The sequence below is a fragment of the Lepisma saccharinum genome, chromosome 4 (assembly GCF_977018435.1).
Source record: "Lepisma saccharinum chromosome 4, izLepSacc3.1, whole genome shotgun sequence".
NCBI lineage: Eukaryota > Metazoa > Arthropoda > Insecta > Zygentoma > Lepismatidae > Lepisma > Lepisma saccharinum.
This window is the reverse complement of record NC_139232.1, coordinates 52,238,242-52,526,599: the sequence shown is the minus strand read 5'-3', so window position 1 is coordinate 52,526,599 and position 288,358 is coordinate 52,238,242. Positions and strand designations below refer to the sequence as shown.

The 288,358-nt window shown below is 37.9% G+C and overlaps 3 protein-coding genes across 6 annotated transcripts; all 3 read left to right on the top strand.

Annotated features, from left to right (window-relative positions):
• The first annotated feature begins 18,674 nt into the window (after positions 1-18,674).
• REG (proteasome regulator gamma) lies at positions 18,675-76,336 on the top strand. Of its 2 annotated transcripts, XM_083120496.1 has the most exons (6): positions 18,675-18,952; positions 50,581-50,613; positions 56,506-56,651; positions 57,923-58,094; positions 67,832-68,002; positions 75,665-76,336. In XM_083120496.1, the coding sequence occupies exons 1-6, from the start codon at positions 18,932-18,934 to the stop codon at positions 75,851-75,853; spliced, it is 732 nt and encodes a 243-aa protein (XP_082976622.1). In that variant the 5' UTR covers positions 18,675-18,931; the 3' UTR covers positions 75,854-76,336. The 2 variants fall into 2 exon arrangements, with proteins under 2 accessions (XP_082976622.1, XP_082976623.1); XM_083120497.1 differs by lacking the exon at positions 50,581-50,613.
• A 16,035-nt stretch (positions 76,337-92,371) lies between these two features.
• On the top strand, positions 92,372-103,331 carry LOC145987153 (uncharacterized). The gene is made up of 5 exons (XM_083121654.1): positions 92,372-92,688; positions 93,739-93,893; positions 98,076-98,590; positions 100,582-100,725; positions 103,022-103,331. Exons 1-5 carry the CDS (start codon positions 92,603-92,605, stop codon positions 103,196-103,198), a joined length of 1,077 nt encoding a protein of 358 aa, XP_082977780.1. The 5' UTR covers positions 92,372-92,602; the 3' UTR covers positions 103,199-103,331.
• Positions 103,332-119,965: 16,634 nt separating this feature from the next.
• LOC145986459 (leucine-rich repeat flightless-interacting protein 2) lies at positions 119,966-243,321 on the top strand. 3 transcript variants are annotated; one of them, XM_083120493.1, is made up of 11 exons: positions 119,966-120,187; positions 123,660-123,803; positions 208,002-208,128; positions 211,230-211,372; positions 213,373-213,519; positions 220,355-220,471; positions 221,394-221,541; positions 222,979-223,140; positions 229,774-229,853; positions 232,511-232,615; positions 241,488-243,321. In XM_083120493.1, exons 2-11 carry the CDS (start codon positions 123,711-123,713, stop codon positions 241,596-241,598), a joined length of 1,233 nt encoding a protein of 410 aa, XP_082976619.1. In that variant the 5' UTR covers positions 119,966-120,187; positions 123,660-123,710; the 3' UTR covers positions 241,599-243,321. The 3 variants fall into 3 exon arrangements, with proteins under 3 accessions (XP_082976619.1, XP_082976618.1, XP_082976617.1); XM_083120492.1 differs by lacking the exons at positions 119,966-120,187; positions 123,660-123,803 and adding an exon at positions 152,687-152,848; XM_083120491.1 differs by lacking the exons at positions 119,966-120,187; positions 123,660-123,803 and adding an exon at positions 201,732-202,720.
• The last annotated feature ends 45,037 nt before the right edge of the window (positions 243,322-288,358 follow it).

Sequence of the window (288,358 nt, the reverse complement as noted above, 5' to 3'; positions counted from 1 at the left end):
TCCCTGTCTGGGCGATTACAATTTTTGAATTTTGTCATCGGATCTTGTGCAGAATGGATATAAAATATGTTTACAGTCTAACAGATTATAATTTATCTTAAAATTTTGCAAATAAGCTTTTAAGTTTCTCAAATATCAGCATCTTTAGCTAACAGTACAGCATAACCAGTATTATTATAATAGAAATGTTCTGGTGGTAGAACCTACACCTACTGTAATATCTCTGTGGTATTAACTTACATGCAGCCCATAACTTTTGGGACTGTTTCTCCTCCGTTACATTTCCTCGCCATTTACCCTTAGCGTCGCAATTAGCCTCAGAAGCAAAAAAAGCGAAATCTTATATTTGTTCTTTTTATATCTCTGAAACCACCTATAGCTACTATAGAACTACATTTAATTAATTTTGCAGTCTTCCTGTTCGATCTGTTAAATAATCCAGTCAATAAAAATATACTTACATAGAAAAATCTGTTTTTCAGATACTTTAATCGGGTAATCTGCTTTTGCGTACTTCCTCAGAAATATAGTTCTTGCTACATTTACATAAATCGAAGTCTAGTTAGAGTTGGCCTGTAACTACTTCTGGTACATGTAGTTACTTGAAAAGCAAATATTGGGTGTATAAAACATAGCATTCTTGTGAAACAGTAAAAAATCAACCTCATTTCCTCGTAGCATTAGCTGTAAATGCTTCTTGCAGGTTAACAAAGCTCTGGCGTGTGGACCTACATCACCTACAATCCTTTGTAAGATTCGTGTAGTCCTATAAATTGTCGATATACATACTAAATCCCTAGTTACAGCCTAAGGTTTTAGTTTCAATCAGAGAATTTCAGTGTTCAGATAGTGATTGTAGCCTCGTATAATAAACAAAATAGAAATAACCCAAATGTTGATGCACCCAAAAAACCAGTAATACTTCAAAAATACCTTGAAAAAGGCTATAAGGCTAAATTATTCTTCTAGCATAGAAAAAAAATTTAGCAAGTGGACCTATGGTTCATATAGTCAGTCGTCTGTGAACTTCGTCTTGTCCTGTGAATTGTCAATATATTGATAAATGGTTATATATTTTTAAAAAAACAATGTTGGTAAGCGTCCAGTTATGGACCCATCGGTAAAGGGATTTCAGTCTTTATAGACACACAATAATTTTCGTTACACTAAAAATTTGGCCTCGTATAAAGGTAAATAGTCGAAATGATAAACATTTCGTGTATATCCAGTAAGCCTTAGCTAGAAATACAATAACAGCGTTACAGACATAAAAATTAAGCAAGCTTTGATATTCTAGTGGCACATAATAAATATAAAATATCCTTTAAAATACTCTGACAAATAGTTGTGGGTTATCTGAGATCAAAATTTTCAAGCCCTCTCTCCTGCATAAATAGGCTCTAGAATACACTAAGCCTCAAAATAATATTGGGTACATAAAATAAAAAGCAGATGGAGAGTGATGCTGATCACATCATCTCCAAACAGCAAAAACAAAAGTATATGGATGGAGCCCTACCTGATATATTTAGGAAACTTTACCTAGTATAAGAGTAACAAAATACTCAGCAAACTCTAAAATAAACAAACTTTCCTACGTAGCAGGCGTAACCTGACCTAAATAAATACATATAGAAATACAGAACCAAAAATAGCATAGTGGAAATCAGTAAACCCTAATAATAATAATAATAATAATAATAATAATAATAATAATAATAATAATAATAATAATAATATATTCTGTGGCTTACATTTTAGCTAAAAGTACTTTTTCTTTAGTGTTTTTGAAAAGATTTAAATAAATACTAAACTCTAAGTTAAAAATTTGTAAATGTATATATAATACAAAACAAAATAAATAAAAATTAATTCATACCCTGGAAAAAATCAGTAAAAAAGTTGAAATCGTCTCTTTGTGCATCCAAAATATAATAACAAATCCTTCCTGACTGGATTAAATTGTGTTATTTGAGTAATATTAAGCCTAAACTTGTAAAATAAAAGGGTAAAACTTGACGAAACACACTTCATGTGTACAAAATTTAATTCAAAACACATCTAAATTGTGTTATTTGAGTAAACTAGAGAATAATCCTGTAAACTTGGAAAATATATCTGTGTGTGTATGTGTGTGTGTGTGGATGTGTGTGTGTGTGAGTGCGTGTGTGTCCAAAATGTAATAAAAAAACACGTTCAAATCGTGTTATTTGAGTAAATATTAGGCTAAACTTGTGAAATAAACAAATAAAGGTTGAGAACACACACTTTGTGTGTCGAAAATATAACTAAAAATCTTTCCTGAACAGATTGAATTGTGTTATTTTCGTAATAATAAGCCTAAACTTGTGAAATAAACAGATAGAAGTTGAGAACACACACTTTGTGTGTCGAAAATGTAACTAAAAGTCTTTCCTGAACAGATTGAATTGTATTATGTTGGTAATAATAAGCCTAAACTTGTGAAATAAACAGATAGAAGTTGAGAACACACACTTTGTGTGTCGAAAATGTAACTAAAAGTCTTTCCTGAATAGTATAAATAGTGTTATTTTGGTTAAAAAAAACAACATTAAGTTGTAAAATAATAAATTAAAAGTTGAAAAAATGACTTTGTGAGTCCAAAATTTAATAAAAATGTTGCCTGAATAGTACAAATAGTGTTATTTTGGTAAAAAATTAACATAAAGTTGTATAATAATAAGTTAAAAGTTGAAACATTGTCTTTGTGAGTCCAAAATTTAATAAAAAATGTTGCCTGAATAGTACAAATAGTGTTATTTTGGTAAAAAATTAATATAAAGTTGTAAAATAATAAATTAAAAGTTGAAAAAATGTCTTTGTGAGTCCAAAATTTAATAAAAATGTTGCCTGAATAGTACAAATAGTGTTATTTTGGTAAAAAATTAATATAAAGTTGTAAAATAATAAGTTAAAAGTTGAAAAAATGTCTTTGTGAGTCCAAAATTTAATAAAAAATGTTGCCTGAATAGTACACAGTAACATAAATGTACTACCTAAATCAATAATCAATGGGTCCTAGGTTCAATACCCCGTGATGAAAGCAAATAGTGAAAACTGTAGGCCCAGTCCCTGAGAGCTCTCCCTTCTTCATAGTACAAATAATAAACCCTTACGCTTCGTTCTCCTTGTTCAATTTAAAGTTCTCGCTCCAATCTAATTGGGTATCCAAAAATCCTTTTTTCTTGTGTTCTCGGTAACCTTGGCCTACTTAGACAGAAACATGTTGTAGCCTGCAAACGACGCGCAGTTTCAAAAAATTTGACCCTTGCTGCGCATTCCAGACATCCTTTGTTGTCTGGTTGAATCCCTCCCCTGCCCTACAGTATTGCATACCTTTCCCCTGTTCTTGCGTACTAGTTAACCTTGGAAAAACCGGTTCTGAAAACCTACCGACGCGTTCTCTGATTGGTCAATCAGGTTCGTTCTTTGTTCTGACGTTCTGACGTCATTTGACCTTGAACGCACACTCCCCAAATTCCTTTCTCCTCTATCTGCGCGGAATATTAATTCATTCTCTCTGTCTACCTTCACAACCGAGTCGAGATTCGGAGACAGTATTCTGTCTGGCATCAGACTCAGCTCACACGTTATACGTAGTTCGTCTCCGCTCAATATATTACATGCCATATAACATTATTCCTTAGTGAACTATAATTATTGCAGAGTACTAATTAATAACATTACATATCGCGGGTTCGAGTACCGGAACCGTCCTAAATCGTACCATTAACACCTTTCATAGCGGTTCATAAACCATAAACATTAATATTAACATTTTATACATTACATACTTTGCAGTAATAAATATAAAACCATATGCATAGCGTTTAGTACCTCTAATTACCTTCTATATACATATTTTTCATAAAGTAAATAATTATATATTCATAAAAAGTTATAAACATGCAAATACATAAATGTAAAGTATTCTAAGTACGTGCAAATGAATTCTAAGTACGTGCAAATTAGTTATCAGTACGTGCAAATTAATTAAAACACGTGCACTAATTGCCACTGGCTGGGATACCATCTACTCAGAATACGTACATAATAATAATAATAATGACTAGTAATTACAAAGTTACAATATAGTTACAATTACAATATATATCGTATGTAATCCATTCTCAAATTGTATTCATTACGTAAGTATAAACACACATAATAGTTTCCAATTAGGATAAGAAAAGAAAAATAATTTTAAAAATTATATAATCTTGAGTATAAATATAGTGATTATGTATTAACTATCACATGTTCGTACTTTCAGAATTGACTCTTAATGGGTTTTTTTTATAACTGAAGTATGGCATTGAAAAATCGGACAACTCTTAAACTTTGGTTTTTGGAATTTCGGCGATGAAAATATTTCTATTCTTCCTTATATTAAACTGAAGTTGCCCGACCCTGTGGCCGAATGGTTAGCACATCGTGCTGCGACGCCAAGGGTCCCGGGTTCGAATCCCGGTCGGGCTTGGTTGTTTCTGAATGTCCATTCATCAATTTCATCATTTCATCACTCATCCCCATCTTCGCAAATTAGCCAAGAGGCACAAAACGCGAAGTAAAATAAACTAAATCAAATCAAATCAAAATTAAATTGAAGTTGTCAAAGAAATAAACTATTATCTAAAATGCGTTCAATTACAGTCGCACAAATCGCTCGTACTATCCATTGCATTTAGAATGTCACGCACAAGGTAGGGCAAGGGGCACTTGCTCCCTTGAACCATGAAATTTATTAATGTGAACCTATAAAATCCAACGAAAATAGTATTGACGATATTTCAGATTTTGCAAGAATTTCGATATTGTCCCCTCTCCCTGTCGTGGATTGAGGATAATAAAAAGTGCTTCTTAAACTCTGAATTTATGCTAAATGCCTCTAAATTGTGCTAGGATTTATTATTAATTACTTTTTTCGGATAACTTCAGTTTTAAGATCAATTATGCATATATTTTTCGAGTTTTGAACTTGCGTTACTTATTGTTCACTACACAAAATTGTATTGAATGGCTCAACAAACGAATAGGTTCAGCATTGAACTTGAAACGGTTTGAGAAAATGGTTTGTTTACCCCCAACCATCTATCGATTTACTGCCGCAAAATCTGCTCAGGAACAAAATCGACAGGATATAGAAAATATAGAGAATGGATCGTCGCATGGTTGTAAAAAAAGCGTGTCGCTGTGTATTTGAAACAAGTCCGCTGGTGAAGTATAAATAAGATTTGGACGTAATTTTATTTCTATTTCCTGAAAATGTATTCCTTTGAATTTGATTTCCCTCTCCCAGGGAATCGCGTTTGTTGATTATGCTAGATTTGACCATTATGCCAAAAGCAGGATGCTAGGGGCCAACAAGATCAAGCTGTGCTACGTTTAGTACCATTTTGTTGGGGTTGGCACCACTGATTGTAGGAACCCCTCGATGCTTCCTCGCTGGATCTTTAAAAACAGCAACATTCCCCCCTGCCCCTATCCTACTCCTCACCCTCTGTCTGTAGGATGACCACCGATGTTCCTCAGTGAGCGGCAGCCAAGCCTGTGTGTCCATCGTCTTTCGTCTGCGGCTGGAAGGAACGGCACCAGTGAATTGTACGTACATTGCGCTCATAATTTTATAACGCGCATGAGTAGAGAATTGGAAGCAACTATAAATGAACTGTAGGAAGTTCCTCACATCCTACATGGAGGAATCGTCACTGATATATACCCTTGGGGCATGCCACTAGTGTTGCCCACGGGACGAGACGGGACAGGCTTTTAAAAATTCGAGACGAGACGAGATTGACCAAGTGCCATAAGAGAAACGAATATTTTCGAGACGAGACAGCATTTCCACGAGACTCCACGAGACGAGACAGGCCAAAATCTCGTCTCGTGGGCAACACTACATGCCACTTGCCACATGATTTCAAATATTGAAGGAATTCCCACCAATATGCCCATACTTCTTGAATGGTTGGGTAATATAATTTCTCAACATGGATAGTGAACAGCTATTACATTTCTAGTATTTGTATTTTAAGAATAAAGATCGTTTACATAAGGAATTGGTGACTAGAGTAGTTTTCACGTTCAGAAGACACAATGGGCTCTTACGGACAATGCTTTTCTTATGGGAAATACGAGCGCGCTGTTGTGAAATTTCTCGACTTACAAATTTAGCTTACGTAAAATCGGTACCTGCAGTTTTGCAGGAAATTTTGTAGAGAATACGATGGTGAGCACAAAAAAGTGGTAACTTGTTTACATATTTTTAGATAAATTAAAAACCCAAATTTTCTGTGAAAACAAAATTTTTACATTGTTTTCATTCCTAACGTTGAAACATGCCGTAAAATTGAAGCATTCATTATGAAAAAAATTGACACGGTTTTCTAGTTGTCATAGGTGATGGTGGTGCTCAGAATTTATCAATACTTTAAAGCATATTCGCATTAAAAAATATTCAAATAAAGTATGTGGAGATTTTTTATATTCGTGCAGTAGAAAATGTCGTCGCTGGCCATTTTTTGTTCTGTGATTTCAAGTAAAACTTCCAGCGACAAAGTTGTATAGAAAATAATGAAATTATTTTTTATAACCACTCAAAGGTTCCCAGAAATATTACTTCCATGCATTTGGAGTTTCTTTTTTGTTATAATAGAATTGCAATTACTTTAATTTAATAATTGACAATTATTTCCAATGCTGCTGTTGTGAGCAACATTAGTGCTGTCGCAAATACACGTTGTTTTTGTTTACATTACTGTCGACATTAATACTGAAATGAAGATCACCTTTCAGTTTCCAACGTACACATAAATTCATAGACAATAATGAATTTATATATATATACAGGGTGATTCAAAAGTCGCGCGACATAGGACAACTCCATTATTTGTTCAGATACCGAACAAACGATAGAGGGCATAAGTGTAGGAAATACGTTGTTGGAAATCATGAGCGTAATTGTTGCAACAGCAGATGGACCATTTATTAGTCTTGTTATTAGTTATTGCTGCACAGAAAAATTCAACATTACGGTCATGATTTACGTATTTTCCAACAATTTTGTTCTTGTTTCCTGCACACAATGAAAATAATACAAACGCAACATCACGGTCATGATTTCAAACATATGTCCAACAATTTTGCCCTCTATCGTTTTTTCGGTATCTGCACAAATAACGGAGTTGTCCTATGTCGCGCGACTTTTGAATCAGTATATAACACATTACCAAATCTCAATGTTATGCTATGAAATAATTACAGAGAAAGGCGAATGAATATTAAATGTGCCTGTGTATTAAATTAAATCTAATGGGAAAATGACATGCTAATAAACTGTAATGTTCACAGTATAATATTAATATTAATAATTACATATAATTATCATTATATATATAAAATATGTAACACCTACATTGTGAAGGAAGCTCATCATTTCCCGGCGACATGAGCTAGCGCTGTATTGGCAACACTGTACGGTTTATCCATAAGCGCCGTTGTGTCTTCCGAACGTGAAAACGACAGTAGTATAGAAATGAGATAACGTCGGTCGCTATTTAATATTCGCAATTAATTTGCACGTACTTATAACTAATTTGCAAGTACTTAGAACTAATTCGCATGTACTTAGAATTCATTTGCATGTATTTAGAATACTTTACATTTATGTATTTGCATGTTTATAACTTTTTATGAATATATAATTATTTATTTTATGAAAAATATGTATATGTATATAAAAGGTAATTAGAGGTACTAAACGCTATGCATATGGTTTTATATTCATTACTGCAAAGTATGTAATGTATTAATCGATAATATTAATGTTTATAATATTGAAAATAAGAGTTTATGGTTTATGAACCGCTATGAACGCTGGTAATGGTACGAAAGAAGACGGTCCCGGTACTCGAACCCGCGATATGTAATATTATTAATTAGTACTATGTAATAATGTATGTTATTATGTTATGAAACACGGTGGTTTCACACGCTAGACAGAATACTGTCTCAGAATCTCGACTCGGCGGTGAAGGTAGACGAGAAAGGAATTTGGGGAAGTGCGGTGAAGGTAGACAGAGAGAATGAATTAATATTCCGCCCAGGTATCAAGAATGAAGCCTTTGTTAATGTAGGTCAAGGCGAAAGGGTTGTGGACGAGACGGGATGTTGTTGTGACGGGACAAATACACAACAAGTCATTTTGGGGAAAATAAATTGGTTAGAGATACGAACCGCTTCGATTTCAGGTGGAAAAAGAAAATGTATCACGGGGTGATTGTGTCCCTTGAAAAAGACAAGAGATTGTAAAATGCTAATTTTAAAAGTCTCCCGCTAAGCGGAAAAGTCCGTCTGTGTGTGGAGCGATACGGGCAATAAAATAGTAATCGCCAAACCAGGTAGAGAATTTGGCCGAAAAAAAGGATTTTAAGTTAAAAGGACATGAGTGGAAGGTGATATAATTCAAGGCGGGTGGATGTAAGGAATTTATCTAATGGAAAGAGAGGCTGTGGGTTTTAAATTTGGACGTCTAGAGTTAACGAGGCAGCGTGAATTTAAAGGGATTGTTAGTTTCCAGTATGGAAAATAGGGGGTGGCTGGAAAAGGCTTTGAATTTTCCGCCCGATTTTGGGGTATTTAAACTTGGGAATCCGAATTTGTCCTCAGATTTCTACATTTTTTCTACTGTGTTTGCTGGTGTCTGCTGAGTTTTCTGTTTTTCAAGATGATGATTCATATTGTAAGTATTGCATATTTTATCTAAGTACAAGTGTTATACGAGAATGGAATTTGACTAGTGTTTTATCCGAAATACAAACTAACTTGTCAAGTTCTATCTCGTTTTTTTTTGTTTTAGCGGCAAAGTGTTTAGCGTGGCGAGACGGAATAAAAGCGAATTCTAGTAACAGTCGCGATTAATGTATTTGAGATTTGTGCAAGATCCCTAACAAGGATCGAACCTACGACCGTTTGCACCAACAATTTTAGATTTTTTTTTTACTCTACATACGTATAACTATAAACCTTTTATTTTTTAAAAGAAATAAAACGCACAAGTCTACTACATACAAGTTTATTGTTCTAAAACTAATCTACTACAAAATAAATACAGAGTCAAATTAATTTTACAAAAGGTTACACATAGCGTTTACACAACGCTTTACAGTTTTTTATAAGTCATTTTGTACATATGTTGTAATACATAGCGTTCACACAACGCTTTTCATTTTCTCAATCATTTTGTTATGTACCCGCACATGTAAACCATATTCAAATGACAGTGTTAGTTTTATAGAAAGTTCTTTCTTTGGACTGTCAACCTTGACACGCCAGAAGTTTTTCATTTTTCTCACACCAAGTTCACATTCAGAACATGTAGGTTTGGGATAATTTTCTACTATTGCTTGTGCAATAGAGAAAATAAGACACTGGTCTTCGATGCAGTATTCACTGCAGGCTCACTGTAAATTAATTAAAGGCACTTGAGAATTTTGTCCATACAATTCTGTCATTTCTTTTTAAGTTTGTTCCAAACAATGACAGAAAATAGGTTAGGGGTAACTCACGGCACATATAATGTAAAAACATAATACAATAAATTCCACACATGGAAGAGTTTGGGTTTTGAACCACCGTTTCACTGATGCACCATGAAATACAGTTCTTTTTTATAAATTTTAGTACATTTGCACTAGGAGGCTGAACAAAACTATCAAAGTACATGGCCTCCTTATCACTGTTTATAAACAAACTTGTCCAGTGTATCCCTGGTCCAGATTCATTGTCGGTGTTAATAATCAATGCAGCAGGCAATTGCACACTTTTTGGCAATGTATTATTAGCAAAAACACCTCGAAAAATAAAAGACAGACATTTGTCTGATTGAACAGTTTTTTCAATTTCAATGTTATTCATTGTTCACTATCCGAAAATGCACTATTTTTGGAAGAGCAACTTTGCTCGGATAAGTAATACACACTTGAAGCGTCGTTGTAAAACGAAGCTAATGATGAATATCCACTGTCCGATGTTGAGGTGTTCTGTTTAGGTGCAGTCCTTGTGGCTTCTCCTATAATATGCTGTTGAAGCATGAAGCTACGGAGATAAGATGCGTATAAATGTGCGTCTCTAAGAGCACATTTGATTGTTCTTAATCTGTGATAATTGCGACAGCAATTTTGTGCAGGGAAGGCTAACAGTGACGCTTTAGGGCATCCTAGGTCCTCGAGGTTAACCACAGTGCGGTGAAGTACTGTAATCAGAAACTTGCATTTGTCAGCTCCAAAAGAATAAATAACTGATGCGTTTTCAGTGTACTGGGAAAGTACAGAAAACAATTTCGAATAGCAAAGTTCACCGATAGGCCATTCGAGAGAATGCTTGTTTTGTGTTTGCCATATATTTTCGTTTTTTGCTCCAATATCTAAAGTATCCCATTCGTAAGGTGGTAGAAATATCCATGATTGCATACTATCTGAGTCTGCATCGACTATAGCTAGTTGTTTAGGAATAAAGTTGCCAGAATTGTCTCGGAATCCTTGAAAATCAACGACAGCCCTCATATTGTGATCCGTACTCCTTCCTGGCTGGTACTTAACTGATTATTATTTTGTATTATCTGGGAAAATACCTCTGTGTTTGTCTATTTGGAGCAGAGAGTCGAACTCTCCATAAATAATGCACGTGACCGCCGTAGGCAACGGCGCAGAGAATGACAGTTTAGCACTTACACTCCCATCGCGTAATATGTCCCAAGTAGAGTCAATTTCCATTGTGGGTGAAAGAATAAAGGGATACAAAGCAAATCCATTATCAAAATCTTCTCCGGAGATACTATTTCCTGTATCCTGGTAATGTATTCCCGTTCCAGAGAATTTAGTTGCCATTATGCCGCTGGACGAATTCTACGTTACATTACCTTCCAATGTAAACTTGAACTTGTTTCCTGATAATAAAATAGCACATTACCGTACTTAGCTGAGCGATCCAATAGAATTAAATGAACAATGGGTGGTGGCGGCCACAGAGCTTCATTTAACTTGGAGTTTTTATAATATTGTTTCCGATACAAATAGCATTTCATATCAATTTAAACCGAAAAAGAAGGACCAGATTTTTTATAGTGAAAGTATAGTTCCTAAAGGTTACTACTCCAATGTTCAATTATTATTAAACAATATTCCCCCTTCAAAAAGAAAACTGCTTGCTCAACATGTCCGATTTGGCTATACTTTGTCCACACATAGTATGTATACACAAACAACACTAGAGGAAGATGAAATTATGAAATTGCATATATATCCACAATTAGCTCCAGTGTTTGGTTTTTCGTTGGATACTCCTAAGTCAGAAATATCTATACATTCGGTTATTGGTCCAGGTACGGCAAGATGAAGTTCTATTTATCCTTGTAATTTAGATTATCATATCCCCGTGAAATCAACATATGCACAGATATTGTCAAATATCAAGCAAATATAGGTCCCGTAATACGAACGGTTAGTGTGGTTGATTATGAATATGGAGCAATAAAAAGTTATATATTTTAGCCCAGGCAGTATCTAAAAGTAGAGAAGCGTTACTTTGAAACAATTGAAATTATATTAAAAACAGAGCATGGAACTTTGCTTCCATTTGAGTTTGGAGCGTCAAGCGTTACATTACATTTTAAAAAAGTGGAATAATGATTTCTGAAGGCAGTGATAATGATTACTATATAACTTTGGTTTCAAATGCATACAAAAATATTTTTCCGACTAATACACCTTCTCATTTTTTAACTAAACTTTCTAATGCTGTTAAGCTCGAGTCTGGAGGCTGGTTAGTGGGTCTGTCTGAAATTCATTTCACAAACAGTCTGTTTAATATTCAAACAGGACAAAATGAAATTATGTGGACTTATTATAACCAAGACTCGGGTCAGTCAAGTAAACAGAGCGGTAAAACAATCGTTCCCCCTGGATATTATTCAAGTGTGGACTCTGTTTTACAAGTTTTAAATCAAGATCATATTGGAGAAGGGCTTTTTCGATTCGGTTATAACCCGTCCAGCAAATATTGTTGAGGGAAAATACAATGCACAATTATCTACACTGAACTTCTCTGATATTTTGGCTCTGCAGTTAGGATTCGAACCAAATAGAAATCTTGTTAAACAACAGCATAGTTCGAAACAAACCAACCTAAATATTGGTTATCCCCAGCAGGTTTTAGTATACACTAATGTACTCAGTTACCAGTTTGTAGGAGATACAAAGGCACCTCTTTTAAGAATGTTTACATTTTCTTCTGTCCCTTATGGACGGTCACAATCTATAATATTTAACCCCGTTCATTATATGCCTGTATCGAAATATTTATTTGATACAATAGAAATAGTTTTAAGAGACAACACAGGTCGTAAACTCTCATTTGCCTTCGGAGATCTGAGTGTTAAACTACATTTCAAGCGACAATGAGATACGATAGACGTTAGTTATATCGAGATTATTATCTCAACCAGGCGTGGACAGGTTTACCTTATTTTTCTGGTCCTCCATATCAAAAAGGCCACGGAGCCCTCGGTTCAATATTTAAAAGCTTGTTTCGTTTTGCGGCCCCTTTATTAAAACAGGGTGCTAAAGCAATTGGCCAGCAAGCTTTACATTCGGGAATGGAATTTGTTGGGGATGTTTTACAAAACAGGCCTCTCAAACAATCTTTCAAAGATCGTGTAAATCAGGCGGGACAAGCTCTTCGTGAAAAAGGTGAGAGAAAAATTCTCAGATTCTTTCAGGAAAGGGGAGACAAAAACGAAAGGCTAAAAGTATAAAATTCGAACCTCCATTTATTACCTGCCAGTCACGCAAAAAGAGGCGAAGAGTACACAGAGATATATTCGCTAATTAACTACCATGTCGTTAGTAAACTGTAACTCATCGGAATGCACAAATACAGAATTGGATTTGTTTTCTCTGCCATTAACTCAAACTAGCATTGAAAATTCTTGTTTAGTGGAGTATCGTTCCATTTCATCTTTAACTAGTAAAAGTCCAGTCGAGTTTGCCATTACTGGAGACAGTGGGGAATACATTGATCCAGCACACATTTATCTGTACCTAAAATGTAAAATAACTAAACCAGATGGTACGGCCTTAGCTGCCGATAACCTGGTTGCCCCCGGAAACAATTTTCTACATACAGCATTCAGTCAGGTCTACGTTTCGTTAAATGACAAATTGATTTCGTCCTATGCAGGGTGTTACGCTTACAGGGCATACATTGAAACATTACTCAACTATTCTAATGAGGCTAAAAAATCTCATCTCACTGCTGCTCTCTGGTATCGCGATACGCCTGGAAAGTTAGAAAATCTAACTGAAAATAAAGGAATTGAAAAACGAATGAGTCTTGCTGCGCAAAGTCGGTCATTCGACATGTATGGGCGACTGTATTCTGATTTTATGTGCCAACCTCGCCTTCTCTTGAACAATGTGTCCATGAGAATTAAATTACATAGATCAAACGATGCATTTTCATTGATGGCCGCCGAAAATTCTTCTTATCGTGTAGAAAAACAGGACATTTCTCTTTATGTCAAAAGAGTTACTGTATCTCCAGATATAGGTCTTGCTCATGCAAACGCTCTTGAAACTACTACAGCTAAATACCCAATTACACGCGTGGAAGTAAAATCAATAACTATCCCTCAAAATATTACTTCTTATAATCTAGATAATATATTTTTAGGTACTGTTCCTAAACGAGTAATATTAGGTTTTGTTGAAAATTCAGCTTTCAATGGTCAAATACATAAAAACCCCTTTAATTTCCATCATTTCGGATTGAATAAAATTCAACTCCAAGTTGGAACTAGAACCATTCCAAACCAACCTCTCTGCCCCAGCTTCACAGACAAAAATATTATCCAAGCATATTACAATTTATTCTCTGGAACGGGAATACATTACCAGGATACAGGAAATAGTCTCTCCCGAGAAGATTTTGATAATGGATTTGCTTTGTATCCCTTTATTCTTTCACCCACAATGGAAATTGACTCTACTTGGGACATATTACGCGATGGGAGTGTAAGTGCTAAACTGTCATTCTCTGCGCCGTTGCCTACGGCGGTCACGTGCATTATTTATGGAGAGTTCGACTCTCTGCTCCAAATAGACAAACACAGAGGTATTTTCCCAGATAATACAAAATAATAATCAGTTGAGTACCAGCCAGGAAGGAGTACGGATCACAATATGAGGGCTGTCGTTGATTTTCAAGGATTCCGAGACAATTCTGGCAACTTTATTCCTAAACAACTAGCTATTGTCGATGCAGACTCAGATAGTATGCAATCATGGATATTTCTACCACCTTACGAATGGGATACTTTAGATATTGGAGCAAAAAACGAAAATCTGTGGCAAACACAAAACAAGAATTCTCTCGAATGGCCTATCGGTGAACTTTGCTATTCGAAATTGTTTTCTGTACTTTCCCAGTACACTGAAAACGCATCAGTTATTTATTCTTTTGGAGCTGACAAATGCAAGTTTCTGATTACAGTACTTCACCGCACTGTGGTTAACCTCGAGGACCTAGGATGCCCTAAAGCGTCACTGTTAGCCTTCCCTGCACAAAATTGCTGTCGCAATTATCACAGATTAAGGACAATCAAATGTGCTCTTAGAGACGCACATTTATACGCATCTTATCTCCGTAGCTTCATGCTTCAACAGCATATTATAGGAGAAGCCACAAGGACTGCACCTAAACAGAACACCTCAACATCGGACAGTGGATATTCATCATTAGCTTCGTTTTACAACGACGCTTCAAGTGTGTATTACTTATCCGAGCAAAGTTGCTCTTCCAAAAATAGTGCATTTTCGGATAGTGAACAATGAATAACATTGAAATTGAAAAAACTGTTCAATCAGACAAATGTCTGTCTTTTATTTTTCGAGGTGTTTTTGCTAATAATACATTGCCAAAAAGTGTGCAATTGCCTGCTGCATTGATTATTAACACCGACAATGAATCTGGACCAGGGATACACTGGACAAGTTTGTTTATAAACAGTGATAAGGAGGCCATGTACTTTGATAGTTTTGTTCAGCCTCCTAGTGCAAATGTACTAAAATTTATAAAAAAGAACTGTATTTCATGGTGCATCAGTGAAACGGTGGTTCAAAACCCAAACTCTTCCATGTGTGGAATTTATTGTATTATGTTTTTACATTATATGTGCCGTGAGTTACCCCTAACCTATTTTCTGTCATTGTTTGGAACAAACTTAAAAAGAAATGACAGAATTGTATGGACAAAATTCTCAAGTGCCTTTAATTAATTTACAGTGAGCCTGCAGTGAATACTGCATCGAAGACCAGTGTCTTATTTTCTCTATTGCACAAGCAATAGTAGAAAATTATCCCAAACCTACATGTTCTGAATGTGAACTTGGTGTGAGAAAAATGAAAAACTTCTGGCGTGTCAAGGTTGACAGTCCAAAGAAAGAACTTTCTATAAAACTAACACTGTCATTTGAATATGGTTTACATGTGCGGGTACATAACAAAATGATTGAGAAAATGAAAAGCGTTGTGTGAACGCTATGTATTACAACATATGTACAAAATGACTTATAAAAAACTGTAAAGCGTTGTGTAAACGCTATGTGTAACCTTTTGTAAAATTAATTTGACTCTGTATTTATTTTGTAGTAGATTAGTTTTAGAACAATAAACTTGTATGTAGTAGACTTGTGCGTTTTATTTCTTTGAAAAAATAAAAGGTTTATAGTTATACGTATGTAGAGTAAAAAAAAAAAAGCTAAAATTGTTGGTGCAAACGGTCGTAGGTTCGATCCTTGTTAGGGATCTTGCACAAATCTCAAATACATTAATCGCGACTGTTACTAGAATTCACTTTTATTCCGTCTCGCCACGCTAAACACTTTGCCGCTAAAACAAAAAAAAACGAGATAGAACTTGACAAGTTAGTTTGTATTTCGGATAAAACACTAGTCAAATTCCATTCTCGTATAACACTTGTACTTAGATAAAATATGCAATACTTACAATATGAATCATCATCTTGAAAAACAGAAAACTCAGCAGACACCAGCAAACACAGTAGAAAAAATGTAGAAATCTGAGGACAAATTCGGATTCCCAAGTTTAAATACCCCAAAATCGGGCGGAAAATTCAAAGCCTTTTCCAGCCACCCCCTATTTTCCATACTGGAAACTAACAATCCCTTTAAATTCACGCTGCCTCGTTAACTCTAGACGTCCAAATTTAAAACCCACAGCCTCTCTTTCCATTAGATAAATTCCTTACATCCACCCGCCTTGAATTATATCACCTTCCACTCATGTCCTTTTAACTTAAAATCCTTTTTTTCGGCCAAATTCTCTACCTGGTTTGGCGATTACTATTTTATTGCCCGTATCGCTCCACACACAGACGGACTTTTCCGCTTAGCGGGAGACTTTTAAAATTAGCATTTTACAATCTCTTGTCTTTTTCAAGGGACACAATCACCCCGTGATACATTTTCTTTTTCCACCTGAAATCGAAGCGGTTCGTATCTCTAACCAATTTATTTTCCCCAAAATGACTTGTTGTGTATTTGTCCCGTCACAACAACATCCCGTCTCGTCCACAACCCTTTCGCCTTGACCTACATTAACAAAGGCTTCATTCTTGATACCTGGGCGGAATATTAATTCATTCTCTCTGTCTACCTTCACCGCACTTCCCCAAATTCCTTTCTCGTCTACCTTCACCGCCGAGTCGAGATTCTGAGACAGTATTCTGTCTAGCGTGTGAAACCACCGTGTTTCATAACATAATAACATACATTATTACATAGTACTAATTAATAATATTACATATCGCGGGTTCGAGTACCGGGACCGTCTTCTTTCGTACCATTACCAGCGTTCATAGCGGATCATAAACCATAAACTCTTATTTTCAATACTATAAACATTAATATTATCGATTAATACATTACATACTTTGCAGTAATGAATATAAAACCATATGCATAGCGTTTAATACCTCTAATTACCTTCTATATACATATTTTTCATAAAATAAATAATTATATATTCATAAAAAGTTATAAACATGCAAATACATAAATGTAAAGTATTCTAAGTACATGGTAATTAGTTCTAAGTACATGCAAATTAATTAAAACCCGTGCAAATTAGTTATAAGTACGTGCAAATTAATTGCGAATATTAAACGCCCGAGGGCACAAACATCCACTGGCGGGGATCTCTACTACTACTACTAACGACTTTAGTTTCTGTGGCCTATTTCAGCAATTTTAAATATTAGGCACTTCAAAAGCAGTTATCTCCGATAGACACACTTATGACTCAAATAGGGGGGGAAACCACTTTAAAATTCATGTATTCCCTTCAGAAATTGAGTGAAACTGTTTCTAGACGTAGAAGCCTACATTTTCTGACCAAGGAACAAAAAAGGCATTTTAGGGCAGAGTGCAAAATCCTGGGGGGATTTCCCCCACCAATCTTGGCATCAAAAATCCCCCACCGAACATTTCCGGGGAGGGAGAGTTTTTGTTATAACACACAAACGATAACCAATTCCTTTTAATTTGAAATATACTTTACTAAGATTAATATCGAAAACACACATAAGTGTTAGTGCAGTTGTTAGTATTGAATGCTTTCTCTCTCTCAAGAGATCATTAACAAATCTGCATCAATACGCACAATAAAAGTAAAACAAGAATGCAAGAAAATAATAACTATGAAATCTAATTGATTTATATTAACATAAAGCACAAACTAAACAAAAACTTACACATAATAAAACAACTTAAACTATTTCATAATTTATTAACATCTTTAACCTGTTAGTAAAGGAATTAGTTAGCTGCTTTGCAATATCTGATATGTATAAAATTAACACATTTATAATAATAATAAAATATTTTTAATTGAGTCATTTATTTTTACTTTTAATAATATTACAAATATGTATATAGTATAATTTACACATACGTTTGTGGGGGAGGGGGTTTTGAAGATTAAGAACTTTTTCTCCCCCACCAGTTTTAAATGATTTCGCGCCCTGTTTTAGGGCAAATTCTCCTAAGTTCATCCACGCAATTTTTTTTGTGCTAAATTTTTTCTTTTGTGTTCTTTGACAGTCTGGAAAATAATATTGTTAAGGGATTTCATTTCATGTTGTTTGAACATTCTTTGGAATATAACGATGCAACCACTTTTCGAAATATGTAGTCTCTAGTGTGTGTTTGTAGTCATGGCTTTGGTGGGGGCACGCGCCCATGTGCCCCTGCTAAACCGCCAATGTTCAATAATATTGTCGGAAGCAGGACTGTGTCATAAGCATATTTGCAAGTATTTCAAGAAGCAAATTGAATTGACAAATAAATTGTTGTTTTTCTCAATCGGCCCTTTTTTCCTGGTGTAACATAACTGAGTCTTTATTTTTATACATCAAGTTCGAAGATCCTGGAAAACTATTCGCGTCAATATTATTTATTTGTGCACTGCAAATAGAGCGAAATACGTAAGATCTCAACACATACGAAATATTTTGCTTTAGTATTAATTAAAAACGCTATTTATAATTTAGAACAAACATGTTGTATATACTAGTATATTTTCAATTATTTTATAACGTTGTGAAATTTGAAGTTAGTGCCTAATTTTTACAAATTGTGAATTTATACTGAGTGAAGTAAAAGCAAAATCTTTTAAACATTGTTAAAATCACTAACATTCAGTACAAGTCGTGAAAGTTTCGTACATAAAGACTATATTTTGACTTATTGTGTAGATTGTTCCTGCAGCAGTTGCACGTTGAAGTTTACAAGGACTCGTAGCTGCAAGTTATTCTTTTGTGAACTACTTTATGTACTATGGCTGATGATGCTAAGAAGGTAATTGATATAACTAATTCACCACACTGTCTGTAGATCGTAAAAACTACTTACGTTTCAAACATGAGAATGCAGTTTGTTGGTCTGTCAATGTGGAAGTAGTTTTCTTCCGTCCATGATTGCTGTGCAATGTGTTCAAATTTTGTACGCATGCAGTTTATAACCGAAAGTAGATATAATTGCATCAGTAAGTGACTGAAAATAAAAGATTGTTTGAGACTAATAAAGAGAAATTTTTTTGTGTGCTTAAGTCGATTGTAATGAAGGAACGTAAACAAATGTATTCATTTGCGTATTACGTATCTCTTGTCATTTCGTGTTGTTTTGACGTAACAAAAGAAGTAATTTGCAAAGTAAGAATGAATGATGGAAGAAGGTAACAGTTCGTTATACCAGACACATTCAAATCGGATATTTTGTGTTTCGCATGGTTCGTACTTATCAATTGTGTATTGTGGAACATAGTTCAAGGTGCCATTATGCTTTTTACACGAAAACAAACACAATTTTTCACTTACAGAGTGATTTTAATTCCTTTCTTCGCTTCCGGAACACACAATATGGCGGAAACATCTTGACTGAAGTTGTGGGTATGCAGTGTTTCAACCTTCTTCACCAAAAATACCTACTATTGTGTTCGTCACCGGTGGAAATTATACATTATGCACAGGTAGCCGACGGATAGCCCCACGAACCATTTGCATAAGGTTAGGTTAGGTTGGGTTAGGGGTACCAGTTAGATATAGTGAAAACACATTTAACTTTTATTTTCGAATTATCTACATTTGTACTTACCTTATATGCATAGCGGAACATTTTTCAACTTGGGATCATGTTTTTTCGCTGAAAAAAGCGTAATTTTTCACATTACAAGTATTTATTGGTCGTTGCTAATTCGCTTTCGTTACACACAATATGGGGGTCAAATCTTGACTCACGTTGTCTATCGTCAGCTCATATGCAGTGTATTTAAACTTATGAACCGAAAAATTCCACACAAATTATTCACAACAATTTTTTAAGCAAAAATTGATCCACAAACCATTCACGGAAGGTTAGGTTAGGCAAACAGAAAATTAAATTGGAAAAAAAACAGCTCACACATCATCTTGTAAAACTACTGCGTGGTTGCTACACGAACACTTATTAACCGAAAAATGATGGTTTTTAGGCTAACATTGATCCACAAACCATTCAGAGAAGGTTAGGTTCAGTTAGGTTAGGCAAACATAGAAAATTAAATTGGAAAAAAACCCAGCTCACACGTCATCTGGTAAAACTACCACGTGGTTGCTGCACTGACACGGGGTTACATATTCAAACGCATGGAACATTTGATTCACGTAGTCTACTGTAATGGTGGCACGAGCTATCGTGCAACGGAGATACATTAGTGTCTAAAAATTACATTATTTACCGGCCGAATAAGTTGCACGAATGGAAAAAAAACACTATTCCCAGCTTCCAAAAGTCCACAGGAACTCAATTCCATAAGTACTTTCCCGTCATTTCTCCTGTAAATTTGCAGAAATGTGTTTTCACTATACCTAACTGTTACCAGGTTAGGCAAGCATAGTAAAAAAAATGTGTTTGAAACACTGACAGTGTGCACGTACAGGAAGCATGGCAATTGTGCACCAGTGGCATATTTCTCTTGAAAAATATATGATTTGCCGGTCAAATAGATTCCACGATGAAAGAAAATGCCTCCATGAACGTTTGAAAGCTTGGAGAAACTCGTTTCCGTAAGTAGTTTCTTCTGTAAAAATGAAGAAATGTGTCTCTGATATAACGAACTGTTACCGAATGTTTTGCTTATGAATAAATTGCAGAAACTTTGCTAGCGTAGTGGTGACACTTGCCTTGTAATTAAACAGTTTGAATACCAGTGGAGGCACATTTCACAGTGATTAGGATTCCACTTTAAACTGTAGGTCCAGTCCCGAGTAGTCTTCAGCAAAAAATGTGGACGTAATAATATCATTCACTCGGATGTATTATTGCAAAGCAGTTAGTACTTATAAACTTTCAATCTGATCGTCACGTTTCCAACCATTCATGATTAAGTGTTACTTATTGATCGCAGTATTGTTTTATGCATTCTCTAGATCAGGCATGTCAAACTCAAAATATGAACTGGGCCAAATAGTCAGTAGTGTTAGATAGGGCGGGCCGTAAGGGAAAAAATAAATTATCTTTAATACTTTATTTTAAAGAATGACTAACATAACACTTAATAAAGTATATTGAACATTCAATGAAACTTGATCATTGCTTCTTGCCTGACAGCTGGCATCTTTTTTCTGCCACCAACTTATCAATATCAGGAGACATCTTATTCAAAGCAGCTACTTTCAGAACGCAGCTAAGATGAACGTCTGATAATCTGGATCTCGTTGGTGACTTGTTTCCTTTCGCGAGTGAGAAAAGTTTTTCACACTGGTAAGTGCTACCGAACATGGAAATTATTTCACACCCAAATTTGCGGGTTTCTGGAAAACGTGCAGGCAAGTACTTGTAGAAGTCAGGGATGCCCACTTCGCTGTACTTTTGTTTCAAAGTTGAGTCGCACTGAATTTCAATTACTTCCATCTGCAAATGTGCTGATACTTTTTCTACGTCAGTCGTAAACAGGGCTGAAAAAAGGGAGATCTGGTCTTCGAAAGAACGAACATCGTGGAACCTTTTCCCGAATTCAGTATTCAAAACCTGAATTTTTTCGGCGTACTTTTTGTACAAAACAGGGTCCTTTGAACTTGATCTGTATTTAGAACAAATTGGAAAGTGCGTCAAGTCTTTGTTTCTTAACTGTTTCTCCCAAAGCAATAACTTACGCTCGAATGTTTTGACTTGTTCATGTTGGTGATTATTTGATCTTTTCCTTGCAGTTTCAAATTTAAATCTCACAAGTGTTTCGTTATATCAACAAGAAAGGAAAGATCTTGTAACCACGTTGGTTGCGAAAAAAGGCTGGTGTCTTGTTCCTTCATTTCCAAAAATTCGAATATTTCATCTTTGAAGTTCCAGAATCTTTCAAGAACCTTAGAACACGATAGCCAGCGCACTTCTGTGTAGTGGGGCACTCCAGAATATTCGCTTTCTAAATCTGCTAAGAAAGCAGAAAATTGTCGCTGGTTTAAGCCACGGGATCTTATGAAGTTGATAGCTTTTTTCACAGGCTTCATCACACTTTCCATGTTGATTACTTTTGAACACAAGACCTCTTGGTGAATAATGCAATGCACATGATGGAACATGTGTTTATCGCAGGTTTCACGAAATTCGTTTTGCAGTTTTGTCACAAAACCATTGTTTTTTTCCCGTCATTGAAGGGGCACCATCCGTAGCTACACAGGATAACTTTGACAGAGGTACATCATACTTTCGCAAAAGTTTACGAACAGCAATAAATATATCCTCACCGGTAGTTGTGTCATGCAACGGTACAATGTCCAATAGCTCCTCGAAAATGTTGAACTCCTCATCACAAGCACGAAGAAACACAGCTAAGTGAGCTATACCACCGATGTCTGTACTATCATCACAAGCGATGGAATAAGCAATGAAATTTGACACTTTTGTTTTAATTTGATCACTCAAATCACAGGCCAGTACGGTTACTCTTTCAGCAACCGTGTTGCGGGATACTGAAATGCCTTGAAAAGCTTTTACACTTGCGGGATTAACTATTTCCGTTTAATAAACTCGCCTTCGGCAAAAGGTTTTGACTGTTTAGCTATCAACTCCGACAATGCGTAGCTTACGCGTACTGCAGCTTTGCTTTCTTGAGCTACTTTAGTAGGTTTTCGGGCGAAGGCAGCTTGTTCAACTGCGCAGGCAGACGACTTAGCCTTGGACTCTAAACAACTGTAATCACTACATTCGTCAACCACCCCAATAATGCAACACGACCACCTTTTTTCACCTACCGACGGGTATATCCTGTCCAAGAGGAAAACGTGTGAAATTTCACATCGTCTTATATAATAACACAGAAATTTTAGCAACTACTACATCTGAAGGCTCTATTATTTAAAAACAGGTAATAGCAAAGGGGCCGCACAAAAATATATCGAGGGCCTCATGCGGCCCGCGGGCCGCGTGTTTGACATGCCTGCTCTAGATCGTGGTCCACAGAGGAAAAAGTTGTATTCGTGGCAGATGTTCACATAATCTTCACTCATGCTTGGGTCATTAGTGAATTGGCAAAGGTATTGATGACACTTAATTTGAAGTTGTTTTTTTTGTTTTTTTTTGGTAAAAGTTTGGTATATCGGAGACACATTAAAATAGGATATTTTGTGTTTTGCATGGTTCGTACTTACCAAGTGTGCATTGCGGAATAGCCCCACAAACCATTTCCGATAAGGTTAGGTTTGGTTAGGCAAGTATAGTGAAAAAAGGGGGGGTTTGAAACACTGACAGGGACTTACGTTATCAAACGTACGCAGCATGCAGTTCATGTAGCGAAAGCAATGTCAATTGTGCGTCGGTGAGTTATTTCTCTTGAAAAATACAGGATTTCCCGGTCAAATATATTCCACGAAAAAAAAACCTCTACGTTGTTGGAAAGCTTGCAGAAACTTATTTCCGTAAGTAGTTTATTGTGTAAAAATGAAGAAATGTGTCTCCGATATACCGAACCTTTACCTTTTTTTTTTAAACAAGGCTGATCTTTTGATCTATTTTTACCCAATTTTAAACTACGAATGTGCAGGATATAAGCTTGCAAACTTACCAGGCCTGATTAAAAAACTCTTTAAAACATATTAACACTATCATAAATATCAGGATTATACAGAAAGTAAATTCTAATGGACTAAGAAAAACTAGAATATATTTACGATCCATTTAGATTGTTATTCGATGTACATATCATATACTACATTTTGACATAGGTAGGGCGGCGCACCAGGTTTTGTATCCCTTCACCATAGACTAATGCTGCCTAGGATGCAACCCACGTCGAAATTGCTTCTTTGACATTGTTTTTGTCATGGAACCATGAGCCAACAAAGAAGGATTTCGGATACAGGAACACATGAAAATAACTAAACTGTCGGGGGATGATCGTATTGTTTGTAGTCAAATGTTATGTGGAAGTAGTGTGGGCATTTGGTGTAGAGATTAATGGAATAGTGAGAAACGTGTCATGAATCATCACAGTATCCTGGCTGTGCATGTCATATTGCTTATCCTGTCCCATGATGCAATTTTTTAAAGCATGTTGAAATAGACACCTGCATTGATGGTGAAGCCTTGAGGCAAGAATCCCTTTTCTGTCCTAAAACACACTACATGTGAAATAGTTTTTATGAACTTTATCTTGTTCATGAAGTTGGATCTCCACTACATGGATTGCTGCTTTGATTCCAGAGTTGCATGCTACTACACCCATGGCTCCTCACCTGTGTTTACATTGCTGAAGAAGTCATCACCTCACTCAATATATCTTGTCAGAAGGGCCAAAGCACTGGCCCGCTGTTCCACTTTGTGTTATTCTGCAAGCATCTTCGGGACCAGCATACACACAGTATTTGAAAATGCAGCAAAAGTGACCAACCTGTAATCTTCTATTCAGCGGCATGTTCAATCACCACTGGCAGTTGGCCTCTGCAATTAATCAGTCACATTTCCTCATCCTTCATTGAATAGTTGCACCCATCTTCAATAGGTTGAATCACTTATGGTACATAGTCCGACAATTAAATAATGAGATTGATTTTATATTGTGAAAGGAAACAAAATAATTGAACATTGCCTGTTTATTACTCAAACTACATCCCTCCTGCATCAATACAGCAATTGGCACGGTTGACCAATGATCGATACGACATCTGCAAGTCTTCATGTGGTATGTCTTGAAGATTGGACGTTACATCCTGTTGGATGGTCCTGTGCTCATTAAAAGTTCGTAATTTCAGCAGCAGCTTCACTTTCGGGAACAGAAAATAATCACGGGGATAAATCCGAAGAGTTGAGAGGAAGATTTCAATACATTCACTTGTTTTTGGACCAGGAATACCCAGACAAACACTGCTCCCAGGCACCGTGGTTTATCGTGGAGCAGGAATCAACTGCCTGCGTCAGAAAACTGAGCTCAGAGAGGGTCAGTTCTCCTTCATAATCATTCAGAGCACTACGATAGCAACAGCCAATTACAGTTTCATCCTCTGTAACAAATTAGGGTAAGTAAAAAAGAATGAAACAATCTTATACAATTATTATGACGTAACTATTTACGATAGAAAATCAAACAAGGCGGCAATATGGAGAAGAACTGTGGAAGTTTTATTACCTCTTGGCGCTCTTATGCTGCTTTGCCATTCCTCAGACAGAATTGCTAATGTGGCAAAATGGCGAGTGACCACCAGAAGACGTATTGTGTGTTCGAGTTAACGATCACAATGGCGAAAATACATTTCCGCATGTGTTTTGATAGTAAACCACCATTATGGATGAACCATCAGTACAAACGATTTGAAGATACTATAGTCTGTGGGTAAAGGGAAGAGCATTGGGCAGGTACATGTATCCTATGAGTCAGCGAACAGAATTAGGGAACCTTTCACAAGAGGTCCACGAAAATTCACTCACAGTGCAAGTCATGAGCTGCAACTGCCCCAGAAAGCCATATGTTCTTCCATTGTGGTGGATTACCACCGAAACATATGCAGAAATGACTTTGCACCATTGAGATCGACTCAGACTTTGCTTACTCTAACAAACTGGTCACTCGCCATTTTGCCACACTAGCGATCCTGTCGGAGGAATGGCAAAGCTGCATAAGAGCTCCAAGTGGGAATAAAACTTCTACAGTTTTTCTTTCTGTTGATGCCTGTTTGATTTTCTATCGTAAAAAGTTATGTCATAATAACTATAAAGTTGTTTCATTCATTTTTACTTACCCTGTACATTATGAAAAATGCCTTTGCTGTTGTAAAATAAAAACCACAATATTGTCTTCACCTTTGATTTTTCGAGCTGCATTTTCTTCTATACTGGGATTTGTCAGGTCGTACAAGAACCATAGTGAAAATGCTCTGTTTTGTCCTCCACAACTATAGAATTAAAGAAATTTTTATTCCCACAAGCAGTTTTCAGAATGTCTTTCATGTAACTTGATGGTCACTCGCTGCTCCATAGCTATTATGTGACAACACCCTTCAACCTCCTTCACGACATGGCAGCAAAATTCCCAGCTTGCCCATCGCAAGTTCATGAATTGTTGCCAGGTTGTGGATTATAGACCACACTAGATCATGAACGTGCTACTTCACAGATAGAATACACACATGGGACAATATAAAATCAGTCTTATTACTTGTCGGACTGTGTATGTTCTCCGTGCAGCTCACAAATTGACAATACATTTCAACCAGTTTCATGTTCCTCGCACTCAAGAAATCGATTACAGACCATGTTTCACATGCAATTGTCTTCTCAATTTTCTTAAAAAATATACACACAGAGCTGGTTGAAGGTCTGTAAATGACATCCATGCGGTGCCAAAGAAACAACAAAGTCAGCATACATGTACACCATTGTGACCACTGCACTGCAGCATCAATGTATAAAGAATGTATGTTTTAATTTCTTAAAATAAGTTGTTTTAAAGATAACAAACCTTGATCCAGATGAGAAATTTACAATTGCAGCGTGTCATTTTAATTGAATGTTTACAAGATATTGTATATTCCATAGCCATAACAAAGCGACCTTGTGAATATAGAAAGTACAGTAGTTGATGTAGGTGTTTGCAGGTGTTAGTAGCTTTCTACAGTAGTGAAGACCTGGTGAAAATAGCCCTTTGTGCTATTCTCACAACCTGGTGAAATTAGTCTTGCCTACTGTAAAAAAAAGAATGTACAAGTTGCCCAACAGAGAGAAATTCATTGTCGCATTTTAGAGAGTTGTAATATTAGTGGTTGATACAAGAAATGTGTCAGATGTTGCAGACAGTATTGTAGTAAATTAACTTAATCCATGTGTACTAATTAGATTGTGTTCCTTTTTATATTCTCTTAATTTTTTGTTCCCTGTCTTTATCTGCACTAGAGTGCTGCAATGAGCGTTTTTCGCTGGAGCGGCAAATGGCACACAATTGATAGTTCTTCCACTTCCGAAATACATTCAACGAACTCTCGAACCCTATTAGTAATATGTCTCTGGTAGCGAGTCCTCAAATATGGATCGTGAAGTAAAATACAAAGTGAAATTTAAAAAAATAAGAACATAATCATCATCTCCATGTTAAAGTGCAATTTTATGTATCTGCAATGAAAATGTGAAAATGAAATAGATGATTATGGGCTGAAACTACTTAGGCTGACATTTAAGGTTTCTATGATTATTGTCACATTGAAATGATGTTAGATTGAATGTTATAACTGCATTTTATTATTTCGCAGAATATGATTATCCTTTTCGGCAAGTGAACAATGATGTACACGTACTTCTTGCACTGTGATACGATATTTGTAATTGCTTAGGTAGCTCTGTCAGCATGTGTATCCATTTTACGTTTCGACCTATAGATATTGCATACTTTCATATGTGCAGTATTTGAGTCTTACATAATAATATGTGAAATTATGATTTACAATTGTAATTGCGTAGATTGGTTTCCTTCCATGTATGGGTTTTAGGTTGACAGTGCTGCTCATTAGGCTCTGAAATACGGAACGTTGCCAGTCATTCCACTATGAGTAAGGTACGATAGAGTGTAGCACGCTCGAGTGTGGAAGATTCGAATGAGTTTGAATGAGCGAAAGTGGTCTGATGCAGTACTCTAATCTGCACTATAGTTTTCCAGCGAAAAAGTTAAAGAGTTTGCAGATATGAAAGAATTGGATTTCTGCAGGTTAAGTCTGCAGAGCAAATATTGTGATATTTAGTGCTTTTTGCAAATTGAAACTTAGCTGTTCATGTTCATGAAACATCAAAAAGTCTAGATTCAATAAAAAAAAACTGGACAAGAGATTTCTGCATGAGATTAAAAATATATATATGTACATGGGCAATTCTCTGAAAAAGTAAAACCAGAATATCAAGTAACGAAGTTGCAATATTAATTTTATATTCATGGTATTTAGGTAGAGTAGAATCCAAACCATCATGAAAAACAAAATGAACAGGTAAATGATTAGAAAATATTAAAAAATAAACACCTGTAAAGTTGAAGGTCAATTTACATGCGAAAAACTCTAAACCTTTACCTCAGGTACGGATATATTTTTATAGATTTACACTATGTTGCCATTCATCACTGGACACCCCTCAAAAAGTGTTTGGGATCATCTGTACATGTCATACAACCTGTAAAAGGCGTTGCCGGTTGAGAATACACTCATACCAGCTACAGCAGTCAATATGCACAGACGACGCGAACTGAGTGAGGCGGAAAGAGGGATCATCATTGGAGCCATCATTGGGCATTCTACCCGTGAGATTTCAAACAAATTTTAGATACCCCAGTCGACAGTGAGTAATGTTATCGTGAAGTGGAAGCGAGAGGGGGTCATGACATGCCTACCCAGACCCAGTAAACTGAAAATATTAACAGATTGTGACTTGTCGATGCTTGAAATGTGTTGTGAAGTCAAACCGGAAGGCACATTACAGATGGTGGCACAGGAGTTTCAGTCGGCTTCCAGTAGTGCTGCAAGTGATCGTACTGTCCGCCGGGAGATCGTCACACTTGGTTTTCATGGTCGCGCAGCAGTTCATAAGCTGCATATCACAGCCCGAAATGCGACCCGTCGATTACAGTGGTGCAAGGAACGCCGCCATTGGACTCTCGAACAATGGAAATCTGTCCTATGGAGTGATGAATTGCGCTACCAGATGTGGCGGTCCGATGGATGTGTGTTGGTGTGGTATATGCCCGGTGAACGCTGTTTACAGAACTGTATCGTACCCACAGTGAAATTTGATGGAGGTGGCATCATGGTGTGGTCCTGCTTTTCGTGGTATGGTCTTGGTCCTCTTGTTTTAGTCTTGTTTAGTTCGGGGAAACATGAATGCTGATGCGTACCAAAAGGTTCTGGACAATTCTGCGCTACCGACATTGTGGGAACAATTCGGTATTGGCCCATGACTGTTTCAGCACGACAATGCTCCATGTCATATGGCAGGCATTATCAACACGTGGTTTGAGGACATGGGTGTGCAAAAAATTGATTGGCCAGCCCAAAGTCCAGATATCAACCCCATTGAACACCTTTGGGACAAGTTGGAGGGCCGCTTCAGAGCCAAGCCATGCCACCCAAAAATCAGCACTGAACAGTTTGCCGATTTTCAGGAGGAATGGGTCAAGATTCCCGTCGACACACATCGCAAATTGGTGGAAAGTCTTCCTCGATGGGTTGTGGATGTCATTGCGGCGAAATGTGGCCCTACACGATACTGATGTGGTGCTGCGACCGGATTAACGTACTGGTATGGGGTGTCCAGTGACAAATGGCAACATAGTGTATATATTTAACATATTTGAGTTATTTCTATTTATCAAATAAAGGGTTACTTAGCTGCATATTGAATATGGAAATAAACGAATTAGTCTTTCAGTACACTGCAGAACTGGCATTTTTAAGGTACTCCGTGGCCTTGTCCCGTGCATCACGCAAAATATTAATTTTTTCTTGCGGAGAAAGAATTTTTTCTAGAAAAACATTTCGAAACTGAAATATACTTTCAATACACAGCATGAAATACTGGAGATGCAATTATTACAGTTTCATTCAAGCCACTGAGACACCAGCGCAAATAGTTTTCATGTCCCTTGCATCACACTTCAAAGCATAACATCTTGAAACTTGAACTGTCTTCAGTAATTAACTATGAGAGGTTGGGTACGTTAACTTATTAGTCTTCAAAGGCCACTTCCAGATTTCATTTGATTTGGTTTATTTTATTTCGTTTTTCTGCCACTTTTAGCTAATTGCGAAGATGGAGATCATGGAATTTATGAATGGACACTCACAAACACCCATGCCCAGATGGGATTGGAACCCGGAACCCAGGGTGTCGTAGCGCGATGTGCTAACAACTTCACCACTGGGGCCGGCCAAGTAGTTTATATCACCAGCCTTCACCATTACAGATATCTCATAATCATCAGCAACCTTTCTCGCAACTGCACCAGGATAGTGTTTGTCGTCATATCTTACTATGTCCCATGAATTTCTAATTGATGAGGTGGAGCGTTCTCGGGGGTGTATAAAAATCTACCTTGAACAGCTTTGATGGTATATACAGGGTGTCGCAAAACTGTTTCAACAACGCTTGGGTGCTGGTAGATATCATAAAAACAAGTAACTTTTCCCTATAAAGTTTACCTCGAAAGCGCTTAGTTGCTGCGCTATAAGCACTTAAAATCTATCCTGTATGTATGCATCCCAACACAGCAAACACTTGCTTTGACATAACTACCAGAGGCACGTGGCACGTTGCCACTAGCGTTTCTTGTTAAGAGAGACGACTTGAAAACAACAACTTGGGAGTCTTGCCTGAGCAAAATCCAAAACATTAATGATACTTGCTATGTTGTAAGAAGCATTGACAGTATTTATAAACTGACCAAGACAAATAATTGGCAGACGCACTTGCAATTGCAATTGTTGATATTGCATGATACGCAAAACATTCCGTGGTGATGTTGTTAGCAAAGATCGCTAAGGCGACAGGTGTCTCGGGTTTAAATCCTGGCCTAAACATTGGTGTCATTTGTTATTTCATCCAATCATCCTCATCTTCGCGATTAGCCAAAGGTGGCAGAAAAGCAAATTAAAATAAACCAAATCAATCAATCAATTATGGATATATTTTAGAATGAGTAAGTAATCTTGAATTTCAGTCTGCCCATTATTTTTATTTTCCTGTAGTTTACGGTTATCACAAGCATAAGAAAACAGTTTTTCTTTGTGACGTTTCAGGAGAACACACGCTCCTTTCATCAGACATTTATTTTCATTTTGACTAAAGATACAGTTATAACAATGGTTAGTAATTTTTAAACAAAAAGAATCTGTTATATAATGGATGTTGTCAATGTTACATTGTTGTAATATAGCAACTTAACTGTGAAAAAAAAAAAAAACAGTCTGTTTTATTTTTATTTAAATTATGAATCCAAAATATCATCAGGCAATTCAAATTCATCATTGTTTTCACAAAGTCTCTTGATGTTTTCTGTTACATTAAATTTTAAAGATGGTGGCTTACTCCATTTGTGAAAAAGAAAACTCCATACTGGATCTATGTTACCATTTTCATTATTTAATTTATTCCAGTGTTCTTCTGCAATGAACGAAGCTTCCCAGACATTCAACTCTGTGTTTCCCGTTAATCTTTTTAAAACCCTTCTCTTTTTAATCAAATGCTTCTCTTCGATGATATGAGTTGACAAACCTGTTCTTGGGTTTAGATTTATAATGTCCAAATCGTGTTCGTGCCATCTTATTGCCATTTTCCTTGCTGTTTGTCCCACATAATCTTTTGAACATGAACAACTTATATTATATATTCCTGTGGTTTCCACATCTGGTAGACAGTTTCTCATTTTGAATTCATTAAATGTACATTCCAAACTTCTTGGTGATTTAAAAACAATTTTGAAATTAAAACTTCTAAAAAATTTTGCAATTTTATGTGAGAATCCCTTGTGGAATGGAATGCACACAAATTTATTTTCAACAGATTTTTCATCTTTGTCTGTATTTCTCTTTTCCTTTAGTTTTCTTGCAACTTGTTTTTTGATTTGGTTTATTCTGTTAGTGTGAAAACCATTTTCTTTTGCTATATTAAAGAGCCTTTCTTCTTCATTTTTGATATCCTCATCATTAGAACATAGTCTTTGTGCTCTCAGGAAAAAATTTAAAAATATGTTATCCATTGTTATACGCGAATGTTCTGATTTGGCATGGATATATTTTTCCCCCGCTAATTTTTTCCTATGGACTGATGTTTGAATTGTTGAGTCAGTTGTCTTAATTTGCAGATCAAGGAAAGAAATTACATTGTTATTCATGGGTTCGCAAGTGAATTTTATGCGACGATGTGATTCATTTAATAATTTAAATACGTCCATGATGGTGTTCTCATTTTTAGCGATAATTAGCACATCATCTACATATCTGATGTAGAGTTTGATATCCGCACCTATCGCATTAACAATTGGAGATTCTATGTAATGAAGGAAAATGCTGGAGATGATTCCGGATACTGGGTTTCCCATTGATAGACCATTACTTTGCTCATATATTTTGCCATCAAATAGAAAGTAATTGTAATTTGCACATACAGTAAACCATCGAACCATTTCCCATGATTCTACTGGGTTAACCTTCATCTCAATAAGCCATCTGTGTAATGCATCTGTGGCACCTTCTATTGGGACACTAGGATATAAATTTTCAACATCAAAACTTGCAATACGATACTCATTATTCCAAACAATATTTTTTAGTTTCTGTTTCACTTCAAATGCATTTTTAACACTGAATGGTGTTTGTTGTTTAATTATAGCAAGTCTTTCAACTAAATATTTGGATAGTTTGTATGCAGGATGTGTGAAAGTTGCAATGATGGGTCGTATTGGAGTTCCCGGTTTGTGAGTTTTTGGTAGTCCAAAGGCAATCGGCAGGGTTGAATTCTTGACAATGAGTTTTTTCTTCATTTCTCTTGGTATCGTGATACTGCTTTCAATTACTTTCTTTACCTCATTTATTATTTTAGTTATAGGGTTTCGAGAGGTTTCTGTGAAATTGTTTACTTTGAAACATTCTTCCATTTTTTCTTTATAGTCCTTAATTCGGATAAGGACAGGTTTATTTTCCTTGTCCGATTTTATTAAGAAAATGTCGTTTTCTTTCAACCAGATCTTGAAACTATGAACTTTTTTCCCCAACCTTATATGCCTCTTTCTCCCGTTCCGTGTATTTTGGACCTCTGTTATTTCTTCTGTTGTATTCAAAACTTAACCGTTCGTCAAGAGCATCATGTGTGAGACTTCGTAATTTTCTCTTTTCCTCCTCATCATCTAAGAAATTCAGTGCTTTCTCTATTGAAATCACAAAATCTTCCTTGTGTATATAAGCACTACCAACTGAAAATTTCATTCCGAATTGAAAAATTTCTATATACTCATCAGGTACCTCAATATCCGTAAGATTTATAAATAATCTGTTGTCAATGTTCTTAGTTTTTATTATACCAGTGACATTAACTGCTTCCCTTCTTTCATTGTTGTTGTATATAACTTGTTCTTCTTGAATTAGCTGGTAGAATTTCCTATCAAGTCTCCTTTCTGAAAGCTTGATGTAGTGTTGTACAACTTGTTGTGTAGCTCTGTTTACTTTATCCCATATGAGTGGATGCAAGGAATTTGACAATGTTATGTGGAGATCATATGTCTTTCGAGAAAGGCTATAATTAAACAACAAACACCATTCAGTGTTAAAAATGCATTTGAAGTGAAACAGAAACTAAAAAATATTGTTTGGAATAATGAGTATCGTATTGCAAGTTTTGATGTTGAAAATTTATATCCTAGTGTCCCAATAGAAGGTGCCACAGATGCATTACACAGATGGCTTATTGAGATGAAGGTTAACCCAGTAGAATCATGGGAAATGGTTCGATGGTTTACTGTATGTGCAAATTACAATTACTTTCTATTTGATGGCAAAATATATGAGCAAAGTAATGGTCTATCAATGGGAAACCCAGTATCCGGAATCATCTCCAGCATTTTCCTTCATTACATAGAATCTCCAATTGTTAATGCGATAGGTGCGGATATCAAACTCTACATCAGATATGTAGATGATGTGCTAATTATCGCTAAAAATGAGAACACCATCATGGACGTATTTAAATTATTAAATGAATCACATCGTCGCATAAAATTCACTTGCGAACCCATGAATAACAATGTAATTTCTTTCCTTGATCTGCAAATTAAGACAACTGACTCAACAATTCAAACATCAGTCCATAGGAAAAAATTAGCGGGGGAAAAATATATCCATGCCAAATCAGAACATTCGCGTATAACAATGGATAACATATTTTTAAATTTTTTCCTGAGAGCACAAAGACTATGTTCTAATGATGAGGATATCAAAAATGAAGAAGAAAGGCTCTTTAATATAGCAAAAGAAAATGGTTTTCACACTAACAGAATAAACCAAATCAAAAAACAAGTTGCAAGAAAACTAAAGGAAAAGAGAAATACAGACAAAGATGAAAAATCTGTTGAAAATAAATTTGTGTGCATTCCATTCCACAAGGGATTCTCACATAAAATTGCAAAAATTTTTAGAAGTTTTAATTTCAAAATTGTTTTTAAATCACCAAGAAGTTTGGAAAAAAAAAAAAAAAAATTGACAGCCTTTCTCGAAAGACATATGATCTCCACATAACATTGTCAAATTCCTTGCATCCACTCATATGGGATAAAGTAAACAGAGCTACACAACAAGTTGTACAACACTACATCAAGCTTTCAGAAAGGAGACTTGATAGGAAATTCTACCAGCTAATTCAAGAAGAACAAGTTATATACAACAACAAATGAAAGAAGGGAAGCAGTTAATGTCACTGGTATAATAAAAACTAAGAACATTGACAACAGATTATTTATAAATCTTACGGATATTGAGGTACCTGATGAGTATATAGAAATTTTTCAATTCGGAATGAAATTTTCAGTTGGTAGTGCTTATATACACAAGGAAGATTTTGTGATTTCAATAGAGAAAGCACTGAATTTCTTAGATGATGAGGAGGAAAAGAGAAAATTACGAAGTCTCACACATGATGCTCTTGACGAACGGTTAAGTTTTGAATACAACAGAAGAAATAACAGAGGTCCAAAATACACGGAACGGGAGAAAGAGGCATATAAGGTTGGGGAAAAAAGTTCATAGTTTCAAGATCTGGTTGAAAGAAAACGACATTTTCTTAATAAAATCGGACAAGGAAAATAAACCTGTCCTTATCCGAATTAAGGACTATAAAGAAAAAATGGAAGAATGTTTCAAAGTAAACAATTTCACAGAAACCTCTCGAAACCCTATAACTAAAATAATAAATGAGGTAAAGAAAGTAATTGAAAGCAGTATCACGATACCAAGAGAAATGAAGAAAAAACTCATTGTCAAGAATTCAACCCTGCCGATTGCCTTTGGACTACCAAAAACTCACAAACCGGGAACTCCAATACGACCCATCATTGCAACTTTCACACATCCTGCATACAAACTATCCAAATATTTAGTTGAAAGACTTGCTATAATTAAACAACAAACACCATTCAGTGTTAAAAATGCATTTGAAGTGAAACAGAAACTAAAAAATATTGTTTGGAATAATGAGTATCGTATTGCAAGTTTTGATGTTGAAAAATTTATATCCTAGTGTCCCAATAGAAGGTGCCACAGATGCATTACACAGATAGCTTATTGAGATGAAGGTTAACCCAGTAGAATCATGGGAAATGGTTCGATGGTTTACTGTATGTGCAAATTACAATTACTTTCTATTTGATGGCAAAATATATGAGCAAAGTAATGGTCTATCAATGGGAAACCCAGTATCCGGAATCATCTCCAGCATTTTCCTTCATTACATAGAATCTCCAATTGTTAATGCGATAGGTGCGGATATCAAACTCTACATCAGATATGTAGATGATGTGCTAATTATCGCTAAAAATGAGAACACCATCATGGACGTATTTAAATTATTAAATGAATCACATCGTCGCATAAAATTCACTTGCGAACCCATGAATAACAATGTAATTTCTTTCCTTGATCTGCAAATTAAGACAACTGACTCAACAATTCAAACATCAGTCCATAGGAAAAAATTAGCGGGGGAAAAATATATCCATGCCAAATCAGAACATTCGCGTATAACAATGGATAACATATTTTTAAATTTTTTCCTGAGAGCACAAAGACTATGTTCTAATGATGAGGATATCAAAAATGAAGAAGAAAGGCTCTTTAATATAGCAAAAGAAAATGGTTTTCACACTAACAGAATAAACCAAATCAAAAAACAAGTTGCAAGAAAACTAAAGGAAAAGAGAAATACAGACAAAGATGAAAAATCTGTTGAAAATAAATTTGTGTGCATTCCATTCCACAAGGGATTCTCACATAAAATTGCAAAAATTTTTAGAAGTTTTAATTTCAAAATTGTTTTTAAATCACCAAGAAGTTTGGAATGTACATTTAATGAATTCAAAATGAGAAACTGTCTACCAGATGTGGAAACCACAGGAATATATAATATAAGTTGTTCATGTTCAAAAGATTATGTGGGACAAACAGCAAGGAAAATGGCAATAAGATGGCACGAACACGATTTGGACATTATAAATCTAAACCCAAGAACAGGTTTGTCAACTCATATCATCGAAGAGAAGCATTTGATTAAAAAGAGAAGGGTTTTAAAAAGATTAACGGGAAACACAGAGTTGAATGTCTGGGAAGCTTCGTTCATTGCAGAAGAACACTGGAATAAATTAAATAATGAAAATGGTAACATAGATCCAGTATGGAGTTTTCTTTTTCACAAATGGAGTAAGCCACCATCTTTAAAATTTAATGTAACAGAAAACATCAAGAGACTTTGTGAAAACAATGATGAATTTGAATTGCCTGATGATATTTTGGATTCATAATTTAAATAAAAATAAAACAGACTGTTTTTTTTTTTTTTCACAGTTAAGTTGCTATATTACAACAATGTAACATTGACAACATCCATTATATAACAGATTCTTTTTGTTTAAAAATTACTAACCATTGTTATAACTGTATCTTTAGTCAAAATGAAAATAAATGTCTGATGAAAGGAGCGTGTGTTCTCCTGAAACGTCACAAAGAAAAACTGTTTTCTTATGCTTGTGATAACCGTAAACTACAGGAAAATAATTCTATAATGCAAGCAATGCGTTCATACAAGAAAAACTGCCCATTATTTGTCTTGGTCAGTTTATAAATACTGTCAATGCTTCTTACAACATAGCAAGTATCATTAATGTTTTGGATTTTGCTCAGGCAAGACTCCCAAGTTGTTGTTTCCAAGTCGTCTCTCTTAACGAAGAACGCTAGTGGCAACCCTGCCACATGCCCCTGGTAGTTATGTCAGAGCAAGTGTTTGCTGTGTTGGGTTGCATACGTACAGGATAGATTTTTAGCGCTTATAGCGCAGAAACTTAGCGCTTTCGAGGTAAACTTTATAGGGAAAAGTTACTTGTTTTTATGATACGAGGGCCACTATTTATATTTTGAGCCTTGGCAACACTGATTGAAGTTAGGCGCGATTTGACGTTTGCACGGAATCGTCTGGCATTATTGACCATAACGTACTTCAAATGTTTTGTCAATAGCTTGATTTGTGTTGTTTATGTTGCCCTGGAGATTGCGCGACAACAATAAAATGGAATTAACTCGTGAACATTTTCGTGCAATGATTTTTTAAGATTTTCGACGTGGATTATCAAGACGAGTGCATCGATCAACTTACTTCCACATTTGGCGATGAAGCTCCATCCTCTGCCACTGTGAAACGCTGGTATAGATGAATTTAATCGTGGCCGCCATTCGCTCACCGACGAGATTCGTGAAGGTCGTCCAAAATCAGTTGTTGTTCAAGAAAACATTGATGCTGTGGAAAACCTAATACTGCAAGATCGTCATGTGACATACCGTGAGATTGAGGCAACCATAGGTATTAGTTCCACCAGCATATATAAAATATTACATGATCATTTAGCTGTGAGAAAGGTATGTTCTCATTGGATCCCACACAATTTGACAAAAACTCAAAAAGACACTCGCGTCAATTGGTGCAAATGCTCAATAAATACAATCGTGGTGCTTCAAAAGACTTATATAAGATTGTAACAGGTGACGAATCATGGATATATGCATATGAGCCGGAACGTAAACAGCAGTCGACTGTATGGGTGTTTCAAGATGAACCCAATCCAACCAAAGTTGTTCGCACTCCAATCACATCGAAACAAATGGTCGCCTGTTTTTTCGGGAAAACTGGTCATGTGGCAACTGTGCCTTTAGATTAATGTAGAATGGTCAACTCTGAATGGTACACAACAAGTTGTTTGCCAGAGGTCTTCGGCAAATACGGAAAATAAACAAACGCTGTCGGATCATTCTCCATCAAGACAATGCCAGCTGTCACACATCTCGTCTAACAACCGACTTTATGAACAGTCAAAAAATCGAATTGATGGGTCATCTGCCATACAGTCCTGATTTGGCACCCAATGACTTCTTCTTGTTCCCGAATGTCAAGAATAAATTGCGTGGACAACGATTTTCGTCGGCGGAAGATGCCGTTGATGCGTTCAAAAACCATGTTATGGAGGTGTCTCAAGAAGATTGGAAAAACTGCATTGACAAATGGTTCAAACGAATGCAAAAGTGTATTGACCATAAAGGAGAATACTTCGAAAAACAATAAAGCAGTTTTCAATGCCAAATTCCTGTTTTTTCATTGTTAGGCTCAAAATATAAATAGTGACCCTCGTATCTACCAGCACCCAAGCATTGTTGAAAGAGTTTTGCGACACCCTGTATAAATTTGGTGCCTGCATTTGGCTGAGCATCATCCCAACTTCTCTCTCGTGAAATGCTTCTTCATTTATCAAAATAACTTTAGTTTTGGGCATGAGATTTCTAATTACTTCTGAAAAATCTGAAGTTCTGTTCAATTGGTGCAGATTGACTTTTGCTCATTACATGAGTACAAATAAGTGATTTTGCTTGTCCGCTGATTCCATCTACTACTCCCTTCTCATGTGAAGTTGCAAAATACTTACGCATTAATGTTTTTCTGTTTTGCAACAAAGTTCTTGCATAAACAAGGCCTTTTACTTTTGAATTCTGAAGATGTTCATTCATTTGATCATATAACTTCATCAATATTGGCGATCATCTGTGATTTAGGATCGATTGCTTCATACAGAGTACCAACAAAGAAAGTAACAGTATTTTTACCTTAAAGCATGTATCTTAGCATACAAGATATATCTGTCATTCACCGTGGAATTTTGAACCAGCTGTAAACAATGTAAAGGATATAGGATTGATTGATTGAGTTGGTGCTTTTAGTCCACTTTATGCACAGTAAGGCCAATCGGGACTGGACCTACAGTTTAAAGTGGGATGCGAACCTTGTAACCTCCACCAGGTATCGAACCCGGAGCACCTTGATTACAAGGCGATGACGCTACCACTGCGCCACCGGGAAGGCCCTTAGGATACAGGAGTTTAGTCTTACACTGTTATCTGCAATACCATTATGCAGAATTAAATAACATATAGTTGATTATATTTATGAGGATTTTTCTTAAAGACTTAAAATACAAACTCTTTTGTCCTTGAGATACTTTAAAAATAGTGTTGCCACCTTTTGAGAGAATTTATGGAGACAGACATCACCTGCAGTGGAGTGACAACATAAGGGAGAGAAATATCCCGTGCATCTCACAGGGAAAGAAAATATTAATTTTTTTTTTTTTTAAATATAAAAATGTTGTTCATTGCATATTGTAGTACAAAGTCTTTAGCAATCTGTGTCTAAATATGGTACCCTGAAACTTCTTCAAATCACAGAAATAATCAGTTAAAAGCAACTATGTGCTTCTCACACGTTTTTCTGAGTCCCGTGCATCACACAGCTTTTTTTTTTAACTTTGCATTGTTAGTGCTGATCACATCACCCCCACTCACGGCCAGATCAAGAAAGTGTGGGGTGTTACCCCCACACCCCCTATACGCCTTCATGGTGTGGTGCTAAGCACAGGGGAACACTTTACCTTTTTTTACTTTTATTGTTAATTTGAGAAAGGATTTTATTTCTTGGCATATGATATGCAAACACCCAGTATTAAAAACAATGAATATGAAAGATCAGTGCAATATCAATTAACCAGCATACCAGACTCATTTAACCATGTGCAAATGTCCCGTGCATCACGTAGAGAATCGCCATTCATGCTGTGCATGAAAACTGCAAATATAAGAACCATAAACGTGATCAATTGACTTGTCCTTCATGTTAGTTAATGTTGCGATAAGAAATCACTCTGCAAAAGGTTGCAGTTACTGTGGTTCTTTTCTTTCTTTTCTCAGGTACAGTGTAGCACAGTTGACAACGCAAATAATCCTGCTTGTTCCATTGTTTATGGGGACAAGGTCAGTATGAACTAAGCAACATACTCCCAGGAAGTAGATATTGGTATTGTAATATAGAATTAAAGCTTGCATTTGGGAGTAGAGAATGGGCAATTGGCGTAAAATGCAGAGATGGGGCCCTTGGTTCGAATCCCAGCCTGAGTGCTCCTTCATCAATTTCATGATATCATCACTCATCCTCATCAATGTGAATAGCTAAAAGTTACAGAAAAGTTATCTAAAATAACAAATATCAAATCAATGCAGTGGTGGAGTGTTGTAGATCCACTACCACTTACATCATTCTGACCTTGAAGCAGTGTCTGGAAAGGTGGCTTTAGAGTGGGGGAGTGACTACTGATCTTAATTTAGAAGTGGACATGTGCAGAGCATAAAACAGAAATGTTTTTGTTATTAGAAATAAAGATGTATCCAGACCAGAAATATATTAAAAATTACGTTGATAAAATTCCAGCTTATTGTGGTGATGCAAATGCTGTAGAACTATATACAACATGGCATAAAAATGTAACTGTAACATCAGCCACACTTTGTAAACAGGGTAGGCAATGCCATTGCTTGCATAGCACCACGATAATCATAGGAGTTGAATGAAAGGGGAGGGGAATTCTTTTAGTTTGCATATTTCCCTTTAATACAGATAATGTAAAGATGAAAATAAAGTTTTTAATCTTTTACATTTCATTTGATGACCAAATTAAAAGTATTACATACATACTATATATCTCAAGTATGAAAAAGAGATCGGCATTGGCATGTGTTCTGTAGAACGTATTTACTGAACACTTTTTAAAAATGTTTGTATGAATATTGAATATGTGTATATGACAAATACTGTTATGCACCTAGAGAACTCATAACCATGGAAGCACATAGTGGTTCGGATTCCACTTTAAACTGTAGGTCCAGTCCCGATTAGCCTTACTGTGCATAAAGTGCATTTAAAACACCAAATCGACCAACCAACCAACCAACTCATGACCAAAATTTCAATAATGATAACAAAATTTTTCACACTTTCACTGATGTCAGCAGTAAAAAGAAATGTAATTTCAATTGCTAATGTTGTTTGCCATGGTAAGTTGAAAGTTGGTGAACTCTCAAAATGTAGAATAGTTGAACATAAACAATTATGAATTAAATGTCATTGATAGTAATCATTATTGTTAAGTATATTAGCACATTATTAATACAAGTTTTATTACCAGAGATATCAACATCTCATTTTTATAAATTTTCTAGAAACTTGTTTATTTGCGCTATTCGTAAGAGATGCACAACCTAAAAGAACTGATTGAAATGGACAAAGTAAACCTTTTTCCATTGAATGTTTCTAACTAAAGTGGAATAATTTTGCTTTTCTATGACTAGATATTAGCACAATTAAGCCTTGGGCTTAAATATCAAATTGGAGATAAACATTTGTGCTTAATTTTCATTAGGTTGAATGTAAATGAAAACTGTATCAGCTTTCTAAAGGTTTGTGGTGCATGTAGACTGTTGACCTGCTCCTCATTAAGGTTGCAACAGTAAGGCTTTTTGTTCTTTGTTACTTGTTTAGCAGTGGATGAATGTAGGGTATTTTAGCTTGTCTAAAATATACAGTGTTGTCATGTAAAAAGATAATAATTTTGGTGCATGCATACTATTAAAGCATGTAAACTGCCTCAATTAATAAATTGTGTGATATCATCTGGTTTCATATGTACGAGGCACATGTCAAAGAAAAGGGCCCAATTTTTTTTACTTGGGACTGGCAATACTGATGAAGCTGCGCGTGTTCTGAAGCATGCTTTAGTATTCTGTGCCTGCAACAGAGGTATATTTCTCAGTGTGGAGGTGCGTACGTGTGAGTAGCAGGAAGTTGAAATGGCTGCTGTAATAGAAAATCCCGCCAAATGCGAGGTGAGGTTGGTGATTAGATTTCTCAACGCGAATGGACTGAGTGCAACTGACATTCATCGGCAATTGTGTGACCAACAGTAATGAGTGAAGGAAAGGTAAGACAATGGTGCCGTGCTTTTAGGGATGAACGTTCAAATGTTCATGATGACGAGCGGACGGCAGGCCTAGTGTTCAGACGGATGACCTTGTGCAACGTGTATATGAGAAAGTGTGATCCAATCGCCGTTTGGCCATTACTGATTTAGGCAAGGAGTTTCCTGAAGTGTCTGATAAAACATTGCACCGAATCGTAACAGACAATCTGGTTATCGCAAACTGTGTGCGAGGTGGGTGCCAAAAATGTTGACAAACACTTGCAAAGATGAAAGAATTAAATCAGCACGTTATTTTTTGGCTCGCTGGGAGAAAGATGGGTATGACTTGTTTTCTCACATAGTGGCTGGAGACGAGACCTGGATATCGTGCATCACTGGTGAGTCTAATCAGCAATCCATGGAATGGTGTCACTCCGGTTCACCGAAACCAAGGAAATTCAAACAAACACCAGCACATCGCAAAGTCATGGCAACCGTATTTTGGGACCAAAAAGGTGTAATCCTCGTGGAATTCCTGGAACCAGGACGAACCATCACAGCAGATGTGTATTGCCAAACACTGTCTAATCTGCTACGTGCCATCCAAAACAGGGGAAGAGGAATGTTACGGTCTGGAATTCTGCTTATTCATGACAACTCCCGCCCACACACACCTGACCGTACTGTTGCAACAATTCAAAAAAATTCCGATGGGGACGTTTTAATCACCCACCGTACAGTCCCGATCTTGCCCCAAGTTATTACTTTCTGGCCCCAAGTTATTACTTTCTGTTGCGTCTGTTTCCATGCAAAACATTATTTAATCCCTACTTTTCCCATATACTTCAGAGTAGAAATAAAGTTCCCCATGGTAGTAGGCCAGTTGGTTGAGATTTGGGTTCAATTCCAAGGTGGGTGCTCACGTGGAAATTTTTCCGGCTTTAACAGTGCTCACCTAACCTCTTTTCAGTAGGTTCCTGGAGTATAAAGACACCAAAATTGTGGTGCTGATCACATCACCTCTAGTACCTATAACAGAGTTCGCTTTACTTTTTACCTTTTTTGCATCATTGTTCTTGAACTCAAAATCATGTAACTGAATTTATTAAAACCTTATTTATGACTAAATTTAAAATATAATGATGAGATATATCTTGTGTCTTTAATAGAGTGCTGCATGGGACCACTTTCACTTGCTCAAACTCGTTCGAGTCTCCAATGCTCGAGCATACCTTATTCGTAATGGTAAGATTGAAAACGTCCTCGTATTTCAGAGCCTAATAAGCTGTACTGTCAACCTAAAGCCTATGCATGGAAAGAAGCCACTCTATGCAATTACAATTCTAAATAATAATTCCATAAATAATTATGTAAGACTCAAATACAATATATATGAAAGAATACAATATCTACAGGGTGGCCACAAAGTGGGTGTACCCCTGGGTTTTCGTTATAAAGTATGTTTAATTGGTGTGGATTTGCAATCGTTCAGCCATGATGAAACACATGAAACGTGATTTTAAAGTTCAAGCCGTACCGTCCTTGTCAAGTTAATGAACTCTCTGATGCTGATAGGACGTGGCGCCGGAATATCTCCGCAATTCATCTGCTAGTATATGGCGCAGAATTCAGCTGTGCTACGATCATGATGGTCTCCATACCGATGTCCTGTACAAGTGAACCATCAGGTACGTGATCACATCGCTATAAAAACAACCACTGTAGTATCGGAAACAAAGGGGGGGTATGCCCCCTTTCTGACCTCCCTGTACAAACCGAAAAGTAAAAACGATATACATGCTGACAGACCTGCCTCAGCAATTACAAATATCGTACGAGGTGGTATCAAAGGGATTCGAGACTAGTTGTGTGACATGCCAGCAGATGGCAACACAAGACTGCATGCACGTTCGCAGGGAGCACCAGCCTTCATGAGTCAGTGTGCCAAGAGACATCATCCTGTGTACATCGGGAGCTGTGAACTAGTGCTATTCTGACCAAGTGTGTTACCACGTCTGCAATTTCATCACAGTCATCAAGTTAGAACAAAGAACGAAAAATGAAATTCTGAGTGAAACTAGGCAAATCTGCCACAGAGACGCTTGACATGATTCGGTATGTTTACAGCTCAGGGTCGTACCCACACACTGAAGTTCCATCACCGTCCTCGACATGAAGGATGGATCATCCATGGCACGTTGACGGAGTTCTTGGCAGACTTCGATGCTCCACGACGACAATGCAGCCTGTGGAAACAACATGATCTCACTTCTGCACCCACTTTACTTGCCAGATTTGGCTCCTGCAGACTTCGCCTTCTTCCCGAAGAAGAAGATCCAGCTCAAATGTTACCGTTCTGACTGCATTATGGAGATCCAGCTCGAATCGCACAAGGTGCTTGGAGCACTATCACTGTGCAAGGGGACTAGTTTGAAGGTGATAGTGTGTAAATGTAGATAAATAAAGTGCTCTCTTTTAAACAGAGCTAGTCTCGGAATATTTTGATACCACCTCGTATCACTGTGCAACATGTATGTGCACATCATTGTTTAAAATAACGTTAAATTGTATTAATTTAAGTTTAACACTACTTATCAGGTACGTGGTACATCATTGTTTACTTACCGAAAAGGATAATAGATAATCCTTGGGATAATCATATTCTGCGAAATAATAAAATGCAATTATAACATTCATTCGAACATCATTTTAATGTGACAGTAATCATAGAAACATAAATGTCAACTTAGGTAGTTTCAGTCCATTATCATTGGTTTCATTTTCACATATCTCAATAAGATATACAAAACTGCATTTTAGCATGGAGATGATGACTATGTTCACTTAATTTTCAATATATCTTTGTCTTTTAATTCACGATCCATATTTGAGGACCCACTATCATAGACAAATGAAGTGAATATGCGTACTAATAGGGTTAAAGAGTTTGAATGTATTCCGCTCATTTGAGCATTTTTCGCTCGAGCAGAAGACCTATCAATTCTGCATGCTATCTAGCATTGCCTGTGCGAACTATTCGCAGATCGAGCGAAAAACGCTCATTGCAGCACTCTAGTCTTTAACACACTGTACCAGTGCTCTACTGCTGAGCTACTAAATCTGCCTTAGGTCTTCTCACAATTTCTACAACTTGGATCTTTCTGTAATATATCCTCTCTCTCTCTCTGCCATAAGCAATTCTATACATAGTTACGTTGAAATTGTAATTGGGTAGAGACATCTGCTGAGTAATTAGTCATTAATGCACGAAATGTAGTAACATAATTGCATGTAATATTTTAATTTGGTAGCTTGGTACTTGATTTGATCAACGAGATGTGACAATTTAATTCCCAGATTGGCCACAGTGTGTCACTGGGGTCTTTAGTCAGGCAAACTCGAGCACATTTAGACATGTTCCAACTTGCATTTACATGACTGTAGACCAAATGGGTTGTTTGTTCCCAAGTACCAGAGGAAGCAGTACGTGTCCACTGTATAGTGTTGGTGGTAAAAAAAAATCTGTAAAGATGGTGTCTGTCTTGAATCTTGATAAATGATCAGAAACATTCACATTTCATCTCATCAATGGCAAGATTTTTGATAGGATCATTACCTATGCTGAAACATGGTGAGGATCATTACCTATGCTGAAACATGGTGTTATCAATATGACCAGGAAACATCATGTCAGAGCATGCAGTGTAAAACACAGAATTCACCTTGGCTGAAAAATGTACACATATTGTCCTCCCAATTCCAGAGCATTTTGTGTGTTTCTTCAATCACGAAGAATGATTTCATGAATTCATTGCACGTGGACAAATGGTGAATCAATAGTGTTGTTTGGAAGTACATGATGCATTAAGAGTTTGGGAGTTCCTGGCTATGAAATTCACTTCAAAAATTGACCATCCACTTTTTTCAACTGACTCTTTCCAAAATTAAAAAAAAATGTCCTGAAGTGATGAAGAATAGCTGACATTCTAGATCTCCAACATAATGTGACAATGTTACTACAAGGTATTCTGGAAAAAAAAATTCAAGACTTTCTGGCAGTAACAAAATCTTCTCATCAAGTACATAGGAGAGTATTTCGAAGATGACAGCAGCTGTTAGTGCACAGATTAGCAAAGTTTGCTTTCACAGGGCTATTCTAGGATTTATATTGTCACGCCTCGTACATTAGCAGTGCATGTTTTCTTGCAGCTTTTTATTGTAATCTTGCTTTATGCCATTTATACTGATTCATCACATGCTCTTTACTGGCTTCTAAATATGGCAGCATTAAGTTATTTTTATAAAGGTATTGCAAGATAATGCAACCCTGTTATGTTTGATTCAAAAAGAGTGTAGCACATGCTAGTAGAACAATCTCACAAGTATCATTAGATTGAATGTTTTAAGTGTCGATTCCAGCTAGCCCTGACATAGTGGAGCTTTGGCTATGACAAAATGATCCCTGGCATTCGTGTTTTCTTCACTAATGTCACTTCAATTTGTCTTCCATGTTACACACTTGATTCATGCCATCAAAGCATGTCTTCCTGTCCAGACTACCAAACAAGGTGGAACCTCAGCCAACCATTAAATAATCACCTCCCATAATGATTGCTTTCCCCAAATACATCATCTGCAGGGATGACCAGCATATTACCACATAACACAATACACTACCCTGAAGAGGTTCTTCCCAATGGCAAAGTGGTGACATCGCCTTGTAATCAGGGAGTTCCGGGTTGGCTACCTGGTTGAGGCACTTAGTTGTTCGGATCCCACTTTGAACTGTAGGTCCAGTTCTGCTTAGTCTAACTGTGCATAAAGTGGACTTAAATAAAACTCGAACAACTACTATGAAGATGAAAACGGAACATGTCTTGAGCTTGTTTTAACTCCATTTCATGGTCAGATGTACTCATCAGTACTACACGTTTAGTATTAACCTTAGATTACCTGTGCCGTAAAAAAAAAAAAACCTTGTATAGGTACTTGGTGGTGGCTCACAAATTTTTTTTCTCACTAAAATTCAAGAAACCATATTACTGAATCACTGCTTCCTTTGCTGATTATGTCTCTTCAGTTATTTATTAATTAAAATAGTTACAGAAATTACTAGGTATAATTAATAATAAATAATAACCAATTACTGCATGAGTGTCTCACATATATTTTATCATTCACTAAAACTCACAAAATCCATTTTTTTTTTTTTTTTTTTTTTATAAGTGCCGTTGTTTATTAAATACAATAATTCCAAATATTACCATCATTACCAACCAATTGTACACTGTCACTGTCATGAGTGTCTCGAATGAGATGCATTCCAAGATGATGCCTGATATCCCACCAAGAAAATTTGGTCTCCTTGTTACATTACATTTATGTTATTATGAACAAAAGTAATACAGAAATATTGGGAACATACTAGGGAACAATGTAATTTATTTTCAAACAGGAAAAATTTTAAAAATAGGGGTGGTGAACTTGCAAGCCCCTCCACCCCTCCTCGGTAAGCTAGGGTTAAAGTTGTATCTGAACCACTATGCAATATGTGTCCACTGGGATTGGCCAGTGTCTGCCTCTTGGCTGCTACATCATGTAATTTTTTAGGTAGTTGTACAATATGTTACTACAAACACGTAAACTCAAAATGGTAACTTCAAGTGAATTAGGTTAGCTGTAATTGGTAAAATGCCAACATTTCCAGTTTTTTCTTTAAAAAAGCCAGCTTTTTATCGAAAAAAAAAACGTCCATTCAAAAAAGCCAGCTTTTTTGCAACTCTTGTAAAAAATACATTATGTCCTGTGTCGGAATAATCATGTTAGTATTATCTCTTAGCCAATAAGTTAAAAAACACCACATGACAAATTATCACCTTAATTCCATGATACACCCAGCACTAGAATCAACCAATCAATGTCCTACATATTCTAACCAGTACATCATTCACCCTGTTGATAACCTTGAAGAGGTTGAAGGCTAGAAATTTGAGGTTTTAATTTGGCACGTGCTGTTTTTTAACCTACTGAGGAATAAGGTAAGTCAAGATACTTTATGGATGATGTCGGCATTATACTTCTTGTTCCAAGGCATCTCCAAAATTTTAGATTTGGTTTAAATGTGGGAACTTTGTGGGACAGTTGCAATGCATGAATGTTAGAAAATATTCATCCAACCAATCACACACAGTTACAGTTTGAACTCTATGCGTGAACTCACAAATTGTCCCAGACAATTTTGGGATAACTATGTTCTTTTCTTCACCCAGATGTAAGACAAAAAGGAACACCTGCTTATCCAGCAGCATAATGTAGCTTTTCTGGTTTAAGTGCATTGTCACCTCAACCAGAGTATCCATCTTTGTTGGCTTTATTATCATCTAGCATCATTTGCATACAAGCAGAAACAACATCTGATCAGATAACTTGTTTTCAGTCATCCACACACAACTATCTTAGCCTGACTCACTGGCCAAGCACATCCATTGAAGTTCCTACGTTCGAATCACAGCCTTTCTTCTACAATTTAATTTCATCACTAGGGAACGGATTTTAAAGTGCAAAATTATGGTTGGAAAAGGGAAAAAAAGGTCCTGAAAAAGCTTTCAAAAAGGAACTTATAAAATGCCTTTATTCAAGTCGAAACCAGTTAATTAACATTCTTTATTCAACACTGTAGCAAATAACATAATGAGTTATATACATAGTTAGTTGCAGAAAGTTACATAAAGAAACCAATATTTGGGAAGTAAACGTGGCATTTACTGGGTTTTAACCAAGTTGGTATAATGGATTAAGCTCAACATTTCTATGTTTTCGAATTTAAGTCGCTGACGCTTTGATCTAGCTACATTTTCTTGGGAACTTTTGGGTCTGTGATGATTATATTAAACCATTTTATATCTCTCGTTTGGCACCCAAGAATTTCAAATCAATCAATCAACCAATAAAATAACAAAAATACAAAATGCAATTACCATTTTTGCCACTGAGTCACATCTGTTGTGCGACTCATTTTCCTGAAGCAATCAGCACACGTTGCACACCAACACTACTTTCCAGTCTACAAAACTATAGCACATGACACAGCAATTTATTGATGATGTTCCATGTACAGTGCCATCTGTAGGTCTCTGAAGTTCATTGTGTAGGCCAATGCAAGGTGCCTAATTGTTTGTCCAGTGAGCTTAAATATATTGTGTTGGAGGTGGTGTTAGGCTTGTATAAATTACATCCCTAAAGAAATAGTACATGTATAGAGTCTTCCTTTCTTTTTTATATATACAAATATGTTACTTTCAGGTTAATTTCTTGGGTACCTATAAATTTACCTACGAGGATCGTGCCGAAGGTAATGCAAAAGTGGTCATAACCTCTTTATTAACTGATGTAGATCGTTCAAATTACACATGTAGTTGGAGTGACTCTTCCTCTATACAAACCAGCTACTCAACATAGTCTCCATTTAAAGCGATGCATTTGCACCATCGTTGAACCCAACTCTCGAATCCTCTTTGAAAACAGTCCGGTGTGCACTGTTGTATCCACTTCTTCACAGCCACTTTAACCTCATCTGTGTCATCAAATCGTTGTCCTTCATTGGACCGACCAAACAAATAGAAGTCTGAGGGCACCAGATCTGGGCTGTGCATTGGATGGGGTACCACCGAGCAGCCCAATTTGCCGATCACCTGATTTGTTGCCAAAGAGGAGACTTCCACTCTTCTCTCCTTCAACACAGGTGTCAACTGCTGCTGAGGTATCCACTTTGCAAACACTTTCCAATACCCCAAGCTTTCCACCATCTTCTGTATGGTATTGTGACCACAGTTCAGTTGTTCCGCAAGCTCACGGATTGTGACATGTCTCTCTGTACAAATCAACTCATCCACTCGCTGACGATTCGTGTCAGTGGTTGCAGTTGATGGTCTCCCACTGTGTGGTTTGTTTTCAATGCTGGTTTCCCCTTCTGTAAACTTCTTCATCCACCTGTGCACATTGTTTTTGTCAATGGTGTCATCTCCGTACACATTCTGTGGCCTCCTTTGGATGTCGGACAGCCTGCACCCCTCATTCGTCAAGAACTCGATGACAGCACATTGCTTCTGTTTGGAATCCATTATTCACGTGCACGGAAGACAAAGATTCTGAAACACCTGTATAGAGGAAGAGTGTCACTCCTGTATCCCCCTTACTTCCTCCCACTCTCTCTCTCTTTCTCTCTCCCTCTCTCTAACTACCTGTGCAATTTGAACGATCTACATCAGTTAATAAAGAGGTTATGACCACTTTTGCATTACTTTCGGTACAGCCCTTGTATTAGCGGAATTTCATTAATGAGTTTGCTTGTAAAGAGCTCCTGCATTTATAAGCACTTCCTGACAACTTTGATACCTTTCTCTTTCAGGTAGAGGACTACAAGGACAGTGTGAAAGCACAGGTGAGGATTCCATAATTTGAACTGGCAATGACCTGTCGACGATATTTTTTCTTGCTGTTTCTAATTACTGTTAAGATTTTTCTTTTTAAACTAACTTAATCTTTCATTATTTGGTTATAAAAGTTTTCCAGGTAGCTAAAAGTACTAGTACTTAGAATGCACACACACATACATATGCACGTGGATATACAGATTTAGTTTGTAAACCATGTTAGTAATTAGGACATTGGTTTTTAGATATTTTTCTGTAAATTTGACCAGTTCATAAATACTATATTTTTTGCACATAAAGACATATACTTTTGCTTTTCCTTGTCAAATATGTGATTATTTTTAATGTTTTTACACAAATGCATAAAATCCATATTTTCTTCAAAAGAATCTCACCAAAATTTTATATTTTAAGACATTTTCTACAGATTTACAAAAAATCGAGTTATTAGTTTGAATCATGCTAAGTGAAATTGTTTCATATTTTGGAAGAAACTGTCCACAGTGCTCAGTTGTTCTAATTCATCCTATTTGCTAAATTGACATCTGACATACAACTTTAGCATGGGGCAGTTAGTAGGATCAGCCAGCCTCCATGGCAGAGTGGTTATCACAGCTTACTACGACATCAGGTGTCCCAGGTTCGAATCCCAGCCTGGGTATGGGTGTTCTTTGTGAGTATCCCTTCATCAATTTGATCATATGGTAACTCCTAATCTTCACAATTAGCCAAAAGTGGCAGGAATGTAAAGTAAAATAAACCAAATCAATCATAGACTTAGTAGGATCAGAATTCAAATTTCCTTCTTGTTATGCAGATTTGTTTAGGATGCTTGTTTCAGTTGAGTTACCACTTCCCAAAACAAACAAAAAGAAAAAGAGCTTGAAAAGTGTCACAAAGTAATTTTGGTGATGTATCTACATTATAATGAGAAAATGAAAAAAATGTAAGCATTGATGAAAGTAGAGAATATTGTGTAATGTAGGAGCTTTTAATTTAATGACTGCTTCAAAAATGGCGATCACTTAACAGCCCTTAACAATATTAGTGACAATGTTTTGTAAATCAAAAAATTATCCTGCCTAAGTAGCCACGTCATTCAGTTGATGATCAAAGAAATGTTTTGTATTTATCCATTTGGTGTGGGTCTCATTTCTCAACAAGGTGCTGTAGCACTTGTGCACACTTCATCTGTGCATGTAGGTAATCACATTGATGTAGTGTCGTAGTTTTAGATTTATAAGTACTACTAAAGCAGGTCACATGAAAACCATGGAAGGCTGGGTGTGGAATTTGGACCATTGTTTGGGTGCTCTCTAGGATCTTACCTTATAAAGGTGTTGGTAAATGCTTCTTTTAACTGTGCACAGCTGTTCACAATATACAGGGTGGATCAGAAATAAGTGCAAACTGAAACGGTGAAGAGTACACAATGGTAAAAGCAAAAAGAGTCTCAGTAAACATGGGGTCGCAAACGAACCTTTTTCAAGGTAATTGCAAATGTATGGTTACGATCTGCCACTGACTTGATTGTTTGCACACATCGTACACTTGTCACTTTACACCCCCTTTCGGCAGTGTTCAGTTTAAAACAAAGAAACCTCAGAGTGCTGAAGGAGCCAATCGTACAATGTGTACAAACAATCAAATCAGTGGTGGATCGTAACCAACCATACATTCTCATTTATCTAGTAAACAGTTCGTTTGCGACCCCATGCTTACTGAGATTTTTTGTTTATACTATTGTGTACTTTTCACCCTTTCCGTTTGCGTAATCAATTCTGATACACCTTATATACTTCCCCTCTATGCTGTATATGTAATGTAACAAGAATTATTTCACAAATTCATTGTAAAATTGGGGCAAGATGCCAACACTTAAATGCATTTCTCTTAGATTGGTGTAGTTAGTATGTTAGGGGAGCATTGTTTAAAATCAGCATGAAAACTTTTTCTTTTTTCCCCTTTTTCAAGGTTGTGTATCATGACCAAAAAAATCACACTACCTATTAAACCCACCAATGTATACATATATCTCATCAAGTATATATTTTAGTTTTAGGAGACATTCCTAGCACCAGCTAAAATCAGTACCCTACGGATAGCAACATTCCAGCATAGGCTATATTTCTAAAGTTGTGCTAGTTCTAAAGTATAATGGTACAGATTCAGTACTTCTGTATAGAGTTAAAATTAATTGACTTTTTTCATTCTGATTTTGCTCCTATGTTTATAAAGAGTTTTCTCCTGAATGGGTTAACTTGAGGATGAGTATTCACAATGATCACATTGGTAAGTTTGAATTGGAAATAAAGACATGATATGATACATAATAAATGGTCACAGCTTTTATGTGTAATCCTGCAGCTAACTTGACTGAGGTTTTTCTCTAATTTTCCTCGGTCACTCCAGAAAATGCTGGGATCATACCTACAATGAAGACCATTCATCACCCTCTCCTTTTTGCTTCTTTTTGTCATCATCTCTCCTTAAGTTAATGGGATCAACCAAAATCATTTTTGTACATCATAATTATTATAATACAATTTTACCAACCTTGGAGTAAAAGTTGATAGTAGAATTGTTAGAATAAATTCCATTTTGCTCTGCTTGTTTTTGTTGTATCATGTTTTTCTAGGCACTTGAGTGTGTTTCTTTTCAATGCCTATATGGTCATTTTTTGAATATACTTTTGTATGTTGTTGAAATGTGGGTACTTCAGAGTTGTTAACATTGCATGCTAGCCCTATAATTTTAATTCCTAATCCAATGTGTGAATACCTTCTTATCTTCCACAATCTTTTGACATTATGTAGTGATTAAAAGAGACATCATAATAAAAGTTCCTTAATTTATCTTTGTCAACTAGATATGAAAATTTTGTATACCTTTGTATCTCAAGACATAAGTATCTTTACCTTTCCAATGCAGAACAGTAAGTTTAACTTTTGCTTTACAAGAGTATAGGCTATTAGATACACTTCTTGCTGTAGTGTTTGGAAATAGCTTTATGATGCACTGGAATGAATGCTAGCAAACACCAAAGTAGCAAGCAGCCTTTCTGTTGTAGGAAACAGATTCTGATTGAAGAATTTTACTGTAGAAAATTAGAAAGTTGCAAGCTTTTTAGCCAGCGTTTACAGAGTTCAGTATTTTCAAAACAAGCATCCAATGTGACAAATGACCAAGCATCAGGTATGGATGATTTTCTTCGGTATAATAATATATATTCGCATTTTCTTTATGTATGAGGGTTATCCAGAAAAAACAGAACATTTTGGTGTAAAACAGAAACTACAAATGATGTGTGCAAAAAATATATGGTACAGAAACTACATACCTTACTCTATTTTTCCACAATTACCGTCATTGTGCTTGGTTGCTGCCCATTTATTCAACCACCCTGTTTGTTTTGTATGGCACAACATATTCGCTGAAGCGTTTGACAGTAGGCCTCAGCATTTATTGTTGCTCCCCGTGGGAGAAAATCAATGAATAAGATGGTTTTCCTGTCCCAAAAGACAGTTGCCAGAACTTTTCGCATGCTGAGAGTTTGTTTGGATATATATATATATATTATTATTATTATTATTATTATTATTATTTTATATATATATAATATATTTTTTTTGTGTGGTGATTCGGTAGCACTTTGTTATGGTTGAATTAAGTACAATGATGGTATATATAAACTGGTATCACACTCTGAGTAAGTGCTTGAATGGGTTTGTGGAATAGTAGAGTAAGATATGTAGTTTCTGTACCATTATTATTTTGCACACATCATTTCTTGTTTGTGTTTTATTCCAAAACATTCCTCTTTTTCTGGATGACCCTCGTGTAATTGTTGAACTAAATAGTTACAAAGTACTTACAGACTCTGAACAGGAATCAGACTTCTCTTGAACATGTTGAAACCTCTACATTTTCGTATTTGAAGGTTATGTATCGTGACAAGAAAAAATCACAGTACCTCTCTAAGGAGTAGTCTTCAAAGTTACAACATTGTGCCAGGTAATGTGATATAGTGGAACAGTGAACATACCTGCATTAATTTGGGTAGGAGCAAGTGGAGCCAACCTCTAATGTCTGTTTCCAATCCAACAAGAACCGATTTTTGTCATCATACATAGCCCTGAAAAGGGAAATGTAAGTTTTTGATATGTGTGTGGAAAGTGTAGTTCTTATTCTGACCCAGTAAGTACTTGTTTGTGAATATTAGATTTGTGCTCGTGTTCACCAAGTTTTACTGCATATTGTTGTTCCTTCTACATTTTCATTTTTAATATTCATTCAATTTTTGAATTTGAATGTTAATCAATGAACAATTGCTACAGTATGGTTAAGATTAAATCACGTGGTACTTATGTATGTCCTCATTTCTGGATAAACCTCGAACTTCCTTACTTCAGGATCATGTGAGAATTTTCTTGTCCTCAGTTCCTGACAATTAGAATCCATATTTAAAAGCATCCTCAAATCAATTTCAACTACCAATCAGAATTTAGGAACACACTGGCCAAACGAAGACTGAAATAAGAAGCAGCATAATAGATGTTCAATTTTCTTGTGGGTAGCTTTTTTCTTTAGATACAACTGCATTCATGATTGAGGGGAAACTTTTTTTTTTTAATTGAACTGCCAATATGATAAGCTTAATGGGAACTACAGATTTTGTATTTTCAATATTGTTAGGTTTATGTAATTTATTGGGTTAGGTGCTGCTGAGAAAGAAGTTTCAAAACTGTTCGGAGGAAGGATTCATTAGATGATGCCGTTGCTATTGTAATATATGAGTAATGGAACCATATACCAGTGTGTCTGTAAAATGGTACATCAGTGTGATATAAAATTTGTTAGATACTCACATGCACTGCTACAAACTACATATACTTCTAATAAAAATATATTAAAAACTTAAGTTTTTGCGAGTATCTATGCTGCTTTCACGACGTTTCGGGACGCAACTTCTTCAGGCTGTTCACTTTTGGTTATACACAATTCATAACCACGTCGACCTCTTATTATGTATAGGATTTGGGATTGGTTAAGTGTGTGTGGATAAAAACATTAAAAACCTAACACAGCATAGATACTCGCAAAAATGTAAGTTTTTAATATATTTTTATTATAATTGTGAGTAATTCGCACAACTTTCATCATGAATATATATACTTCATTTTTCAACATTGCCAATATTATTCTTTGTGGGAGAAGACATCATTTTCCCTCTTTTTCAACAATTATAACTTTTGAAACATAAGAAATGATATGTTTGTGCAGTTGCTACTTTTAAGATTGAATTTTTAAAGGCTATGTGAGGTCCTATTTGCTATCCCAAAGTGATGACTATGTAAGTACTGTGTGAAACTTTATTGGGACTCTTTGCCAATTTCCCTCACCATTTTTTCCCTATATGATACTTGAGGCAGCTACACCTGCCAAAACTGACAGGAATCATATTCAAGCAAATGTAACGCACAGGCTTTGTAAAATGGAAATATGCACTCAAAACTGGGCCAAGCTTATGCGAATATCCATAGCAACTTGAAACGTTGGAATGGCCGGCAGCATTTTCATGAGATTGGTTCTAGTTTTGTCGCCTCAAATGGTCATACCACTGAAGATAATTAGATTTGTTGTGTGTACAACCTCCAGAGTACTGGTTAGGCAGACACTATGCACACAAATTTAATTGTGTGTGTGTGTGTGTGTGTTTGTACATTATTGAAAACTGGTATCATGTGTGATGTAACTGTAATAAATATATTTTTTGTCCTTATTATTTTATTTTTTTGTAATTTTTGTGATTTTTTTTTAAACATTTTGTTTTGTCATTACAATAAGTAAGGTAGAATGCAAGTGCATAAAAATTGATAAATAACTTCTTCACTTCTTAGGCAGAAGAATTGGTGCTGAATGGTTTTCCCAAAAAGATCCTAGAGCTTGGGGAGCTGCTTAAAACGGCTCAGTTCAACAGAAAGGACCTATCTGAGGTTCATCAGAACCTCAATGTGCCTATTCCAGATCCAGTTATTGTTAACAGGTTAGCATTATCTCTTGTTGGTCTGATTTTATGTACCTCTGTGGTCAGTGTTGCCATTTGCATATAGGGAGTGTAGAAAAAAACATTATGTTTTGAAGGCTTCACATGAAGAGGAAATAGTATTATATGCTGGCACATTTGCATCCATACGCTTTCCACTTGGAATAAAGATACCATATCCAGCCCCCAAAGAGGACATTTTTTAAGTTTAGCGAGTATAGTGTTTGAGGCAGATTAATTTATAGCGTTCCCGCATGTACCTCTATTGCCTGTCAGAGTGGACAGAGCAACATCTGCAGTGTTTTTACTTTTCTCTCATTGTATCCATTTAACATGTTTGAAGTTGTAATTTTGTCCAGGCTTTTGATGAGGGAAATAGACATATCGTCAATTGATAATGTAAATGTTTATCTCCAAATTGTAGACAAATCAAGATATTTTGTCTGTGGTCCATTTAGGATACAATTGTTGTAATCTCTGCTGCTGTCTGACGTATACATACGACCAATATTGATATATTGAGTGTGTTTTTGTTTCGTCTAAAAAATTTGGAAGCAGCCATGGGAATGCAAACCGCAACAGCCAATGAAACCTTCCGATGATTGTCCTCAACCAACCACAAGTGACATCTGAGTATGAAATAAACCACTTGCATTCCAACATCGGTCACTTGTCACTTGTGATAGCTGTATAGAAGTGATAATGGATTTTGGTTCTTACTTTCGTTGTTAACAGACAAAAAATTGAATAATAGTTGAATCATAATTGTTAATTGATTGAATTCTAAAATTCAGTGTTCTATGAACCAGATAGAACACTGGCACTCTCACAACTATTTCTTTTTAGAGAGGCAATGATACAAATTTTCAGTGCAATGGAGATGCAAGGTCCAATATCATGCCAAACTTTAAAGCTCTCCTGAAAATATGAAAACTTGGAAATAAAACATTTACATTCTTAGTCGACGATATGTGCCAACATTGAACATTATTACTGGTGTAAATCACTGCAAGTTTATAATTGCTTAAATCCATAGTCTGTGGTGCCATGTGTTGGGTCACTGCCACATTAGAATTTAATTACAATATATATTTTTAATATTAGTACAGGCTGTACTTTTAGTAGAGGTGCAAGTAGCTGTGGAAGAAAAACAGATTTTTTTTTAAAGAAGGCCATTATATTTTTCCATGTCTATTTTGGTTGGGTATTTTTTACATTTTTTCCTCCTAGTGTTTCAAATAGGATTAGTAATATTTGTGTTTGCATTCCAGCCATGTGGATCAACCTGTACCCAAAAAATGGAAGTATGACAATGCTGAAGACATTGCAGGAACTAAAGTTATGATACTTCCCTCTGGATCTGTTGCTTGCAATAAACACGTGTGCGAACTGGTTCACACTGTAAAGCCCCACATTCGCCAGTTAGTCGAAGATGCTAACCTTGTAAGTAACTTTATTTATTTAAACTTTTCGAACTTATAGTTTTTGTAAAATGTTCGTACATGTTATCAGTACAAGAAGATTTGAAGGGGTTCTATCTAGCAAAAAATGTAAAACAAGTCAGCATGATAGATTTCTCATGGAAGATGCATTATTCTCGTGCCTGATGCACTGTGACCACTACTCTGTGAAGGTATCACAACTTATCTTGTTGACTTGTCTTGTTTTTGTTAGCAGTCCACTTAAAAAAATAAACTTAGTGTGAAATCTGCAACGTTCGAAAAAAAAAAAAAAAAAAAAAAACGGAATGGCAACGAGCAACCTGGTGCAGGCGAACGGAGCGCCAATGGTCGCCGCTGTTGCATTACCCATTATTGCTACTCACATCTGTCGGGAGAATGAGAACTCTTATACACTCAGGGCTTGCTGGGTGAAAAATATGGGAAACTCGATTGCTAAACATTGCATAACTATTTATTTAAATAAAGGCGCTTTGAACATGCTTTTGCCAAAACTTGCTTACAATTTTTATAATTTACAAAGTCCAAATTACAATAAAAATTCCTTTGCATAAAACTTCACTCGTTTACAATGGCAGAATGAGAAATTTTGCATAAACCAAAATTAATAACAATTCTTAAACAATTTAAAATTTGCCCCTTATTAATTCTAAAGTTTCCCTACTTTGGCGCTACTAACTTTGAATCATGTGCCAATAACATTGATACTAAAATTTACCTATCCTGATTATAGTCATGGCCTTCGTTAAAGAATATATCTCTCTCAGAGCGAGGAGAAACGTTCTGGCACTTTTACTTTCAGTATATACATACTGGTACGAACTTACGTTCGGGTGCCTTCCCACGGTACGCGGTGACAACACCGGGGATCAAACCAGTCGGTATGACAAGAGACTCCTCACAGCACAAAGCCGGGATCGAATCTGGTTCGATTACCTACCGCTCAGTTAAAGACTTAGGGACGAGCCAACTAAGGCTCGGGTACCTTGTTCCTCAGCACAAGGCTGGGGTCGAACCAAGGTTCGGATACCTCTCCTCAGTCTCAACCGGGTTCAGACCAGGCTGTTAGTGCTGGAGGTGGATCTCTCAGCCTGAGCTGAGGAGCCAGCCCTCGATGTGCTCCAGTCAGTGTCCATAAACCAACTGATTCTAGGGCCACATTCAGGCTTCTTTTATAGCATTGGGAGCCCTGATCGCAGCGTAAGCATGTGGCGATTCTAGGAACTACTTAGATTTACTATGGTTGCGCTGACCAGCTGCGCACAGTAATAACTACTACCGAGGTGCCTCTAGTGGCATACATATGAACTCGGTGCTTAAGGTATATTGAATACAGACAAAGTTACCAACTTAGGGTATTAATTAACATACAGATAAGAAGTTCCATTACAAAATCAACTAATGAAAATACAACCTTAATAATTTATAAAGTTACAATCCAGGCTGACAGCCGGGGACGTTACAAATCAAAATGTAAATTTAGATATTTTAATGATCTGTTAACCCATAGTTGTAAATTGGTGCCTCCAGGTTGGTGCAGTGGTAGCGTCGTCGCCTTGCAACCAAGGGGTCCCGGGTTCGGTACCCGGTTGAGGCACGTAGTGGTTTGGATCCCACTTTAACCTTCTGGATCCCAAACGTCTCGATCGAGATACCCAAATGTAAGCCTCACGGTGTCAAGGTCGTAGTTTTTACGTTATAACTTTTTTATTTTTGGCTAGAATTTTGATTTTTTTTATATATTGTTCCTAACACATGTATTTAACAGAAATGTTTTTTTGCATTTTTTTTGTCTTCATGAAAATGGAGAGGGAAAGGCGGGAAAAGGGACTTCTCTTTTGGGTCTCTTTTTCAAGGTCAAGTTTTTGCCGACAAAGGAAGACCGGCTTTGTTGTTCTAAAGCAATGCTTTTCACTCCTGCCTGTGAACTGCTTTCTAAGGATGCTTGTTTATCAGTATCCGATGTCAAAATGAAAGTTTTCCGTGAGGGCGCAAGCAGGGAGTGGGGGGAGGGGAAGACTGGTTGTTGAATCTGCGTTGTGAGAATGGAATTTTGAAGCACGCTGAAGGAAACCTTTGTTTTTTTAGCACAAGTGTCCACAAGTTGCGACAGGGGTTACCCTGCATTGTCTAAAAATAGAATTTCAAGCAGCTGCAAGAATCGGTGCTCATTTTTCACTGCGTTCTAGCTTTTCGTCCGTGAATGTTGTGCGTAGGTGTCGTTTTGTGCCCAAGTGCGAGGACCCTCCATATATATATGCCATATTTGCGTAAATTTTGCATTTTGTGCATTTTGACATTTTTTCGGGGTGGGGGGAAACACCATTTTTTTTAAGAAAAGTATTTTTGAGGGGATTTCCCCCCTTTCCCCCTCCATATGTACGCCGAATGTGCATAAATTATATATCGTCTGAATCTGTGATTCATTCTGTGTACAACGGTATATCTTTCATATCTCTAGGGCATTTAGTTTCTGAGCTATAGTCATTTCAAGGTACCACTGCATTTTGAAGCTTGAATCAGTGACCATTCCTTTTGGGGGTACAACTCAAGTTACATTGGTTATATGATAATAATGCAAATATTTTTGTGTTCCTTACATGTCAGCGATCATTTCCATGTGCATGTCGACACTGTCATGTACTTTTTTATTGGGGGGAGGGTGGGGGAACCAAATTTTTTTCCCCGGAATTTTGGAATTTTGAGAGTTAGCCCCCTCCCCCCGCCACATATACGCCAAATTTGCATAAATTTCATATAGTCTGAATCTCTGGTTCATTCCGCGTACAACTGTATATCACTCATTTCTCTAGGGCAATTAGTCTCCGATCTACACTCATTTAATTGAAACTCTGCATTTTGCTCAAAATCGGCTCGGGACCGAGAGGCTTACTTGTGAAAATGGTCTTGGGACTCAAAAGGTTAAACTGTAGGTCCAGTCCTGATTAGCCTTACTGGGCATAAAGTGGACTTAAAACACCAAATCAATCAACCCATAGGCGTAACTTGGTTGGGGCAAGCGGTCACTTGCCCCCCTCCAAAAAAAACTTTTATTATTTTAAAAAAATTACGAGTTAGGGGACCTGAGGAGTAAAGTAATAAAGAGTAATATTTGTAATTTTGCAAACATCACAGTTATTTAGCAAATAATCCTGGATGCTGTTTTTATGGGATGGAAAACTTTGTGTCTTCCCCAAGAGTTAAGCCCCAGGTTTGATTCTACCCCTCAAAAATTAGGCCCCAAGTCTGATTCTACCCCCGCAAAATTAGGCCCAAATTTAATTCTGCCCCCTCAAAAATAGGCACAGTTTAATTCTGCCCCCTCAAATTTAGGCCCAAGTTTGATTCAAAGTTAGGTCCAGTTTAATTCTGCTCCCTCAAAATTAGGCCCAGTTTAATTATACCCCATCAAAGTTAGGTCCCAACTTACGCCCATGTGTTAAAACCCTTAGCCGCCGAAGCTGATTTTCCAGGTATTCGCACTAATGCCAAGCGTGTTTTCAGCGGGAAATTTGAAGTTCTGCATGCTCTAAATGAAATTTTATCTTTCCTGAACTAAGAACATTCGAGGTACAAATGATACCTCATTTTGTTCAGTATACTATGGGCTATAATCCTGATGGGGGAAAATCCGTAATCAGTTAGAAGAAGAAGAAAAAGGAAAGTAACTATTTTTTACACTGTGAAGTCTTCATCTCTCCCTTCCAAATCCGTACCTATAGGACAGAAGGTTTAACCTGGCACAATTCGCCCCAAACCGTAGATTTCCTTCTGCTAGCAGACTTTCCTGGGCATCATGTGAGTGTTTTCACCCATTGGCAAAAGCCTTGGAGACAACACATGCTTTGTCCTCCGCCTACCAGGGGTCGCTGCTTCCTTCACGTGTCCTTTGTTGCCACGGTGTCAAGGCCGTGAATGTTCTGGTGGTGAAGACATCTGTCCTTGCACCCCCAAATGACCGCTTGCAGCCCAGTCTGTTGTTTGCTACGTTTGCTCGTTTGCTCCGAAGTCAGTGGCAACAACGTCCTGCGGACGACAGAGAAGGTTTTGGCGAGAACCGTGCCAGGTTAAACCTTTTTCCCTATAATAACTCATTGTCAATTTCACTCTGTGACAAACCAGGTCTTCTTGCCATCTTATACATCCTTTACTCTTGTTGGAGGAGAAAAAGCCTTAATGCCACAGCTCGCCACTGGTCACAATCTATCGAACACATACACGGAATGAAAGTTCAAACTTGAATAATTTCAATTCATCGAACTCGCTTTGTTTGTCTGTCATACCCTCCGCAGCAACTTACCTAAGTAAACATGTGATGCAAGGGGCTAAACAAGGCAAATCATTCAACAATACTTCCTTTGTAATCCTACGGCACAGTTTTGTGAAACAGGAAAGAGCAGGTGGCTGTTTTCCAACCCTTTGTTGGCAGCTGGAGGCTTTTGACTTTCTTTCCCTGCCCCTTCCCCCTCCCACCACTTCCACCCATGTTTTTGGCACCAGGAATGTTGTACTTCTATTGTCGAAAGTGTGGTTTAAAACACTAAGATTGAGAAAGAAGCGATGTTTTCGAAAGAAATTAAAATGAATCGCAAGAAAATAACAGGATAATGCCAATATTTGGTGCCATAATATATCAGTACCTGTCACGTGAGATTGATTGATTTAAATTTTTTGGGTGTGTCTCCACTATTGGTCATTATGCACCCTTCAGTATCTACGGGGAAAATTCCATTATCTAAAACCCTTACCTTAAAATTAAAAAGGGGGTATGGAAAATAACTTTCCCAAAACAACTTTCAAGATATCAATCTCTCACAAAGAGGCGTAGGCCATGTGACTTAAAATTTGAAACAGTAGTTTCAAAACACCATGAAGGTATAATTTCAGATGTTTGCCAGAAAATGCGCCAAAATAAAAATGTGAATTTTGGGGAAAATAAAAATGTGAATTTTTGGGAAAATAATACCGAATAGTAAAAAATAAAAAATACACCAATTTTTTAAAAAAATAATAAAAAATCAAGGTCCCTACCAATTAGGCATAAATAAAACAAGAACATCAGTTGTAATTTATTGCATTAGTAACAGTGAGTCCTAACCTAATTTTTGGCATAATCACCACCATTGTTCTGGCATTTGTCGTAGCATGGCACTACCATGGCATATGTGCCTGACAGCAAAGACTGGAACTATCTCTACCGCAGTGTAGCTGTCAAATCCTTCGTCATCCCAGAAACCTCTTCAGTTAAACAAAGAGATGAAAGTTGGTACATGCAAGGCCAGGGCTGTACAGGGAGTGGTTCAAGATCTCTCACCTGATGTGATGCAAAGGGCCCACATGTACTCAGCTGTATGGGGTTGTGTACATTCGATTGGCCTTCTGTGAATTGTCTGCACCATCGTCTGACCATACTATCACTCACAACGTCCGGTCTGCACACCTCTCGTGATTGCTGGTGGCTCTGTGCCAAATTCTGAGCATGCAAAAATCTGATTACTACTTGTAGGCTACATCGCAGTCAGTGGGAGACTATATGAGAGCTGCAATCTGTAACCTAGAACTGTCCTAAAACGGCTGCATTGCAACTGTACCAGATTACAGCTACATGCCACTTCTTCCTGCCTGCATGTGTGTGTCAACTCTCCGACTACTAGTGCTGCATATAGACATCATTGGAACTTTTTCATGACACCCCTCATATATGAACTTTCAGAAGCTGTAATTAACAGTGTTCCTGTTTTAATGTGTGGTTAGCTAAATTAGGTACCTATACAATGCAATTCTATAAATTCCTTGCATTATATTTCTAATACATACATACATACCCTTTTCATCAGCAATAATGGTATAACTGCATGTTGTCAGTTTCATAGTACTTCACTTGGATATACTGTACTGAAGCAGAAATCCCATTGATAATGCAATGAAATATGACACTTTCTTTTGTGTAATTCAATTGTTTCACTTATATGCAAGAGTTAAGTTCTTTGCTTTACAGAGAAGAGAGAAATCGCTTTATGCATTGAAAAATGAGTCCACACTCATGGTTCTTGCAAGCAGAGGGTTTCAAACCTCAGTAGAAATATCAACATATAATACCGAGAATGTATAAGAAAACTGATAAATTACATATTGTATTTCTTAATCAATCACTCTTCGCTGTTATCTCATTTAGTCGTAACTTTAAAAATAATCAAGTATATTATTTTAAACTTACTGCGTATGATAAAATTCCGTAATACCAGGTGTATAAGCTTAAATCTGCTGTTTTGTAGTCAGAAAAACACATGGTTTGTTCATAGAAAGCAACAAGAAATTTATTTAAAGTACTTGCCCTCATGAGCTACACATTTTGCCCACCTCTCAGGCAATTTGTGGATACCACGCCAAAAAAAGTCCTTCTCTTTTGAAGCAAACCACTCATCAAGCCATTTTCGGACTTCTGCATACAAATCGAAGTGCTGCTCAGCGAGGGCGTGGCCCATCGACGAAAACAGATGGTAGTCGGAAGGGGCCAGGTCTGGTGAATAGGCAGGATGGCATAGCACCTCCCAGTTGCGTGTATCCAAGTAGTTTTGGACCAGTCTTGACGTGTGCGATGGGGCGTTGTCGTGGAGGAAAATCAGCTTGTCATGTCTTTGTTGATAATCCCGCAGTGACAGTTTCACCAGGTTTCAGCAGCATAATAGATGTTCAATTTTCTTGTGGGCAGCTTTTTTCTTTAGATACAACTACATTCATGATTGAGGGGAACTTTTTTTTTAATATTTTAATTGAACAACAATATGGTAAGCTTAATCTGATCTACAGATTTTGTATTTTCAATATTGTTATACGACGCACGCTTTTAGAAGGAACATGAGTTCGGCCAATACCCTGCCAGTGCTACTGCGCTGTTGCCAAACTAACTGCTAGCGCAAGGGAAGGACAGAAAATTCGCGATTATTTTGATAATGCATGCACAGTATGTATGAGTACAGTGAAATAATATAATGAATATTTCTCCACAGGATTATAATATCACATCACTGTAGCATATACGAGAAACCCAAACCTGAAAGAAGCTTTAAGGTATTTTTTATTCATCACCGCTCTCGTCGTCTTCCTCGGTCTCCGTGTCACTGATTTCACTCATTTCCGAGTCACTCTCCTGGAGGTTAATGATTAGATTTTGCACCCTTGGTGCCTGTACTACTGGTGCTAGGTTTCGAGAGTGACATTATTTAAAATAAAAAGAACACGTGGAACACACACTATCGCACGAAAGGGCTGTATTTAATCTTTTCACAAACTGTTCTTTGTGGCGCACGAGTGAACGATAAGCGAATAATTTTACACCGGCCTTGCTACGAAAACGGTGAACTCAAACTGACCCAGACTTTCAATGTTCGAGAACGCCCAGAACAATGAAGGGTCATTGTTTATATCGAGGCGAATTTAACACCCACAGTTTTCCCTAGACACAACAACTCAGCTGCGTCAACACGGTGGCAACGAAAAAAACAGGCGGAAGGAAATGAAATGTGTTGTTTCCCTTGTTTTTTCAAGGAACAATAACTCCGGCTGTAGGCGATGGAAATTCATGGGACTTGGACCGTCAGGTTCAAAATGTCTTTCCCCATCTTATGATGAACCTTAAAGTGGCGAGTTTTATGAAAACTTCTTGCGCGCAAGGAAAATACAGAACACGGCTTTTAACTTCCGTGCCGCAGTCTCCTAACTGTACAACATTGCACTCCTGCCATTGGTTGATCGCCATGCACACCCTCTGTGTGGCCCCGCCCGATATCGCTTCTAAAAGCGTGCGTCGTATAGATTTATGTAATTTATTTGGTTAGGTGCTGCTGGGAAAGAAGTTTCAAAACTGTTCGGAGGAAGGATTCATTAGAAGATGCTGTTGCTATTGTAATATATGAGTAATGGAACCATATACCAGTGTGTCCGTAAAATGGTACATCAGTGTGATATAAAATTTGTTAGATACTCACATGCACTGCTACAAACTACATATACTTCATTTTTCAACATTACCAATATTATTATTTGTGGGAGAAGACATCATTTTCCCTCTTTTTCAACAATTATAACTTTCGAAACATAAGAAATGATATGTTTGTGCAGTTGCTATTTTTAAGATTGAATTTTTAAAGGCTATGTGAGGTCCTATTTGCTATCCCAAAGTGATGACTATGTAAGTACTGTGTGAAACTTTATTGGGACTCTTTGCCAATTTCCCTCACCATTTACAGCTCAAAGTAGACGATACGCTGTTGATCCCACCAAACACACAGCATCGTCTTCCGGCCGAAGCGATTTGGTCTCGAGGAAGATCTTGATGGTTGGCCGGGATCAACCCACGATTTCTTGCGTTTAGGATTCTAGAAATATATCCACTTTTCATCGCCAGTCACAATCCGATGCAGGAAAGACTTTCTTTTTTGTCTGGCAAGCAAGATTTCGCATGTGTTTTGGCGTCTCTCCAGCTGCCGATCGGTCAATTCATGTGGCCCCCATTCTTCGATCTTTTGAACCTTTCCCATGGCACGTAGATGCATGGAAATGGCTGCTTGAGTAACACCCAATTGCTCGGCATGCATCTTTTGCGTTTGGGTATTGTGCTCGTCCAGAAGAGCCTAGCCTGCAATTGATGGTCCTCAACCTTCCTGGGTCGATTTTCACGCTTCTTGTCGCTCAGGTCAAAATTGCCATCTTTGAACCGAAGAAACCAATCCATGCAAGTTGTTTCCGATACAGCACTGTCACCATAGGCCTTCACAAGCATTCGATGCGATTCGGCAGCCGATTTCTTCAAATGGAAGCAGAAAAGCAGAGTTTCCCGCATATGCTCTTTTTCTGGCACGAAACTAGACATGCTTACCACAGACTGTTGTTGTCTGCACGTGCTGACAATGTGCACTGATTCGTGTTGGCAGATGTCCAACTCATACAAACACCAGGTATGGCATGCCCATGGTAGCTTCATACGCTATCTAACGCCATCTATGAGCAAACAGCAGATTTAAGCTTATACACCTGGTACTTCCCTACCTTGTGAATTGTAATAATTTTCCAAATTCACTGTTTTGCTGTTTGAATTCAAATCATAGAGAATAGATAAATTTAGTCAATTTCATAGAAGATAATATTGGTACTTAACAAATCCATATCTGCATCTGTATGAGTTTATTATTTCCTTTTGCAAAAACACCAATTTAGTTTAGTTTGTAATTGTCAGGGAAAAATGTAAATTTTGTCCTGGAAAACCTGGAAAAGTCAGGGAATTTCATTTCTGCTTGTTTGTAGCCACCCTGATCTAAATAATATTCAAAATAATTTAGTTATTTTTTTTCTTCTTTGTGTAGTGGACAGAGAAATGTAGTATTATATTAGCAGACAAGAATGTAGGTTAAGTTGTTTACTCATAATTCACATGTCACATGCAATTACGTTGAGTGACTGTTCCAAGTTGTCATTCACTTACTTTAAAAGGATCTAACTTTTCTATATTTTGCTATAATGAATCAGTTAAATTCCTGAAATCCTCAGATTTATGCCTAAGTGTAATTTGTGTGTTTTCTAAATATTATTTGGCTTTTAACATGACAGTTCCTTATTGTGGGCTAAAATTTAATTAAATATTGATATCTTATATTCTTAATAACATTGTTGATTTTTTAAGTAAATTTTGAAGAAAATTTACAGTGAATGCTTCCTTTTCAGTTGAAAATGTGGGTATCTTTTCTAATACCTAAAATCGAGGATGGTAATAACTTTGGGGTTTCTATCCAAGAAGATACATTAGCCGAAATTCAGTCAGTTGAATCTGAAGCAGCTGCCTTCTTTGACCAGATTTCTCGATATTTTATTTCAAGGGGGAAAATTGTTTCTAAGGTAAGCATTTTTTTTTGTTGAAGTTTATATTTCCAGAAGTGTGAATGTAATGCAAGAATGGGTAAGAGCGATGTTACAAAGGAGTTGGGAGATATAGTAAAGTAAGGAAAACCTCACTTCAAATTGTAACTACACTATAAAAACTTTAAATTTTGTCACCAGGTACTTAGATGTCTTAAAATTAGGAATTACAAATTAACTTTTACAAAATGGAAGTGAGGTTAAAGAAGTAATTTAAGAACAAACCTTTGGTCATGTATTATCATTGAACTACCGTGCGTCCATTTCGATCTGCAGCCGAGATATCGGGAGAAGCGTGGCGGGCGGCACTGACGGAGATGCCGACATTTGCGGCCTGAAATGCCCGCTTATTTTTATGGACATATGCAGACATTTATATAAATATTGCAAAACGAGCACTAACCTGTGTTATAAGAGTATGGTTTTAATTTTAGTAGCTTAGTGACTGTATGTGCCGAGGATTTTGACACGCCCACCTCTTGTGAAACACGGCGTAGAGGTTTGTTTGGAGAATGTTCTAACGCTGCACCAATATCATCGAGTTTTGCTTCGGTTAGAATCCGTCGTTTTTGCTTAGGTGTTTTAAAATTTAACGATACAGTTTCTCGTAATTTAAGGATAAGATGTCTAACCGTATCTCTGTGTGGAGTTGAAACGCATGGGAATTTCTGTACAAATTACCTACACACGTCTCGACACGAGTTTGTTTTCACGTAGGTACGTGTCATACATAAAAAAATCTTTGTTCTAACGTGAATCTTGCGGCTGGCATTCCAATCGTCTCACTGACACGTCACACATACACACTACAATAACACAAACAAGTAACTGCAAGTAACCAAGAATAACACTCTTGCGCACAGTACGAAATTAACACGCTCTTGGTTTACATTGCTCGCCACTATATTCGCAACTCTGTCTTCATCTAGTCGCGAAGGAACAAAAAACTCGAGCTCGGAGATTTCGGATTGCAAGGAAGCTCACGAACACTATTGACTTTTAACGGTTTCTTCTACAGCGTAATCTTGATACAGTGTTGCACTTTCAAAACCTCCAAACGATCCCCATCGGCACAAAACTCTTTCAAGGATATAAACTTAAGCAGGACTTTACTGGTCAAAACTATGATTAAAATGTTTTATTATCTGTGGCTCTTAACATCGTTTCTAAAGCGTATTTATTTGTGCATATAAGAGCAGAACTTGGATGAATTACAGAAGAACTTTTGCGTGTTATAACACAGGTTAGTGATCGTTTTGCAATATTTATATAAATGTCTGCATATGTCTATAAAAATAAGCAGGTATTACAGGCCGCAAATGTCGGCATCTCCGTCAGCGCCGCCCGCCACGCTTCTCCCGATCTCTCTGCTGCAGATCGAAATGAACGCACGGTATATATAATTGGAATGCTCACTGCAATGCTGATCGGCGACGAATATAGATGCCACTTTTGCAGTTAGTTCCTACAGGAAAGTGTGGAAGAAAACGTGGTGATCCCATAAGCTAACGCGTATTTACTCTCAATTTTGCGTTCGAATATGTCAAAAAAACAACATAATTTAACCATATTTATGCATTTAGTGCTATAAATGAATGGCTTAAGTGTTCCTTCACTATTAACACTAGAAGCGCCAGGATTTTTTACTACCTAGAAGTGCCACCTTCGGTCAAAATAACCGGTATTTAAAATTTGACCATTTCTCAAAATGGATATTGCCAATACTCGTAATCCTCTTATTAATAATAAAACAAAATATTTTGTAAAAAAATACAAGAATATCATGAAACCCAGCGATTTTTATTTTCCATGCACTAATTACAACAATAAATATTAATTTTCTTCAAGGAAATAAGTTTCCGTCATGAAATTTTACATGTTACATTTTTTTGCATTTCAGTACCTTTTCTACACCAGAAACACATTTTCCACAAACATATTTGTTGCACATTGAACAAATGTCACTAGTGTTGTTTTCGTTGCACAATGCCACCTGGCATTGGCACCTCTTTCTGGAAACAGAGCCACTTAAATTCCTTGCATGTGACATTGATAATATTTTATTGGGCTTTGCATTCAAATGTCTTTCTCTCAGTTCCTCAGCTAATTCTATCAAAAAGGTATGTCTCGTAACGTTCCTCCCCGTGACTGCCTTGTAAACTACCCATGCATTTATTGCTGCCAGATCTAAGATATTGTAAAACACATGTACCCGCCATCTATGTGATGAAGCACGGACTGAATATTTGTGTGCCATTTGATCAACAACATCAACACCGCATTTAGTTTTGTTGTAATACTTGATTGTTTCTAGTAGTTTCTTCTGGATTTGCAAATCTACTTCTACATCTGAATGCACGGAGCTTAGGAGTAGAACATTTCTGTTTGGTTTAGCTTGGTATGCACACAATGTAATGTCCCCCTTTTTTAGCAAACATGTTTCATACGCTTGTGTTCTAATGTTCACAATTTCATTAGGAATCTCCTTTCTATTTTTCTTCATAGTGCCAATTAGGCTCATCTTCTTCTCCTTTAGCTTCTCAGCGAGTTTTAGCGATGTGAAATAATTGTCAGTAGTTACATTTCTACCCGTATTTAGATAAGGTGAAATAATTCTCAATACATAATTTTCAGGTACAGTAACATTATCATTCCTTGATTCATCTTTCCCAAGGTATGGAAAGGCATTGCACATGTATTTGGAATGTACGTCCACTAGCATCCAAAATTTTATACCAAATTTGTCTGGTTTGTTTGGCATGTACTGTGTAAATCTACACCTCACTTTCGAAGGAAACAATTGTTCGTCAACTGTCAGATTTTCCCCTGGAGTGTAGCAACTCCTAGAATTAGCTATAAATTTGTCCCAAGTTTCAGAGCACAGTGCAAATTTATCAGTTTGTAATCATTCAGATCTGGATGATTTTGAATCAAATCTAAGATATTTCATTATTTCCCTGAATCTGTTTCTTGGCATTGTTTGTTGAAAGAAAGGTGGCCCTCAAGTAGTTTTCCATAAAAAATCGTAGTCTACAGAACTGCACCCATACACTCCTCTAGCATATAAAATAGCCAGGAAAGCATCAAGTTCTTGTAATGACATACACCAGTTGGGTTGCTGGTTTTGAGCTGCTTCTTCTTCCATACACTTCTGTATGTGTCGAAGCATGGAATCATCTACAGTAAGATCTGGGTCCTCGACATCGGATTCATTTTCACTAATCTCCTGTAATACTTTCAAATATTCCTCTGGACTGAGGACACATTGAACATGCTTACAAACTGCAGTGTTCAAACGAAACTGAGTCTTCGCTTTCTCCTTCTTATCAGCTTTGACAATATGCCAACATATATGGTCGAGTCCAAAAGAGGAAGGAAGAATAGGGGTGGAAACTGTAAGTGCAACGTTCCAATCGAGAAGTGGTTTTCCATTGAAATAGATTAGCGGTCAAAATGACCGGCAACAGCACTTCTAGGTAGAAACACAAATATTTCCATTAGTATTATTTTTTTGTAAATAACCCATAGCAGTAATAATGTACTGCAAATTTTAGGAAAAGTCACAAAATTTCAACACACGAAGAAAAAATTTTCTGTACAAAGCAAAAACTGCAATTTGAAAAACGGTCAAAATGACCGGCTTGGCGCTTCTAGTGTTAATAGTTGGCATGTGTTGTTTCAAACAATTTATCCAGTCTTAAGTTGGTTGAACATTGTACAGTTATGTTCGGCATTTGGATGTACCAATCGTGTAAATAATTTGTTGGGTGTCTACTTTTTTTCGGTATCATTCTTAAAATATGTGTATGCTACACCTAAATGTATGTATTAAAAAGTTGATGAAGTTAATTAAATGTTATAGTGAAAACTGTCAATTGTGTTTACAGCCACGTGTTTCATAAACTGTCGCAAGTGATTAAACTTTGTATAATAACCAATTGGAATTTTTCATATCTTATAAATATATGTTAAAACCTAATAACATTACTTTAATCAATGCTGGTATTATTATTGCATGTTATCAAAAATTATAGTTTGTATTTACAAAGCAATTTTACTTGTGGGTAAAATTTATCCAGAGTGCATCCTTAAGTCCTATCAGAAAAACGTACAAGTAATATCACAATGCGGAATTCTCAATATTAATTAATTTTTACAAGAAGTTCTTAAAAATACATTTATATCGTTATGTTAATCTTAAATCCTGTGGTGTTTTGACTATAGTGATGTACTCATTGTAATGTTTTCTCATAAATTATGGTTTTTATTTCGTAAATAAATCAGTCTTAAAACTCCCATTTGCTGCCATAGAAAAAATTGTCTGCTTTACCGTTTCTTCCACACTTCCCTGGCATAACAAAGCAAGAGAATGGCACCGTAAAGAAGTCCTTCCAGTTATATATAGTTCAATGGGTAATATCATTGTACAGGGTGGTCCAGCCTATTATTTCAGAAGTTCTAAGCAAAATGAAACATTTGAATACACCAATGTAAATTGGGTATGACGGCCACCTCTTGGGGCATAACACAACAATGGCCGCCATTTTGAATTGCCGTCCATTTTTTTAAATGGGAAGGGGGTCATGTGGGTTATCAAAACACATTAAAATTTTGCCAGGAATTCATTTCTGGAATCAGATTTCACATAACTGTTACGGTGTAGGCGTTATTGTCATCCAAAGTTTATATTGGAGGGCTAAATGATGTGCTCAATATGTCGACCGTCTTGTTGAATGCATAACTCCAGTCTCGTAATCCAGTCAGCAGACACTCGCAGAAGCACTTCTGGTGCGATTTCACTGCAGTACAGTGTAATTCTTTGTTGCAGATGGTGAAGATCATGAATTTTCTCTGCGTAAACGAGTTGCTTCAAATGCCCCCACAAATAAAAGTCCATAGGTGTGAGGTCGGGTGATCTTGGTGACCATTCCACTGGGCCCCGCCGACCAATCCATTGTCCAGGCAACTGGACACCGAGCCACTGACGAACAATTAGCCAATAGTGTGGCGGAGCACCATGTTCTTGGAAAAAGGAAGGGAATGTACCATCTTCATTTAAAAGGGAAGGAAAGACAGTGTCTCTCAGCATGTCCAAGTACTGCTCGGAATTAAGAGTTCCAACGATGAAGATTGGTCCAACCACACAGGTGCCCCATATCCCACACCACACCATGATTTTAACATCTCCAACAACATTGGATGGGTCAATCCAATTGGGATTTTCATCACACAAATATCGGTGATTCTGTCGGTTCACTTCGCAACTGACATAAAACATTGCCTCGTCACTGAATGGGATACTCTGTGGGAATGTAGGGTTGTTCTGATGTTGACGTAATGCCCACGTACGGAACTCGACACGTCTGTCTGGGTCATCCTCAGAAAGATTTTGTAGCATTTGGATCTTAAATGGGTGCCATTTGTTGCTATGAAGAATATGCAGAATGGAGGAACGACTAACACCAATTTTACTTGCAAGACGTTGAGTGCTGCGTTGAGGGCTCTTCGCAACGGCAGCCAAGACCATCGTCGAGGTTATCTCGTCAGTGGAAGATTTGGGATGACCACTACATCGCCTGTCGGATACATTTCCAGTTTCCTTGAATTTGGATAGGATTCATGCAATAGTGTTATGCGAAATCGGTGGTGTGTGTGGATGGCGCCTGTTGAAGTCTGCTGCAACAACTCGACTGCTTCCTTCCTCAGACATCAGGATCACCTCAATTCGCTCTTGCTTCGTCAACGCCATCATATGTCACCTGCAACAGAATTAGGTTTTCAGACTTTTGGATGCCAATAACGCCTACACCGTAACAGTTATGTGAAATCTGATTCCAGAAATGAATTCCTGGCAAATTTTTTATGTGTTTTGTTACCGCACATGACCCCCTTCCCATTTTAAAAAAATGGCAGCCATTGTTATGTTATGCCCCAAAAGGTGGGCCCACATACCCAATTTACATTGGTGTATTCAAATGTTCATTTTCCTTACGACTTCTGAAATAATAGGCTGTACTGTGACTTTTGGACCACCCTGTATACTGATGAGATCAATATGTGAATTCTGAGGAGAGCAACACAGCACCCTATTGCCTTGGTGGTCAAGTACATTGAGTACTGGACTTGCTATCCCACCACTCAAAGGGCCTTCCTGATGGCATAGTGGTAATGTTGTCATGTTGTAATCAAGGAGCCCCAGGTTTGATACCCAGTGGAGGCACATATTCAGTTTGGATCTCACTTTAAGCTGTAGGTTGAATCCCTATTAGCCTATCTGTGGATAAAGTGGACTTAAAGCAAAAACTTGGACTCAAACCTCACAGTTTCTGGATCTAAAGTTTTAAGTCCATTTTTTGCCCGATAGTCTAACTGGGATAACCTACAGTTGAATGTGCCTCCACTGTTGATTAAAAACAAGCTTTGATTACAAGAAAACTATGTCCTGCTCTGGACATGTGTGTTGCTTTGCGAGTGTCCTTCATAAATTTCTAATTATCATTCATCCTCATCACAATTAATGTAAATAGGCAGAAAAACAATGTGGAATGTGGGAAATACAAAATACTGTGGTTTGATCCTGAGTGGAGGCACATTGCTCACTTGTTTGAATCCCTTGGTTAAGTGCCGATACAAAATTGCAAATATTCTTTGAACATGAATTGTTTATTCATCATCATCCTTCACCATTTCCTGCCTCTGGCTGGGTCAGCATAGAAGTCAAGCCTCTCCATTTTATCCTACTTAATTAATAGCTAGATGGTCCCGCACTGTGGTCGTGTGGTCTTAGTTGTCATGCTTTGAGCTAGGGCGACAGGACGTGCACTGGTTCAAGTCTCCTGAGGGGAAGCGTAACAACTTTCCTTCTTAGATTTCTCAGTGTGTGACTGGTGGTCACTTACCATCGTGGGTAAATTAGGGAGCTACGAATGAGTAGCGTAACTCGGTCATGGAAAAACGTACAACGATAGGGGGTTCCATTGTGCTGACCACATGTAACCGGTTGGATGCTATTCCACCTCTGCTGAGGCATGTGGGAGTGAGGCCAGAAGTCAGTAACTAACCCTGTTGCCTTGGTGGTCAAGCCCCTAGCCTTGAGTGCTGTTGTGCCATGGGCTACTTACATAGCCAGGTGACTTAAAGGGTTTGCTTTGAAAAAGCCAACTAGAGTATATGAATTGCATATTTATATCCAGAAAGCTATTTATCAAACTGGTAAAATTACTGAATTTTTGGCTAATATGGTACTTTCCATTTCCTACGTTATATATGCTATAGAGGGAAGGGACATCAAATTGATCCACATATCAGATTATAGGAACATCTGGATTTCTTGGTTCGTTTACCAGCGTGGAAAATCTGAAAAAGTTGAACTTACTTTTTTTCTGTAAAATTCAAAATTGTTCTAGTAGTGCAGTAAAAGTAGGTGACCTGCTTCCAGACATGTCCATCTACACTAATTGACCTAATAATTTGATCTGGAAATTTTGATTCTTGGTCTGCATAACTCCACAGATTTTGTCTTTACACAATTTTAGACACCCTGTTTCTGCCTTATTTTGCAAAACCAATTTATTATATGCATATGCATGAGTGTTGATACTAAGGTGGTAAGGTTTAACTGTGCTTACTGATCTCTTTTAGGTTGCGAAGTATCCTCACATAGAGGATTACAGGCGTGCAGTGCAAGAACTGGATGAGAAGGAATATGTGAGCTTGTGGTTGGTTCTTTGTGAAGTGAGGAATCGTTACTCCACACTTCATGATATTGTGCTGAAAAACATTGAAAAGATCAAACGACCAAGATCCTCTAATACAGCCTCATTGTATTAAAGAAAGAAAAAAAAATAAAAGGAAAAACTGCTTTCGTCATTTGCACTTTTGCAAGTGATGATTGGTATATGGTATTTGTTGATGTGTCTTTTAAGAATTGGTTTCATGTGATATACTTTTTTTTTTTGTTTTTTTATTCCCAGTGTTTCGGAAATGGAGTTAGTTCAATGAACAGTTTGAAGACTGAAATTATTTTATTTTTTTTGTATGTTGGCCAAGTTCCATTTTTTTCTGTCATAGAAGGCCATACTTGGAAATTGTCTGTGGTGTATTTTACTTATTGTCTGTAAGAATATTTGATTCTGTAAATTTTAATTAGTAAAAATGAAGGCTAGTTTATTTTAAAAATATTAATTTGTGAGTAAGCTCTTGTTTTTGTACAGAGTCAACACTGGTAACATAAAATTTAAACCTGCATGAGATACAGTTATTATGTGAAACATGGATTCCAATTTGAAAGTAAAAGACATGCTTTGTTTAGTACCTTTGAGTGTTTATTTGTATGTTTTGTGACGATGTCTTTTAACACGTTGAAACTTAGAGGAATTGTTGTTCAGTATTATAATGATGCTCCCCTTTTTTTTAATGTGATATTTATCAAAGCATCATTCATTGGCATAGAAAGTTTACAAGTGATACTAGGGAGTGTCATAACTTTTATAGGGTAAATTCATGTAACAATAGTGTTAAATACATTAAACTGCATTTGTAGTAAACATACAGCAAATATATTTATTTTGGAACTCTTGTTTCATGATAAATAAAGAAGTATAGATATTTTTTTTATTAAACTTTAACTCTTTGCGGCTCAGGAGTTGGATAAATTTCCCGACCCTTCCGGCGCGGAGAAGGTTCGAAATTTTTTTTTTACATTAACACTTTTAATATCTTTTATTTTGACATAAGAATACATATTTTCATAATATTTCTTAAATTCTATTGTAATTGTAATTTTAATTTGAAAAAAACTGGTGGTTATCAGCACTAACCACCACGCAAATGTAACATGTTTTTTTATGCAACATATGTGAATGAAAATTGTGAAATACAAAGGTTTTCTTTACCTTAATTCAACTTCAATTTCGGTGAAAGGTTTGGAAACAGTCTTTATCCTTCCGCAAACAAAGGGGCACATTACAAACACTGCACATCCATATTGTGCGGACTGGATTGCTCTTCGTGCTACACTTAGCACATCTTCTTGATGTGGACCTCTTAGGTTGATGGCTTGCACTCTGGTTCCTAATACTCGGCATGACACTAGGTTTGTGGCGCTTTATTTCTACACTTCTGTTTGGGGGAGTGTGTGGAGTTGCTATTCTTTTGGAGAGCAAACCTATATATACATCCCTCCTAAATTCCTTGTTAGTGAACTTCTCACCTTCAATTTGATTGTGAATAATAAAAGCATTTGTTAGAGCTGCATCAAGAAAGTGAAAAAATAATCTCAAGTACCATTTCTTACTTTTGCGGTCAATCTGGTAATCATTCTTCAGTCGATCAAAATTATCGACAAAATTCATATTTTCATTGTACTCCTTCACAATCTTTGGGCAGGGCACATCTGAAATAGTACCATCTTTTGCCTTCCTACTGATGGTTATTGTATCGTTGGGATTGTGGAAATTAGACAAAAAGTTCACTGCTCGTTTATCCTTCCATCTTATCATTGTTATGTCATCATCGGACTGTTGCCAATCATATTCTCCTCTCTTTAGTTCCTTCTCCCCTTTGAGACTAGGTAGGAACTTCCGTGCAGGATTCACTGTCCCACATGCAAAAATATTTTTGGCTTTTAGAGTTAGCAGGAGCTCATAGCTATTGAAGTAGTTGTCTACAAATAGAACATGGTTTTTATCAATAAAATCATGACAGAGACTGAGAACAACTCGGGAAGCCAACCCTTTCTCACCTTGCTCGCTTGTTTTCCCAGTATAGATTTCGAACCTGTGGTTATATCCAGACGAGTCACAGAGCATCCATATCTTGAAACCTCTTTTGATTGGCTTATCCCTCATGAATTGTTTCATACTAGATCTTCCTTTGAATTTTACCATCGATTCATCGACGACAAGTTTCTGATAAGCTTTGTAGTTTTGCGCGAAAGAGTGTGCCAGATTGTTCAGAAATGGTCGGAGTTTATATAATCTATCAAATTGTGGATCACGACGCTCTGGTTGAACAGCATTGTTGTTGAAATGTATGTGACCCAACAGCCAACCAAACCTTTTTACACTCATGAGTTTTGAAATATAATAGTCATGCCAGTCTGGTTTTGATGACCAATAATCTCTGTAACTTGACATTCGTTTGAGACCCATAAAAATGTTCATTCCTATAAATACTCGAATTTCATCCATGTCTGTCGGTTGGAAGGGCTTACCTTGTTGTGTAGCATATAAGTTCGTGTGAAACACAATATGATTGAGCAGCTCATCATTGAAAAAGAGTGAAAAAATTGCAAGAGGGCTCTTATCTTGCAGTTCCTTTACAGCATCAGTCGGTCCCACCCTACTTGAGAAATGTGGCACTGGAGTTGTTTGATGAGATGTCTGATCCCAGATTGGTGACCTTGTTACATGAACCAATGGCACAATTGGAGTACTCACTGTGACCTCATTGGAACCATCCTGTTGTCTGACGCTCATTGATGCACTAACACAACCTGTGGCACTTTGTGTTGATGTCGAAGGTCCTTCGTTAGTAGGAATATTGCACCCAAGAAATTCATCTTCAGAGGACGTTTCTGCAATGCACATTCCTTCTGCACTTATTTCTGGGTGAAAAGTGGGATCTGCATCTGAATCATCACTACTGAAGTCCAAATCGGAGCCTGAGGGTATGTCCTCAGCATTAAAAAAGTCTCGAATATCCTGATCAGTCAGCCTCTCCATGATTCTAGGAAATATGTAAACTTTACACAGAGTTCCGAAAGCAACCAAATCTGCGCGGTGGTCAGCAACACTAACCACCTACATATGAAGAGTTCCTTTGTGAACGACCGCACAAAAACCTCCACTTCTTGGCACAGACGTAGCCACGGTAATGGGGAAATATAAAAGCACAGTGGATTCGGCAGAAAACGAAAAAGAACTACCATTACAACAATTAGTCATTAACAATCACTGTTTACAACAACATTCAACAAAAGCGGCACCATAAAGGAGACTGGAGTAAACATAAGAAACAACAATCCCCAAAATCTCATTTCAGACAAAAGGCGATACACCTCAAAGCGAAACATTCGAGTTAAAACACCACACAAAACGAAAATTTGCATTTCAAGTGGTGGTCAGTGACACTAACCACCGAGCCGAAAAGGACAATCTTGAGGTGGTTACCATTGGTAACCACTGCGCCGCAAAGAGTTAAATGATTAAATACATTTAAAAAAAATAGTGGGGATATAACCAGTATGCATGCAGTTGTTACAGTTTTAATAAACAAAAGTCCAGTACAAGTTTGCTTGCTTACTTAATGTAGTAAATCAGCAATTCTGGACCACTAGGAAACCACAAACACTTTTATAATTGTTGCAAAAGTTCAAGGAAAATAGTCTTGCCAATTTTTAAATAAACTGGTTTAAAAATATATTCCCCAGTTTGCTAGAGGTAACAACACAATATTCTTGCATGGTTTTTATAAAACAAAACTTGTTAATTTAAATTCATAGCACAACATGGTTGAACTCTATTCTTACACAAATATATAATTATAATCCCATGTGTCTTTTGTGAAAAATTACTTTAATTTGCTTATTGATTTCAGTGATCCACCGTCACCATTCTAGGTCAATCAACAGCCTTATGTGAATGGTGACAGTGAGTCACTAAAATTGATAGGTGAATACAAGTAGTTTTTCGCAAAACACACATGAAATTATTTATGTAAAAATTCTTAATGTTAGATCCACTATTATAAAATATATACATTTCCATATTATTGTCAACAAGTGGTTACACTACTATCAGTGTCAAAAAGATTGAGCTCTCGCTCCATGGGAGAAAAAAATTCAATTATATCTTATTGGAAAGCCAGAAGTATCTGCTTTTAGACAAAATCAAGACAAAATGATATGAACTCTGTTTGTAAAAGTGTAGTTTTCCTACTTTTTTAATATATACATACAACCGCACATTTACCATATTAGGAGTACTAAATAATAATTAATTTCTGTGGTCATACTTGAGATACACACGTCAAACTTCTGGATTTGGATCAAATGTGTTATATAAATGTCTTATTAGAATTTCATTGAATTTGCAATTATGCATTTTATGTTTGTACGTTTCCATTTTTGAAGTATCTGATTTAGATCTACATTTGATTTTTCCACAAAGGTGCAAAAATAATCAACCTTCAAGTACCCAAAATCTCAATATTATATGTACAGTTGATTATGAACTATTTGGAGTTAACGTTATCTGTTCTTGAAAATTGGAAGGAACAACTACACTTTTCAGTGAATATTTCGTTATAAAAAGAAAATAGAGTTTAAAATTAATTTTTAGATAACTCTTATAAAAAATAGATAATTGAAGGTTTCGAGTGAACTTTTTCCTCCCATGGAGTACAATTTTACAAGCATGTAAACAGACACCTCAATATTTTTGACTTTCACAAAAATTCATCTTTAGCAGTTTACTGTGGCGTTTGCAGCACTATTATGTTCCTACAATCATGAAAGTGATATTGAAAATCGTTACATACTTCTTGGGGAAAAATAATAAAAATGAAAACACACCTATAAGAAAAACATTGTATCAATGTTACTGAATACAGTTCTGGAAAATGTGTTGTCGCACCAGTCCTATGGACAATTATGTCTTTAAAGTTGCAGGGAAGCACAACAAAATACCACACTTCAAAGACATATTACTCCCATCCTCAACTTTTGAAAAGAAAAAAAGAGGGTTAAGCAGATTTTTTTTTTTTTTTTTTTTAAATCCTAACTTTTGGAAATAAGCCTCTGCCACTGTACCCCTGACCTGATTGCTGGGCTGGAAGAAAAGAAAAAAAAGAAGGAAAAGTAAGAGCTTTGTGTGTATTGCTATTTATTTTGACAAGGCTAATTGCAAACAAAGTTTGACATTTTGCTCTGCAGACATCATTCCGTAGTGCATATGCACTTAGAAATGAATACAAATCAATGTATTTTCTTGTGCCAGAGTTCACATTTACAAAACTCTCAAAAAAAAATTGAATATAATCTTTACATAAGAATTGTATTTGGAAAATTATCAGTTGCAAACATGTTTTTTAACATTTTCGTCATCTTATGTAAAAACTAAAAAAAAAATTAAAAATGGGTGAAATATGATAACCCATTCATATTTTGTTTTTAATAACATTAATTTTTTTTCAAGGAAAAAATCACTTCTTTGATAAACAATTGTTAAAAGTACTAACAATGAACATTTTGTTTTGCAATTCAAGCACGTGGGCAAATCAAGAAGTAAGTTACATCCAAGCCATGTTCCTGTACTAAAAGAGTGAAAATAATCACGCTGGGTGCCAGCACTGTCTGGAATGTATTCTCCCCATATTCGAAGCAGCCATGCTGCAGCTGCTTTCATATGAGAGTAGTCACCGTGTCAGTATGGCATGTCGTACTGAGGTGGCATCCAACGTTGAGTTGCGCTAAGTCTGATTTTTGTGGACACGAAGTCATAATCAAAGTGAAATCCATCGCCAAATTGTCGAGGTGTATGGTGGGAATGCAGTGTCACACCCATGATCAGGAAATGGTGCCAGATGTTCGAATAAGAAAGAACGAACGTGAACGACAAACAGTGTGTTGGGTAGTCTGCAACTGTGAACACTATCAACAAAACTGAGCGTGTTAATGCAATCATCCTTGCCAAATGCAACATGAAAATTAAGAGAGATTGGAAGTGAACTATGTAAACTATGGTAGTGTGTCTATGCTGATTCATGACCAGTCGGGTGTATAGTAAACTATGCTCTCACTGGGTGCCGCGATTGTTAACTGATAGCACAAAAGTCAACTCAATTGAAATTGGACGGAATTTTTACACACAAGAAATTGAAAAACTGGTCACACGATTCGAAAAGTACTTGGAATATCTTGGTGACTATGTCGAAAAAAAGTTAAATGTTCATACATTTTTCTCCAATGATTATTTTCTTTCTAATGTGTTGTTTGTCTTATACAGGGCCAGGGGGGGGGGGGGGGGAACTTACTTCTTGATTTGCCCTAGTATGTCAGACCCTGACACGTACATATCATTAATAAAGAAGACAGAATGGAAATATCATCTTTTGTTTTGGGGAAGTTGCATGTTAATTGCAGTCTTGCAGTGTTTACTAAGCAATGAACCAACCGTAAGGCATCGGACTCATAAAGTGTGTGGCTGCCTTATCAGCTGTCAGGCATGTAAAGGTTTGAAGTACTGATGCCTTTCATAATGAGTAAGTTATGTGAAAAATATATTTTCTACTCATGGAGGGCCCCAAGAACATACTATATTTTTGTGATCATATCTCGCCTTCAGGAGAAAATATATGAGTATTATCCAGTGATATTTGTGATATATGGAGAAAAAATAACGTTCTTGAAAGCATATCCATGCCATCTCTGTTTAATCTGGATTGATCTGTATTAAATTTTTGCAAATACCAAATAAAATTAACCAGTGCCAATATCCAATATTCTACTGATCCAGAATGAAATGGCAAATACAGAAGGTTGGTCCACGTTTATGGAACGATGGTGCTGTAATTGTACGGGGAGCAAGTGAAGCAGAGCAATCGGAAACCAGGTGTGTGGAGAAGACGCTAGCAGACAGTGAAGTTCGCCAAGCGGAAAATGCCTGCAAAAGTGACCCCATTCTGGGAGGGGTACATCACAGCTCTTTCCGACATAGGATACAGCTACAGTGAAATTTCGAAACAGTGTTCGTCGAAGGGTTTCATCATTTCCAAGAAGGGTATTGCCAATGCAATCAAATGCAACAAAAATGCACAGCCAGAGCAAGCAGGTGTGAGCACAGCCGCAAGAAAACAACACCCCTGTCCCAAACGTACAATGGTGTGGTTCGACAAGTGCAGAAGATGGTCACAAAGGAGAATCTGCTGACACAAAAGAGCCATTGCCAGGAGTGTTGGAAGATCCAAAACAACTGTACAGAGGATAATCAGCCAGAATTTACGGCTTAAAGTGAAGCATCTGCCACGTGTTCACACACTTGCAGACAAACACATCCGTGAACGCAGGGTCCATTGCAAAAGGCTATGAACTGTATTTAGCGGGTGACAAATGGAAATATGTGGTCACCTTAGACGAGGCCTGGATCTATTTGTCAAACTCCAAGCGGATCCGAGCCATTTACTATCATCAAAAGGATGCCAAGGACCGGCCAAATTGGGTTTGCACGTGTCGCGAAAGTTTTCCCCGTGGCTTCATGGTGGTTGCCGGTTTTTGCCACAAAGGGAAACTTCCCCTGCATCGAGTTGCACACAATGTGAAAATTAACGCAGCATACTATAACAGCACGTTCTGGATCCATTATACCAGCAGGATATTCCATCTTTATATGGTACTGAGGTGTCAAATGTCTTCATTCATCAAGACAAAGCATCCAGCCATAGGGCTCGAACAACTGTGGCATGCATGCATGGCCCACCAAGCGCTTGACACCAGGATCCGTGCTATCCCATATTCCAACATCCCTGTCAAGTCTCCTGACGCTGCACCAATGGACTTTTGTCCCTTTGGGTGTTTGAAGCGAGCGATTTCCTTACGTCGCCCACACACATTGAATGGCTTGTGGAAAGTGTGCCAGGAGGAGTGGTCCAAACTTGATCAGACATCTCTGAACAAAAACCTCCTCCAATGGAAACTTCAGTGTCGGGCTATTGCCTATAGTCTGGGTCGTCATATCAAGCACAACCACTGGTGGAAGCATGGCTTTACACCTTAGGGCAGGTGTCACAAAATCGTTTCCGTGACTTTCTGTATTCCATGAAGAGTCTGGATGATTCACTTTCTTAATTCATGTAAGTAACCAGGTGATTGCAGTAGGTTTTCCTTAGGAGATAAAAGTGTGTACACTTGTACTTGGCAAAACCAAAGTATATGAATTATATCTTTATATTCATAAAAAAAGAGTAATGTGGCATAATTTTTCATGGAGTTCCAGGATTGATAAAATTATCAGTACAGAAGGTCGTTTCACGTCCACGGTAACAAAGTTAGAACCCACCTCACCTTAAGGAAAACCATGATGCCACCTGCGGTGGTGCTCTACGTGATACCCCTGTCTTGCAGCAATGGCCCTGCAGCGGAGTTTCCATTGGAGAAGACTGCGTTGAAGAACAAATTGGTTCAAACGATCCCATTCCTCCTGACAAGCTTTCCAAAGACCCTCAATTGTGTTTGTTTCAACAACGGAAACCCACAAAAATCCATGGGCGAGGCATCGGGTGATTTCACATAAATGGGGGGATTGCATGAATGCCCATTTCACGTGCCATCCGATCCATGTGTGCCTGCGTGGACTTTGGGGTATGACTGGATGCCTTGTCCTGGTGGATGAAAACGTGAGATGTGTCGCTGCCATGGAGAGAAGGAATGTCATGTCTGTAAAGTGGCTCCAAAATATTCGTCTGGTAATAGGCTGCATTTATTTTAGCCTTTTTGTCTACTCTGCGCAGTGGAAGTTTGCCGTTTTAGCAGTAACCACCAACAACCATGAACCCACGTGGAAAACTTTCAGCACATTCACGTACCCACTCAGATCGACCTCGTACATGGCCCCTTTTTTTATCACATCCCAACAGATACACCCATGCTTCATCCAGGGACACCACATACTTCCAGCGGTCCTCAGCCAGATGGTGTTCGTAGAGCTTCCGACTGTTGGTCTTCCTCTCCTGGACATGTGAGGCACGCAGCTTATGAACTTGAGCCTTGTACTTCCGCACAAGTTGTAAATCTTGGGCTATGATGTGATTTACAGTTGCAGGGGAACATTGCACTGCCTGTGCAATCGCTCTTTGCGTTGCAGGGTTTTCACGTCGCACCAAGGATCTCACTTTCTTCACAACATCGGGGGAACGCTTGGGCTTCCGATATGTCCAAGGCCCACTTTGACCGGTTCCAGCAACAGGTACGGTGCAATCTTTATTGTGATTCAACACTGCGTTGATGCCCTTCTTTGACACATGGAAGGTTTTCGTCTGGCACTATTTAATTATCTGGTTATAACTATAACCAACGTCGGAAAGGGCACAGATGTACCCCTCCCAAAAGACTGGAACTTTTGGTGCCATATAAACACTCACTCAAACACCAACCATCTTCTTTGCAAGTCAACACGCAGTACTCTCGTACTACCGGCTCTGGCTGCTCTGTGCTGTGTGTACGTACTGCTCCCTGGTGATCGAAATCGTTACTATCGACGTGAAACAACAACCTGTAATTTTATCAATACTCATATGCTTGTACTGATTATGCCACTTAATACCCACAATTTTTCCAGTGAAACAATAAGAGTTATATTGTTGTATGTGTCATCAGGTACTAGATTTGTACATTACAATTTCAAACCCTTTCCGGTTCGAAAGAAAAATACATGGAATACTATATCTAGGTTAAAATCAAGTAGAAAGTAGGAGTGAGTTGGAAATCCTCAAGAAGCAAGCCATAATGAAGAAATATAAGTCCATCATTACAAATACTGGCCATACGAAAGATGATGATGATAAAAAAGAATAGAAATAAACAGATCCTAAATACAAAGGACTTGCACCACAAAGAAGACTAGAATGTGGTTAGGTTTGCCCTTTATACCAGGTTTTATCTCAAAAAGACATACAAGTACACAAGAAGAGGAATTTGAGAATAACATATAAACCTGTCTATGGAATTCACTTTCACAATACAAAACTTATTGCAGGAATACTGGTATATACAGTTTAAAATTTGTGATTGTTTCATACAATTTATTGCCCAGAGGAATAGATCAATTACAGATAATATTGGAGCATTATAGATATATTTTTAAAAGGTGGATTTTCTAAGCTTAACAATGAAACAGAATGTTCTCTACCAGAAAATAATGGTGTGCTCCTAATAAATGCCAAGAACAAAGTTTAAGGAGCTAGAGAAGGGTAAGATTTTATTTTATTTTGTTATTTAGCATCACTTTTCTGCCACTTTTGGCTAATTGTGATGGTGAGGATGAAAGATGCAATGAAACTGATGAAGGGACACTCACAAATAACACTATGCCAAGCTGGAATTCAAACCCAGGACCCTTGCCATCATAGTTTGCATGATAACCACTCTGCCACTGAGGTTGGCAGAGAAAGGGTAAGAATAGCTTGAAGCAAATGTAAGTTATCGTATATATCTGAAAGCAAGACAACTCCAAATCCAAGACGACCTCCCATTTTTCAAGAATGTATTACGGAGAAAACTATTTTCAAAACTTATAAGTGGTTACCTTATTACAAGTAACTGAAGGAGACAATAAAAGTACCGGTAAAAAAAAAAAATCAAATACAGACATACCTTACTCAGATACAGATCCCACTTCACGTTCAAGGCTAAAGCGGTAGGCGTGGCAGAGGGTAGAGTTAGAGCTCGTGGTTCTGTTCAGTAAAGAAAAGAAAAACTACATCATGTGCCGCAAAAGAAAGATGACCACATACTTCTGGGCACGAAATTGCTGCAAAAAACCTCTTATTGGATTTAGAAATATACGGTAAATGACAACGTTGTGGTAACCTTTATTTTACCTGGACCACTGCACAAACCCAAGGGCTTCTGGTAGTATAAGCAAAATCGGAGGTGTCGCCTGAAGAGGGTTCACGGAGCGCACGAACCCCCAACTGAAAAGGGAAAAACTTCAATTTGTTTTCTTTGCTTTATGAAACACTACATTTCAAGATACTTATTTTACAAAGTGGCTTTTTTCATTCAGAAAGTCTTCACAATGCTTCAAATTTGCCAATTTCCTCCGACTGTTGACAAGAAAAGCTCACCAGATCAGGCAGCGAGAACCTGGCGCAGATCTGGAACTATGAACTCCCTCTGCTGTATTCTTCCTGTGATCTTGCTCCACTGAAGAAGCCGAGAGAAACCAAGGGGGGCAAACTGGAAATCGGAGTATGTGCACCTTCCGAAAGAAACTGTCAACAGATGGCAGCAACTGTTAAATATGGTGATAGCGGCGGAGGCATGATTTGTTTTTCCTATTCCTTTATTTTCAGTTTCCTTTAGCTTTAGTATTGGAGAAAAGTAAGCAGTATTTAAGATATAATGCAAGCACTGTTTGCATTGTTATAGTAATTTCTAAGATCTTTGATGCTTTTACCTCCTTTCCAATTCATTTCGCTAAAGATTAAGGCCGCCAACTTCCTCAACAACTCCATTGCAAATAGTTGTCGTGCATCCAAAGCCTTGCAATTGCATGGTGAAGGTTTTGTTTTCAAACACTATTACCAAAATGAGCAGATTTACACTTACATCGACATTTTAAATGTGTTGCTTAACACTAGAAGCGCCAGGATTTTTTACTACCTAGAAGCGCCACCTCCGGTCAAAATGACCGGTATTTAAAATTTGACCATTTCTCAAAATGGATATTGCCAATAATCGTCTAATTACTAATAAAACAAAATATTTTGTAAAAAAAATACAAACATATCATGAAACCCAGCGATTTTTATTTTCCATGCACTAATTACAACAATAAATATTCATTTTCTTCAAGGAAATAAGTTTCCATCATGAAATTTCACATATTACATTTTTTGCATTTTAGTACCTTTCCTACACCAGAAACACATTCTCCACAAACATATTTGTTGCACATTGAACAAATGTAACTTGTTGTAACTTGTTTTGTTTTCATTGCACAATGCTACCTGGCATTGGCGCCTCTTTCTGGAAACAGAGCCACTTACATTCCGTCCATGTGATACTGATGTTGACAATATTTTATTGGGCTTTGCAATCAAATGTCCTTCTCTCAGTTTCTCAACTAATTCTATCAAAAAGTTATGTCTAGTACCATTCCTCCCCGCGACTGCCTTGTAAACTACCCATGCACTTATTGCTGCCAGATCTAAGATACTGTAAAACACATGTACCGGCCATCTACGTGATGAAGCACAGACTGAATATTTGTGTGCCATTTGATCAACAACATAACACCGCATTTAGTTTTGTTGTAATACTTGATTGTTTCTGGGAGTTTCATCTGGTTTTGCAAATCTACTTCTACATCTGAATGCACGGAGCTTAGGAGTAGAACATTTTTGTTTGGTTTAGCTTGGTATGCACACAATGTATTGTCCCCCCCTTTTTTAGCAAACATGTTTCATACACTTGTGTTCTAATGTTCACAATTTCATTAGGAATCTCCTTTCTATTTTCCTTCATAGTGCCAATTAGGCTCGTCTTGTTCCCCTTTGGCTTCTCAGCAAGTTTTAGCGATGTGAAATAATTGTCAGAAGTTACATTTCTACCCGCATTTAGATAAGGTGAAGTAATTCTCAATACAACATTTTCAGGTACATTAAAATTATCAATCATTGATTCATCTTTCCCAAAGTATGGAAAGGCATTGCACATGTATTTGGAATGTACGTCCACTAGCATCCAAAATTGTATACCAAATTTGTCTGGTTTGTTTGGCATATACTGTGTAAATCTACACCTCGCTTTCGAAAAAAAAAAAATGTTCGTCAACTGTCAGATTTACCCCTGGAGTGTAGCAACTCCTACAATTACCTATAATTTGTCCCAAATTTTATAGCAGAGTGCAAATTTATCAGTTTGTAATCGTTCAGATCTGGATGATTTTGAATCAAATCTAAGATATTTCATTATTTCCCTGAATCTGTTTCTTGACATTGTTTGTTGAAAGAAAGGTGGCCCCCAAAGTAGTTTTCCATAAAAAAAATCGTAGTCTATAGAACTGCACCCATACACTCCTCTAGCATATAAAATAGCCAGGAAAGTGTCAAGTTCTTGTAATGACAAACGCCTGTTGGGTTGGTGGTTTCGAGTTGCTTCTTCTTCCGTACACTGTTGTATGTGTTGAAGCATGGAATTGTCTACAGTAAGATCTGGGTCCTCGACATCGGATTCATTTTCACTAATCTCCTCTAATACTTTCAAATATTCCTCTTGACTGAGGACACATTATCTAGAAAACATGCTTACAAACTGCAGTGTTCAAACGAAACTGAGTCTTCACTTTCTCCTTCTTATCAGCTTCGACAATACGCCAACATACATGGGAGAGTCCAAAAGAGGAAGGAAGAATAGGAGTAGAAACTGTAAGTGAAACGTTCCAACCGAGAAGTGGTTTTCCATTGAAATACATTAGCGGTCAAAATGACCGGCAATGGCGCTTCTAGGTAGAAACAAATATTTCCATTAGTATTATTTTTTTGTAAATAACGCATAGCAGTAATAATGTACTGCAAATTTTAGGAAAAGTCACAAAATTTCAACGCACGAAGAAATTTTTTTCTGTGCAAAGCAGAAATTGAAATTTGAAAAACGGTCAAAATGACCGGCTTGGCGCTTCTAGTGTTAAACCCACTAGCCTGTGGTGACCATTTAGATAGCTGAAGCACTGAATATATAATTTTTAAATAAACAATAGTAATCTGTGACAATAGTACATCAAGGGGCAGGCTTGACATTTTAGTCTTTCACAGGCTCTGCAAAAATGCCTCTCGACATCCTGGGAATTATGCAAAATTCGAATCTCATGCCGAAGCAGTGCTTCGGTAGCTTACCTTGTATGCACGCCACTGCTTAAAGCTTTAGATAATGTAGACAAGTCAAAAAGAAAGAAGATGAAGACACTGCTAATAGAAAATCATATTTATCTTGGTACACATGTAAATGAGTATGGATAAATATCCATTATATTTTTATTGAAAATAAATTACAATTGTTATAAAGTCCTACAGGTAAACTTTAAAACAATAATTTTAAGTATCACGAATTGCAATTCGCATCATGAAGTTTGAGAATTGCCAGAGACTTACCAATGAAATATAGGAAAGCTGCTGTGAAATTACAAATAGCTATTGAAATTGAAAATAATAATAATAATATCGTCGGTATCATGGTTAGTGGAAGTGGTGGCAGGGTTAATTCTTAGGAATAAGTAAAATAATTTCCAACACTAAATAAGGAGAGAAGAAGGCATTTCAATAATTGAAACTGGAAAAAAATGCATTGTTTACCTTAGTAATTTTTCCTTGTTTTTTGAGGGTATTGTCGGGAGAGGGGGGTTAAGCGGAAACGATAAATCGAAACTGTGGCAGCGATGAGGGGGGTCGACTGCCCCCCAGTTTTTCCCCGCACTATACTAAACCTTTTTACAGAGGAAAATATATATTTGCCCAATTTTTGCCACCTTGCCCTCACCTCTGTTCTGGAACTCAATCGCCACCACTGAATTGAAATAAATGAAAATTGACGTGTTTCGTAAATGGATTTTCGCTGGGCATTCTGGTGGAGTGGCTAGCACAATACAAAGTCCCAGGCTCGTGTTCTTCATAAAACATGTATTATTATATTCATGTTTCTTGTTTTACTTTATTTTATTATTTTTTCCTTGTACTCTACAATTTGTTAACCTTTTACTGGCTGAAATGAAATTATATGTATGATGAAATATATAGCTTTAGGTTTACATCCATTTTCCAGGGCAGGCCGTGGCCCCCTTGCCCCCCCACCTTCTGGACGTCCTTGATGACATACACAATGTCTTACACTCCAATAAAGTGGTCATAGAGTATAAACATTCAAACACACGTTACAGTCTTATTCAAGTACGTAGTGAAATACAAAATAAAATTAGCCTTGCTTAAAGCAATTTTTAAACTTTTGCAATGCAACCATTCGAGGTATAAAATGCAGTTATTAAAGGAATGTTTAATACGTTAAGCAGGTGACAACAACTGCTAAGTGTTTAATTTGTGTGCCTTGGGTAAAAGATAAAAATATGGGTTTTGAAAAAGTGGTGCGCAATCCCCTGTCTGACCCAGGTCCCCATAAGTCTCGCTACGCCCCTGGAAGAATCCAGGCCCTCTTGATTAGAATGTGACAGCATTAGTAGATTTTTGTTAAACAGATTTACTTTACGTTAGATTAACCATTAATTACAGAAGGGAATAAGCTCTGGCTAAACTGTCAAAAACATAATGCTCTCGCTTTGTGACCATGAGTTAAAAGTTAATTCCTTGTAATGAACAAGTCCCGGACTCTTTATTTCCCATGTATGCTTATTTAAATGTTTAGTAAATCTAGTCTCGATTAATGTATTTGTTCTTAATTTTGTTTTTATTATCCGGATTCTTTGTTCGTTGGGACGTGTCCCCGCTGCTAATTCGCCAATGTATGTTGTTGTTTGTGTGCGAATATTTTTTTTAAAAAAATGAGAGTAAACAAGAAGAGAATAACATTTCTCCACACCCTTCCACTTCTCCAGCAAACAAGAAAATATGGATTTCTTGTGTGATGCATTCAATGCGATTGCCCTAGATTCGAAACCTGAGTAACGCATGACTGTGTCATTCTCATTCATCATATCTTTCTTCATTTATCATCACTGTCGCGATTAATCCAGAGAGGTAGGAATTAGGAAAGCAAGTAAAATAACCAACATATAAGCGGCCAAGGACGTATTTAGGGAGGAGGTTCGGACCCCCCCCCCCCGAAAGACTTATAAGCACTAAAATTAAATCATGAAAATTTACTTTTATTTTAATCAAGGGTTATTTATTTCTGCCGAACTTATTGGAAGGCAAAGGATTATATTGGAATAATACGACTTTGAATGACAGTAACAAAGAAGATTCATGCAAGATTTATTACTACTTTTAATAATATGCATAAATGTTACCAGGAAATGCATTTTTCGTCAACTGAATTTAACATCCTTTTTTGATATTCAATAAATAGTCAATTCTTTATCTATTTGACATTAATTCCCTTGCTAGGGCAGTTGTTTCTTTTACAAATTTTGCAACCTTAACTATACGTAAGCTACATAATGAATACGAGCTGTTATGTCACTATCCTTATTTACCTATTCATCTAATAAAAATAGTTAATTTGAATACTTTAATTAATAGTATTTAATTAATTCAAAATAATTATTTTAATTAAACATTATTATTATTATTTTGAGACTTGATTCGAACCCCCCGAAATATATTTCGTCTCTCTTTTTGCACTCAACTCAAGAGCCTTCTTAGTCAAGCGCCGCATTTCGTCTTCTCTTCTGACATAAGCGGGGAATGCTTTCGTAGTTAGGTTTAAGTCTCTTAGCATTAATACACTACATTTAGCCTGATCGCTGACGCCAGAAGACGAAATACAACGCTTGACCAATTTGGCTCGTTGAGTTGCCAAAAGTGCGGCACGCTTCGGAGCTTCATTTCCGCGATACGATCGTCACCTGTTTGTTCTGCTACCCTGAGCTCCACCGCAACAGTTGCCTGGCAACCAAATAAAACTAGAAGCAGCCGACAGGTGTGTTACGCGCTCTTCCTTTTCAGCTCTGAAGAAAATAAGCTCTTCGTAACGACCTAGTTGCCGACACAGAGTTAAATTATGCACTTTTAGGAAGCAATCCAAATGCCTTCAGCTACGATATGAAGAATCCCGTTAGTTATTCATCGCTTGTATTTAGTTGACGACTGTATCGTAACTTCCGTTTACAAGAATTCAACTTTACGTTCTGCAGAATGGCTTCAGTATATCTGACAGATCACAATGAAACTATTTACAATCTTATAGAAGAGGAACCACCTCCTGCACCGAAAACTGAGAGGCAAGTGTGATAAGATACGCTAATTATGTAGTCAATATAGTATGGTATGCTTATATTTATGTTTGTGTATTAATATCGTTTTTAAAATTAACGAAAACAAAACTATGCATGATTGGAAGATTTCTAACTTTTCAACAACCTATTTTCTATGACACGGTTTATCGTGGCGGTGTACATGAGATCATTAATCGATGTATTAGACAAGGAGAAAATATTGTCTGAATTTGAACCCAGAATCAGGGCCGTAGGAAAAGAGGGCAGAATGGGCATTGCCCTATCTGGGTCAACAGTTTCTCCACTTTGAAGTTTACAAATCGGTGCACACCAGGTATGTACCCCGACACAATTACCCACGGTGAAAAATAGTTCCTTAGTATGACGGAGACTTACTAGTCACAAGCATTAATACATCATGTTGAGCCGGTAGCAATGTCGCCCAATCGGTAGCAATACCGATGTTCGAACATTTTGTAACAAGTAAAAGTTGTTCAGAATATTTATACATATTAACATATAAGTAGTCCATTGCAATTATACCACATCCATCTACCAGAGTTTTTGCTTTGAGTTTATTTTTTTTAAGTCTTCTTTACGCACAGATAGGCTAATCGCTAAAGTTCGAACCACTATGTGCCACCACCGGGTATCAAACACGGGACTCCTTGGTTACAAGGTGACGACGTTAGCACTACACCATCGGGAAGCCCAGAGTTTTGCTTTACAACATTCGTAGAATTACATAAGAGATAATTGGAATATTAAAATTGTTATAATTTAATTATTAAATCAAATTTTGACACAAGACGTTTATGCAAAGTGTATTAACATTATGCATTTTGCAGATATTTTCAGGGTACATAGACTCCGAAAAAGCGTCACGCATCATTTTTGCTGACCACAGAATGTTCTTTTAATACCTTGTCTTATTATAATTAGATTTTATATTTTCTTATTACAATTAGAATTGACCATGGTACAATGTGATTTTTTTCGAAACATTGCAGCTTCAGTGTGATAACTTTGTATCTGTATGACTTTTCCTTCTATTAGGTATAAATCTAAACACTCTGGAAAGGTGCGACAGGATTTTGACAAGAAAAAGGAAGCAGTTGCAAAAACTATGGGTCTGCCAGAAGTTCCGGCACCAATACCAAAACAGTTTTTGAAAAGGAGGGGAGGAATAAGCGTTCCCCGTCCTCAAGCAAGTGAGTATTTTCATTTTAAGTTGAATGTAAGGTTTACATTTATATTTACCGTAGCTTATTTAGAAAATATAGCATACAGCACAGGTTGTAGTGTTTTTCTTTTATCCTGCTGAAGTCCAACACATTCTAGTCCAAATTAGCCTCCGTACATAGAAATGACTTTAAGTAAGACGATCCGATCTCAATATACTACATTATATTATCATGCATGTCTACTCTTAGATTGACTCTGATGTTAGCAACAGAATGAACGTGTGAAGAATTGGTTAAATTAATTCTGATCATTGTTTTGAGTGTTGATTTATATGAGAAGAAGGCGAGGGAGCAAAGACAGCTGGAGCGTGGTGGTTATCCCATCACCTCAGGGTGCGAAATCCCGGGGAGAAGAGGGGATAATTCCCCCACCAACGATCTTGTCCTAAATTCCCCCCACCAAAATTTTTTGGGGGGGAGATTTTCTGTTCTAACAACAAAGATAAACCATTATTTTTTAAGTCGGAATAACTTTACTGGAATAATATCGAAAACACACACAAAAAACGAACAACATTGAACCCAGCAATCCCCAGAACACAGATATTAGTCCGACTTGTTATTTCTTCTCCATTTCTCATCGCCTTTCGTCAGCTACCGCAAAGTATATAAATATATTAATAAAGCGTAATATCATTTAGATGTGAATTTTATAGGAAACTATTATAATTTTAATGTCTCTTAATGTTTTCCCTAGTCACTTAAATCATCGTTGATAGCAGTAGTATATTAAAATCTTCAATTTGCAATCGAATTTTGAATGAAAAACAGTCCATGTAATATATATTTTATAATTTAAATTTTAATAATTGTCATATATTTAATGACATTATAGCATATATATATATATATATATATATATATATATATATATATATATATATATATATATACCGCGTGAGGCACCTAAAAGTACCACCTGAAGTAGCGAAGAAATCAGAAACAGTAGCGATGTGAGGTTTGCGGGAAACAATAATATCAAATGGGGCTCGTAAATCGGAGGTATGGGATGGGTCGAAAAATATCGACAAATGGGGCATCTGGAGCAAAGTCATATTTTTTTAAATGGAACGATATACAATAACATGCATAATATAAAAGAGCACACGCAGAGAAACACAACGCCGTTGGTCTCATGCATCTACTGCACATAGGAACGAAGATATGGCCATGTGAAAATATGTAAACAAACTAACAAGTGGCCCACTTGACCGTCAGTACCACGGCATGTACAAGTATGAGATGTCGGAAGCCATTGGACAAGATGAAGACAGAACATGTTAAAGGAAGAAAAATACAGTAGACATCGTCAGCACCATGTATTTGACAGTGTTACAGCATAATGGAAATGACCATGACAGTATGTCGAAGAACCACTGCGTAAGAAGCGAAAACCTGTCAAAGTGTGTGTTCAAAGTGGTGGCCGTCAGCTGCGATACAGGCAACGAGGCGCCCACGCAAAGCTCGTTGCACAGAATGTAGCATCTCGTAGGGAATGTCCCTACAGGCCGCAGTAATGCGGTGTTGCATATCCTCTGGAGTTGTTGGCACATCCCGGTAGACAATGTCCTTCAGCTTTCCCCACAGGAAAAAGTCTAACGGTGTCAAATGTGGGGAACGAGCCGGCCATATGACAGGCCCTCTACGTCCAATACAACGATTTGGAAATGTATTTTCCACACATGCTGTAGCGCGTCTTGCACTGTGAGCTGGGCACCCGTCATGTTGGTACCACATTTCCCTCCTTGTCTGAAGTGGTATGTCCTCCAATAGTACAGGCAGTTCATGTTGTATAAACTGTATGTATCGGTCAGCATTCAGTGTCCCTTGTATAAAAAAGGGCCAATGAGATTTTCACCCACTATACCACACCACACGTTCACACTCCATGGGCGAAGCCAATGTGGATTTGTCACCGACCAATAGTGCATGTTCCTTAGGTTGACATTTCCATGATTGGTAAAAGTTGCCTCGTCAGTGAAGAGGATACGTGACAAATCGGGTGTGTCGTGTCGTAACATCCATGTGCAAAACCGAACACGGTCCACAAAATCATTCCCGTGAAGTTCCTGATGGAGGGAGATATAATATGGGTGAAACTTGTGTGTGTGCAGAATGAGCAATACACTTCGCTGACTCATCCCAGCATCCCTGGCAATTTCACGGGAGCTAACGTGCGGATTCACAGCAACAACGGCGAGAACATTTGTTGCACCTGCCTCACCTGTAGTTGGCTTGTTCCGCACACGTGCTCGTGGTGTTACACTTCCGGTGTCTCTTAATTTAATAAATAACTTGCCAAACAGACGTCGAGATGGCTGTCGTCTGTCCGGATATCTCTCTGCGTACACACGGTAGGCTTCTGAGGCATTCTTTCGGCATTCCCCATAAATCAGGATCATGTCCGCTTTTTCTATGTTTGTGAACACCATAATCTTCGCTCTTACCACCGACTGCTTGCTATGAACTAACACGATCTCGTGGACCTGCTATCAAAACTTGCTCTGCGTAAAGGCAGTTCTGTCAGGCACCTGAGAAGTCTTACATGCCGTGGTACTGACGGTCAAGTGGGCCACTTGTTAGTTTGTTTACATATTTTCACATGGCCATATCTTCGTTCCTATGTGCAGTAGAGGCATGAGACCAACGGTGTTGTGTTTCTCTGCGTGTGCTCTTTTATACTCGTGTTATGCATGTTATTGTATATCGTTCCATTTAAAAAAATATGACTTTGCTCCAGATGCCCCATTTGTCGATATTTTTCGACCCACCCCATACCTCCGATTTACGAGCCCCATTTGATATCATTGTTTCCCGCAAACCTCACATCGCTACTGTTTCTGGTTTCTTCGCTATTTCAGGTGGTACTTTTAGGTGCCTCACGCGGTATATATAAATAATTTATTGTGTGTGTGCGTGTCTGTCTGCTCTTCCCCCCCCCCCCACCAATCTGCATTGATTTCGCACCCTGCATCACCTATAGTGTGGCGGAGATCGAAAATATGTGAGGCCCTTCTTACGCTTTCTTCCAGGTACCGTGCAATTCCAGAGGATAGCTTTACCTTTTACCTTCAACTCCCTCGCGTAGTTTCCAACCTAACGACTTATATAATTTTTCATAACCTGGAGCGATAGGCGTGCACACGGGGGACAGAAGGGTGACACGTGACAGTTGTTTCCCTAATACTAAAACTCTTGCAAAGGTGGAACGAAAACTAACATTGTAGGATAGGATATTTTCGTAAAACTGCTAATGTTTTAGACCAGCAGTGTATCATATGCTATCCAATATTTGTAAACATAGGCGTATATTTATTCAATGCGCAAGTGTGTGTGTGTGTGTGAAGTGGAAGTTATAGTTGAAGAGTGCAATATATATTTTAATTTATTTTTTTTACATTTAAGGTTTTTTTTTTTACTTGAACTAAATGCGAGTTTCATTTCCACATTAGAGGTTTGACATGTAAGTGTAAACTGGGCTAAAATGACATACTTTTTGTAGAACAGCGAAAAAAGAGTGACGTTGAGAGTTTATGCACTTTGTTTGCAATTTCATTAATATTAACCTGTTACAAATATACATATTCAATTAAATCAGACCATTCTTTTGCGATAATTCGAAAATGTTTGTAAAAAAAAAGTTTCCTACAAAAGTTGTTTAAATAATAACCAGTGGCCAATCTCAGGAGAAAAGTTGTTACGCTTCCCCCCGTAGACTGGAGCCCAAAGCATGACGCCAGTGCGAGACTACAAAAGTTGTTTGGAATACAAAAATCTATCAAACCAGGTGTCACTCGATTCCCTCTCCCATTTAAAATTTCGCTCATCTATAAAAGAAACACCACGTTTCTTCAAACCCGTAAATTATCGATTTCGATCATATTCGCCTGATACACGCTTGCGCTGCATATAATAAACTGATTTGTGTGCCCTGTCCACCCCTGCTTCCTATACCCGTGCTGCAACTGCCAACGTGCAGTCCTTCCGCTCTCGAATAATGCTAGATATTGGTCAACTGTGGAAAAAATAGTTTCTCAGAATTTTTTTAGGCACGCATGTAATTTTGTAGACATGGTCATTGAAGATAGCATGATGAGGGAATCTCTCTGAGGATTTTGTTTGACATGTGCATATCTTTTCATCCATCAGGAGCTAGGTGCCTCTGCCCACTCAGAAAACCACCGGTGCCTCCGTGCCCTCGTGGTCAGGTGCGGAAGTGGAGTGTGAAAGAGGCCCTGGAGAAAGCTAAAGTCAAGGACATATTAGACGACGAAAAGCAAGAAGACAAGGAAGAAATTGTTGTGTGCCGCTGTGAAGAAGAAGAATGTGTGGAGGAGAAAGAGGAAGGGAAAACAGAGAAGAAGGACGAAGAGTTATTGTGTATCTGCGAGGGGGAGGAAGAACTCTCGGACGACAAAAAGGAAGGGCGTGAAGAAGACAATACGAAGAAGAAGGGCAAGAGGGGAGAATATAAAGTGGAAGAAGGCAAATGCGTTTGTGACGAAGTAGAAAGGAAGAGAGAATCTTCACCAAAGAAGATAAAGGCAGCACCCCATGCCAAACTTGTTCCTAGACATTACAGAATCCGATACGTTGATACACGAAAAGGAGACAGAAATCCGTGGCTGCCTTCGCCAAATTTTGATCGACTCTTCGCCAAGCAGGTAACTTAATACTTAATAGTGCATGAAGGTTAATTTATATTAAGCTTAACTGATCGACGTTAGGTTGAATAAACGTGAAGGAGACTGATGTTTGTAGTGTCATTTTGCGTATTGTCACAACCAGCGGAGCCTGATAGTGACAGGTGTAGCTCGTTTGTGTAAAACAAAATCTGTAAGTTTTGAGAGACATCCACGATACGATTACTGATATAAGTGTATTTTGTAAAGGGGATTTTTTCTAAACATTCACCCTTAATCAATACATCGTTAAAAAATAAAAATACAGTTGGTAACAGCAACAGGCCGGATTTACTCCCCCTTTGCAAGTTTCAAAGTTGCTGTTCTTTCGCTCACGTGAATTTAATTTATCTACAATTTTTACTTTTTTGGAGGGGCATTACTAGAAAGTGGATATCATGCAAAAATAGCAAACATCATACCTGTAATTTTATTCCAATAAAATGCAGAAATTATTGGATGAAATTTGCAAATATACAAGAATGCACCATATTAGTAATTCATTGTTTGGGGTACGGTATTGGTCTAGGGACGATCTTAGTATCAAGTAAACTACTTTAATTATTTCAGTATAGCTTAACATTTAGCAAAAAAAGTAATTCTTATTTTTTTTATCTTCTTCCCCAAGGAGAAAACATGTTGATCTTTTTTCTTCTTCTTTTTTTGTGCGTTAGTTGATAGCACGAATAATAGCACCAGTCTTGTTTTCTAATCATGGACTATGCACTTTCTTCTTCTAGTTTATAGTTGTTGTTTCAAGCATTTAACACGTTTCTTGATGTATAGGCAAAGATAAAGAAAAATGCTGAAGAGATGGCATGAACATGATTTAGATATTACAAATTTAGACCCAAGAACTGGCCTATCAACTCACAACATTTGAAGAGGAACATGTAATTAAAGAGATAAAAGTTTTGAAAAGAGTAATGGGATGTATGGATTCAAATGGGTGGGAGGCTTCATTAATTGCAAAGGAACATTGGAAGAAATTAAATAACGAGAATGGTATACAGTAGACTCAATATGCAGTTCTCTCTTTCACATGTGGGGTAAGCCGCCAAATTTGAAATTTTATCCAACCGAAAAGATCAAGAAATTTTGCATGGGGAAGAAGAGGATGTTAAATTACTTTATGATATTTAAGATTTATATCCCGCACCGTGGCACCTAAGGCATCATACTTTGGGCTCCGACTACGGGAAGTGCTCAGGTCAAGTCTCATTGGGGAAGTGTCACAACGTTTTCGTGAGATTTCGGCCTGAGACCGGTGGCCACCGACCATCGTGAGGACACAGGGTTGATTTGGTTGGTTGATTTGATGTTTTAAGTCCACTTTATGCACAATAAGGCTAATCGGGACTGAACCTACAGTTTTCAAAGGGGATCCGAACCACTATGTGCCTTCACCGCAACCCCTTGATTACAAGGCGATTGAGGAAATTGGTAAGCTACGAATGAGTAGCGTAACCCGGTCTTGGAAACATACAAAAACGACTGGGGGTTCGTCGTGCTGACCACACGTCACCCCGTAACTGATTTGATGATCTGGTGGGAGTAAGACCGGCAGTCGTTAGGTAAGCCTCACGGCCTGTTGCGCCACGCGTTATTAGGTTATTACTTAGGATTTATAATTAAAATTAGATAAAGATTTTCAATCGAAAAATGCTTGCTTATTTCACAGTCGATTCACTTATTAGGCTCCAAAATGTAACATTGTATAACTATTTCTTCCCTTTTTGTTAAATTTCTCCTGTTGTTATAAGTGTAATATTGATCAAACTACAAATAAATGTCCGATGAAGGGACCGCGTGTTCTCCCGAGACGTTCCATCTAAAAACATGTTTCAATGCATGTAATAAGCGTCAACTACGTAGAAGATGAATTTTACAATGTAAACAATACGTGCATATAAGAATATGTACTTTCCGTGACATCACTGTAACTCGTGCATTTGTCTCCTTTGTTTTCTTAGGTCCCTGGCGAGGTTCCTGAGTACATCCAAAGACGCAAAAAAGAAGCAGAAAAAGCACGGCTAGCTGAATTAGAATTAAAGGCGCTGGAAAATAAACCACCGATCAGATGCCTTACTGATGAAGAAAGGACTGCCTTAATTAATGTAAGATTTTCATATTTTTTGTCTTGCTATTTTTAAACTCTTCCTCGTATTTTAACTGTGTAGCAAAGCATAAGTTCGTCGACTGACAAATATAAGAAATAAATGTATGAGCTCATTACAGTGGCGGCGGTTGGGTTCCAAAACTAGGGAACCAAGGTTAGGGCGGTTTACTTTCCCTTGCTAGGTAAGGTTTTGCATAGTCCCGGTGCAAAAGTGGCGAAAAGTGGGCAGACAACTTAATCGCCGCCACTGGATCATTACGATAAAAAAATGAATCAGTCCAGAGACCATAAAATATATTATAACAAAGTATGATACCTATGTCAACTGATCTCGAAGATAAGCGGCTTGTCTCTATTGAACCCATCTGGAGGTGTAAGGTCGTGTTCAGGGAGTGTAAGGGTAGATATATTCTGTACCAAAATGACTATTGGATTTTGGATATTTTGTGAAAAATGTTTTTAGGCGAGTGATTAAATCACTTTTTGAACATTTATTTGCATCCAGGGTAATCAGGTACAGTTTCCAAGTGTTAAAATTGTATCCAAGTATAGTGACACATTTCTATTGACTAATCGTGTTATTAATAGACAGAATTTAGAAGGTAGTCTACAAAGGTCATTACAATTAGGTTTGCTTTCTAAAATCTCGAGACGCATTGTCGTTGGTCTAAATTTCAAAATACAAATTTGGACGAATTTCTAGCCTTATAATGTTTCCAACCTGGTGATACCCTAGATACCAATACTTGTAAAGTATTTGGAATGAGTTCCATTAGTAGCAAGAGCAGCGGCTTGCCTAGAATAGGGAATTGATTGTTTTTATAGGCCCCTCTCTCTATCCGTAAGAAAAGATTATGCTAATGTATAATACTGACTATAAAAAAAGCAGCCCCACCTTCCTCACATTCCAGGGTGCACCACTGAGTCGCACGGTATTACACTGAACTTCGTATTTCTGATAAGTGTATTGGTTTGGGTTATTATTACCTGCTTTACGGTGGCGGCGATTAGGGGGGGGGTGGCAGTTACCCTCCCCCCACACACACGTTTTGACACTTTTGCTCCCCCACTACGCGTATGTTAAACCTTATCTACCAAATGAACGTAAACTGTCTTTCCCCACCCCACCCCCAGTTTTGGAACCAAATCGCCGCCACTGCTACTCCACAATAATATTTATTAATTTATTTTATATTGGAGGATAATTGATGCATTAACAGTATCTCTTTTCTCCGATTTGATCATTTAGTTGGCTCATACTTAAATGTGGCCATTGTTTTATTGTGTACTTTTTTCTTCATGTCACGGTGCATGAGTAATTTTACCGTTTATTTTTTATGTCTTCCGCCTGCGTGGGGAGTGGTCAGTTTAACGTGCTACGAAGACAGACGGTCCATGTTCGAATCCTGAATAAGACTTGGGTTTATCATTGTGTTTATCTCATCATCTCTTTCGCCATTTTATCAATCATCCTCATCGTCGCAATTAATCCAAAAGGTTTAGAAGCTACATAGAATAGCCGTAATAGAAATAAATAAATAATTTCTTTAAATGCTCAAGCAGGATCGAAAAAACGTTTCCTCAATGTGCATTTAGTGACGTTATTTTAAAACATTCTGTTGTACGAAATTATTTATGTAAGGTAGAGTGGCTGAAGCGATTTCCTGGTTGAAGCAAATTAAAGAAGCTGTGCCTAACTAATAGCGGGGAAGGAACCCGGATGCGTGTTTACAGAACCCTTGTGGAAATCGCAATAGCGTGTTTCTACAAATATCCATCAGCAACGTCATCACCCAGGGTCACCATATGTAATCTTTTCCCCGAACATGTCCTCTTTATAGATAATAAAAAGGCCTTTCAGGCGGATTTTCTTTGCAGAGTAAAATGTCTGAATTTTCTACAAATCCTTAACAAAATAAAGTTCAAACGTAAAAATAAGCACAGCAAGCCATGAAATGCTCGGTAGATGCCATGTTAGTTCGAGTGCGAATGACAAACATGGAAAGTGGGTTAAGTCGGGTTAAGTTTACTAGAGAAGGGCATAAGGGTTTTGGAAATGAATCCTTACATTTTCGATGCCACTTCCAAAAAGGCGGGTGTTGCCTTCTTTTCTTTCCCTTCTACTCAAGTAAATGAATTTTGGAATTTTGCTTGTTCCCTCGCCATCATTCAATTTACTTGAACAAAAGAAGATCGATTTCAGGCTTTCCGCCGCTCTACATACACTCCTAGTCCTTCATTGGTAACGAAACATTCGTCATGTTGCTTTCTGAATTTGGAATTACTGTTTACAGGGTTTGAAGACAAATTGGGAGGAGATGCAGAGAGATTACCAGAGGCTGCCAGTCATAACGGACACGGACGCTAAGAAGAGACGAAAAACAAACATGGAGCGGGAGTTAAGTTTACTAGAGAAGGACATAAATGTTTTGGAGATGCATCCTTACATTTTCGTGGATAATGATCAGTAAAATTTGAGTTTAGGCTACTACTGTTTTATTAAAACAAAAACTAAACATGTGAATTTTTATTAACTAGAATGTTTCTGGTCTTTTTTTAATTATGTATAAGTGCATAACGTCAAGTTAATAAATTATGTTTAGAATTGTATTACTTGTTTTATCATTTATATAATCTTAGGACGAATGTTTAAGTCAGAACTTAAATTTAATCACGCCGTTTTCATCTACATGCATGCTAATAATTGAGATAGGGTTTGTTTAAGTTTCTTTCATGTTTCGATTCTAACTGCAGGAAGAAGTACGGTAATTTAATCATACTCATCATTATTATTAGTTTCTTTATTTCACTCAACATACAGGTTGGTATGTGATTACTAGGGCTAGGATTTTAATACACAATAAAATACCACAAAGTGCTCTATAAAAATGTAATAATGTACTAAAAACACACACAAAAAAAGGCTCTATAAAATTTCCAAAATGCTCTTTTACAACAAACTTACATACATGTTCATTTCACCAGTTCTGCATTGCAACGTACGTAGGTTGTCAGACCAAAATGACTGCCGACTGACTCTTAGCACAGAATGGAACATTGAAAAGCTCCTTTCCACCTCTTTCAATCTAGAGGAGCTTACTTGAAGTAAACTATGTCACCAGTTTGCAAATCTCTTGGTAGTTCCAGTAGAAAAAAATTCTACACACAGAACATCAGCATTTGAACATAGCGTACTAAACCCTTCATTTTTGTTCAAAATCAGAATCATTTTATTCCTTTCCCACTTTCCCATTAACTTTTTCTAAGTCACTTGTCGCTTCTTACACTAGGTCTATTTGTTCCAATGGGAAGAATTTACCAGATTTCCTGAAACTAAGGCTGTTGTTCTGAAACTTTCGTACTGGCAAGAAACAGGTGGGTTGCTTTTTAAGAAAATAAACAAAAAAACCCAGTAAGAAGTGTCCTTTCCTTCATGAAAACACAAAGAAAGCAAAATAGTGTTTTAAAATATTTTAAAATGCACTAAAATGCCACGAAATCCTCTAAAAATGGAATATCCTACAAAATCAACCAAAAAATTCACAAAATGCCCTACCAAATATGCTTGTTTGCTTTCATTTGTTATGAAACCCATGAATATATAACTGAGGAATGTATTTGTCTTTCCAATAATAATAATAATAATAAAAATATACCATTGCATGTTGCATCAAAATCCTAGCCTTAGTGATAATACCATTTAAATAAGTTCTTAAATTGCAGTGGGATTTTTTTCTCTTTCTGCGTAGACTACATGCGGGAATCTAACTCTAATTCCCATTCCAGGCACCTTACCCTTGCACTACCGTGCTTTTGAGTGTTAAAATTAACAAGACATTTACATAGACTAAAAAAAATATTATATTACGAACGTTTTCCACGAGCATTTTAATAGCAAGCATGTGTTCACGAAAGCATAAAGATGTATTTAAAAGATAGTCATCGTTAACTAACTGTTGTTAATGGATTTATGGTTGAGCGTACACACGAAACAAGACCTCAGACAATGTGAGAAAGTAGGTGGAACATTACTTTTTCGTACTGTTTTCTTTCGAGAATGTTCTTTGGAAAGCAAAAATTGAAAGCATGCCTTATGAGAGGGAATGACAGCGGCATATCTTGAAAATTTGACCCGGTTTACCGCAACAGTGGCGACGATCAGGAGGGGAAGGGGGGACAGTTGCCACTCACTTTTTGGAACTTTTTGCCCCCAAACTATGTATGAGCTCTTAATGCTAATCCTTGTCTACCAAGAAACTGAAACTAAAAATAAACTGTCCTTGCACCCCCAGTTCTGTAACCCAATCGCCGCCACTATTACTTATTGTATGTATTTATTATACACCCACCCATCTAGTTTAATTAGATATAATAGAAATAAAACACCAACGCAGACATGCAAGTAAAACGAAAAAAAATATTGTTTTTATTTGTTTGTCACTTTTGTCAGATAGACTAATCGGGGCTGGACCTACAGGTTAAAGTGAGTTAAGGACACAGCGTTGGTTTATAATTTGTAAAACTTACATTTCTCAGAGAGCCGATGATACTGATTGCTTGTTTACGCCACACGCTATTTTCATTGCTGAACAGGAGACGGCCTGTTCTTGCCTGTTTTCTAACTTTTTACACTCAATGTTTCGACTTTATAGATCTGTTCTTGTGTTAGAATACCAAGTAACTGAACGTTGCATCTGTTAGATTATACAAATAATATTGTTTTGCTTTATCTCTCATTTGAAATGAACGATGACTATTCCAAAGGACCGGTTTTACATCCACCCCTCTCACGACACCAATGCCAACCATCATTATCAAGTTTTACTCTCGAGCAGCTCAATTATACCATACACAACACAAACGTTTTTCAGTAGGCGTAAGTGCATGTAAAGAGATCGTAACGTGGTAAGGAGTCTGAAAACTTCCTTCCCCCGTTCAACACGTCTCCTGCGTTTCCTGCTTAGTTTAACGTAGATAACAAACCCTCGTTCTTCCTTCCGCAACCGCCATTACTCGTAATCAACAAACTCGAGTCTCAAGCCTAATTGTGGTTGACAGAACTTCCTCCAGCAACAGCAGGGAACCCACGAACACCGCAACCAACACAACTTTCGTTTTCAGAGCTACCTCTTCTGAAACGTTTATCTCCATAAAACATACTCACCCATGAGTCATGACCGAGTACTCCTACACCTACACAGCCAGCCTCCGTGACCGAGTGGTTAGCGAGATGCGTTGCGACGTCAGGGGTCGTAAGTCCCAATCCCGAGGAAGGCATACACGTTTTATTATTCCTTCGTCTGTTCCAGGAATTCGCTTTCATACTCATCGTATGATATAAAGAAATAGCTACAACTGAAAAATGCCCACGAACTTTTTGCTTCGTACTTATTTTGCTACTCCCATTGTGGTAAATATGGCCGAAGAATAATTCTTAGAAATAAAAAGTTGGAGATGTAATTGCAGCAATGGGTGCATAGTCGCGTTATCAGTTATCAATTGCCGATCTCGTTGGTGGAGTGGTTAGTACAGCGGGCTACGAGACCAGGGTTCGAAGCTCGGCCTAGGCATTTGTGTTCTTTGTGAGTGTCACTTTATCAATTTCATCATATCACTCATCCTCATCTTCGCGATTAGCCAAAAGTGGTAAAAGAGCAAAGTAAAATCAATCAAATCAATCAATCGCGTTTTCAGTACTTCGGTTCGACAGATAAACAGGCAGATGTCCCATGTGACCATAGTACTTGGAATGTTGAGAATGGTGTGATGATACGCATGCACATCCACCACACCAAGATCAACTTCTTTCACAGTCTCCCTTTAAACCACCAATTAGGCAAGATAGTCCAGACGCTCATTGGCGACGGTGCTTCTGAGGTAGTTTTTGAGACAGAAAAGGCGAGCAAAGGTCCTCTCACGTCACAAGAGACGGATGGGGACCGTAACCACTGCTAACTTGTAAAGTTCATGGAAAGCCAACGGTAAGGTCCTAACAGTATCCAATTGCGGTAAAGCTGTAATTTTACATCGGTGTTCTTTTTCATAGTATCGTTTAATAATTGATTGATTAAGGTTATTTAATGTCGCATTTTTTCCATTTTTGGCTAATCGCGACAAGTATCGTTTAAAGTTCAAATCAACACATCAAGTCTATGCAGTGATGCAATAAAAGCACCGTCACCAACCAGAGATCCTGGCTTCGAATCTTCTGATATTTTCTACCAATTCCATTACTATCTATACAATATGAAGTTTGCCTATTATATTTTGATAGGGTGCGCCTTCAAGTGGGCCTTTCCAGTGATTTATCCACACACTTCAACAAACCCCCAAAATTTCCTCAACAATCCCACCAAAATTTTTCATAATGGCCCAATTTATGGACATTTTGGCTGTAAATATACCCTTGCTTACACCCCCTCAATAAGAACTTATACCACCAGATGGAAAATTCTGGATAAGCCCCTGGCCATGACCAACTCTGCCCCTACCTTTGGCACCGCCCCTGTTAGCCCTACCGCAGCTGAGCCGCACAAGAAACTTACCTGATCGGGGAGGAGGCTTAGAGGCCTATACATTTTTTTATCAATAAAATTCAAATTGTTGTTTGTATAGGTGCAGGTATATAATAGTTACATAAATTACCACAATTAATAAAAAAACAAGAACCAATTATTTACTGAAGAAATGCCTGATTCACACGAGGCTAGATCTCCTGCTGAATTTTCCAATTGGACTTGGACTAGTGTGGTACTGGCTCATTTGCTACTTTTCGCCTCACACGATATTTCTTACCGTACTTTTATTCCCACAAGGCATTGCGCAGAACAGACAAGCTGAAAAGATGGATGAACGATTTGAATAACGTTGTAGAAGAATAGCTATACTGCTGTTATTAAAAATAAAAATTAAAAGAATTAAAAGAATGGGCTAGAAATCGGCTCGAATGAAAATATGGTAATCAAGGTGTACTCAACAAGTTTTTAATGAATTCGAGTATGTATATTCATGTATGAGATTCGCAGGATTCCATCATAAAAAAATATTTTGTTCAACTAAGTATGTCAAACATTTAATACACTGGTAATAATAAGGATTTTCATTATCGGCTAATCACATTTGTCGTGTACAAATCTCATCACTTTGGATAAACTAAAAAAAACAATATGATAGCTACACAGTAATTATAATAATTACAAAAAATACAATCATTAGTAAAAAGCAATTGGCAATTATCCACTATCACTTGCATGGGTGGCTTATTGGAACACTCATCCTAAGGGGGGGGGGGGGAGATAATTTTGCCTCACGTTACCTTTAAGATTTTGTGAACAAAAGTAATACAGAAACATTGGAAACATCCTAGGAAACAACGAATTCAGTTTTTCATAGATAAAGTCAGAGTTGAAAAATTGAAGAACAATCTTAATTTTCTTATTATAATGTGACGGAGCACTTGTCTTTGTAAAGCTTAAACAAGCCACATAGATATTGATATATTTTTCAGTACATGTGTTGTTCGATTTCGAATGTGATAAGACTTTATTACAGATCCGAGGAACCTATCAGATATGAAAAAGGTATCATCTTTTATCTTTCGGTATTATTTTCATATTTTTTTATTTTTTTTTGTCGTTTCACTTTTCGAGCATTGGATTTCTTTTACTAAAAACTGTTCTACAGCAGTTGTACTCTGAGCACCGCTGTTTATCCGTGGCAAATTGCAAAACAATGTGCAATATTATGTGGGACTATCGCATGGGAAGGAATCTGTTACTGCATTGATAATGCTAGATAACATACCAAGTATTGAATACAAAACTTATCAAACAAGAGGTGGCACGATAACGTTCGGTAAAGTTGGTCGTGCTTTCTTCCTCGAGTTGGAATCCTTTTGCGGTGGCGCAACCACAGGGTGGCAGGGGGCAACGTTCATCAACCTTGGACGGAAATCAATTATACTGGAGGGGAGGGGGGCAAGACTAAGCATAGAAGTAAAATTTTGTACTTCATTGGACGACTGGAGAGAATTTGGAATTTGAGGTCTGCTCAAACCTAAAATAGCATAAAAAATATTAATCTTGTTGGTGGAACGTTTCCTTACAAATCTGAATAAATATTTAGGAAATTACAGTTCTTATTAAAAAGGAACTACGCCGAAGCGAGAAGTTTGATTTTTACAAAAGTACATCTATACATTACATCTATACATTAAAATTGGATCGGTAGACGGTAAATAATGTGCATGCTTCCTCCACTAACGGCAACAGGTACTTGTCCCTCCTCCGGACAAAATATTGCCGATGCGTCTCTGTCATTTTGCTCTTATCTACCAAAATAAAACGATTTCTGCGTCTTTTTTCTCTCACTTTGGAATATTGTCAATTTGAGTAGACAATGAAGAAAGAAGAGATTAATCGTAGCCCTCCAAAATTGTCTCCATGGGCCTAGGCCATTGCCCTCCGGTTACATGAAGATCTCTCCTGTGTTTGAAGCCACAACAGAGCTTGTCGCACAACTAACCTAAGTAATCATGAACAATTAACATCGCAAATAAGACAATGATAGAAAATGAACAGCGCGCTACATCAGCGAGCCTCGCGCTAGGCCATTCCCATACAGAATATAAATAAAATATTTAACCTCATCGGCAAATGCAATATTAAAAATACTTGTAAGATGATAATTTTATTTTACGTTTACATTGTGAAAAGGTGGATGACTACGGAGTATGACTCAAGAAGAATTAACCAAGCTTTGTAAGGATTTGGATATAAGATTGTGCTATGGTGAATGTCGCGATATTTATGACAGTGATTTATGTCCAGAACCGAAAGTGCTGGGTGATCTCTTAACTCAGGAAAATACAACAGAAAAACAAGCCCTACAATACATTCGGTATCTTTCAGACTCCTTTCCAAACACGTACTTTGCATTCAGAATTGTGCTTACAATACGTTATTGTAGCTAGTACTGAGAGAAGTTAATCGAAGTTTAAACTTATCAAAATTTACTTGTGATCAACTATGTTGCATTGAGAAGAAAATTTCCTCGTCTTTAGATTACGGGGAGCTCATTGAAAAGTTTGCATCAAGGAGTACAAGAAAATTTAATTTTTGGTAGACGAACTAATAGATAATGCGGTACTGGTGCAATCTCGCACAAACACTTTTCACTCGTTTCTTTCGTCATTTTTAACATTCGTGCTTACCGATTATGCATTGCGAAAGGTTCTTGAAGGTGAGATTTTGCTCTTGCGAAGAAAATAACTTCAATTTATCACATTAACAGTAATTATTGTTCTTGCTCTTTTCGCTTGCGTACCACAAGATGGCGGCCACATCTTGAGTAGCGTGGTGAATCAACAGTGGGGTATGCAGTGTTTCCAACCTCCTTAATCGAAAAACACCTAATTTTGTGTTACTGATTTCGGATTTTTCCCGGGTTGGAACCCAGAAAAACCATTGACGGATAGCCCCACGAACCATTTCCGGCAAGGTTAGGTTAGGTTCGGTTAGGTTAAAATTTTGTTCGTAACACAATGCGAGCCAGCTTTAAAAAATCAAAAAATCTTGCAAAACAACCGCGTGGTTGAAAACACTTCAAGAAGGTTATGTCATGAAACGTACGCGACATCTGGTTACCGTGGAGCGTCGGAAAGATACTTTTTCTTGAAATATACATGAATTTGCGGTCAAATATATTGCACGATGGAAAAAAATACATCCACAGCCTTTCAACAATCTATAGAAACTCAATTCCGTAAGTACTTTCTCCTGCAAGAATGAAGACATAGAGAATTTTCAATTCTGACGGGTGTATGTACGATCTTAGGTGTTAAAATTATAAAATTTGCACCAAAATGTTAAAAGATTATTCCCTGTGAAAATGTTTAGAGGGGGTATAGGCTACAAATTACAGAGATCTCGGGTTTTAAAATTAATCTAAAAATTTTTTTTAAAAAATCGTTATTTGCCTTCAGATTTCTGGGGAAAACTTGATTATTCGCCCTGCGTATATTATTTGCCCCAGGTCCCGCAACCATCTGGGGCCGGCCCTGGCTACAACGCCAGGGGTCCCGGTTCAATTCCGGCCTGGGCATGGTTGTTTTTTGTGGGTGTCATTTCTTCAATTTCATCATATCATCACTCATCCTCATCTTCGCGATTACCCAAAAGTGGTGGAAATGCAAAGTAAAATATACACCAAACAGTGACTGCTTATGGTACAGGTCGGGCTCTAGGTTGGTGCGGGGCCTGGGGCAAATAATATACGCGAGGCCTTAGCTTATTATTACGCATTGTTCCTTAGCCTGAGTACAGTTGCTCTCTATAATCACTACGTAAATGTTATTATAATCAATAAAAATTAATATATATATATATATATATATATATATATATATATATATATGTTTATTTACAAAATTTGGTGTGTTCAATAACTATAATTTTATTTATCAAAGTGACAATTTTTAATAATATCCAATAAAACTATCATAATCATATTTTGTTTACTTTTCATTGATTTGATTTGATTTGATTGATTTGGTTTATTTTACTTCGCGTTTTGTGCCTCTTGGCTAATTTGCGAAGATGGGGATGAGTGATGAAATGATGAAATTGATGAATGGACATTCACAAACAACCAAGCCCGACCGGGATTCGAACCCGGGACCCTTACTTTTCATTGAATTTGACGCTTCAGTGAATGTACCTTGTTTCACTTAATATAATATTTTCACTTCGTGATTTCATTATAATTAAGCGAATAGCGTATATTAACTATTCTGATTGAAATATTTAAACACGATTCTTATGTACACTTCGTTTAGAGTAGGATTTCAATACTTTGTATATTCTTAAGTAATCAAGATTATCCATGAAGCCAGGAAAAATCAGATTATAAATATGTAGTTGCTTAATTGGAAGCACCAGCGTTACATAAAATCGTACCCAAACAATTATTTTTTTTGTCTCCCGCGGGCTCCATGAAGCGCAGACCCTCGGGCGAGTGCCCGAGTTGCTTCTTCCTAGGGCCGGCTCTGTTATACCATATATATACACACACCTGTATAAATCCATTAGATTAAGGTAAAATATGGTAGTTATTGAAATATGAAGAAATCTCACACTCTTCGCTATCGAATATAGGTTAAGAAAATACCATGTGGCCAGGGTAAAGTTATAATGTCCCCATTTGAAACATCTGTTCTTTGCGGAAGATGGCTCTGTGCTTGTTGCGCCACGATTAGAGCATAGCTGCATGTTCGGTCCCAAACACAAGTAAACGGTGTCAGCGGCATGATCTGTGCTTTCACTTGCCTCTTATCATGCCCGCACTAGAAATTTTCAGTGACTAACAGCATCTGCCATTTGTTTGTGTTTCAACTGTTACATTCATACCTTGCGTGAGTCATGCTCGCTCGCTACAAACTCAGTAAAGAACTTCAAATCTCCTTTTTAAAGGAAAAGATTTTGCCATTCTCGAGCCAAATACAAATTTTACGTTTCTAATTTTCTAAATGTGCGTCATACTAATATTACTTTTCAAAAAATTTATTAATTCACGCATTCTAGAAACAGAATTAAACATTTTAAAGATAATGACATGTAATAAATATATACGTATATTTTAAAAATATATATTATCTTGTCTACATATTAACCCATGTATTCAATGGTTATACCCTACCTACCATCTTTGAATTACTGGCACGAAGGATATTATTAAATATTAGCCATTCACTTAATAATAATTATTTGTGTGCTACTGTTTCGAGAATTACTATATCCCTTAGTAGGATAATAAGGGATAATATATTATTATTATAATAATAATAAGAAAAGCAATATTCATATCTAGTATTCCAGATTGTAGACTTCAGCTATAATGATAGTACTTCACTCGACTATTCCAAACGAATAGCAGGCTGGTACTTCCATAGAAGACCATATATAGACGATAGGCTCAGTAATTTACTTGGTATGTAATATGTATGTACGTATGTACTGGTTCGACATCGAACTTAGCTACAAGAATCGTACTTGACTCGAACCTATTTACGAAACAAAGTTTTTTTCTTTTCTTTTTTCTTTTTATTTTATTTTGAGACACCATTGAAAGTAAGCTATTAATAAGTTTGCACTTTGGAATTTTCTGATGACGTCATTATTGCTGTTAAAAAGTCTTAATGTATTCACCTGTATCTAATTTAGCAATGTAAATCTGTTTAATAATATTTTCCTCGTTGTACAGAAATTTGTTGAAAATGACACTGAAGTTAATTGGATTCAAATAATGTGTCAAGTATATCCATTGTGTATTCGAATATTTTTAAATGTAGCACTATGATAAAGTCATAGAGATATGAGATTCAAATCGTGATAAAAGAAAACAGCAACAACAAAAAAATTCTGTTCGTCTCGTGATTCGGTTTAATTCAAGCCGCTTTGGTGGCCGATGCCACTAAAATTCCCTGGTTCGAATCCTGGCCTGAGCATGGGTGTTCCTTCTGATTGTCTGTTTATCAATTTCGTCTAATCCATCCTCATCATCGCGATTAGTCAAAAGTGGAAGAAAAGCGACGAACAAAAGTGCAAACACAACAAACAAACTAGCAAGTCATATTCAATTAATTTCATCATCTCCAGAACCGCGTCGCGTTTCAGTCTCACTTTTCAAAGGGGCCAAGTTTATCAGGTACCCAAAGAAGAAGTGCGTCCTCCATACCTCCACTGAGGTATGCTAGACTTCCCAAAGGGCTCAACTATCACGAATATTTTCCTGCATATCCCTACTCCAGTTACGTCGTTGTAACTAATTACCAAAGTGAATAAACTGCTGAAAATAACTTATTTTGTGCTAGTTTTCTCCCGTCCTACCATGTAAAGGCTTCAGTGCAGGCCATCCAGAGAAATCATTCTGCAGGAGCACTAGGTATGTGGTTGGTTACACAGCAAGGAACCTAATGGGCTCAGATAAACTATGCGGCACTGGTTCTACTTTCCCAAATGGGCTGCGAACCAATGCACTGTAGTTACACCTGGAATCGAGTCCAAAAGGTTAATCCTAAAAACAAAGAGAGAGAAGGATGTTAAATTATTTGAGAGAACAATATCTAAGTATAATAATTTGCTGAAGTAAGTAATGCTTTTCAGCAACTTTGAGCTAAGGACGTCCGGAAGAGGGGCAAGGAGGAGCCACGGCCCCTCTGGAAAATAAATGTCAATCTAAGGGAGATTTCAGACCAAAGCGACAAACGACACGCGACGCATGTCGCTTTGAACAAATCAATTAAAAGCAGCGTTTCACATAGTATCGGCAGTAATCCTTGGTATCGGCATGACAGGCCGCCACAAGCCTGCGTTCGATTGGTGAAATCCTCAATTGAAACCTGTCTCTTGCCTGTCGCTTCGGTGTGAAATCCCCCTTAAAGTATTCACTTTATACATAAAATTTCATTTCAGCCATGGTAATTTACATTTATTTAGGCTTTGCAGTAACATAACTCCAGGAGTGTTTCTTCGGGGACGACGCTATTAGGGGGGGGGGGAGGGGATATGCCCCTGGTAAAATACCTTGCTTGGCCATTCCTGGAAAAAATCCTGCGGAAGTCCATGCTTTGAGATGAGGAATAAAGATCAACAATTGAATAATATTGTTTGCATGAGCATTGTATTTATTGGTTATCCAAGATATAACAGTTGCCCGCCCTAGTAGGTGCTGTTGTGCCTACGAAATAAGGACGTTTATAATCAACATTCAGCTGGTGCAGGGACTATTCCTGCTCTCTTAATACGACATCGAGATATATGTATATATTGCATTGCAGTACTTGCTCTGAAAGCAAGTAGCGAAATCTTCCAGCCTCCTTCTCCAGATGGGAAAAAAAGGCTAACTTGCGATTGAACTCCCACTGCCAAAAGCTGTAATGACGTCATGAATTGCGCAAACATCCCAGCCACGTGCCCCGATGACCTCTGGGCCCAGCATGTCTTCTGCAAAGCTCCTCGCCTACGTCCTCAATCCCTGCACTTCGAGGTCACGCTTGACCATATAGATCGACCACAAGGAAAAAAACCTTGGGACGAGAAGTCCCCGCGCAACTTTCCCTTCTTCCCTCCACCTCGGGCCATAAGGAAGCATGGTGAACTCTCCCCCTCCCCTACTCGCGGGGGTACGGTGCACATGACTCGCGGGTCTGCGCAGGTTGTTTTGCTCGTGGTTCCACTATACCAATCGCTGCAGCTCTCCTCCCTGATTGATGAAAGCCGAAAGCAAGGATGTGGTTTCAGGGAAGTCATCTGGAAGGTCTTAATTGGCATCCGAGATTGCTCAGACCTAACAGCATATGCATCTGTAAAGAGAGAGAGAGAAGAAATAAGTTACTTCATACTCTGATCGGATCGGTTGTATCAAGATAGAAAAGCTTTGCATTGCTTTTGTGGGAAGTTAGATTTAGATGCTGTTACAGAATATCCATAAGGGAGCTATATATTTTGTTTTTCGTTTCAGTTGTGTATTTTACCACTTATCACGTATTTTTTCCAGAAAAGCTTGTCAAAAAAGGCCAGCCTCCTTGGCGGAGTGGTTAAGACATCGCACTACCAGGGGTCCCGGGTTCGAATCCTAGCCTGGGCATGGGTGTTTTTTGTGTGCCCCTTCATCAATTTAATCATATCATCACTCCCAAATAAACCAAGTCAATCAATCTTGTCAAAAAGGGGGCTATAACTCCCATTAACCACTCTAATGAGCAAAGAAACTTGTATTGTTGTAGTTTAACGCCGCTTTTCTGGCCACTTTTGGCTGATCGTAACGATGAGGATGAATGCTGATATGATGAAATTGATGGACACTCTCACAGAACACTTATGACCAGGCCGGTATTCGAACCTGGGAGGACACAAAACTTTTGCCACAATGCTAATCTTCACATTCTGCAAGATATGAATAAATTTAAAAATTACAATCTTGATAACAGAATTGTTGGTGTAGAGCTACAAAGTCGGGGATCCTGGACTCTGGATTTTCGTGAAGGGGTATGCCCATAAGGAACATCATATATTCCCTGAATTTGACGTTTGTTAGGAATGCTGGGACAAACGGAGGGTTATGACACCAACCAACATGACTTCGCCACGCCATTGGACATGGGAATTTCATATTATTTGTTACTTCACCAATTCATAGGTACCTGAATTGTATTATTTTTCTCACTGGTCGCGTTATTCCTCCCAAAATTCCCATTTTCGTAAAGCAAGTTGTGTTCATGTATGAAACTTCCGCACTAACTTTCAACTTTCAAACCTGAGATTTTTTTTGTCCCCCGATTTGCTACTTCCTTCCTCCCCCCCCCCCTCCTTGAGGAAAATTCTCTGGCGTCGCTGCTGGGTTTTGTAGTTTTCAGTTGACATGTACCCAGCGTCAATAAAGCCAGGGTAGACGCTGAGATTCTCTTACGCAGTTATAACTATTTCCAGCAATTCTTTTTCTTTATGATAAAGTAAACAATAGTTTTGTTTGCTCTGGACAGAGGGAAATAAGACAACAAGTGAAGATAAAATTGGAATAACGTCCTTGGACTTTCTCCAAAGATTTAACGAATGTATTGTTTGACTCTTCTGAAAGGACAACGAACAATTTGAATTTGGAATTACGTTTATCCTCACCCAATTCACTATATTTTCGAGTGGTACGCGTAGTGTTATTAGGTGGATAGTAGGGATTGCCAGATCCGCATCCTGAATGCCCGGGGTCTCACTGGATCCGGGTATTTTCGGAACTGGGTAATGTAAGGTGACCAGATATTTAAACAACAAAGTGGGACATTTTTAATATATTCCTGAAGGGAAAGCGGGACAAAACGGGACGGCAAAATGTACCCATTTTAATATAAAAACTGTTTCGTCATAAATATTTATTTTTGGCCGTCGGTTTCTTCTAACCAGCGCGCAGAGCGACGAAAGTCTGCACATCAGTTGTTTCTCCTGCTCCCGCATAACTGCAGCGATGCAGACCTCTAATATAAACCGTGCTGAATTCAGATATGAATAATTGATTGTCACATCCCATAGTTCATAGTAATAGTAGAGAAAGTGTATTGTTCCAGTAATTCTATACTGAGAAGTCACTGTAACAAAAAGGGACATTTTGGCATTCAGTTGTATCTCCCAAAAAATTCGGGACAGAGACTAAAAAAAGGACTGTCCCGGCTAATACGGGATGTCTGGTCACCTTAGAAGACGTATAGGGGGTGTGGGGTTAGACCCCACACTTTCTTGATCACGGCCGAAGGTGGGGTGATGTGATCAGCACCACGCTAGCACAGGGGAGCACTTTACTTTACTTTTTACTGGTCACCTTAGAACAGAGGTCCCCAAACTCCCAGAACCATTGAGTTGCTTCCCACCTGGCGAGCTACCAAGGGTGGGTTGACTTTTTAATGATTATTTCTTCATCTATAAATTTTTTAAGATGAATATTCAAATTATGCTTTTTAATTTCCATACAAAGGATGCCATTTTTTAAGGAGAGTTTAAGGACGCGTAAATATTATTTTTACAAAACAGAAAAATCCGAAAAGTTACCGCCTAATTATTATGACCTTGTTATAGGTCTTTTCAGTTCTTACGGCGGGCGCTCTAGAAGCTGGCAAGGGAAGTGGGGAGCGGGGAATTCGCCGCAGACCAACCAGAGAACAGCTGTGGCGCCGAGAGATACGACGTGGCGGAAATAAGTACTACGTGTACCTCGTTCTGCGTTTCTTATCGCGCTGGATTGGTCGCTTCCCCGCTCCCTACTTCCCTTTACAGCTTCCAGAGCGCCCACCGTAAGAACTGAAAAAACCTTTTATAAGAAGGATAACACTTTCATGCACATTTTATGTTAATAATCAAAGAGTCCCCGGTTCGATAACGATTCTATGCATTCAAGATGTTCACCTCAGTGGATTGAAATGCCGAAATGTGTATTCCGAACTGCATGTCATATTTTGAGATCCATTCTTGTCTTGCATTTTTTTAAAATAATCTTTGGGGACAACATATAAATCATATAAAAATGTGAAGGTGGAGACTTTGAGTGGTTGTCGTTAGTTTTAGATCTTTCCAAACAAAAACACTTGCTCAATCATCAATGTGTTCTAAATGCGTTTTCTCCATGTAGTTCCAAAATCTCTCGCCATATGTCATATCAGCTGGAATCGAAAATTGTAGCCAACCCCTTACGAGCTACTGTCAATGACCCCGTGAGCTACCGGTAGCTCGCGATCGACGGTTTGGCGATCCCTGCCTTAGAATAACCGGGTTCCGAAAATTGTCGATTATCTCTAGCAGATAGGGTGATTGTAAACTCAGAAGACCATTGTATTGTTAATTACAGTACTGTCCACAATAGAGCAAACTATACACTTCCCTACAACATTATACACAAGAATTTACCTTCCCCTGCTCCTCTGAAAATAAACACTCAGGTCTTTGCCACCTATGGTGCTGACCAGGGTAATATTCGAAAGGGGAGTGGGCGGAATGCTTGTTCCTTTTGACTCATATATACCATCCCCATGCTTCAAGAATAGTTACCGGAATTCCCCACTCCACTGGACAATTTTCAAATACCACACATGATGCCATATCATAAGCGCGGGGTGGGTGCGGGGCCTGGAGCATACAATATAGCTTACGCGGAGCCTAAAACCAAAGTTTTTCAGAGGTCTGAAAAAAATCAGTGATTTTTGTTCCTTAGTCTGTATTGAATTGATTGATTGAATTGTTGTTATAAGTCCACTTTATTCACAGTAAGGCTAAACGGGGCTGGACCTACAGTTTAAAGTGGGATCCGAACCAATATGTGCCTCCACCGGGTATCGAACCCGGGACCCCTACCACTGCGCCATCGGGGATGCATCCCTTAGTTTGTAGTACGTACACGTGTCCAATATAATCACATCATTATTTATTATTATAATTATTAAACAATTTATTTATATATTTCGTATTATTACCTGAGAGCAAAAAGAAGAACATGTTCAAGGTTAAAATCAAGAATTATAAATTAGTGTAGCTTTTCATTTCCGATGTGCCACTGGTGGGGCATTCATTATATTTAATTACAAAACTAGTCGAATTCAATAACAAACTATTGCAAAGAGGCAATTTTAATCATATCTAATAGCATTTTCTATCATAATTCTCTTTTGACGCTGTAGTGAATTTACATTTATATTGTTTCATATAAAATAATATTTTCATTTCATGATTTCAATTGACAGTTAAACGAATAGTGCATATTAACTATTTTTGATTGAAATATTTGAACAATATGATTTCAGTAATTTTCGATATTTTCAAGTATGTTAAAACAATCCATGAAGTGAGGAAAAATCAAATTAGTTGCTTAATTGGAAGCACCAGCTTTCTACAAAATTCGTAATAAACCACATACAACAATTATTTTTATCTGGTGCGGGGCCTTGGGTGAGTGCTCGAGTTGTCCCTCTCTAGGGCTGGCTTTACATAAACAGTCAGATGGTGTGATTAGATTGAAAGACATATACGCCTGCCTGATCTCAGCAAACGTGTAAGCTTGCGTAAAAGTGCGAGAAATTGACTTTAAGGTTCGCTGAGTTATTTTGTTTCGTCATGCGTGGAAGATGAAGTTACTGTTACTGACAGTCCTATATACCTATTTACCTATATTACTCGCATATTTCCACTGGATTTTTCTTCGGACAACCCAAGAAAACGTTGAGTTTCAATTAAAAACATATTCGTTGAAGAATAATATTAATATATAAAATTCGTGTGTGTTAATCAGTTAAACTTCCAGCCTTCCAGCTATATGGGTTTATGAGTTGAAGCTTCTGCTGACAAAAAAATCGTCCTTGCTGATAAAACCATGTTTTTATAGTTTGCGTTATTCTCGACATAAACATGCTCATCTACGCTGTCACGATGTTAAAGGTCATTGCTCTGCCATTGCTAGTAAGGGTTATGGGGTCAAGCAACATCGCTAACATGCCACACCCTCAAAATGTTTAATCCGCGAGAATATTTAATAACAAAATGAGAGTGAACACGTTAGAAAACAAACATCAATTGCTGAACGGTCAGAATGTTTCGCAAGTTCGTCAATCGAAAGTCGGCCTTCCTCGCAGGATGCTGTTGCAGCGGGTGAAAAATAAAGATGACGCTATTTGATGCTCGCTTGTTCACCGATCACAGCTCATGGGTAATCGTGTGCATCCGGGAAATTGGTGTACGGAAAGATGGAAGATGTGTCAAAGCACATGTGTTACGTTATAAAGGTGTAGCTTTGAGTAAACTTAAAGAAAAACAACTTAATTTACATTGTGCAGATGATAGAAGAAGAATACTCTTTTGATGAAGTTATCCGGTCGAAAGAGTTGTTTTGTTTCACTCGTACAGAACATCGGAGATGAGGCCTGCTTCTATCAGGTAAACCCATGAAGTAGAAATGTTCATTGACAGAAAGGTCGCTTGACGATTGATTATTTATAGCAATTGATTATTTTTACACCAGACTGAACAGGCGATCCGGTATTGCACGGAAACAGAGTGGAAAATTAAACAGCGCAAAATCGATGAAAAGATGAAGCTACATTCAGAGCACATCTGCGTTCTGCTATTTACCAATGAGATCGATCATTGCTAAGAGGCAACGAATACGTATGTGATCTTTTGTGGTTTTTTGAATTGTCTATGAGAAGCCAAATTAGGTAGTTAGAACGGTGTATGCTCTCTTGGAAAACAAATATTATTTGACATTATTAAAGAGATTTATTTAATGTGAGAAGTATAGGGAAAACAATTATTTGAGTTTTAACATTTCTGCTGTGTTACACTAGCTGAATCCCTCAAATTGATGCACTTACGGCAAATAATTGTTTATAAGGAAATACATAAATTGCGCTTTGTACACTAAACGCACATACATGTAAAACTAATTTTGTGAAAAACTTGCTGCTTTGGAAATTGTGTGTTGTAGTTCAAAACCAAAATCACATAAAATATTGAATAAACCGTCTGATTTGTGTATTAAAATACCTAAAGCACAGGAGGTGTAATTGAGTTCTATGCAATTGCCCATGGATATCACGGGGGAAACAATTTTCGGTACCTCAAGAACTTAAAATTCCTTTTCTGATAATATAAGATTTTAAAAGCAAAAAAAAAAAACCCACTAAATGACAGTGAAAATAATCAATAGTTAACTTCTATACTCTTTGATTATCATTCATCAAAGCACAATTTAAATTGTAATGTCAGGATACCAATAATTCAATGTATGTTCCACAATATTTGTTATAATCATTATCTGTAATAGAGATGCTGAAATGTTGGACAAAAAGACACTAACTGGTTGCAGTGACCTTGCTTGCTTTTCCACACCTTTTGCTACAAAGAATGGGGGTAAAACTATCAAAGCTGGGAAATGTCTGTAACTCGAGGATTTCGCTTTTTTTAACGAAATTAGTATCTTGTCGACATATCGAGTAATTATTGTTCGTTCTTTTCTCGCTTCCTGAACATGCAAAATGGCGGGTAAATCTTGACTAGTATTGTGTTTCAAACGGCAAAGCCGTGTTTCAACCTTCTAAACAGAAAAAATCTCGCATAGCCCCAAAAACCATTCATGCATAGCCCCAAAAACCGTTCACGCATAGTGCCAAAAACCATTCTGGATTGTATAACCATCCACAAATAGCCCCAAAAACCATTCACGCTAGCCCCACACACCATCATGGTAAGGTTAGGTTAGGTTGGGCAATATAGTGCAAAACTGTGTGTTTGGAAACACTTACCCGGGGATAACGTCATCAGATTCTCGCAACATCCGGTTCAAGTACATAGATTTCATGCATCGGACTGACATTATTATAGAAAAATACATGAATTAGCGGCCAAATACATTGAAAAATGCGAGAAAACACTTCTACGACCTTCCGAAATTACACAGAAACTCAATTCCGTAAGTACTTTGTCCTGTAAATTTGAAGAAATCCATTTCCCGTTTATGACATTTTTACCAGAATGGGTATTGCAAACTTACTTTCATAGAGAGAGAAAGCAGAAATCACTTTAGTGTATAATGTTGAGAGGTTTTTCTTTTGCTTTCTAATATACTTATCAAACATCCTTTGGTATTTGCTGATATTATTATTTTTTTAATGTCATCAATATCGCAAATCAGGTGAATACAATGTTCACAACATGTGCCTTCTTTTGGTTATCCAGATTTTCTATAAAGTGAAAGATTCTTGACCCTCTGTTGTACCCCCTGGAGAAAGTGAAATATTTTGTATAGTTTATGAAGATTTTGTTGTTTATTTTGCTCTCGGAAATTTGTTATTGTTAAGTAAGGTATGTCTCTTACCTTTGCGTGTTATTTTACTTTGTAGAAGAACATCCCAAAGGCTTCACGCAAGTGAATCCAGGACCCAAAATGACTTTTCACAACAGCAGCTATAACTTTACGTAGTTAGGTTAGGATTCCTAGGTTTGGTACTCATAGTTATTTTCGACTTGTTCTTTCGCTCTTTTAGTGTACATACAAACAGTTTTTACTAACAAAATGTGGTGAAAGTACTCTGAAATTGCAGGTTTTAACTTACATGGGTCATACCTTTCCTAACAAACACTTTTATATTTCGTAAAACATTGAATATGTCAATTAAAAAAAATAGACTTAATTCTCAAGGGGGTGATGTATCCTCAACTTGAGGATGATGTATATCAATGCATTAAAGAAAACGTGTTACTTGTGTGTGTAACACTTTAAAACTGTAGCAAATTTTACTTATTTGCCTGTAAAGCATACAGGCTACAGATGCTAATAATTTTTGCTGGTGCATATTATATGCATTCATAAACATTTAAATCTTAATGCAATTAAAAACAATAATAATTTCCAGATTGATTAATTTTGTTATTTACATGGAGTAGGATGACTTTTTGTGGAATCTAGTGGTTACCTTTTGACCAATTTCAAATCACTTTCCATCCCTGAGAAAGGATGGCTGAGACTTTGGATAACCATGGCCTTGATCAATTTTACATAGATTATTAAAATCAAGGAGGGTTGTATGTGTTGGAGTATATTCAAATTTCATATGGTGAACCAGGCAGTTTTTGACCCTACTCAGGAACATGTCAAAGTATGAGGGAGGGATAAAAGAAGTTGGGGCAAGAACAAGGATATGTAGATTTTTATTCCATAACTTCATGGATTCAGATAAAGATATTTTGGCCTTTTGTGTTTCAGGTTAGTGGTCATTTTTCATTATTTTAGCATTTTTAAAATTATTTTTGGATAGGTTTCTTAATTGCATTTTCTCATGGTTGGTTTGTGTATTTTAGCCATATTTTGTTCTCCCAAAATTCTGCAAAAGTATATTCCCTGTACTGTCAACTAAGCTCAAAGATAGAGAACAGGCACAAGAAATTAGATAACTAGTACACATAACCTTAAGGTTGTAGTAACCTTCAATTGAAAGGAAAATAAACCTGTGGTGTGCCCAAGATTTTCTAAAGGAAGGGGGGGGGGGTACATATATTTTTCATTGTCACTCCTCATTTTACCATCTTTTTCTGCCTTTAACATTCTTTTTTAGGAATACTATACCAAAAGGGAGGGGGGAGGTTGTGACCCTATCCCCCTCTTGGACATGCCACTGTACTGTCCTAGTTTAAACTTTGTGTCTAATGATTCAAGTACTTTCACAACTATCATGATTATATTGTTATTTATGGAAAATTAACATTTTAATATATCAAGTAAATTATTATTATTATTTTTTAGAATTTGAGCTGTTTCTGAGCTCTGTTTATTGTGGAAGTGTGTAAAGATTTTCAGTTTTTTAAATAAATGTTTTGAGTTAATCCAACACTGCATTTCTATCTCTTTCAGTGTGCGAGTCTGGTGAGAATATTTAAGTGGAGTTCCCAGTCCACTTAAATAATGGATAGCTTGGGAGGCATAGGAAGCCGGCGACGAGTTTTAACGAAACATTATTCTGCTGAAGACCAGGCTTTAGATCAAATAGCTCGTGAGGTAAGGGTTTAAAGTAGTGTGTTTATGTATTGTTGGATTTGTTAGCAGAATTTTGACAGCTGGACACAATTGTACTGGTTCTCAGTACCATTAACATTCTCCCACACAATATGCTTATTTTTCAAGTCCCCATAATAAACAAAAAAGTTTCAGAATTTCCTGTATTATGAGTACTGTTTATTTATTGCTGCTATCTCCTGAGAATTTTGTAATTGATATGTTACTGTATTGAAATCAATACATTGTCAGGAACAGTTATTTCACAACAATTTCAGGAAACTGAAACACCATTTTATGCCATATGTTGCTTTTTTGTTGTTAGCAATTTTAACCTTCAGGAGAAGGTACTTTTCAAGCTGCAAATCCTCTCCGCGGCCTTTTCAAATTTACATCTTACGTATTAATAAAAATCATAGTAGAAGGAAACCTACTTATTATAGGTAGTTAAATTCAGTTTTGTTAATTTGGTGAAAAACCTCTCATGGGAAGTGAAATGTAGTGTAGTTAGGACAAGAAGAAAAATCTAAATTTCACCCAAAATTATCCATTTGGTGAGTCAGTATGTTCCAATGAAATATAATCATTTTGTATGAATGTGGATGTGAATTTTTACTTTCGGAAAAAGTTCTTGCCATTCTGCCGAGTATAAATCAAACCTAAATTCTCTGCAACAAAGAGTTCTCATTTGTTGAAGTACTTTGTATATTTCCTCCTATTTGACAAGCCCCTTGCTTTTACCACATGGATTTCTTGTAAAAAAGTAAAAGTTAGACAAACCTACAATACTCACACTGAAATATAAGTACGTCATACCTTCATGGAGTTTTTGCTGGGAAAATTTTGAGAAACCTAATTGTTATGTGCTTCCGGTCCCAAATGGGATCAGTGGTGCTAAACTTTTAATGGCATACTACATCTCAAAATTCAGGTCTTAGTAAGTCAATTGTTTTCCTTTCTGACATTTCGTACAACTTTGATTGCACGTGTAAGAGAATAAAGTCTACTAAATGTCAGGCGGAAATTTAGTTTGAAGTGTGACTCTATTTCGTAGTAATGGAACCACTTCCATCACTATTGATTGATTGGCATGTATATATATTGATTGTCTGAATATAAAGTTGACAACACCACAAACTGTCTATAATTTATGCTAAACTCAAAAGCAAATTGACAGTAAATAGCTAGAATGCATGTAGTTACTATTTTATCTTGGATTTAGCTACAAACAATCCTGGAAAGACTGTAGATAACGTAACCTGTTAATATACATTGAAGTAGAGTATATCTCATTAAAACTAAGGAGTTGCTGAGGATAGATAATTTCAAAATGATATTACCTACAAATAACTCCTAAATAAATAAAATGTGTATTCACTTGCAGTGTTTGTTGGGTGATATTTAAAGAATAGAGCAAATGAATAAATTGAATAAAGTTTTGATAAGTTCTGTACAAAGGTTTCTAAATATAGTAACGAACTCTGCACAGAATGAGATAATTTGCTCATTTCCCTGTAAAAAGAATGAATTCTAATTCTGAGTCCTGTTCAGGAATTACGCTTTTCTTTATGAGTCACTGTCTTTTCATCAATTCACTCATCTTTGTTTTGTGGTGTTTGAACATTTACAATGGATGAGAATTTCCACTAACTTCTTCCAAAGCATTGGTATACAAATACAGTAAACCCCCTTGAAAGGCTAAAAAATTTGAAATCGGTGAGTATCAGTATCCAGAAGATGATAATTCCCACCCCTCCTTATGTACCACCTGGGCACAACTAGCTAAGAGTGTCAGTTAAAGGTGATCAATGTCAAATATGAAAGAAAAATCACTTTCTATGGGTAGTATGTGGAAGGGCATCTTATATATAGTACAAGACCATATTAACCCCTTTCTGAGCAAGTGAGGGTATAGCCTGTTCCACAACTACTGTCAGCGGGCCCCATGGCAGTGTTACCACATCACACTGTGATGCCAGGGGTCCCGGGTTTGAAACCCGGCCTGGGCATGGATGTTTGCGAGTGTCTATTCATCATGTCATCACTCATCCCCATCTTCGCAAATTAGCCACTTTTAGCCAGAAAATGCAAAGTAAAATAAAGCAAATGAATCAAACAAGTACTGTCTGATAAGACAGGCAACAGGCTCCCGTCATTCACCATTAAATTCCGTTGTGCATGAACAACAGCCAATAGCAGGGATTTGTTGTCAAAGTGAAGGTGGGGGGCAAGGACTGTTTACTTTCTCTTGGTAGACAAGGCTTAGCATTAAAGGCCCAAGTGCAGAAGGAGGGGGAGGCAACTGCCACCCAGGCACCCCCTTTTAAATCGCTGCCACTGACAACAGGCTATAGTTGCTCTGCACGTTGAAACCATCTCTCTCAAATTCCAACTGCTAGATGATGTAGTTTTCTATGTTACTGAATTGTACTTCTTGTCAAATTATGTTGCACTTTTGTTTATACTCTTGAGAATAGCATTGAATAATGTTTATGCTCATTGTGAATTTTTTTTTTTTGAGGATTCCGCCTTCGTATTTCACATTTAGTGACAATTTCAGGCCCAAGTGGATGTTTTTTAGGTTATTTTTAATTTATTATTGCTATATTATGTATTGAAAATATATTGTCAGTAGTTTTTATTAAAATGTTATTTTTTTTATTTGCAAAGAATTGTTACAGAAAAACTTCATAAATGTGAGAAAATTTACATAAAATATAAAATAATATGTATCTGGAAAGAGGATGTGTTGTAGATTTCAGAAGAAAAAAAATTAAATAATAACACACTTAACATATTTTCTATGATTTTCTGAAAACTAGCAAAAAGAAAAAAAAGGTGTCGGGAAAACTCCGTATTTTCATGTCTGAAAAGGGTTAATTTTGTTATTTCATAAAATCTTGATGAAACCTGAACTTTTATAGACAAATTTTGCATGTGATTAATGGTAGGAGTATAGGAAATGATGCAAGTGATATCTTGCCTAGGCATTAAGTTACAGGACCAACAATATTGATATCTCCACACTAACTGACCTAATGAAATAGCAAAAGTTTCATCTAAACACAGGGTGTGATTTCCTCCTACTACACTTGCATAAATTTAAAGTATATGCAACTAATAGAATGCACCAAATTTAACAGTGGACCACAGCAAATTAAAATGCTTGGTGGCCATTGGAAACTAGCCAAACAAAATAGTACAGTATTGTTTTATTTTAGGGATTAAAAATGTCAATAGCAGTGTGTCTGCCTACAAGGATATTTTTTAGTACTTGGAATTAAATTCTACATGACTCATTTTTTACAAATATTCTGTAGTATCTCTAACATAGTTGTTTTTTTGTTTGTCATTAAGATAGACATGCTTATCCTTATGATAAATGAAGTTTATTTCAAAAGAGGGTTTATTTCTCACAAAATAGGAATCAAAGTAATAAGTAATGTTTATAGCTTGTATGCATATTGTACGTGTCTACTTCACTTCTCTACATAGTACTACTCTTTTGCAAACACATTTTGCACTGAGGAACAAAATTTAAGTTTTGCACTGCCGCTCTTAACATTTCACTGTTATCGAACTTTGATAACCAAGGCACCTCCATGAACAGTGCTCGAAAAATCTTCTTCAGAGCTAGGCGCCAGCTCTGAAAATCAGTCGCCAGAAAGCAATTGTGCATACTATAAGAACCTGAGCCAGCTCCCGTCGCGGAGTGGTTATCACATCGTGATACGATGCCAGGGGTCCCGGGTTTGAATCCCGGCATGGGCATTTGTGAGTGTTCATTCATGAATTTCTTCATATCATCACTGATCTCCATCTTCGCAAATTAGCGAATACAAAAAGCGAAGTAAAATAAAGCAAATCATTCTATGAGAAGCTGAGCATCATTGTATTCAAAACATCGTTAAATCATGTGAGAAAGCTGGAAATGGGGGGGGTTTGGGGGACAAAGAGTAAGAAGTTGTTACTGATTCTATGGAATGTTCACAACAATGATAAAAAAAATAATTTGCTAACTTACGCAGTACTGCAATTTGAACTTAGAATCTTCAAAATTTCGTACATGCAATATTACAGGAAAAGATCACAGTCGCCATGGCGACCTGGATTTTTTGAGCCCTGTCCATGAATTGTGGTTTTGATCCAACATTGACATAAGAAATCTATATTTCATTCCCAGGCACAATGTGAGAAAAAGGTTTGTCTCCTCCTTTCTCATGATCATCAAATTTCACATGCAGATTCTATCCTTGTTTTTTTGTGCACATTAGTCGACACTTTCACAACCCATCTTCCAAACAGTTTATGGTGAGATAATTATATTTACTGTATTTGGTAGGGTGTTGTTATTATCTGGGTGGTATCCTGTTTTTTCAGTGACATTTCTGTAGGGCAAAATATCATTCTGTAGCTAGCTACTACACTGATCGTGAAAAGCATGATCAACGTGATCATCCATCTGCCTTCCTATTCTTTGTACAACCGTACTTTAAACTTTCAACACTACTTACTGGCTGAAATATCCTCACTCATTACAGCAGGACTTTTCTTTTCACACAATTCACAGCAGATTTCAACACATTATGACAGTTTGAATTTAGCCCAGACGTCACAACTGGTGTAATTGTTTATTCTTACTGCCGTAAGAAGTCATGGTATAGGAAAGGCAAACAAAAATAAACTCTTTGATACCACATATGTGGTAACAGCCTAATGAACACTTTAAGTTTCTGCACATGCAAAGTCTGCCCTATTGTTGCCAACTAGTTGTTATCAATGAACAGCCCTTTTGAAATACACCTTGTAAATTTTTCTAACTAAATTTAAACCCTCCTCCTATCATCTGCTTTGAGAATGTCCTTTCCCACAAATTTCATGTGAAAATTGCATGTTGACATTAATGAAGAAGTACAGACCAAAAACAATTTATGGTTAGCTTTTCCGCAACAAATTATTTATTTACAACACAGATTTGTATCCTAAGGCCATTGTTGCAATGTGCAGCTTACACCAAAGAAAAAGTGGAAGTGCATGTGTGCATTCTGGATCTCTCAGCTTCCTAACACAGGTTCTTGTGCTTAGTTCTAATCCAGGAAAAGGCAATGGTATTTCATTCTTGCATCTATTTTACGTAACCATTATTTTATTCCCATAATTGTGATTAAGCTAAGCATGTTAAGTTTTGATGTTTAAAAAAATGCAAATATGTAGGTCCTCACATATCATTGTTCTTCTTTCTTGTACAAGTAAATGTATATCTTTTTTATTCTTCTTTTGATTTTGAGAACACTATTGTGAAGGTATTATCAATCTTACCTTTGTTAAAAAAATAATTGAGTTGGCAACCATGTCATGTGCCCTTGTTTCTGTTCGTTAACTCCAATCATTTTCTGCATTTAGTTGTATACATATGGGATAAACTCTTAAGGGCTTATTGCACCAAAGCTAAGTATTGTAATAAGGCTGATATTTTTATTAACTTAGCGTACTTTTTTAAAAAAAATTGGCACTCAAGCAGTGTCTTTGGCAACTGACCTTGAATTAAGCCAAATATTTTCAACAAAAAAGTAAAGTGCTCCCCTGTGCTTAGCACCATGCCATGAAGGGGGTGTGGGGGTAACACCACACACTTTCTTGATCCGGTCGTGAGTGGGGGTGATGTGATCAGATGTGCCCCTGACCACCTTTACCCCCCAGGTACCCATGTTATTCGACACTGGGTGGGCGGCGGGGCCGCTTCCAACATTAGAAAAGTTCCCGGATTTGAACTGGCTGGGGATCGAACCCAGGACCTTTAGCATGGTAGTCAGATGCGTTACCGACTGAGCCACCGCGGCAACAAATATTTTCAACATGTTAATATTAATTTTCTGTGAGCCAGTAAGCTAATCAGATAAATTTTTGATACCCTTTAAATATTAGTGTTTTTCATTATTCTACATTAATTTTTCTACTACCAAGTAGTTCAGTATTACTTAAAATTCCATGTAAGAATTTTTAGCTTTCATTGTAGAACTTTGTTTTCGGAAAGAGTCTCTAATTGTCACCATATGTCTAAATTCTTACTCTGATACTACATAGAAAACACATGGCTGTTATTCATTCGCAGTGACAACACATGCATGAACCTTTTAAGTCATATAAACCAAAATTGGTGTAAGTACAGATTGTGAAATTAACCTGTTTCTGCCCAATTTTTTTTTCTGAGTACTTGCATTTATATTTGATATTTACTTACTTAGAATATAAATAAGTGTCTGAAATGATTTTTTTTATTTTTTAGTGTATAGTTTGTGAGAAAACTGATGTCAACAATGGTCACAAGTGACCCCAGTATAGATTCCCTATAGCATGTGGACAAATGTCGATAATGGGCATGAAAGGCATCATCGAAAATTAATAGAAAAAATACATATCGTGTTTTGTTATCTTGTATTTATTGTCTAATGACATAAATATAAATTGTTTTCTTGCTCTTGAACTCTACAGATACACAATATTGTCCAATCCAACAAATAATAAGGATTTTCTAATAAGGATGTTCTCATAGAAATAATGAAAATATCTTAGTTCTTTCCCTCAAAATTGTTGTTTCTTTTTTTTAACCTTGTATGAAACGCCTCGCTGCAATTCACATGGCAGCCAACTTGACATATATGACACTTCTTATGTGTAGCTTTTCCGCAGAACCCACATCTAACTTGCGTCATACATGTTTGAAGGTAGGGTCCGTGGCCAGAAAAACGTACTTCATCAGGTACCCGTTTGTCAACTTTCATGGTTGGCCTACTGGCTGCAGGACGCTGTTTCGTGTACATAACTAAGTATGCCCTGACAACATATCTCGTGAATCCCAGCAAGTCCAGGTTTTCTGAAGACACTTTATAAGTTAAGCGATATAATTGCCATGCTTTATTCATTGTAACGTTAAGTATGTAGGCAATCATTGGCCAGTACCACTTCTTATTTCTGATATTAATGCGATACGATGCAATATTTTGATCAAGTCGATCAACTCCCCCCATGAATGTATTGTACATGACAACACAAGCTGGTTAAGGGACAAACATGCTTTTTTTGTGTGACGCCCAAAATATGGAACCATGGATTCATCTACGGAAAGGTATGGATCCCCATGGAAGCCAGCACTCATTTAACATACACCACACTGGTCGTATCTTGCTAAAACTGTCCCATTCATCTGTTTCAGAATTGTTGCAAAAGTGTAAATTTCTCAATTTCTTCAAACCGGTTTCTGGACATAGCTTTTGACACTGCATCATGATGGACATCTTCCTCTATTTCCCAGTACATTCTGGTTCGGGGAAGAACATTATAATCTAACAGGAAAAGGATGGCAAAGAACAGACTAAGTTCATCATTCGACAAAGTAAAAGACATGTTCCCGTTTTTTTTAGCGTATTGTACTGTACAGTTAACGATGAATTCTATAACGTCATCCTCAAAAAACATCTGAAACAAATCTACAGGTGTGAAATCTCTGTCAAGAAATGGTGGGCGTTGGAATTCCCTTTGGGACCTATCTGGAATATCACCTTCCTTCCAATTTGGCTTTTTTGCAGATAGTTTTGTTTTTTCTGTCAGAGACCCTCCCTGGAATGTCAAGTTTTCTAATTGGTCACTGTACATCTGGTTAGGAATAGAGTCTTCATTGTCATTGATATTTGGTTCCTCTGCTGTATCAGCAATACTCGTGGAACATAAATTAGGATCTTCTGACCGGAAATCTAAATCACCTACCTCCTGATCCCAGGTCTTAGCATCACCAGATCTAGACTGCAACATTCCTTCTTCTGTTACTTTCGTAAACACCAGCTCTGCTGTTGCTCTAAGCTGATTGCCTGATAAGCTGTTCAGATCACCTGACGGGTCCTCTCCATCGCTGTCCCCATCACACACCGCTGCATTTTCTGGAGGTTCCATGTACACTTTGGCCACCAAAATACCTTCAGTCTCCTCATTTTCTTCTAAAATGGAAGCTATCTCCTCCACTGTCAAACTGAAAGAAAAAATGTTACAGCTTTATGAAAAAAGAGTATAAATACGGAGAAACTAGTACTCACTTTTATCCGCGAAGCTGTTTTTTCTTTTTCGATTAATTTCAGTGGCCACTGCCACCATCCTCGTTGCAACTTGCTGTACTGTTGTTTGTTTGTTTGTCTTTTGTTTGTAGTTCTCTGGCTGAAACATGACTACACTGAAACACAACTTTCCACTTGGTGCAGTAAAGCGGAAATACAGGTCAGACACCCTAACCAACCACAATCAACATATCCGCAAGCAACCCAGCCACAATCAACCTCCAGCAGCCAATATAAATGGTTTGCCTTCCCTACCATCCCACCACTTCCAACCGAATATCCAAAGCCCTTCTCCCATATGGCATCAAAGTAGCACACAGACCCAATTCCAAAATAGCTGATAAACTGAACAAACACAAACTGTACTTCCTCTCCCCCCTTGATAACCCAGGTGTATACGATGCAGAGTGTGAATGCAAGGCACATTACATCGGCAGGTCCATCAGATCTGTGAATGAAAGAATCCAACAGCACCTAGCAGATGCGAAAAAAGCATCTCTACTGGTCTTGCTAAACATATCAAATACAATAGCCATAAAATTCAAAATGTTCAAGTCAAACACACTGCCCACATGCTCGTAGACACCAAAATCAAGGAAACACACGCCATAATGCACTTCACACACGAGCTAAACATCGATAGCAGGCAAGCGCACCACACTTGGATTCCCCTACTACAACAGTTATCGCCTGGAAATAGCAGACGACACAGACCGAGATGCACAGTTAACAACAGCGCACTTAGCGGCAGCCAGAGAACTACAAACAAGAGACGCACGCCTAGCAACAGTACAGCAAGTTCCAACAAGGATGGTATGGTGGCAGTGGCCACTGAAATTAATCAAAAAAGAAAAAAACCGCTTCGCAGATAAAAGTGAGTACTAGTTTCTCCACATTTATATACTACCACGTCTCTCTTTTCTCAATTATGAAAAAAGAGTGGCTGTTTTATACTTGTACGTAAGACTTTCTTCCTATCATATATTATATTGGTTTCTTTTGCCAGTTCCCACGACCCTTCACCCTTAGGCGAGCACATGATCGCATATTTGCTATCAGAACAACATTTTTATCAACTCGAGAAGTGAAAGTGTGAATGCCATGCACTCCTGAACAGCTGCTCCCTTCCGTGACCATTGTTGACAAATGTCGACACAAAAAACTATAACAATATATTACCATGCTCTTCAATGAATAACATGAAACTCACTCAACATTATTAAAATGCCATTTGTTTAGAAGCTTATTTTTGACTTACTAAGGAAAAGTAATTTAATAACAAACAGAAATGCACATACTTGCATTGTACTACAAATTTTGTCGCTTTCCGACAGAAACAAATGGTGGCGTACATATGATGTACAATAGAGTGCTGCATCGAGGCCTTTTTTGCTCGATTGTCTAATAATTCGAATGGATATGGCTTACAGAATTGACAGTTTCTTCGCTCGAGTGAATAATGCTCGAACAGGCAAATGATTGGTATACGCTCGGAGCCCAGTAGTTTACACGTACAACCTTCATTTGTATCTAGTAGTGGGCCTTCAAATATGGATCATGATGTGAAAGATTCAGTGAAATTGAAAGTAAAGTGAACGTAGTCATCTTCTTCATGTTAAAAAGTAATTTAGTCTATCTTACCAATACATAGCAATATATGAAAATGAATAGATTATGGGTTGAAACTATAAGGATATATTTTTACATGTATATTTAGTGGCCGCGGTGGCTCAGTCGGTAACGCGTCTGACTACCATGCTGAAGGTCCCGGGTTCGATCCCCGGTCGGTTCAAATCCGGGAACTTTTCTAACGATGGAAGCGGCCCCGGCGCCCACCCAGCGTCGAATAACATGGGTACCTGGGGGAAACCCTGGGGGGTAAAGGCGGTCAGGGGCGTGATGCTGATCACATCACCCCCACTCATGACCGGATCAAGAAAGTGTGGGGCGTTACCCCCACACCCCCTATATGCCTTCATGGCGTGGTGCTATGCACAGGGGAGCACTTTACCTTTTTTTTTTTTTTTTTTTTTTACCATGTATATTTGTACGATTATTGTCACATTCTATATATACGAGCATAGGAGATTCGATCCAGTATGAGCGAGCAAAAGTTGTCCAATGCAGTACAAGATGCCATTTTTCAAGGGTCCGCAAAACTTTACAGAGAAATGTTTGTCTGTGTTCTCTACAATAGTGATTTATCCACACACCCAAAATTTCCTCAACATTCCTCTAAAATTTTTCGCAAAGGCTTAATTTATTGTTATTTTGGCTCCAAATTTACCTTACATCTCCCCCCATCCCCTCAGGTGGATAATTCTAGAAAATCCCTTTGCTTTACACCATGTCAAAGTTTTTTCATGATGTATGGTGACATCCTGCATACATGCCCCCCTCCCAAGTGTGCATGTACACACAGCACTTCTGTCCCCTGAAGAAAATTCTGGTGCCAACTTAAATATGGGCCTGTTCAGCTCATGCCCATTCAATAATTTACCACGGTGTTAATGTATATTTGTTATAAGCAGTGGCGTAGCAGCCACCCCCGCAATCCTCGCTATGTTCTCTCTCTGTACTCCTGAAATTTTATACAATCCCAGAAATTCAGCAGATAGTGTCACTCATTTAAAAAATGTATTTTTGCTCTCAGATGGCAATCGATAGGAAAATTCTCTCATATTATACCTTTATAGCTACGCAGTTTGTCACAAATGTAGTATAGTACAGTTATGAAGCCAGTAGAAAGATTCATTTGCTCAACCAGTCGATGCCTTATTGTTACACAATATCTAAACAAACAAACTTTATAGTTCATGACCTTTTCTTTACCAGTAATGTTAGTTCTGCACGTGATATTTAAAATGTAACTTCCCACCAAATATTTTCAAGGGGGCCCCAAGCCTCAATATGCAATTGAAATAAGATTTGAGATAAATTTCCCACATTGTCCACACCTGTTACATTTTACTTCGAAGGGGTCCAAAAACGCAGGAGGTTGTGCCACAGTAGCCCCTATTCCGCCACGCAGTGTATACAGTGCCCGAAGTGAAATTCCTAGCTGTGAATTTGCTTGTTCGAGTTAGAGGATAGAAGGAAGGATCATCATGTGGATCAACGTGAAAACAATGCAGCAAGTGGAGGAAGATGCTTATGCAAATTATCCTATCTGGGAAGATGCTTTAGGATTTTTTCTTTTCTTTGCTGGGGGGATAGCATCCCTCCCTGGGTCACTTAACTGCCCCCCTCCCCCCACACACACACTCTCCGAGCACTGGTGATCTATTAACAAAATGGTTCTTGTTTCATCAAAAAAGTCTTTAAGAAATATCAGTGGTCTATCGAAAAGAAATGGCATCGTTAAAATTATGAATAATAATATTGAGGTTCACTAACACAAAAATTAAACACCGTGCCACAAGAATTTTTTTTTGGGGGGGGGGGGGGGTCCTAGTCCTTCCAATCGGCATTTTATTGAGACAAATTTTCAGTGAATAAAGTCCCATTACCACTTTATTATCTATCTCTCAAGCTGGAGTCCGCTGCTCTTCATAGCAATTGCATATTGCAATTGACCTTATGATAGGTCACTATTGACAATCTAGAGGTTCGGTTCACCGATATGATAAGTTCACTATTAGTATTAGAAGCCTAATTTGAGCGACTCTTATGTTGTATCTTGGTCTGTTGCAGCAATGCATGGCTTTTGGGGCTGAAGGTGCATCCACCTCAAAGTCCAAAAAAGGAGTGTGGACTATTCTTTAAACAATTTGCCCAAACCTTTTGTTTTTCAATATATGTGTATTATATGTGGTCTAAGGGTAAGGCATGGGTTCGAGTCTGCCTGGATTCTTGGCCTGTGTATAGGACCGGTGGCAACCCACCATCGTGAGGAAATTGTCAAGCTGAGTGAGTAGCGTAATCCGGTCTTGGAAATCTCGTGTAATGGCTGGGGGTTCGACGTGCTGACCCCACATCACCCCATTACCAGTTGAAGAACTCCACACCTCTAGGTAGGATTGTGGGAGGGAGACTGGCAATCGGGAGATAGGCCAAGGCTCCTCTAGGGCTGTCGGGCCACAGATTATTATTATATGTAACCTATTTTTTAAAAGTTTCGAACTAAAAATACAATGGATCAGGAACAAAAGATTTGGCTGCATGAAGCTTTCCCCTCCTAAAAAAAATCCTGGCTGTGCCACTGAGTAGAAGTGAGAGAAAAAATTTCTAATTTATTCTTCCAGTTAGTTATCAGAGATTCAGACAACCCTGATTTAGTTTCGAGAAACTATACTATATAGCCTAAGTCGACAGCAAAAAAATTGGATAGCGGGGTATTTGTGGTAAAGGTTAATTTGTTTTATAACTGGCATCATCTCAATTTTTTTCACTAGGGGGGGGGGGGATATTTTTCTTGCAGTGGGTCCTCCAGAGAACTGCGCTACGCCACTGGTTACAGTATTAACAATGTAGTCTACAGAACAAGAATAAATGTGCTTATCGTCATTCGTTGTACAGTGCTTATTAAAATTAGTAAATAACAGATTATAAAAATAAGTAAGATGCATTGTTGGTGTGAATTAATATCATGAAAGGAGGATTTTTTGTGTGTGAACTTACAACAAGTATGTGAGCGTGCCCAATGTTTTCAAACGTTCTCGCCCCCTGGATCCCTTTATGGTCGAGTGCAGTATAATTAATGTGAAAATCAGGATGCAGAGTTGCTCGTAGCCTCAGGGCTGCATCAGGCGACCTTGAATAATTCGCAGCGATCATGGCTTGTGCAAGAAGTTCGAGAAGTTGCTCGTAGATGGCGCGAAGGTGCACGGAGCGTAGTATTTTCGTAGCTGCATTCTTGTAGATGTTTCAGAGGTCTTTTTTTATTTTTTTATTTCGATGTTCACATGCTAGTGGTTTCTTATAGTTTGGGATTTTACTTAATATTCTATTCTTTGTTATTATAAGGTGGTTAATGAAAAATCTCAACTCAATATGAGTTTTTGAGTCATCCCTCTCAATCAAGGTATTTCCACAGTTTGTGGTTTCATCTTTAAAATAAGAACGCAGGTTGCTTGATACAATATGTGCCATATGTGCTTTCTTCGCCACACGTCGGCATTGACAAGGCAAACAGCTGGTGTAGAAAGTGTATGTGATGTTCATCATATGTGTGAGGACTTGAAATTATTGTAATAAGTGCAAATTTTAGCACGTGTTAACAGTTTTGAATTAAATAAAGTGCGTATGTGAGAAATGTTCGTATCAGAAATAACTTTGGCATTGTAGTAAGCAATGAAACAATTTTCCTGAAGTTCTGTCTCTCTCCTTTACCCATATTCGATATGGAAGCCTAGTTGAAGATGCAGAATGAATATTCTATTTTTACTATTTGCAAATTTGTTATATTTTTGGGGTATAACTGAAAAAAATATGGGATGATGATAATGATGCTGATTATATTTTACACATCGATTAACCTAGAGGTAGAAAAGAAATGTAATAATTCAAGTGCATTTCAGGGTTCCACTTTACGTGAAAAAATGTTCGACGATACATCCACCCACCCCACCAACACCCCCTACAATTTCCTAAACATCCCTATCATTTTCCACAAAGGCCGATTTATAGTCAACTTGGCTCGAAATTTACATACCCCGCAAGTATCGGAAAAGTTGGGGAACGGTTGAAGGTTACAAATTGGTGACGCGGTACAAAATTATGTATGCTTATTCGCTATATGGCACAAGGGATGGACAATGCTACAGTGAATATTTTGTGAGAGCAGTCACATTCAATATCCTTCTAAATACCTTACAAGAAATGTGTACTAAGGCTAAATAGGAATTATTAATATAAGTTTTGCATGTTCGCGGAGTAATGGAAGCAGATTGGTCGATCGGCGGAGGGGTTTGCTTATTGTTATTTAAATAACATGTTAACATGCAACCACATCAAGCTACGAGGCCTGGGGATGGGTGTTCTTCGTGAGTGTGCCTTCATCAATTTCATCATGTCGTCACTCATCCTCATAATCGCGATTAGTCAAAAATGGCAGTAAGGCGAATTAAAATAAACCCAATCAATCAATCAAAAATGTTACATGCAAAGTGTATTTGTGAAACCACGTTAAGTCCGACTGCGGAATATATCGCTATTACGCACTTCTCGAGTTTTGTCACACATTCAATTTATTCTCAGCACCCATTGTACAGTTCGTGTAATTAAAGAAAGATCTCTGTACCCTAACAGGTTTGTTGAAATTGTGGTTTGTCGTGATCGTTGTACAGTACGTACACACCTTGTGCACAAGATGACTTATGCTTTACCTGTACAATTCTTCCGTACGCAACACAGAACTTGGAAAAAGAGAGAGAATGAACTAATAACTGTCGAACTATATAACAGTTGTGGGGTATCAGAATGTGTTTTTTCCCCCTCTCGGTACATTCTCAATGTAATTACGGCGGTCACCCTTTCCGCGCAGAACAAGCGATCGGTGAAAGTTTGCATTGATAGACATTCGGGAACAATGCGAATTGATTCATGGCAAATTAAATTTTATGAGAGTGCGATAGTGTAGTAATCGAAGCAAGGTGCCATTCATTGGTGAATCATAATGCCCTTTGCAACTCGGAATGCGCATTTTAATATGCCGATATTACTTATTAGTCAGTGGCATGGCGGAAGATAACGCGCCCACTTTGACTCAAGTTTCCTAAGGAATAGAAGTGTCGAATGCAGGAAAAGATAGCAACATATGGGACTGACTTTATCACCCCTTATTTACAAAATAAGAGAGAAGTTTTGTCCCGTTTTGTTTTGAGAATTTAAAGGAATGACAGCACACTGTGTCAGTGTTGTAAATCAGAGGTCAAAAGTCAGAATCCAACAATATATAATTTCTGTGACGAGTACTTAATCTGGGGAATGGGATTGAGTCGAAACAAACCCCGTAGTCTTATTGGTAATCTTATCAGTATGCATGTGTGCCCAATCTTGTATTCCATAGTAGTAATCAAGCGTTTTCAAATTTTAATTAATAATAATCTACCGTCTCATCGCTTCAAATGAGCGACTTGGAGAATGAAACTGTGCGTTCTCTTATCACAAGAGGTTAATAGTCTAAACATATCACCTTCATAGAATTAATAAATATAAAGAACAAGCATATATTAAAAATTCTTTAAAATGGTAGGGGATGTTGAAGCAAGCAAACATTTTACGGAGTGCAGTTTACTAGGTTATTAGTTCGTTATCACTCAAAGGAAGGCTTGGTAAGCACATGAAGTGCCAACGTGTCATAACCGGCTTGAAGAAAGTTGTGTGGTCTAATTTATGGTTGTGGGATGATACATCAGCACAATTAAAAATGTGCGTAGGTGTGAGTGATAGCGGAAGGAAGTCGATAATCTTATCATGTAGTCCACTCTTATTCACCTGATGAATTGAACTGCATCCCTGACAACTGGACTTGCGAGTGGTTCTTTCAGATCACATCAAGATCACGTGTCAAGTTGCCACTGACATGCGAGTTTATGTTGGGTCGTGCAGCTTCAAATTTTAACTTCGTGGGCCAAGTTATAAACGGGGTGACATGACCATACTATCTGCAAAATGATATATCAGTACATACTTATGTAGGTGTGTTGCACATGCAGCCAACGGCAAAGATAATAGTAGGCAAATTGTCCATCGCTAGTTTAATTCTTTTTTAATTCTGCATCTCGTGTTGTTTTAAGGAATGGATTTTTGTTGATGAGAAGCAGATGTTCTCTGTTTATTGACGTTTCTACTTCAATTCATGATCGTCACATTGTGGGAAATAGACTGCATGAAGATGTTGATGGACAATTCCCCTACTATTACTTTTGCGGTTGGGTGTACTATCTGCCTTGAAAACTATTTTTGTTGATTTTAATTAAATTCAAGACCGATTAAATATTGAAGAGGTTTTCTCGGGCAATCAACCAGGTAATTTCGCCGCCAGGAAAGCTTCAAGAATTATTTAGATTAAATCTTACTTTCGACACCTTTTCTGAGTGTTCGTATACCCTACCTCTTTCCGAAATTTTATTATTTGTTCAATGGTATAGTTTAAAGCATTCCTTTTTAGGGAATAATAGTTACGCAGCAATACATGGTTGGCGCAAAAGTCAGTTTACCCAAAAAGCACATTGATAATAGTATTACGATAGCGTCTGTGCTTCTTGTGCATACTTGAATTTTGTGTATACACTTGAATTTGTGTATGGGTAAACTGACTTTTGCGCCACCCTGTATTTGCATGTATGTGAAAATCGTGTGCGCAGCACATGGAAAGTCGATATTGCATTTCAGGTTCTCTCCTTTTATGCTTTCAGTAACAGAGAAGACGCACAATACTGCCAAGTGCTCAAGGAGATGTTTATTATGACGAGAGACCCGTCTGTGTCTGTATAGGTGAGAGTTTTGGTTGCAATAGATCACACGCATTACCTTGCACAGTTTGTCTCACTCCACGATGCTGCTTACCAAACCATGACAACACACAGTATTTACATTTGAAGCACACTCTCAAAACGCTGGGATTGTTTGCGTTTCTGCTGAAGCTGCTCGTCTTTCAGATAGCTTCTTGCAAGTATGTTGAACTTGCGTAACTAGATTTCCCATTCATTTGCTCCGCTTCAAGACATTTCAGGGCTGTTTCAAAAGAGGTCTTGCATTCGAGCTGTTCTACTTTTGTCATAGTTTTCTGCGTATTTGCCTCTCGTTAAATTATAGTATTTTGAACTCATTGTCTAAATAACACTTTTAAACTACTCTTCAGCCAAACATAAAACTACCGAGTGTGGTTCAGTTTGGCATATTTTAATTCAGAAATTCGAAAGATTCTGTAATTTATTGATTTAGTTGCCACTTTTGGCTAATTGCGAAAATGAGCAGTTATGATAGAAATTGATCAAGGGACACTTACAAAGAACATCAATGCCCAGGCCAGGATACGAACCCGGGACCCATGGCATCGTATAGCGCTGTGCTGACCTCTCCGTTACGGTGGTCGGCGAAAGATTCTGTAATGTGTTACTAATATATGCTCACCACATCTACATCTATTTATCTTACATACACACACGGAAATTAGCTAATCTTTGCCCACCGTAAGAACGAAGTCAATGTAAACAAAAGCACGTGGCCTGTGAAAAATCCTATTGATTGTTCGAATGTCAGCTGTGCATGAATCTTGCGCATAGGAATATAGTTAGTGTGATAAACCCAACGACTCAACCACCCCACTCAAGCTCGTATATTGAAGTTGTGGAATCTTATATCATGAGCTGTACAGCTACGACTAATATATTCATGGGAATAAGAAAACACCACAAGAAGTAGCACATAGAAAAGGAACTATTTCTCGAAGTCACGTGGTTTTGTTTACATCAACTTTGTTTTTGGAGAATAGTTTAGTTTCTTGCTTCTTCGAGCAACTCCGTTGAAGCTTAGTCACACTGGAATTTCCTACGTACTGGTGATTCGCGTATCCCCGGTCCCTTCACAACATCGAACCTTCTTTGCGCACCACCATAAGTATTTCGAGACCCGAGTCTAGCACGAGAGGGTGTTTATAAATCGAGGCGAAACCGAGGAGACAGCTCGCACAGAGACGAGACGGGAGATTGCCAAGTCTCGTCTCGACAGCGTTCCTAATGAGGATGAAAGAATCGACATGGGAACAAATACACAGAAGGCAGTTGGCACGAAAATATATCTGGTTCTATCAGAAACCACGTGCTTACTTCTCGCATAGTTTGAAATCCCGTCTATATTTCAGCGTCGTGTTGAGCGAGTGCCAAAGCGGGTTCACACTCTTAGGCACACTCAGTACGAAATGAACATCTACTTATTTTGAAGCACAAAGAACGTTTGAGTACATATGAAGTCATTATATTAAGTATTTCACATTTAAAATATTTTACCACCCCTTTAACAAGGAGAGTAACAAGTCACAATAAACAAAACCCCATAGTTGGATACATCGGATTTCACTCCTTTTTCGCATAAAAGCAAAAAGTTTACTCCTTTTATCACATTTGAGGGAAAATTTTTGCGTAATACCAATAGTTTTACATTTTTATAGCAACGTTAGACATTCTTAAATCGTTTTGAAAAGAAAATATTTCTGAGAAGGAAGAATGCATATCCACGCGTCTTAGGATCCTAACACAGGATCGTGGCTTCCCAGCACGTTAAGAGAACTGAAATCTTCAAATTGTGATGTTGTACGAGTACTAAATCACCATTCCGCATAATGTTAAAACCAACTAAGTCTTTCATACTCCGCAGATACTAGACATATTTGCAGGGCCTCCCCGATGGCGCAGTGGTAGCGTCGTTGCCTTGTAATCAAGGGGTCCCGGGTTCGATTTCCGGTGGAGGCACATAGTGGTTCGGATCCCACTTTAAACTGTAGGTCCAGTCCCAATTAGCCTTACTGTGCATAAAGTGGACTTAAAACACCAAATCAATCCAATCCCACCATATTTGCAACTTGCCTTGAACTAGAGACGCAAGTGTCGAATGTTAAGCCACGGGGAAGCCTGTACTTCGCATGTTTTCCGAGGGCCCAGATATTCAGGTGTTGATGTACGTTTTCGACCTTTTGGTATAGCTTGCATAGTTTAAATAACCAGGAAGTAATATAAATGAAAGAACGCGCGTGTCATGTTAGGACTCTGATCTTGTACCCTTTCGGGAAGGACGAAACGTACCCAGTGATTAAGAGCGCCTCTGTGTAACGAGATAATTACCGGTGTTCACTGTTGGACAACCAGAAATCTTCTTTGATATTCTCAATCTCCCGGGGACCACATTGAAAAATAGAATTATATGTTTTCATTGTGACGCTAATGAAGGTGTGGAGAAAAATATTTTTCGCTATTTTCTCCAGCTAATGTTTTTTTTTCTATGGAATGCTCATCTTGAGGGGGAAGAGTGATAGTTTCGCACCAGTTGTGCATTTATTTCAGTATCGTCCGAATGGGCAATGATACTAAAGTAAAAACCTGGCGTATAAGAGAGTATGAATTTCTCCTCATATTGCAAGTGGAAGCGTTTTTTTAATGTTGATTGTTAAGCTAGATACGATATATGAAAAATATGGTGATTAAGAATTTTCTGAATCCTATGTTTTCCTTAAACAACTTCAACTTCAAGTTACGGCTAATCAAATGGAAGTTTCGACTTTTCCACCTGTCATTTACAACTTCAATCTGTCCTCTTTCCGTTGATATCTTTTTCTATGCCATCGGAAGTTTTATACGTATTCCCAAAAGAACAAATAAAATATTACTCCCATAAGCGCAATGCATTTCTCCTTTCCTCATACGGCCGTCCTGGCAATGTTGCCAAACTTGATGCCCATAAAAGAGCTCAATTTAACCTTAAATGGAGTTAAAACTTACTTTGAGGAGCTAGATTTACGAAAGCTGGATAAAGTGCCTCCTAGGGTAATTTCAGGTGTCAAAGGGGTGGCGCGCTGCTATTACCGTTAACTTTAAAGCGATGACAATTTATTCTTAGTTTTCACCGTCTAGATCCGACAGCATCACCCATCTCAATAATCCACCGATGGTCGTATGAAATTGAAAATAAATTATTCCCAGATAACAATATTATGTCATCTTCACGTCTGGCACGGCGCTATAAAAAAGTAGCTGGGGAGTGATGGCATCATTGTGGGGCAGGGGGGGGGGCGCAGTTCACAGCCACACTATGTACGATAGATCCAGATCTGGCTCCAAATGAGCTAAGTTGGCAACAGTCCCGCTAAGGGAAGAGCTTCGCGGAAACTGTTCTTCATGCTCTTAAGGGAGGGGTATATTCCCACCAACAGCCTTGAGCACGCCACTGCATGTGCTAGGTCTAGGTACATGGAACGTTCTTGAATGCCTCTTGTGATATTTTATGATGTAAATCGGATTTAAACTAGTGAAAACCTACCCAACGTGCACTCTTTTTTCCTATTTTTTAAAGCTTAAAACTGCAAATTAGACTGGCAACACTGGATAAAAAATGGTCTGGCAACACTGGATAAAAAATGGTTCCGTGACCGCTGCAATACGATGAAGTATAATTAGGAATTCACAGCGTCGCGTTACAATCAACTTTTGAAAGTCCGCTACATCCCAGTTTTATTTAAAGACCCTGTATCAAAGCGTTATTGTTGTGGACCTGACTCATGCGTCATGTTGGATTGATTCAGAAGGCTATCAACTTCGACCAAGTAGGTTTCGGAACGATTCGTGACATAATCACGAACGTTTTATGTTCAATTAACGGACAAAGAAGCGAATGCTTTTTGTGGCGGCGTTTTAAAAGAATGATTCAGCATGTTCTCATTGTGTACAAGTTCATTTTTGTATGTAGTCCAGTATCAATAGCGTTGACTAGATAGCTGCTTTACCCTGACAGAATTTCTACACCTACCCGCAGGCACTGTACGTAAATACTGGCATGATATCTTTATTGAAGCAATACACTGAATTAATTCTGCATAATTTGCATTCAGCGTGGAAGAATCCCGATGGCGTAGTGATTGCATCTTTGCTTTGTAATCAAGGGCTCCCGGGTTGGATACCTGGTAGAGGCGTAATGGTTCGGGTCTCTTTTTAACTGTCGCTCCAGTCGCGATTAACCTTTCTGTGCATAAAATGGACTTAAAAACAAATTCAATCAACCATTCACCGTTGACTCCATTTTGCAGACTAACGAGCATATGGCGTCTGGATTCTCTCAGCCAGTGTTGTGTCGTCTATCGCCCATGGCTGTGATTGTTCTTTCACCCCCTCATAATAATTCTTCTTCATCTTCGCGATTGACCAAAAGTGACAGAGAAACGAAGTAAAATAAAACAAAGCAATCGATCTTTCCATTCGCACATGGTTTAAAATGTTAAAGAAAAAACAAACTAATTTCGAATTATTTTCTTGTTAATAAACTATAACTGGACGCATCTTCCTATCAGAAGTGTTTCGTGACGTGTCCTTACTGTTATTAGAAGTTAATGTTGGTGAACTAGTAATAAATTGTTTTGTTTTTGTCTTTCAATTCAAGTAGGAAAAGAAAATTGCATTAAAGAATCGTGTTTTTCGTATGGCAGCATATGTAAAGTGAAATACGAAATTGGAACTCAGTGGTTTGGTGTGAATCCTACAGTTTTTTTTATTATGGTTCATATACGTAGAACAATGCTGTCAAACGAGAATAAAACTTGTTCCAGATGACAAATTAAGCACCTATAGTTCAGTAAGCATCGAATGTGCCGCTTAGTTGTACACCTATAGGATTCAGGAACGCATTCGCGATTAACCAAAAGTGACAGAAAAGCGAAGTAAAATGAACCAAATCAATCAATTCAAGGAACGCAGCGTCGAAACGAGGTCTCAAGGAGTATAAAGTATTAAGAAAATGTTAGTTTTCATGTAATCTACGCTCATTTTAAGTCCACTTTATGCACAGATATGCTAATCGGGACTGGGCTTACAGTTTAAAGTGGGATCAGAACCACCATGTACCTCCGCCAAGGCCTCGAACTCACGACTCCTTGATTACAAGGTGACGACGTTCCTACAAAGCCATCGGGGAGGCCCTGAGCATCCTTTTATCAACTTATAAAGAAATCTGCCATTATGTGAAATTAAAAAAAATAGAGAGAAACACAATTATTGAAGCCAGTGGGAAAATGATTCACCACACTTTCATGAGTCGATCAGAGCTAGCATCTCGAAAATATTAGAATACAACATGAAGTTAGCAAGGACATAATTTAAGTAAGTAAATCAAGCAAGCCTGCATGCAGTCATGTGCACAAAGAGAGTAACTTACCCAGTCTTAGTTTCAGCAGTTGAGTGGACCAGGTGCAGAAGATTCCCCACTGTGTCTTCTGGCGGTATTAAGTGGAATACGCAAGAACTTGCCGCGAACTTTTGTTTATTGCCAGAAATGTAAATGCTGGCTGTGCAGCCTGCGGAACCAAGAACGAGTTCAGATATGCTGCGTCTTTTCCGACCGAAACTTGACTCGGCAGTGATAAACTAGGAATTTTTGCCTTGTCAGAGAGAGACTCTCGGGCAACCCTCTGCATACGGATCTGCCGTTCGCCGAGCAAAAAAGCCGTCTCTTCCTGCTGGAAGCCTCTTTTTTTCGTCAGTCTGGAGGAAGGAGAGCATTTCTTTGTACACAACTGCCACCAAATAACAGTTGCTTCTGCTCGCTTAGAGTTTTTCACCATGTTATGGTCCTGCAGGGTGAACCGGGGTTGGTTTGAATGTGCCTCTTCTCACTCAGCAGATGAAGATAAGGCAAAATTTCAAGAGAGATGGAGTGTTTGGTTCTGTGACTGCAGCTCCTCTGGCTACCCAGAGACAGTTATCCTGGAGTTGTATTTGATTTTTTATTATTTAGCGTCGCTATTCTGCCACTTTTGGCTAATTGCAACTATGGGGATGAGTTATTATATGATGAAATTGATGGACACCCACAGAGAATATCCATGCCCGGGTAGGGATTCGAACCCTGGCCCCTGACGCCGTAACCACTCCAACACTGAGGTCGACCCTGGAGTTGTATTATACATTAAGATTATGATAAAGATTTACTATGTACTTTGCAACATGTCATGAAGGCACATGTTGATATGGAGAGAAAAAAAGGCTTCACGCATTCTAGATCCCGGCCGTCTTTACCCCCCACAGTTGTTTGCAGTCACCCATAGAAGGATGGCTGATCCGCTTATGCAGGGACATTAATGGAAAAATTCCCAGCTCAAAATAACCAACTCAGGAATCGAACACGGATCATCCGCCTGGTAGTCGGTAGCCCTATCGACTAGAGCATCGTGGCGTTGGCTAAATATCATTACATCCTTTGCCTTCCTTCCTAGTTTACGATATCAATGTTCAGTCAAGAAGCTTTGGTTTCGATTCCTGTTGATGTATTTACGTGGTTAGGATCGCACTTTCAATGTATGTCGAATCCTGATTAATATTGCCGTGTCTAAAGTGGAATTTTGTGTGCATTGTGTAACAGTGGGATGCAATGATTTCAGAAATGTAGGAAAATATTTAAAACTCATAGATGCTGTGAAGTATCCAACTCAGCTTTTCACACAAGAGCAGGCAAACTCATTGAAAATAAGATTTATTTAGAACATTGTTTTTGGAAAATGTAATTGTGCAGTACATCGTTTCCGTAGCGGTATAAATGAGTGTTGGTAACTTGGATGAGAATTTGATTCGTGGCTTATCACTTTGTAGTGTAATTTAGATAAATGCAGCGCACTTGAACGCTCCATGTTCAGGAGCTATACTTATCTCCATTGCGATAAATTTAATCGCGGAATGGCAGATAGTTCATGGGTTGTTGAATTTTGAAACCCGTCCCACACATTGCCTGTGAGAGAGAACAGGCAGTGCAACATGTGATTAGCGATAGTATGCCAAGGCACACGTGCTATTGTTTCGTGAGGAACAAAAAAACACTTGGAGCCTCTTTTCTAAACTCGACTACAAAAAGATCAAAAAAGGGAAGGCTCATAGAGGGTGTGGGAGCATTACTCCACATTTCTTGATTTCGGAGCCATCCATGTAGCTCAACGCCAGTGAAATGATTACGGGACAAAGTTCTGTGGTTAGCCGTATGTAGCATGACTCATCAAGGACGTTGCCACCATAGGTATCATGCCCCGGATACTGTACTCATTGAATTGACAAACATCAGGACAAAGGTTAAGGTTAAAGCTTTTGATTGCCCGTGTTCGAACATCTTTAGAACCTGTACAAAGATAATTCAATTTTTTTTTGTTCTGTGGATTTTTTTAGTTATTTTCAGCAGCTATCTTTACTAGGAACTACACAACTCTGGTTATGTTTTTCATTATTATTACAGGGTGGCTACTCACTGGGAATTCCTTGAATTCCGGGAATTATGCGTGAATTATTGGCTCCGGGAATTGTGCGTGAATTCTGCTTGAATTTTTCTCCGTAGACGTGAAAAATTGCATCTTTTTTAAATCCCAATTCCATTGAATTTGTACATATTCATTAATGACCTGAGAAAAGTTTTTCAGTTCATATTTTATTTTTATCAAGGACGGAAAAGAAAGCTGCGTTGAAAATAAAACAGATTTATCTCAATCCGTTTGCTTTGTTAGTGTCTGTCCTTTGCGGAACAATCTATCTGATGGACGGAAGATTATTATCCGAATCACTATATGCCTCCACTAAGTATCAAACCCGTGAGCGCTTGATTACAAGGCGACGACATTACCACTAAGCCATAAAGCAGATCACAGCTCTCGTTATAATTAAGATTGAGATTTGTATGCATGTATTTTTGTTATTAAACGTTGTTGTTCTGCCACTTTGGGCTAATTACGAAGATGAGGTGAGTGATGATCAGATGGAATTGGTGAAGGGACACTCACAAAGAACATCCAGGCCGGGACTTTAATTCTGGAACTTCGGTGGTCACTGAGATTTGGTTCTATCACTCAAACCCTTTGATGATTTGGGATAAAAGCTCTATGACAGCAGTGACGTGCACTGAGGAGTAGCTAGCTAGTCTAACTGAGATAGATCAATCAATCTCACGTCTCTAATTATTTTCAAATCACAATATTTATTGTCTTGAAGCCTCAGTTTATATGCAACACTTCTTTCCACTTCTTACTTGTATTATGTGCAGACAAAAAATGTTATGGTCTCTTTTCCCTTTTTTTCAAATATGGAATATATAATGATTAAATAACAAATATCTCGCTCTCGTTTTAGTAGTGTTTTATTTAAATATACTAATAATATGGCCTCCAATAAAAAATGGGTAAGCTAAACAGTCATAAATACGGATGTATTAATTTGGGCAAGAAAACGCGCGTTCTAATTGTTGTTGTTGGTTTGGTTTATTTTACTTCACCTTTCTGCCACATTTGGTTATCGCGAAAATGAGGATGAGTGATGATATAATGAATTTGATGAAGGGACCTCACAAAGAACAAGTCAGGCTGGGATTCGAACCCGTGACGAGCGCGCATTCTTGTTCCTGTGTGTTGTACTCTGCAGTGAATAATGAAATAATTTGGAATGAAAAATGTATCCCAGAACTAAAAAAGCCAAATGAATATCATTGAAGAAAGTAGGAAAAAGTGTGTTTTGTTACCTGTTTATCTCCTCTAATATATTGGGGCCTCCCCGATGGCGCAATGGTAGCGTCGTCGCCTTGCAATCAAGGGGTTCCGGGATCGATACCTGGTGGAGGCACAAGTGGTTCGGATCCCACTTTAAACTGTAGGTCCAGTCCCGATTAGCCTTCCTGTGCATAAAGTGGACTTAAAACACCAAATCAATCAATCCTCTAATATATTGAGTTTTTGCCACCTCCCATCGCATTTTCTAGCTGTATAGATTTAATTGCGGCGTATGGAAGTCACGAGGGACAATCATAAACAGAGAACTCTGGACTCCTGATTTCACAGTGCCCTGCAGATGCACTAGGAGGAAATTATTTGTATTTTCCCCCTTTCTTTAGCGTTGCTTTTCCATCACTTTACCTAAATTCTGCCATGACGATGAACGTTGATTAAATTAAACGGATGAAGAGTGGTTACAAATGAACACTCATGCACAGACCAGGGCTCGAGCCCGGATCATTCAGTAACGAGATCGTGAGATGGAGAAATTAGGGAAATCAAGCAATGCACATTTTTTTTTTTTAGAAAAACGTTAATCACATACAAATATGGTGTTTCAAAAATCCAATTGAAATTTACGACCCACTGAGTAAATACGCAGTTTGCTTTACCGATACCCACGTATCCGAATAGTTAGAGTTTTCCACTCATCTTTGTTGTCGGCCGACCTCCGTAGAGGAGTGCAAGTGGCCCCGGATCGGTGAGTTCCGGGTTTGAACCCCGACCTCGGCATGGGTGTTATTTGTGTTTATCTCTTCATTAATTGTATTGTATCGTCTTCGCAATTAACCAAATGTGTCAGCGACGCTAAGTAGCATAAATCAAATCATTGATTGATTGTTTGATTTGGTTTGTTTTACTTCTCTTTTTCTACACTTTTTAATAATCGTCAAGATGATACGATAAAATTGATGAAGGGATAAACACAAATAACACCCATGCCCAGGTCGAGGTTCGAACCCGGGATCTCTGGCTTAATCGTTAAATCAACATGTTTTGTATTTTCGAAGTGGGTGGGATTAACGTGTGCTTCTTTCCAGTAGTCCTTCCTCATTTTGCAATCCGTTCCTTTCTTTGACGTTCTATTTTTAGGAAGATTGAGCCCTAAAGGGGGAGGGTGGATTAATGACCCACACCAACCTCCCTTGGGCACGCCAATGATTGCTACCCGAAGTGTCGACATCACCGCACGTCACTGTCTGACAGTGAATAATACACACGCGCGCCTGTATATAAAATTTGCGAAATCGCCTCACGCTGGAATTCTACAACCACAATGCAACCCTAAACCCAGAAAATGTCGTGGAAACCGATTTCCTCTGTAAAAAAGTAGGCCACCTTCCGTTCGTCATTTTTAGGTTACTTTAGTTCCGCCAGTTCCCAGTTGCTATCGTCAAGCGGAGGGAGACATGCGACAGTGGAACGCAAATGCAAACTCACCAATGAAAGGGAAACAGATCATGACATTGCACAAGTTGTTGCAGGAGTCATCGGAGAATATGTTGCTTACGTCATTCATTTGGCAACAAGTTGATTTCCAGCAGCATTAAGCTACCTGAAACAATATCTGTAGAAGGTAATGCAACAACAATCACTAGAGCCGCAGAGCTTAGTCTTTAAGTGAGGGTGATGACTATGAAAGGAACCGAGAACAAGATAGGGTATTTTCAACCCGAGACGAGACCGAGACACTGCTAAGTCTCGTCTCGGCATCATTCATAATGGTTTCCGTCCCGCAATCATAGCCCCCACCCCCCTTAGGCTGGTCTCCATAGTCAGAATTATACCCGAAACTGGCCCTGTTATCTCTGTTAGACCAATTCGACTTTTAAGATGATAGAAACCTTCCCTTTGCCTCAGAAGATGAAGAGGTCCGGTGTGCGAACACCAATAGGGTGGTGAATTTTCATCAGTGGGGCGCCTACAAAATGGAGCTGAATGGGCAAGGCTTAGTATCTCAGTATGAACTATATTGGAGTAAACTATTCCAGTTAGAAATACTGATATGGAAGATAAAAATATTATAAATTAACTCCTATTCTTCAGTAAATTGTTACTGGCTGACCAGTACCCTTATGAATTCGTGGGGAAGTTCATTTAGAAGAATTGAATTTGAATTGCGAATTATTATTATTACTATCATTAATTATCCAAGATATTTTAGGGGTTCAAATACTGGATAGAAAGGTAAAGAAATATGATCACCTTTATAGTCTTAAGTTCAATTTATGCTCATATAATCGGGACTGGACGTAGTGTCGAACCACTGTGCAGTGGATGTCCACCACGGATCGAACTCTGAATCTCTTGTGATTTTTGTCACGCACAAAAATTATCATTTGCTTTAATTTATGAACGCAAAACACAAGCTTGGTATTTCCAGAGATAATGGAAGTCAGGAATACCGGAAATTTAATGTGTCAGAGATGATAAGGAGGAGGCGGTTAATATGCCAAGAGTGTATATAATTTTTTTCGTCGATCAAACCGAGTCAGGATGTACTGGGATCCGGCCCTCAAGATAGCACACGATTGATCTTGACAACTAAACAATTACTCTGAAATGTGAAAGTTTGGCGGATTTCGGGCTTGATCTCTATTTCTGAACTAACCTACCATTATTAGTTGAACAGAAAAATCCCATTTTGTAAAGCACCACCCATCCAAAGGTACAACCAACGGCAGAATTATAGTAGGCGAATTCTAAGTCACCATTTTCACTAGGTCTCTTTTCCGTAATGTGATGAACATTTATGAAATAAAATCGTCAATAAGCAGAGGAGAAAGCATGATATAACTTAGAATAAAATAAGAAAATAACGATTGGCAATTTGCATGAATTCCATGAATTGAAATTGTAAATACGTCACTGGAAACTGCTAATTAATGATTGGAACCGATGCCGACAATCGAAATTTTATTACAGAGGAAATGAACCATAGATACTTTCATTTCGAATGCCAGTACGAAAAATAAAGTTTTACGGCAGAGAAAGTTAAGTTTGATGAGAAATTCATCAGTCCAAGTGCAATAGTAACCTTGGGGTACCTCAGTCAGCCACTCCGGAAAGGGTTCATAAAGATGAGGCATATCTTTAACCCATTTCAGTGGTTCGCATCCCGCTTTATACTGTTTAGCGAAAAATATATAGGCTACCAGCGTATTTGGCTCATTTCTTTCACAAGTGCGTTTTATAAACTTTTTCCTCGCCATAACTCTTTTGATTACCCTTGTTCCATTTTGCGAAGAACTTCGTAGTACAGCAACATCTATAATCTCAGTCATGTGGAAGAAGCCTAAATTTGTTATCTAATAGGCATGATTTCAAAGGGTGGAGATGAAACCTGCGCAGTCGTGGCTTTTTGTTCTCAGTGGATGTAAATGTTTTGTTTAAATGAGCTAGGTATGTGAACGGATTGGTGATGGAGAGGGTTGCCGGGGGGAGCTCCGGTGGTGGGTTCTAAGTTTAGATATTCCGGGAGTAGTACGGTCGGGTTTGGGGGTGTGATGTCTGAAGGTTAAGTTCAAAATTCCTTCGTCTCCTACGGAAAGTGCAGACACGAGCACATAACTTGAATGACCGCTTCGCCTCTACTGTACGTGAAGAACTATCGTTGGGATAGACTTCGCTTCCGACTTCCACTGGACGAGCCATCGCGTTGGCTAGCCTGCTGGGCGAGGGACTGCAGTGGTGGCAGGAACAACCAGACTGCATGGGAAAAGGTGAGTCACTCGTTTCTTCTGTTGCAAGTTTGTTGCAGGTGTTGATCGCCAACTTCGTCCTATTGTGTGGCGTGCATACGTTAAACCTGTCCATTGATTCGTGAATGCGTCCCTGGGAACCTTATTCTAAGGGCCCAATTCTCTCAATTGTGGACCTTCCCGATGGTGCAATGGTAGCGTCATCGCCTTGTAATCAAGGGATCCCGGGTTCGATACCCGGCGGAAGCACATAGTGGTTCGAATCCCACTTTAAACTGTAGGTCCAGTCATAATTAGCCTTACTGTGCATAAAGTGGACTTTAAAAAACCCACCAACTCTCGGTACTTTGATGCATACCGAATTGGAGGAAATTGAATCAACATTGACACGAACCAGATTTTTTTGCGAGGTTATTTTGTACCTTTCTTTTTTGGAGAGGGTTTTTTTTCATCAAATGTTGCATAAATGCTCTGTTTACTTCGAATGAACGCTATATCTGCACCGGTTTCAATTTTTCCCGATACCAGTAAAATACCTATATAAAATCTACCAGCATTAATATTCTACCGACTGGATATGCAATTGCAAATGTTGCATGAGGAACCGGATAATTAATTCACCTCATTAATGTTCAGAAAGAGGTGATTGCAATATTCTGTCTTTTTCTAAAAAAAGAACACGTATTGTACATTTACAAAACGGGGGTGTGCATATGGCGAAATGGTTATCACAGCGCGCTACGACGTCAGGGGTCCCGGGTTGGAATCTCATCTTCGCGATTAGCCAAATGTGGCAGAAAATCTAAGTAAAACTAACCAAATCAATTAATGAATCAACAAAACGAGAGTGTGAATAATTCTATTATATTCGTAAAAGTAACAAAATATAATTTTGCTCTAATTTACAGACTATAAAAATATCGGATCGGCAAACTTACAGATTTTACCTATATCGAGAGTACCAGTTAGCCTGTCTCATTCCTAATAGACGTAACATTGTATAAAAATTGCATGGAATATACCTCTAATTTCGACACATTTGTAATATTTAAAACAAAACTTGTACAAGTTCAAATTTCTACTTCTAGATATTGAATTGACAGCTAGGTTATTTTGAATTCGAAGCGTAATTATTTTGGGGGAGCTTATGAATGTTGTGTGAATGGTCATTTCCACAGACGCACTTCCGTACCCCATTCTGCACATGAAGACTTTTTGTCCTGCCCTTGGATACGAAAGAATTTCCAGCAGGTGCAGACAGTTAATCTAGGCTGTAGACGTAGTGGAGTATTATGAGAAGGAAATCGCATAACCAGATTCGTTAATGAAGTGAACTTATTCTATGGTAGACGTCACGCTTAAAGTTAGAACGGGCATAAAAGGAAGGTGGCAGGGCTTTAAAATCTATTGTGGAACGAAAGCACTGTTGGAAGTTGAACCTTAGGGTATTATGTGCGTGCGAGGACATAAAGGAACCAGAAGATGCGTTGTGGATCTCATTGATAGGCGTTGTTACGTCCTTGCCTCAGACCTTGCTTGAAGAGCCGGTCCTGGAGGTTCAGGAAGCCGTCTCAGTCGAGGTCAAAGCCCTCCCATCGGACTGATCAAGTTTGGAGAAGACGAAATAGTACTACGGTCCAATTTTACTGGAATCAAAGTGCAGCTTCCTGTTAGCATACTCAAGTTTATTTATGTAGCAGATTTTTTTTGTCCTTGCGAGACGAGCTTGGTTTTTGTTTTCTTTGTAAACCGGCATTCGTTTCAAGTACTTGCGACATGTGTGTGCGCAAGAGAGTGTTCTCGTAAGTTTTCTGGTGTTTGGCTTCTTGAAATGCGTGATGCGTGTGGGTCGGTGCCCGTGATTTGGACTCTGACGTGATAATGGAGCTGTCCCGAAGCATGTGTTATTAGCAGCAGTGAGCGAACCGGTTATGAGATGGGGGAACATTCACGGAAAGTGATGACCCTGAAATTCTTGGCTGAGGTGGAAGGACACTGTTGTGCCGTAGGGGCTCCCTCGCTTCTTAGGAATGAAAGATAAAAAAAGGAACATCGCTTCCAGAGTGAGATAGAAAAAAAGATTGTACACTTAAAAACATGCAGCTGGGACTATGAAGAATATCGAAATTCCTACACGCTATGATGGTCTTGATTGGTGTTTAAAGAACCACCACTTGTTTTTATCCTCTACATGGCTTTGTATTGTTTACTGTTCACTTGCTCGTACCGGAGATAATGAGAATTTAACGTATTTTTTTCTGTCTTTGTATAATCTCCAAAGAGGGGGGAGGGGGCATCCGGTCATTCCCATTTTAATTTGTTACTTCATTGTTGAGGGCTCCTACCATGTTTTCGCTTGTCAAAGTTTGTGCTCAGATAAGCTAATCTGGAATGGACCTACAATTTAGAAGTGGGATCCAAACTACCACTGTGCGGTGTGCCTCCAAGGTTCGAACTCTGGACCCCCATGGTTACAAGGCGACATCGGTACCACTACGCTATCGGATAAGGCCTGCATTGTTTTTGCGTGTCATTTGACACACACACACACGAAGACATTTCCTACAAAGCGACGAATTGATTATTTTCATTGCTCTAGCACTCCGCTTGTCTTCTTTTATGGTAATGTTGCGCAGAAATTCACAAGATGGTGAACACTGGTAGTTTGAATTTCATAATTCAACCAGAATAGGTGAAACGGGTCTGGTTCAAGTTTATTTCAAGTGTTAATGAAGCACATTTTATATGTTTATGAAAGGATTTCTCTTATTAATAACACAAGCTTAAGCCAGCATAAGGCATGGTTTTAAAAAGAGTACATTGTACTTCAGCTTGTAGAGTAAATATTGTTTTATCTGCTGGAAATTGTTAGTTCATATGGTGACACGATTTGATTATTAAGAAGATAAAGGACGATTGAATATATCCGCTATTGTGCTTGTAGGAGTGTTCAACAGCCGCTACTCAACCGAAGTTCCGGATTTCATCCTACCTGTGCGGTACCCGTATCAGGAGTCAGGAAACCACTACTATGCGGGTTGCTCATGTAGGATAACTGGTATTGAGAACAGATTGTTTGTAGAAACAAAGCACCGGGGGAGGTTGGGTTAATTAACGTGTTGTTATTTGGTGACGTAAACCGGGCGTAAGTGAATTTGTCCACGAAAACGGCCCGGAAAAAACTGTACAGTAGAATTGCACAGAGAAGAAATGTTACAGCTGAACACGCGAAATAACGTACAGTACATAAATGCTCGTTTTCTGTCAGCTACTTTGCTCTTCATATGTGATTAACTCTCACAGTTTCCTCACGTATCTTACTCTCACAGTTTCCTCACGTATCTTTTTTGCGGTGTGTGTTTCGATGTAGTAACTATTTCTCATATATTGAGATGTTTAACAGTTTCGATTTGCAACACTTCTGCTTTATTATACGTTGATAAGTTCACATGTAATTTGCATGAACCGTAATTAATGTAATTTTAATTATTCAGTTTTAAAAATATATTTATACAGGGTGACTGGTAATTAGATGTATTCCCTGAAAGGGGTTAAAGTAGAGACAATTTGCAATAAATTTGACCATTTGACCCCGTCCGAAAATTAGTAGTTTTCGAGATAATCGAATTTCAATTGTTTTTTATAAAAATGACAATTTTCCACATAAAAAGATGAATTGAGAAAAAACTGCTTATTGTATGGAACTTATTTCAGCATTTTCTGATAGCTAATAAATAAGTGGTTCATTTTAAAAAAAAGTTTTTCCCAAATAACAATCACATGTAAGTAACGGGTGGGTCTAAACTTACAAGTGATGATAAAAAAATGCACTCTTAGTTTACTTGGTAACGTATTAATAACAAAAATGGTATGACACGAAGCGTACAAATTACTTAAATTACTTCCTTGTGACATCTGCTACCCAACAAGGTACAAATGTTGCTAACATTCACATTTGTGTACAAGAAATAATACTTCATTCATCTTCATGTGAATGGAATCAATGAACAATACAATTAAAGAACATTACACTTCTTGATCAAAGTGGGCACCTCCGTTACGAATTCAGGCACGCGGGGTTTTACGGACATTTGGTCTCTTAACTCGTGATGTGATGGTGTCCTTGATGTGTTGACCAGCTGTTGAGATCCTCTCCCTGAGCTTTTCTTGCGAATTTACCAGTGTCTTGTCATGTGGCTCCAAATGTAAAAGTCGCAAGGCAAGGACTTGTCCCTGCAAGTAGTGATTTTGTTTTGTTCCTACTGGCAGCGTGTGGACTTAAAAAACCTAAGTAAAGGATCTTTTCAAGTCGTTTTTGGAGCTGTTTCGTGAGATAGTTTTCTGAGATTGGGTTAATTTGACAGTATGTTTATGTGGAGATTGGATATTTAATTCGCAAAATGCCATGCTTTGGGAATTAACCAACAACATGAACTGTCATATATTCCCTTACACTGGCGTACGCAGGAGGAAGCGGATTGGCTACAGCCCCTCCCGAAATTTTGAGAAAATGAAAAGTTTGAAATGAAAGCAGCAAAGAACTAGGGGTGAAAACCAAAGTTTTAAATGCAAACTCTCCTTTAAATGACCCCCGCTTACCATTTTTGTCTTCGAACAACTTTTATAACTAATGGTTAAAAATGGTAATTTAATTACGAAATATTTTATAATGTATTCCGCAGAACGCAGCTATGTAATGTCAATTTTTACAATTGCAAACCCCCTCTGAAAGAAAATCCTGCGTACCTAGTTTTCCCTTATGGCCATGAAGATGGACGAAAGGCCTCTGTGCTGATAACATAGTAGGTAAGAAAGGGGTCACGACACGTTGCACAATGTTTCAGATCACACTTCAAACTCTACGCCCAGTTTCGATTAGCCTATCTCAGCATATAGTGGATTTAATACAAAAAAATACTGATGTACGAAAGATGTCCAATGAACAACCGCAACAGGGATACGAAAATACAGGGCCCCCGGTTGCCATGGGGCCTGAATTTTCCATTTTAGTTCTAAAAAAATACATATATTTTTTTAATATTTCGAGGTCGCTTACGGAAATTTGCATGTTTAAAAAAAATAACGAGTACATAATGTGTTTCTTTTTAATGTTTGTTTTCTGTATATCACGTGTATCATTAAATCAGGATAATAAACATGCCATTATAAATTTATGCACTGTTATTAGCCGAATTTTAAAATTGCGGCGATATGGTAGAGTCAGCCTCGTATATTAGAATGTATTGCATAGTTATTCACATAGTTACCGGTAGAGCCTTCTTTGGGCGCAAGAATTAATTACTTTTAATCCAATCTTGTAAATTAAATGTTTTAAGGTCATATTTCAAAATGTAGCTTTGTGTTTGTTGGTTTCATGGTTTTCTTAGACAGTATTTGCCAAAAAAAGAGAAAAAAAAGGCTGGCTCCTGAGAAAAAGGGCCTGGCGCCTGAATTATTTTCAGTTTTTCCTACCCCTGAACTACAAGCAATTTTGAAAGCTGCGTGAACACACACCGACACAATAATACATATTAATTTATATCTTACGAGACTGCAAGGAAAGACTTTCTTTCCCGGCATCTGCAGTGTAGGCACATTGTTCATAAATGGCTGACAACACTGATTTCGCAGTTAGTGGCTATATTCCGGATTCGTTACTCACTTTCTAGTCTTTTCGATTTTTCCATTTCGTCTTTGGGAAGGAGATTCCCACATTAGACGCTCTCCCACGGGTTGTTTACGTCGCCGCTGCTGCATGTCCTCGAGGGGGAGCTCGCCTGTTGCGTGTTTCAGGATGGTTAGGTGGGACACGCAACTCCCGACTGCCTCCGAGCCACGCAGATCTATAAATACCCAGAGTGGGAAAATTGACACTTATTCTGTAAGCGGTTTCTTTTTTAGTCTCGACACGTGAAAATTTTATTCATGTTCGTGAACTTCTGCAGTATAAATAGTCGGTCATGCAGGTCCGTCCGTCCAAGCTGAAGTCATAGATCAAGCATTTTCTTCCTTTGAATGTTCCATAGATAAGCTTTTCTCAACCGCCGGGCCGCGGCCTGGTACCTTGGCGTCAATTATATCGGACGGCGAGAGGTTTTCCTGAAACAGTTTTTCTCTCCAATGAACTTCAATAAAATCAAATTAATTACATCGTTGTCAGTTTTACGTAAAATAATAGTAATCTATTTCCCAAGTAATTGGAATAATTCGGTATCCAAAATTCAACCTGCCAATGAAAATCGGCACTTGCAAAGTTATTTTAATGATATTGACGTGAGGAAACTACAAGATGCCTGTGATTGACTACTAATTCAATCTAATTTTTTATTGTCAAAACGCTTTGACATATTGTAACAACGTATTTCTCTTTACGATTGTCATTATTTATTTATATTTCAATAATGCATATTAATTAAGATTATATATATTATAATAAGACTAATATAATAAATCATCAGAATAGCTGAGATAGAGAATATGTGGAGCATTGCTTCCACCTGCTATGTACAGTCACCGGCAATAAAAATGGGACACCTAGATCCTGAAATGCTCGCTTACATGCAAGGCGTTATGTGTGTTGCCTAACTCTACGGCGGTGGCTGTACCTTCATGACATGGCCCAATGCATAGGGAGTAGCTGTGTTACGCAGTCGTTACGCGCAAAGCAGTTGCAAGTAACAGTTACTTTTTCGAATAACGCTAACTGTAACCAGATTACTGTTTGATTATAAGTGCAACTTTTCTTTACTTTTCTTTATTCGACCAGATTTTTGCATTATCTTGACCCAATGTTCGTCTGAAATAATAGGGGAGTTGATGATTTTTAAAACTGAGAAAAAAGTGAATACTTCATCGCGAAAATCGAAACTGCATAATTACTCCAAGCGTATTTAATTTAGAACACCCAGGACATAATCTCCAGCAATCATTCTGGACACGCCACTGCTTCTTGGTTCAACAGAAAATAACAGAATTATGATTTCAAGAATAATAACAATAATCATTAAATATTAAATGTTAATCTTTATTTTCAAGTAGAGAGTTTTACTTTTAATTTGTTTGCTCTATATTTGCATATTTAAAAATGGAAAGTTAATTATAATTTAATGTTGTTTTAAGTGTAATTTATCAACAGATAGGCTAATCGGGATTGGACCTACAGTTTAAAGTGAAATCCGAAGCACTATGTGCCTCCACCAGGTATCGAACCCGAGGCACTTTTGATTATAAGGCGAAGACGTTACCACTACGCCATCGGGGAGGACCTATAATTTAGTGAAAATTAATGTTTATTTTTGGTGGTCACATTAGTAAAATAATCAGCCCGCATGTAATTCATGCATGGAACATATACGAGTTACCTTCTAAGTAGAATAAACTCGGTCACTTTTTGAAATAACGGGAACTAAATTACTTTCTTAAATGAGTAACTTTAACTGAGTTATCTTTTGGGTGATGTAAGTGCAACTCTGTTGCTCTGAAAATTATCTTTCCAAACACTAATCTGAAAATTATTATTGTTTTCAATGCATTATGGCTCTAATGTTTGTGAATGCACATAATTTGCATACTTCATCAGCAAAAGCTATTGGAATCTGTAGTTGATGTGCTTCATAGACAAATGAAGTCCCAACTTTCATACATTTTAAAGCTTTTTACACGTAACACATTTTCACTAATTCTTTTCGTGCACTCAGTGTGTCATTATATTAAAGTTTTTGTCCTTTATTAACGGGCACCACCAAGTACTTCATAATTTTATGAAATCAATGCATTATGAATATTTTAATCCCCTAGCATGTCTTGAACCTTACACTTTGTGTCACACACGTGACGCTGGAATGCCTCAATTAATTTGTAAACTTACAGTTTATGTCCATAACACTCACCCTAGTTCACCTTCACACGCAGAAAAAAAATGATGAAATATTTTGTCTATTATGGATCCCCATATAATTGGCAGACTGCATCAATTAAAGTAAATCGTCTCTTTCGTGAACTGAGAGTAGGAATAGGACGGTCTCCATGGGAATTCAGCCGAAACACGAGGAGAGCCAGTCGTGTTTGAGCCAAGTGAAAGCGTGCGTGTTTCGTTGTACTTGGCATCACGACTCATTCTCGCTTGATGTGAGATCATTGTTACTGTTACGCTATTGTGCTCGTAATTTCCGCTCTCCTTTCAGACCAAGACTCTCTGGATATAATTCTCGGAGCGAGACGTTTCGTCATGTTGTTTCAGTGAAGGAGAATTAACAACGCTGTTCTTTTTCCGTTCCTGTCTCTTTGTGAAGGAGATTCGCAAGTTATTGTCTGCACGCACTTGCACGTGGAGGAGGAGGCTAATATACTCTTCTCGGTTTCTTGCAAGGATTTCCTTTTGTTTTCAAGTTGGCTGGATGGTGTAATCACGATAGATTGTTTTTTCCACCACAGTCCTTCCTGTAATGTATTTAAATTGCACACCGCCCCCAAAGCCTCCTTGGTGATGTTATTTTCTCGTCCACTAAGTGTGTGTCCACCCAGCAACTTTATCACTTCTCCAATAGGTTTTGGCCTGCATCTTCTCCAGGACTCACCATTTGCCTGTAGCCAATGAATCTCGAAGAAAATTATCATATTTCATATGTTTTTAGTAAAACTTATATTACACGTGTAGCCAAATGGTTGGCGCACTCTTACTTTTGGCGAAAGCGGCCCTGAGTTAAACATCTGGTGGAATTTTGGGATGATCGACAAGCGTTCGCCGTTTTGCAAAAAATACAGTGAATTAGTATAGAGGAGGAAGCTTCCCCAAAAACGTATTGGTTAATGCTGTTGCATTGTACACAAACGTTTTCAGTTTCGATTTCCGGAAGAGACATAGTGGCCTAGATCCCACTTTAAACTGTAGGTTTGGCGGAGTGGCAACACAGTCGCCTTGCAATAAAGGGATCCCCGGTGCAGGCAGATTGCATAGTGATTTGGACCCCACTTTAAACCTCTCTGAGCATAAAACAAATTGGGACAAACTTAAATTGTAGGTCCAGCCCTCATTAGCCCATCTGAGCTTAACACGAACTTCCAACAAACTTGGATAAAACAAGCCTTAAAAAATATAATTTAAGTATTGGCGGTTTGGACCTAGGATTTGACAAGTGTTCGGTGAAAAATGAAATTGTCGCCCTCGTGTATTGTGTGCAATATATTTACAGTTCCAAGAGTAGCACCCACCCCCCCAAAAAGAAGAAAGGCTGTTGACGCAATTTTATCGGACATAATCTTCCAGGAAATTAAATAAAACACGTCGTTTGCGTCAATTACAAATAAGTTTTAATAGCAGGATTTCTATAGATCAGTGCGAATTAAATTCCTGTGTTTGGAGAATTTGTGAAATGCACTGTGGCAGGTTTGAAGTATTTGTTTATTTGCACAACTTGTACAGGTACTCGGAGCCATGTAAATGTCATAGAAACCACAGCATTATCTCAGTTCCTTTCATTGTGCTTAATTTCATTATTCCTGTTTGTATCTCTTCTTTTGTCGTCTACATATAAAAGACTACCCAGTTCCACATGCAGATCCGTACGAAACACCAGATCAAAAATAATCGCACTTATACTTATTTTGAATATTGTATGCACGTACTGTTTGATAGCAGAGGGAAAATGAAGAAAGAACACATTAAGCAAATCGAAGTAGAACGTGTCAGCATGTAAGATCAAGGAGAAAAGTGATATTAAACAAGAACATGAATTTGCCAGTACACGTATCTGTTTGCATCCAGTCAAGGTTCTTTGTGAGCCGTTCTGGTATCAACTACGCGATACTCGGCTTCCTGCTTCTTCGCCTGCTTTTCCACCGCACTTCCCGTATTTCATGGCCACTTGGGATTCTAAAGCATAAAGATGTAGCAGATACACAAAGATTTATCAGTCAAAAACTATACAACTGTAATAACAGACGTTGAGTGGATGTGTCTCGACTTAAACATTGTTAGCCTAGTGCTCTGATACATAATTGGAAGTCGTTCAAGGTCGAGCCTAATAAGATTTGCAAGATGAAACAAGACGCCTACAAAGTATTCCTTCTTTATGATTCACGCTCACGATTTTCGTGCCATTATTTTGCATACAACGTCGGTGGTCTTGTTAGAAATATAATATTGCTCCAAGTAGTACAATGAGTAGGCATACAATTGGAGTTAAGGAAATACAATGATGAAGATCATGAATATTTAACGATATCAATTGTAGTTGTTCGTAATATATGAGTGCTTACTCGTAATGAGATATGCTGCTGTAAGAACCTTTGTTGTTCCTCAGGTTCAATGGCAAATACAGTCTTTGTGCTATCTTATTAAATTGCTTACTAGCCGTTATCCAGTGTGAAATTGATATAAAGTCAGATCTTTCAGAATATTCAACGATGACGTCATGTGGAGATAATTTTAACAATTTATGTGATCTATTTCCCAGGTGTTATCCTTGGAAAGCTTGCTATATGTTACAAGTTTTTCTTCTATTTGTGTCAAATGTGTGATTTGAAAATGGATGGAAGTGCTTGTTACTTATTAAACTTGCTAGCTTGACATTTATAAATAAAAACAGGATGCCGCAGGAGACAGCGTCGCAGTGTTGAGATGAATCATGCTACTGCGAGCGTTTTTGTTTCCTTTTTTATGAGGGCAGTACATGTATGCGCAGCGTAACCAATGCGAGGAGAATTTGCTCGAGATACGAAAATTACGTCTTGCTTTCTAGAATGAGAGATAGGGGGAGACAGAAAACAGCGACGTGCTTGAAATCTCATCTGGGAGGGACGGGATTCCTTTCATGTCACGCCTCTTGTCACTCAAACTTGATCCAGACGTAGGAAAAGTGCTCAGGGTAGCGTGATGCACATCGCATTCCTGTTTTTTTTTTTTCAAACCATTTTCTCAATGTGTTCGTATTTTTGAGTTGAACAGATAGTACGTGACTTAATTTGAAACTCAAAGTACAGTAAATCCTCGTTAATCTGGACCCCGATAAACCGAACTTAGCTTAATCCGGACAGGAAAAAAAAAAACAGAATGCAAGGTTTTAAATGTGGCTATAAGTCAACAAGAGAACTTCCCAAAGAAAAGCCAGCCAACCACGGATGAAATTCTGTTTCCCGCAGACTTTGTACTGCACTGTAAAGTATATTTAGGCCTATGCCCTTTAAATACACCATAATAAACGTGTTTTGTTGCTATAAACGGAGTTTTAATGCACTTGCTACTGTTCTTTTAGGTTATTTAAGTTAATACGGACTTTTCGTTAATCCGGTCAACTTATCCCTACATTAGTCCGGTTTAACGAGGTTTTACTGTACTTCAATTACAAATATGTTTTATTTAGCAATTAACACTACAAATAAAGTAATTTGCAAACTTTTTCGGTCACCTCTCCTTGTTTACATGTATCGACTTCCGCTTCTCATACAAATTTGCAGTTCCACCTTCTGTTGCGAATTCGTACTTCCTCTTATCTTGAATATAGTAGTAGACTAACTCCCACCTCTCATATCCTATTGTACGTAAATGAATCTTAAAGCATAGTTCATAATACTAATACAGGTATGTATAATAAATAAATAACCTGTGGCGCAACAGCCCGTGAGATCCAGGGCCTACCTACAAACTGCCGGCCTCACTCCCACCTGCCGAGCTGGGAGAGCATCCAGCCAGTTACGGGCTGACGTGTGGTCAGCACGACGAACCACCAGTCTTTGTTGTGGATTTCTATAACCGGGCTACGCTACTCATTCGTATCTCCCTAATTTCCTCACGATAGTGGGTGGGCCACTGGTCTCATACACAGGTCGAAATCTCAGGAGAAAAGTTGTTGCCCTTCCCCCAAGAGACTCGAACAGTACGGCCACGGCGCGGGACACTGATATGCTTCGACTTGTTTAAGTTGACCAGTGGCTAAGAAATTCCCTAGAATAAACTGGACGTTATTAAAACAAAGCTTAGGAATTAACTCAACCCCCCCCCTCCTCCTCAGCACACGCTTGAGATTTCACTAGCTTGAAACAATAGCAAAGAAAAAAAATCATGCCCAAGCCTTTATCCTATTTTGGGGAACATTTCTTGGAATTGGTTTCACTGTGGGCCTGGAAATTGTAAGTAAGTCAATATCATTCATAAAGGAACCCACCACGACATCTTTCCAAGATAATATGTTTCTTATCGCTTTCCAAGATATCTTTCTTATCGCTGTTGTGCAACTGCCAAATTCGACTTCCTTTATTCCATGGCATTCCAGTTCAACTATACAGTTATAAGAATTGATGAACAACAGAAAATAATTGTGTATATATGCTTAAATTGTCTCCAAAGTTATCATACATCCTTTTGCGATGACACATTTCCTGCTTGTTTACCCAGAAGTCGATGGTCTTTTTCATTTTTTGAATCGCACTCCTAAATTAAGGTACTACAACCTGGTCCACACATTGCGAGTTTGGAATATGTCGTGCCGCTAGTAGAATTAAGAGATAGATTGCAGTTAGTATTTTGTAATACATAGCTTATTGGCGTCACATTGTAATTTTTAAATTTCTAGGACCCTGGTAGTGTAAGCAGTAGCCCAACCCCCCTTCCTTCCCGATGCTAACAGAATACATCACTGTGTAAGTTTTCCGTGGGCCGTGGCCATTGAGAACTTGACTTAAGACCTGTTGTTAGTACACTCATCGCTAGACTGCTGCTTTACTTAGCAGGTCAAGATTTGCCTTGAAAAGTCCTAATAGCTCCATGACGAAATATTACGTGCTTGGAGAGCTGTGGCGTTATCTAAGTCTGGATGTTTTGCACGTCTCTGTGCCAATACATTTATCTATATACCTAACCTGGGTACCAACTGACAATGATTGAGAAAGGTGTAGAGAATTGGCCCTGGCTACCACCAGGCTAAAAACAATATATAAAATATCGAGACTTGTATTGCAAGTTGTCTAATATATGCATTTCTTAGATTGAGAGGATAATGGAAGAAAAGTAAGTGATGTAAGAGGGCTTATATTGACGCACATTTAGTTACTTGAGAGCCGCGATAGGGCGTCTGATTGCCATATGGGAAACTCATGTTCTCGGGATGAATGTTTCAGATTGTAATCTTTTCTGCATGAAGCATCTCCACTCTGGCAGATCAACAATTACGAGAAACGTGTAATGCACCGTTACCTATCGTTGCCATCTGCGTGATCGAATTTTAGAAACATTTGAAATGCCAATTGGAAAAAAAATTGTCGTACTGTTTCTTGATAACTTCAGGGTAATTCGTAGCAAGCGAGTCAAAATCGTGGAGAAATCTCTATTCTCCCGTCACTCGTTGTGTTAAAGAGAACTGGCTTCCTTGCATCTGTAATTAATTCGACGTGAATCGCTTGCGCAAGTAGGCAAGTGACTACGTGAGATACGCATTGTGGATTAAGTGTATAGATAAGACGAATCTGCTTTGCCGATTTAATCCAGCGTGAAGCAAGGGGCGAAGACATTTGAAAGCACAAACTCGACGTGAGCTTTGGTGATATCTACGTAAGAAATCGGAGCGCACTTGGTGCGCAAGACGAAAACTGCCACATTGATTTATGAGACGAAAGTACTTGCTTATCGTGCCTACCTGCACTGAAAGGACTATGACGCAAGTTATGTGAATGAGGAAGGTTCAGTCTTTCAACTTCCCGACTGTTTCTAACGGTGAAAAGTGGCATGTGCCAAGAATAGGCGATTCTTTTTGTGCTTCTTGCAAAGAATATCACATCTATATATACTAGTGTGTCCACGAGACGAGACGAGATTTTGGTTTGTCTCGTCCCGTCTCGTGAAAATGCTGTCTCGTCTCGTGTCCCGGCTCGAAGGGTTCTCCCGTCTCGTCTCGTCTCGTCTCGTCTCGTCTCGTAAAATTGATCCGTGATATCATGCCAACAAAAGTCAAAAGTAGCAGAAACACAAAATATTTTTCCGGAAAGTGGGATAAAGCTCCAAATATTTTACCCATTGCGTGGTGAGAATAAATAAGGTTCGTTAATCAGGAGGACATTAATATTAAAAATGCAGTTTCTTGGTTACTGATTGCTAGGTATCTTATGAAATCTACCGTGTGGTTTTTCTCGCTTCCATACAACTGTCTAACCATCGTACATTTAAGTGAGTGCTCTTTTTCTTTACTGCTATACCTTTTGGAAGTTTTGAAATGTTTTCCCCTGGACCTTCTTTCTTTCTGAATGAAAAAACACTTTATAATGTATAAAAATTATTCGGAAAAATACAGAAAATACATCAAGTTTTTAGCTTAAAAAACTATTTTCGTTAAATGTGGCTCTCATTGACATCCCATGTGAAGTCAATTTCTTGCCAAACCCGCAGCAGCATATCAGGTGTCACTTCTTCGATTGCGGCGTAGATTCTTGCTCTGAGCTCAGCTAGATTAGCCGGAGAGGGTGGAATATACAGTGGATCTTTAATGAAACCCCAAAAGTAAGAATCGATGGGTGCCAGATCAGGTGAACGAGGTGGCCGTGAAATTGGCCTACCTTGACCTCCCGGACTACGGTGAGGTGGTGCACCATCTTGTTGGAATTGGAGGCGGCCTTCCTGGTCATCTTCATCGATCTGGGGAATGAGACTATGTCTATGAACAAAGCTTTCCCTCACTTGCTCATTTCATTAAAAATCGAAACAACTGACGAAGTTTTATAGTGCTTGTTAGAACCTATTTTAGGTTTATGTGCCTAAATTAAACCTTTTTTCAGTTTTTTTTTTTTTTTTTTTTTTAGGTTTTACAAGATTTTTATATCTCACAGAGGTATTTACTAGGTTTGGTGGCGAAATAATTCAATGACTGGCGTGTTTGAAACATGTTTTCTGTCGATTTCCCTCCCTCCAAGTATATGATGTTTATCAAAACTTTAAACAAAACAAAAAATGTCGGACGTCATTGTTACCTGCAGACAGTGGCGGCGAAAGGGGACAGTTCCCCCTACTTTTTTACCCCTGCACTATAGACTTTTAATGCTAAGCCTTACCTACTAAGATAAAGTAAACTGCCCTTGCCCCGCCCCTCCCCTCCTCTCCATTCTCAGGTTTGGCACCTAATCGTCTACTGCCTGCACATTCCCAAGTGCAAACTTCTGATCTGTGCGGCCTTGCTCACTCTCGTGCCAGTTTGGTCCTTTTTGGCATTCACGCCTTGCAAAGTAATGTTTTAGCATTCAAATTTGCTTTGATTGATTGAGTTGTTGTTTTAAGCCCAATTTATGCACAGTAAGGCTAACGGTACTGGACGTACAGTTTAAAGTGGGATCCGAACCACTATGTGCCTCCACCGTGTATCGAACCCGGAACCCCTTGATTGCAATTGCAGTATTGACTATGTTTCTGTTGAAAGATAATTTTCAGCACATGAAATGATCCTCACAGACAAAAGGTGGAGTTTATGTGGATAACACAAAAGTGTTCATGGTGGTCACTAGAACCATGATAAAATTCAAGTGCAATTCCTTGTTTTCAAGGCGAACTTTCCAAAAATTCAAGGATACAAGGAGATGTTTTCTCAATTCCAACCTTACGTATTACCTACAGACTCTCACCCTTCCTTCTATACACAAAAATATTAACAATGCAAAGGGTTTGTATGATTCCAATGTACCAAAAAAATTACCTAATCAACTTCAAGATATATTATTTTGTAATAATTTTCCGTCTGTCAGAATGATTGTTCTGCAAAAGACACTAACAAAGTTAACGGATTGAGAAAATTTTGTTTTATTTTCAATGTAGCTTTCTTTTTCTTCCTAAAAAAGTAAAATAAAATGAAAGCTAAACTGCGAGAAACTTGCCTCTGGGCATTTATAAACATGTTTAAATTTAATGGGATTTGGATTAATAAAAGTTGCAATTTTTCACGTCTATGGAGAAAAAATTGGAATAGAGAAAACATCTGGTTGTACTTTTTTTCATGCTTTACCAAAATTCATGAATAATTTCCGGAGCCAATAACTCACGTGTAATTTCCGGAATTCAAGGAATTCCAAGTGAGTAGCCACCGTGATATTGTGCATACATACGTAATTCATATTTCATATCAACAAGTAACTTTTTCTAACAACACAAGTGCAGCATTATAATAATTTGTAGGTAATTTTGAAAATGATATAAAGAAATGAAAATGTATTTAGAAAATTAATATTTGGTTATTACTCGTCTTGAGATCGTTCGCTGCGGGACGGCGTAGGTTCGAATCCGGCCTACGTATAGGGCCGGTGGCAACCCACCATCGTGAGGAAATTGAGGAGCTTCGAATGAGTAAGCGTAATCCGGTCCCGGAAACCTACTATAACGGCTGGGGATACGTCGGGCTGTCTATTCCAATACTGGTTCCAGATCTCCACGCTTAGAGGTGACGAAGGAAAGCGTGGGAGGGAGACCGGCAGTCGGTAGGTAAGCCAAGGCCCTTCAGGGCTGTTGCGCAAAGGATTATTATTATCTAATCAGTATTTTTCAGGAATTTTGTACCAAATTAAGTCTTTTTGCAACCTATTTCAGGATTTTTCGAGCCTAATTTAAGGTTTCTAGAATCTATTTTAGGAACCTAAACGTACATTTTTTAGAACCTAAAAATCCGAGGTATACTCATAACATTGGAAACACGCGGTCATCCTGGGGATTTGTTATGTTGAACAGAACAGCCAGTCTCAACAAAATACTCATACCAAGAGCAAATGGTAGGTCTAATGGGAGCTAGCTCGCTCTTGACTTGTGAAATCCGGTGGCGGAATTCGGTACTTTACACAGCGCTAGTCAAACTTTTTGTATTTCCTCACGGAAATGACCCTGTATAACACCCTAGTAAGTAAACAAACCCTTTGTCATTTCTGTCGTTTTAAAAGAAGACATCGTTATTTTAAATTATAATATTATTATATATACCCCACCTATAACAAATGAACTATTAATTAAGCCATTTAAATAACAATTTATTTAGCTCTTATAGTGGACCAGCAGTATAACTTAATATCTCTTCACGTCGAGTCTAATATTTTCTCCCTTGTTTTATGTCCGTTTTCGAGCGGTCTTTGGCTTATATTTTCTCTTCCGGTTTATTTTATGCACTGGCATTTCTCGTAATTTTAGCTCTCTCAGAGATTTGATTTGGCCCTCTCACTTAGTTTCTGGAGAATAAAGAAATTTCCCATATTGTATTTGGGTGTTCGTAACTTAGGGAGAATTCTCACCGAAGCGACAGGCGACACGTGTTGCTTGGGAACGAGCCAATCATCAACAACTGTTTACACCGTAGTGGCATGAAAGGCTGCACAAGCCTGCGTTAGACTGGTGAACTCCTCAAGCGACACTTGTCGCTTAGGTGTGAATTCTCCCTAAGAAGCAAACCAACCTTTTACTCTCTCACAAATAAGCTCTCATCGCACTTCAGGCTTTAAATCCTGACCTGAACATAAATTCAACGAAAAGTGCAGACTCGACCAGAACTTTAAATCCTGCATTTTTCGATTTCTGCGTGCCATTTAACAAGTGGTATTTTCGGTATTCATTCGTGAAAGTGTAGTGTGAATTAGAATAGCGTATAGGAACGAGTTATTTAGCTTCATGTGATTGTGTTTCGATTTAAAGTTTTTTGAAAAGAGTGCTCTCCTGTGGTTTGCACCACGCCATGAAGGCGTATAGGGGTGTGGAGGTAGAGCCCCACACTTTCTTGATCACGGCCGAAGGTGGGGTGATTGATTGACCACAACCACGCCCCTGGCCGCCTTTACCCTCCCCCTCCCCCCAGAGTTTCCTCCAGGTATACCTACTTTATACCACGCTGGGTGGTCGCCGGAACAGCTTGAACAGGTGTAAAAAAAAACAGTTCTCTCCCGCCGGAGATCGAACCCGGGCCTCTCTCATGATAGACGCCCTAACGACAGAGCTAATTTATTACATTACTTTTCGTAGTCCGTTTTACGATTGTCACCTGGGAAAATAGATTGACTCTCTTAGGAAGGCAAAGCGCATTTATTTTATTCGAGCATAGGGTTCAAACGCAGGATGCAACACTAGATCGTACTACTATAATCTATTTCGCGGGGAGATCGATGCATCTTCTTAAAATCATCAACAGGAAAGATGATTTAGCTCCAGTAGGTACGATGTAGCCAGGGTGGTATTTGAGCGGGGGATGAGGGGGAATTCTCAATTCTTTACTCTAGTTGCTAATTTTTAATACTTGGGGAAACTGCGTGTGTGTATTTTGATGTTTCAAGTTTAGTAAGTAGTCTCTGGAATTTCCCCTCACTGGAAATTTTTCAAATACCTCACTGGTTGTAGGTAATCTCTGTCACTTGGTTGGGCAACACTGTTTACGCTTCAGTTCTCCATCAGATTCTCAAGAACTTTATCAGAGAAAGCTTTTCGTCCATTACTGTTATCTGTTGCTTTTCGTCATGTTTTCCCTGACTCTCCCAGAAAACTTTTGCGTTTCACAATTCTTGGGACCAAATTTATGGTGTCATCATAATAGTGTGCATTTAAAGATAATCATATTCATGGTGCTGTAGTGTGCATGATGGGTGTTGATTCATTACTTGAAATTTCGTTTGGTTTTTGGTCGACATAATCTCATCACAGTAGGTATTTTTTGCCCTATTCATCGTGATTCCACTAAGATATGAGCAATATTTTTATCTTGAGCCGTTACATTCGGAAGGTATCTTATGTTTTTACATGAAGATTTTCGTGTTCATATTTTTAACAATATAATTGACATTCTCAACACTAATTTATCTTGAACAATCAGATCCAAATCGGGATAATTTTTTTTCCCAAACCCCTATTCTGCAATATTTTTGTCTTTAATTTAGTAACAATATTAAACTTGCTTATCTCTCACTTTTCGTGCTTTTGTTTAGACAAAACAAGATGAAAACTTGCAAACCTTGCTAAAGTTAACAAATTAATTTGTTCTCGGAAGACTACGTTGAAAGTTCCATACACTAACCGAACCGTCTTAAGGATTATGCAATCTACATTGTTTAGTACGCGCACATAATGCTGTGAAATTAGATTCATCGTTTGCTTCAGAGAATAGGTGACTAATGTGAGACAGAACTCTTATATAGGTTACTCCGATTACGAGCGAGAAATTATCATTTCTGTGGATAGCGTTGTTGTTCCCAGCTGTTCCTACAGGTATCAAGTCATTGTAATGAGTAAGGCGTTAGGTGTCCTTTGAGGTACGTCAGTCATCGCTTAGTCCCTGTTGAACTGTTGTAAAAATGTTGACATTAAAACTTTTCGAGTTGTAAAAGAAGGTTTTAGTTAAGAGAAAGTTGCATGTTCATTGTGGTTTCATTTGGTCGAACAAGAAATGACCTCGTCCAGAGTGGATGTGTAAAGATAAACATGCTGAGTTGTTCTATTTTCGTGTTGTCAAGGCATCCTGTGTAGGATGGGGAAAAGACAATAGCGAAAGTGGATATGTAACGAGAGAAGGCTATAAATGGTCTTGTCTGTCTCCGGAAGCTTGGTTCTACTTGCGAAAACGTGATCGAAATCTCAGTTTCAAAGTACTATGCACGTTTCCGGTTCAAATAGCCACGTTACCTAATTGCTTTTTACCTTTTCAAAGTAAAGGGGGTTTCAGTCAGGCCGTGGGGAAATAAAATGGTTGCCTTTCTTTTTAACTCTACTTTTAGCTAGTAAAATTAAATAAAGTTAAACATATCGAGGATTTTTATGCGTATAAATGCATTTTTTGCAGTATTATCTTGAGCGCACACTATCGGCGTTCCAGTGAAAAATTGACAACTTTGTTTAAAACAACTTTGTTTGTCAAGCAACTGCCAACCCCTGTCAATAGGCAACCCAAATCACAAGACGGCTTGGAAGTTTACATAACGTTGTAGGATGAGTGTTAATGGTCTTTCAAGTTTCATTTTGTTACGGGCTGCTAATTTAATAACTAACTAATTAACTCAATTAACTCAACTGAACTGAGCTTAGCAACGCAACAACGAAGAATCTCTCGCCTCACCTGCTGGGCGAATTAAACATTACATGAAATATAATACGGTCAGGATAAGTGCCTAACAGTCGGAGTTACCGAGAATAAACCTAGGAGGATTTGATTTTAAATACCTGAAATGACGTTACATAATACTACGGTGTTTCTGAATATACACATATATTAAAGCACAGATAAATACACATTACATCTTGCCCTCTTTCACTCGATCTCACATTCATTCTCTCATTCTATGGCATATTGCGACAATATGACAAATACAAAGGTTAGATTATTTACTACTTTGACCATACTCTTGCTATGTCTTGGCCACATTGCCTTTTACAATTTATCGTTTAGGATTTAAGCATAAAGTGAATAATTGTTCCTTGTGCGAACCCCTTCTATCTTTTCTGAAGGTATAAATATATTCAATGAACTATCGTTTGCTGTTAACATGAACTCTGATCTTTAAAAAACAAGTATTAAATGCCTTTGATTACTCCGCCGGAAAACAGATGTCTAGGGTTGCCATAGCACTGATTTAAGTTAAGCAATGATTTGATTTACGCAGATTCGCGGTAGATAGTCGTCATCTTTCTCACACACGCACATGGTTGGATCTTACCTTCGCTGCATTCCCTCTGACCTGGGTTGGGTGAAAGTGGTCCTACAGTTTTGGAAGGCCTCCACACTCCATTGTTGCACCTCGCGGTTATCCTGGTTGGCGAAAGTGGATCAGTCGGCAGCTCCATCTGGCATCATCGGATCCTGGCTTCACTCGTTCACTTCGCAGGGACGTCCAGGACGGTACACGTACACTGTCGACTCCATACGACAACTCGCGCAATAATAGGTCAGTTCTTCGCGGTTACTCGTAAGTACAGATACGTGACTTGGGCGATGAGACGAACATACGCGATGAGCCATTCGCGGTTTCACATGGATATCAAATGTTATTAACTTTCACTACTTAGGACGTTGTTTCGGACGATTGACACGGGTGGACGTGTCTGGCGTTATTCTCACATAACCACACGTATGTGCACGGATGCGTTGACGGCGAGGGGGAGAAGGACCCCCTGGTTCTATTCTGCTCTACTCCATGGCTCTGAAACACTCACTCGAGGAAAACAAATCCAGACCTCGCAGCTAGGTCGCGCGTAGCTCACACTCCGGTGGCGATTGTAGGCAAAACTGTGCAAAACTGTGTCTCGCTATTCCAAATCATCCCTTTTATTCCAGATTTGAACGTAGTGACGCGCTACCCTCTATGATCAGGTGCTTGTTTATTGTTTCTGGTGCTTTGACCGTTGTCCTCCTATCCTGGTCAATGCTCACTCCGGTCCTTAACCTCTCGTAGCAGCCCCTCGCGCAGAGATTAGGCTAACTCTTCCTCTTTTGTATTCAGTCACGAAAAGCAAGGACAACTCAGTAGGGTAGCGTCTCCCTTTCAATATAGCGATGAATCTTTAATAATTCATAACTCCCGTAGTTCTGTTCTGATTAGGCTCAAATCTTGAAATCAGTACTTTCAAGATGTGGTCTTCCGCTGGTTAAAATCTCATCCAATTCGGTCCATTGGTTTAGAAGTTGCATTTTTCTTGATATTCCCATAAGAATGCATGTAAATCCGAATTCGGGCGAAAAACGGTGGTTGAGCAAGCTAGTGCTGGCTAAGACAGTTCGCTAGACACCTGTATTCGCGACGGATATTAATATTACCAATTGCAATTAATTCCTACTAACGGGCAATTAGATTAATTACTTGTCACTCAATATTTGACCGTTATAATTTTGGCCTCCTTGGTGGCCGAGCGCTAAGCAGTCGAATTTTGATCTTGCTACTAGTGTTGCCCACGGGACGAGACGGGGCAGGCTTTTAAAAATTCGAGACGAGACAGCATTTCCACGAGACGAGACAGGCCAAAGTCTCGTCTCGTGGGCAACACTACTTGCTACCGAAGTTCTCTGGTCTGAGTCCCGGCCAGGCATGGGTATTATTTGTGAGTGTCCAGTCATTAATTTAATTTAATCATCACTGATCCTCATTATCATGATTAGCCAGAAGTGTCATAAAAACGTCGTAAAATAACAAAAATACAAATAAAAAATAGTTCCATTGTGGTATTTATTGTGAAATGCATATTACGTAGCAGAAGAAATAAATCTCGAAGAACAAGGATGCTCAGTAAATTTGGATGACGAATAACAGAAATTTCAGATGATAGACAAACAACTGTTATCAAGAGTTATCCAATCCAATCCAATACTCAGCTTAGAATTGACAAAAAACTGAAGGAATTTGTCATTTCTTAACCATGGAACTGAGATTCTTCTTGGGCCATTTGTGTGAGCACGTGCCTCGCCGTTTTTTCTTTGAGTCATTTGTATCATCCCGTAAGTAGGTAGGAATCCACGTTAGGTAAGCGGATACAAATAAGAACTCGCTCACTATATTCAAATATTAGCCAGCCAACACACAGACGGTAAAAATGCCAAAGGAAAAAATGGCAAACGGAAAAAATGGCGAAAGTAAAAATGACAAAAAGAAAGCAAATGATAAATAATTGATATAAATAATTATGAAATGCGAGATTAATAATTGATATAAATAAATAACGATGAAATGCGAGACGTATTTCCCAATTTTCGGGTAAAATCAGAATATGTTGCATTTGCAATTTTTATTCTCGCCATTCTTGTTGCCATTTTTACTGTTCCCATTTTTTCGGTTGCCATCTTTTCCTACATTTGTACATCCATCCCAACCCCCACTCACACACGCACACATACAGTAACACTAGAATTTGACGCCCGAGAAAGTTTTTTTCTTCTTTTTCTTTTCATAACTATGAGAAAGCATTATCATTAGTTCCTTATTTCTTCTTCGTGCCTTTGCTCTTCTACCTTCGCTGCCATAGTGAATGTGACATGATGTAAAATAACCGCTAACATTAAGACATTGGAATGTTCTCATGCAATTCGAAGTAGTAATCTCGATATTATTTCCAGCAATAATAATGATTATTTTTATGATTGTAATCGTAGAAATTGCACTAATTCAATTGTGGCTGTGCAAAACCCATGATATCATGGAAAGTATTTCGATAAATTGATGTTTTTTAAGCATAACGATATTATTAGTTTATTGTATATTGACATGATCAGCCGATGTAATCATTTCATAACGTCGGATATGCTTACTCTTACTTTTATAACCAGAACAACAAAATGATGAATCTAATTTTAAGAAAAAGATAAAAGGAAAGCAAAAGGGTGGTATTCGAGTATTTACATTTATCGTGCCAGTTCCACCATACAAGTATTTAGTTATAGATTCGGTAGACCTTGGCTTCTGTGCGTAAAGCGAACTGTTGGAAAATTTTCATTCGAACTTCCAGTGCTTCACGGGTCAACGAACATTTCTTCCCTTGCTTGTATTAGCATGCAGCGGTTTCCTCCGGTGCCGGTTTTTATACAGCATTCTCATTCAAATTGAGAATCGACTAGCCATCAGAAATTACTGTGTGATAGTATCTTACAAGCATTGATTCGCTGTACTTTCCTCCTAATAACACGGTGTAAATTAAGGCCGGTTCATAATCAGTGACATATCAAGTCGAGTAACCAAGGATTGGTTGTCTAGAATCATAATAATCACTCCCTTGATCACTGTCTCATGTCGAGAGATCAAGACACTCCTGAAACATGAAGCAACGTCAAGAGAGGTTGGTAGGCGAAATCGGAGACTTTCTTGCGGTTGCAGGAAAATAACAGAGGAACGAAAGGACCAAGGTTGTAATTCTCGATAAATTTGAAAGGAGAAAATCATGCCAATTGAAGACGGCTGGTAGTAAGGAGGAGGCTAATAATAGGAGCATTGTGTAAGAATATACCGATTGGATATACTACTGTTGTGTTTGCAGAGTTCATGTTCTTTGACGAAGATAACTATATTCATATATTTATCTATGTGGAGAACTTGTGCCTCAGGATCGCCTGGACTAGATCGGGTCACTCATACAGATATCAGGTTCCGCTTGCCAGTACCACTATTAATTCAAAATTTGAGTTTTTTAACTATTATGTAACTAGATATTTAGCGTGTAAAGCTGTAGAGAGAGAGTATTTACAGTTGTTCGGTTCCAGAAGGGAAAATAAATAGAATCAAGGTTATAACTTTAATTTATCTTCATAATTCCTATAAATGCTTCTGCCTCCTTGTTATCTTGTCTTTTCGGATTAACCAGATAAACTAGTGTTCGTAAAGTAAGCTTGGGCGTAAGACCATAAAGTGACTTTATGCAATGTACCAACTGCGCAATCGCAAAGTTGCACGTTCTTTGAGATTTCAAGTCGGCATGACTTCGACTGTTTGCCAAAAAAAACACGAGTATATCCTCAGGATTTAAGAAAATTTTAAAAAATGCAGACCTAAGCTCGTAAATCTTATTTAGAAAAAAAAAATTTAGAGTTACTCTGCGAAAACAGCTCTTTCCACGAAGTTAATACTTGAGAATTTCTTGCTACTCTTTCATTTTTCAGATTACAACATTCCTGCATAACGATCCTGCGCAAGCAGTTTTGTTATTCATAATGAGAACAAATAATAGTGTTCATGAAAACACAAACCTCGTAAAGTCTTGAACTATATCAGATATTTCGCTGAATGAGTTATGGCCTCGTTACTACCAAGTTGGCGTTCCGGAGACAAGTAAAAAGTTACAAATCCCGCCATCTCTCTGATTTCGTAAAGCTTTAAAGTTGGGTTTAAGACCCTTTAGAGCTCTTAGAGTGCTTGATGGATGCCCGAGAACGCAGGGAAACCAAGAAGTGTGGCGTGACCGGCTGATATGGAGAGGAATGCGAAAACAAAGTGTGTTACGGTGCGGAAATTGTAGCTTTTGTGCTACGTTCCGCGACACATGCAACAGTGTTCAGTAGTGTCACACTTGAAATGCAGGCTCCGTTGGGGAGAGGGTGGTTATAAAAGTGAAGGAGAAAAGCATGTTAAGGCAATAAAGTAGGCCTGTTAACAATAACATCGTAAATTCTTAAAGCTGGACATGCAGAGCAATTTATTAAGCGATCGAAACTGTACGAAGGCAAGAGCATTGCTTCACTTTTGTCAGGTGCTTCAATGCAATACAGTACCAATTCCTCCTGGATGCTGTGTAGTTTAGGTACACTGGAATGTTGTTTAGCTGTTCATGTCCTCTGCACAGTTAAAATGTTTGCGGTATTGCGCTATGTATTTATATCCTCACGCGGCCTATTTCCTATGGAAGAATGGGTGGTTACATTGTAATACAGGCATGTACCGAGAGGTTTTAAAGAAGTTCATTTTCGGGGACTTGCGAAGCATTGAAGTGAAATATGGAGAAGCAAAACTGAACTTCCAGCAATTCTTTACTTTGGTCTTTTCTGTAATTTGAGTAGCCTGTTGCCATAAGAAGAAAGATGGAGCTACATTTCAGCCATTAGCTTGCGCACTTTACTTTTAAAAAAATGTAAAGACCATACTTCCCGGAGCGCTAACATTTACAAAAGATGATTTTGAAGTATTGTGTTATTTGAAACAGTAAGTTTCCCGTGGATATTGCACCTTTTCGTGATGGCACATAGGGAGATGTGGACGCAGGGCCTCACACATTCTCGATGTCGGCAGTTTTAGAGGTGTTGTGATAAGCACCACGCTCCAGCCGCTTTTAACCCCCACCATCCAGGTACCCATTTATTTGGGGCTGGATATGAGCAGTTTTATTCAGGGACAAGGTCAGAAAATTTCCGACCTTATCTCTTCCACCCCGAGGATCGAACCCGTGTCTCTCGCGTGCCGGTTAGACACCCAAATCCTTCGTGTTTATAAGTTACAAATTTCTCGGAAATTCTTGTTCTACTGTTTTTTCATTGCTCTTCTCTACATCAATTCCACGTCCATTTTGGTATAAATATACTACAATTAATAAATAATACGAGGGTTGGAGGGAAAAAAATTGAATTTGCTTATCGTGATGCCGACTGCGGGACGGCATGGGTTCGAGTCCGCCTTGGTTCAGTCTCTGGGTTTTCGGCCTTTGTATAGGACCGGTGGCAACCCTCCATCGTGAGGAAATTGGGAGTAGCTTAACCCGATCTCGAAAATCTCCTATAACGGCTGAGGGTTCGACGTGCTGACCCCACGTCACCCCATTACCAGTTGAAGATCTCCACACCTCTAGGTAGGATTGTGGTAGGGAGACTGCCAGTCGGGAGATAGGCCAAGGCTCTTCGAGGGGTGTCGAGCCATGGGTTTCTATCGTGATGACAACTTGGGGGCTTATCTGATTCAGGAAACCAGACAAAAAGAATTGCTGGATTCAACACGCTGCGCAACGTTACCCAGGCGGAGTGTAGATTTTTAATAAACAATTGTTAGGATTATATCCTGTACGAACATTAAGAATTATACAGAACCATTCATAAACTGTGGCAGCTAATATTAAAAAAGAGGAACCTGAACGACAAACTGTGAAGATGCAGAGATAAGGAGCAACAAAAGGTAGACAGCAGAAAAGAGTATTAGGGTTGTTCTCATGAAACATCAAAGCTGTTAATCACTCTAAGCGCATTATTTACGGTTCCGATCCTTGTTCCCTGTTGTGTCATTGCCCCTAAGTAGTAGGAGTTTCCCAACGGGATTCTTGGATGTCAAGATTGTATATCCAGTATACTCTTCCCTCGTGACATGCTTCTGGCATTAAAATGGTTTTTGTTCTCGTTGCCTGTGTGAGACGCAGCAAGGTCGTCCGCTTTTTTTGAACTTGTCTGTTAACATTAGAGTGCCATACAAGTTCCTTCATAATGCTGGAGCGCTTTTGTAGGTACAACACGAGATGCATTAGTCATGTCAGTGAGGGTAATTTAAATCATCTGGAGGAGCTCTTGAATGTTCTTGCTACTTACGTGTAATTTCCCTCATTGCTGTTCAATTAATCGTGAAGATTTAGAGATGCACCTTCTTATAAATCACATGTACGTGTTTACACGCTATTGTACGTTGGTGGTCGAGTGGTAGACATTTAATTCGTATAACTGCCATGTTGCATTTAAGTATAGGTGTGTGTACTTGTTGAATGCTAATACAGAAAAGCAAGAGATAACAGATTATTGTTCGACAGTTGTTTAGGAATGTTAAAGTTTGTTATTGCGAATTGAGTTTTTTAGTAGCGACACTTAAAGGGAGGTAGGGTGGGCCAAACCTCTCAGAAATACAGGTCCTCCTAAGTTTTTAGAGAATATCTGTCAACATGTAGTGTCATCATTATTAACATCAACGTGTAAAATAATTTGTATTAACTTTTGAATTTGGGAAAATTTTTGTGTAACACTAATGTCACTCTGTACTCGCCTCTAAATTATATGCCGTCACTACAGCTTTATTTTGTCCAGGATTTTTTTTTATGAAACTACAAATTTTAGTGAGAGTTGATTGTCCCTACATTTTACGCTTACTTGTTCCCCCGAACAAATTTACTTTTCTTGTGATTTGTTTGCACTCATCTGTCTGTGGTGGAGCAATTGATATTCTACACAGTGGCGTATTTAAGAAGGACTGTCGAGCTTGACCCCCTACCAAATGCCTTCAACCAGAAAAAGCATTATAGTTATTATTCCTTCGCCGGCGACGTAAGTTATAACGTATATTCTAGAGTAATCAGTTTTCATACATTACATTTAATTGCGGTAAGTATGATTTTCCATTTCGCTCTTTCACTAATAATATCAATAAATGGGTGTGGCCTGGTAAGCATTATACTATTTTAAACATCGGTGTAAACATTGCCAATTTGCTTGCGAAAGTTTTTTTTTTTTTTTTTAAAAAAAAAAAAAAGTGTGTGGCAAATTTCGTTCTTAGAACAGAAAAATCTTGCGTGGTATATAATATTCTCTTTTAATCAGCAACAAGCTCTCCTATCCATCACGTTTTCCCACCGGTTGTTTTGGCTTTCTCTGACATTCTTTTCAACTGAAGCACGAGTGAAATATATTTTTGGATTAAACCACAAGAGTTGCCGCGCCGCTCTGAAACAACTGAGAACCTCAACTTCACCACACCACGCTGCAGTTGCAGTGCTGATTCCGGTAAGTGTAACAGTGTAGCAGAGAAAGCATCCCCGTCTAGTTGGGTGCACTTTTTAACACTCGAGCAGTGCAGGTGTATTCAGTGTCAGAGTGGTGCAAGGAAAATACGTTCAACCAACTAGACGAAAAGCGGTGTTCAAGTTCAGAATATTCAACAAATGCCTGCCTGCAGCTTTAAACGGTCATTTGATTAGTTAGCACGCCCCACGTGACCATACACCATACATACACCGGTCCGGAAGGTAGTGCAGACGGTGCAGACACCAAATACACTACTTGACTCCAAATCAACGAACTATTGTGAGCAATCTTTCAGTATTCATAAGTGCCTGCGAATATTTGGTAAATATCTTGCATCGTCACAACAATAACAACGTGTGGTGTTCAAGGTTCCTGATGGAGGAAATGTTTATTACACTCTAGACACAATGATTTAGAATAATTCATTATTCTAAGGACCGCAGAACCCCTATTTTCAAGACCATATCTTGTGGTCGTACACGAGTTAAATGATCGTAGACATAGATCTTAAATTAGTTTTAAAATTAAATTTTATGAATTAACCACGAAAAGTAGTCGACGACGGCAAGGTTAGGTACTCATTGTGAGTTTTCGCGGAGCCACCGATTTACAGAAGAATAAATGAAATTTCGTTTTTTATTCGACTGAAAATACTTCACCCACGCTCTCCATTTAACAGTGAATTAATTAGTTGCAAAGTTCAAGTTGAAATGAAAATGTGTGTTCCATTTAGGTAAGTTAAGTATAGCATCGTAAAAATATTTGCATTTGCAGTTTTTGTTCATTAGGCAGGTTTATCGGTCGTTTGTGGCGCTGCTTGAAAAGGATGGGAGTTCGTGTCTTCCTCCCGATAACCTTGTCTCTGCTGCATCCTGATTCTGACGAAGTCCACCCCTGCACATGCAAGTGACGGCGTTGCTACAGCGAGGAAGTTTTGTGTGCACCGTTCTGCTGCATAGTTGTCAAACCAGCCTTGCAACGCATTCGGATTTTGAACAACTTTATACAGATGGTGTAATATGACGTTGGGGATAATCGAGATTGAGAAGGTGTCAATGTCAGCATCGCAAGAACTAGAACAGTATTCCTTCGTGTAGGCTCGAACGTTGCAGAATTTTTTTGTTAATTTCGTGAATAATGGGAACACATGTAAAATTTGAATGCATTTAAAAATTACTTTCAATTTTTAAATTTTGAAAAATGGTTCGAATACAGAGAAGTTATAGGCAAATTTATAACGTTTCCACAAAATATAATTTTAATAAGTTGTTTCGTAAAATGAAAAATTTAGAGCCTGTTACTCGTACGTGAGTGGCCTCTCCGATGACGTAACGGTAACGTCGTCGCATTGTAATCAAAGGGTCCTGGGTTCGATATCTGGTTGGTTCAGATTCCAGTTTAAACTGTAGGCCCAGTCCCGATTAGCCTATCTGTGCATAAAGTTGTGGACTTACAACTAAAACAAATTAAACTCATTCGTGAGTGGAAACTCAGGGAGGTTTAAAGCTATTCTAACATAGCGCTAATTCAGTGGGAATAAGTGACTATTTTCTTTCTATGCTTTCTCTTCATCTTCCTAGGGGCCTCCCCGATGGCGAAGTGGTAGCGACGTCGCCTTGTAATCAAGGGTTCGACACCCGGTGGAGGCACATAGTGGTTCGGATCCCACTTTAAAAAAACTGTAGGTCCAGTCCCAATTAGCCTTATTGTGCATAAAGTGGGCTTAAAACACCAACTCAATCAATCTTCATCTTCCTACGTAACAATGTTCTTTTCCCAGGAACATCCGGTGCAGTGGGGGATATCCCTTGTTTCTTTTCCTGTGTACGGCATTAGCTTGGGGAAATGAAACTAAAATTGACCAAAAACTTTAAAAAGAAATATCAACAGACGTAAGAGCGATAAATAAAACATTACTCTATGCAGTTTCGCTTCCGTGACTTAATATTTTTAAGTTTATTAGGGCTAGATTTGATATTAAACTCCATGGTGCAACAGCCCTCTTAAGGGCTTACCGGAGCGGCTTTTTCATTGGGTGACGCGAGGTCAGCGCATCCAGTCCCATCGCTTCTTTTTTCTGGCTTTTCAAGTAGCTTCCCAAATGTTCTCACGACGCCGAAATTTTGGAGGTTCCTCCGGAAATTGAACCTGAGACCGCTCGTACCAAGGGCGAGTGCGCAAACCATTTGGCTACGGGAAGCCAAATGGCTTATTGGTTTGAGACTATCAGGGTGGAATGGTTCTTGAAGCTTTCCTGGTGGGTGGTTGTTGTAAGCCGATTGTGAAAACATTGACCTTGTAACCTTGTGAAGCAAGAACAACGGAATGTCGCCCTTAGCCAGTGACAAGAATTTTCCTTCTGTTTTTCGATGCTCTGAAGGTTAAACACTGCCTTTCTTCCCGGAAGACAGGAATGTAAGGAAAGATGGAATGTGAGAAATTACCGCGTGAGAAACCAGTAGTCATATTGAATATGGGTATCTCCGCACTGCCTGAAGAACTTGGATTCGTAAATATCACTTATACCCTGTGAACAATAACAAAAAATAGCACAAGTAGATGCTTTCAGCAGGTAAGCTCTTGGAATATTGATCTCCACTTCAAAGTTGTTTTTGGTGGTGAATATATTTCAACTCGGTTCAACTGTATGTTAGAAGGAATTTACTTGTGACGTTCCTTTCGGAGTGGAGCAGAGCCATCGGTTTTATTCTTATTTTCGAACTTAGCACGTCAAATTCATTAACAATTAACTATTTTCTATCTAAACATGCAAGTTAAAGTTTGTAGACCAGTGTAATTACTGAGTTGTGATGAGTAGCTCAGAAACACGTCTTGGTTTTCTTTCTATCTACTTCCTCCAGTATTTTTACGAGCTTCCTATCTGCTAAAGAACGTATCATGTGGCTTCTAAGCATGCATAAGTACGTCCAGAAATAATCTGTGGGCTCTGGCGCAAGCAATGTGGCGAGCAGAAGATGGTTTTAGCGCTTGACATCTTCGTATCAACAAGGTTGATGACTTCATCTCGCGATCGCTGCCCTGCACAATGCAAATTTAGTTTCCTAATCTTGAGCTGGGCTGAGTAGGTGAGCTATGCATAAGGGACTGTGCAAAAACTGAGTTGTGTTGAAACAGAACATTCCCTATATCAGTCAGGCATCTCATATTTGCTGCAAATAATCTAGCACCACCTCGATAACGCAGTGACCCACGTCGTCCTCTTGTAACCACTGGGCGGCGGATTCAATTCCAGGTCGATCCACATTGCACAGTGGCTCGGAATTCACTATAAATTCTAGGTCCAGTCCCTATTCCCCTGAGTATAAAGTGGACTTACATTAAGCTACAATATTTGGAACGTTTTGAGCTCATGTTAAACACACATGATAATTTTTTTCATAAATAAAAATCGCGTATTTTTTAAAAAGAAATATATAATTGGATCATTTTGTATATTCTACATGAAACTTCAACATGAATATTTCTTACAGTTTTCCCAGCTTGGAAGGAAAATGAGGGATTATTACACGACTGCTTTTATCCATAGAAAATGTAACGAGCATAGCAACATCTGAAGAAGTGATAAAACAGCTGGAGTGTGGTGCTGAGTCTAAGCTATGATCAGAATGTGATTTGACATAGGTTGCTTGTATCTTTTTTTTTACCTGTACCCTCGTTGGAGAATCGAACATGATCCACATATGTGGTTTTACTCATAATTTTCTTCCAACCTCAATGGGGAACTAAGCGATGCCACGTGTGCATGTGAAATGTGGAAACAAAGAGGAGAAATAAGAAACTTGATCCTGAATTTCCTGATTATAGTTTTTTACTACTATGTCAGCTGGTTGAATAGCGCAACGTAATGTCCGCTGCCTCGTTAAATCTACATGATTGCGTCCTTTGTTCTTTGCTTACTTGTTGGGCTGACGTGTGAGAAAATGTCGTATTGTCTGCTGCATACTTAAGACGTTATTCATTTCATGACAGCTATAAAATGCGAAATGACTAATCACAAAAATGATAGCAATTGTTGGTGCAACAGAATGCGTAAAGTAAATTAAATTATACCAATTTTGCTAGATTGTTCGTATACTAACCAACATGTAACCGAATTGTGTGTATGTGAAGGAATGGGAGAACCTAGCTTGTACACACACACAATAACACAATTGTGTTATTTTCAAGTTTGTGAACTCGTTGCGATTTCTCATAATTCCGGTTTGTTGGTTATTCTAGGTGCCATTTTTGTAAAGGTTAGATGAAACATGATGTCCTTCGGTTAAATGATTAAACAAAATTATATGCACACAGGAGAGAGAGTACTAACTGTGAGTACAAAACGTCGTAATATAACATGCGAACAATATACGAGGGGCGTACTATGATTTACACTATTTTTTTTTCAGGTCCCATGGTCCACCATTCGAGAAGTGAGGACTGGCATATGAAGCTACGAATCTAGTCTACCGATTGCAGGCAGCAGTGCCCAAAAAGGATTCCCGGTGTTCACACAGCAGCACGTTCCGTACATCATTGTCAGCGGACTATTGGACAACATGGAAAGCGACTGTAATGGTCAGCGTTGGACAAGTTGGTTTCTATGGAGATGGTTGTGACCACAGCAGAGATTTACAGACGAATGGCAACCGTGTGTGTGGTGAACATGCGCCTTCACGGAAAACCGTTTACAATTGGGTGGAAGGTTGGAAAACAGGACGCACGTCAACAGAAAAAGAGAAGTTCTGTAAGGAAAGTGACTGTGAAGACACCAAGAAACATTACACGGGTTGACCAAGTCATTCTTGAGAACAGGTGCATCACGTTTTCTGAAATGGAGGTAACCACGGGCTTGTCCAGAAACACCCTGCAGCGAATCGTGCACGATCACCTTAATATGGGGAAATTGTTCGCCAGATGGGTTCGGAAGAAACGACCAGGGAAATGGGCAAAAGGGGTGCTCCTGCAACGCTACAACGTACGCTCCCACACCAGTCGGGAATCAACCACGGCCATTGCTGAAATGGGGTTCTAGGTCCTGCCACACCCCGCATACTCTCGTCTGTAAATCTCTGCTGTGGTCACTCCCTCTCTCCATAGAAACCAACTTGTCCAACGCTGACCATTATAGTCGCTTTCCATGTTGTCCAATAGTCCGCTGACAATGATGTACGGAACGTGCTGCTGTGTGAACACAGGGAATCCTTTTTGGGCAATGTTGCCTTCAATCGGTAGACTAGACTCGTAGCTTCATATGCCAGTCCTCACTTCTCGAATGATGGACCATGGGACCTGAAAAAACAATGTGTAAATCATTATAGTACGCGCCTCGTATATTTTTAAAAAATAAATTAATTTATGTTAAATTGATTTTAATTACCGGTAATTTATTCATATTTGAAGTATATCACGTGTGTGACACAATGAGCCTTTAAACAGTAATTCTGCCAATAGGACATTCAGAAACATTGGTGCATTGTTTGATATTCATCTGCTCTGGAATGAAGCCAACTTCGTGCTTCACACATCTCAACTGGTGGAAGACAAAACAACCTTTATACAATCACATTTTTTATCATGTTCGCTTTCAAGCGATGCGTGTTATGTCTTCAAACTCATTTTCCCCAAGTTTTCCCCCTCCCCCTTTTTTCAAGTAACGACGACAGCTTAATTGCTAATAAAGTATGGACAACAAGAACTAAGCAAGAGTTTAATAAATGTTGGGTTAATGTTACGGTATTGTAAGATTGCTCCACAGAAGAATGTATACAGAATGTCCCTTCATGTACATTAAATTATAAAACGTTTTCTTTTGACTATATATAAACTTAGGTAACTCATCTTTGTGTAGAACTCATCTTTACCAAGGTTTCTTGCACTTGGCACCAGGGAAAACTTATTTTGTTTGTTTTATTGAAGAACTTACACGCGTCAATCGGAGGTAAATTGTTACAGGCGCATCTTCACATTAAGAAATCGTGAGCTCAAGTAAGTCGCCTACTCTATAAAAATGGAACCATCCGTTTACGTGACTGTTTCTGCCGATTATATAGAAATACTTAAATAGTGTTTAAAAGTGACGTGTCTGTACTAAAGGGACGAGATTTGGTACTAGATTTTTCCTTTGGGAAGTAAAAAAACAACTGCTCCGTGGAGCATTTCGTGCTTTGATGCTAGGAGCTAAGCAAGACTGAAAAAGGTCAGATCTGGTTCCGAAGAAGCCAAGTTGACAGCAAGTTTGCTTCTGTTGTTTCAGGCGAATATGGGAATAGCAACTCACTGAAGACCTTGGGCATTTTCTTAATTTATTTCAACCCTCATCATTTTTATATGAGCATAGCGTTTAATTAACGACATGAATAAACGGCATGAAATATAAGTTACGCAGAAAGTAAATTATCTTCCGGACACGAGTTAGCCTATATGCACGAAATGTCAAGCCATTTGTAGTGTTGTCGATTTTAATTACAACAGCAGTGCCTTGTGTATATGTATTTTGTCCCAAAATGTATTTGCAGATAATCAAACACAATGCGGAGTGTAAGGGGTAACCCATTCTGAGGACACCAAAATGTCAGCCTACCTTCCACGTAGTACGTCCTGGACTGCTTTTTGCAGACTAGCGAGGCTCTGGCGTCTGGACTCTCAGCCAATATAATCCTCCATAGTGCTCGTGTTGCTTCGTGCATACATGTTTGTCTTTTCATCCATTTCATCCTGCCGCAATTCATCCCCATCTTCGCAGTTAGCCAAAAGTAGCAGAAAAGCTAAGTAAAATAAATCAGTCAAACAAAATGCGACATTGAAAGCCGTTACATTCGTATTCATGGGAAAATGAAACCTAACCAGCGTTCAAAAATTTCTACCTTGCTCAAGGTAAAAGAATCATGCAAGCGCAAGAGACCATGTGTTCTGTAAACACTCATCGCTACTTTTTCCAGTGGTGACGTGGTGCAGGTGTTAATATGTATTACGTCAGTGATCGACCTTGTCACCCAATGGAGCGCTTCTTGTGTAGCTTTCTCCGTTATCGTCGGCGTAAGACGAGAACAACGTTTGTTTTGTTGCACTGGGAAATGCCAGCAGGTTGACATTCCAATGAAGGGAGAAGCAGTAGGGCGTGGCTCGAGTTGAACTTACACGGTTGCAAGGGCGGTGTCAGGTCTAAGGTTATCGGGTTCAAGATCAGGAACGGCAAAAAAATATAATTTAAAATGCGGTCTTAATTGCATGCCGACCGAAAGCTGGGGGTGTTCACAACGGTGTTGACCTGCCTGTTGAATCTACTGCTTTGGTCGCCTCTATTTTTTGAGAAACGCCCCTGCAGACACTGTAAAATGTGCGTACATTGGAAGAAATGCACTTGCCAAACGTGCCCTGCACTGCAGACACTGTAAAATGTGCTTACATCGGAACAAGTGTACTGGCCAAACGTAATCATATTACATTGGGTATAAAAGGGATTTTTCTACGTACCCCTATAATTATGCACGTATTATGATTTCGATGCTAAACTTCAGTGTACGCTGGCTCTTACACATCCCTCTCTCGCCTCAAAGATTGAAAGTGTGGATAAATTCCTAGAACGAAAGCGCTCTTGATAAAATAACACGGGAATCCGAATAAAGTTTCATGTCGAAAGTTATATCGTAGCCTGCATGGCATAATTTTGTTACCAATCGCTTATTAAAAGTACCCTTCGTTCTTGTATTGCAGTGTGGTAACCCAAGCACCGAAACTATTCTAAACTCGTGATGCCTACCAATCTTGTTGGTTCGAATATGAGAATTTGTAAGTTTTATCTAATCAGCTTCAAATGTATAAAGTTGAGCAGAATTCATATTGAGATTTAATTCACATAGTATGGTAGCATTACATGGGCTTAGGCAGAACATCGCACATTCGCCGCAGAAACTTATTTTAAAAAGAACAAGTCTGTCATCCTTTCCAAATGATCCGTTGTCGCCATTTCGTGTTTAAAATTCGTAGGAAAAATTCCAAACCACCGGACGATTGTAAGGTGGATGGAACACACAATTCGGAATCGATCAGATTTTTTTTAACAGCCATCTAAGGTCACAGATGCCATCTGTGGAAGTGCAAGATCTGCAACGGACTGCTCTGAAGTCTGCGATCAGCGGTTAAACACACCTTGTCGTTGGGAACGTCTTCAAAAAGTGGGATTTCATTTTCATTCTACTGTAAACGGCATATCTGCGTGTACCAGCTTTGCTCTTTCAAGTCTTACTATGTATTTTTCCCCAAACTGTAGTATTTTACATAACAACGATCTTAATACTCATACTGTTGACATATTAAATAAAAGATACACCATGTAGCGTTTGCAGTAAAACTTGTTCATAAGCCAGCAACAGATCGTTAGATTGTGGGCATTGTTTAGTAAACGGCATTTGATTTTATGTAGTTGTTCCAACAGAGTATATCCTTTTTTTTTTTTTTTTTTGTACATTGTCATTGACTAGATTAGGTCGGAATTAGTTGAAACATCCCATGTTGGGCGAAATACCCGAATGACAAGGCATGGATATTGGTATTTTCACCGCCTCTTGACCGCAGTTAACCTAAATCTAGCCACAAATCACACGTATTACACAGATACCAGCTGAAGTTAAAATTTACTTTTTCTTTTTCTGGTGTGGTGATTTATAATTATTTAAATGATATTCCGTGTCTGTACTAATATGTGATGAAATTTTATTGCTATTTTTTTAGCTATAACCTCGACCTAATGAGGCCGTAAAAATAGTGGTGAAAGGGAAAAACATTAATTGCAAAATCATCTTCCCACCATGCACAGAAAGCCCGTTGTTTTTTTTTCCTTTGGTCATTAGTAAATAATGGGAACTCTACAAGATAGAATATTGAAATGTTAGGAGAAACGGCACTATCCCGGCGTTTAGGTAGCAAGCGTGGGGGAGTGTCACAGTTGGATTGAGGAAAATTCCATAAACTCTAGCAACAAGAAAATAAGTAACCCGTGAATCGTTAACTGTTTCAATATTGCTGGCCACTCGTCGACCTGGTGTCATTTCATCTGCGATATGCTACAGAAGTCCCTCATGTGCACATATTTTAACATGCAAACTATGTCCAAAACTATAAATAATAATAATAATAATAAAAAGAGTCTGACAAAATATGAAAGGACTCAAAACGTATTTGGAGATCATTTTTCGTCTGAGTTGATGAAATGTCAACCACTGTCATTGTGGAAAGAGCTGTAATCTGGACACTAAACATTGCTTTCAAACTGTTTGTAACAACTGTGTACAACAACGTTTACATAGGTGCACGAGGTTCAAGGTTTAACCACGACAAGTTGGGGTTACTGAAAACAAAAGATTGACACCTGCCCATGATTCTTTCATAACATGAGGCTTGATGGAGATACACACCAACTTTACATAAATCAGCACAGAGTACAATTTTCCCCTGCACCGATTCATATCGGTGAATAGAATCTACTCTTCCGTGCATGTAGAAGAATTGTATACCCATGAATAACCAGGATGTGACACATGTGACGGAAGTTTGTTTTGTAATGCTTTTTTTTTGAACGGAAATAGCCCTTTCCAAGTGGAGATCTTGTAATATTCAAGTGATCTCCAACATTACTACACGAGCTTCAACATGACAGTATAGAAAAAAAAAATATAATTGAAAGGAGTGCAGAAGACACAAATACAAGTGTTAAATAAACTTGGGTTCGAGTACACGTGACAGATCGCTGAAGACATGTTAGGGCCGCCGCATAAAAAGCGAGACGAGGCAGACGTCTGCATAATTGAGAGGAGACCAAGCCTTACTATCCAAGAATCTCGTTTCGTTCGAGCGGAATATGAAATATTCGTGTAAATGAAAGTTCGTTCCATACTTGAATCTTTCGAAAACACTAACAGGGCGACTGATGATATATGTAGACAGGTTATTCAACTTAACCAAGATAAGAATGTCCGCGGCAAACTCAGTCATTTGTTTTCTCCCCTTTCTTCCCATTCTCTTTTGCCTTCTGAGAGTACTGCAGAATTTGGCAAGCAGGAACACGAGGGCAATGTAAGCAGCTGATTGCATCGCTCACGCTTCCTCCGCTCGCTTAAGGTTGAAAATTCGACGTATATTGCTCAAGCTGTATGTGTTGTTTGTGGTACATTTTTGTATCTTATTATTTAAAAAGTAGACAAAACAGAGACAAGCTTCCTCATTTACGACATGAGGCGAGACTGCACACTGTCTCGGGAATCTGTGGAGCAAAGCCGCGCATAACTGTAGTGAAGGGGAGAAAGTAAGTGGGACAGCAAAGCAGTGCGCGCTACTGCAAACAATTGGTAGCTGCAGCCACGTTTTCTCCTCCGTTCACTCGCTTTCCCGATGGCGTAGTGGTAAAGTCGTCGCCTTGTAATCAAGGTGTCGCGGGTTCGATACCCGGTGGAGGCACATTGCACAGTGGCTCGAGTCCCGATTTTAACTTTAGTTCCAGTCCCGATTAATCTATTTGTGCATGAAGTGGACTTTAAAAACAACAATTCAATGTCTACTTGCGTAGAGGACTGGTTTTCTTTCGCTTGCTCCATGATTTCCGGGACAGAGTGTACTATCTTCAATATTCTCAGCGAAGTTGAAGAGTTAGCTCAGGACAGGTGCCGGTGGAGAGCTGCAGCAAACGAGTTGGAAGATTGGCGACTGCAAGAAGAAGATCGAAAGTGTATGAACCCGCCTCCAAGCAATGAAATTATTCGAAATGCAACACCACAGCTGAACGCTGTTGTTGCTGAAGCGGAGGTATTAACGATGTGATAATTGCAGAAGGCCGTACTGCGAGCCGTATGGCACTTTCCACGAAGACGGGATGCATCAAGGCCGTACACGTCGCTGGACATGTCTTTTTGTCATTGTGCTTCCGATTAAGCTTACCTCGTTGAATTTTCATGAGGTGTTTTTCTTCCAGCTCGGCAAAGGAAAGAGGTCCTTGTTAAAGCTGGGCACGCCGCTGTGCGTGACGTCAAATACTGCTTATATTGAGCTAACTACTCCCACGCAAACCACCTCTTTTTTACAACTTGATGCGTCACTATAGATACACATTTCGCAATGTTTCATGTTCAAAAGCTCCACCCCTCGTCTTTAAACGTACAGGTGGGTCGTGCGCTTTGGGTTGAAGATTAGCCACTGGGAATTCCTTGGAATGTATGTCCAGAAAAGATTATTCCTAAAAGTCTCGAATCTTATGCTGACATTTATAGTTACTGTAGAAGTCCCTTGTATCTTGTGTTCCTGTTTTCTCGTTACTATTACCAATCTCTTTCTGTATAATGCAGTTCGGTTTGAGTAGTACACAGAGGCACCCCTGCATTACCACAGGTGTGGTGGAAGCAGAGAGCAGTTGCCGAAATTCCAGATTAAATTACACATATGTAGTATTTTTATCATAACCCTTTCAGGTGTTACTACGAATTCACCAGTGGAACAAAAAAAGGAATTGTAATCGTATGGAAATGTTGAAAATTGTATCGTAAGTGCGTAGTGACCTTTGTGTCATATCCAAACTATCAGACATTCGGACCTCATTTGGAAATTTAGTTCCAGTCCCGATTAGCCTATCTGAGCATAAAGTGGGCTTTGAATACATAAATAAAGTATGATGTTTTTTTTTGTGCCCCAAAATGGTATGTGGCAATATTCGGTAACTTATCATTTAATGATTGGAACCTGGCAATTGTATGTTCGTAGCATACTTTGCAACAAGTAAGTGTCCAAAAATGAGTAAAACCGCGCACAGAAATAACTTAAATTTAGAAATTGTTCCTGAAAAATCAACGGAAAATCGGGACTTGAACTTACTCTTGCCACTTTTAATGTACTAATTCCAGAAAGAAAAATCAATTCGATTGGCATGGATTTAGAATATTCAGTGTGGTGCCAACAGAAATTGAACAGTTGCAGAGGTAAAGGACATTGGGAAGCCTGCTTCCACTGCCCCAGGATTGACAGAACCACGTTTTTTCATGTAAATGTTCTACAAGATGTACGATGCATTTAATTTGACTTCAATAGTGTAGACCACAGTGGTATGGAAATGCCCGGAGACGGTTTTCTGAAAGAAGCCGTGTGTAAATCGAAAGAGCACGTGACGTGTGTGGCTATTCGACCGCGAAAGCCATGGACTTTCTGCGGCTTCTTGTTCCCCGATGTGTAAATTCCAGCGGTTGCCTCAAAACGTGTCGTTACGTATCAGTGCTTGGTGACGAAGGGTCTGTGTCCGCGAATGCCAACGGGCTGTCTGCGAAGTTTTTAAGTCGCCCATTATCGATTCGAATACGATCCAAATTTGATGTATTGTGAAAGGAATTGAATAAACTTGATTGGAAAGCGTGGAATCCAAACTTGATTCCATAATTACACAGTTTTATCAGACCAAAATTTCTGGAACTGAGGTTGAAAGGTTCACACTAAATCTTTTCTTGAGCTGTTGTCGACCGTATTCATGTATCACTATAAATAGGCTAAATAGGCGATATTCTGTAAAACCCTCATTCTAGTAAATACGAAGTCTTATCTTCACGATTATGAAGATCTCCTGCATTCCTGAAATTCTTCTGTTTTTATTTTTTATTTTTATGGCGTGACTCATCATCCCACAACATTTCAAAATATCACACTTATCTTTTCTTCACTTTAGCATAGTAGGAGCCTTGTAAATCGATATGAAATCACACCCTCTTTGCATTGTGCTAAAGAAAAAGCTCAAAGCATCACTAAACCCCGTGGCGCAACATCTCTTTGAGGGCTAGAATTACCACTGGAATGCACTGAGTCGCATCGTCGTCGATACCTGGCTTTCTACCTAGAACGTACATCTTTTCAAGTACACGTATCTCCCCAAATGTCCTCACTATGCTGCATTAACACCGAAATGTTTGGGACTCCCACTGAGACTCGAATCCATGTTTGCTCGTACCCCATACTACAAAAAAGCATTGCGAAATAACTGTGCTAAACAACACCAATTCCAGCTTCTATCTCATAGATAATCTGGCACAAATTCTCAACTAATTGTTTCGAATTTCAAGCAGGGCGAGAGTAAACTGTTGTCTAGGTCTAGATTTTATGTGGTATAGGTGTTTTCCAGTTTTTCTACTCCAGCAAATGAGTTACATAAAGTGATGAAAGTGATGATATGGAAAGATTTATATGATATGATAAGACTAGTTGAAGGAACGTACTCCAAGATCACTAGAGAAGCACGAAGTTCTTTCAACTTACGAAATGCAAATCATCCATTTGAGTTGCATAATGGAGCTTCATAAGATGACTAGTAACTTCAGAATTTTAGGCCCGTTTGTGTTGAGTGCGTTTGTTCTTCACGCCAAAACAACGCCCCACTTATGTTTCCATAATTTACACATTTACTTAACTTGTATCCTTAAGATCACCGGACGTAATTATTGTAATGAACGATAATGCCTCCACTCCTCTCGGGTAAAGCTCTTTGTGTTCAGATTTTAGTTTTCAACGTCTACTTCATGTTGCAGATCATTCGGTTTTGTTTAAATTTAGAATTTCATGAAACTATAGTCAGTTTATCCTTTATGATATACTCAATATCTTATCTTTCTCCGATGAGAAGTTTTTAATATTATAATCTTGCCTTTTTTTTCTGGACGCAAATTCTAACATTTTTGATGTGAGGTCGTAACACCTGTCAAAACAGCTAATACATAACTTCAAAGAGGATTTTTGAAACGGATTAACTAATGTAATGATGCTCTTTGGGTTGAGATTAGAGTTTCCGGGAGGGGTTAGAGTGTTACAAGCTAAATGTACTATTCTCCAGGCACTGGGATGATTTGTGTGACTATGTTATGCACATAATGATGGATTATTAAAGCTGTAAAGAGATGAGACGACTTGATGTGATTGAGGAACATCTCCCACCATGATATCGAAAGCGCATGTGTAACATTTTATTGCTTTTTGACTTATTCGAAACTGTTTTGTTCGAGTTTTAAACCTTCAGACAAATCAGTATTCATATAACGAAAAGTTGTAAATATCAAGGTTGGCAAAATTGTCTTGACATTTCTGCTAAGCAGTTTCGCATTTCACAGAAACTTTACCACAGACTACCATTTCCATCGTTCTGCTGCAAATTCGAAACAGTTCGCTATAAAGTTTGTTGAGAATTTGTGACAGAGTTTAACTGACATAGAAGTTGAAATTAGTGCTATTGAGTACTGCTAGTTAATTCGGAATGACTATTTGTATTTCGTCCCCCCCCCCGTCCCCCCCAACGATTTTGAAAGCAAAATGTCGATTCGATTGTATACAGGTTCCTTTTACCAACAATAAGGAATATCTAAATGTTTTTTGTTTTTTTATTTAAAAATTTGTGTAGTTTTAAGTTAAGTGAAGACGAATCATAAGAATGAAGGAGCAAAGAAGTAGAATTAAAAACTTGTTGTTTTCGGCAAGAAAGCATTTTGCTATGGAGGAGCATTTCAATTTGTTGCGAATATAATCAATCCTAGTTCTGGAACAATGAACAACAGCCAGTTCCAGAATGAACATTACCTGTATAGGCATACAGTCATCCGTCTAAGGATTGCGTAACTATAGAGGAAGATTTATCGCACATAGCGTCTCAACGCAAATGGCTTTGGGATGGGGTGAAGGCTTCTCAGAGAGAATGAAAACTTCCGGGAAAGGGGTCGTCTGGAAGTCACCCTCCCTCAGGCCCGGCGAGTGCTTGGAAAGCATTTGCCTTCCTTGCAGCTAAATGCCGTTAGTCATTTTCTAAATTATTATGCTGTTTCTTAACGTTTGCCCTTTGAGAGGCAAATTTGTGGCTGTGCCTTCTATGCACAGAAATAGAAAAGTTGAAAGTAGAAGAGGATCTTCGCATGTGTGATAAATTAGTTGTTTTACTGTATTTTCGTCTTCAAAATTTACGTCAGTCTCCGAACTTTACACGGTACAGTGTGTTTGTTGGAAGATGTACAGTCTTCACCATAAATAACCGCTGGAAAATGGTCCATCCCTGTTTTCTTCTGCTTTCTATATTTTTTTCGAAGAGTGGAATTTGCCGTTTTGTTTTAATTCTTGGACCTAACATTGCGGAGAACATGGTGAATGAACTTTATGATGGGCAATTAGTCAACTATTGCTGATACAGGCCGGGCTATACATGTTGGTATGGAATTAGACACGTGAACATCTACTTTGGTTCGGTCGCAATCGTTTATCATTGCATGAAATTCGTAGGACATGTGCATTGATTTTTGTAACGCTTAATTTTATGAAAAATCAGCATAGTAGACAATCAAGTTTGTTACATTAGCCTACACAGTAGAGAGAATAACATTTCACCTACCCCGAAAAAAATGGAACTTGGGTATGACTGATTTTCAATGGAATCATTACAACGCAGAGGTGTCGGTGACTACAATAAAGTTCCACAGTTCTTCTAGTTCTCTCGAGTCACACAAGAGGAAAAGAGCTGTTTTGGTCCCACGTACTTTGTAAGTTCGTTAACTCAAAGCGAAACGGAGTTCTTACTCAGTTGTGCTCCGTGAAACAGAATATGCAAGAAAGAACTGACTGCATTTTCTCCTTAGAAACAACACAAAACGTTCTTACCACATCATATTATGATCCTTTTTCTTCAAGAAAGCATGCGAAGAATATTCAACATGGTGTCAGCTAATGAAACAGGAAACATTTACTTCCGGTGGATCGCCAGTTGAACTCGAGACAAAGAAAGGATGTGGGAAGCGGATGCAGAAAAGAGGAGGAGGGAGGGGGCGCACCTGGGTTCTTCCCAGATTAAAAGGAAAAAAAAAAACTTATTATATTTACCATTTGTTTTCTCTTAGGCTCGTATGCATTTACGACAGTTCCTTCTTTCCAGTTCCAACATTTTCCTTTTGTTTTGCTGTGTTCTTTAAATACGGTTTTATTGTCCTTTCTTATACTCCTTGAGTTTTATTTCCTGGTGAATTTCTAATAAGGTGTGCAGAGATGCCATATTGAACGACTTGGAGGGAAAACAAAATTTCACTGTTGTAACGTGTCAAGAGGAGGGGAAAGGAATCGAGGCCAAACCTATCTGATAGTTGCCAATAATATTGGGTTCTTGTGAAATTGACTTTCTATTTCTGTGACGGAAGTTCATTAGTCGATATTCGATTCTGTTTCCGGGATCACGGCGCCATGTGAAATGTCCATGCAGTTTTTGTTGTCTTCCATTGAAGCTACTAATTAGATTTTCCTGCCTAATGTTTTTATACCATCCCGTCCCTACCGCAAAGGTTTTGTAGTACGAACTTCCGGTCTACTCAGTTGTCGTGTTACATGGAAAGACCAATTGCAGTTTTGAAAGCAAGCGAATATTGAATCCATCTCCAAATGAGAGACGATTCAAAGTGCCACGAGAGAAAATTTTTATGGGGAGACAAAAGTAGTTTGGTTGTCGGACTATTATTGCAATTTTTTTTAAAAATCAACTTTTTTCTGCGATACTCCTTGAAACCCAGCACTTTGGCAGGTTATTTTATGCATTTTTTTCTACTCACGCCTTTGGATGCGTAGTTGCTTTGTAGTCAAAGGGTCTCGGGTTTGATACCCGGTTGAGGCACATAGTGGTTCAGCTCCCACTTTAAACTGTAGATCCAGTCCCGATTAACCTTTCTGTGAATTAAGTTGACTTAAAACAAACTAAAACAAAGCCTTTGGAGTATGGGGCTTATCCAGGTATCGCTATCAAATGACGGTGTCCTACGAATGAATACCCTCTCTCATTGAAAAAAAATCTGTTTTTTAAAATTCTTACGAGGATCACCGAATAGTTAAGATAATTTTGTAGAAAACCATTTACAAATTTAATATTTTTTTTTAGGGTGGGTGTTGTTGCGGGAATAAAGCTTTCAGTTCATGAATATCGTACAGTTAGGTAATGAAGTCAGAGTTTGTTTTAAGTCTACTGTGCTCATAACGCTACTCGGGACTGAGCCTACAGTTTAAAGTGTGTTGAAAGCGAACCGGTGTGTGTCTCCACCGTGGATCGAACTCGGGTCCCCTTGACGACTTCTGTCGCGCAGTGGTGCGCTACGACCCCAGAGGCCCAGGTTCGAATCCTAGCTTGCGCATGGGTATTCTTTGTGAATGTTCATTCATCATTTCATCACAACATTCATCCTCATCGTCGTGATTAGTCAAAAGTGGAAGAAAATCGACGTAAAATAACTAAAATCAATCAATCAGGTCGCATTGATAAGGCGACAGCTTTAACTTTACACCATCGGGGAGACCCGAATTAGCTAATTAGTAATTTGAAGTATTTTAGATACGGAAAACTATTTGTAATATGGTTATTAGTTACTTGTTCTGGTAACATACCTAATACTATTGTGTTTAACGCTCTCAGTACCCTTGCTCAAAGCTAACCAACCATTCTAATGCCTTGTCAATCTGAGTAAAATGTTGGCGTGTGAATGCTGTCCCTTATCATGGTCGCGGCTCCTCGACTTATAATTGCGAGAAAAAATATTTTTGAGCTTTTTCACCGTTCCTGTACGATGTGTGAGTTAAGTCCCTAGTAAATTCCGAAACAAGGCAATTCTAAGAAATAACGTAAAGTAAAAGAAAACAAATGGAGAAAAAAAACTTCGGTGCTTCTGTATTGTTTTACACAATGCACAGTAGAGTAGAATTCTTCTGGAATCAGCCCGTGAAGAATCCAGCGTCCGAATGTTGCCGTTCACCACCAGTTGAAACGTGTGTACAGTTACATTTTCTCACATCACATTTCTTCTGAAACGTGACGTAACATGTTTTCCGAATTTCGCAATGAGGAGGAGGGACGTGGTCGTGGCTTTTTCTTTAAAACTGCGGGTTACACTGAAAGGAAAGATTCGATGCTTTTATATAAGTGTTCACTGTAAATCGTTTTCTGAAAATTCTAAATTATTTACTCATGTGCGAATGAATTGAGTGAAACACTCAACACATCTTGCCTTCAGAGGTCCCAGGCTTGAGCCCCGACCATGTCTATTGCGTCTGTTCTTGCATCTATTCAACGGTGATTCTCCTAGCCGCAAATAACCTAAGTTAAATAACCAAAGTAGCTAGCACACGGAACTCTGAATGTCATTATTGACAAAGTACACCGCTGTTCAAATAAAATGCCACGTTTGTATTTGTTTTAGGGATGGGACGATATGAAATTTTGGCCGATACCGATAAAGTACCGATATAAAATTTACCGATACCGATAACCGATATTCTACCGATCCGATATAAAATTAGAAATGGTCCTGGAAGAACCTGAAAGGTTCATTGACCTCCTTAAAAATGTGTGTTTCAAAGTGACTGCAGTGCAAGAGAAATTGCATACTTCGACATTTACTTTTTAAAAAAATTAGGGCATGGAGAATATCCATAAAAATTACAACAAAAAATGCAGAATTTTGCACAACTATCAGATATTTATCGGTATATCGGATCGGTAAAATAATCGGTAATTTTACCGATAAACCGATACACCGATATGCCTATATCGGCCGATACCGATAGAGTACCGATTAATCGGTCCCATCCCTAATTTGTTTCATTTTATGTCGTTTTTTTTGCCACTTTTTGGATAATCGCTACGTTCAGGATGAGTGGTGCTTACAGGAAATGAATCAAAGGATATCATTAAACGCACATGGGCAGGACACCGAACACAGACGCCCATAAAAATGCAGTTCCCAGGCCTTTCAACGTCGAATAGAGGTTGACATTTTAATTGACTTTCCAGAAGATCACCCTACCTCCAACATTATCGAGTGTCCAACTTAATTTGGAGAGGTGTATGTACTGCATGGTAGACAACAAAGCTTCATACCATTTGTGAAAAAAAAATGGAGTTTTGAGGAAACTTTGGGGGTGGGGGGAGGTGAGGTTGTAGGTGTGCGGGTAAATCATTGCACATGAATTTTTTCAACAGATTCATTACAACTACACATAATTTATTCATATCAATTTGAATTATAAATTTATTTTGTAGCCACGTAGAGGTAGCGAATATAGTACGCGGGAGTGTTCATAACAAGAAATTTTCTACCGAACGAAGTGCGACAGTCCAATTACATAGGAAATAATTCACAATCACCGTCCTCGTAGTTGCTTGGAACTTTCATCGTCTTGAAAATATTGTATTTCCCTTTAGAATATATTATTGTTTAATAACGGCGATAAGATTTATGTACACTAAGTTTGTGAGTGAGAACATTCGGAGGGGCAACTTCCCCCCCCCCCATTGTGCGCACGCCTATGCTCACTGATCGTGCTAAAACGAACCAATGAAACTGTATGATGATTTAGTGCACGAAGTGCTCAGGGTATGCGTTTAGGGAAACATTCGGAATATATTCCACTGTCGCAACTATTTCGCCACGTATTCTCTGTATTAATATTAGAATGCAAATGTTGGATAATGGTTAATAGTGAGAGCAATCCAGCTTCAAGGCTAATAAGCATGCAAAAGCCATTTTAATGAACGTATTAATTTGAATAACTTGTTTCTACGGAACATGTGTACGGGACAAAGCTAGCACGACGTTGTTTTTTTAAAAAATAAAAAGCCAGGATAATTGTTGCCTGAATGGGTGAATCACTAACCACAGATGACAAAAATTGCTGCTGACGTAAGTCGAAATTAGTTTTAGCTGACGATATGGGCGTAATGTCGTAACTTATCTCATCAAAAATAAAAAATGCAACTGTGCACCCAGAAATTTCATCCTACTTTTCACACATTCGAAGCTCCCCCAACTTGCAACTTGTTATAATTGTAACTGACGAGATGGTACGCCAAATTGTCATTCTATTAAGTGAACGTTACATTATAAAAAGAATAAACTCAGTACTCTCAGACCGATCTCAGATGAGAATTCGTCCGACAATCTCCTTGCTTAAAGCGGTGCGGGGGCTCGCCTAGTCTAAAGGTGTCCGGAGCGTGGTACTGATCACAGCACCTCCACAGTCCCTATTTACCTTCGTGGCATGGTTCATTGCACAGGGCGTAGGTTTACCTATTGCAAACATTTTTCACCTGCCTACAAATTTCACTTACGATTGTAATTGGCTCAACCAATGGGTGGGGCAACGCACGGAGCTTCAAAATAATTTCAGCACGAATAGGCCGGCCAGGCGGGCTACAGCTTAAGATATAAGCAAGCGAGAAACCAAGTTATTCTTTAATAATGCTAATATTCGTTTCACAGTGTAAGATGTGCTAAATTTTGTAATTCCCGACGAAATTATCGATTCAGAAGAAGGAAATTGCCAATTCAGAAGAATCAAGAGAGTAAGTAGCTTTTCTGTTTCGACAATCGACAATAGATCGCCGTATGTCACTTCTACAGGTAACAACGATCCTCGTTGAGCTACGGCATACCTTCCAAGGGAAAGTAAAAAAAATGTAATAATTCATGCGCTAATAACCACAGCAGCACATTCACAAATATTCGCGATACTGGAGAAAATGTTATTAAAAAATAAATAAACGTTACGAGAAGTGGTAAAAAAATAATAAATTTAGTATCAACTTACCATCACGTGGTTCGGTGCGATGCCAACCTGCTGGTAAGCACGCGTGTGCGTGTGATGAACGCGTATGAAGTAACTAAAAATTTCCATGTACGCTTCGCGAGCGAGAGGCTTATCGCTTGGCCAGTTTAGTCGGTTCGTTCGCTCAGTGCGCGAGCAGTCTCAGTCGCCAGCGGAAGGGTAGGAGGTCGCTGCCGTACCTGGTTCCCTGCTCCCTTGTATTTGTGCATTTTGCTGGAAAATCCCGAGCGGCGTGGAAGCGTATGTGCGTTTTTTTATGCGTGCAGGAAACCTTGCGTGTGTGAGATTGTGCGTGACCTTCGCATCGCCAGTCAATGAGCTAGCTGCCCCGTGGGTGTTTCCCACCTCTTCCCCTCCCCCCGTGAATCTGGTTCTGCGGCTCGGCTTCAGTGCAGCGTGAGCAGGCTGCAAAAGAAGTTGATCAGCTGCTGCGTCGAAGTAGTTTCTAAAGTTTTTGTGCATGTAGAATACCGGTTGGCGGATTCTTCAGTGAGCAATGGAACATGCCAACGGTGGGCCGTACGTGAACGGCAACGAAAATGGTCCAGAAGTCGGGAAGGGCCACGAAGAACGACATTCCGCTGAACTCGCGGGGAATGTGTCGGTGTCGAAAGTCTGCGTCGACGGTGCCTCCGAAAACAATGGTGATTACCTAGCGTCGCCGGACGAGGACGACGACGTGTTCGAAGACGCCTCGTCGGATCAGCAGTCTTTTGGCGAGAATGATAGGCAAAGCCGCTACTCGCTCAAGAACAACGGCGGTTCCGTCGAGGAAGAGAATTTAGTGAACGATGCGTTGAGCCGCGACTGTGCTTCGTTGAGTGACCACAGTGATGATCGCCTATCGAACGGGCTGATGGACGATGGTGTGGAAGTGTCGGGGTCCAGTGCGGAATTGGTGGATTACGGGGGGGAAACAAATGGTTTGGTGACTTGCGATGATCCTACCTCAGGGCTGAATGGCTGTGACGAGACGAGTGCGGATCGTGGTAAAGGAAAATTGACGAACGGCCATCACCCGACGGAAAAAAGAGGCAGTGTGGTAGCGGAACTTCTGGAAAGCGAAGATGCGGTTATCATGGATTATTTGGGGAAAATTACCGACAAAGTGAGTTGATGTCCACAATTTGCTTATAATTACAAATAAACACCCCATCCCCAAGATTTCCTCAACACCCCCTAAAATTTTTCTCAAAGACCCAAATTATGGTCATTTTGACTAAATTTACACCCCCGTTATACGTAAACTCCCCCTAGATGGGAAATTCTGGATGAACCCCTGTAAATACGTGTAAGGATTACGTTATCTTCTGGGTACGTCATTCCAACAGACGTAGTTCTGTAGAAGATATCCACCCATCGATGAAAAGGGGACTGGTATCACTAAATAATCATCCTTCAAACAGAACTTGTACCTTTTCACAAGATGATAACACTGTTTAAATGTTGTTTATGTGCGTGAGATCCTTGTTGAAAATACCTTCACATCAAGGAGAGGGTTGATAATCTCGGTTTTCCCTGTACGTCAATAGTTGGCCCATATATTTGCACTCATCCTCCTTAGTGATACATTAATACACTTAAAACTATTCCCGTGTCAGCACTAGCCGAAACCTGAGTAAATAAGTTCACCAAAAACATTCAATTTTGCAATAACCCGTAAACATGGTGTCACAGTCAGTAGGATACCCGAGGATTTTATTTTGGACGGAGTTGAACTTGTGTTTAACACATTATCTGCGAAAGATCTGTAAAAATTTCAAGGTTGCGTGCGTGTCTGTTAGGGGGTGGGGTTTAGTAGCACATCCACCTTCTGCTCCTTCCGGCGTCCCCCCTACCGCGTACTGACGTGATGTTTAGAATAAAAAGTGTTTGGAAACTTACTTTTTAAAAATAACTGAGTTACAGTTACCCAGTGTGTTTATTTCATTCGCTTTTAAATGAACAACTTTTTATTAGAATTGGAAATATTACATTCAATTCCAATCTTAACAATATCCTGGTATTTTAGTATTATACGGACTACCTCATTTCAGACCGTCTGTTTTCTGGGAGAGCAAAATAAACACTTATGGTCATAATAGGAACACTGTATTTGAAAGTTTACAATATATAAATAATACAATTAGACTTTTGTGATTTCCTAAAGTCGGCTATATCACCGAGAAGCTCGTTGAAAGCGTCGACACCGAACTCAGCCACCGCCGATCGCCACATGTATTCCGCCAAATACGATTCCAGATGATGACGAGTTGTTCCGCTGTGCTTTTTTATTACGGCATTCAGGTTAGGTTATGGCAGCCACCTCCGATTAACGTAGACAAATGAGGTAGTCCGTATAATACTAAAGCACCCCCCCCCCCCTTGCCATGTTAAAAATGAATACAGCCATCCACCCAAAACACTCGAGTCTACCCATACAATTGCAGTTGTCGAATTTCAATGAAGCATGAATTTTCCAAATTTAACATGCAACGAAGTCTGGCTTCCTCGCCTTAGGCGATTCCACGAAAATTCTTTCACCTTAGCATTCAGAGAAGGCACATAGTTGAAAACAGAATTGCTGAATTTAGCTCCTACCCCACGTTACAAATTTTCAGTTTACAATTTAAGTGTGGTAAAGTAAATGTTGATAATGTTACTTCAAGTGCAAAAAGTAACTCGGTTACAATTTGGTTACCTAATGCTTAAATATACGCATAATTTGTTTTGTGCTAATTACTCACAGTTGACAAATATTAAAAATATTTCTGTCATGAAAACAGAATAAAAAATATCAAATAAAAGGTCACTACTTACGATATTGTTAATATATTTTTAATATTAAATATACACATACATCATGACAGTATAATTCTAGAAGAAAGCTAAACATTCAGTTTCAGATCATAAAATTAGTGAACAAAATAGTATATTGCATTATATTATAAGTAATGCCCCTCTCCCCACAGTCTTTCTCCCTCCTTTTTGTTGTTATTGGATTTGGAGAGTTGCACTACCATGAGACCCCCTCTCTTGATCATAAGATTTTTCAATACATATCCCACTTCAGGGCACAATTTTTAAAAATGATCCTCTTCCCCTTAAAATGTTTGTGCAGCACGGATGAACATGAAGCATGGGATAGCGCATTACAACCATTCATCATCAAATACCCAATTATGATACCAGAAGCAAGCCTCTGCTCAGTACCTACATCATTCAGTATTAACAATAAGGGTTACTATACACCAATAAACCACATTGCAAGGGAAACAAACTCACTTCATGATCAAATAGATGTGTTCAGATATAAGCTCCCAGAGTTCAAAAAACACGTAGCTAACCACCGGTAATAGGTAATTATTGTCTCTTACTGTCCTTTATTGTCTTTTACTCTTATTTTTTTATTTTTTTTGCACTTATTTTTACTTCAAAATATGAATTATTTTAACACCATTAAGCCTTGTTTCCATGATATGGAAAACTCAATATGCTGACCAAGGCAGAAATTTATTTGATTTTATGTTTTAAAATAAATTTCTGCCTTGGTCAGCATATTGAGTTTTTCATGAATTATTTGTCTAAAATACTGAACAGAACGTGTTTAAGTAGAATTTGAAGCACGGGCACATTAATTTGCATTGATAATATTGCATCCAAAATATACTCTAATATACTTCAATATTCATATCCATATACATATTCATAATTTATGATGTGTGCGACTTGCTCACTTTTATATAGATTAATCCGTATTTTCAATAAATTCATCAAAAATACAAAACTTTTGTACTTACGTGTAGCGAGTATCTATTATTTCAAACGACTTCGGGAACAACTGTTCCCTTCTTCAGGTTCTTTTTCTCGGCTACCAGAAATATGTCATAGCCACGTCAAATAATCTCAAACGTCAGGAAGAAAGGAAACTGTACAGTTTAGGTGAAGGCAGAATTTGGAAAAATTGGAGCTACTCCTGCATACGGTGAGGGGTAAACCAACAGTCGGCACAGGGAAGTGAACAAGTGGGCGTCTTTTTAACGTTTTAATTGTAAATAGGTTTTTAGATCGAAAAGTTTTCACAGCTATGGTTTTAGGCAAACGAGGGAACATGGGGGTAGTAAAGGTTTTTGAAAAAAAAAAAAAAAAATCCAAATTCTGCCTTCACGTAAACTGTACCATTTCCTTTTTTCCTGACGTTTGAGATTATTTGAGGTGGCTGTGACATATTTCTGGTAGCCGAGAAAAAGAACCTGAAGAAGGGAACAGTTGTTCCCGAAACGTCGTTTGAAATAATAGATACTCTCTACCAGTAAGTAGAAAAGTTTTGTATTTTTGAATAATTTATTGAAAATACGAATTAATCCATATACATATTCCATAATGAACATATTACATGTAACAATCATTAGTTGAATTCTCCTGTCAGAAAAATAGTGATCATTTATTGTTATACTTGTGTGGTGAATTTCTATTTCTTTCTTTTTCTTTGTACAGTCACGGACACTGCCAGGTTGTAACGATTCCATTGAAAGTCAATGTATTCATTACAATCTGGCAGTGTCCATGACTGTACATACCAATAATTCTTTGCTTTACTTTTATATAATGTAATTTTTTCAACTAAGCATATTTTAGATTAGCATGTCAAATTCTGATAATGTAATCAACCACAAACTTACTTGTATGTGTGTGACATGTATATTTGTAGCTGTAACTTTTAAATGTAATTAGGGGAGACCTGTAATTGGGCATCTAAATGCCTTTTTCAACTGTGGCTTCCCAATGGCATAGGGGTAACATATTTGCCTTGTGATCAAGGGGTCCGAAGTTTAATACCCAGTGGAGGCACATTGCACAGTCGTTTGGATCCCACTTTAAATCATAGGTCCAGTCCCGATTAGCCTATATGTGCATAAAGTGGACTTAAAACAAAACTTGAAACAAGTACAGCTTGTCACGCAAATTTTGTTTTTGAGCCATATTTTGATTTTGTATTATGCACGAACTACACCACACAACAGCAGACATCTTTTCTTATATCTAACTTTTTCTTCTTTTTCATCTTCTTCCTCTTTTGCTACTATTTTTGCTTTTACTAGCTAGCATAATCTCACCTAACATGATGTTATGTTCTCAATCTCTAGGCATATACGTATATATACGCCACCCGCAGTTGAATCTAGTGAAAGCAAGCACGAAACATATATATATACACCTTCTGCACTACAACAACACATTGCGGATGGTGTATATTGTGCCATCCACACTTGGGGGTTAATATAAAAGTTTAAGGCCTTTGTATGTCAGAGGTACTCTACTTTTTTAAAAAAGTGACTGAAATGTACTCCACACCAGATATCAAACCAATGAACCTCTAATGTAATGACCGTGCCTAATATGTTATTAAGAATCTTGTAAGGTTTGATTTGGTTTTTGGCTTAAACATGACTACATTTGATACATTGCAAAAAAATATTAATTAAATAATATTAAAATATTAATAATTTCATGTTTTGTATCAGTTGTCATGATTTGCATTAGAAGATGTGTCCATAATGAAGTAGTATTGTGTTCCATTGTATCAACTTAGACATTAACAGTTGATCTCTAAACATTATCATTATTTATCTGACCAGAAAGCATAACACCAGTCACTTTTCATTCCAAGTTACAAAGTTCTACCCTTTCATCAGATAAGCACCTGTAAGATAATAAGTGAAAGGTTTGTTATCCAAATAGATCATTGAAGAGATATTCTGCTAAATGGTTATTAAAATGTGTTATGGATGTTTAAATATTGTGATTTGCCCATTCTTATTTCTTACCCTTTTTATTTTTTCATACGCAAATATTTCACATATTTGTGTTTTTGTTATTTTATGTCACTTTTTTTTGCCATTTTTGGCTGATGGCAATGATGAGATAAAATTGATGAAAGGACACTCAAAGAACATGATGCCTAGCCTGAAACTAAACCAGGAACTTTGGTGGTGAGATTGAAATGATTGGCCACCAAGCTGTCGAGTAATAAGTAAATGCACAATGTTTTAAAATACTAATATATCTGAAAAATAATGATAATGAATCCAAATTTAAAATTCACTGAAAATTTTTGCCTTTTGCTGTAAGAAGCTGTGGAAACTCCTTATCTACGCCCTCCCTGCATTTAAGGATTTGATATTTGATGACAATGAAGAAAAGAAAGGGGTAATAATTGTTTACTCAGTATGCTATTTGTCCTTTGCACAATGCTTGCAACATTTCGAGTAATGTGTTCTATAATTCATTTTGATTTCAAGTGATGAATGAATCCCACCTATACAGTATAGTATGATGATATTAAATTTACTGTAAGTGAACCTTACTTAGATTTTGCAATGGTTTCAATGTGTAATTTGTCTTTGCAGGCCGAAGCAAGGCTTGCTGCGCGAAGGCAGGCCAGGGCTGAAGCTAGAGAGATTCGTATGCGGGAGCTTGAGAGGCAACAGAAGGAAGCTGAGGAAAATGCTGACAGAGTTTATGACATGTATACAGGTAGAGTTATATCTACTTTGTTCTTTTCTCTGAACGATTCTCTTGTTTTCTTTGGTGTTGGAACACAAGTATAACTCCCCCCCCCCCCCCAATATGATTATATTCAGTTTCATCCATGTAAAGCACCAGTAGTTAAATCCTTCGTACTTTTAGGATATCTACAATACATTGCTTAACAACAGTATGAATTTCTGACTATGAAGTTTTATTTTAATTTGGCTATAAGTTTAAAAGCGTATGTGAAAATTACAAGTCCTGCATGTTTTCATAGAACATATGTAACAACAACCTCTTTATGTTTCACGCAAGTGATGCTTTTTGTGTGTGTGTGTGTGTGTTGATTGCATATCTAGTTCTCAGACACAAGTATTTGATTGAATTTTGTTCCCCAGGATCACTAACATTTCCAGTTGCATTGAACAACTTGTTTATGTGAGTGACTGTACTTTCGGTCTGGGGGAAGGGGCAGGGGGGGGGGAGATCATACATGACATTTGGCACTTTACCTTGGATGCATTATTCGTCACTACACTCTTTTGTGTGGACAATTTTGCTTTTGTCATTTTCTCTACATTGGTATAGTAGCACCGCCATGGGGCAGCTCCTGAAATCAATATGCAAACAGTAATCCAAAACCTTGTGTCCGTGAGAAACAGAAGAGGAAGTTCTCAACTTCTTATTTTCAGCATATTTAACCTGTTAAACATTTTTCCTGTGCTTTGTGGCCACCCCGTAGAAATTTTATAAAATTTCTTGAGCATCCTCATTCTTTCTATTTTGTGATTATTTTATGTCACATTTCTACTTCCTAGTTAACTATGATGGTGAACTGATGAAGTGGATGATGGGATCACCACATAATATATCTATCTATTCCTTATCCACAGTTCAAACCTGGAACCTCTGGTTTCCGAGTCAGGCTGTCAATGACCCATAATTGCATGTCAAAAGTAACATTTATGGCACTTTCACAGTAAATGAATGCACTAGTTCCTTTGTTCTTTAGTGACTTGTTCAACACTGGTAATTTGAAACATATCAACTCATCTGGGTTAAAAATATTGGATGGTGTGTTAACCTACTGCATTCAGTGGATCCAAATTAAATTGATCAAAAGTAGTTTTCATATATACAGTACATTTCATAGTTGACTGATAAGTTTAATTTGTAAATTATGATGTTTATAAATCTAAAAGATTTTTTAGGTTTTTGCTATCAATCCATTTTTCAACTCCTTCCATTTCTAACGATCATATTTGTTAACCCTCCGATAGGCCCGTGGGGTACCAGTGTCCCCCATTGATATTCATTGTGGAATGCAAGACTTGTGAACCATACTGCATGGGAGTGCTTTTGTGTAGCTGAACATTCTTTTTTTTTTGTTCTAGGCATAGTTACACAGTTCTGTTGCACTTCTAAGCCACGTAACATTACGATGCTAATGGGCCTAAATACCTAACAAGAAAAATATAAGTGCTTCAGAAGACGGAGTACACTGCAGATTTCGATGTTACACACAAGTGGGTTGGTGAGGAAGGGGAGGACATGTAGCTATATATTAGTGCCAAAAGTGAACATGAAAGTAACCGCGTAATTGAAAGTGAATATCACACTGCTTCGGTTGTTCCGTATTTACGTGCATGGTGAACAACTGTACACCAAGCATGCGACTCTCATTAACTTTGATATTATGTCATTTTGAAAGAGCAGCAGAAAATTGCTGCTGATCTTAGAAGAAAGAACAGTTTGCATGCATGATCAGTATAATTCATGGTGTATTTCATACCTTAAAGATAGTTTAAGGGTTGGAAGACTATTGTTTTTTCAAACAACTAGTTTTCATTGGTTGATTTTTTTTTCAAAGGTTTTAATACATAATTGACTAATGACAATGCTAGATGTAACGTGACAAATTTTTGTGTAAAATATCCTCACTTTTTCTTTAACTAATCCCCTTTGTGTTTCACGGTGATGAAATAATCTAAAAATGTCAACAGTTCGAATCACTGCAAATTTCTGCAATATACATGCAAACATGCATTGCAAAGACGAGACACCATAACTCACTTCTCGCCAACTCCACTCTTGCGATAAAATCCAGCACAGTCTACTTTTTAAGAGTGGAATGAAGTCTTTTTCATCCTCATTGTTTCTGGAGGAAATCACAAGTCCTACAACAATCGGTTATACCCTTTTGAGTGATTATAAAAATACAACAGTTGATATGACATGAAGGTTATAGTTGCATGGTGTTGAGACTGCATATGCCCCTACCATTCTCAAGAGATCAAATCTAACACTGTCTAATCTAATTTCTGATCATTTGAAGAGTTGTGAAAACTTAGAAGTAAAGCAACTGGGTCAAATTATGCACTTAGTAATATGAGAGAATTGTAATATTCAACAAAGTACTCAATTCATGTTTGGGGAATAAAAGATGCGGTTGATAGTAATTAGATGTAAGCTAGTTACTAACTTTTTAACTAATTAAAAAAAGTACTCAAACTAATAATTCTTCTAAGAAATGAGTCCATTGTTGGCCCAAGTTAAAATTATGCTGTTCAATTAACAATATTATGAATGATTTTTGAGAATTTTTTCAAAATTTCTGCAATTTTTTGTTATTAAATTCATGTCGTGCTTGCTTTTTGATAATGGGCATCAGATAGAGAACCTTCCACAGGTATTTAGCTCATTTGCGTGACCTGTAACAATAATTTAAATAAATGATAATTATTGTTTTTTTTATTTATGTATTTGGTAAAATTTGACAACCTCAAATGTCTGTAACTTCAAACCAGTTGGCATATCAATCTAAGATTGTAGGATCTTTCATTTTACAATGCTATATGTAAATTCGCCAAATTTTAACAGAATCTAAAATGAAGTAGAACTTTAAAGAAAACAAAAAAACTGTTGATTTGGTGTGGAATGTCCCAGTCGTGTAAATTAATTCAGTTTGTAATGAACATAATTTTTATCCTGGTATATTTTGCAATAGAACATTTAGTATAATTTCTAAAGGAAGTAATAAATGCATTAATTTTTTGTATTAAGAATTCTTATGGAGTATGGCATTACTATGGTTCCGTGTCTTTCAGATCCAGTTAGCAGAGCAGCCCTCAGGGTTGCATCGACCAGCACAAGGCCTGCTTCCCATCTCTCAGGTTCGGCCAGTTATCAGTCAAGCCGAAGAAGTTCTGAAGATTCCCTGGAAGAAGGAATTAGTCTTCGAGATGTTAGGGTAAGTATCTTCTGGTAATATGAAATGCTGAAATGAGAACCTGATACCTTGTGGTGCTTTCTGTAGAAAATTGAGATACATAGTGCAATATAAAAGTTTGTTGCCATGAGTACGGTGCTTACGTAAGTTTAACTTTTGTCAACATTAATCCTGTAGAGGTGATACCAAGTACTATAATAAACAGTCTGACAATTAAATAATGGTAGTATGTTCACCCATGTGTAGATTCTATAAGTGAAGAAATTTATGCCACCATGTCGTGTGCAAGGATGTCGTTATGTAATGGTTATGGAGCAGCGATTGAATATCAAGTTTCATAAAATACATTCGGAAGACTGCTTGCAGAACTAAACATTTCTTGAATTCCATTGTTCTGGAGGACATACAGAGCATTTTCACTATGGTCCTCCTACGAAACGACAAATTGCAGAATGGAAGTCACTAAATTTACCAAGAGACAAGAAGAGGCAGTCCAAAAATCAAAGGGAGGACAATGTTGTGTTTTTACGACAGCAAAGGCATTATTCATCATGTATTTGTTGTAGAGGGTGAAACTGTAATTGGCTATTGCTATTGTAATGTTTTGAATGATTATAAAAGATAACCATCCCGACCTTAGTATTCTGAACCAGGCAATTGGTTCCTGCTCCTGCTCCACGATAATGCACAGTGCCAGTGTGCAGTGGTTGTCCAGCTATTCCTAGCCCGAAAAAAAAGTGTGTGCTGAATCATCCTCTCTACTCCGAGATTTATCCCCCTGTGATCATTTCCTGTTTCCCAAAGTGAAGCTGCTGCTGAAATTACACACTTTTGATGAACACATGAACATCCAACAGGTTGGGATGCCAAATATTCAGGCCATACCACATGAAGACTTGCAGATGTCATTTAAATCATTGGCCAACCATCCCAATTGCTGTATTGATGCAGGAGGGGATGCACTATGAGTAATAAACAGGCAATTTCAAATATTTTGTTTCCATTTCATTTGATGATAAAGAGTTTCATTCCTTAATTATCAGACTATTCAAGGTTAACATGTAACAGTTTGTTGTAAAAAAATTCTCAAGTGTATTTGGAAGTATTTTTCCCACACCTTTGCTTCCTGGATAGATGTTTTTTGTGGTAAGCTTGTTTGATGACTTTGTGTGTGGTAAACTATCTGAATTGCACGTTGTTTTGCTTTTTGTGTGACTTGTACATAAGTGTACGAGTGTCATTTTTTAAAAAAATAAAATTAGACTGTATTGGAACTCCCTGGGTGCTAATTTTCAGCAAGTTCATGTTCAGTGGGAAATAGTTCCTAACTAAACCATTACCCATTCACTCTAGGACTTTTGTCACAAGAAAATTAGTAACTAGGGGAGTTGAATTTACTTCAGTCTCATTTTTGTCAAAATTTGACATTAGCTTTTTGAGATCCAAGTAACAGATATTACTTACCGTATGAAGAGTCAGTGATGGAAGTTTATTTCCTTTGTGTTACATCTTGTAATAACAATTTGAGAGAAATACATGTGAACTTCATCTCACAGCATAGGAAAAGGAAAATTTTAATTTTAACTGAACATGCTATATGAAATAGCTTGGATGCACAGAAGGTAGGTGTGTGTGTGAGGTAGAGAAAGTGAGTTATTTTTGTATTGGTTCATTTTGTGGTCAGATAGGCTTCTCAAAACTGAAACTACAGTTTAAAAGGCTTCAGAACCACTATGCAGTGAGCTTCCACCACGTATGAAACTTGTATTCCATTGATTTGAAGACAATATTAACAGCAGGAAACCCACAAGATTTTCTCAGTTGTACCCCTTTATCAGGTACAAAAGCAGATCAATAAGTTTCAGCTTGTATTGTACCTTGTCAGATAGGTGATATGATAGATTATCTGATACATGTACTTGATTTTAGCAAACAAGTGTTAAAAATGGGACATTGAAAACTTCTTTGTATCACTGTAACATACTGTCAATAAATATATGTTTGGCACTTTTTCTTTTCAGCATGAATTAAAAGAAATGGAAGATAAATTTAGAAAGGCAATGATACAAAATGCCCAATTAGATAATGAAAAGTCATCCCTTACGTACCAGGTAGAACTCCTAAAGGATAAAATAGAGGAATTAGAAGAATCACATTCACAGTTAAATGTAAGTAAAGGACTAATGTTGTTGTATTACTTAAACTGTTACGCTTGTAATATTATCTTTATTTTCCCCTTTTTAAATTTTACTGTGTGTTTGTTAACCTAAACAGAGGTCAAGTAGCAGTTCGGGAACTTGCCTTTAATCTGCTTGAACAGATGGAATGAATATACAGGGAGGTTATTGCAGCATGCCACCGCTTCAGCGTCGGCCGCTTGCCGGCCCAGTCATGCAACAGGTGCCGGCAAATTGCATAACAGATAGCCCGTTACACAAACCGCTTGTTTTGTAATGTTTCCACTTTTCACAATTATAGTTACAATTGGGTCATTCCACAGAATTTCATCACAAAAAAATAAAAATGGTTGCTCGACCATTTTTGATTTTCTTCATATTTGGTATGTTGAACCCCTTTGAAAAGAGAAGTCAAAAACAGGTTTCAAATTTTTTTTATCTGTTATGGTTTTTAAGTTTCAGGGTGTCGAAAATCGCAAAATTGTGCAATTTCACGAAAAATCAGCTTTTGCAAAATATTTAATATCTTCATAACAAATGAAGATATTTTAAAAATTCCAAGTTTATTGGAATCTGCATATCTTGCAGTACTAAAAAAGTTACATGGTTAAGTTTTGTAACAAAAAGCAACCTATGATGAGTGTATCGGAAATATCAGAACAAATTGTGTAAAATCGCTGAGTTTTGTTTTATTTTTATTATGAAAGGGGGACAGATAACATGTTAATTTTATTTTTATGTTGTAGTAGTATGTTAGTTAATTTACCCTAAAAATAAGCAAGTTGTTAACTGCTCCCCTTTCTGAGATACAAGAGCTTAAATATCGGAAAATTAGCAAAAACCAGCTTTTTGACCCCCCTGTAACTCAAAAGGGGGAGCAGGTAGGATTACCAAGTTTTGAAGTTGCTTCATATGAGTGAGCATGTTCAAAATCTCAAAATTTGGTGTTGTTATTCAAACTACTTATGGAGATACAGGCATTTTCCTTTATTACATTTCAACGTCAATTCGTCATATGCCTTCTGGTATAAGAAACAGGAAAAATTCTAAAAATAATGTTCACACCTTAGAGGTTTTTAAGAAATAATATCACACATTGACTTACATTAACAGCAGCAATAACAAGATAATGCAGTATAGAGAATGAAGACTGTATGCTTCGTGGTTGTCCTAATTGTCCAGGGACTGAGTTGTTCCACCAGTACCTGCGTGAAGCCATAGATGTTGACAATGAACTGCTTGATTCACCTGTTAACTACAAACAGTGGACCACAACTGAACGTTGTGAGCTACTGTCTATGTCGGATAAACAAGATTATGAAACTTAGAATGCATCATTATATTGCTAAGAGGCAGTCACAGTACATGAAAGACAGAAAAAGTAATCTCAAACCACATGAATGCATAGTACAAGGAGACTTCGATGAGAACTTCACCTTCATCCTTAAGGATGAGATTCAATCTTACTATTGGGTAAATGCTCAGGCTACAGTTCATCCATTTGTTCTGTATTTTAAAAAGGAAAATGATGCCGATATCACAAACGCAAGCTTCTACAACACCAAAAGAAATGTTTACTTTCTGCAGAGATAATATACCAGGGGTAAAATATTCATATGTTACTAAAGAAAAGGTTGAAGAAACAGCTGAATTCCTAGCTGAAAGATTTCATTCATCTATTACAATAAAGCATACTCGAGGTTTCCACAGTTTTGTCCCTGTTAATAAGACCACTATCAGAGTCCGTCAGACATAATTTTCTGCAAACTTCGAACATATGAGAATTTCTATTGAGGAAGACTGTGGTTGCAATGTATTATTTGAGTCTGTTAAAATAGGCAGCCATGTGGCATGTATTTATGATGGAAAGTGGTGGCTGGGAGTCGTCAAAGATATATGTGAACATGAACAGGACTTCCATGTACACCTTTTTCATCCTTGTGGTCCAAGTACAAGTTTCAAATTAGCCAAGGATGACTATGTGTGGGTAAATCAAAAAAACATTTTGAAGGATTTATCACCATTAGAGGTAGCAGCACTTACAGGAAGAGTGCATAACATCCAACCAGAGATGAGTGAAGCAATTGAGAGTTGCTTAAAAGCAAGACCATGAAATAATAGCCCCCTACTTTGTTAATGAGGAAATATACATTGTTTTTACCATTAGTTATGGCTTATCACAATTTTGTACATTTGCACAACCAAGCCTACCTACTCATCAATAAAAAAACACTATTATACATTTTCTTTTTTGTTTAACAAAATGGTTATTTTATTAAATTGAGACAAGTCCCCAAGTTGTAGAGTATGAGCGCTTATTGAACTGGCTGATTAAAAAAAACACCTAAAATATTAATGAAATCTGTATTATATGTTGTCTTTGTGTCAGAGCAGAATAAAAAATAAAAATATTTGTACTTTAACAAATTTTTTTTGAGTTTTATTTCTCTAGCAATGTAACGAATTGACGTTGAAATGTCATAAAGGAAAATGCCTGTATCTCCATAAGTAGTTTGAATAACAACACCAAATTTTGAGATTTTGAACATGCTCACTCACATGAAGCATCTTCAAAATTTGGTAATCCTACCTGCTCCCCCTTTTGAGTTACAGGGGGGTCAAAAAGCTGGTTTTTGCTAATTTTCCAATATTTAAGCTCTTGTATCTCAGAAAGGGGAGCAGTTAACAACTTGCTTATTTTTAGGGTAAATTAACTAACATACTACTACAACATAAAAATAAAATTAACATGTTATCTGTCCCCCTTTCATAATAATAAAAAAAAAACTCAGCGATTTTACACAATTTGTTCTGATATTTCCGATACACTCATCATAGGTTGCTTTTTATTACAAAACTTAACCATGTAACTTTTTTAGTACTGCAAGATATGCAGATTCCAATAAACTTGGAATTTTAAAAATATCTTCATTTGTTATGAAGATATTAAATATTTTGCAAAAGCTGATTTTTCGTAAAATCGCTCAATTTTGCGATTTTCGACACCCTGTAACTTAAAAACCACAACAGATAAACAAAATTTGAAACCTGTTTTTGACTTCTCTTTTCTAAGGGGTTCAACATACCAAATATGAAGAAAATCAAAAATGGTCGAGCAACCACCTTGTGATGAAATTCTGTGGAATGACCCAATTACAACTTCAATAAGCACGTACCTTGCCGCAAGGATGCTGGAAAAGGTGTCCTCTAAAATACAAATATTTCTGGCACTTTATTTCTGCCCATATCGCTTCTGACAGCAATGACTCATCCAACATAAAGGATTCAATTTTTCATTCTTGTCTTGCCTTCGAATAAACAAAACCGTGACTCTTATTTTGCAGATAACACAAGATTAATCCTTTTGAACACTAGAGTCAGTGGCGTGCCCAAGATTTTCGAGGGGGGAGGTTACGTATACATTATTATGCAAAACGAAAGCGCAGATAAACGAATTATTTAACAGTGTCACTTAATTTTAACGTGTGAATATTTTTGAAGTAAAGTAGCGATCATACACTGTGTGCGTTTTTCTTTCTGAGAGCGCCATTTGAAATAAGCACTTTTCCCCTTTTGCTACTATGGGATAAACTGAATATAAAAGGCTATAACTGCTCAACAACTGCATCTTTTTAAGAAATTTAAATTCTAAATGTAAGAATGAACAAAAAGCAACATTTTATGTAAATTCCGACAATTGTGAGTCCAGGGGGAAACGGGGGCCAAATCCCAAAGTTCTATTTTCCCCGTAATTACGCAAAATTTCTGAACGTCGTAATTTCCATATTTTTTTTTTTTTCAAAGTTGCGGCAGGAGCATTACATATTCTCATAGAGTAGTCTTTTGTTGTGCTTCCCTCAAAATTTGGTCCATCCAGTGTCTATAGAGCCGACGCTAGAAGCGAAATTCCTCAGATGTCGCAAGAGCGTCAGCGGCTTATCGGAGTAGTGGTAAGCCGCGAGAAGCCTCTCGATACTACGCGAATGCGACAGCTGTCGGCTACCAGTTGTTTAGACGTGTTCACTTCGGTTTGCGTTTATCAGTACTCGTGTTGTTCAGTGCTAGTGCTTTATCGTGTGTTAATTGTTATTCATTCATTAGTTATGCCGCCAAACAAATATAGTCTTGAACAAAGAGTTTTTATGTACGATACTTACGTGAAAACGAACTCTTGCAGAAAAATAGTCAGGCGATTCGCAAGAAAATTTCCTGGCAATCCTGTTCCGGACAGACATACTGTTTACAACCTCGTTAAAAGATTACGAGAGACAGGATCTCTTGAACCTAAGAAACGTGTTTCCAGACGACGTGTTCTTACGGAAGAAAAGCTAGACGAAATTGGTGAACGACTTGAACATACTCCAAAAAAATCCCTCCGTCGGCTTGCTCAGGAAACAGGCATTTCAAAATCCTCAGCACGAAATGCCACTAAATTACTTAGATTAAAACCCTACAAAATTACAGTGGTTCATGAATTGCAACCGCGCGATCACGCGACTAGAGTTCGATTCTGTAACTGGATGCTGGATAATATTGTTGCTGGCAGAGTAAATCCAGAATTAATCATATTTTCAGACGAAGCTTGGTTCGAATTGAATGGCCGAGTTATTTCACAAAACAATCGCTATTGGAGCGCAGAAAAACCTGACCTTGTGCATGAAGTTCCGCTCCATCCTGCAAAAATTGGTGTGTGGTGTGGTTTGAATGCACACAGAATAATAGGGCCTATTTTTTATGAAGGTACTATCAATGGTGAAAGGTATCGAAGAGACATACTGAGTTGTGGCCCTCTCGTAGCCCCGATCTTACTCCTTGTGATTATTATTTATGGGGAACATTAAAAAACAAAGTGTATCAGAATAACCCGCGTACAATAGAGGATTTAAAAGAAAATATAAGAAGAGAAATTGCCAGAATCACACCTGAGGAGCTTATGGATGTTCAGAGGAATTTCATACGCAGATGCCGGAAATGTATTGGTGTTGAAGGAGGTCATTTTCAACATCATTTATAACACAGAAGGTTAGTGATCATCATTATTATTAGTTTTAAATATAATTTTACACTTTCGGTTTGCTTTATGCGCCGCGATGCTGTTTCTGTTACGGACTATCTGTTACGCAATTTGGCGGCACCTGATGCATGACAAGGCCGGTAAGCGGCCGACGCTGAAGCGGTGTCTAAGAAAGATTACATGTCAAAAATAAAGTGCCAGAAATATTTGTATTTTAGAGGACACCTTTTCCAGCATCCTTGCGGCAAGGTACGTGCTTATTTAAGTTGTAATTGTAACTATAATTGTGAAAAGTGGAAACATTACAAAACAAGCGGTTTGTGTAACGGGCTATCTGTTACGCAATTTGCCGGCACCTGTTGCATGACTGGGCCGGCAAGCGGCCGACGCTGAAGCGGTGGCATGCTGCAATAACCTCCCTGTATGTATTACTGAGAAATCAAGAAATGTTCCAATTAGTCTTGCATTACTACATTTATTAATATTACTTGATACATGCTTTTACAGTATATTATTAAACCTCATTATGATACACAAGCATATCAAAATGGCTGTGGTTTTACTTATTAGTAATAACTGTTTGTTGTGAAAATCTTAATAATACAATTTATTATGTTTTCATCATTCAAACATTAATTTTTCTTTCTTTAATGGGTATCCTTTTGTTATTATAGTTGTAATAATGCTGAATTAATTTAATGATATAGTTAAACACTAATAATTAAGCCTGAGCCGATACTATAGCAGTGCCAGTACTTTTTATCAATTCCCACCAATACAAATGCTGTGACATGGCAACAACTTCGAGTGCTCAGAATATTTTTAAAAATTGATATATAAATATTCCATTACAATCATACCACATCAGCCCATCATAGTTTTGCCATAAAATATTTGATGAATTACATAGAGACAATTGTAATATTAAAACAAGTAAAGCCTGTTCGGCAAAAGAACGAACTTGAAAATTATATTTTTGCCTTTTCCGTCGAAAGCCAGGGAGGGTCATAATCTGCTTGGTCCAGTTGTCATGGTGAGGAAAACTGCATTGTCATTTATTTTGTTTCAAGTTGTTTTTGAAACAAGTGGCACCCTCAACAAGGTCAAGCATGGCGAAGCCTAATGGTTGCCACCTCGTAGCAAGTGAATGGGTCTCAGATTCCCTGCAGTGAATGGGTCTCAGATTCCCTGCCTCTCCCTGAAATTCAAGTGAAGGGTGCATGTTGACAGGAAAAGGTGTGTACGACTGAACAAAAATCAGGTGTGTAGCAACACTGCTTTTCCCCCCTTGAGCTGGAGGCGTAAAGTCTGGGTTTCCTCAAGTTTTTTTCTTTGACCAGTCTGACTTTAGTATTTAATTATGCATGTATTTTTTTTGCCACACATTGTCTGTTCAAAATTAAAGAAAATTTGAATTTTTCAGAATAATTAGACAATAAGTCACATAAAGTGACTGGCAGCATTTTTGCAAACTTCTTGAGACACCTAGATTCCAGTCAATATCAGTATTTGATCCAATGCTTTCGGCCAAATTCATGCATCAGCATCAATGTTGTCCTAACCCTACTAATAATGTGATACACTTGTTTATAATGTTTGAGTTTATTTTTCTTCAGCATATAATTTATGCATACCAAAAGTATTCTAACCATTCTGGCTGTGTTGTTGCTTGAATCAAAAATGTCATTGGAAATGTCCCATTATGGTAATTTTTCCCCCCAAAAACTTATTTTTCCTTTCTGTAGTAAAATTGTTCAATGATATTTACGTGATAAAGGGTGTTGTCATTAAAATTTTGTAATTATTTTTCAGAGAGAACATAGGGACAAATGTAGAGAACATGAACAATTAAAGAGAGATTCGGCAAAACTAAAGGAGGATATGGAATGTTTCAAAATACAATTAGAAGAGAGAAATAGGTTAATAGAAGTAAGTGACATTTTTCATTAAGTTTTGTAGTCTGAATATGAAATGTAAAATTCATATGCTTTAATGTCAAGCAGCTTTTCACTTCTTTGAGCTGGCTTCTGTGGTGGAATGGTCATTGCAACTCTATGAAGCCAGAGGCCCCAGGTCTGAATCCTAGTCGGGTGTGGATGTGGCATTGTGTGCATCATCCATTTCATCAGTTCATTTTTCATCCTCATCATCATGATCAACCCAGGAAGTAGAAAAGTGAAATGAAAAAACAAAAACAAACTTGTATCACAAATAGGAAACATGTTCACACAGAAGAGACCAGTCACATTAACAATTTCTTTGCAATGGCTGAGATATATTGTGACAAATGTGGAGGGCCAAACTAGAAATTAGCATAGAGAATGGAGCAGTACATATATTTATGTTGTAACTAAAGAACACTGTTGTAACAGTATAGAAGAGTCACTCAGTTGTTAATATTTGATTCCAAGTATTCATGAAACTTCGTTTCAGTAGTCTGGATCTGGAGAAAAAAGAATAGGCTTAGAATATTATAGAAAATATATAGCTGTGCAGCAAAGGTGTTTAATCATTTGGGCTGTGATTCAGAAGTACTTGTTATACATCTCCTCAGTCCTCACAGTGACATTGTAACAGGTACAGCTGTCAGCAGTTCACATATAAACATATATTATTGTAGCCTATATGTATATCCTAACCAAGTGAAGTGAATGCAGGGAATGCTGAACATTAGAAAATTAATTTCCTGTCAGTTTATTTCTGAAATCTTCAATACACAAATTTGAGTTCATATATCATGTCAGATTTAAGTTTATAAACATCTTTGTAAGTAATTCTAAACATATCTATCCATATTTTTACTGTAAGATTTTTTTAAAAAATCTCTGATTTGTAATTGCATATTTTACAGGAACATGGTTTAGTTGTAGTAGGAGAAGATGAAAGTGTGAATGAAGATGGAAGTGGGGATGCACAAAACTCGCCGCAAAAGCCTCGCAAAGCTCTCGTGTCTGTGGAATCAGCCGACCTTTTAAATGCAGTTGGAGAAGGGTCATTAGGTAGGTGAACAGTTCTTGATTACTAGCAAGGAAGTAATGTCATTTCTAGGGCTGAGCCGATACTGGTGCTGATTGGATGATACCAGGAGCGTATGTATATTCTAGGCTAGCTAGGCTATCTGCGAAGCCTGAAGTCTAGAGAATAAAATACAGGAGAAAAATCTATCACAAATTGTAAATAAATATTATTCATATCAGTGAGATGATGATGCTGATTCTGGAATTGGCAACCTGGTTTCCTATGAGTTGGCAACCTGGTTTCCTATGAGTTGGCAACCTGGTTTCCTATGAGTTGGCAACCTGGTTTCCTATGAGTTGGCATCCTGGTTTCCTATGAGTTGGCATCCTGGTTTCCTATGAGTTGGCAACCTGGTTTCCTATGAGTTGGCAACCTGGTTTCCTATGAGTTGGCAACCTGGTTTCCTATGAGTTGGCATCCTGGTTTCCTATGAGTTGGCAACCTGATTTGTTAGGAGTTTGTAAATATATTTCTATTCATAGCCTAGGACCACGTGACATAGTGAGATAGCCAAGATATTGGACTCAGTATACGCCACTGGACGATACCAGTGGTATCGGTATCAGGATGTATCGGTTGGAATTCATCTGCCGATACTTTTCCGACATTTTGATATTTCAAGGGGTCCGCAAAAATGCAGTGTGTCACTTACGTAGACTCTAATTATCCTGGAAAGTAGACAAAATTCAGACTTTCTTTTTATATTTGCAACAATTTAGCACAAAAACACTAAAATTTGTGATTACATAATATATATTTTAATATTCAGAAATTATAATTCTTGAATATTCTAAACCAAATTTCTTGGTAATTTGATGCATATAATTGGAGCAGAATATTTACATACTAATATTGATCAATATTTTGAACAAATTTTAATTATTGCAATTTTCAAGTATCTGTATTGGTATCGGTGGGAATCAGTAACAGTATTGGTTCAAAGTGGTATCGGCTCAGCCCTAATCATTTCATGATTACTACTTTTACACCAAATGTAAGACTACTTGCTCAATAATTACATTCAATTATGTTAGCATCTTCACTGGCCAATGATAGTGTTTTATTATGGCTCATTATCAACTAATGCTTTACTGCTTGATTTAATTTCATTTGAAATGTTTTATCTTATTGATAGCACTTTTTTTCAATATATTTGCATGTCAGTTTTTCTATGTAATTTTGAATTCTTTGAAGTGCATTTCTAACAATTAGCCAGCCTTTATGGCAGAGTGATTAGTGTTGTCTGCTGTCATGTCAAGAGACCCTGAGTTCGAATCCTGATGTTTCCTTGTGTTGATTGCTTCATATATTTTATCAATTCACTATACATACTCATCTTTTAGATAACCTACTTTAACGTACTGAAATAGTAAAATAACCAAAAGATATTCAATAATGTTGATTTTTTTTCTTCTCAGATGTGCGGCTAAGGAAGTTTGCTGAAGAGCGGAATGAACTCATGGATCAGATTCGGCATCTGAAACTTGAGTTGGAAGAAGAAAGAAGTAGACATAAATCTGGACGGCACGTACCAGGCTCCCAGCTTAATGGTCCAGATGTGGATGTACTGGAACTCCAAAGCAAGTCTTCTTGTAACAACTAATATATGTCTAGAAATATATGTGAAAATGCAGTTTCAGTCATCAGGATAATAAAACTAACTGACTCTGTGAGAGAGTTGGTAGTACAATGGCATGATATGCCAAAGACGTAGGTTCTAGCCCTGGTCAAGCCTGCATTTTTCACAGAAATTTCTACATGGTATATCTTCCAAGGGTGCTAAAACTTAAAATTACGAGGGGAATACTGAAAGTAATGAGCAACAATTTTTCATGAACCAAGTGTTGGTTTTATTAAAGAAAACCACGATGGCGCAGTGGTAGCGTCGTCACCTTTTAATCGAGGGGTCCCGGGTTCGATACCCGGTAGAGGCACATAGTGGTTCGGATCCTACTTTAAGCTGTAGGTCCAGTTCCGATTAGCCTTACTGTGCATAAAGTGGACTTACAACACCAAGTCAATCTATCAATCAATAAAGAAAACCATACTACATCATAATCCACACACTTTTCTTTACTCTACAACGAAGTCTCCATTTCTTTGCCTGCATTTTCACTACCTTTCTGGAAGCTTGAAAATACCCTTACAGTAGAACTCCATTCCAGCTGCTCGCAGACACTGACGTGCTTTTTCTATGTCCTCCGTCCTCTGGTAACGTTCCTTCACAAAACTGAACAGATGATAGTCGGAGGGTGCAATGTAGAGAGGGTGAGGCAGAAGTTCACACCCCATTTTCCCAATTTCCACCCTGTTGAAGGATGGTTTTCTTTCCAGGACGTTTACACTACAATGCACAATGCAGCTTGTTAAGTGTTCGGATATAACAACGAGCATTTATGGTTACCTCAGGTTTAAGAAATTCAACCAGAATGCATCCCAGAAGACTGTGCCTATAACTTTGCCAGCAGATGGCACTGTCTGCATTCTTTTTGGCCGGCGACATGGAATGGTGCCATTCCATGCTCTGCCGCTTTGTTACTGGTTCATAGTGATGGAACCAGCTTTCATCACTGGTCACAATACTCAATAGAAAATCATCGCCTTCATTCAGATATCTCTGAAGAAGTTCTTGAGCGGTGTTTTTCGCTGCACTTTGTGATCTACCATCAATAAACGTCAATAGCCTAATCTTCCAATCATTTCCTGCACTACACTGTGTCCTACCTCAAGTATTGCTGCAATTGTTAATGATGTTGTCAACTCTTCCATGGAGGCAGTTCGTGGGTGACCTCTCAGAGTCTGATCTTTGATGCTCGTGTTTCTATCTTTAAATGTTTTACTCATTTTCTAACACTGCTAGCACCCATGGATATATTTCCATTCGGACACTCAAGTCTATTCTGAATTTCAGCAGGAGGAACATCACTTTCAACCATTTTGAAACAACTGCCTGCACTCACGCGATCGAATTTATGACTTCATACTACTTTGACGTGTTCAGTAAAGTCTGTATTTTGTGAAGATTTACTTAATTTACATGTATTGATAGATTCTGATTTTTGACAAATTGTTGCTCATTACTTTTAGTATACCCCTCGTAATATTCTGTTTTCACCTTGATGCACATTGTCAACTACCAGACATTATGCAACTACCATTGAAACAAAAAATATATTTGTTCTTCTGACATATTTTGTACAACCACCAGACCAAAATAAGCCGTGTTTGTAATCTAAAATGTAGAAACCAAATATCCTGCTTCATTTGTGCTATGGCTAATACAGCAGCGGCTCTACCCTCAGAAAAAGCACATGCTTCACCAAAACACAGTGAAATTAATACATTTATGAACAAGGAGATTCAAATCTCACAAGCATTCAAGCTTGTGGCTGCCTCAATCCCTTCGCCGCATCCCCAGTTCTCTCACTTGCTCCGGACTATCCAAGACGAGCACAGTTTGGCCCATATGTTGATGCATGTTTAGAGGCTTGAAAAATTCTCGGCGTTAAACTAGGTAGTAGGGGGTGGCTATTCTGGCCTAAGACACCAGCCGAGCCAATTTTCAAGCGCTTTCACATTGGGTTGGCATAGTTGCAAACTTCAGAGAGAAGTCGCTAATCCTGACTGATTTGTAATACCCGTTGGAGAAGTAATTTGCGAGAAAGATACTTTCCTGTCTACTTGGGAAGAATGAATGCAATATCTTCCAAAATTTATATAACCATTTACATAGATGCGTCTAAAAAGCCATCCAGCCTTTCTTCCCTTGCTCTCACGCACACAGACACACAATATTCTAGACATTTTCTGTAAAAAAGAATTGTCTAAATATCAACGGGAACTTGCATCACCAGGTTTTTTTTACCTTTATATTTTTTTTATAAATCACATGGAAAATATTAGTATATGAATTTCACTTAAAGATATAATTCAATTTCTTGCATTGAATATTAAAATTTTCAGATCCACATTTCATTTTGCATATTTTAGTTAGTAACACCGGTTGTTGATGTGCTGTCTGCTGTGCTGGGCTTACAGAATATAAACAAAGCAGGGCAAGACTACTGTGTTCGACTCTGTCTCTCTAATTATTCAGGGTTTTTCTTTTTAGTGAAGTGAAAGTGTCTGATGGTGTGCGAGAGGTAGGGTAGTGAATGAAGATGAGTCAAGATTAGAGTATTATTACATACACTGTTTTCCACAGTACCATATGATATTATATTAAAAGTTAAACAACTTGGCCATCCCACACTATATTTAAACATTAATTCTATTCAAGAAAGTAGTAAAGGTGACAAACATTGATTGTTTAATAGTCACATATGTTTCTTAGAAACTCTGGTTGACATCCTTGCACATCATGCTATGATGCGAGGGCCATGGGTTAGAATCCTGACCTGGCATGGGTGCTCTTTGTGAGGGTCCACTCATCCTCATCTTCACGAAGTAAAATAAACCAGTCTTAGGAACTGAATTTTTGTTTGCAATTTTAGTAAACAAAGTTCCATTGAAATTACGTCTTTCACTAAATTTCTATGACATGAGCTACGTTGGCACTACCCATCATACTAGCTGCCAGCTGCCACTGGGGTAATATATATAAAACTAGTTGATTTCCAGGTGTTTAATGAATTCTAACTATAGCATAAAATGTAACTAATTTTATTTACAGGTATTTAAAAGTATAAGTACAGTATACAAGTTATAAAGTAATATCTTTTACAAATTCACTATAATATAAATTTAATTCAAAACTTGATAATGAACAACATTTTTATTTCCACCTCCAGGATCAAGAATAAATAAATTGAATGGCATTGGGAGTGTCACTATTCATCTTAGCGACCCTGAAAACTATGGATTCCACACTAATATCGGTCGTTTTACATGTCACCCCCTTCCCACCCCCACCCCTACGGGTGCCAGGGGGTGACTTGGAGTTGAACGGCGTTGGGAGTGTCACTATTCATCTTAGCGACCCCGACACTTATGGATTCCACACTAATATCGGTTGTTTTCGTTTATTTTTACACACCACCTTCTTTCCACCCCCACCGCTAGGGGTGCCAGGGCTGTCTTGGAGTTTAACGGCATTGGGAGAGTTACTATTCATCTTAGCGACCCTGAAAACTATAGATTCCACACTAATATCAGTCGTTTTACATGTCATCCCCTTCCCACCCCCACCCCTAGTGGTTGAACGACATTGGGAGTGTCACTATTCATCTTAGCAACCCTGGCAACTATGGATTCCACAGTAATATCGGTCGTTTTCGATTATTTTTCCATGTCACCCCCTTACCACTCCCACCCCTAAGGGTGCCAGGGGTGTCTTACCTGCACAGTATTTCTTTCCAGATTGTAAGTAATGTGTGTACCAAGTTTGGTCATCCTGAATGTCACCAATTAGCTTAGACACTCCGAAAACTATGGATTCGACACTAATCTAGGTCATTTTTGACATTTATTTTTCACCCCCTTTCACCCCACCCCCTCCCACGCCGATAGGTGATGAACTTGGAGTTGAACGGCATTCGGAGTGTCACTATTCATCTTAGCAACCCCGACAACTATGGATTCCACACTAATATCGGTCGTTTTGATTATTTTTCCATGTCACCCCCTCCGTATCCTGCCCCTAGGGGTGTCTTACCCCCACAGTATTTCTTTCGAGATTGCAAGTGATATGTGTTCCAAGTTTGGTTGAAATAGCTCGAGGCGTTCGAGAGTTATGCTGGAACAAACACACACACACATCCATTTTTATATATATTAGATTAGATAGATAGAGCTCCCATGTAGCTGAATGGCTAGCCTTACCTTTTGTGTGAGTGGTTCTAGGTCCAATCCTTAGTTGGAGCCCAAAATTTCCAGTTTCGCAAAGACAATTGGCAAGCTACTTCAAACAAAGCCTTCTTTAGAAACGATATGTTGGCAGCAATGGGACTCGATGTCAGTGTGTTCATGTGTCACCCAATGACAGTTGCTTGGCAGGAACTGACTTTCAAAGGGCTGCTACCTTGTTACTCATCTTGTGAATACTATATGAAACAGTCCAAATGTGTGCCACAAATTCTGATAAAACGAAGTAAATTTCAATTTACATTTTACTGCATTTCACATTGTCTTTATGGTTCCAACATAACATAACATAACAAGATTTAATCTGATTTTACATTTTCCTTCATTTTAAGTTTTTGCACTTTGGTGGCCTGAGAAACATAAAAATGAGGTTCTAAGTATAATAATTTATCATAAGTTCTATTGTCGCAAGATATAAGCTATGTGCTTAATGTTTTGTGTTTCCATTTGATTTGTGACATGAAATAAGAAAAATACCCAAAGTGAATTTCATATACATTATTATTATTACAAGACACACAGATGGTGACGGACTAGAACTTCTACATTTTAAAAATTGACACAAAATATTGGTAGTAGTAGTGATTATAAAAAAATAATTTTTTGCGAGTTTTTATTTCACTTAATAAGATGTGAGCAAGATTAGAACTAAACATGTATGTTGGAAGATGGAGGCAAAGTTGTAATAATAGGAGCAGACAAAAAGAGAGAGAAACTTGTTCTCGGAATGCATTTTATTTATGATGTTGACATGATCTCCTCAAAAGGGTGGTAATAACGCTGTTCCCTTATAATTAAGGGATCCCAGGTTTCAATAAATGGTGAAGGTACATTGCACATTGGTCCAGATCCTACTTTAAACTGTAGGCCCAGTCCCGATTAATGTATCTGAGTGTAAATTGGGTTTCAAACAAAATATGAAAAAGGAAAGTTAAAAATTGTACTTACGTATGTGAGTATATTGTTCCTACTGTAGAACGATGTTTCAGAGATTGACTATCTCCTTCTTCAGGTTCATAAAAAACTAGGTACTTGGCATAGTACTGCGTCAAAAATGTAATATGAGGATTGTCATTAAGGGTTGGTTTGGATACATTTAAAATATTATGTTTTTGCTATTAGAAGTACGTAAAAAGCATGTCGTTCCCTAAAAAAACTTGTACAATAGACCTATTCACAGGTAAAAAAGTTAAAAATCTAAAAAACCTGCTTGAAAAACAATGCAACTTGCAGGTTCGACCATTCCTACCCAACTGTGCATCCTGATCCACAAGAAGGTCAATTCTCCACGAGTGTTTCCCCTCCCCTTAATTTTCTCGTTTCCTTTTATTACGTCACAAATCCAACGTAAATTCACGTTCCTCCTGTGCAGCTTGCATAACTTCCGGAGTGATGTGGAAACCGATATTGGGTTCAATCTTCCATGCTTTGTCCCATTTTTTGAGGAAATTGATGCACCCTTCTTCCAAATTTCTTTCGTCCCTTTTAAGATTATTCTTACCCCCCCCCCCCCCTACAAATATTCGCTGTTTCATACACGTTTGTTCCTAACTTCCTCCTTTCTTTTCTAATTCTCTCTTTTTTTGCGATTCTATGCCCACTTTCCAAAATGTGTTCTGAGAGACCCGTTTTGGGAACTTTTTCCCTTATATCCTTTTCATGCTCGCTCCATCTTTTACCCATATTTCGACCCGTCTGTCCTATGTACTCCTTCCCACATTGACATTCTATTCGATAAACCCCCTTCTGTTTTTCCGGTATTTTCCTAGTTGTCTTTCCTTTCTTATAATCGGTAAAGTGTTTTTCTACATTCTTTGGTGCTTTCATCCCGCAAACAATTCCAAAATCTCTCGTTACTTTTCCATTTTTTTCCGATACGAATTGATGGTAAGGGATGCCAACGTACTTTACCTTCCTATTTTCGATTTTTTCCCTTTCTTTTTGATCCCCTTCCTCTTTTTTGGTTTCTTTCCTAATAATTTTCTGTGCTCTCCCCGCGATCTTATCCATTTCTCTATTTGTATATCCGTTTTTTAATCCAGTAGGAACAATATACTCACATACGTAAGTACAATTTTTAACTTTCCTTTTTTATATTTTGGATTTGTGAGTAACACGCGACTAACCTACAAAATGGGTTTAAAACAAAGTTTGCCGTAGAGATGTGGAAGTCTTACATCCTTCAGATCTGACACAGTGTGTCTGTGTTTTGGTTAAGGGTCATAGGAAGATTATTAAACTTAAAAACTATATTTTAAAAAATAGAATTTTGTGTGAATAGTTTTCATCTGAATTTGTTGTTATTCATATTGATACCAAATTCTTATGGATGATTTTTGTGACATTTCCAGGAGAAGCTAACAAACAACTTAGTGACTATAAATTTAAGCTGCAGAAAGCTGAACAGGATGTATCAACATTGCAAGCCAATGTAAGTAGTAATTTAGTCTACTATTGTGGTACAATCTCCATCCGTCGTCATGTATCCATTCATTCTTAATTGTGCACATTGCTTTTGCAGTGGCTTAATATCTCTTGGGTGTGTTCCTTAAGTTCCATAACAAAATGCACAAAACAGATGAAAATAACTGGCCTCATGTACCTGGTGCAACCAGTTATTTTATCGACTTTAGGAATACTAGGTGAAATCATCATCTGTGCTGTTTTGTTTATGGAAAGTTTCCACATGGCATCACAAGTGAGAGACCAATTCTTTTCGCTATAATCATGCTGACTTTATTGTTCATTTTAACCATTTGTTAAGAGCAGACACACTCATCTTCTGTGTATTGCCTTGAACCGCTTTCTGTTCAATATTGTATTTTCCGCACAAGTGGAGTTGGAAGCAACCATGCTAATGCATTGTTTGCAACTAGCAGATGATCTTCAAGGATAAAGCATGCCTTCTACTGTGTGTGTTTCATGCAGGATCGAACTTTTCTGTGACTTAGGAACTAGTGATGGGCAAATCTGGATTATTTTAAAATCTTGATAGTAAAACCAGAAAATCCTGATTTTAGAGGCATTCAAGATTTCAGATTTCTCTTTGTCTGCACAAGCAAATTCTTGTGAATCATTACTTTGTTCGAGCAATTTGAGTCGAGAGAGTTGTAAATGCATTCCTGTGCATATGAGCAATATTTTGTAGAGTTCGGAGCTATACCACCAATTACACAGGCTCTTGTGCGACAGTAAACTACGAAATTAATTGCAGCATGACAATGAACTATGTTCAAAGTTAATAACTGTGTCGTCAAAAAATGTGCATCTTTGTACAACATAAGAAATGAGTCATCACAGCAATACAATTGGCTTGACATATAAACTGGCACCTCGACTTTGTGATGAGGTGTCTCGGTGGTGTGTATCGCTCCATGCATTTGCACGAGACCACACAATATCGCTGAGATCATAGCATCAAAATTTTGACACATCTCTTTCAACTTGAATTGTTCTAACACAGTGAGCGTTCACCGTGAAAGTGATTAAATAGTGTATTCAAATTGCAAGTAAAGCATTACATGCAGTGGTAAATAAAAAGCTCTAGCATGTTCAGGGCTTGAATTTAAATATCTACTGTGGTACAGCCAAAACCTAGTGTGCTTACATGATCATGAAATGAGGAAACGAAAATTATAATAGAGTACATTAACAAATTTGACCTGGAAAGAAAAAAAGAAAAAAAAATATGAATCCTGATTGCCTTTGAAATTCAAATTGCCTCTGAAATCCGGATTCCCTCCATAATCAGTTTTCCCTTCGAAATCCATCTTCCGTCCGAAATCCGGATAGTAAATTTTCCATTTGGCCATCCTTATTAGGAACATGGTCTTTATTTAGTAAATGGTAAATCACTAATATTTGTCCAAGGTTAACTTTTCTTCCTCAGGGAAATTATGGAGAAGAGAAAACAAAAAAACCAAAAACAATAGTATACATAGTAATTGGTAGAGTATTGTCAGTAGTTTGTTTTCATGAATACAATTTCGGATTTTTTGTTTTTGTTACTGCAGGGGTAGAGGGATGAATACATGATGGCTTTTCAGTGAGAACATGAAGGATGCTTCTGAGGAAAATGACATTTTGTTCAAACAACACGCAAGCAGTATGATTTTTAAAAAAAATGCTAGTTGGCCTCAAGCTCTTGACTCATTCCCACAGTCATCATCTGTAACATCAATTTGGATTGCAGATAATATATAACATATTGGGAGTCATATGCACCGTGGTGGCTCAGTCGGTAATGCGTCTGACTACCATGCTCAAGGTCCCGGGTTCGATCTCCGGCTGGTTCAAATCCGGGAACTTTTCTAATGGAAACAGCCCCGGCAGGTAAAGGTGGTCAGGGGCATGGTGCTGATCGCATCACCCCCACTCACGACCAGATCAAGAAAGTGTGGTGCATTACCGCCGCACCCCCTATTCACCTTCATGGTGTTGTGCTAAGCACAGGGGAACACTTTACCTTTACCTTTTTTGGGAGGCAACATGCTAGAAGGACTGATAAAACCCATGGATAAAGATAATAAGAGAATGAGAAAAATAGTGAAAAAAAACTGCAGAGAAACTAATGAGTTCATTCCTCTGTTCCCACAAAAATAAGTTAATGCAACAAGTTTTACCGTACATGTTGTTCTCATAGTATTTATTTTAAATAGGGAAACTATATTTATTTATCTTAAATGTAGTATTTCAATAAAGAAAACACATTTTAATCTTTATAAAAGCAGTAGTTTTTATGTCCAGTATATTGTTATTTCATGTCATGTTTCCTTTAAAAGCAAAATATGCATGTTGATTGTTCAAGTATGATTTTATGGTTGCAAATAGCTGACATGGCCCATTTAAATGTAATATTTGTTGTACCAATGCATGCTCTAAACATACAAGGTAAGAAACTGATGAAAGGTAACATGTGGTTGACATCATATCTGACTATTTCCAAAGAACACAGGTACGAATAATAATTCAGAATTATTCTTAAGGTGAATTAGCAGATGTTTCCATGTTTCCCATAAGTATAAGTCTGATATTTTTCTTAGCAAGTGCTGTTTTTATTTTGAAATTGGTTTTTCTCCGTTAATGTAGGTTGCAAGACTAGAAAGCCAGGTGATAAGATACAAATCAGCAGCTGAAGCAGCAGAGAAAATGGAAGATGAACTGAAGGTGGAGAAAAGGAAGTTACAGCGAGAGGTAGGAAGAAGTTATTCAGATCTCATAGTGATCTACAAAAGTTTTAATTGGTAACACAACATGAATATTTGCAATAAGCAGTGGCACTTCAAATGCCATAATTTTGGAAACTTTTGTAATATTACTGGGAGAAGATCATAATGTGTGCCTGTACTTATCTTATCTCTGATTTGCTTACATTATGTACTTTAATTCATAAAACAAACAATATGTATTTTGCCCTTTTTGTCACCAAAAAGTCATGAATAAACCAAGGGTTGTAAGGGGTAACCTTCCACATAGTACACCCAATTGTCAACCTCACTTCAACGTAGTACATCCTGGACTGCATTTTGCAGAGAAACTAGGCTTTGGCGACTGCCCCTATGGCCAGTATAATTCTGTGTGTTGTTTTCTGTTTTGTCCTTGTGTGCTGAGTGCCTCTCAGCTTTTAACCAGTCAGAATATTTTAATATTTTAGTTACGACACAACATTATAGTTATGTTATTTTAGTTCTGGTAAGGGCTGGACCCTGTATAAAGTGACGGGTGCAAAATAGCCTACGTGCTGATGCACCCAAAATTTTAAATTCAAATTCAAAATTCAAGTGAATAAACCAAAAATGGAGTACAGAAATTGTTTTCTCTAATGATAGCGAACTGCCTTTTCCTCATCTGTCTTTAGTGGACCTGATATCAATCTTAGTCAATTTTTTTCTTTTCTGTTACAAAAATTTATTGGTTATTTTATCTTTCTGACCAATTAATTAATCAGGTGGTTGTACATGAAATGTCGGATTTCAAGGTGGTGCAAATTTGATATTTCCAAATGCCACGAGATGGTGTCAGTGTATTGTAGAGTGGCAGGTACATATCCCTGCACATGAGCACTGAATCAGTTGAGTGTTAGCGTGCCATGTGATCATATGGACACAACATGGACGAAAGTAGTCTTTTTATGAGTTTAAACTTGACCACAACACAGCAGAGGCAGCCAGGAACAACAACAGAGGATTTTGGACCTGACACACTAAATGAACAAACTATACAGTGATGGTTCAAAAAAATCCGATCGGCGATGTAACACTTGAAAGTGAACTGTGTGAACATGCATTAGCAGCTATCGACAGTGGTGAACTGCAAACACTTGTGGAGTCAGACCCTCACCAAACTCTTAAGAACATGGTAGTGATGTTGGACGTACAGTATTTCACAGTTTTCTGGCATTTGCAAGAACTTTGCTTGGAAATGGCAAGAAGCTGGATAAGTGGGTTCCCCATGAGCCCACTTAACAACACATGATGTTTCTCCTGGGAGTGTGCCTTTCTCTGCTCTCCCGGGACTGAAATGTTCTGTTTTTTGCACAGATTAGTGGCATGTGACAAAAAATGGATATTATACAATAATCGTAGCCACTTGGCACAATGGCTAGATGCTGATGGGGCCCCAAAACACATGCAGAAGCCAACCCTTCATCCAAGGAAGATAATGGTGACTCTTTGGTGATTTCCTGCTGGCAATCTTCAATATTCTTTCTTGAAAACTGATGAAACAATGAATGTTGAGAAGTACTGCACCCAGCTGGATGAAATGCCAACAGTACAAAAACTACACAACTTGCATTATGAGACATTATGCACCTTACTCACCAGATCTCTCACTAACAGACTACCACTTTATAAAGCATTTGGACCATTATTTGGTGGGGAAAAGGTTCACCAATGAAGCAACTGTCAGGAAAGTTCCTTTGTATTGAGTTACTGTTGTTTGAAGTTCCTCTACCAAATTTAACATTTCATGTGCAACAACCTGATAGTTTGAATTTTTGGATTTTCAAGGAGACTGGATGTTTCTTCTCCATCTACTTCTTTTGCACTTCTTGAATTCCTTTTACAAATTATTTTATCTCTTTGTTGCCTACATTTTCATATGTCAGGGTAGTCGTAAGAAATAGAGGCACAATTTGTTACGTACATGCTTGTTTTATTAAAGATTTTTAAATCTTGTACACGTATCTTGTATTACAGTAATACATAAGCGAAGATTTTTGGGCTTCAGATTATAAATACTTAACATTTGAAGCTAAACTGATAAAATCATCTATCTCTTCATATTGTTGGCTTAAAACGATTTTTATGAAAGCACTGTGTTAGACGTATAAACATTTCCTGTACTTGTACTTAAAAGCAGTATGTAATGCTTGTTTCAGAAGTGCAATTACAAAATTTACAGTGTATGCTCCTTGCATAGGGAGGGAGCTCCAAAATAATGTTGACCTACATTGTGAGGGCAACTGTCTTAAAATAGGCGCTGGAGGTCTCCAGTCTAGAAGCTACGTAACATGTCACTTTTTAAAAAGTCGTGTAAGGACTTTGCCCTTGAAGTTGAGCTAATTTTACTTTTTTCCATATCATATTGTGTGTTGTAAACATTTTTGTCAAGACACTCATGACAAACACGATGTTTTACTTTGTTTCTGTGCTGTTATTTTTTTTTCCATGAGCTGGAGATGTTTATAAATGAACCTCAAGAACTAATATGTCGAAATCAAATAAGGAACTTCTACACGTTAGTGGCAATGTAATGTCCTTGTTTTTTATTTCAAATTTTCATATGAATCTGAGTTATTTTAGTTTGTTGTTTTCCAGGCGAAATATTCATTTGCTTTTTTTGCCATTTGCCCTTCATTGCTGGCATTTTTAAATCACCCATATTTAACCTTCATGACATCCTTTAGGTAAAGGACTTGGAGTTCCGTGTCACCGAACTACAGGCCTCAAAATCTGCTCTCCAGCGTCAGTGCGATCGACTCAGAGATGCTGCAAGACGTAGGCTTTGTTGCATGACGTTCTTTTATGTTCATGTAAACTTGCATGCAGGGCTCAAAATTTTGGTTTTATTTGGATGGATGTTGTAATCAATGAGATTTTTTTCTTGTGATAGTTTACATGCATCTGTATTTGCTAGGACCTTTCTTTCCAGGGGAAACAGCAATACAATGTAGTTGCCCAGTGTCTCATGTGATCCTGTGCATTTTGCCAAACCTGTTGTTTTATTGATAAATAAAATTTAGGATGTGTTTAATAATAAAGATTAATTGTGAAGTAAACACAGAAAAAAACTGTTATTGATATCTGTTTCTACATTGGCAGAAAAGTATTAATAAGTTTTATGGATATTACTCTTATCAGTATCAACCAATAAAAGTATAATGATTTATTAGTAGGAACATACATATTTATTCATGTTGACGGGAATAATCAGCGCGGTTGATAATATAAGACATAAGCGAGTTACTAAAGATATATCCGCGAAACTTACTTGTAAATGTTCTATTAATTTCGGTGGCCTCTGCCACCATCCACTTGGGAACTCGATGCTTTACTGTTAGGTTGACTTCCGGTTCCTGTAGTCTCCTCGACTACCGCTAGGGGTGCTGGTGTACCCATTTCGTCTGCTGCGCGTGATGGGTTTGAGCTGTTGTAATAGCAGGAGCCAAACATGATGAGCCTGACTGCTGTCGATATTCAGCTCGTGCGGAAAGTGCATAATTGCATGCATCTCTTTGATTTTGGTGTCGATTAGGGTGTGTGATGTGTGCCTAACTGAAACTTTTTGGATCCTGTGTTTGTTGAACTTGAGGTGTCTTGCTAGTCCGGTAGTGGGTTGGGATTTTTTTGCGTCTACTAAGTGCTGTTGTATACGTTCGATGACAGATCTGATGGATCTGCGGATGCAAAAAAATCCCAACCCACAACGCTACAGCCCTTTGAAGGGCCTTGGCTTACCTACCGACTGCTGGTCTCCCTCCCACACTGTTCCTCCGTCACCTGTTATAGCGTGGAGGTCTAGACCAGTATTGGGGTGACGAGTGATCAGCCCGACGAACCACCAGCCGTTATTGTAGGTCTTCTTGACCGGGTTACGCTCACTCACTCGGAGCTTCCCAATTTCCTCAGGATGGTGGGTTGCCACCGGCCCTATACGTAGGCCGAATAAATTCCGGCCAGAGCCGGATTCGAACCTACGCGGTCCTGCAGCGAACGATCTCAAGAACACAGAATCCAAAAAGTTTCAGTTAGGCACACATCACACACCCTAATCGACACCAAAATCATAGAGATGCATGCAATTATGCACTTTCCGCACGAGCTGAATATCGACAGCAGTCAGACTCATCATGTTTGGCTCCCGTTATTACAACAGCTCAAACCTATCGCATGTAGTAGACGAAATGGCTACACCAGTGCCTCTAGTGGTAGTTGAGGAGACAACAACAGGAACCAGACGTCAACTTAACAGTAAAGCATCTAGTTCACAAGTGGATGGTGGCAGAGGCCACCGAAATTAATAGAACATTTACAAGCAAGTAAGTAAGTAATAATATATTATTAATGAAAATTAATTCTGCTGTAAATATTTATGAACCAAGAATGGACTCCTTTACACAGGAATAATCTTAAATATTGTGATGACCTTATAAATGTGCTATTAGAAGTGAAATGTTCATTTTGTGTAATAACTATAGTTTTTTAATCAAATTTAGGTTTTTATTCACCATTTTAACAATGAAATTCCATTTTATGTACCACTTTTGATCCCATGAAATCTTGATCTTTCATTCACCATAAATATGTGGCTCTATTTATCAGTAAAATTGGCTATAATTTTATCCATCCTGCATTTTCATAAATTGTCAAGAGGGTCATTCCACATCAAATCAACGCAAGAAACTAAGATTTTGACATCGACCAACTCCGATTTCGATGAAATTTGGTATACACCTTTCCTTTATGGTTGAAAGAAACCCCCTAAATTTTTTTCACTCTATCTCAAATGGTTTTAATTTTACAGCACTTTGAAATGTCATCAAATCAGTGTTGTCTGTCACTCTTGAGACCCTCGACACAAGATACCCTCCCTTGCTTACCTTTTATTTCTTTTCTCCTTAACCAATCATCAGATCTCTTTGAAATTTTACACAAAGTTCAATGAAATAATGAGGATTTCAGAAACAAATACATCAGCACTCAAAAAATTTTACAAATGCCTATAAAAAGACTAATAATGGATTTGTAGCCTAATTTTTGTGGTGGGAAAACTAGGTTACGAAAATCTGAATTTTCATCATGTGGGTATGATGGAACCAAAAACTTTTGATGTTGAAAATCATTGCAAAGACATGCTCTTTCTCTACAAAAAATAAAATTTTTGGTTTTTTTATTCCTTCTGACGAAAAGTTTACACTTTTTGGAAATTGCCTAAAATTTCAGGGTCAATCCGTACCAAATGGTCCAGCACTTGTCGCTCGACCATTTTTAAAATTTTTGATTTGTTTGTCGTCGTAACCTCTGTACAATGGTAGTTCAAAATAGGCATTATTTTTCTAAAACCAGACTTCGTTTGAAAATGGCGGTCATTTTTGTTTCATGACTTGCAACATTTTTGGCCTATGCAGACAGTTGCAAAAATTATGATAACTCAGCTAAGAAAAATTATAGATATCTGAGGTAAAAAACATTGTTTTCAGTACATTTCAGGCTACATTTTATGTTGTATACTTTTTTCACCACATCTAACGCAAATGGCTGAAATTTAGGGTCAAAACTGACTGATATTCAATTTTGAAGGGAAATCAATGTATAGGATATTTTTTTTAGAGGAGACACATACATCTAAAGTTTTAGCAGAAAATATTTGAGCTTTGTTACTGGTTTCTGCATTGAGTTAAAGCTCTTTGAAAATGCTCATTTTTCTCAAAATTTGTGTCCCAAATATATGTTTGGTTGGAAAGGTCTTCCCAGTGGCATAGTGGTTACATCGATGTTTTGTAATCAAGGGGTCCCTGGTTCGATACCCAGTGGAGGCACATACTGGTTCGGATCCCACTTTAATAAACTGTAGGTCCAGTCTTGATTAGCCTTCCATGCATAAAGTTGACTTAAAACTGAAATCAAACCAATATCTGGTTGGGAACCTAATAAAAATTTTTATTTACTGCATAAAGAGGTACCTTTTAAAAATTTGGAGATTGATATTACATGATAACAAAGTTACAACAGGGGGAGGTTTGGCAAAAACAGACACATTTACGTTATTAGTTACAATTATAATTATTTACTTTTAATGAACTATCATGCAATTACAATTATTGTACGTATTAATTAATTCCAACATACGAATGGCATAGTAAGCCCGTTAGTAGCTATTATCAAAGAAAAGGTATGTACGGCTGTGTGTCAAATATTTTCTGCTGAAACTTTGGATGTACATGTTTCCTCTAACAAAAATTATAGCTCTGATATTTCATTGCTTACCTACTAAAGAAAAATATCCTATACATTGATTTCCCTTCAAAATTGAATATCAGTCAGTTTTGGCCCTAAATTTCAGCCATTTGCATTAGATGTGGTGAAAAAAGATACAGAACATAAAATGTAGCCTGAAATGTACTGAAAACAATGTTTTTTACTTCAGATATCTATAATTTTTCTTAGCTGAGTTATAATTTTTGCAACTGTCTGCACAGGCCAAAAATGTTGCAAGTCATGAAACAAAAATGGCCGCCATTTTCAAACGAAGTCTGGTTTTAGAAAAATAATGCCTATTTTGAACTACCCTTGTACAGGGGTTACAAGGACAAACAAATCAAAAATTTTAAAAATGGTTGAGGGACAAGTTCTGGACCATTTGGTAAGGATTGACCTTGAAATTTTAGGCAATTTCCAAAAAGTGTAAACTTCTTTGCAATGATTTTCAACATCAAAAGTTTTTGGTTCCATCATACCCACATGATGAAAATTCAGATTTTCGTAACCTAGTTTTCCCACCACAAAAATTAGGCTACAAATCCATTATTAGTCTTTTTATAGGCATTTGTAAAATTTTTTGAGTGCTGATGTATTTGTTTCTGAAATCCTCATTATTTCATTGAACTTTGTGTAAAATTTCAAAGAGATCTGATGATTGGTTAAGGAGAAAAGAAATAAAAGGTAAGCAAGGGAGGGTATCTTGTGTCGAGGGTCTCAAGAGTGACAGACAACACTGATTTGATGACATTTCAAAGTGCTGTAAAATTAAAACCATTTGAGATAGAGTGAAAAAAATTTAGGGGGTTTCTTTCAACCATAAAGGAAAGGTGTATACCAACTTTCATCGAAATCGGAGTTGGTGGGTGTCATGACCTTGTTGAAATGGCATGGAATGACCCAAGAACTAAATGCAACATTCTGCCATTTTGTTATTACTCTCATGAACATGAGTGTGTAATGCAAACACTTTAGTTTTGTAAAGTGAATGTGAAAATATGCAGTTTTCCCCTCTAAAGAAAAATCTATTGAAATCCCCTGATTACTTAACATAGATTAATGAGATAATGAACTATCCAGGATCTGCAGTTTTATATTGGATCAGTAGAATATCAGTTATATGTATTTGTAAATTTTGTAGTGGTTCGTTATTGGTACATTAGTAAAAATTTCATATTTTGATTTACAAATAATGAAATTGCTTACAAAATGTAGTGCAGAGCAATAACTTGTAAAAGAAATGTGATAATGCATTCTATCTAATTTGGTTTGTCAGGTTGTGGAAAGTTAAGTATCAAGCTTTTACATAGAACAATGAGTAAGTTCTGCAGAATGGATGTTGTAATGAATCCATATGAAATCAGGAAATTGAGCCTGTTGCATTTTATGTTTTTGAATAAAATATACTACTTTTGCATTGCTTTTTAACAGAGCCATAAAAAATGCCATTAACAGTTGATATAATATTGCTTTTTGCTCATTGTGAAGTAATATCTTCTCTGCTTGATTGAAAAGTGTTTATTGGTATTTCACAGCAATTTAACTTAGTGAAATTGATACTGTTTTTCCATTTCAGCCAGACCCATTAATGAAATTACTAATTTTCTCAAGATGTTGTAGCTTCCTTAACTGATAAATGTATGGAAGGCATTTGGACTAGGATTTTTACCCACCCGTGTGTTTTCCTTTGTGATTTTGGGATATTTCTGTTTAATGAGGGGGAAAATGCTTTTTGACTACCTGCATAGAGAAAGATGCTTGCAAGCAATAATGTTTCTCTTTCAGAGTGCATTTTTTTTAAAGCAGGTTTATCCTACACCATGTAGAGCATGTAAAATTGACAATTTACTTCATTTTCAGCACGAATACCATTTAGATAGTGTTAATGGACAATTGTGTGTTTTGTAAGTTTTTTCATTTTTGAACATTTTTTTTCTTTTCCTTTTGTTTTTGACAGCAATTGAGAATTAATGGTTGCTTTTCAACAGGTTCCCACAAATCCAATGTTTTGTTTGTGTTTGTTTAAACTTAACATTTGTTTTTATTATCTCAATCCTCATGGTAGCATGATTTCAGGAATTTGAGTTTAGATTTAATAATCACTTACTTTTTTTAGTTGTGTGGATTTCATGTAAATCAACTGTATGATCATAGAGAGGGAAGAAAAACTATTTAATTTGGTATTTGGATTGACAAGCTTGTTAATATTGTCTGCAAGTCTGTTTACTGTTGCCATTTCTTGCTAATCTAACAAGACAAAGTATAAAATGTAATCCTATTAACACCACAGAATTTCAATGTTCGCAAATACTCTAATGTTTACTCCACTTCTTGAAGCTGTGGTTATATCTGATAACATGCCCACATATTTCAGCAATTAGGATACATGTATAATTTTGTTCTGAAACTCCAAGACTGATTGTTCTGGTAAGTATCTGAAATCAAATATTATAAGTAACATTTGATTATTCTAATTTCAACCCACAATATAATTGTTCATGGGCAGATTACTGTTCAGAGTATTTGCGATTTTGTGTTCGTGATCAATGCATTTTTTCTAATCATGAATTTATTTACTTTGGCAGTTACGTGAGGCTCAGGCAAGAGTGGAGGAACTTGAGACATCCAACACGCACCTCCAACGCAGACTGGATAAATTAAAGAATGCTAAGTCAGCTCTGTTGAAGGAGCTTTGAGACAAGAATGTGTATCTACATGTGAAATTAGAACTATGTTTCTCCTTGCCACTTATAAATGCTTCCTCTAAAGCTAACACGGGTGAAATCTTTCAAATATGATGGAAATAAGTTTTATCACATACCTAGAATGCTTGTCATTATAATCAGCAAGAGAGAAAGTGGCAAAATAAGGCAATAATAAGTATAGCTGGCTTTCATCGTGCCGCCGCTCCGTAGATGGGTAGATTCTGTGCCTATTTAGCGTGGAGTAATGTGTCGCACGTGGCATGGATAAGAATTTCCATTAAACACTTCTGGATAGGAAGTATCTACCTTGTGCAGTTATGTAAGTACAGACGTTTACATATCCGAAGGTGTAACAACAAGTGCCATCACATATTCAGGTTTTATTATCGATTCTGTACACATCGTCCAAAAGACTGAAAAGTGCCTACCATGTTTTACAGAGAAGTTCCGCTCAAACAAGGGATCATCGGTTGATAAGCAGGATGTGTGTTTCCCCCCCACTTTTGCCAGTAATTGTTTTAAAGGGGACAAGAAGCTGAAACATCGTGATGTTCCCATACACAAACTGAAGACTGGTCAAGGCATTAAAAGTTGGAATGGGCGTTATGTCCAGAGGAAATTTCGGCCTTTTTCTTTCCCAATTTTTTTTTTCAGACTGAATGTTACAGTCAACAGCTTCTGTGCACCAAGTGTGTAGCACTAGATGCTATCTGTATATTGCTTTTGCATGCGTGTATGTATGTGCGTGAATGGATGTGTACGTGTATGTGTATATATGATAACACAATCATGAATGAAAGGTGCATAGAAGCAGAGGTGTTATGTTTCTTACCATTATGTTTTAATTTGTATGTAAATAGTGGTACGTTTCTCAAATACTTCAATGAAGTCGTCCTTTCTGTTTTTTGATTTCGCATAAAAAATATTATAGGAAAGTAACCAGTGAGTTTTCATAGTTATTTTTTAATAAAGAATCAAACACAACAATTAAGAGATATTACGAGAAGCAGAAGCTGGTCTCCTGCCAATACTGAGAAATATCCCTTGAGTGGCAATTTCAGTGTTTGTGTTTTGTTTTTACAGAGCAAATAAAGTTGGTGTATTTATACATCTGATTTTTTCTTTTTCTAAGCATACAGTGCTTTACACTGAACACTTTTACTGCAATCATGAATTTAGATGCAGTCTATTGCTGCAACGATAGACATCACAATGTATGTGTCTTGTTGGTACTGTGTGTGTGTGTATGTGAATATCTTTAAGGGGAAAGATAATGTGTAACTTTTCACTTCAAAATTTTCCATTAACCACATAATAAATAAAGGAATTGTCATTGTCTGTGTTAAAACATACTGATGAAAAAGGAGAGAATGAAAAAAGTTTTTTCTGTAGGTTTTTCTTTCTAATAATCCGTGCCAAATGAAATATGTACATTTTAGTTTGTGTTCAAAGTGTGATCATTGAAAATAAGGTAATCCTATTGCAGTGTTTGTAATTTTTATTTCTTCCTCCTTCATTTGCTCCTAACCATTTTCATTTTCTTTAAAAAGAGTGAGACATAAAATGTTATTTCATCCAAGCTTTTGAAGTGGTTGTACTGTTGGAACTATTTGTGATGACATTTTCTACACCCTGGTGCTGAATTAACTTATTGTCTGTATGAGATAACAACATGGATTGTTATGTGAGTACTGAATATAAAAACAGAACACAACTTCATAATCTTGTGTTTTATTGATGTCTGTTCTGTACCTGTCTAAATCTAAGGTTCCTGCATAGCTCTTGATTTAATGTCCACTGGAACTCTCCTACCCCATTTCTCAAATTTCGGTGTTGAGCAACAGAGCTAATGTGGTGGAAAATAGAACTACACTTTTAGATTGCAAAATTGGAAGGGGCCAATGTTGTTGCTTTATGCTGTCATAACAGACATTTCGAACAGCCCAACAAGGCCAGGAAGAGCAGAAGCATTCCAGAAATTGACTCCATCCCTCGCTCAAATTTATGTTAACCCTTCCCACTTGGAATAGAAATACCATATCTTCCAGGTTGGACATTTTCTTCATTTTCAGGTTTTAATTGTCAATCATTTGTATGATTTAAATGTTTTAATTGTCAATCATTTGTATGATTTAAATGTAGCATGTATCACCATGCCATGAAGGCACATGTAGGGGATGTGGGGGCTAGGGCACCAAAATTCTCGATCTTGGCCATTTTGGAGTTGATGTTACCAGCACCATGCTCTGGCTGCCTTTATAGGCAATAGTGCAGTGGATCATAGCACAGTGTCATGGTGGGCTGCTCTTTTCTGTGAACTGGGTAAGCACAGCACAACCCAAGAATTTGACGGCCACGACACATCTGTGATTATTGTTAGTAACATTTTGCAAGAGGATTGACACAAAACAGGTGAAGAAACTGCACATGAAGCGAATATGTCAGTCACTTCAGTTTTCAGATTAATTAGAGAAGAGAAAAGATTCATCAAAGAAGACCCGACATGCTAGCAGGTGGCATCCTCATTGTGCGCAATAATGGGAAACCACATGTTGCCAACAAAGTACAACAAACTGTAGACAAATATAAATTGAAAGTACTTCTCCACCATCCTTACAGTCCTCATATGAGCCCACTAGACTTTTGATTTGTTTCCCAAACTGAAGTATCCGCTCCATGGCAAATGTTTTGGTACAGCTAGGGTGACCAAACACACATTCAAAAAAGAGGACAAAGTCATGAAAAAGAGGACACTGCAAAAAATTGCACCTCATTTGCCATTACTCACAATATTAAAAAACCTGGCGAACACCTTGCTCACAGATACTTTTCAAGTGATCTCTTTCAATAACTTCATCTTACCAAAGCAAAGAAAGCAATCTCCTATCTGTTATTTAACAAATGACAAAGAATATCTACAATTTGAAGTACATAATTTTACTCCTTTTCTAATTCTTGGATATTAGAATGAAATATCCCCACAAGTGAATGCAAATGTAACAAGTTAGATTTATTTTAACTTATTTCCAAAAACAGAATTAAAATTTTAGGTAGTTTCGATTGTTTCAAGAAATATGATTTTTAATGCCAGGAACATTTCTAGCACCCTTTCAACAGCAGGGGAAAGTGACAGCCACCTTACACTTACCTCATATTTGTTTCTTCCATCCTTTTAACCTTTTGCTGCCCAAGCGTCTCGAACGAGATACCCAAATGTAACCCTCACTGTTCCAAGCATCTTGATCGAGACGCTGTTTCAAGGTCGTAGTTTTTACGTTATAACTTTTCTATTTTTGGCTAGAATTTCAATTTTATTTTTTTATATTGTTTCTAACACATGTATTTAACAGAAATGGTTTTTTGCATTTTTTTTTGTCTTCATGAAAATGGAGGGGAAAAGGCGGGAAAAGGTACTTCTCTTTTGCGGCTCTTTTCAACGTCAAATTTTTGCCGATAAAGGAAGACTGGCTTTGTTGTTCTAAAGCAATGCTTTTCACTCCCGTCTGTTAACTGCATTCGAAGGAAACCCCATTTTTTAAAAGAAAAAGTATTTTCAGGGGATTTCCCCCCTTTCCCCCTCCATATATACACCGAATGTGCATAAATTATATATCGTCTGAATCTGTGATTCATTCTGCGTACAACAGTATATCGTTCATATCTCCAGGGCAAATAGTCTCTGAGCTAAAGTCATTTCAAGGTACCGCTGCATTTTGAAGCTTGAATAAGTGGCGTGCCAACCATTCCTTTTGGGGGTACAATTCAAGTTACATTGGTCATATGATAATAATGCAAATATTTTTGTGTTCCTTACATGTCAGCAATCATTTCCATGTGCATATCGACACTGTCATGTACTTTTTCCTTGGGGGGAGGGTGGGGGAACCAAATGTTTTTTTCCGAAATTTTGGAATTTTGAGAGTTAGCCCCCTCCCCCCACCACATATACACTGAATTTGCATAAATTTCATATAGTCTGAATCTCTGGTTCATTCCGCGTACAACGGTATATCACTCATCTCTCTAGGGCAATTCGTCTCCGATCTACACTCATTTAATTGAAAATCTGCATTTTGCTCAAAATCGGCTCTGTACCGAGAGGCTTACATGTGAAAATGGCCTTGGTTGCCAAAAGGTTAAAAGCCGGATATTTTCTTGCTAGATCATTGTTGAATTAACACTTTTGCTTCGTTATTTCATGAAAGTAAATATTACTTAATAATCAAAATTCTCAATTCTCACTGCACGTTTCTGTATCGCCTATGTATAATTCGAAAAGGAACTGGCTGATCTCCGTGGCAGAGTGGTTAGCACATGGCACCACGATGCCAGGGGTCCCGGTTTCTAATCTGGGCCTGGTATGGGTGTTCTTTGTGAGTGTCCCTTCATCAAAATCGTCATATCATCGCTCATACCCATCTTCCCGATTAGCCAAAAGTGGCAGAAAAGCAAAGTAAAATAAACCAAATCAATTAATCGAAACTGAACTGCACAGACTCAGTCGTTAAGGCGTCTGACTACCATGCGAGAGAGAGGTTCGATCCCCGGCGGGAGATCCGGAATTTTTTCTACCTGTTCAAGTGGCTTCGATGCTCACCCAGTGTCGTACAAAGTGGATACCTGGAGGAAACTCTAGGGGGTAAAGGCGGCCAGGGGCTTGGTGCTGATCACATCACCCCCACCTTTGGCCGCGATCAAGGAAGTGTGGGGTCCTAACTCCACACACCCTATACGTCTTCATGGCATGGTGCAAAGCACAGGAGAGCACTTTACTTTTACAGACTATGTGCTTTCCTGCAGTCTCAAAGGGCGAAGCATCGAGTTAGAATAATACTAATGTTCCTCTCTCTTTCAGGTCGTTTAACTAGGCTGTGGAATTTTGCCTATTTTATTTATTTGTAGTAAAACACAGGCTTTAATGTTTAAAGTTCGTTTCATGGTCTTTCTATTCCAAAAATGCATTTTTATAGTGCCTATAAATGCCTATTTCGAGGGTTAGTAGGGTAAAAGAAGGGATGTTCGCTTGCTGGGAATTTTGCCTTACTTGTGGTTTTTGTAATCGTAGATAGAAACTATAGGTTGGAAACACTCAATGATGCCTGTAAAAAATCAGGTAACATGTGCCTTGTTTCCACTGAAAACTACAGTGTGGTGAGCGAAGTAGCAAGCAACCAGTACAGGCACAGTTGCCTCTACAAAGAAGACAGAGAAAGGTGCTGAATTTCAATACTATGTTGGAAATTATTTCGTGGCAGATAAGATTATTTTTCTTCCTTTTAATTATTATCGTAACCTCAAACTGTAAGAATGTCGTGAGAAGATTTGCTTTGCAAAGCGTGCATGTACAAGTAAACATAAGTTGTTTTCTTTCGACTATGCATTTGCTGGTAAATTCGCCAGAGTAACCGAAAATGTGTCGAATTTCCCTTCTTACAGGCGATCTTTCACACACAACTTGTTCACAATGCATATGAACATTTAGGCCTATGTTTCTTAAACATGTTTGTATTGTATCTTTTTAAGCAGTTTTGTATTATCATTTGTAGGTCTTTTACACTTTGTTGTCTGACTTATTGGCAACAACTTGGTATTTCATACACTTAAACTGACGATAAAATGATAAATAAGTTATATGGCGAATTTCCCAGCATGTGGCAGGAATTTCGCCACTTTTTCTCATTTTAGTATTTTTAATATTACGTCATTAAGTTCAGGTCTTTATTACGTGACTTTGGCTTTCCCTACATTGAAGAAGGCTTTCTTGATGTTATCTGGTATTTGCCAGATTTGAGGCTCTCAATTGGAACACAGTTTACATTTTTTTGTCACAATGGTGCAAATTGTTTTTTTCATCGTTTGTTCAAATCTGCACAGTCATTACCACAAGCTCTTTTTGTGAGAATTACTTTAACTGACGAGTCCCCACAAATGTGAATTTCGGTCAAAAGAGTATTAATAGTTTGTTAATCGTTAGCGCACTTTTATGTATAAACTGAAGTGCTAATACAGTATAACTGGGTGATCAAAAAGTTCCCATCCGAACTTCTGAATCGTCTGAACAGTGAGGGCAGTAGTGTGTGGTCTGGCATTGTCATGGAGAAGCACAATTCCTGAATGCAACATTCCACGTAGTCAGTTTTATATGGCACGTCTGAGTTTGGAAAGTGTTTCACAGTATGCTTGCGATGTGATTGTTTTCCCCGGTTCCAGGAAATCAACCAAAAGCATGCCCTATGGTCCCAGAACACAGCTGCCATAATTTTTCGTGCAGATGGAGTCTGAATGCTTGGTCTTCCACTCCTCTCTTCATCGTGGATATTTGTACGGCCTTCTTGGAATGCACGACACCATTGCTGCACCTTTCCTTCACTCATTATACTGTCACCATACACTTTACACAATTCTCGATGAATTTGAACAGCATTTTGTCCTTTGGCGTGAAGAAATTGAATTGCAGAACGGACCTTGCACCTGGCGGGATTGTGTATGCGCGCAGCCATTTTAACATGCTCCAACACACACGATAACGAACAGCTGACTAGCGAAAATATGGTTGCTGGATAGCCAATGGACCGGGTGATGTTACTGCGCAGGCACGATCCGATCACTGTTGCCAGTCTGTTCTTATAAAACATTGACCTTTTGTTTTAAAATCTGCCTCGTATATAAATGTTAATGTAATGCTTGTGGTTATACACAGCAGTGTAGCATCCATATTGTCCTTATGAGTGACCGCCCTTGGGGAGGGTGCTATCCCCTCAGTTAAAGAAAAAAATCGAAGCATCCTCCCAGCAAGCATAATGTGCATACTGCATAGACATCCCCCCAATGGACTGCATTGTCACCATTATGATCCATTCATTCATCCCCCCACCTATCCCTAAACTTGACCAAGCGGCTCCCTGCTAGGATTTATCACTTCAATCACTGTTGACAGTTCAAAATTTTCATTATGCAGAGAATAGCATTATAAAGATAATTTTAGAACTGCACACTGACTATGCATTAAAGGGGGTAGTTTCACATGATTTCAGTTTAACCTATCAAAACATTACCGTATCAAGAATTGGTTAGTGCAACAGTTTGAATACATATAGGTAAGCACTTCATCTATTTAACATAAAATTATCACATTCCACCATGAGTAATAAAAATAAAAGTTAACTGGGATAGTACATATGAAGCATTTTGAGTCTTGCTCTGAATTAGGGCAGTGGCTTTGAATTAGGTGAAGGGCTAGTAGGAGAAAAAAAAGGGTAGGAGAGAGAGGAGGAACTGCACGCACATTACTTTTGAACGGTTGCACTGAAATTTTTTATTTACTTACAAAGTTCTTTTTCTTAGTGGAAATACTTACATTTAGGATTACATTGTTGGGAACAGATTTTCAAAATAAGTAAAAATTAGTTATGAAATAAAAATGAAAGTGATGCAAAGCGTACCATTGCTCACCCATGCGGGCAATAGTACGCAAAAAAAAATCACATGTTGACAATGGTGTAGAATACCATGTCTATTTTTCTGAACAAAAACCATATTTATAATTGACTGCACTGTCTGCATCACTGCAATCTGCATGTACCCACCCTGAGCACAGCACACATCTGTACCACAACTCCCTATCCCAACAAAATTCCCTTCAAAATATAGACACGTTCTGAGTATCATTGAATTGAGGAGAGGAATTACAGTCAACTGAACTGTCATCTTGATACAACTCTGTATCTGAAATACTATCTTGGTCTGGAGTCTGTGATGGAAGCAGACAGCTTCAGTATTGATGCTCCCTTCTGTCTTCCTGGCACATCTTTACCCTGAAACCTGCTTCACTGAAACAGTGAAATTCACTTAGAACAATTAGTTTTAGAACATGTGGCGGTAATGGTACTCACTGCGTACGATTATCCAACCTGCACGTCACTATCATTCTACCTAACTTGTGTGAACAAAAACAGGAACAACTGAGGCAAACCACGTTGCAATTCAAACTAAAGTTACCAATGTAGTGGATAGAGTGAGAATTGAGGACTAAAAGTGGTAAACGTTGTAAGTGCCAAAAGCGAAAGTATTGGGAAATCGCATCATTCCGCACATCAGCCCGTAAGAACGTTCACACTAGTGACCTCTTTACACGCCCTTTGAACTACTTAGAGGGCTACCAGCCACTTTTCACGTTCACCACATTATAAAGCATGCCACATTTCACAGTTTAACGTGGAAAACGGTGTTTGAATTCTTGTTGCACATACATCGTTTACCAATTTTACTTCAATTCTTATTATAGCCATACTGAATTTCAACTTACCTGCAGTTATCTCCCGACAAAATCTTATAAGAAAAATAACAAAAACACAAAAAGCTTCTCCAACATGAAACACTTCCGCCAACATCAACCAAACTACTCGTGCAAGTTCAGACAAGCTTCTGCTACCTAACGATGCTGGGTAGAGTCCATTATGATCAAGGGGTGGCTCTCAACATGCATGCTTGCCATTGCTTGCCGCGTGCTTTTACCTCTCTCTCTCCCCTAATAGAGAAAATATATATTAATAGTTACTTACTTTTGTTAGAAAATGGGTTTTCTAAAATTAATAAGTATGTGTAACTAAATTCTAGTTCTTGTTATTAGAAAATTTCATCACCTAATTGAGTCACCAGCCTCCACTGAAGAAAGATGAGCTCGACGAAGGTATGTTTTGAGAATACTGCATTTGAAAATATTTTTGAACAGGGCAAGATTTTTTGTTTGTGTCTTGTTAAGTTGTAGGAATAAACATGTACATAATACAGGTTCAGAGATAAAATATCCATTCCCTCCTCTCTCCATGTGTAGAGTGCATGAGAGTAGGAATGCCACCATGAAGGACATCAAAACCAACTAGCGAGAAACAAACCCTAATTTTATTAGAAGAGTGCAAAAACATCGCAGTCCAAGGAAACACATTTAAACATACTCCACAAGGTCACCATTTTCTTCATCTGTACCTTGGAAAGGGGGATTGAAGCACTTGCATTAACCTCTTAACATACAGTTTTTTTTAAAAAAATTGTTTCGATTTTAATGTAATTTTTTTATTACTCGGTTGAAATAATCAGTTAAGAACATTATAAATGGTTATAATAATGTTGATTGTTGACAACTCAACAATGAGATACATGCGTCTGAAAAGCCCCTAAAATAAAATCCCGAGTATACTCGTGCTATCAATGAGTAAAATATTACAAATAGAACTTGTTAAAAAATCAAGATAAGTTATTTTAATAATCAAAATAAACACAAAATAGTACTGAAACACTAATTAGTGAACTTGAAAACAATTGTTTATATTATAGGGACTCTGTCATTAGTCCTAAAACGTGTATAAGTGTACCCACTAAACGTGAAATACATTGTTTATAAGTTACTGGCTGTGTGATAAGCCCTGAAACATGGATCAATGCACAAAGCTACACTCACTGCATTCCTCACACATATATCTGGATTCTCTTCTAGCCTTCTTCCCTCTAGCATCACGCACCATGCTGCACATTCTTGTAGGATTTTGCTTCTTCTCAGTTGGAGGAATCACTGAAGGAAAATGGCGACCAACAAGTCGCATTGGTGTTGCAGTTGCTGAGGGGCGACCAGCTGCTTTCGGCGAAAATTCTTCTCTTTGATGATGAGCAACCACTTTCTCAATGACAGCGACACGAAAGTCAAGGGCACTCTTCCGTCCTCCATGTTTTCTGTAGAGTATGAAGGCATTCCACACAGCTAGTTCTAAAGAGGTGGAAAAATATTTTCTTATAATATTTTTTTACCTCGCTTTCGTGGCAATGGATTGTTTACAATGTACTGATCTACCCTATCAACACCTCCCATTGTATCATTATATGCAAACACGACCACAGCTTTCACAACATCTTTGTTTCTTTGTCTGCATGTTTCCATTTCCGCACTGTGGAAACTGGGTAACATCGAGACATCTCTTTTGTCTTTCCACTTCAGTGCAAGAAGTTTACCTCGTTGGAAAGCTACAGTCTCTCCTTTCTTCAGTTTCATCCTTTGAAACGATGGAGGCATATTCTTTCTTGTGGGACGCACAGTGCCATACACATCTGTTCTATTAGATATCAAAATGTCGGCAAGCTGGGGAGAACTGTAGTAGTTGTCTACAGTTAGGCAGTATCCCATATTCAGCAGGGGTTTCATGAGTGTCATGACAACTTGTGATGACATGGGTAAATCTTTATAGTCCTCATGAAATTTAGTGCCAGCGCCTGTGTATATTATTAGGGACCAGACATATCCAGTTGCCGATTCACACAGCATGAATGACTTGATGCCAAATCTGGCTCGTTTCATAGGTATATATTGGACCCATCCCAACCGTACTTTGTATAACATCAGACTATCATCAATTGTCACATCTCGTTCTGGAGTACAAGCAGATTTAAATTTGGTAGATAAGTGATCCAAAATTGGCCATATTTTATTCAGTTTTGGTTGAGGATGACTCTCAGCGTCATATGTACTATTATCAGAGAAATGCAGATTTTTCTTCAAATTCACAAATCTATGAAACGGCAAAATTTGTCGAAAAATTGGATTCTTAGTCCAGTACATTTGATAGGTAGGTTTCTTTACAATACTCTGTAACAGTATGAGTGAAATAGAAATATACATTTCGTCCATTGTTGTGTCTTTCCATTCTCGTGCCAGTGTCTGCCTTGCATATCTGTTAGTTTCAGTCACCAAAATTCCTACAAAATCATCATCAATAAATTGACAAAGGTAGTGCATAACATCCTCAATATGTGGCTCGAAATTCACTTCGGGTTTACCTGTGAAAGTAAAGCATGGTCGGGCAGTTGGGAGTTGTCCAGAAGTATCAATTTCAAACCACTGTCTGGCACTTGCAGGCAAAGTCAGTTTCCGATGAATGTGACACATCACTTTCTTCTGAACTTTCTTCGGAGCTATCTGAACCACTAAACTCAATATCAAGCTCTTCTTCACTCTCCATTTTCACAAAAGAAGAAGAATACCACCAAGCAACATGGAACAAAACGAAGGCTGACTTTTTCACACCGCCGTAGACGAAAATAAACGTCAAAAGAAGGAGATTAGTGACATCTACCGGAAAAACAAGTAAACAACAACTTCAACAGCACTATCTAGCGGAAACATAGAAAAACGAGTATAATCGTCCTTTTAAAATGTGTACGGATAAAAAGAAGTTACCCCGAATATACTCTGGATATTATATTTTCGTGGAAATTAAAAACCCGAGAATACTCGGGCTTTTATGTCAAAAGGTTAAGTTGTTTCCAGTATGCATGTGAAGTGCATTCTCCAATGCAAAGGGATGTAAGGCAGCAGATCTCTGATGTTTCTCAATTTCACAGGAGCCATACAGACATGTGTAAATCATGACTCATAAATTCGGGGAAAATCTTAGTTTCCAAGATTGAATTTCTGAGTGCTGCAACTGAAGCTTTTTCTTTTGAACTTTGATAGGCACTTTACTTTCATTTCTTGTAGAATTGAAATGTTGAATTTTATCTGTTACAATAGTTCTAACTTATAGAAGATCAGAGGCTTCCTCTTAATATTATTTCGTATATTAGTACATTTCATTCCGTTTTATGAAAATTTTGTGCTCCTGCTAATCCATCAATGTGGTTCCAACTTTTTATTATAGTTGAAATTAATTTTATAATCTTAAACCTAAATGTATTAGATTTTATGGCATATATGGTGCTTTGTATTAGTAACAGATAGCAAGCTAGTTAGTTCTTGAGAGTTGTGTGGTTTATATTGAAGGTTCTCAAACCATATTGTTCTCTGAATATATCGTAGACTGGCAAAGTAACAACTGTTAGACATTTTCCCCAGGAAGGTAAGTCTCAACTTGTTACATATTTTGGAAGCATGTAAAGATAATGTCTATTTGCCACATTACAGCACTTGCAGACAGTGGTGTGCCCAGGACTTTCAAAAGGGTGAAGTTATGTATACTTTTTTTAGTAGCCATCTTTTCCTGCCTTTGACATTCTTTTCTAAGTAATTGTGAGTCAAAGGGGGGGTTATGACTCCCACCAACCATCTCTTGGACATGCTACTGCTTACGGATACAGTTTACTTCAGGTTTAAAATGTGTACCTATAAATTTGAGTTATGCAACTAAATTGTGCTCCTCTTCTAATTCTTGAACTATTAAGTTCAAAATGACTTGAGCAAATACAATTTTCTAAAATGATCGAGTAATATTTAAGTCTGTGTTTTAACTAACTGTGTTATTACAATAATTTTTAATTGTTCCATTATTTATGTAACGGTATGATATACTCTTTCTTAGTTTATATACGTGAAGATTGGTAATGCTAACTTTTCCTCTAATTTTATGGCTCCAAAATGTTCTGTTGCTGGGAAAATACCATACTGGAAACAACATTGTTTTTCTGGAAGGGAAGACTTATCCTTCGAAAAATTTTCTGAAGAGGTCAGGACAGGTTGTCAACTCCTGAAGCACTGTCTGTCATCTTCTTGTTGAAATGAATCATTATATAGATTTTTCTAATCGATTTTTCTTTTGTATTTTAGTATATGGGCTTTGAGCTTCGCAGACAGCATAGCTGGCCTAAAATATATGCCCCTGCTACAGATGCATGCATCAGCATAGGCCAGTGCCGCCGTTAGGGGTGTGCGACGCGTGCCACCGTACAGGGCCTCGTGCTTCAAATATTTAATATTATTGACTCTTTTATTCACATTCATGTCTCGTGAAAAATGATCACATTAGAACACATAAAATAAAAGAGAAGAAGCTACATTAGGAATACAGCTTTATTTGCAGTCATACTATAGAAAAGGAAACCAAAATCGAAAACGGGGACAGCGAGCCTGCTGTGAAAAGAAAATTTCAGCAATAACAGTGGAGTTCCTTGTTTGTGGTTCCAACCTTGTACCGATTCCCTGTAAAAAAAATCTATTGTTCGATAGGGTGCAGGCATCCTTGTGATTCTTTGCATTGAAACCGAGCTCCCAGGCCCCTAATTTGAGCATGGGGAATTTACGTTGTCGGTAAATTGAGAACAGGTCAAGAAGAGGATAGACCATGACAGGAAAACTTGTCCCGGTCGGCATTTTGCCTTTTGTGTGAATGGGTTTGCAGCTAAATAGAAATAAAGATTTGGAGATACTTTTATTTCTACTTCCTTGAACCCCAAAGATGGGTTTCTACTTCCTTGAAACCCAAGGATGGGGTGGGGATTTGCAGATATTGCAGATTTTACCACTATGCCAATGAACCAAAAAAGGCTAACCCCTGCGTGGTATTTGAAGAGTGGATGAGGGTGAATTGCCCCTTTGGTTTCTCTGACCTCCTGTAGTCAAAGTTGACCTGATTTCCGTCCACTTCGGGGGAAAGTAGAGGTCGAAGAACCTTGTCCTGTGGTTACTAATGTTTTGCTCTTAGGGGAGCAAATGTATGTTCTATTTTTTATAATGTCCCAATGCTTCAGGAGCAGTTAACTGAAATTCCTCACATTGGAAAAATTTCAAATTGCACAATGGGCTCTCCTCCCTCGCCAGATTATTGACAGAAACTTGTGGCATCAAAATTTGACTTAAATTATGGGATTTACCAGGGTACACACAGATGTGGTCTGATAATGGCGAGGACCGCATTATCAAATTTGGCACCATGCTGCAATGTGTGCAATGGTGTGGAGGAGAAGGGAATCAGAATGTATATCCTTAAGCCCCGCGACAGGTAAGTTTGCAGCAACTTTTTTCATATATAGACCCAAATGTGCGCACAGAATATAGTTCCTCGGGAATACTGCTGATATTCTCACTGTCTATGATATGAACAGCTCGGCGGTTGAAGCAAGACTGGCACAGAAGATGCTGAGTGCTGCTATTGCTCGGATTAATACATAACACCTGCTGCAAACTTAACCTGTCACGGGGCTTAGTAATCCATTTTCTTTAGCTGGTTTCAAGTCACTTTTACTACCAGGTGCAAACATATTTAGTTCGTTAGGTGAACGGATTTATGAATTTCGGGGGAAGGCAGATAATTTAAAGTGTAAAGCTAAGAGATTTCAGTTATGAAATAGTTGCGCTGTCTTAATTAAATGCTTTATGAAGATTATGACATGATGTGGGTGAACGCCATTGGCCTTGGGTAGGAGAGGATGGCGACCCCAATGATTGACGACGTGAGGGATACATTTTATCTGAGAGGTAATCTACATTGTGCTCTCTAAAAGAATTTCCTTCAATTATATCATACCAAATATTCATACTTCCTCAACACATGTGTAAAGAATAGCGTTCGTAGTAAAAAGTGTTAGGATAGGTGGGATTTTGTTCGAGTCTTGGGGGTAGTTGATGGTGATTCTTTGCATAAGCAAAGGGACTTAGCTGGGGAATACCATTCTCTTGCACACCCCTACCCACTGCACCTAGAGAATTGGTAAAGCTTTTAAGTGACACACAAATATTTATATTCATGTATGGATATATACGTACGTACACAGGCTGTTGCTGCGAACCGCCGAACCTTTCACAGCATGAAGAGGACATCAATGTGAACGACTTTTCTTGGTAACATTTTGTTGATGTAAAGTCAATGAGGTTTCATTTCGATTTTACAACTCCTCAACTCCTTTTTATTATGTTTGCAGTCACGAATCACATTTTTCTACCAGAAAACTATGAAATCTTTAGTATGCTACGAATAGATAGGAAAGGGTCTCCCTCAGGATAATAATATAACTTAGCAAGTCACTAAAGAACGATAAGCAACAGTACGTGAATTGAGCTGAAAGTTAAAATAGGGAATGTCTTTCTGCCAGTACAATCCCGCTTCCATAGAGTACTTAATGCCTCTATGTTGGTAAAGGTAGAGTTCCCCATGCATATAGCATCGTGTCATGAAGGCACATTTAGGAGATGGGGTTTGGCTCTTACACATTCTTGATCTCAGCCATTTTGGAGGTGATGTGATCAGCACAATGCTCCAGCTGCCTTTACCCCCGGGGTTGCCCCCAGGTGCCCATTTATTTCAGGCTGGGTGGGGCCCCAGAGCGGCTTTATGCGGGGACAAGGCCAGAAAAATTCCAACCTTAGATCACCCACCCCGGGAATCGAAACCGGATCTCTTGTGTGGCAGTCAGACGCTCTGTCGACTAGACTACCATGGCTCTTATGTATGTTTGCAACGATGAATCTGTAGCAGTGGCGCAGGAACGGGGGGGTGGGGGTACATTGTACCCCCCTAAATTTTTGAAGGGAGTACTGTACCCCCCTATATCCTTAAATCTAATTGTACCCCCTGCACTTAGATAAGTTGACAGACGCAAGATGTTACTGTTAAAATAACCTATTTTCAATTAGCTCAATAAAAAAATTTAAATTGTTTATAACTTATAAGCATTTTCTTCCTTACCACAGAAATTCAAACCATTGTATTGTGCTTACTACGATTTAGTTCATTGACCAGTGTTCTTGGAAACTTCTTTAAGGAGATGAAAACTGTTCAAAATGTGTGTGTAACAGTGAAATCAGGTAAAGATTAGTCTACTCTCAGAAAATCACTCTCCAGGCGAATGCTTTTGTAGCGACAGCCACTGTGGTGTGGCGAAAGCTGCTGACTTTTGTGCCACCTAACGGGGGGAGAAGGAACTCCTTCCGCCTCACCAGACACGAGGTGATTGACCCCTGGAAGCAGGGGTGAAAGAGGACACAAAACAGGACAGTGAGATTCGAGGTATCGCGGACACAACGACGAAAGCAGCCTCCTTCTGTATTACTGAGTGTTTGTGGTGTAACAGTGCCTGTAAGTAGTGATTATCCAGAATAAATCAGAAGGTAAGATAACATTCTTTCATTTGGTGATTCTACCGCAAACTGGTGACCCCGACGTGATCTTATTTTGGGGCCGTGAATTGTGATTGGCCCCCTTTGTGTACCATACCAGCCAGATCGAACAACGTGCACGCTAGACGATGCACACAATCCCCCTTTGTTTGTTCTGGACCCACCAACTACACCGCGACGACAGAGGAACTTCAAGCGCAGCTCGACCAACTCAGGCGGGAAAACGAGCAACTCAGACAGCAAGCACTTCAACCGAGGACTCCAGCACCGCACGCAGTACCACCGCAACAGGACTCCATACATCGAGTGAGTGTGAAGCTTCCCCCATTCTGGCCCAAGGACATGGAATTGTGGTTCTCGCAAGTGGAGGCCCAGTTCACCATTGCCCACATCACCCGGGAAGAGACGAAGTTTGTATATGTCGTGGGACAGTTAGAAGGTCACTACACGTTCGAGACATTATACGTACACCACCGGTGACCGACCCTTATACCCGGCTGTGGATGGAACTCACGCAAAGATTTTCCCTGTCTAGAAATCAACGATTGGGGCAGATCCTCATGGAAGAAGAAATGAGCAGTCGCAAACCGTCCCAGTTCCTACGTCACCTCCAGTCACTCGCAGGCACCACTCCCATGCGTGACGACTTGCTGCACACGTTGTGGCTCCAACGCCTGCCCACGCAAGTCCAAGCGATTCTGCAGGTGCAGTCTTCGGAACTTCCGCTGGACCAACTTGCCTCGCTCGCGGACCGCATTGTGGAGGTGAGCCCCTCCATGCTCACCCCCGCGGCAAGCAACATCACGGCACCGTCCACCTCACCCAACCTGCCAGCTATCTGCGCAACCGCGACACCACTCGCGCCTGCCTCCGACATGGTTCGTCTTTTCCAGCACGTCGTGGAGCTAACTCGCCACTTTCGCACCTTCTGATGCCGCTCGCAATCGCGTGACCGTACCAGACCACGCCACTACGGCCACAGATCACCATCGAGAGGAAGAGATGAGGGAATATGCTGGTATCACCACCGCTTCGACGACCAGGCTCAGAGGTGCAACGACCCATGCACGCACGAGCCTGCGACAACAAACACCAATGGCAGCCGCTAATCGTGGCAAACGGCTGCCAGCCTGGTGGAAGCCGCCTTTACGTGACCGACCGCTATAGCCACCACCGCTTCCTCGTCGACACAGGGTCGGATATTTGTTGTTTCCCCGAGACGTTTGCTCCCAGACAGACGCCATCCAACCGACTACGTGCTCAGTGCTGCAAACGACTCGACGATCAAGACGTACGGTATCCTGCCTCTCTGCCTCAAACTTGGCCTGCGTCGCGAGTTTTCATGGCGTTTCGTCGTCGTGGACGTTTCCGTGCCCATCATCGGATCGGACTTCCTGGACCACTTCGAGCTGCTACCGGGTTGTCGCAACAAGCGCCTGCTCGACGGACGAACGGGACTCTCAGCTCCCTGCCAGCCAACTAACACCACGCAACCCAGCATCAAGGCCTCGTCGGACGATTCTCCATACAGCGATGTTCTAGCCGATTTCCCGACGCTCACGCATCCCGCCGCGAGAAGTGCGTCTCTCCACGGTGCACTACATCCGGACCCCCCCCCCCCCATGTCCAGCCGACCTCGCCGCCTTGCTCCAGATCGCCTACAAATAGCCAAGGCCGAATTCGACTCCACGTTTCGCGAAGGCACTGTATGTCGCTCCGACAGCCCTTGGTCTTCGCGGCTGCACATGGTACCCAAGAAAACGGAGGGCTGGAGACTGTGCGGGGACTACCGTGCTGTCAATGCCCGGACAATTCCGGACAGTTATCCAGTGAGGCACATCCACGATTTCAGCAACCACCTCTGTCATCGACTTGGTCAAGGCGAACACACAAATTCCTGTCAACCCAGACGACATCCCGAAGACAGCGATCACCATGCCATTCGGGTTATTCGAGTTCCCATACATGACCTTCGGACTACGCAACGCCGGGCAAAGGTTCCAGTGTTTCATCGACGAAGTGCTCTCAGGACTGGATTTCTGCTTTCCATTCATCAACGATATACTCGTCTCATCACGCAACCACGAGGAACACCGCGAGCACCTCCGCACCCTCTTCGGACGTCTCTCGGACCACGGCATCCTGATTAACACCCAGAAGTGTGTGATTGGCACCCCCTCCGTCACGTTCCTTGGGTACAAAGTCTCTGCCGCCGGCACACGACCGCTTCCCGACTGCATCGCAGACCTACAGGCCGGGATTCAAACCCGGAAACTCTGTCATCGTAGCACACTATGCTAACCAGTCCACCACGGAGGACGAGGAATTGACTTGTCACCCTAAAACACACGCATGTATCTATATTTAATGCCACTACATACGAAAAGAAACCTTGGTTGGCTCTTCATATTGTCCACCAAAGATTGAAAAGAAACTTTTCATGCTTGCTCTGAGATGAAGGATTTCGATTTTGGTGCTTGAAGAGCATCATTAGGTACAGATATTTAATTATATTACAAATAAATGCTTTGCCATGAATTTTTAAAGATATTGTTTTATATGTAGGCATGGGACTTTAAAATTAAAATTAACTAAACTGAAGTGGAACTCTATAAGTATGATATATTCAATAATATGGTTTCTATATCCAGTAGGTGGGAGATGATTACTCCTGGTTGGGATGGCTCAAGATATATGGGATGGGAATCCTTCTCACACCCTTTAAATCGCAACCTGCATTGAAATGAATAGATGTATCTTTGTTTGCAATTTTCACATTTCGAACTGATTTTCCATTCCATTAAATTCAAAATGAGCCCAGAACAAGGTTTAGAGTTTTATATGTTTCGGAATTATTATTTGGTCTTAATATCTGTTTTTAAAATAATCATATTTCTAAATAAAAACAAAAATAAAAATTATTTGTGCAAATTTTGCATTAAATAAGAAGAAATTCATGTGTGCTGTTCTAAAATGGACCTAGGAAAATTATACCTAGGAATAAAGGAATAGGTGAAGTAATATATATATATATATATACACACACACACATATATACAGGGTGGAGCATTTTCAACTACCTATTTTATAATGAAGACAGAGTATTTGCTGATTACATTTACTTTTATTTTTCATTTCTAGAACAAACTTTGCACCTTTGGATTACAGAAAATGTATACATGAACAATGTGCACAAAATTATTTCTTGAAAATAACATATTTCAAATGACGTCCCTGGCAGGCAACACATTGTGCAAGACGGTCTTGAAAGCTACGCATGACCCATGTTCCCTGGTGTTCTGACTGTTCTTTTTCTCCCATGCGGTTTATTTTGAAATCTTCCAACTTCACGCCATTGTTTCCACCATTCATTGATTGTTTTCCTGTTAGGAACTCGTCCACGGCATTGTTGATCACCATACTCCCTGCGGAATGCACGCTGCACCGCTACAATTGACTTCGTCAACACTAACTTACCTTACCACATGGCGCTACAGCTCCTCATGGGCTTTGGCCTCCTCAACTATGTGCCTCCATCTATTCCTCTCCTCTGCAATCTCCCACCATCTTTTCACCTTCATGTGGCGCAAATCTTCCAGGACACCATCTAGCCATCTTGTCATTGGTCTTCCTCTTCTTCTTGTTGAATAGATTTTTCTTGCATCACTTTCCTTTGCATTCTATCCTTTCCCATTCTCTGTACATGACCGAGCCACCGCATTCTTTGTGATCTAATAAATCTCACAATATTCTCTTTCCCTAGTATATGGTTAATTTCTTCATTAGTTCTTATTCTCCAGAGATTATTTTCATTAACCGGTCCATATATTTTGCGTATCACCCTCCTCTCAAATCTGCGCAATGCTTCCTCTTCTGTCTCTGAACCATATGTTATTATAGGTCTTATTAACGTTTTATATATGGTAATTTTGAGATTCCTGTTTATTAGTTTGCTCTTTAATAATTGCATGTTTGCATAATATGCTCTATTCCCCATGTATATCCTTTCCTTTATCATGCTATCTTTTTTATTTTGTTCATTTATGATCAGCCCTAAGTATTGGAATGACCTGACTCTTTCAAATTCCTTCCCATTTATTTCTATTCTTTCCTCTCTATATTTGTCAGGTTTTTGGGTAACAATCACGTACTTTGTTTTATTGACATTTGTTTCTAGTCCTAACCTATTTGCAGTTTCTTCTAATCTCTGGTATGTTTTCTTTAAATCGTTTCCTGTTCGTGCTATTATTGCAATGTCATCTGCATATGCGCATATTTGAGTGCTCTTTGTAAAAATTGATCCTCTCTTATCTACCTTTTGAACGGCCACGTGTAATGCTAGTATGAAGAGTGTGGTTGACAGTCCATCTCCTTGTTTGACTCCTCTGTAATATGGAAATTCTCTACTTGTTTCATTCCCTATTTTCACTTTTGCTCTGGTCTGTTTCATTGTAATTTCTATTAAATTTATTAACTTGATGGGGATTTTTAATTCTTGCATAGCTCTACTCAGTTCGGGTCTCCTTATACTATCAAATGCTCTTTTGTAGTCAATGAATAGAATTAGGAGATCTATTGCATATTCATAGTGTTTTTCAATTATCTGTTGTATAACGAATAACACTGGGGAACAGTGAAATTGCGGCACAGTGTTTGAGAGCTAATTTAGGGCAATTTCATGCTGCTGAATAATGATATAATAATATATTTCCTGAATTGGCTCTAATTTATGAAATAAATGCACTAAACCAAAATGGCGGAAACATAAGACATACATATAAATGAACTTCCAACAACAATTTAATATTTCTTTTTGTGATTACAATCATTATTATAAAAATAAATTTATATAGGCCTATGATCATAATAATTAAGAAAATATGTACACAATGAAGTAACAAACTATGTGAAACGTTTTCTATACGATTTCCTGCTGTATTGCTTTTTAGGACAATCCCTCTGTAAGCTCCAACAGTAGTCGGCCATCATGTGGCAATCCCACCGTCCCTGGTACCTTTCGTCCATTATCCTTATATCCTGATGGAACCTTTCTCCCCGTTCTTCACTAAAATCACCAACGTTCTCAGGGAATCTGTCAATGTGGCTATGTAGAAAATGTATCTTCACACTCATATTAGCTCCCAATTTCTCAAAATTTTTCAACATATTTCCAACTATATCGGGGTACTTTTCTGCTCTGTGATTCCCCAAAACGTTTTTGACGACGGACACAAAGCTCAGCCAGGCCTCAGATTCGATGTAAGACACGTAAGTTGTAAAATTGGCATCATTTCTAAGTGTACGAATTTGTGGTCTCTCAAAGATTCCTGCCTTCAATATTTCTATACTTAGTCCTGGAAAAGTGTGGCATATATATTTGAAACAATCAACAATTGTATCTAAGGCCTTGACAAACTGTTTTATCAACCCAAGTTTAATATGCAGTGGCGGAAGGATGATTTTGTCCCTATCTATCAGCGGTTCATGAATGATATTAGCTTTTCCCACTAATATTTTCCCTTGGGGGCCAAACTTTTATCGTCCAATGCTTTTCTCTAGCACGACTATCCCACAAACATAGGAAACAGGGATACTTTGTGTACCCACTTTGCTGTCCTAGTAAAAATTTCACCATCTTCAAATCCACACACACACGAGCCACTTATGTTCAGCATATTCAATTTTTTTCTAAAACCATTTTTATGTTTTGGTATTCTTCCTTAAGCTTTGTTGAGTGTCCGATATATTGCTTAGCAATGCTTCATAAGTTACCTAGCAACAATTTACAAATAAATAAATAAGTTTCTTAATAGGAATTTCAGCCCATTATCAAATTTTGATATTACCGAGAAAAGCGTAGAGTAATTTTACCTCCTACATTTTCCATGGTGTGTTTATTTTTATAACTGGAGTCAATTCAACTGAACCAATCATACAATTGGCAATCACAGCTGTTTTGTGTGCTGAAACTGTTATTAAACTTTATGCCGCAAAATAAAATCTTTATTTTGTTCCCCAGTGTAATTGATCTGTTGTACCCCTGCCTGGTCTAAATCCACATTGATATTCTCCTACTATAGCTTCAGTATATTTCTTCAGTCTTTCATTAATAATACTGGTAAGGACTTTGTACACCACATTTAGCAGCATTATTGGTCTATAGTTACTACATTCCGTTCGATCCCCTTTTTTGTGTATTGGGCATATTATTCCAACTTTCCATCCTTCCAGCATTTGTTCTTCTTTCCAGATCCGTTCCAGGAGTTTATGGATTTCAATTTTCATTGTCAGTCCTGCCATCTTTAGCATTTCTATTATTATACCGTCTTCTCCTGGTGCTTTGTTATTTTTCGCTTTTCTAATTGCTATTTCTATCTCCTCCATTGTTGGTGGGTCTTCAATGCTTCCCTCATTGTATCCATCTATTCCTGTTGTTCCCACTAGTTCCTCTTTTTTTCCTAGTCATTCTTGATAATATTCTGCCCATCTCTCTAATTTTCTATGCTGATCTCCTATCACTGCTCCATTTTTATCCTTATAGCCAATTTCCTTTGGTTGGTATCCTTTATTTACTTTTTTGATTGCGGTATATACTTTTCTTGTTTCATTTTGTCTACTCAAGTCATCTATCTCCATCAGCTGTTTCTTCATTATCTCCTTCTTTTTCTGTCGTCAACACTAACTGCTCCACACAAAACATACGTTGCTGTAGAGGCCAACGCTCGATTGCTACTGAAATACAAAGTCCCAGTGTACATGAGGCAGGAGGAAACTGCCCTCCCAATGCATTTGTCTTGCAGTGTTACCAACCTCAAACTGTGTAGTCGAAAATGCTCCACCCTGTATATATATATATACTATGGGAGGCTGAATTTTGTACCCCCCCCCCCAAATGAAAAACGTTCCTGCGCCACTGATCTGTAGTGCATGGCTACATACATACATGATAAAATGTATTTTTTGTTGTTTTTTTAGGACTGATAGAAAGCCGAACAGGTCCTGAAGTAGCGAGAAGTTATTAATTGTAGAAAGTTATTTGTCTTCATATCCTCAACACGCTGCCAAATTTCGTTGGTGCTTCAAGGGAAATCCTTATGTTGAAGTTTGGGTAATAATTATGCAATATTAATAACCATGTTGGTTTTAGTGTAGAATTTTACGAGGAATTGAAGGTGTATACACTTCATTTTTTCAAAATATAAAGGGCCTCACGGGTATAGTTCGCACAGGACCTCGCTCTTCCTAATGGTGGCCCTGAGCATAGCATACTCGGAAATTTCGTAGGGAAGAAAAAACATACCACGTAGAGTTGACAGTTAAAACATACGGACTCTGCCGTAACTACCCCTGACTTGGAAGGGGACCGAAACCGAATTACCACAATGGCGTATCCTGAAAATTTGAACTGGTTTACCGCAACATATTCTTATTTATTGTATATTTTTAATATACACCCCCTCTCTAGATGAATTATATATAATAGAAGTAAAACACCAATGCAGACATGCAAGCACAACAGGAACAGGAGTCGGACAACTTCAAAATTTCCAGTAATTTCTATATTTTTTTCGTAAAATTGTATTTTCTCGTGAAGTTCTAGCCTGATTTGTATATCACTTCACACCCTTTCCTTTGAACTTTTTGCGTTGAATTCAATATGGCGGCCAACAATATGCCGGACCTGCACTTGACACACACAGCTAGAGATCTCCCTGTGCCTAACCTATTTCTTTCATGACCAGGATAACTCCTTTACATTTTGTAGGGGGTGTTAAAGGACTTTTGACTTGTCATAGTTCATGTAATGAGGCTTTTATCAGTCACATAGTTACACATATTATTTTGTATCTTCTGATCCCATTGCAGTCCCAGAATGATTTGTTGATATGTTTTAGAGTATGGCTTGAGGGACCAAATATATTTTTTTCACAATTTTTGGTGATGACATGTTTTGAGATATTCAAGGTCAAAGGTTTAGTATAGCTAAGCGGGCTCAAAAAGGGCAATTTATGCAAACTTTGACCTTGAATAATTTAACAATTACAAGATGCTCGAGACTAAAAATTTTCATAGTTACTAAGTTCCATGCATAGTTTCAACTCCCCAAATTTCATGAAAATCGGAGAGGGTCAGGTTGGAAATTGTACATATCTGTGTTGATTTGGCATGGAATGACTCTAATGTAAAAACATCTTTTACAATGTTTATCGCAGTTAAATGGACTTAAAAACAATATGTTACTTATTCAGCTACGGATTTTGAGTAATTTGAAATTATTTTGAAATTCTCACATGTTACTTGTGAGAAATATCCTTTAAATACAACCCCACGAGATGTTGAATTTGCCAACGCCAACCATCCAACCATTGGTCTATTTTTGTAGGGTTAGAAATGGGTCCGGTCCAACCGGGCTTAATTTTCTGCCTAATCAGGAAAATCAAAACATGCTTGTTCTCAGCTCCAGTCCCATAGTGTGTAACGTGTCTTTTCTCTTTTTCTATGAAAGTTTCACAAAGGTCGTGAAGTGACATTTGGGAAATATCTACTAAAGTTTGAAAATAAACTTCTATAGGTAATTCATTTTCCAAGATATTAAATAGGAAGCACTTCTCACAAACACTAAACGATACAATGATTCATTTTAAAAGTATAAAATTAAATTGTAATAGTGTGTGTGTGTGTGTGTGTGTGTGTGTGTGTGTGTGTGTGTGTGTGTGTGTGTGTGTGTGTGTGTGTGTAAACCACATGAGACCGTTTCTTTCAAAGAGCACCGTGGTGATATTCGAAAGGAACAGAACCAAACAAACATGCCATTACTCTCTGACTAGGCAGTGATGAGATTTTTTTTTTAATCTTTCTTCTTTGGTGACTTCTCTTCTTCAGGTTTTCTTCACTACGTGTTCTTGACTTGTTTTGTGTCTTTTGTGCTGCTGGCATACTCTGGTGTGGACAGTAACTCTGTGTCGCAGTCTCGTCTCATCTCGTGAATGAGGAAGGTTATCTGGTCTCGTCTCGAATGTCTCAGTTGTCCGTCTACTTTCAAGTTAGCATTAAACGATAGAGCAGTTAATCAACAACCACTTTTATGTCTGGGTAGGTTCAACAGAAAAGCAGTCCTCATGTTGGAGTATCCTAAAGGCTTCAGCATAAGCGACCATCTCGAATAAATTTTAGTCTGTCCTGTCCCTTCTTTACAGTCATCTGTCTCGTTCTCGTCTTGATATTTAATCTGTTTCTCACTTAATGGATTAGTGGATTAGGTATCTCTGGCTGTTATGCTTTGCATCTTTGGAACGAGTCATAACTCCCAAATCCTCCAATCAGCAAGTGAGGCGCTGACGCCATCTCAACGGAGAACCAATCGCTCAAGCTCTACACTGTTTGTAGGCTCACTAGTTAGCCTTGAGTTATTATGGAGGATGACAATGTGCACAAAGTAAGCCAGTGTGGAAATTTTGATTCGGAAAGTCTGGAATATAATGCATAACAGAGGAAGAGCAAATAGTAAGCAGTTCCTATTACTTAGAAAGCCTCGTTAGTGCTATTTATATTAGAATTTACTTTACTGTTCGAACTTTCAGGTTGTTTTTTTCCAGTGAAACTCAACTATCTTAAGTGGGGTGAACATAATAATAAAAGACCATCACTTTTAGAGATAGCTTAAGAACATCTCAGCTAAAAACCGCTGACAAGAAAAAGCTCATACTGTGGTGGATGTTAACTTATATTGAAATCTTCGTCCTTATGAAGAACTTCTGGCTTGACACCTTCCCGATACCACTGACAGACAAAAGTTCTTTCTAGTCCAAATGCAAGAAAGTGCACGTGAAACAAATGTTTGTGTGGCTATTTCGAAATACGGCCCTTAAACTTATCTCTAATCCACCGTATCTCCTGCTGTACTCACGTATTTAGATGCTGATGAAAGTTCATTGCCACAGTTCCTGTTGCCAGTTTATGTACCTAAGGACGCTTTCACGAACACTCCAAAATTATTTGAAAACAAAATTAAATACTATTTGTTAATGCGCATAAAAGAGCAGCACCGATACCGTATCTACCTTCAACCAAATTAAACATATTTAGAATTCTTCCCATCAGAATTATGTCAGAGGCGTTGTACACTAGTTTCCGACGTGTCACAGCTAGCGCTCTAAATATACAATCAGACGAGCGTGTTTTTGGAATCTTCGTGCCTTCTTATGTTATTGGAGTTCCAATACACATATTTTGCTATTTAAATATGTGTGAGGAGTCGGAACTGACGGCCAGTGAACTGACTGCAATACAATACAATGAAATGCGCCAAGTCTGGTGTTAATGCCTGTATTCATTTATGTAGAATAAAATATTTCAGAATCAAGTCTTCAGCTACACACTGTCATTTTAAAATGCATATAAAAGCAGGAAATTAATATTCATTTGTCCTAATTGTTGGATTAATGATATCATCATTTCTTAAAAATTGTTCTCTTTTATACTTATTTGAAATTCCTGTATTTTGCCTTAAAGCCACTGTCATTGTATAATATCCACCTTTAGATTTCGTTTCTTACATTGAGCATGCAATTTGCTTATACACTTACATTCAGTGTACATATTGCAAGTACAGTACTGCAGTATTCTGTTTTAAAATTGCCTGGAGTTGTTGGCACATAAATACATAACTTTCTATCTCTCTCATTTTTCTTGGCATGATTAAAGCAATGCCTGTAGCATTGCAAAACATATACAGTAGCATAGGCGCCGACTCCATGGGGCTTGGGGGGGTGGCTCAATTCCCCCCCCCCCCCCCCATTGTTAACGATGTGAGGGCAGAGCCCAAAAAAATATTTGGTTTAGAGGATCGAATGTATTATTTTTCTTCTCTTGTAAAGTTTACTCTGAATTTTGCCACATGAACTAAACTTTAAATACACATTTGAAATGTTCTAGACCAGGCATGTCAAACTCAAAATATGAACTGGGCCAAATAGTCAGTAGTGTTAGATATAGCGGGCCGCAAGGGAAAAAAATAAATTATCTTTAATACTTTATTTTAAAGAATGACTAACATAACACTTAATAAAGTATATTGAACATTCATTGAAACTTGATCATTGCTTCTTGCCTGACAGCTGGCATCTTTTTTCTGCCACCAACTTATCAATATCAGGAGACATCTTATTCAAAGCAGCTACTTTCAGAACACAGCTAAGTTGAAGGTCTGAAAATCTGGATCTCGTTGGTCACTTGTTTCCTTTCACGAGCGAGAAAAGTTTTTCACACTGGTAAGTGCTACCGAACATGGAAATTATTTCACACCCAAATTTGCGGGTTTCTGGAAAACGTGCAGGCAAGTACTTGTAAAAGTCAGGGATGCCCACTTCGCTGTACTTTTGTTTCAAAGTTGAGTCGCACTGAATTTCAATTACTTATATCTGCAAATGTGCTGATACTTTATCTACGTCAGTCGTAAACAGGGCTGAAAAAAGGCAGATCTGGTCTTCGAAAGAACGAACATCGTAGAACCTTTTCCCGAATTCAGTATTCAAAACCTGAATTTTTTCGGCGTACTTTTTGTACAAAACAGGGTCCTTTGAACTTGATCTGTATTTAGAACAAATTGGAAAGTGCGTCAAGTCTTCATTTCTTAACTGTTTTTCCCAAAGCAATAACTTACGCTCGAATGTTTTGACTTGTTCATGTTGGTGATTATTTGATCTTTTCCTTGCAGTTTCAAATTTAAATCTCACAAGTGTTTCGTTATATCAACAAGAAAGGAAAGATCTTGTAACCACGTTGGTTGCGAAAAAAGGCTGGTGTCTTGTTCTTTCATTTCCAAAAATTCGAATATTTCATCTTTGAAGTTCCAGAATCTTTCAAGAACCATAGAACACGATAGCCAAGTGCACTTCTGTGTAGTAGGGCACTCCAGAATATTCGCTTTCTAAATCTGTTAAGAAAGCAGAAAATTGTCGCTGGTTTAAGCCAAGAGAATCTTATGAAGTTGATAGCTTTTTTCACAGGCTTCATCACACTTTCCATGTTGATTACTTTTGAACACAAGACCTCTTGGTGAATGATGCAATGCACATGATGGAACATGTGTTTATCGCAGGTTTCACGAAATTCGTTTTGCAGTTTTGTCACAAAACCATTGTTTTTCCCCGTCATTGAAGGGGCACCATCCGTAGCTGCACAGGATAACTATGACAGAGGTAAATCATACTTCCGCAAAAGTTCACGAACAGCAATAAATATATCCTCACCGGTAGTAGTGTCATGCAATGGTACAATGTCCAATAGCTCCTCATCACAAGCACAAAGAAACACAGCTAAGTGAGCTACACCACCGATGTCTGTACTATCATCACAAGCGATGGAATAAGCAATGAAATTTGACACTTTTGTTTTAATTTGATCACTCAAATCACAGGCCAGTTCGGTTACTATTTCAGCAACCGTGTTGCGGGATAGTGAAATGCCTTGAAAAGCTTTTACACTTGCGGGATTAACTATTTCCGTTTAATAAACTCACCTTGGGCAAAAGGTTTTGACTGTTTAGCTATCAACTCCGACAATGCGTAGCTTGCGCGTACCGCAGCTTCGCTTTCTTGAGCTACTTTAGTAGGTTTTCGGGCGAAGGCAGCTTGTTCCTCTTTCCCTTCAACCCTCCTCTCATTCTAGATTCCGGAGGAAAAACTGCGTAGGCAGACGACTTAGCCTTGGGCTCTGAACAACTGGTAATCACTACATTCGTCAACTACCCCATTAATGCAACACAACCACCTTTTTTCACCTACCGACGGGTATATCCTGTCCAAGAGGAAAACGTGTGAAATTTCACATCGTCTTATATAATAACACAGTTATTTTAGCAACTACTACATCTGAAGGCTCTATTATTTAAAAAAAACAGGTAATAGCAAAGGGGCCGCACAAAAATATATCGAGGGCCGCATGCGGCCCGCGGGCCGCGTGTTTGACATGCCTGTTCTAGACCATCAATTTGGGGGTCTGAGACCGCTGAACCATCAACTTCGGGGTATATGACCAGAGACAGCAAAACACATGACTTATTACTATATACTAAGTATGTAATTATGAATATTGTTAAAATTTTTACTAAAAAGAGTTTCAAAAGACGATGTGCATGAACTATGATAGTGGATGGGACTTTTGGGCTACAAGTGGCTCTAACATGACATTCAGAACGGGATCATTGATATATTAGGGAGTTCTGTTTTGTGCTCAGTGGTAGCAGATATTAAAAGTCGGGAAAATTTGCTATTATGGTTGACGAAACTTGTGACATATCCATCTGTGGACAATTTATATTCTGCATTATAACAGTGAATAAAATTTTTGATATTTTTGAGGAATTCATAGGCTTTTATGAGATTCCGAACACTGAGTCCAAAACTTAAAAAAGGGAGAGAGTGAGTCATTCATTATTTCAGTTATCAGAGTCCCCTCCCCCCCAATAATTTTGACAAGTCAGTGCCCCTGTACAGTAGCTACATGTTCTAAGTATTTTAAACATGGACATGGTTACTCTATATGACAAAAATCAGTAGGTTATATAAACATATGGATAAACATAAGCTGTTCGATACGAGCAAAGAATTATTGATGGTTCATGGCTATCATACTTTATGCACATTCACTTTCTTTTATTTTGGAATGTCCCTCGCACTATCTACTAAAAGAACATACATCTGACATCATTGGTAATTTCACATATATTTCCAGCATCGCAAAAAATTCATTTACTCATCATAGGAAGTAGCTTGAGTCCAAGAGCATTTTGGGATTCAACTTCTCTTCCACAGGAGTCGAAGAACCATGGTCTTCTCGGATATACTGCTGTTTCAATGTAGGCGGAGCTCAAGGTGTTCAAGCTGATACGATGAATTTCTCTCAAAAAGAAATAAGATAAATATTAGAAATATGCAAAGAAAACATTTATAGACGAATAAGTGAGACGTGGGGTGGTCTCAATCAATTACAATACCATCTCCAACCATTGGTCAAATTATAACAGTGTTAGGAATGGGTCCACCAGGGCATAATAGATTTTCGAACCAACTCCAACCAATGGTCAATTATTACAGCGATAGGAATACGTCCACAAGGCCATAATCATTTTAAAACCAACTCCAACCATTGGCCAATTATAACAGCGTTAGGAATGGGTCCATCAGGGCATAATCAATTTTAAAACCAACTCCAACCAATGGTCAATTATTACAGCCTTAGGAATGAGACTAACCAAGGCACAATCAATTTCAATACCAACTCCAACCATTGGTCGATTATTAGAAGGTTAGGAATGGGTTCACCAAAGCATAATCAATTGGAATACCAACTCCAACCATTGGTCAAATTACTATAGCGTTAAGAATGGGTCCACAAGGACAAAATCAATTTGAATATACAGCATTAGGAATATGTCCACAAGGTCATAATCATTTTAAAACCAACTCCAACCATTGGTCAATTATAACAGCGTTAGGAATGGGTCCATCAGGGCATAATCAATTTCAAAACCAACTCCAACCAATGGTCAATTATTATAGCATTAGGAATGAGACTTCAAAGGCATAATCAATTTCGATACCAACTCCAACCATTGGTCGATTATTAGAAGGTTAGGAATGGGTTCACCAAAGCATAATCAATTGGAATACCAACTCCAACCATTGGTCAAATTACTATAGCGTTAAGAATGGGTCCACGAGGACAAAATCAATTTGAATATACAGCATTAGGAATATGTCCACAAGGTCATAATCATTTTAAAACCAACTCAAACCATTGGTCAATTATAACAGCGTTAGGAATGGGTCCATCAGGGCATAATCAATTTCAAAACCAACTCCAACCAATGGTCAATTATTATAGCATTAGGAATGAGACTTCAAAGGCATAATCAATTTCGATACCAACTCCAACCATTGGTCGATTATTAGAAGGTTAGGAATGGGTTCACCAAAGCATAATCAATTGGAATACCAACTCCAACCATTGGTCAAATTACTATAGCGTTAAGAATGGGTCCACAAGGACAAAATCAATTTGAATATACAGCATTAGGAATATGTCCACAAGGTCATAATCATTTTAAAACCAACTCCAACCATTGGTCAATTATAACAGCGTTAGGAATGGGTCCATCAGGGCATAATCAATTTCAAAACCAACTCCAACCAATGGTCAATTATTATAGCATTAGGAATGAGACTTCAAAGGCATAATCAATTTCGATACCAACTCCAACCATTGGTCGATTATTAGAAGGTTAGGAATGGGTTCACCAAAGCATAATCAATTGGAATACCAATTCCAACCATTTGTCAAATTACTAAAGCGTTAAGAATGGGTCCACAATAACAAAATCAATTTGAATACCATCTCCAACCATTGGTCAAATTATTACAGTTTTAGGAATAGGTCCAGAAGGTCATAATCAATTTTAAAACCAACTCCAAACAATGGTCAATTATTACAGCTTCAGGAATGGGTCCATCCGGGCATAATCAAATTCAATACCATCACCAACCATTGGTCAAATTATTATAGCGTTAAGAATGGGTCCACAAGGACAAAATCAATTTCACTACCATCGCCAACCAGTGGTCAAATTATTACAGGGTTAGGAATGAGCCTTGCAAAGCATAATCTATTTCGATACCATCTCCAACCATTGGTCAATTATTAGAGTGTTGGGGATGGGTCCACCCGGCCATAATCAATTTCAATACCATATCCAACCATTGGTCAAATTATTACAGCGTTAGGAGTAGGTCCATCAGGGGACAATCAATTTTAAAACATACTCCAACCAATGATCAATTATTACAGCATTAGGAATGAGCCTTCCAAGGCATAATCAATTTCGATACCAACTCCAACCATTGGTCAATTATTAGAGACTTGGGGATGGGTCCAGCCGGGCATAATCAATTTCAATACAATCTCCAACCATTGGTCAAATTTTCATAGCGTTAAGAATGGGTCCACAAGGTCAAAATCAATTTCAATACCATCTACAAAGATTGGTCAAATTGTTACAGCATTAGGAATGAGCCTTCCAAGGCATAATCAATTTGTATACCAACTCCAACCATTGGTCAATTATTAGAGCATTGGGGATGTTTCCAAGGGGCATAATCAATTTCAATACCATCTCAAACCATTGGTCAAATTATTATAGCATTAAGAATGGGTCCACAAAGACAGAATCAATTTCAATACCATCTCCAACCATTGGTCAATTATTAGAGAGTTGGGGATGGGTCCACCCGGGCATAATCAATTTCAATGCCATATCCAACCATTGGTCAAATTATTACAGCATTAGGAGTAGGTCCATCAGGGGACAATCAATTTTAAAACATACTCCAACCAATGATCAATTATTACAGCATTAGGAATGAGCCTTCCAAGGCATAATCAATTTCGATACCTACTCCAACCATTGGTCAATTATTAGAGCGTTGGGGATGGCTCCACCTGGGCATAATCAATTTCAATACAATCTCCAACCATTGGTCAAATTATTATAGCGTTAAGAATGTGTAACGTAACAGTGTTGTCAGACGTGATCGCACGAAGTAATTAACTGGAAACGGCCGTACGGCAATCACATATGCAAAAGGAAATTTAAGACCCACACTTTATGTTACAAGTTATATTTTTGTGTCGTACTTCCTGCACGGTGCTGCAGGAGTTTACGGGCGGCACGCACAAGAAGCACGAGACAAAAGCCCTGAAATAAAGAAACTTGTATATTACGCAAACGTACACAAAAGGTTTCGAAGGGTCCGACAATGAATAGGAATATATGCCTTCTCCACTGTAATCAAAGTTTAATGGTGGTTTTCTCCCAACGTGATTTCCTTTCTCCTCCCCTAACTATTATAAACGTTTGTTCTCAATATCCGCTTTTTACGTTAACTTCAATCTTGCTTGCGATCAACTTTCGGTCATGGGGGTCTTACTGTCTAGAATATAGTAAATAAAAATTAAGTTACCCCACAATTCAATTAACAAATAGATATATTCATGGTTCCAATTAGATACATTTTTATGAGTACAAACAATCCCAAAATGTAAGAGTTGAGAGCAATTTCAACGAACAATATATTAACAACGGCCCGCGCGACCTGCGCGCTATTTTTACCTTCTTGTATAAATTCTCATTCAACTTCAACAAATCACGCGCAAGCATAAATATACAGAACAGCTTAACAACAATCTTATTTCTTTACTGGTTGACACAATAGAATAATTTGCATGCGGAGATTTGTCCCTCTAAAATAGCATGCATATGCATATTTAGCAAGAATGCCCCCATCTATCTTTACTTAATCAAAAAAATTGCCTCTCTTTACTTCAGTTTCACGTGCTGTCTTTATTTTTACCCTGTTTCTTAGAGCATCATTAGTGCTACCAAAGTATGGACGGGTTGGCTATTAAACTACAAGAAAAGCAAACTAGGGGAAAACGGTGGGGACCGCAGTCTTCTACATCCCTTATTGCCAAGTACGAACGTGCGTACATTTAACGTCGCTAAAGCAAGTCTTGAGCAATCGAGAACGACAAGTTTCACTGCCAAGTTTAATGCACTGCCTGCACATATGATATTTTACAGAACGTTCATTAACTAGTTGCCCGTGCTTTATGTAGCATTTACGAATACCAGTTTTATGAAAACCACGTTTGCGTAATTTGTATTAAGTTCACACGTGCATTACGCACCTTTTCTTTCTTTTGCCCCTACCAACGCGCACTTACCAATATGTACATTGGTTTCAGACACTATCAAAATGTTCACTGTGAAAACAAGGGCAAAGGGGGCAAAGAAAGGAATGGAGGAGAAACTATAGTTTTTTTTGTAGTTTCCCTTATTTCAAGTTCCGTGAAAATGAAAGTGAGTAATCAAATTTGAGCAGCGAACGGCGAGAAAAAAAAAATATAATCATATTCCCATATCACGGTCAAGAGTTTGTTTTGTACGTACCTCACCACTAATGTTCAATGCATGTAAAAAGGCAACGCCATCCTTCCACTTAGACCACAATACTCATTTAACTGCTTCTCCCCGTTAGCGGTTGGCGTGGCAGGTTTCACTTCAACAGGCAGTGGTTAGGTACTATCTCTTGCCGACGAGGACTAGATGTCGTGCACAAGAACAGGCGTGAGCCGTTCGCAGCGGGTCTACGAGGTGGAGAGCGAGGGACGAACTGCTTGCCCGGTGCTGCAGGATTTTACGAGCAAGCCTGTGCGGCAAAAATCACCACTAGAGGCAGCACCAGAGAGTCATCGTGAGGAGGAACCATATCCAACCATTGGTCAAATTATTACAGCGTTAGTTATTGGTCCGTCAGGGCATAATCAATTTTAAAACGACCTCCAACATATGGTCAATTATTACAGCATTAGGAATGAGCTTTCCAAGGTATAATCAATGTCGATACCAACTCCAACCATTGGTCAATTATTGTAGTGTTTGGAATGGGTTCATCCAGGCATAATCAATTTCAATACCATCTCCAACAATTGGTCAAATTATTATAGCGTTAAGAATGGATCCACAAATACAAAATCAATTTCAATACCTTCTCCAACCATTTGTCAAATTATTGCAGTGTTAGGAATAGGTCCAACTGGACATAATCAATTTTGAAACCAACTGCAACCAATGGTCAATTATTACAGCTTTAGGAATGAGCCTTGAAAGACAATCAATATATTGATACCAACTCCAACCATTGGTCAATTATTAGAGCGTTGGGGATGGATTCACTCTGGCATAATCAAATTCAATAATATCTCCAACCATTGGTCAAATTATTATAGCGTTAAGAATGGATCCATAAATAAAAAATCAATTTCAATACCTTCTCCAACCATTGGTCAAATTATTACAGCATCAGGAATAGGTCCACCAGGGCATTATCAATTTTGAAACCAACTGTAACCAATGGTCAATTATTACAGCGTTAGGAATGAGCCTTGAAAAAAAATCAATATATTGGTACCAACTCCAACCATTGGTCAATTATTAGAGCATTGGGGATGGGTCCACCCGGGCATAATCAATTTTAAAATACCATATCCAACCATTTTGTCAAATTATTATAGCTTTAAGAATGGATCGACAGTAACAAAATCAGTTTTTAATATGAACTACAACCATTGGTCAACTATAAAGTGTTTGGGATGTGTCCACCCGGGCATAATCAATTTCAATATCATATCCAAACATTCGTCAAATTATTGAAGCGTTAAGAATGGGTCCACAAGGACAAAATCAATTTCAATACAATCTCCAACCATTGGTCAAATTATTACAGCATTAGGAATAGATCCACAAGGTCATAATCAATTTCAAAACCAACTCAAACCAGTGGTCTATTATTAAAGCTTTAGGAATGAGATTTCCAATGCATAATCAATTTCGATACCAACTAAAACCGTTGGTCAATTATTAGAGTGTTGGGGATGGATCCAGGCGGGCATAATCAATTTCAATACCAAACAACAATTGGTCAAATTATTACAATACAATCTCCAACCATTGGTCAAATTATTATAGCGTTAAGAATGGGTCCACAAGGACAAAATCAATTTCAATACCATCTTCAACCATTTGTCAAATTATTACATACCATCTGCAACCATTGGTCAAATTAATACAGCATTAGGAAAAGGTCCGCAAGGTCATAATCAATTTTAAAACCAACTTTAACTAATAGTCAACTATTACAGAGCCGGGAATGGGTCCACCAGGGCATAGTCAATTTTAGGACCATTTCCAACCATTGGTCAAATTATTACAGCGTTAGGAATAGGTCCACCAGGGCATAACCAATTTCGAAAACCAATTCCAACCAATGGTCAATTATTACAACATTAGGAATAGGTCCACCAGGACATAATCTATTTTGAAACCAACTGCAACCAATGATCAATTATTACAGCACTAGGAATGATCCTTGAAAGACATAATCAATATATCGATACCAACTAAAACAATTTGTCAATTATTAGAGCCTTGGGGATGGGTCCACGTGGGCATAATCAATTTCAGTATTATCTCCAACCATTGGTCAAATTATTAGAGAGTTAAGAATCTGTCCACAAGGACAAAATCAATTTCAATACCATCTTCAACCATTCGTCAAATTATTACAGCGTTAGGAATAGGTACGCAAGGTAATAATCAATTTTAAAACAAACTCCAACTAATGGTCAATTATTAGAGCATCAGGAATGGGCCCACCAGGGCATAATCAATTTTAAAACAAACTCCAACCAATGGTCAATTATTTGAGCCTTAAAATTGAGCCATCCAAATCATAATCAATTTCAATACAATCTCCAACTCTTGTTCAAATTATTATCGTGTTAAGAATGGATCCACAAGCACAAAATCAATTTCAATACCATCTCCAACCATTTGTCAAATTATTACAGCATTAGGAATGAGCCTTCCAATGCATAATCAATGTCGATACCAACTCCAACCATTGGTCAATTATTAGAGTGTTTGGGATGGGTCCACCCGAGTATAATCAATTTCAATATCATCTCCAAACATTCGTCAAATTATTAGAGCGTTAATATTGGATCAACAAGGACAAAATCAATTTATATACCAACTAAAACCATTGGTGTAATTATTACAGCATTAGGAATAGGTCCATAAAGTCATAATCAATTTCAAAGACCAATTCCAACCAATGGTCAAATATTACAGTGTTAGGAATGAGCCTTCCCATGCATAATCAATGTCGATACCAACTCCAACCATTGGTCAATTATTAGAGTGTTTGGGATGGGTCCACTCGGGTATAATCAATTTCAATATCATCTCCAAACATTCGCCATATTATTAGAGCATTAAGAATGAATCCACAAGGACAAAATCAATTTCAATACCATCTCCAACCATTTGTCAAATTATTACAGCATTAGGAATGAGCCTTCCAATGCATAATCAATTTCGATACCAACTCCAACCATTGGTCAATTATTCTAGTGTTGGGGATGGGTCCAGCTGCGCATAATCAATTTCAATACCATCTCCAACCATTGGTCAAATTATTACAGAGTTAGGAATAGATCCACAAGGTCATAATCAATTTCAAAACCAACTCAAACGAGGGTCAATTATTACAGCATTAGGAATGAGATTTACAATGCATAATCAGTTTTGATAAAAACTAAATCCATTGGTCTATTATTAGAGCTGTGGGGATGGATCCAAGCGGGCATAATCAATTTCAATATTATCTCCAACCATTTATCAAATCATTATAGCATTAAGAATGGGTCCACAAGGACAAAATCAATTTCAATACCTTCTCCAACCATTGGTCAATTATTATAGTGTTTGGAATGGGTTCATCCAGGCATAATCAATTTCAGTACCATCTCCAACAATTGGTCAAATTATTATAGCGTTAAGAATGGATCCACAAATACAAAATCAATTTCAATACCTTCTCCAACCATTTGTCAAATTATTGCAGTGTTAGGAATAGGTCCAACAGGACATAATCAATTTTGAAACCAACTGCAACCAATGGTCAATTATTACAGCTTTAGGAATGAGCCTTGAAAGACAATCAATATATTGATACCAACTCCAACCTTTGGTCAATTATTAGAGCGTTGGGGATGGATTCACTCTGGCATAATCAAATTCAATAATATCTCCAACCATTGGTCAAAATATTACAGCGTCAGGAATAGGTCCACCAGGGCATTATCAATTTTGGAACCAACTGTAACCAATGGTCAATTATTACAGTGTTAGGAATGAACCTTGAAAAACAATCAATATATTGGTACCAACTCCAGACATTGGTCAATTATTAGAGCATTGGGGATGGGTCCAACCGGGCATAATCAATTTTAAAATACCATATCCAACCATTTTGTCAAATTATTATAGCTTTAAGAATGGATCGACAGGAACTAAATCAGTTTTTAATATGAACTACAACCATTGGTCAACTATAAAGTGTTTGGGATGTGTCCACCCGGGCATAATCAATTTCAATATCATATCCAAACATTCGTCAAATTATTACAGAGTTAGGAATAGATCCACAAGGTCATAATCAATTTCAAAACCAACTCAAACCAGGGTCAATTATTACAGCGTTAGGAATGAGATTTCCAATGCATAATCAATTTTGATACCAACTAAATCCATTGGTCAATTATTAGAGCGTTGGGGATGGATCCAGGCGGGCATAATCAATTTCAATGTTATCTCCAACCATTGGTCAAATCATTATAGCATTAAGAATGGGTCCACAAGGACAAAATCAATTTCAATACCTTCTCCAACCATTGGTCAAATTATTACAGCGTTAGGAATAGGTCCACCAGGACATAATCAATTTTGAAACCAACTGCAACCAATGGTCAATTATTACAGCGTTAGGAATGAGCCTTGAAAGACATAATCAATATATCGATATCAACTAAAACCATTTGTCAATTATTAGAGCCTTGGGGATGGGTCCACGTGGGCATAATCAATTTCAATATTATCTCCAACCATTGGTCAAATTATTATAGCGTTAGGAATCTGTCCACAAGGACAAAATCAATTTCAATACCATCTTCAACCATTGGTCTAATTATTACAGTGTTAGAAATAGGTCTACAATGTCATTATTATTTTTAAAACCAACTGAAACCAATGATCAATTATTACAACGTTAGGAATGAGCCTTCCAAAGAATAATCAATATATTATTATTATTATTATTATTGGTCAATTATTAGAGCGTTGGGGATGGGTTCACCCGAGCATAATCAATTTGAATTCCATCTCCAACCATTGGTCAAATTATTGTAGCATTAAGAATGTGTCCGCAAGGACAAACTTAATTCCAATACCATCTCCAACCATTGGTTAATTACACTGGTCAACATGAAATTTGTTACAAGGAATGTGAATGGTGTTCTAAGGTAAGTCGATGGTGCTGATTTCGAAAATGAAATCAGTTTTTTCCTATCGGGCTCAGTTTTCGTGTTACACACTAACCTGTACCTAATGCAAGTCATGAAAATTCTGCCTATTGGGCTGTGGTTTAACCTATATTTACTCTACAGATATTGTTGAATAACAGTCATTATATGATCATAGAATGACCAGCACGTTCCTAAGGCCAGGGACCTTCCTCCAATTGCAACAAACCAAATTGTGAAAAAGAGAGAGGTATGGCAACACTGTCTATGAGTCATGTCCGAACACGTAGATTCGCAGTGTTGTTTGTTGTCACATGCGTCTCAGCATTGTGAGTTCTGACAGAGTGGGAAGTGACTGCCTTTGATTAGGTTGTGATTTGAAGTTTCAGAAGTTGTGTGTAGTGTTAGTGCTTAAGAAAATGCCTCGTACCTGCGTAAATAGCCCCAATTCATTTTGTTATATATGTGGAGAGTTGACATTTAAGTCATAAAACCGACAAATTACCCCTCTTATAAAGAAGTGATACGAACTTTATTTTGTGTGTAAAGTTGGGGACCAAGACAAAACATGGGCTGTTTGACCTGTGTTACACTTCTGACAAGCTGGTTAAAAGGATCACGTCACATGTCATTTGCTGTTCCCATGGTTTGGAGGGAACCATCAGATCACACAACAGACTGTTATTTCTGACAGACCAAAATAGCTGGAATCACGTCGAAAACAAGGAACACTGTGCAGTACCCAAATTTACTATCAGCCATGAGACCTGTATGTCACAATGAAGAATTGCCAGTACCAAAGCCTCCTGAGAATGTGACTGTGAGTGAAGATGATTGTCGTGACCAACATGGGGAAGAAAGTGCAAGAGGTGAAGAAACTGCCGACCCAACATTTAAAGTGCCCGGTTCATCAATAGAGCCACACTAATTGTCACAAGGGGATCTGAACGATCTTACGTGGGATTTAAATTTGTCTAAGCAACAGTCTGAACTTTTAGCTTCACGACTGAAAGGTTGGAATCTCCTCGCTTGCGATACTAAAGTGTGTTTTTTCGTGAACGCCATACTATTTTCTCAGAATATTTCTCCCACGAAGGAGACATGATTTTTTGTAATGACATCTCATCCGTTATGGATTGTCTTGGCCATGAATACAGTTCACACGATTGGCGTCTTTTCATCGATTCCAGCAGAGTTAGTATGAAAGCTGTACTTCTCCATAATAGAAACAAATTCCCATCAGTACCAATTGCTCATGCTGTTAACATGAAGGAGACGTATGAGAACTTGAAACAGCTTCTGACAAATATCCAATATGAGAAATACAAATGGAATATATGCGGAGATCTGAAGGTAATTCCAACTCTGCTTGGCATGCAGCTTGGGTACACAAAGCATTGCTGCTTCTTATGCGAGTGGGACAGCAGAGACAGAAAAAATCACTATTGTGGGAAAAAATGGCCTCTTCGCAGTGAATTAGTGCCTGGACAGAAGAATGTGGCAAACACTCCTCTTATTGACCCCAAAAATGTGTATTTCCCTCCTCTGCACTTAAAATTGGGACTAATTAAAAACTTTGTGAAAGCCATGGACAGAACTTCACATGGATGCATGTACTTGCAACAGAAATTCCCAAGAATCAGTGATGCCAAAATTAAAGAAGGAATATTTGTAGGGCCTCAAATGAGGGAATTGATGAATGACGAGAATTTCATTCAACAATTAACAGATGTTGAAAAAATGGCATGGTTGTCTTTTACAAGTGTATGTAAAACCTTTTTAGGCAACCATAAAGCAGAGAAGTATTGCAATATTGTACTTGGACTAATTAGATCATACAAACGCATGGGATGCAACATGTATCTAAAATTACATTTCTTGAATGATTACCTGGACTTCTTCCCAACTAACCTTGGTGCCATTAGTGACGAACACGGTGAATGGTTTCACCAAGACATTGCTCTAATGGAAAAGCGGTATCAAGGCAAATGGAGTGCCGCAATGCTGTCCGACTACTGCTGGACCTTACCAAGAGATGTTCCTGAGGCAAAGTTTCGTAGGAAATTGGGAAGGAAACATTTTCAGGTATGTTTATACACCTTCATGTTACTCATTTACTTCATTCCTTTTTATACTGACACAGATTTATTACCTTTTACGTTTGTAGCACTTTTGTGAAAGCGAGTCCTTTTGACCAATACATATAGAACATAGGCTGAGGTAGGAAAATACAAAAAAATATTTTTACAGGAAATCTGAGCCCGATGGAGAAATTCTGAAATTAGATCTGCATTCAGGGGCTCAGCAACTTATAGAAACAGCTTGTTTTGTTCTTGTAACATTCACAAATATTTTTTTTGTAGACCAGTGTTATTAGAGTGTTAGGAATAGGTTCACCAGGCATAATCAATTCTAAAACATACAGCAACCAATGATCAATTATTACAGCGTTAGGAATGAGCCTTCAAAGGCATAATCAATTTCGATACCAACTCCAACCAATGGTCAATTACTAGAGGTATATATTTTTGGTAAATAAAAAAGCAAAATTTCGGTACAAAAACTGAGTGAATTTCGGGTTCAAGAGCAGTAAATAATATAAAATATCGGTGGAAGAGCGGTGAAAAAATGGATGAAAAGTGGTATATAAAAAGACATATTGGTTTTAAAATTGTGAAGATAGTCCTAAATTTGATTTAAAAACTACATTTATTCCACAGAATTAACATTTCACTTCTAATAGCACGTATATGTAGTTATCAGTGTATTAAGTTTATTTCTCTGTTTAAGAGTTAATTTCGCTTTTTGCAGTTCATTTCGCATTATTTCGTGACAAAATATGGTCACAAAATGCATCTCACACCTTTCAAAAACATAAAAAATTAACACTACATTGTGTTTTTTCAAATTTCGTTTTTTCGTCAAAAACGAATTATGCATGGCCCTATCAATTACTAGAGCTTTGGGGATTTGTCCACCCGAGCATAATCAATTTCAATACCATCTCCAACAATTGCTAAAATTATTATAGCGTTAAGAATGGATCCACAAGAACAAAATCAATTTCAATACCATATCCAACCATTGGTCAAATTATTACAGTGTTAGGAATAGGGCCACAAGGACATAATCAATTTTAAAACAAACTCCAACAAATGGTAAATTATTACAGCATTAGGAATGAGCCTTCGAAGGCATAGTAAATTTCGATACTAACTCCAACTATTGATCTACTAATAATGCGTTGGGGATAGGTCCACACGGTCTTAATCAATTTTAATACAATCTCCAACAATTTGTCAAATTATTATATTGTAAGGAATGGGTCCACAAGTCAGAATCAATTTTAAAACCAACTCCAACCAATGTTCAATTATTACAGCATTAAGAATGGGCCCACCAGAGCATAATCATTTTTAAAAAAAACTCCAAACAATAGTCAATTATTACAGCGTTAAGAATGAGTTTTGCGAGGCATAATCAATTTCGATACCAACTCAAACCATTGGTCAATTATTAGAGCTTTGTGGATGGGTCGACTTGGGCATAATCAATTTCAATACCATCTCCAACAATTGGTGAAATTATAACAGCATTTGGAATAGGTCGCAAGGTCACAACAAATTTTATAACCAACTCCAACCAATGGTCAATTATTACAGCGTTAAGAATGGGTCCACCAGGGCATAATCAATTTTAAAACAAACTCCAACCAATAGTCAATTAATACAGCGTTATGAATGAGTTTTCTAAGGCATAATCAATTTCGATACCAACTCCAACCATTGGTCGATTACTAGAAGGTTGGGGATGGGTCAACCCGGGCATAATCAATTTCAATACCATCTCCAACCATTGGTCAAATTATTATAGCGTTAAAATAGTTCCACAAGCAAAAAATCAATTTCAATACCATCTCCAACCATTGGTCAAATTATTACAGCGTTAGGAATAGGTCCACAAGGTCATAATCAATTTAAAACCATCTCCAACCATTGGTCATTTATTGCAGCGTCAGGAATGTATCCACCTTTGCATAATATATTTAAATACCATCTAAAACCAACGGTCAAATTATTATACCAAATAAAAATGTGTCCACAAGGACAAAATCAATTTCAATACCAAACAACAAGTGGTCAAATTATTACAATACAATCTCCAACCATTGGTCAAATTATTATCGCATTAAGAATGGTCCCACAAGCACAGAATCAATTTCAATAAAATTTCCAACCATTGGTCAAATTATTACAGCGTTAGGAATAGGTCCGCAAGGCCATAATCAATTTTAGAACCAACTCCAACTAATGGTCAATTATTAAAGCATCAGGAATATGTCTATCAGGGCAAAATTCATTTTATTACCAACTCCTACCAATAATCAATAATTACAGTGCTATGAATAAGTCTTCAAATAAATAATCAATTTCGATACCAACTCCAAACATTTGTTGATTATTAGAGCATTGGGGATGGCTCGACCCTGGCATAATCAATTTCAATACCATCTCCAACCATTGGTCAAATTCTTATAGCATTAATAATGGAACGACAAGGACAAAATCAATTTCAATACCAACTACAACCATTCGTGAAATTATTACAGCATTAGGAATAGGTCCACAAGGTCATCATAAATTTCAAAAACCAATTCCAACCAATGGTCAATTATTACAGTGTTAGGAATCAGCCTTCCAAGGCATAATCAATGTCGATACAAACTCCAAACATTGGTCAATTATTAGAGTATTTGGGATGGGACCACCCGGGCATAATCAATTTCAATATCATCTCCAAATATTCGTCAAATTATTAGAGCATTAAGGATGGGTCCACAAGGACAAAATCAATTTCAATACCATCTCCATCAATTGGTCAAATTAATACGGCATTAGGAATGAGCCTTCCAAGGGATAATCAATTTTGATACCAAATCTAACCATTGGTCAATTATAAGAGCATTGGGGATGGGTCCACCGGGGCATAATCAATTTCAATACCATCTCCAACCATTGGTCAAATTATTATAGCATTAAGAATGGGTTCACAAGGACAAAAACAATTTAAATAACATCTCGAACCATTGGTCAAATTATTACAGCGTTAGGAATAGGTCCAACAGGGCATAATCAATTTTGAACCCAGCTGCAACCAATGGTCAATTATTAAAGCGTTAGGAATGAGCCTTGAAAGACAATCAATATATCAATACCAACTCCAACCATTGGTCAATTATTAGATCATTGGGGATGGATTCACCCAGGCATAATCAAATTCAATAACATCTCCAGCCATTGGTCAAATTAATATAGCGTTAAGAATGGATCCACAAGGACAAAATCAATTTCAGTACCATGTCCAACCATTGGTCAAATTATTACAGCATCAGCAAAGAGCCTTCCAAGGTATAATCACTTTCGATATCAACTCCAACCAATGGTCAATTAGTACAGAATTAGGAATACGTCCACAAGGTCATAATCATTTTAAAACCAACTCCAACCATTGGTCAATTATAACAGCATTAGAAATACATCCACAAAGTCATAGTCATTTTAAAACCAACTCCAAAAATTGGTCTACTATAACAGCATTAGGAATGGGTCCATCAGGGAATAATCAATTGTAAAACCAACTACAACCAATGGTCAATTATCACATCGTTAGGAATGAGACTTCCAAGGCATAATCCATTTCGAAACCAATTCCAACCATTGGTCGATTATTAGAGGGTTAGGAATGGGTTCACCAGGTCATAGTCAATTTGAATACCAACTCGAAACATTGGTCAAATTACTATAGCGTTTAGAATGAGTCCACAAGGACAAAATCAATTTGAATACCATCTATAACCATTGGTGAAATTATTACAGTTTTAGGAATAGGTCCACAAGGTCATAATCAATTTTAAAACCAACTCCAACCATTGGTCAATTATTAGAGCATTGGGAATGGGTCCACCTGTGCATAATCAATTTCAATACCATCTCCAACCATTGGTCAAATTATTACAGCGTTAGGAATAGATCCACAAAGTCAAAATCAATTTTAAAACCATCTCAATCAAATGGTCAATTATTACAGCATTAATAATGAGTCTTCCAAGGCATAATCAATTTCGATACCAACTCCAACCATTGGTCAATTATAAGAGCGTTGGGGATGGGTCCACTCGGGCATATTCAATTTCAATACCATCTCCAAACATTGGTCAACTTATTATAGTGTTATGAATGTGTCCACAAAGACAAAATCAATTTCAATACCGTCTCCAACCATTGGTCAAATTATTATAGCGTTAGGAATGAGCCTTCCAAGGAATAATCAATTTTGATACCAACTCCAACCATTGGTTAATTATTAGTGTGTTGGGGATGGGTCCAGCTGGGAATAATCAATTTCAATACCATATCCAACCATTGATCAAATTTTCATAGCATTAAGAATGGGTCCACAAGGACAAAACATTTTCAATACCATCTCCAACCATTTGTCAAATTATTACAGCATTAGGAATGAGTCTTCCAAGGCATAATTAATTTCGATTCCAACGCCAACCATTGGTCAATTATTAGGGCATTGGTAGAGGCACATATTTTTGGTAAATAAAAAAGCAAAATATCGGTACAAAAACTGAGTCAATTTCAGGTTCAAAAGCGGTAAATAAAATAAAATATCGGTGTTATAGCAGTGAAAAATTGGATGAAAAGTGGTAAATAAAAATACATTTTGCTTTTAAAATTGTGAACATAATCCTAAATTTGATTTAAAAACTGCACTTAATCAGTGAATTAACATTTCACTTCTAATAGCACATTTATGTAGTTATCAGAGTATTAAGTTTATTTCTGTGTAACGGAGTCCATTTTTGCTTCTCCAATATTAACAACAGAATAAATCAATTTTCTGGGAATTGCATAACTCTCAGGATAATTAAGACCTCGGAAGGTGTCGCGGCGGTGAATAAACCCTAAGTTTCATGTTTAAGAGTTAATTTCGCTTTTTTGCAGTTCATTTCGCATTATTTCGTGACAAAACATGGTCACAAAATGCATCTCATACCTTTCAAAAACATGAAAAATTAACACTACAATGTGTTTTTTCACATTTCGTTTTTTCGTCAAAAACGAAATATGCATGCCCCTAGGCATTGGGGATGTTTCCACCGCGTCATAATCAATTTCAACACCATCTCAAACCATTGGTCAAATTATTATAGCATTATGAATGGATCCACAATAACAAAATCAATTTCAATACCATCTTCAACCATTGGTCAAATTATTTCAGCATTAGGAATAAATCCACAAGTTCATAATCAATTTTAAAACCAACTCAAACAAATGGTCAATTATTACATCGTTAGGAATGAGTCGTCCATGGCATAATCAATTTCGTTACGAATTCCAAACATTGGTTAATTATTAGAGCATTGGGGATGGGTACACCTGGGCATAATCAATTTCAATATCAACACCAAACATTCGTCAAATTATTAGAGCATTAGGAATGGGTCCATCAGGGCATAATCAATTTTAAAAACAAATCCAACCAATGGTCAATTATTACAGCATTAGGAATGAGACTTGCAATACATAATCAATTTCGATACCAACTAAACCATTGGTCAATTATTAGAGCGTTTAGCATAATCAATTTCAATATTATCTCCTACCAATAGTCAAATTATTATAGCGTTAAGAATGGGTCCACAAGGACAAAATCAATTTCAATACCAAACAACAATTGGTCAAATTATTACAATACAATCTCCAACCATTGGTCAAATTAATACAGCGTTAGGAAAAGGTCCGCAAGGTCATAATCAATTTTAAAACCAACTTTAACTAATGGTCAACTTTTACAGAGCCAGGAATGGGTCCACCAGAGCATAGTC

Excerpts from the sequence above, each read along its gene's own strand:
- LOC145987153 (XM_083121654.1), top strand. The coding sequence starts at position 92,603 with ATGGCTTCAGTATATCTGACAGATCACAATGAAACTATTTACAATCTT. Across the intron at positions 93,894-98,075 it reads CGTTCCCCGTCCTCAAGCAA|GAGCTAGGTGCCTCTGCCCA; the intron begins GTGAGTATTTTC and ends TTCATCCATCAG. Across the intron at positions 98,591-100,581 it reads ATCGACTCTTCGCCAAGCAG|GTCCCTGGCGAGGTTCCTGA; the intron begins GTAACTTAATAC and ends TTGTTTTCTTAG.
- REG (XM_083120496.1), top strand. The coding sequence starts at position 18,932 with ATGGCTGATGATGCTAAGAAG. Across the intron at positions 18,953-50,580 it reads TGGCTGATGATGCTAAGAAG|GTAGAGGACTACAAGGACAG; the intron begins GTAATTGATATA and ends TTTCTCTTTCAG. Across the intron at positions 58,095-67,831 it reads TAGTCGAAGATGCTAACCTT|TTGAAAATGTGGGTATCTTT; the intron begins GTAAGTAACTTT and ends CTTCCTTTTCAG.
- LOC145986459 (XM_083120491.1), top strand. The coding sequence starts at position 202,109 with ATGGAACATGCCAACGGTGGGCCGTACGTGAACGGCAACGAAAATGGT. Across the intron at positions 223,141-229,773 it reads GGATGTACTGGAACTCCAAA|GAGAAGCTAACAAACAACTT; the intron begins GCAAGTCTTCTT and ends TGACATTTCCAG. Across the intron at positions 232,616-241,487 it reads AAAGGAAGTTACAGCGAGAG|TTACGTGAGGCTCAGGCAAG; the intron begins GTAGGAAGAAGT and ends TTACTTTGGCAG.